The sequence below is a fragment of the Amphiprion ocellaris genome, chromosome 10 (genome assembly GCF_022539595.1).
Source record: "Amphiprion ocellaris isolate individual 3 ecotype Okinawa chromosome 10, ASM2253959v1, whole genome shotgun sequence".
Classification (NCBI taxonomy): domain Eukaryota; kingdom Metazoa; phylum Chordata; class Actinopteri; family Pomacentridae; genus Amphiprion; species Amphiprion ocellaris.
The window spans coordinates 34,751,607-34,997,062 of record NC_072775.1 but is presented as its reverse complement, the minus strand read 5'-3'; the positions used below and the strand labels follow the sequence as shown (position 1 = coordinate 34,997,062).

At 37.7% G+C, this 245,456-nt stretch overlaps 3 protein-coding genes and 1 long non-coding RNA gene across 5 annotated transcripts in view; 2 read left to right on the top strand and 2 right to left on the bottom strand.

Annotated features, from left to right (window-relative positions):
* Positions 1–2,592: 2,592 nt before the first annotated feature.
* On the top strand, positions 2,593–136,923 carry adcy8 (adenylate cyclase 8 (brain)). 2 transcript variants are annotated; one of them, XM_055014276.1, is made up of 18 exons: positions 2,593–4,426; positions 45,076–45,225; positions 62,929–63,059; positions 63,163–63,274; positions 65,062–65,189; positions 68,740–68,898; positions 71,124–71,394; positions 90,786–90,983; positions 94,194–94,294; positions 97,757–97,958; positions 100,911–101,000; positions 102,555–102,727; positions 106,053–106,131; positions 114,508–114,666; positions 123,561–123,707; positions 128,351–128,443; positions 129,404–129,518; positions 132,709–136,923. In XM_055014276.1, exons 1-18 carry the CDS (start codon positions 3,389–3,391, stop codon positions 133,206–133,208), a joined length of 3,846 nt encoding a protein of 1,281 aa, XP_054870251.1. In that variant the 5' UTR covers positions 2,593–3,388; the 3' UTR covers positions 133,209–136,923. The 2 variants fall into 2 exon arrangements, with proteins under 2 accessions (XP_054870251.1, XP_054870252.1); XM_055014277.1 differs by lacking the exon at positions 90,786–90,983 and having other exon boundaries at positions 2,595–4,426.
* Positions 59,114–61,978, bottom strand: LOC129349806 (uncharacterized). Its single transcript, XR_008602942.1, has 2 exons — positions 61,675–61,978; positions 59,114–59,623 (listed from the first exon to the last, which is right to left on the bottom strand). It is a non-coding gene; the product is annotated as an uncharacterized LOC129349806 (long non-coding RNA).
* A 34,064-nt stretch (positions 136,924–170,987) lies between the features above and the next one.
* On the bottom strand, positions 170,988–217,819 carry basp1 (brain abundant, membrane attached signal protein 1). Its single transcript, XM_023270724.3, has 2 exons — positions 217,659–217,819; positions 170,988–174,503 (listed from the first exon to the last, which is right to left on the bottom strand). The coding sequence occupies exon 2, from the start codon at positions 174,485–174,487 to the stop codon at positions 173,852–173,854; it is 636 nt and encodes a 211-aa protein (XP_023126492.1). The 5' UTR covers positions 174,488–174,503; positions 217,659–217,819; the 3' UTR covers positions 170,988–173,851.
* Positions 217,820–227,400: 9,581 nt separating this feature from the next.
* The window catches only part of myo10 (myosin X), a 129,889-nt gene continuing 111,833 nt past the window's right edge, over positions 227,401–245,456 (top strand). Inside the window, exon 1 of the mRNA XM_055014180.1 lies at positions 227,401–227,542. Coding sequence (XP_054870155.1) covers positions 227,522–227,542 — 21 coding nt within the window. The 5' untranslated portion in view covers positions 227,401–227,521. The remainder of the gene's footprint in view (positions 227,543–245,456) is intronic.

Sequence of the window (245,456 nt, the reverse complement as noted above, 5' to 3'; positions counted from 1 at the left end):
TATCTATCTATCTATAGTCTATCTATCTATCTATCTATCTATCTATCTGAAACAGTGTTATAATATTGCCTATAATCACGGAAAACATTATTTTGGACACAATTACAAAGGTAAAGAAACACTAAAGTGTTTACAAAGACAAACTTTTGCTTCCACCACTGACATTAAGTCCTATATATTTGTACGTTGCCATGCCATTCAGCGTAGGGGATCATTTCTCTCCATCTAATCCGATCTTTTGCTTTCTGAATTGTGGCTGTTGATTGTTCCATGTGTAGCCATGATATCATGATGTCAGTCTATCGTCTTTATTCTGTCTGCCTCGTCCTCTCTTCACATTCATTTTCCCGGTTGTGACGATATATTCCAGGATCTCTTTCCTTATGATTCATCCAAAAAATGTTGATTATTCCGTCTGTATAAGACATACGTCTGTAAAACCACATCTCTGCTGCAGTTGTATTATTTCTGATTCACGTCAGAACTGGTGGGATGTAAGAGCTGAGAGTCCTCGTACGGATGCTAATTGCTATTTTCTTATTTCTCAGTATATTTTTCATTTTCATAAATGCTGTTCTACATCTGATATCTAGTTCACATCTCCCATCTGATGTCATCCATGAACTGAGACAGATTGAGTTTTTGGTTCTCTGTATTAATTATGGCTACTATAGGTTGTAAGTTTTCTTCACTGTTCGCTATCAGCACTGTGTCATCTGCATAACATGTGATATTTATATTATAACCTCCAATGGATGCTCCCAGTAAGCCTTGTATTTTACTCATGATGTTTTCACTGTACAAGGAGAACAGGTCAGCTGACATATCCAACGGCAGCAGGTGGAATTTTGAAACAGGAAGTGCTGCATATCTTGCCTCAAGGTGCTCCAATCTGCCTCAAACTTTACATGTGTGATCAGAGTCCCACCCTGATGACAAAGCTAGGCCGATTTACATTCATAGTGTAGCGCCACCTGGTGGACAGGCTTGGATTCACTGACCAGAAAGGATGCGAGGACCCGACCAACGCTGCTTGCAGCTTTAATTAGTCCCTATTTTGAAGATAAATGTCATGTGCTAAACCATATTGCAGGATGCTGGTTTCTTCTACGTGTTTCTCATTGTAAGTTGAGTTGAAGTCCATCCGTTTATCTCTGTGTTTAGGTTCAATACTGGAAAGAACTAACTTCATCTTTATTTCTGTTTGATGGCAACATGTGAAGCAGAACTGCTAACAACACACTTTATGTTCCAGTCTATTAACTCTCATGTCCTCATATAAGGCACCAAAAACTATTGTTTTCTTGTCTGAAAAAAATAAAAAAATTACTGCAAAAAATTCCCCAAATTTCTGAAAATTTCCGAAACCTTCAGGAACAAAATTCCAATAATTCCTTAAAAGTTTCCCTTTTTTATTTAAAAAAAATCCCCCAAATTTGGCAAGAAAATTCTTGTAAATATTTTCAAAAAATGAGTAAAAATCTTCCAAAAAAATCCTAAAAATATCTAAAGTGATTCCATATATATCAGTAAAACTTGTAATATTTTCTTTAAGAACATTCACATAAAAAATCTGCCAAAATCCAGCGAAATTTGCTGGATTTTGGTCGATTTTTTTGTGAATGTTCTTCAGAAACATTCTTAACATTTCTTTTTTCCACCAAAAAATGTTCAAAAATTTCCCAAAAATGTTGAAAATGTGGACATCAGAAGTTTCACTGTGAAAATATATATTTTTTCTTCCAACTTCAGCTGTCAGTATTTTGCTGTAAATTAACCAGTATTTTTTATTTTTTAAATCTTTTTTAATAGTAGTTGTACAGAGCGAGTATCAGAGTACCTCATGCATTTAAAAAAACTGAATATTACATTTTTCTGCTCATAGAAAAATCTGTGCAATTTCTGAGTTTTTCTCCTTTTTATCTCCTTTTAATCTAATTCTTGACTATATATATATGTATATATATATATATATATATATATATATATATATATATATATATATATATATATATATATATATATATATATTTCTATGAGCAGAAAAATGTAATATTCAGTTTTTTATATATATATATATATGTACAGGTGCAGCTGTGTACGTGTGTACACACTTGCAGAATTTGTCCAATCTGTACATTTTCTGCATGAAGAATTTGCAGAACATTAACAGATTGCATATTTCTTGTTTATTCCTAGATTTTTTTTATTGATGTTCCTACATTTTTGCACCATCCTGTTTGCTGCTGCAAATATTATCTTCATCTTTATCTCATGTTCTGATCAGTTCTCCTCAGAGGAAAGAAGAAAAACAGAAAAAAGAAAGTTTGATGCAGAAGTCAATGGATTAAAAAGAAAAAGAACAAAAATGAAGAAGAGCTGGATGAGACACACACATTAAACACACACACACACACACACACACACACACACACACACACACACATTAAACACACACACTAAACACACACACATTAAACACACACACACACACACACACACAGACACACACACACACACACACACACACTCGGAGGTGACGTGACGTCAAACCGGAGCGCAGCTGACTCGTCCTCGCGCTGCTTCTTGCTGACCAGACTCGCGCTCCCTGCAAACCGACTCCACGCGGCCGCCGCTGCTCGTTCAGACACCGGAGAGGAAGAGGAGGAGACGAAGAGGAAGAACCGGGAGGTCTCCCGCGGAGCGACGGCTCACCGGAGGAGGAGGAGGAGGAGGGGGAGGAGGTGGAAGGAGGCTCCGTTATTTACCGGACACTCTCCGCGGAGACAGAGCACCGGGCACCGGGGAGCTCCCGCCCTCATCCAGGTGTTGCATCCAGAGCTCCGGTGCTGATGGAGCGCGAGGAGGGCTGAGCAGCTTCACGCGCAACAACAAGTTGAACATTTTCAATTCCTCCGCCTCGAGACCGATTTTTATTTTTATTTATTTATTTCCGGCTGAAGAACGGATTTTACCAAACGGATTATTTTTGGTTTTTTGGAGCATCTTGTTGACAGAAGGATTGACGGGAATTTTCTTCTCTGTTTTTGGAAACCGTGTCCGACTAACGGATCCGTGCCAGCGACGCACGAACCGTGTTCCGTGGTTCCGGTGAAGATCCCGTCCTGACACCGTCTCCTCCGTGTTTTTCACGGCGGCACCCCGATGCCGCGGTCGGCCGGTCGGCGCACGGTGGCTCGAGCTGCTGCCGGTGGTGGCGACGACGACGGCAGACTGCGCCGTTAATCCCGGAGATGCGTTTCCTCTCCGCCAGGATTTACGCGCTGCTTCTTCCGTGGAATCGTTCGCGTTACAATGACCTCCAGCCGCGCTCTCCCCCGTGCCGTGCCCGCCGCAACCCGACACAGAGGCACGCGCCCCCGGTTCGATGCGCACGAGAGGACGTCGTCTCCCCAAAACCGCTGAGCTAACGGACGGAGCGGAAACACACAGCGGAGCAGACCGACCGGAGCAGCACACTACCGAACCCGGACAGCGGCGACCGGCGGCGGCGATGGAGCTGTCGGAGGTCCGGTGCTCCAGCGCCAGCGAGGAGCTCTACACCATCAACCGGACACCGAGCAGCAACAACAGCAACAGCAGCGGCAGCGGCAGCGCGCGACCCAAACGGCTGCTGTGGCAGAACGCGGTGCGGCACATCACCGAGCAGCGCTTCATCCACGAGCAGGGCGGGGGCGGCGGAGGGGGGGTGAAGGGCGTCGGGCAGGACGAGCCCTACGACCCGAGCCAGGCCGGGAGGAAGCAGTCTGCGGGCCGGACGTCGGTGGGGGACCGGCACAACAACGGCGGGACCAAAGTGTTCCCGGAGCGCGCCAGCAGCGACCTGGGCTTCCTGCAGATCGACTGCGCTCCGAGCAACTCGGACTTCTTCCTGAACTGGGGCTACACGTACCGGGGCGTCATCTTCCCCACGCTGCGCAACGCCTTCAAGTCCCGGGACCTGGAGCGCCTCTACCAGCGCTACTTCCTGGGCCAGAGGCGCAAGTCCGTGGTGGTGATGAACATCCTGGACGTGGTGACCAAGCTGACCCTGCTGGTGCTGCACCTCACGCTGGCCTCCACCCCCATGGACCCCATCAAAGGCACGCTGCTGGGCTTCTTCACGGGCATCGAGGTCGTCATTTGTGCCTTAGTGGTGGTGCGGAAGGACACCACGTCGCACAGCTACCTGCAGTACAGCGGCGTGGTCACCTGGGTGGCTATGGCCACGCAGATCCTGGCGGCCGGGCTGGGCTACGGGCTGCTGGGGGACGGGGTGGGATACGTGCTCTTCACGCTGTTCGCCACCTACAGCATGCTGCCGCTGCCGCTCACCTGGGCCATCCTGGCGGGACTGTTCACCTCCGGGCTGCACATCCTGGTCCAGATGCTCATCTCCCAGCACGCGCAGCTCTCCAGCAACCAGGTGAGAGTCCACGTGCTGCTCCCCGCTCATCCCAGACTGTTTACTGTCTGCTGCAGTGCTGCTGCTGCTGCTGCTGCTGTTGTTGTGTTTGTGTGCAGCTGGAACCAGTCCTCCCAGTCCTCCCAGTCCTCCCAGTGCTCCCAGTCGGAGAGGAACAGCTGTGAATCTGTTGATCTACCTGAGCTCCGCTTGTTTCTTTCTGCAGTTTTAATCATGAAATGCGTCAGTTTGTTTGTGATCTGACTGCTGAGTGCTGAGCTTTCAGCACCAGGAGCTGTCACACACACACCTACACACACACACACACACACGCACACACACACACACACACACACACATACACACTAACACATACACAGGAGGTCCTGGAGGTTCAGCGCCCCCCTCTGGTCGACTGTATAATCCTAAATCAGCCTCTTTTTTTCTATCTGTGGATTAGTTACAGATTTGAAGACATCATGTTATAAATCTAAATGTTTTAAACTCAAATGAGGCCGTTTTCAAACAGATCTCACTTTAAACCAGGGGTGTCCAACATGCGGCCCGTGGGCCAACAGCGGTCCTCCAGAGGGTCCAAGCCGGTCCTCAAAGTGTAAAAATTCCAGAGAAGACATTAACTGCAGATTGTAAATTAGTAAAACTATAAATTTACCATAATTTCTAGACCATAACAAGTTTTTTTGATCATAAAGTAAAATACTAGATTGTTCATTGTTCTTTTGTCGTTTTGTGTCTCATTTTTTGTAATATGTTGTCTTGTTTTTGTTGTATATTTGTCTGACTTTTGTCATTTTGTTTCTGGTTTTTGTCATTTTTGTGTTTCTTTTTTGACTCACTTGTGTTGTTTGTCTACTTTTTTATTGTTTTGTTTCTTGTTTTTGTCATTTTTGGTCTCGTTTGTGTCATTTGTGTAATTTTTTTGTCTCATTTTTGTCGTTTATCCATTTTTTGTCGCTTTGTAACTTTTTTGTCTAATTTTTTAGTCTCGTTTCATGTCGTTTGTCTTGTTTTTGTCATTTTGCGTCTAATTTTTGTAATATTTTGTCTTGTTTTTGTTGTTTTTTGCCCTTTTTTTGTCTGACTTTTGTCATTTTGATCATAAAGTAAAATCCTTTCTGGTTCAGTTCCAGATGATTAAATGTTGTGTTCCTTTGTCGACACTCTGTGATCTGGAAGTTGTAACGTGGAAATGATAAACTGAGGCTGAATGTTGATGAAATTGAATGTATTTTTCTAAAGAAATGTCAGGTTGTTTATGATGTTTAGTAAAAAAAATAATTCCTTAAGTGTGAATTTTTTTTGTTTGCACTAAAACAAAGGAGGCATCAGGAGTTGTGGTTATTTCTAGGTTATTAGATGCTGTGATTTTACTGGAGATCAAACTGGACTGAATGTGGAACCTGGACTAAGATGAGTTTGACACCCTTGATTTAAACTGTCCTACAGACTGGAATCATCAATAAGTTATTTAGGATCTAAAACGTGCATTTTTCTCAAACCCTGAGGTGAAAAATGTCTCATTTTATCCCCAACCCAAACATTTTCCCGTTAACTGCCACACAGGAGCAAATATTCACATTTAAGAAGCTGCATTTTAAGGGAGTTTTCAGATTACTCCATTAGTAGATCAGCAGAAGGTGAGGATTAATCTGGTGGTTGAAGTTAAAGCGATGAACTGACAGCAGAATCCTTAAAAAACCTCAGAACACCAGCAGAGAAAGCTCTTAAATGGATAAATGTGAGTTTGAGTTGTCTGATGTGGATCTAGACGACTTGTTGGAGGGAGAATCTGAAAGTTGCTCAGTGTTTCTGAAGATTCAGTGGTGAGAGTTTGCAGCTGGAATTTATTGGTGATTTGTTGTTGTGAAATTCTACAACTGAACTGCTCCTTCTTGTCTTTTGTGGATCTTTTTGGTTTAGAAAAAGGGTCATTTTGTGGCTGGAAATTACAGCTGGATGAGTAGTTTTTGTAGAAATGCATGAAAAAGAAAGTTATTGCTTGATTCCTGGAGGCAGAGTTGGAACTTTCTAGGGTCAGTTTAAGCGACGAAAACAATGTGCTGAAATGACCTTACCTCAAATCCATGAAGACGTATTTTTGATTGAACCGTGTGTAAAAAGTCGTCCTGTTTGCTGTTTGTTCATTTCAAGCCAATGACCCAATCATCGTCTGTTTCCTGGTTCATTTCTACACATCAGTTTCAGTCTCTCAGTACTTTGATGGATTTGTTGGTTTTAACACGTCAGCAGCAACGTTTTCTCGCTTCGTTCAGCTGAGGAGCAGATCAAGGACGAAAACCAGCAGATGTTTTGTGTGAAACTCTTCACCTGAAGTGGATTATTCACTTTTAAGTCGGCCAGTTTGTCTTTCTGGAGGTGAGAGTTGAATGATCTCGAGTCTCATTTCTGAGTAAAACTCTTGGCGTCGGCAGTCAGACCAAATGAAAGATTTATTTCCCCTGTCGGCTGTTTGCAGATTTCCCAGAGTGGTTTGCTTGGATTTGCATCGAAGAGTTTATAGATCAAAACAAACATGTAATGAGCAACAAGTAAATGCATGTACAGTGCTGTGAAAAAGTATTTGCCCCCTCAAATTCTCAAATTCTTCTTTTTTTGCATATTTTCCCGACTTTAATGTTTAACATCATCAAACAAATGTAAATATCAGACAAAGATAACCCAAGTCAGCACAAAATGCAGTATTTAAATCAGGATTTTATTTATTCAAAGCTACCTGGCCCTGTGTGAAAAAGTAATCGCCCCCTAAACCTAATAACTTATTGGGCCTCAGCAGCAACTGCTGAAAGCAAGTGTTTTCTAGAACTTGGTCCACTCTTGATGCAGAATTGTTTTAATTCAGCAGCACTGGAAGGTTTTCCACCTTGAACGTCCTTTTTAAGGTCATGCCAGCATTTCAATCATATTCAAGTCCAGATTTTGACGAGGCCACTCCAAAACCTTGATCTAGTTTTTATTAAGCCGTTCAGAAATCGGCTTGCTTTTGTGTTTTGGATCATTGTCCTGCTGCAGAACTCAAGTGAGCTTCAGCTTGAGGTCAGGAACTGATGGTTGAATGTTTTCCTTCAGGATTTTCTAATAGAGAGCAGAATTCATGGTTCCATCAATCACAGCAAGTAGTCCAGGTCCTGAAGCAGCAAAGCAGCCCCAGATCATCACACTACCACTACCATGTTTGACTGTTGCTATGCTCTTTTTCTGAAAAGTTGCTAAGGATAGTGACTGCTCTAATGGGGCTTCTGGTGTAGCACCTGGGGCTGGTAGCCTGACTTCTTGAATGGATAGTGTACCATCTGATATCGCTGGAGCCAGTATTTGGGCATCTGGTGTTGCTGGAGGACCTTGGGTTGCTGGAGGACCTTGGGTTGTTGAGGGACCGTGGGTAGTTGGGGGACCGTGGGTTTTTTGGGGATCTTGGGTTGCTGGAGGACCTTGGGTTGTTGGGCAATTTTGGGTTGTTGGGGACCTTGGGTTGCTGGAGGACCTTGGGTTGTTGGGGGACCTTGGGTTGTTGGGGGACCTTGGGTTGTTGGGGGACCTTGGATTGCTGGAGGACCTTGGGTTGCTGGGGGACCTTGGGTTTTTGGAGGACCTTGGGTTGCTGGAGGACCTTGGGTTGTTGGGGGACCTTGGGTTTTTGGGGGACCTTGGGTTGCTGGAGGACCTTGGGTTCTTGGAGGATCTTGGGTTGTTAGGGGACCTTGGGTTTTTGGGGGACCTTGGGTTGTTGGGGGACCGTGGGTTGTTGGGGGACCTTGGGTTGTTGGGGGACCTTGGGTTGCTGGAGGACCTTGGGTTGCTGGAGGACATGGGGGACCTTGGGTTATTGGGGCCAGATGTAACGAGGCACACACCTTCCAAGAAGTCCAACTTTTGTCTTGTCAGTCTGTGGAATTTTCTCCCAAAAGTCTTGGGGATCTTTCAGATGTTTGTTTGCAAAAGTAAGACAAGCGTTTACGTTCTTTCTGGTCAGTGGTTTTGGCCTTGGAACTCTGTCATGGATCCATTTCTGCCCAGTCTCTTCCTTATTGTTGAGTCATGAACACTGACCTTAACTGAGGCCAGGGAGACCTGCAGGTCTTTAGATGCCATCCTGGGTTTGTTGGTGACCTCCTGGATGAGTCGTCGCTGTCCTCTTGAAGTAATGTTGGTAGGGAAGGTTCTCCACTGTTCCATGTTTTCTCCATCTGTGGATAATGGTTCTCACCGTGGTTCTCTGGAGTCCTAAAGCTTTAGAAAGGGCTTTGTAACCCTTTTTGGACTGATAGATGACATCTGTTCCTGAATTTCTTTGGTTGCAGGTTTTTGAGATCGTCTGGTTGACTTCATTTTGTCAGATGGTTCTATTGAAGTGATTTCTTCATTGAACAGGTCTGGAGGTCATCAGGCTTGGTTGTGGTCAGTGACACTGAACTCGCTTTCCCAAAAATGTGATTATCCACAGTTAATTCATGACTTAACAAGAGGGGCAATTACTTTTTCACACAGGGCCAGGTAGGTTTGGACGGCTTTTTCCCTTAAAACATTGAATCGTCATTTAAAACTGCTTTTTTTGTCTACATTGGTTAGCTTTGTCTAATATTTAAGTTTCTTTGATGCTTTTCAACATTTAAATGGGAAATATTTTTTTAAAAAAGAATTCATGAAGGGGCAAATATTTTTTCACGACACTAGATGTAAAACTGATTTCAAAGGATGATTCTCTTTTGTTTTTTCAAAGGATGATTCTGATTTATTTCTGTTATTGTTAAGTTTGTTTTAGCACTCGAATGAGATTTTTGAAACATGAAGCTGCACAGAATGGCGTTTATTTGGGTTAAAGGTGTAAATACCCTGCAGAGTCATAAAAAATACACTCTAAATGAGTCACTTTAAACGTTTGTTTTCCGTTTGACTAAAGGGAAACACATAAATTAGCACCATTAGCTATTCAGAGATACATTCTGTATAACCCAGTTTTCTTTGTTCTGTATTAACATGATTTTTCTACATGTTTTATTTGTGTAGATTCTCATAAATCCAAAGACTTTCAGTACTAAGCAGCTTCTTCATTTGGAGGAGCCTCTTGAAGAACCAAAAACACAAGTCCAGCTGCCTTTTTACTGGATTTTTGAGCACATTTTTTGTCAAAATCAGCCAAAAATCTGTCAGTTCTGATGTTACAGATGCAACAACTCTGTTTGGTCTTCGAGTATTTATAGATTCGGTGAGTTGAGTTGTGGCTCAGTTTGGTGCATTAGTCCAGTTACTGGACCTGAAAAATGGAGCATTTTTCCCGTTATCAGACCCATCGTTTATTTAATTTGATTCCTGGTTAAAAAGTGAATTAAACAGATGCACCAGAATGTTAAAAAGTTGACTTTTGTGACTTTTGTTGAAAGTTTTTATGACGAATCTCCAAGAAATGTCAAAAAACAAGTCTGTCAGGTAGAGCACAACTTTCTCTGATTTAAGGGTTATTGGAGTCTTTTTGATATTTTATTTAAAAGACAGAGTTCACAAACACATGCAGAGAGAAACACTAAAAATGAGGATTTGGTTCCAACAAGAACTCAGCTGCATGGAAAACTGGTCAGTTTGACTCTTTATATCGGCAGCAAAACCAGATCTGAATGCAAACCAAAGCAAAAAACAGTTTTCAGTTTTATACGTCTTCACCGAGGTTCCAAACTGCCTTTTGTCAGTTATTCTTTATTTCCTATGCAGATGCCCTCCTCCACAAAACCTTCAAATCCTTCTGAAATGACAAATTCTTTTTCCAGTTATTCAAGTCATCTGCTGACAAAATTAAAACGGTTTCTTCTTTTCTAGCTTTAAACAAAACATCCGTAAGACTAACAAGCATTTCAGCAAAGACTTTAAGTTGTGTTTTTATGAATTTTGACACTAAGGTTTTAATTTCTACTGCAGATGTTTATCAGTTCCTCATCTCGGTTATCATTTATTACTAATAATCAGTATCAGTGGACCTTTAATTTTAATTTTTGTTAATGTTAATTTGCAATTTTTACATCTAGTTTGTCGATTTCTGGCATATTGGTTAAATTAAATCTGCAGATTTGCTGTTTTTCTCTGGTTTATATCATCATGAACTGAGTATCTTTGAACTCTTAAGTCAGACTAAACAAGACATTTAAATACTGTTGTGCCTTATATTAGCATTTTTCACAGTTTATTGACATTTTGTAGACAGAATGAGTCTGATTTGAGGAAAAAACATGCATTCACTGGATGATTCGAAGACATAACCCTCAGGTTTTTCAGACTGAGTCGTGAGAAGCTATCCTTCTTCTTGTCTTGTGTTGTTGGTGCGTTCGGTATATTTAGAGATTTTATTCCAGATTATTCCTGTCGTCTCGTGCAAATCAGTCACACAGAGTTTTTGAGTCACAACTTATTTTCGGCGCATTAGTCGATGCAGCTCCGAGTCACCGCAGATAATCAGGAAACTGCAGAAGGAACCCAGTGAGCGTGCCCAGTGCCGCCGGTGTCGGACCCAATCCCATCATGCTTCACTCTGAGCTGATGCCGCTGACCCAGTGTGGCCGGACAGATGTGTGCAGATGTGTGGTCTCTGTTGTTGTAGCTCAGGGGGATTTTAGCAGACTGTGGTTCAACCGTGCTGCTTTTTCCTCGGAAAAGTCCCAAGTTTAGAACTTTAGGAACGTTAGCTGGATCTAAAACCTGACTAATCAAAACAATCTCTGATGGCTGGTAGATTAAACCGTAATCAAGCCGTAAGACTGGGGTGTCAAACATACGGCCTTTGCAAAGTGTAAAAACTGAATTATCTGCAAAAATGAGTATTACAATCCCCAAAACGGCTGAATTTTAATTACAGTTGCACTTATTTGTTAATTAATCAATTAACTGCTGTCAGAAACTAATTCAGCAAGAAAGCTGATGTTTGATGAACTGTTTTGAGTCTTTTCTTTGGCAAAAATGTCCAAAATGGGAATATTTTTCAGTTTTTCTGTGTTGTTTTTAGCTTTTAGTTTGGTTTTCATTGGTGTTTTCATGTGGTGCAGCACAGATTTATTTAGTTTTTTTTTAACCAAATAACAAAGTTAACAAATGAAATCTGTCCTAATAAATCATTTTTCTAACATTTAGAGATGCATTCCTTGTTGTAAAGCTCAGGTGTGGTGTAAAAAGCAGCGTTTTGATTTAAATTGTGTGCAAACAGGTGAATTATGGCGCTTTTGGCTTTCCATACAGGCTCCAGATGATGTTGAAAACCTATATTTCTTCCTCTTTATGTCTCCTTTTGTCGGTTTCTTTCAGCTCAGTTATTTCCACCTCTCTAACTGTTCACATATCAAGGATTACCGGTGGCTTTCTGACTGCTTTTAATGTCAAATATCTCCACATTTTCTGATGTTTCAGCAACTAATTTTGCTCTCTTTTCACGACTCTTGTGTTTTTGCTTGATAAAGCTGACATATCAGTTAAAAAGTGCTTTAATTGGGACTTTTCTGCTCAGAATTCTCCACCTTTGGCGCCCTGTTGTCCTCGTTTAACCCCAAAACCGCCGTCTTCCATCATTTCCTCGCCTCCCTTCAGCCTCATTCTCCCCATCAAACCCAGAATAGCCTCCATCGATCCTCCTCCGTCGTTTAAAGCCCCGTTGGTTTGCTCCTCATCCTTTGTGTCCGTCTGCAGTCATCGACTGCTTTCACCCCAGTCCTCTTTCTTCTGTTGTTTTCTCCTGGTTCTCTCCTTGAGTCGTTTCCCGGCTGCTAAACAAACGTTAAATGAACAGATCAGGTCGTTCTGGAGGAGTGTGAATGATAATGTGTGTTTTTTGTATTTATTTACTCTGGTTCACCCACATGTTCGGCTGATTAGCGGCTTCCTGCTTCCTCCTTTCAAGGTCAAACTGGGCTTACCTGCAGCGCCGGCTGCAGCAGAGAGATAAAACAGCCGAGTGTGGATTTCACCACCTTCCTTTCCAATCTCCTTCAGCGACGGAGGGTTTAGCATCCCAATGGCTTCCTGCTCGTCCTTTTCAACTCACTCTGCTCTCATTTACATTTTAGATTTGGGACGTTTTATGTAGGAAACAGGGTTGGTTTTTTTTGAAGCTCCACTGAGTCATCTTGACCTCAATTTGTCGAATTTGAACAAAAACAAGAAAAAATTGTGATTTATCTGTTACAAAATGTACATTAGAGTCTCATGTTGGTTCTCAGAGGAGTATGTGGTGAAATATTAAAGAGAAATAAATGAAATAATCGCATTTATCGTGTAAATTCCTTGTTACCGGGCAGATATCCATCCATCCATCCAGACACATTTGAAGACATTCTGGACAAATTTGAGGAATTTTTTAAAATCATTTTCATCCATTTTGCATTACTTTGGACAATCTGTAAGTCATTTGGGACAATTTTCATGTCATTTTTAGCATTTTTTTCAAGAAAAAAACACTTTCTGTTGCTAATTTATGCTAAATGCTTTTAGTTGCTGTGCACAGAGAAGCTTCTAGTCTCCACCAAAAATTGACCTGAAAATGTTTAATTAAGGAGCTCTAATGTTACATTTAGCTCAGCTGAAACCAGGTTGTGTTATCTAGATGTGCATCGGTGTAACAGATGAAAACGTTGGTGTAAATGTTGTTTATGAGACTGAAATGGGTGCAATCTGCAGTCATGTTTGAGGATTTCTCGTCTCTGTTGACCTGAAAGTCTTTGTCTCTAGATGTTCTTCTAGTTTGATGAGATAAACGTTATTTTAGGAGGAAAAACACAAGACAAAACTGTGATTTATCTGCTGCAGTCGTATTTGGACGTTGGTTCTCTGAGGACAGTGACAATAGTCTTTGCTGGAGCTCGTTGTTGCCGGGCAGGATTGGCGTGTGATCGGCAGCCATGTTGATCCTGACACACTTTGTGTTTTCTTTCGTGTCCGTGACCTTTCCAGCGTCATCCAGCCGGCGTTCAGCTTCGCTTCGCTGCGTCTCTCTGCAGCCGAGCGTCTCCGGACTGACTCAGCTGGATGAAGATGGTTTCTGGGGGAGGAATCGGTGACTCCCCCTCCTCCTTACCCGACACTGCACTCAGCCGCTCTTAATATTTAATGAAGGATCGGCAGCTGCAGCTTTTCCAGCTTTTAGCGTATTGGAGTTTTCCAGTGACATTTCTGTGGGGTGACCTCCAGAAAATTACCACAGACCAGAAAAGCTTCGTTCTCGCTCTGGTGTCGTTAATGAAATGCAGAATTATTCACAACAGGAATCAGAAAAACTTATTTAAAGAAGAAAGGTGTCATATTTGATAATTATCCACTAAACATTTCCTTCAGACGTTGAATATTGACTGAAAATTAAAGCTCCAGGCTCCTGATCAGTGAGCCTTTAAATAAGAACCAAATCAAACTCATGACAAACTCTCAAATAGCGCACAGGAGATTTCACTTTTCACTTGCATCACAGAGAAAATTTAGTTTTCTGAAGTTATTTCCTCATCTAAAAACCCGTTAAACAATGGTGGAACACTTTAACGTCCAAATAATGTAAAAACTGTTAAAATAACAGCAAATATCTGTGAAATAATTAGATTTTTAGCTGATAGAATACAGCACACTGCAAAAACTCCAAATCTTACCAAGTCTGTTTGTCTTATTTTTAGTCAGAATGTCTCATTCCTCTTGATTTAAGATAAATTCACTGAACAAGTGACATTTCAGCAGATGGAGGGACTTGTTTTAAGACAATGCATCTTAAATATCTTGTTCAGTCAAACAATCTGGAAATTATCTTTTATTGAGTTGAATTTTACAAGAAAACTCAAAATAAGTTTAACCCTCATGTCGTCCTGCGGGTCAAAATTGACCCGTTTTAAAGTTTGAAAATGTGGGGAAAATATATTTTCACAGTGAAACTTCTGATGTCTACATTTCTGAACATTTTTTGGTGGAAAAAAAGAAATGTTAAAAATGTTTCTTAAGAACATTCACATAAAAATCTACCAAAATCCAGTGAAATTCACTGGATTTTGGTAGATTTTTATGTGAATGTTCTTAAAGAAAATATTAGAAGTTTTACTGATATATATGGAATCACTTTAGATATTTTTAGGATTTTTTTGGAAGATCTTTATTCATTTTTTGAAAATATTTACAAAAATTTTCTTGCCAAATTTGGGCGATTTTTTTTAAAATAAAACTTTTAAGGAATTATTGGAATTTTCTTCCTGAAGGTTTTTGCAAATTTTCAGAAATTTGGGGAATTTTGTTGCAGATTTTAGTTTTTTTTTTTCAGAAAAGGAAACAATATTTTTCCCTTATTCTATTGGCAGATTTTTTCACTTATTTCAAGGTAAAAGTTCCTTGAAATCAGTGTTTTTTTCTTGTTTTGAGAGGAGCATTTTTTCCAGTGCATGGCTAGAGTAAAGATAAGGTTCTTCGACCTTTCAGCCAACTGTAAAGGCCGGCAGAGATTCCAGAGCAGATAAATCAGGTTTTGTTTGATCCTGGAGCTGAACTTTAGCATTTTGTTGCTTCTTTTGTAGCTCGACTCTCCTGAATCGTTCGGTCGACCTCCAGACTTCCCTCCTTCCTTTCTTCTTGCCAAACGCTGACTCAGCAGCCTCCATTCTGGGCTCGTTCATCTCCGTGAAGCTTCTCCTCCTGACAGAACCTAATTACTGCTTCGTGTCGCTCCGCTGGTACATTTAGAAGACGGCTGATGGATTTCCTGAACTTTTTTCGGAAGCAGTTTGTCAGCAGAACGCGCTTCTTTTTTCTGCAGCCTCTAGTCGAGGTTTCAGTTTCAGTTAGCCTTAGGTTTTACTGTCGTTTAAAATTAAAAACACCAGAGGACCAGAAGAGCGTCACAATGACGTTAGATCTCACAAACTCTCTGGTTTTATCAAACAAACCTGGATGTAAGAAACGCTGCGGTGATAGCAGATGATGTGAGCAGAAACACATCTTAATTAGTCCATTAATCCTGAAAGCACACCTTAATTAGTCCATTAATCCAGAAAACACATCTTAATTAGTCCATTAATCCTGAAAGCACACCTTAATTAGTCCATTAATCCTGAAAGCACACCTTAATTAGTCCATTAATCCTGAAAGCACACCTTAATTAGTCCATTAATCCAGAAAACACACCTGAATTAGTCCATTAATCTTGAAAACACACCTTAATTAGTCCATTAATCCAGAAAATACACCTTAATTAGTCCATTAATACAGAAAACACACCTGAATTAGTCCATTAATCTTGAAAACACACCTTAATTAGTCCATTAATCCATAAAACACACCTTAATTAGTCCATTAATCCTGAAAGCACACCTTAATTAGTCCATTAATCCTGAAAGCACACCTTAATTAGTCCATTAATCCAGAAAACACACCTGAATTAGTCCATTAATCTTGAAAACACACCTTAATTAGTCCATTAATCCATAAAACACACCTTAATTAGTCCATTAATACAGAAAACACACCTGAATTAGTCCATTAATCCAGAAAACACATCTTAATTAGTCCATTAATCCTGAAAGCACACCTTAATTAGTCCATTAATCCTGAAAGCACACCTTAATTAGTCCATTAATCCTGAAAGCACACCTTAATTAGTCCATTAATCCAGAAAACACACCTGAATTAGTCCATTAATCTTGAAAACACACCTTAATTAGTCCATTAATCCAGAAAATACACCTGAATTAGTCCATTATTCTAGAAAACACCTTAATTAGTACATTAATCCAGAAAACACACCTTAATTAGTCCATTAATCCATAAAACACACCTTAATTAGTCCATTAATCCAGAAAACACACCTGAATTAGTCCATTAATCAATTAATTTCCTGCAAAAATACAGAAATAATCAACAATTTTCTCATTTCAGTCTCTCAAAAGTGAGGATTTCTCTGTTTTCTATCTTTATAAACTAAAATGTTTTTGACTGATAGCTGGACAAAACAAGCAATTTAAAGTTAACTCCCTGCTGATGACAGGAAGATACACCTTAATCGATTAATTGGTCAATTAATCAATTAGTTTAATGCAAAAATAGAGAGATAATATCAATATGTGTCTTGTTTTAGAATCTCAAAAGCGAGGATTTCTTTGTTTTCTGTCTTTATTAAACTGAATATTTTCTGATTTTGTTTAAAGACGACACTTTGCTGATGACAAGAAACTCCACCTTAATTGATTAATTGGTTAATTAATTTAAGGTTTTAGGATCTCCATGTTCTTCATCACAGTCGCTTTGTGTTTCTCTGAATCTTAAAATCTTGAAATAAGTAAATAAAACACCAACGACTCTGTTCATGCACTAATTTTTCAACTGGCACGGAATAATTTCACTTAAAATTTGTTAAAAGAACCATTTAAACTGGACTTTTACTTCATTCCTCTCAACTTAAAAACACTAAAACAACAAAGAAATATCTGTAAATCAGAAGAATGAGGCTGCAAGAAGAGATTTTAATCCCCAGTTTCTGATTAAAGACAATTTTCTGGGCAGAAATGGAGATTTAGAAACGTGAGATTTACAGAAAATAGTGGAGAAAAATGTTTGGAGAAAAGTTGATAAAATGTTGAATAAAGTTGCACAAAAATTGCCCCAAAAAATCTAATTAGACATTTTACAAGAAAAAAAAAGAATCCCATGAATAAATATCTAATTTATGAGAAATTGGGCAAAGTTTACACAAAATAATATTTGCAGAATAAGGTCATAAAAAACACAAATTTTCTGGAGAAAAATGTCCGATTTGGGATTAAATTTTTAATGTCAAAATATTCACAGATAAATGTTTAATTTTATGAGAACTTTAAAGAACTTTTTGCAGATCATTATGGGTCTAAAATCGGTTCTTCTTTACATTTTTAGTTCCATTTATCTTCTGACTGGAGGCTTTAATCGGTATCCTGTGAACTCGCTTCAGATGTTCCTTTATCATGTAAAATAGCTTTAAATACTAATTAAAGCTGCAAGCATCATTGGTTGAGTCCGCGCATCCTTGCTGGTCAGTGAATCCACGCTTGTCCACCAGGTGGCGCTGCGACTGAGACTGTATTTCAGCCTATGGATGTGATCAGGGTTAAACTCTGATCAAACATGTAAAGTTTGAGGCAGATTGGAGCATGTACAGGCCAGTTAGACAGCACTTCCTGTTTCATGGCAAAACGTCAAAATTCTGCCGGCCGCCATTTCCATTTCCATTTTTTGCCAAGCATTTTATAACTTTTGCTCACCCATGCCTGGAGTACATCCTGGCCAAATTTGAGCTCTGTCAGGGCTGCCTTGTTTGAGTTTACAGCTTTTGAAAATGTCCAAAATATGTCACATAATTCAAAATGGCTGACTTCCTGTTGTGTTTTGGGCATGGGTGTCAATTATACGTTTGTGCGTTTGGACTTGACAAGTCCCATACATGTACCAAATTTCATAGCTGGAGCTCACACGTCGTGGTCGTAATAAATGTTTGAATTTTTCCAGGGGGCGCTATTGAGTCATTCCCCTAAATGTAAACTTTTGTGACATGTGTACAAATTTTCACACGTTTTTGAGTATTTTTAGGGCCTCAAAAACACATTTCTTTCATCGGACGAAGAATGTATAATAACAGACCAAAGGGTTTGAGTCGAGTCGTCACACCGTCGGTGCTCGGAACCTAAAATATCGCAGCTTTAACGGGTTTTTAAAAGTTCTCAGCCAAACTGTTCATCAAAGGTCCTCCTTTGTTCTGAGAGGAAATTTAAAAAGCTTCTGCTCAGCAAATTGGAGGAGTTTTGGTGCAGAGAATCGATTTAAAGGATCAGAAAAGCAGAAGCTGGAGGCTCCTGATGACTAATTAACAGAATCTCACGCTGAATTAGGAAACCAGGACGTGTGATCCTGAAAACGAGCAGATTTAACTCTGCTGCTGCTTCTTCCTCCCTGCTTTAATTAAACGTCTCCTGCTGGTCGGGAGGTTAAAGGACGAAGAGAATCGATCCGATCTGAACAGTTTGACCCGGTGGAGGTCGAAGGAGCAACAAGCTGACGGATGGAACAGGTGGAACTCATCCGTCTTCATCGAGTCGGTCTGAAAACCAAACACAACGCTGCATATGGAGGTCTGGTTTAGTTCTGAGTGCAAATGAATCTTAAAATCCAGACATCAGATTAAACTTAATCAACGGTGCAAGAAAACTATTATTTAGCAATTAGCTCGCAAGTCCATCAAATATTTTTTTTTTGAGGTAATTTCTTTAGGGATGTTAGTGGGCATAATTGCTGAAAATGAATCTACACCAATAATTTCAATTGATGCACTGTAAAAAATGTTTCTACATTTTACGGTGAAAAACTGTCAAACCACGACGGTAAAAATTTATAAACTTTAAATCAGTTTGCTGCAGTTTATTCAACACTGAATCACTAATAAGCACTAATAAGCTAATCAGGAGAAAAGTGTGTTTTTTAGAATTTTTTTTCTCTTGAAAAAATACGTTTCTCGACTCCTGTACAGTTTTAACCTTTGCATTGTCCTGCGGGTCAAAATTGACCCGTTTTAAAGTTTGAAAATGTGGGAAAAAATAAATGTTTTCACAGTGAAACTTCTGATGTCCACATTTTCAACATTTTTGGGAAATCTTTGAACATTTTTTGGTGGAATAAAAAAAATGTTAAAAATGTTTCTTAAGAACACACATTATTATACATATTACGACATATTTTCCATTTGACCCTCCTGTTGTCCTCATTTATGGGCAGTAAAAAATATTGTTTCCTTGTCTGAAAAAAATCCAAAAATTCAGCAAAAAAATTCAACAAATTTCTGAAAATTTTCAAAACCTTCATGAAGAAAATTCCAATAATTTCTTAAAAATTTCCCTTAAAAGTTTTAGTTAAAAATAAATCCCCCAAATTTGGCAAGAACATTCTTGTAATTATTTTCGAAAATTGAGTAAAAATCTTCCAAAAAAAATCCTAAAAACATCTAAAGTGATTCCATATATATCAGTAAAACTTCTAATATTTTCTTTAAGAACATTCACATAAAAATCCTTCAAAATCCAGCAAAATTCGCTGAATTTTGGTTGATTTTTTTGTGAATCTTCTTAAAGAAACATTTTTAACATTTCTATTTTTCCACCAAAAAATGTTCAAAGATTTCCCAAACATGTTGAAAATGTGGACATCAGAAGTTTCACTGTAAAAATATTTTTTTTTCCACATTTTCAAACTTTAAAACAGGTCAATTTTAATCTGCAGGACGACAGCAGAGTCAAGTTAAATCACGTTTTTAACCCTAAAATCAACAAAATCAATGCATTTCTTTACCATAAATGTAGAAAATGTTTTGCTGTAATTTTATGGCAGCATTCAGGCGACCACAGTTGTAGGAATTTTTTTTACAGTGTGCATGTTTTTGTTTTTTGGTTTTTTGCACTTTATGTCCTTACAGCAAATGTTTTTCTTTCTGTAATTCTTGTGTCGTGGTGTCTGTTGCTTTTGGCTCCTAGAAAATGACATTTAAATGTAAAAGTTTCCAAAGCTTAAAACAGAGCTCCAGCTTTACTGCAGAGGTCTGATTTTACTTATGGGCACATTCTCATTATTTAAATGGGTTTATCCCATTTCTATGTAGATTAAATCTGGTTTCCTTCCTGTTTTCGATTTAATGTCAGTTTTATGGAGTCAGATTGTGTCCTAGTGTGTGTTTTCTGTTTTTCCCTACATTTCTGAAGTTAAAAGAGGTGCCTTAAATGACCAAACTGTCTTTGATCAGGCAAAAAGAAAATTTTTTTTTTAACCATTTTAACGTGGCTGAACCTAAATCTCACTGCTAGTTCTAACTTATTTCATGTTTGCTCAATGTTTTCTCTGCTCCAGACTAACTGATGTCAAAGAAATATTTGGTATTTCTGCACATTTTTCCAAACTATTGAACAAAAACGTCCAGTTCAAACTTTAAAAACAGCGGTTTTTGTGTCTGAACTCAACAACCAACATGTCAGATCATTTAAAGCTTCAAAAGACTGAAATTTCTTGAAAATAACCAGAGAACGTAAAGGCGGATTGTAAACTAAGTTTGGTTGTTGAAAGCAGCTCAAACATCTGAAGAGAAAACAGGATTAATGACATTTTATCTGCTCGCTTCTCTCCTGCTCCCTGGGCTCATTTATATCATATTTTAATACAGCTGAACTCACAACGAAGCTGTTTATTTAATTTCATTTATACAGATTTATGTTTTTGTCAATGATGATAAATTGCTTTATTTGTAAGTTGTCCACTGTTGTTCATTATTCAGACTTTGCTAAAGGGTTTGACAGAAACTTTAATGTTATATTGTGTGTTGTTGGTATGTTTGCTCACTTCTACAATAAAATAAGATCTTCTGGGTTTAAATGGAGCTTTTCTTTCACAAAAAACTCCAGCATCTGCCTCCATTTTCTGCATAATTAGCACTAAATTACACGTTTTAGTTTGCAGAAAAAACTCAAAAATAATAAAAGCAAACTGCATGAAGTTTGAAGAGAAAAACTGCAAAGTTGTAGCTGAAATAAGAGACGTTTTCTACGTCCTGGAGGTCGATGACAACACTTTAAACAAGCAGCTGTCGATCATTAAACAGCTGCTGTTTTTTATTTAGGACGCTCAGAGGCTTCTTCTGTAGTTTGGTCATGAACACAAACCCTCTGAGGGCCAGAATTTGTTTCAAGGTCTTATTTAAAGTACCTCCAATCCTCTGGAGGTCGGTTTATGAGCATCTTCTGCACATAATCTGCATGTTTTCATGGACAAATAGTGACTCTTTTTCTTCACTCCAGATGTTTAACAGATTTTTAAAAAGTCCCTGTTGGTCACAGCTGAGTCACTAATAACTTCACAGTTTCACTGAGGATCGCAGAAGTTTTTTACAGAATCTGTTCAGTGCAAACTGTTGATTTTTGTTTTTTTTTTTTATTAAAATGAGACATCAGGATTTACCCAAATAAACATCACAGATAAGTAGTAAAGGACCTGTTAGAAAGTTAGAAATCTGTAAAATATCACTTAATAATGGTTTAATTTTGGCTCATTTTTAATGATTAAATGTCTTTCCGACTCACTGGGGAACCCTGGATTTCAAGAAGTTAAAACAGACTAATTTATTTTCATGTTTTTACTGCATTTTTTGAGATATTTCTACCAAAAAAAGCATAAAACTGACAATAAACCAAACCTGATGATGTTTTCCAGTGGAGTATTTTTGGGTTTATTTGATGCACTAGAAGCTCTTTTTGATTCTAAAAGTGGAACACAACCAGCTTGTGTTGACTGTTGTTGATTCCATATGGAGAATGAAGTCTAGAAATAATGTTTTAGACCACGGGTGTCCAACATGTGGCTTGTGGGCCAAAAGCGGTCCTCCAGAGGGTCCACTCCAGTCCTCAAAGTGTAAAAATTCCAGAGAAGACATTAACTGCAGATTGTAAATTAGTAAAACTATAAATATAAAATCATTTCTAGACAAGTTGTTTTGATCATAAAGTAAAATACTAGATTGTTCATTGTTCTTTTGTCATTTTGTGTCTCATTTTTGAAATATTTTGCCTCGTTTTTGTTGGTTTTTTTGTCTTTTTTTGTCTGAATTTTTACATTCGTCTCATGTTTTTGTCGTTTTGTGTTTTCTTTTTGTCTTGCTTGTTATTTTTGTCTTATTTTTGTCATTTTGTGTTTCGCTTTATTTGTTGTGTTTGTGTGTCATTTTGTGTCTTTTTGTGTTGGTTGTGTTTTGTCGTTTTGTTCCTCGCTTTTGTCACTTATTGTCCTTTGTCCATTGTTTTGTCGCTTTGTTGCTTCTTTCTCTAATTTTGTGTCTGTTTTTGTATTCTTTTGTGTAATTTGTCACATTTTTTGTCATTTTATGTCTCATTTTTGTAATATTTTGTCTTGTTTTTGTTGTTTTTGTCTGACATTTGTCACTTGTCTCATATTTTTGTCGTTTTGTGTTTCCTTTTTGTTGCGCTTGTGTTGTTTGTCATTTTCCTTCTCGCTTCTGTCATTTTTTTCTCGTTTTTGTCTTGTTTGTCCATTGTGTTGTCACCTTGTTACCTTTTTTCTAATTTTTTCTCATTTATTGTCGTTTTGTGTCTTGTTCTTGTTTCTGGAGATCAACCTGGACTGAATGTGGAACCTGAACTAAGATGAGTTTGACACCTCTGGTTTTAAAACATCATTTTCTAGAAAAACACGAAACTTTGAGTGTGTTTTTCTAAAGTGGGTCTGGCGTGCTCGGGGAGCATATTGAGTGCGTTTTAAAGGTCGATTTTCGGCTTATTCTTCACATTGAGGGTGATTTTCAGTCGGGATTACCTCCCAGCGGTAATCTATTCATAGCACCGGGGTCAGCGTTTAACGAGATTACTGCTGGATTACTGTTATCTGGTGGAAATGTGGAAAAAACAGCAGGTATTCAGAAAAATGAATCTGGCGGCTGTATTTTTGTAAAACAGAAACATTTCAGTATCTGAGAAATAGGATCATTCTCTGTTTGTTTTAAAAGTCCGTGTCGTTTTTGCCTTACAGCTGCTGATAAACACATTAAAGTGGTTGTTTTTTGGTGAAAAGCCTCTCAGTCAGCCGTCAGGAGTTTGCTTTAATTGGCTCGGTGTCATACGGCAGCCACCAGGGACAAACTTTACGGCAGACACAAGCTTTTAAATGTTCCCCGAAACGGCTTGTTGCCAGAGTGTCTGCGTCTTGTATCGATTTATCCATCAGAGAGGCTTTTATTTTGGAGTCTGACTCTGAATCTGCCTCCTCCAGTGAAACCTTAAAGGCTAAAAAAAGATCAGAGAACAGAAGCAGCAAACTTTGAGATCCTGCTTCGATCTTATTCTTAATTCCTGAAGATTCTTAGACAAAATAAATCCACATAATGGGCTCAACAGAGCTCCAGCTTTACTGCAGAGGTCTAATTTTACTTTACAGATCAAAATATGGGCACATTCTCATTATTTAAATGTGTTTATCCTATTTTTATGTATATCACTGGATCTGGTCCTGGATGAGGACTGGTTTCAAACGGTCTTGGACTTATTTTTAGGAGTAGTTCCGGTTGTTTTTGGTCCCGATATTATACTGGTTTTAGACTTTTTTTTTAACAACTGATTTCAGTTTTAGTTTAGGACTGGTTTCAGACTGTATTCTGACTGGTTCTGAAAATTTTTTGGACTGGTTTTAGACTTTTTTAGGACTGGTTTCAGACGATCTTGGATGGGCTTTGGACTCATGTTTAGGAGTAGTTTCAGTTTGGTTTTGGTCCAGACCTTTCTCTGGTTTTGGACTTTTTTTTTTTTTTATGACTGGTTTCAGTTTTGTTTTTGAACAGGTTTCAGACTGCATTCTGACTGGTTGTGAATATTTTTTTGGACTGGTTTAGGTTTGACTTTGGTTCTGGTTTTAGACCTTTGTAGAACTGGTTTAGGACTGTTTCAGACTGTCTTGGACTTTTTTTGAGGGGTAGTTTGTTTGATTTTGTCCCAATTTTGTATTGATTTTTGACCTTTTTAAGAACTGGTTTCAGACTGTATTCTGAGTGGTTCTGGACATTTTTTTTGGACATTTTTAGGTGTGATATTGGTCCTGGTTTTAGACCCTTTTAGGACTGGTTTCAGACCGTCTTTGACTTCTTTTTAGGAGTGGTTTTGGTCCCGATTTCATACTGATTTTACACTTGATTTAGTACTGGTTTCAGTCTTGGTTTAGGACTGGTTTCAGACTGCATTCTGACGGGTTCTGAACATCTTTTTGGACTGGTTTAGGTTTGACTTTGGTCCTGATTTAGACCCTTTTAGGACTGGTTTCAGACTGCTTCTAAAACTGGTTTAAATTTAGGTTTTGAATAGGTTTCATGTATCCTGACTGGTTATGAATTTTTTTTTTTTTGAACTGGTTTTAGACCTTTGAAGGACTGGTTTCAGACTGTATTCTGACTGGTTCTGAACATTTTTTGGACTGGTTTAGGACTGGTTTCAGACTGTCTTGAGCGGATCTTTTTTTAACACCAAGAACACGTGTAAAACATGAAATCCTAAAAATTCTGCCAGTATGTTTTCCAGATCTCTGATAATTAAACTCTTGGAACAACACCACAGACTGGCCCACATTAGAGGTAACATAAATCCAAAATGTATTCTCCTTTTTCCACCAAATGCTAAAGTCTCCGTTCTTTTCAACGGTTTCCTGACGTTGTTTCTGCTGTTTGTCGTTGAGCTAAAAGAGGCGTGAAGGTGAAGTAGAGCTGCAGGAGTCCGTCCATGTTGATGTTTGCGTCCGTCTGTTCCTGTCTCTTTTCATTCCTCTGTTGTGTCGGGACAAACCGGACCGAGCAGCTCGTGTTGTCGAGGCTTGTAGCGGCTTGTCTTCTGGTGAGCGTCTCCAGGGAGGACCGATCCTCGGCAGATACAGTATCACAGACTCTCCCTCCGGCTGTTATGCTCCAGCTGCCTTCAGGGATCCGTCGCCCTGACAGTTCAGGGAATAACCCTCCGAACAGCAAACACTGCTGCCCACGCTGCAGAAACCCTCTCGCATCACAAGGTCTTCCTCTGAAGGCGGCTTAATGTGCTCGTTTACAGATGTATATTCTCATTCTGGGACTCCACTGGAGCAGCTTTGCATGATTCACAGTCCAAGAAATGCCGCCTGTTCAGCAGAAACTCGGCTTCCCTGAAACACGTGATGTAGCTCCAGAATCTTTAAGGCCTCGTCTTTGGTTGCCAAAATAAACTGGCCTCAAAAAGTTGGGAAAAATGTCGGACAAAGACTGTACTTTAGTAGAAATATGGATCCATCCATTTATATACACTTACCGGAACTTTATGGAGACACTATACCCCAACTACTGGAAGTGCTTACACTTTTTTTTCCACTTTCAAAGACCAACAATTCAAAATGTGTCCTCTGCTGGAGCCATTTAATCTTTTAGATCAGCTGGATTCTATCTGCATCCAAAATAATGTGAAAACTTTCAAAAATGGCTTAGAATTTGTCCACAGTTAGTCAGAAGTTCTCCAAAATAACTTAAAAATAGTCCAGATTACACAACAGTTGTCCAAAATGACAAAAAATAAATAAATAAAAAATCCAAAAGGACTCAAATTTTGTGGAAAATGATTGAAATTTTGTCCAAAACTACACAGAAGCAGCTTTAATAGCTTTGAAACCTGTGCAAAATTACTTATATTTGTCCAAATGGATTAATATCTCTTTTGGTACATCTAAATATCTAAAAACTGGAACCTCATCTGGTCAAACTTTAACACATCAAATTCTACTGGATTAAATATTTTACACATTTTCAAGGACCAATAATTTAAAAAGTTTCCTCTGCTGGATCCATTAAATCTTTTAGATCCAGTGGAAACAATCCTGTCTCCATCCAAAATAACTGAAAATGTGTCAAAACAACTACAGATTTGTCCAAAACAACATCACAATACTGTCAAAAATGACTTGCAATTGGTCCACAGTCAAATAATAAAAGTAACTTAAAATCAGCCTAAATTACACAAACAACTGTCTAAAACTATGCACAACAGACTAAAAATAACCTAAACCTGTGCAAACTGACTCAGAGATCATCTTTTTTGGTTTTTCAAAAGTTCTCTTTGGACTATTTTGACCCATTTTGGAGAAGTTTAAAATCAAAATATCGAAAGATTGGAACCTTGTCTTGTCAAACTTTAACATATCAGGTTCTACTGATGTTAGAATCTCTAAAGTTGGTGAAATGTCGACCAAAGACTGTATTTTAGTAAAAATATGGATCCATCTATATATTTATATACACTTACAGGAACTTTATGTAGACGCTATACCATCTTCGATTGAAAATGTGACATTTTTTCCCAATTGCAAAGGCCAATCATTATTGAATAGTGTTATTTTAGAAAATGTCAGTGTTTCTGGCCAAGTTTCAAGCAGTTTTGAGTCATTTTAACTGAGTATCTTTGGTTAATTTAGAACATGTTTCAAATCATTTTGAACACATTCAGACTATTTTTTAGACAGACTTTGGTTAGGGTAGGGTACAATTTTGAATGTTTTTAGACGTATTTCAACCAAAATAGTCAGAAACTGGAACCTTGTCTGGCCAAACTTTCCACACATCAGACTCTACTGATGTTAGAGCCTCAAAGTGGATGGAAACTTTTGTTACGACCATGTGTTGTCGAAAATCTCCCTCTGTCACATAAAAAGAAATTATTTGTTGCACTTGAGAGAATAATTCATGTGTGCAGACTGGAAGGATTTCATGAGTGAGATAATAGTGTTGGAACAATCTGAATGAATCCTGATGGACGTAGTACACTTCGTCAAGTATACATAACTTCGTAGAGTATACATAACTTTGTAGAGTATACATATCTTCATAGAGTATACATAATTTCGTAGAGTATACTTAATTTCGTAGAGTATACGTAACTTCGTAGAGTATACATAACTTCGTAGAGTATATGTAACTTCGTAGAGTATACATAACTTCGTAGAGTATATGTAACTTCATAGAGTATACATAACAGCTGAGTATACGTAATTTCGTAGAGTATACATAACTTCATTGAGTATACATAACTTCGTAGAGTATACATAACTTCATAGAGTATACGTAACTTCGTAGAGTATACATAACTTCGTTGAGTATACGTAACTTCGTAGAGTATACATAGCTTCGTTGAGTATACATAACTTTGTAGACTATACATAACTTAGCTGAGTATACATAATTTCATAGAGCATATAGAACTTCGTTGAGTATACGTAACTTCGTAGAGTATACATAACTTCGTGGAGTATACGTAACTTCGTAGAGTATACATGACTTGTTTCCAGTGAAATTCGTTTCCACAGCTACTCTACTGTTTGTGCCTCATAGGCAGAAACTAGACGTTGCATTCATGAAGTGACATTAAGGAGACGAGCTGCAGGCTAAGCTGAGGGTAAATGTCAGGATGTGATGCTGAGGAGGAGCCTTGCCGAAGGCCACGACTGGTGGCAGGAACCCAGCTACTGGCTCTTGTGTTGGACGTAGAGGAGGTTCGTCAGCAGTCAGAGGTGGCTGTTATGAAACCACTGCAGCTCTCAGAGGGTTTCCTGATCATTTAGGGCTGCAGGTTTTATTTAGAGATGCATAATTTCATCCTAAATTAACGCACATTCGATGTTTCTCTGAATATATTAGAAAAAGAGTTTTCAGGTCAGAGCTTCGATTTGTATGAAGCTGAAGACTGTTTCCTGGATGCTTTGAGATTAAGCTGCCACCATTATTTACATTTCTGAGTTGTATTTTGTGGCTTTTTGATTTTAGATGGATGCAGCTAAAAGCTAAGAAAAAGCTAATGAGATCAGATGTGTTTCTCCTCCTAAATGTCATGGTTCTATCTGCTGGACTGATGAAGTTCTGAGGATCAGAAATAATGGAAAAAGTCCATTAAAAAGTGATAAATCTGGACCCACCTCTATGGACTTCAAGGACCTGGAACTCTGGAAATATTCACAGTATGAAGGTAGAATTCTGATCATTAATAAAGTTACTGAGATGAAGGTCTGGGGGAAGTTTTTCATGTGAAATGAACCCAAACATCTCTACAGTTCCAGGACTGAAACATGCAGTAAAAGCTGCAGTTCCTCAAACGTCCACTGGAGGCTCCAACCGTGAGTCGATCCTCCATCAACCCCCATGTTAAAACGTCCAACTTTACAGCAGAAATAGGCCTTTTGTGGTCACTTTTACAATTTTATTTCATTGTTTTTAACTTTTTGTGGTGAATTTGGGTCACTTTTTGATCATTTTACATGTGTTTTTGTGGTTGCTTTGAAATATTTCAAATCTGGACCCACCTCTATGGACTTCAAGGACCTGGAACTGAAAGGTAGAACTCTTATCATTAATAAAATTACTGAGGAGGCTCCAAAACAGAGATGAAGCTAATATTATGCAGAAAACTGAGCACCGTGTCGTTTAATCTGTAAAAATTCGCCATATTTTTACAATGTGATCAAATGTCTTTTGTTGAAATCTGCAGTTAAATGTTGTGGAGCTGCAGGTACAAATATTTTCCTCTGAGGTTAAAAACCCAGATACTCTACCAGAAAACCTTGAAATCCTGACATTTCTTTCCAGCAGCTGGCTGATGTTCTCTGGCTCGTCTCTTATTAAAATATGCAGAGTTAACCCGGCGCCTCATCGTCTCATTTATATTTAACACATTCAGAGCATATTGGCGAACATGTCAGCTTTTATCTCTGAAATGAGCCGCTATAACACACAGCGTCCTCCTGCACACTTTCTGCTGCCATCCGAGTCCAATTTACACATGAAGCAACAGCTGAGCAGCGATTCCAGACGAGCTGAAGTGTTAATCTGACTCCAGATCAGGCTGTTGTGTCCGACACGTCTTCATACCGAGCAGCCTCTAAACAAGGTAGTCGTTCTGGTTCATGTGATTAGATTGGGTTGGAAACCTGGAGGGAAAATCAGCTAAAAAAAAAAAACCAGTGAATTTACTGCTGCACAGATATTCATGCAGATGGAGGCTGGAGATGGTCTGTACAACTTATTCTGAGTATTTTTAAAGATGCATAGAGTCAAAGAAACAAGCATTAGTTTGGAGTTTCATGCTTCTGTAGCAAGGGTTTGCCTTATTACAATGTAATTATGTAATTACTTACAACCAGGAGTGTGTAGCGTTAAATAATGATAATACTAAAAGTGGTTGAATTAGGTGAGAATATATACTGGGCTATTGTCAGAAGGTTAGATTCGGCTACTGGAGGGCAGTGCAGTAAATGAGACCAGGAGATAGTAATTTGATTTTAAATGTGGAAATATATTGTAAGAATGTGAACAAAATAAAGCAAAACGTATTTACAAACTGCAGTAATTTCTGTGCACAGATTAATCAATCAATCAAAAGAACAATAACCAGTCAACAATACAATTGCTTCCGTTTCTCATGAAGTTCAATAAATCAAACTAGAAAAAGAAAACAAAATGGATCCCAAGGTCCGACCAAGCATTTGGGTGGCTCCAAACGCATACTGAACGCAATTGTTCATTTGGGGCTTTTATTGTTTGAGGGGGGTAGTTTCCAACGCGCAAATTGTCCAGAGGGGGAGTAGGTGGATGTGAAAGGGCTCAGTAGTGAGAAGGTGGGAGAGTGAGCAGGCTGCTAAGCCTCCTACCAGACCATGGGATGTTGACAAAGGGTTGGGATTTCTTCAGGCTCCTGGCTTGGGATCGAAGCTCGCCATCGAATAGATACAGGAAATCCGTAGTGGATCAGGGGCACCTGGCCTAGATGAATCAAAATACCAATCTTTAGGCCTTTGTTAGCTGGTGGCTAATTGCTAAGCTAGCATTAGCATTAGTCACACATAGCCAAAATCGCTGCCAGACATGATACATTTCCTTATAAGATCATTTCGGGTCAAGTTAGCATGCTAGCGTTAGCATGCTAATAGTTAGCATGCTAATAGTTAGCATGCTAACATTAAATTTACATCAATAAAACAAAACAATATACATCAAAGTAACACTGGAGCCTCATGTTAGCATTAGCAGTTAGCATTAGCATGCTAATGCTAACAAGCAAAAATTGTTAAGATTCAAATTCACCAGTTCCTTATGATCACAAAGCACAAAACAAGGTAGAGTCCCAACACAAAAGTACAGGTCTGGATTCTACAAAAAGTTACAAAACAGTAGTTTTAGAATTGTGCAAATGGATAAGCTTGAAAATTCAATACGTTAGAACTGACCTGAGCAGCTGCTGTCTCTGGCTCCTTTCCCACACAACTGAGGAGAGTGGAGTCAGAGCAGCTTATATAGGGCTAGAGAAGTCACCGATTGGATGATTGCTGTCATGTGACCTGGTCACATGTCATGAGGCATTCAGGGGCAGGAAAAATGTGGGAAAAACTAAAATCGAGTGGAAAAATGTATTTCAACCTCAGTTTTCACCCCGGTTACACTTCCAAAATCAGCTTTTATATCTGATTGTTGACCCTCTGACAGGAGCCACTATAGTGAGATAATCAGGGATTTTCACTTCACCTGTCTGTCATTTCCTGAGAAATTAATTATTTCCTGCCCCTGACCTTCTCAGAATCAGCTCGTTTGTTGTTCACAGCAACTTTAGGGTATTTAATGAGTCCATGCAGAGTTCTACTTCATACTGTGAATATTTCAGAGTTCCAGGTCCTTGAAGTCCATAGAGGTGGGTCCAGATTTATCACTTTTTAATGGACTTTTTCCATCATTTCTGATCCTCAGAACTTCATCAGTCCAGCAGATAGAACCATGACATTTAGGAGGAGAAACACATCTGAGTTCTGGTAAAAACTGACACCAGATCAGTTTAAATCCATCCCGGTGTCACAAACTAGATACTGAAACTGTTTTTTCTTCCAAATGACACAAAAGAGACTCAAAACAACAAAAAAGAGACAAAACTGTCTGAAAAAGACATAAAACCACATGAACAAGACAAAAAAAAATGAAACAAACAACACGAAAAAAGACAAAAGGAGACACAAAATGACAGCAAAAATGAAAAGACACAACAATAAAAACTGGACAAAGCTGACATAAACTCAAGCAGAAATCAGTTTTACATTGACTCTAGTGTCACAAACTAAACACTAAATCTGCCTGTTGCTCATTTGCTCTAAAACCACCTTTTGGCATTAGTATTATGGGATGTATCCTAGTGATCATCAGTATTATGGGATGTATCCTAGTGTGAACAGTTTAGAGTCCTAGAAACAATCATTGGTTCCTGGATGTGTTTCTGGTTTCTGATAATCCACCAGAGAAAACTTTAAAAGGTGATTGTGGGTGAACTTTAATGTTGGTAGGTGGTTGATCACAACTAGTTATAGACAATGAAAATATGAAAATATATTCACTATAATATGTTTTTATGGTGCTGAGAGGAGAATTTAAAAGCTTTTAAGTTAACATGTTGCAGTGTGTAATGCTAATGCTAGGCTAATTCTATTCTTAAACTATTCACTTGTAGGGTTTTTATGCTTCATTTAGAATTTTTTCTTGTAGAACTTTATCATTTCTCAAATGTCTGACCCCAGTATTTACTGTATACAGCAGTTGGGAGTCACATCCAGCTGGTTTCACAGTCGTTCCATTTATCTCCTCAAACACCAGTGAGGCTGTCATTTGTTCACTTTGCTGTTTCTAAACTGTGACAGTCATCTCCGCCGAATGACATCAGGCATCGTCATGGTAACAAGTCACATTTAGGTCACGTATCGTGGGATTCGCACCCGTATGATCTGCAGTGGAATAGACTAAAAAAAGTGAACGAATGCGGCGTTTTTGATGTTCTGTGTCGCTGAAAGACTCCTGAGCTGGGAAATGTTCAGCTGCACTGAGGCTCTGAGAGTCTGAGTCTTTATTTTACCTGGAAGCTGTTAATTTAAGGTTTTATCATCTCTCTTTCATATATAAATGATCGTAGAGTTAAATCAGTGCCTCCGTGGCTCGGCCTTAACACCAGTTACCACCCTGTTGCATCATTATGTGGCACAAAGCAGAATAGTCTGACTCGACTTTTCTTACATCAATAAAACCAAACCAGCGTGGACACAGTAAGACACATTATCTTTTAAAGAATCACCACTATTGCACCATTTATCAGTCAGAAGCTTCTAAAAACAGAAAGAAGAGTTAAATTTTTAACTCAAGCTAGTCGTCAAACCCAATCAAATCTAAATTTAGAGTCCAGATAATTTATCAAAATCACTTTAATCTGAATGTTGCATTTAAAAAAAACGACAAAAATCAACCACTTGTTCACACCAGAATCTGTAAAAACCAAAATATTCTGCATATTTTACCACAAAAATAAAACCCTCTAACACTACATTTACTTTCTAATACTATCTTTACCCTCTAGTCCTACCTTTACCCTCTAGTCCTACATTTACCCTCTAGTACTACATTTACCCTCTAGTACTACATTTAGACAGAGTTCTACTGGACCTTTACAACAACCTTCCACTTATAGTACATTCAGGAACCGACTGTAGGCAGAAATGCAGTTTTTTTCTCCACATTGGGTTGATTTTAATAACTTTCATATACCTGAAGTGTGTATTATGTTGGAAAATGATACCAGATCAGGACTAATTAATAAACAATAAATGACTCGGATCAGATTGGGTCGTGATGAAGCTCAATCATGATGTAAAGTTTTCAAAAACGCATAGAAGAGGACTACAGAACTCGTGAGTTTAGCTTGCAATTTGCACCAAACAATCATATGTGACACTATTGAGTTTGGTGCTGGAGTTTGTGATGTTTTGACAACAAGATTTTCATTCTTGCTGCAACAGTATATGTCCGGAACCGGGGACGTCTCGGGGCGTCCTATGGGGTCCGGACCAGAGGACCTCTAGAGGCGTCCTATGGGGTCCGGACCAGAGGACCTCTAGAGGCGTCCTATGGGGTCCGGACCAGAGGACCTCTAGAGGCGTCCTATGGGGTCCGGACCAGAGGACCTCTAGAGGCGTCCTATGGGGTCCGGACCAGAGGACCTCTAGAGGCGTCCTATGGGGTCCGGACCAGAGGACCTCTAGAGGCGTCCTATGGGGTCCGGACCAGAGGACCTCTAGAGGCGTCCTATGGGGTCCGGACCAGAGGACCTCTAGAGGCGTCCTATGGGGTCCGGACCAGAGGACCTCTAGAGGCGTCCTATGGGGTCCGGACCAGAGGACCTCTAGAGGCGTCCTATGGGGTCCGGACCAGAGGACCTCTAGAGGCGTCCTATGGGATCCGGACCAGAGGACCTCTAGAGGCGTCCTATGGGGTCCGGACCAGAGGACCTCTCGGAGCATCCTATGGGGTCCGGACCAGGATGTTGGATCCTTTGGGTGCTCTGCGTTCTACAGCGGGGCGTCTGGGAATCAGATTTATTCCACTGCATCCTGTTGATGCCTGATCAGAATGTGGTCGAGGAAGTTTGGAGGTCAAATCAACATCTTGGGCGATTGTCATGTTCCTCAAGATGTTCCTGATTGTTAGGTGTTTTTTTGTGATGTGGTGGGGTTCATTTTCCTGCAGGGGTAGACCAGTGACATTTAGGATTTCCATTTCTATGAAGGAGTTACTGGTCTCCTTGATAAAAAGTTGAAATAAGCAAAGTTTTGGAATTGGAGCAGAGTTTAATAGTTAAATATTGATCTTGTTGTGCTGTTTGGCTGGAAGCATCATTGTTTAAATACTAATTACTGAAACCCAGAGCTGAGGAGAGCTTTTAAAGGCAGCAGATGTTAGATTTGTGATCTAACTCAGTCTTCATGTCGCTGATCCTGCGTCTGTATGAAGCTCAGATCAGATTTTCATGAGGTTTAATCAGATGAAAACCAACCAGAGCTGCTCCACTGCATCAACACCCAGAGGTTTAGTTTGTTTTCTGTCTGCAAACATCAGCCGGCGATGAATTATTAACCGGGGCCGTCCGCACTGTGCCAGAATTCAAAATCTCGTGGCGGCGCTGACTGTGGAATATCTTCATCTAGTCGTTGGCGGAGTGTGCGAGTTAATCGTCCTGCATCTCCAGAATAAATCCCTTTGTTTGAGTGGTTTCCTCTGCTCTGCTGCTTCATGTTTTCACACAGCTGTCATTGACGCTACGAGCAGGTTACATGTGTACGAACGCAACACAAGACGTCCAGCCTTTGTGCAGCAGGGAAACTGATAGCGCTGAAATATTGATATGAGTCGGTGTTTGGCCTCGTGGCAGCGCAGCACATCTGCCTGATATTTCTTTGTGCCGGACTAAAGGCTGAAACTCACTAATTAGTTCCACGCTCGTCCTCATCTCACCCGTTTCCCTCTGCAGTACGAAATTATGAAAACCCCGCAGTTTGTCCTCAATTAGTCAACAACAGAGAGGGTTTATGGAGAGTTTAAGACTGAGAGAGGAGAATTATGGTAATCAGGGTCATCTTTAATGTTCAATGCCACGCTAAGAGGTGAAACCCCTAAATATTTTGTTGGACATATTTAGGGTTTTGCATAGTCATGCAGGATTGTGGCTCTTTTCTCTGAACTGTGTGGTGCAGCAGAATGCAAAAAAAATTGAAAAATAAAAAAAAACATCTGTTAAAAAAAAAAAGACCAGCGACAAAGCCTTTTTGCAGCCTTTGTTACATTCGGAAGTCTCATGTGATGCCGACTCGTCCACCACCCCGACCTCCTCAGGAAGGAGAGACGGGTTTTCTGTCATTGTTGGTTTGTGTTTTAACAGTTCCACAACCATACCACAACTGTCAGCATCTTTTTGTTTTTCTAACCACATTAATGAACGTCTCTAACCTTAACTGAGCTGTTTCCTGTTCTTAAATCTAACCTTAATCACATTCACTGTAGTTTTGGTGATTTTTTTCAGTTTTGATAGTGATAACTATATGAAAAAAAGAATCAGAACCAGAAATGTTTTATTGATGCGATATCGGTTACATTGGAGCAGAAAAAAAAACAAGATAAACATGAGTAGAAAAATGTGTCCTGAAAATATAAACATGTAGAAAAGTATAAGCATAAAATATAAAAATGTACACTGTATTAGAAAAATAGAAATATAAGAATACAGTGTAATAATAATAATAATAATAATAATAATAATAATAATAATAATAATAATAATAATAATAATAATAATAATAATAATAATAATAAAACTTGAAGTTATTCATTATTGTTATTACTATTATTTTTTATAAAAATGTATTCTTATAGTTTTATTGATATAATATAATAATAATAAAATAATAATAATAAAAATAATAATAATTCATATTATTATTATTATTAGTAGTAGTAGTAGCATTTATTTCACTGTAGTTCTATATTTTTATTATGACATAATAATAATAATAATAATAATAATAAGAAGAAGAAGAAGAAGAAGAAGAAGAAGAAAAGAAGAAGAAGAAGAAGAAAAAGAAGAAGAAAACTTCATTATTCATTACTGTTATTATTTATTAAAATGTATTCTTACTAAGATGTAATAATAATAATAATAATAATAATAATAATAATAATAATAATAATAATAATAAAAATAATAAATTATTATTATTATATTTAGTACACCGTATTCTTATCAGGATATGATGATAATAATAAAGCATGCAATAATGCATCATTTGCATGCATTTTGCTGAATTGTAATTTAGGAATTAATGCATTTTCTTTATGGTCACATGTTGGAAAAGAACAAATTCCAATTATTAAAAACACGGATTTTTAATGTCGAAATTTTTAGTTAATAGTTTTTTAAAAAACTGTTAAAAAAACAAGATTTTTTCCAGTGTGGATTCTGAGTCCTGGTCCTTGTGCTGTTGAGGACAGATTTGTAGCCTGGCTGCAGATAATTGTGTACATTTCCGTGTCACGCTCTCTGCCGCTGCTCAGGCTTGAATGAAATTGAAAACATTATGATAATTATTGCTATTATTAACCCGACGGTTCTCCGTGTAGCTCTTCCTGCTGCTAATGAGGCCTCGTTAAAAACATCCACATCGCTGGCATTTCCCTTCAGACGAGCACCGGCTGATGCCCTTTACGGCCAACCGGCGCTGCTCTGCTCCAAAACAACATGGATGCCGCCACAGCAGCAGCGTATGGGCTTTTCATTTTCATCTCTGTGGGAGGAGCAGAGGCCTTCAGGGGGCGACTAAGAAATTGAATCAGTGCTGATGGCGTCCTGGGAGAGATTCACAATAACACACAATAACACAGCGTAATGCACCGGGAGGCTGAGGGGAGCCTCGGGGGAGAAGACCGGCACAAAGATGCATCCACATGTGGAGCTCCGAGGAAAAGAATCCTCTGATACTCCCACACACATTCAGTCTGAATGTGAAATTCACTGCAGGAGGTTTTTTTTCTTCCCTTCAACATGCAGGGATTCCTGCAGCAGCAGAGGAGGGCCGCCTCCACTGAATTAATAACATCATCAGAAGAAGAAAATTAAACAGTTTGACTAAATACAACCTTAAAGGCCTTAAATATGAGCTCTGGTTGGAGTTACTGCTCCTGATGTTTGAGCCTCGCTGTGCAGAATGATATAAAGAGCGTGCTCAGACTGCACAATTAAAGAATATTAATCACGGTTTTAGCTTCCCGCACTTAGATGGACATGATTCAAAATGCTGACCTAAAGCAGCCCATGTAGATAAAATCACATTAAAACACTTTATTTTGTTCTTCTGTTTGGTCTGAGCTGCTGCAGTAACTGAGTGGAGACTAGAGGCTTCTCTGTGCACAGACTGATGCATGTGAGGCTTTGAACCCTCATGTTGTCCTGCAGGTAAAAACTGACCCATTTTAAAGTTTGAAAATGTGGGGAAAAAAATATTTTCACAGTGAAAATTCGGATGTCCACATTTTGAACATTTTTGGGAAGTCTTTGAACATTTTTGGTGGAAAAAAGAAACGTTGAATGTTTCTTAAGAACATTCACATAAAAATCAACCAAAATCCAGTGAAATTCGCTGGATTTTGGTTAATTTTTTTGTGAATGTTCTTAAAGAAAATATTAGAAGTTTTACTGATATATATGGAATCACTTCAGATATTTTTAGGATTTTTTTTGGAAGATTTTTACTCATTTTTTGAAAATATTTCCAAGAATTTTCTTGCCAAATTTGGGGCTTTTTTTTTTTTTTTTTTTAAAATAAAACTTTTAAGGGAAACTTTTAAGGAATTATTGGAATTTTCTTCCTGAAGGTTTTGCAAATTTGGGGATTTTTTTTGCAGAATTTTTGGATTTTTTTTCAGACAAGGAAACAATATTTTTTGGTGCTGTAAATGAAGACAACAGGAGGATTAAGGAACATCAGTAAATTGTAGCATCTCCTGATAGTCTACATGCGTTGGATTTAGGCAGCGTCTGTAAATCACACTGAAAAGACTACAGGCTTCTCTGTGCACAACCACCTGACTAGCACTGTAGTGTACATGTGAGGCATTCTGACATATAAATGTCTGTATGTGTCTCTATATGTACACCACTGTTCAAAAGTTTGGGGTCACCCAGATAATTCCATGTTTTCCATGAAACTCCCACTTTTGTCCATGTACTAACATAACTGCACAAAGGTTTTCTAATCATCAATTAGCCTTTCAGCACTATTAGCTAACACAATGTAGCATTAGAACACAGGAGTGATGGTTGCTGGAAATGTTCCTCTGTACCTCTATGGAGATATTCCATTAAAAATCAGCTGTTTCCAGCTACAATAGTCATTTACCACATTAACAATGTCTACACTGGATTTATCATTCATTTAATGTTGTCTTCAGTAAAAAAAAAAAAAAAAAACTTTCTTTAAAAAATAAGGACATTTCTAAGTGACCCCAAACCTTTGAACGGTAGTGTACACAAACACACACACACACACACACACACACACACACACACACACACACATATATGTATATAGAGTTTGAGCTACACATCATCTTCTCTGGTCTGGATCGAACTCTCTGATCCTTTTCTGATCTGGTTTTATGTTGGTTTTCTGGACTTCGATTTGGATCAGATCTAGAGTTTTGGACCTTAATGTTGTGGGATTTGACATCTGGTTTTGTTAAATGAGAACACTGCAGTCATTTACCATAACGTAGCATCTCTAGGTGCACATATTTTACTAATTTGCTGTTGCATAAACCACTGCTCACAACCTGCAGCACGCATCTTAAATTTCCAGCTTCAGTCACATTTTTTTCTGTTTAGTTTGATTTTACATAATCATTTTTTAACACAGGGCTGCACAGTGGTGTAGTGGTTAGCACTTTCGCCTTGCAGCTAGAAGATCCCTGGTTCACGTCCCGACTTTCCCGGGATCTTTCTGCATGGAGTTTGCATGTTCTCCCTGTGCATGCGTGGGTTCTCTCCAGGTACTCCGGCTTCCTCCCACAGTCCAAAAATATGCTGAGGTTAATTGATTATTCTAAATTGCCCGTAGGTGTGAATGTGAGAGTGATTGTTTGTCTCTGTATGTAGCCCTGCGACAGACTGGTGACCTGTCTAGGGTGTCCCCTGCCTTCACCTGAGTCAGCTGGGATAGACTCCAGCCCCCCCATGACCCTAGTGAGGATTAAGCAGTGTATAGATGATGGAGGGATTTTTAACACAGTATAAATGTTCTACTGCCATTTGCTTTTAAACACTTTGTAACTGTGTTAAAAAAGTGGCACAAAGACAATATTAAGTAGAGTGTACTGTGACTTTTGCACATATTTGCAGAATATACGTTCATTACAGTCCCGTCTTCTTCTTTATTCGCAACCTTTTCGAAAGAAAAATCATATTTGTCTACTTTATACCTTAAATTTTGTCTACATTAGTTCTTAGTGTGTAGTTTTCTTGCTTCTCTTCCCCCTTATTTTTGTTTTTTGAAGGTTTTTTTTTTTTAGTTTCATGTGAAGTTCTGCTGTGCATCTTTTCAACAAATGAGCAGTTTCTGGGAGTAAAAACGCAAAAGTTTCCTTTTGGTATTTGGTACCAAAAAGACAGACATGACCCGAACCAAAGTGTTTTTCAACTAGAATTGTACAGAACAGCAATAAGACAAACCTAAATTAAATAATAAATTGGTCAAAATGACCTAGTGACAGTGATTTATCAGGTTATATATGTTTTAGACAGAGTAAACTCTTACAAACCGTCACTCTGCTGTTTCCTCCAATCGTCAGGCTGTCCAGCAGTGATCCAGACGGGCAGTGCAGGAAAACCCTCTTAGAAAATGTCAGCTCGCTCTCCGTGGAGAAAATCCCCTCTTCATGCTCTATTTTTTCCCTCTTGAAATGTGCTCTTAGTGCAGCAATTTCACTGCAGAGCAAAACAGAGGCCGAGCACTCCAGTGATGGAGGACATGGAGCTGCCTGTTGGAGGTTTTTATCTGCAGCGACACAATTCTGCCTCCGGAACCAAAGCACTTTCTCTGCTACAAAAAAAACCCAAAACAAAACAAAAAAATACAACGGGAACCTGAGACGGCCGACAGGGAGCCACAGAGCTGGGTTTGAGTTATCTGATCCCTTTGATATGCAGTGGACTGAACTGTGAAAAGGAGACTTTAAATAAACATTCCTGTGTTTGGATTTTACAGATTCACCGTTTAAGACGAACAGGAGGCACAGTTTCAGAATAAGGAGGAAGTTTAGGGCAGAAACTCAACAGTAAAAAGGAAAATCTTCTGTCCGATTAGATTTTTGCTCAGGTTGAAGCAAAACAATGCTGAGGGAACAATTTTCTTCACCAATAATCAATACCGCTACTAAATGAATAACTGTTTAATTGACTGAAATAAAGTGAACTCTCATCCACATGCTAATAAGACTATTTTAACCACAGTTATGTGACTTTTAATGCAAGGTCCACTTGGTAATATTCACTATTTCACTGCAGGAATGTTATCCTCTATGCTAGCTCTGATTGGAGGTCATTAATTACCACTGGAGTCTTTGTCATGGTGCCCCTTGCTAGCTTAACAATGCTAGTGGTAGAAAATATAACAGAGTAAATAGCAATAGCTAAAAGTCAGACCAGATATTTCCTTCACTGCACAGCAGCTGCCGGCGCTGACAACAAGTTCAGAAACGACAACAACTCATCTTCATTAATCCGTGTTTAGTTTAAGGTGTGGCAGAAATCTGGAAAAAGCAAAAGAAAAAAAAACCCTGAAAGGGTTTCTCTGATAGCGCTGTTGTTCCATCGTCTACAATTTGGTTCAGAGTTTAATTATAATAATTATTTGGGACCCAAAACTAAGTTCTGTTGAATATTTTTACAGGATTTTGGCTAATTTCATGTTTTCAAACCTGGATTTTTTTTAGTTTCGCCCTTAAAACAACCAGTGAAGCCATTTTAAATATTCAGTATCTCCAGAAATAAAATCACTACAGTCATGAAATGTAGCGAGGACACAGACAGAATGGTGTGTAGTTGATCCAAATTATTGAATGGATCCAGCAGAAGACAATATTTGGATTACTGGCCCTTGAAAATGGAAAAAAAAACTGCAAAAATTCCCAACAAGAGTGGTATCGTGTCTCCATAAAGTTCCTGTATGTGTATATCTATGGATGGATCCATGTTTCTACTAAATTACAGTCTTTGGTCCACATTTCTCCAACTTTTGAGGCTCTAACATCAGTAGAATCTGATGTGTTAAAGTTTGACCAGACAACGTTCCAGTTTTTAGATGTTTAGACTAAATGTTGATGTGGACTCATTGGTAGGAACCAGAACCTGGAGTTCATAGAGGTCTAGATGTTGGTGTTCATAGAGGTCTAGATGTTGGTGTTCATAGAGGTCTAGATGTTCATAGAGGTCTAGATGTTCATAGAGGTCTAGATGTTGGTGTTCATAGAGGTCTAGATGTTCATAGAGGTCTAGATGTTCATAGAGGTCTAGATGTTGGTGTTCATAGAGGTCTAGATGTTCATAGAGGTCTAGATGTTGGTGTTCATAGAGGTCTAGATGTTCATAGAGGTCTAGATGTTCATAGAGGTCTAGATGTTCATAGAGGTCTAGATGTTGGTGTTAGATGAGCAAGATGCATGTGTGTTGAAATTTAACAGTATATGAGGCTTATTTTACGTTCTGAGGAACATTTACGTCGATCCAGCTTTGGTCTGACAGAAGATGAGTGTTAAAAACCAGAAATCTGATCATCAGGGCAAATAACAAAAACCTTATCAGCTGCCTGCAGGTAGCAACCAGTGGGATCATTCTGGGCTTTTTGTGGGGAAATAAAACTAAATAAAGGACCTTTTAATAGAAGCAGAGAAGCTGCAGAGGGGAGCAGATGCCGAGGACAAGTCCAGGCTTGTCTTTGACTGTAAATACTCCCTGAAGGCAGTACTTTCAGGAGAGTACAGTGGATAAACACCATGTCATTACCCTCCCAAAAAAGACAAAGTTTCACATCCATAATTTACCAGACACACACTGTAAAACAACTAATGGCTGTTTTGTTTTTTTTTTTTTAAAAACTTTTTTTTAAACTTCTTGGGCTGTTGTTTATTATTTTTTTAAAATCATTAATATGGAATCATCATTTTCTGTGATTTTGTTATTTTCTGTAATTCAACTAAATGAAAGCGAAACTGAGAAGTTTAAAAAAAATTTACCTTTTTTCAGTCCTTAATGTGAGCTCTGATGTTTCCTCTTAAATAAAAATAAATAGTAATGTTGCATTTAAATACAGTAAAAGAAAAAAAGGAAAATTTAATGGTCAGAAATTGTAAATGCACAGAGAAAATCTGTTAAATTAAAAAAATTCACCATTTTTCAGTCGTTAAAATACAGATTTTTTTTCTTTCCAATGACAGCAAATATCTGTAAATTTTAATATTTTTGAAAAATACTGGATTAAAAAAAAAACACTATTTACCATTTTTGCATTGCTTAACGTTGGCTAGATGATTTTTCCTTTAAACATCTGTAATATAATATATTTTAATTTAAATGCAGTGATTGATGTGGACATTATTTACAGTTTTGACCCTTTTTTTTTTTTTTACTATTTACATGCAAATTTCTGCACATTTACTAGTTATTGTCAGCAGTTGTCAGTAGGGTCTTTTACGGTCTTTTAAGGTCTTTTTTTAATGTTTTATGTCTTTTAAGGTGTTTTAACATCATTCAGGGACTTTTAAGGTCTTTTAGGGTGTTTTAGGTTCTTATAAGATCTCTTTAGGTCTAATAAGCCCTTCTAATGTCTTTTTGGATCTTTCAAAATATTTTTGTACATCTTTTAGGGTCTTTTAAGGTCTTTTAAGTTTTTTTTATGTGTTTTAGGGTCTTTTTGGTCTTTTAAGATCTTTTAAGGTCTTTTAGGGTCTTTTAAGGTCTTTTTTATGTCTATTAAGGTCTTTTAACTTCTTTTAGGGTCTTACGTACCATTTTTTCAATGCTTAACGTTGGCTGGATGATTTTTCCTTCAAACATCTGTAATTCAATATATTTTAAGTTAAATACAGTGATTGATGTGGACATTATTTACAATTGTGGCTTTTTTTTTAACTATCTACATGCAAATATCTGCAATTTTACCAGTTATTGTCTGTAATTTAACGGAACAGTTAACGTCTGAAAAACAACAGTACATTATTTTTTAAAAATCCATGTGAAATCAGTTAAAATGTGTATTTTTCATGATTTTTCCATGTGATTAATGCTGGGTTTCCCTCTGCGAGACGTCGAACTCTCCGCCAACCCGTTCTAAAACTTGCATCATGTGAAATCCCTCCGCTGACGACGACGCTGCTGTTGCTCGGCATTACATCAGCCGCTGATGAAAGTCTTCGGTCTCCAAACTGTCGTCTTTCAAAGAATTAGGGAGGTGGCCGTGGTCCTCTGAGTCACCACTGCCTGGATTCTGTTTTTTTTTTTTAAAGCTCGAAATCACAAATGTGCTGCAGAAAGACCTTTGTATTACAAACTAGGCCTTTGTGCACTCGGTGTACTGAGTAATTTGTACCTCATGATATCAAATTCTGCTGCCTGGTTGCTTTATTTTCCCTTTTCTGTGTCTCCCTTTCAGAGATAATACGAGCTTTAATAGCTGAGAGTTAAACACATCTGGCCTTCGTTTTAACAATGAAGCAGAGATACTAGTGGAGCCAATCTGACGGTAGTGAATATTAAATAAAAGTGTTTTGTGTGATGTTTTTACATCAGAATATCACTCGATTCAGCTCCACTTCACTCTACGGAGCCTTTTAACCTTTATCTCAGCTCAGAGGTTTATAAAAGGAGGTGAACACAAACACAACTCCAGATGGATGTTTATGCAACACTCTGTCACTGCTGGCTGTCTAAAAGGTGGAACATTTTCAACGTAAACGTAGCATTAAGCTAGCAGCAAACAGTTATAACGGAGTAATGAGGTCACTAGCAGGAGGCTAAAGTCGCTCTACCTCTTAAATATGTTGTAATCTGAGGTTTACTGTTCTGTGTTTTGGCAGTTGGTCCGGTTGCATGTTCATGTTAGTGCATGTTAGTGCATGTTAGTGCACGTGAATCCCTTCCGTTCAAACCGTTCGTCATCTCCGCAGTTACAAACAGAACAGCAGCGACCTCCGACACCTCATTGTCAAAGTAAAAGGGCAGTCTGGAGCGTCCAGACGGTGCAATAAAGCTATCAAACACTTTAATTTTATGTTATATACCTCATTCATGTGCACTAGTTTCATTTCATTTTCATTTTTTGGCTCCAATCCGACCACAGACTGTATATAGATAATTTAAATGAAAGATGAAGCTGGTGCTGAAATGCCTTAAACCTGCCAGCAGGGGGCGACTCCTCTGCTTTCAAAAAGAAGTTTGATTGTCTAGAAGTTTGAGAAAAGTCTTTCTCCATTGGTTATCTCAGTGACCATTTTCCTCACGAACTTTATGGTCTCAACAAATTTTGGTTGTTTTCTGTCACATTTGATTTGTTTTGCATCTTTTTGTGTTCATTTTACATCACGTAAACTGCTTTTGAAACTATGATACATCCCATAATTTAAAAAAAAAGTTGCTTATCACATGGATTAGAAAGGTTTTGAGCAATTTTGAACCATTTTGTTGTAACTTTAGTGAATGTTTAGTTAATCTAAGACAGGTTTTGAATCATGTGGACATATTTTTTTAATGATTTTTGAGACAAAATCGAGTGTTTTCGGACCATTTTTGAAACATTTTGAGCAAGTTGTTGTCATTCTGACCAAGGTTCAAGGCATTTTGGACAGATGTTAGGTACTTTGGACAAATTATGAGTCCTTTTGGGAAGGACTTGGGGTCTTTTAAGGTCTTATGAGGGCTTTTAAGATCTTTTGGTGTCCTTTACTGTATTTTAAAATCTTGTAGGGTCCTTTAAGGTCTTTTAAGGTTTTTTGGGGTCTTATAAAGTCTTTTACTTTTTTAAAAGTCTTTTATCGCCTTTTAAGGTCTTCTATAGTCTTTTAGGGTCTTCTAAGGTCTCTTAAGGTCTTCTAAAGTCTTTTCAAGTCTTTTTGGGTCTTTTAAGGTCTTTTAATATCTTAAAAGGTCTCTTAAGGTCTTATCAGGTCTCTTAAGGTCTTTTAAGGTTTTGCCTTAACAGACCATAGATTTCAGGATGTCAGATTGTATTTAATTGAATCTCTACATGTTAAAGCAGCGAGGAGGTCATGAGATCAGCAGATAGTCGTTCACAACATCTTCACTGATGATGGTTTCCACATCTGTAAAACTCCCCAACTATCAGTTACTCTGTTTTTTTTTTTTGTTTGTTTTTGCTTAACTGGTTCATTTAGTAATGCAATATTTTCACCACTTTTCAGTAGTTTTACAGCATTTGAGTCAATTAACCTGTTCCCTAAACCTGGATTTTAGCACATTTTTGGTTAAAATTTGGACTACATGTGGATGAAAACAAGCTAAACCACTGAACTAAGCTGCTTGTGAACCATTTGTTTGTTTCTTCACGGTCGTAGCTTCATTTCTGATCAGTCTGAGTGATCTGAGGAGAAGATAAAGCAGAGAAAAGTCTGTTTTTTATCATCAGAATGAGCTTCATGCTGTATCTAAGCTCCTGTCGTTGTGTTCCAGGTGGCAGCTCAGGCTGTGCTGTTCATGTGCATGAACACCGCTGGGATCTTCATCAGCTACCTGTCGGACCGGGCCCAGCGCCAGGCCTTCCTCGAGACGCGACGCTGCATCGAAGCTCGACTGCGACTCGAGACGGAGAACCAGAGACAGGTGAGTCCGGAAACACCTTCAGAGCTGGTTCTGGAGTCTGTAGGTGGTCGGTTCTGGTGTTTTTAGGAAGAACAGCATCTTTTATTGTTGGGTTTTCTACAGTTCTTGCAGTGACAGATACTTGTTTGGTTTTACCTGAAATATCTCAACTGTTACACCAACAAATGATGTTTTTTCCAAACGTTCATGGTCCCAGAGGATGAATCCTACTGGTTTTCCTGATTCCCATGACTTAACCTCTACCTCATGTTATTCTTGTGTTTGTGATGCTGCTGGTGAACCCTGAAAGTTTACAAAGAATGACCTTTTTAGAGTTTTCTCTGGTGAATTATCGGAAGACAGAATACTGATGATCACAGCTGATTCTAACATGGACTGGAAAGGTTCAGAGACATTTTGAACCATTTTATTGGAACTTTAGTAAATGTTTAACTGATCTAAGGCAGGTTTGGAATCATCTGAACAGATTTTTGAACAATTTTTGAGAGACTTTGGACAAAATTGAGTCTTTTTTTAACAAGTTGTTGTCATTCTGGCCAAGGTTCAAGTCACTCTGGAAAAGCTTTGAGGCATTTTGGACAGATGTTAGGAACTCTGGACACATTAGGAGTCATTCTGGGAAGGATTTGATGCAGTTTGAAGAAGATTCAACCATTTTAGTAACTTTGGACAAACTGAAACAGATTCCTACATCATGGACATTAAACTGTTTACAATAAGATACATCCCACAATACTGATTCTCAAAGTTTGTGACAAAATTGATCACGATTATTCAGTAGTTATGGATATTTTTGAATAGTTTAAGACAATTTTCTACTTTTCAGTCACTTTTGTTGAGTTTTTACCTCATTTCAGATCAGTTTTTGGCATGTTAGTCAAGTCTAGAGTCTTTTGGGTTCATTTTTGAATCACTTTGAAAAAGTATAACACATCATTTCATCTTCTTGAGGTTTTCTCCCAAAGGCAGCAATGTGAAACTGAGTCATAGGATTTAAAATTAGCTTTCTGTTTTGAAATAAGCACTGTTATTAACATCAGAAATCGATCTTCCATCAGTAAGATTTTTTAAAAATTAGAGCTTTATTCTGCCAGATGATGCAACGCAAGTTGAGACTGGTTCGTTATTTTGGCTATTTCGACTATTAGATGGAAAAAGTAATTAAATCAGTTTATTAAACATGGTATTTATGATGAGGAGAAGCTTATGATGAGGAGATCTGTCGTCATTTTAAGGGTTTGTGCTCCAATCAGACTGCAGGAATCAGAACATCTGATCTAAAACTAATCTGTCATCTCAGCTCTGTCCCTCCAAACTGCTTGGCTTTATTAAAAATACCAAAGCTATTGTAGATAAGATGATTCTGAGGAGAGACTGTCTGGTTTTTCATGGAATCTCCTGATTGCAGATGTTTTCCTGTTGAATCTGAACATAATAGACAGCGACCTCCAGATGACCTTCATCTACCACGGCGGTTTAAAACACAGTCCTGCTCTATAAGTCAACAGCATCATGTGCCAGAGATGCATTTTCACCTCCAGTGTTTGGAAACTCGGCGTGAGGAGACTCTGATAAAAGAAGCACAAACAGCTGATGGATTTCAGTTAGCGGCGGCGACCGTTAGCAGCTAACGAGTCCTCCGGGAGGAGAACAGGGGCCCGGCATCGATCCAGCGCTGTCCCACACATGAACTCACATCTAAGGAGAAAACACAGCCTGAGTCACGAGGACAGGCAGCAGAAACAAACCATACGGCGGCCGTTAGACGCTGACAGATCGTGTTTACTGGGATGGACGGTGGAGAAAGCTTTTATGCCACTCGGGTTTCCTGGAAGGCTTTCGATAAGACGGTCGTAATGGAGTAAAACGAGGCCCCGCCCCCTCCCCAGCAGAACGCCTCAATGTCAGCCAATCAGAGGCCAGTGTTTCTGTAAATAGGAACACGTTTCTGTTCTCACAACAACAAGATAAACTCCTTCTGTGGTTGAGTCTGACTGCGGTGTGGAGGCGGAATGATGTGGGTCGGACCTGCAGGCAGAAAGCAAGGAAAGGATTCAGAATTTACAGCTTTGTGTATTAAAATAAACCAAATGAGGACATGTGATGTGGAACAAGGCGTCTCATTAGGCAGATGTCTACTGCAGGAAGGTGGTGCAAACATTTACAAAAACAAACCCTCATTGTCTGTTTTAGGATTCCTAAAGACTTCCAGTCAAATCAAATGTATTTATTTAGCACAGTTCAGAAATCTTTATTGTCATTGTGCTAATTTAGTACAAGATGTGCAAGTAAAAACAACCTGAGTTAACCAAAGTGCTGTACATGAAATCAGCAGAGGCGGGTAGAGTATCCAAAAATTGGGACTGGGAAGGTTTTGAACCATTTTATTGTAACTTCAGTAAATGTTTAACTAATCTAAGACAGGTTTTGAATCATCTGGACACATTTTTGAACAATTTTTGAGCGATTTTGGACAAAATTGAGTTTTTTCTGACAATTTTTGAGACATTTTTAACAAGTTGTTGTCATTCTGGCCAAGGTTGAAGTCACTCTGGAAAAGCTTTGAGGCATTTTGGACAGATGTTAGGAACTCTGGACACATTAGGAGCCATTCTGGGAAGGATTTGATGCAATTTCAATAAAATTTGTCAATTTTGGGCTATTTTTCGATAACTTTGGACAAACTGAAACAGATAACTATGTCATAGATATTAAACTGTTCTATGATGCATCCCATAATACAGATGCTCACAGCTGGTTCCAACATGGATTTGACTTTATTTAGTGAAATGGTGAACATTCAGACTTGTAGCTGTTCGTCTATAACTCCAGCTGATAACGTTTCTATGACCTGGTGTCTTTGGTGGAAAAGTTGCATCCACAGAAGTTTTTCTGGTTTTTATTGGGTTAAAGGTGGAACCGTTGATGGTAGCCTGACGTTTATTTGGCCTCCATAGCTCACTGGTTTAGAATGAAACAAACTCAAACAGTCATCTCTGCGAAACAGAAGCTGTTTTTCTTAACACAAACAAAACGTCTCTTTCCGTTTCTGAAAACACTTTGAGCCGGAGGTTTTCTCCCAAATTATGAAGTTAAAAATTAGCTTCCTGTTGTGGAATACTTTCGACTTTAAATCTGAAAATCCACCATGAGCAACAACAAAAGGAGTTTTCAGAGTGAACCTTAAACGTAGATGGAAGTGGTCAGTGAGCCATTGCAGGGCTTCAGCTCTCGGCTAAATTCGAGCTGCGCTAATGACTTCTGAAGCTAATCTGACACTGAGTCCGCTGGCTCTCATCTCCAGTGAAGCAAAAACTGCTCGGCCTCCGTTAGCCGCCACGCTGAACGGAGAGTCCAGCTGCATGACGGAGGAGCTCACAGGTAGAAAACTGTCCTGAACTTCATTCAGACGAGTTTTATTGATGCTACAGATGAAATGAACGCAGTTTGTTTGTTGAGAAAATCTGTTTAAAAGCCAACAAAGTGTGATGAGCCCCGTTAGACATTACTGATAGAGCAAAAAACACAACCTGCACACACTTTAGTCGATGGATAACTGGTGCACTATCAACCCATTCAAAGCTGTGAATTATGAATATTTTGAATGGTTTGTTGCTAGTCAAACCCCCACAATGCTCTCTTTATCAGTAAAGCACTAAAAACAAACTGCAGTCTTCTGTCTTTTTAAACAATAACATGCTGCTGACAGTGTGAGTGTTCTGGCTAGTCGGAGGTCATTAACCACCACATTAGTCTTTGTCATGGTGCCTGTTGCTAGCTTAAACGCCCACAATGCTCTCTGCTTTAACATGAACTGTAGTCTGAGTGACGCCTCCTCTGGTCTCTACAGTGATAAACAGGAAGAGGCTCCACCTGCTGGAACAAGCAGGTACTGCAGCTGATCTACAACACAGTTTCTGCTTTATTAATATATTTAAGAATCGGTTAAACTATTAACGCTGATTATTTGATTAATGAATAATTATCATCATTTGTAGCTTAAATTCTTGATCTGACTCACTGCGTAACACGTATTTCTCAATTGCAGCCCCATTTAATTCACTTAATTTACTGATTGCACAATTTTGATGTGAAATCAGTTAAATATTCAGCTGCAGTAAAACCCTTAGATTTCATGTGTTTCTGCTGCTTTTCTTGTGTATATCTGAGTTAATATTTACCAAATTCAGGAAGGCAGGTTTGCAAACTTGACTTGAAAATAAGATATTTTTTTTGATGATGTTTAGTTAAGTAACCCACATTTGCGGCATTTAATTTGAAGCCCCTTTTCTTCTTATGTAAAAAATGCAAAGAAAACTGATAAAAGACTTTAAACAGAAGGAAGCCGAGCTGCTGGTTGAACCGAAAGCCAAAACCTCCATGTAGCTGATATTAAAAATAGGATTTAAAGTGCAAATTTCTGTCTGTGAAAGCCAGAAATGCATTTTCTTCAGCTCTTCTTCTGTCTATGTTGGTGTGATGATGAGAGGAATTGTACATTTCTGTGTAAACACGGCATCACTGTGACTGGCAGGCGCCTCTGCAGCTCCTCAGAGCTTCAGACTTTCAGCCTGAATTGGAAGCGACTCTGTAACATCCACATTTTTTCTTGCAGTGAATCTGCAGCAGCAAAGCCCAGAGCGTTTAGTTGTGACGCAGCATTAGCAACGCTCCGCTGCAGTGTTTCTGTCTAGACCTTAATTTGAGGACAACACAAACACAACAGGAAACCACACAGAGCAGAGTGGAGCTGAGAAAACACCTGCTGTCCTCAGTCATCAACTGATTTCCAGGAGGAGGCCGACCAATCAGAGTTTACTGGAATTAATCATCACAAAATAAATTAAAAATAGATTCTTGTGATTATTCAACTCATATTTATGGCTCTGATTAATGCGCTTTTTTTGGAAAGATTATTATTGTGAATATTATGGTAAAATAATAACTTATCAAACATTTTATGAAAAATTTTCACATGAATTCTATTAATAATCAATAGTATGAACAGAGAGGGTTTGAATGTGTTTGTTTTATCTCTGCAATCATGAAGAATAGTTTACATATGCTTGTAAAAACCAAAAATCAAGAAACCCCAAGAACACTAAACTACCGTCAAGCATGGAGGTGGCAGTATCATCCTCTGGAGCTTTCTAGAAGTGCTTTAGGGTGATGTTTTCCTTGGAGTTTCACATCTAAAAATGTTCTAAGAAGGTCCTACAGTCCTGTGGATGTTTATAGTGTGCAGAAAATTCTTCTTCAAGGCAAGATCAGGTTCTCTAAAGACGTTCTAAACATGTTTTTTAAAGTTATTTTCCGAATGTTGCATTGCATCTCGTTTTTATTATAGATCATTATCTGAAAGTTTTTATGGAAAAATCCCCAAGACATCCTCCGAATATCACAGCAAAATGTTTCACCTTTGTTGATGTATCACATTATAGGAACATTTCAGCTTCGATAACATCTTGAAAGCATCTTTTGAACGTTCTGTTAACAATCTGAAAACATCGTCTAAATGTTCCAGGTTAAATGTTCTGTTTGTATTTAACGTTCAACATCATAGTGAGAGCATTATTTCAAATGATCATTAAAACGTTCTTTGAAAAGGAGATTAAAATGCTTTCTTTAAAACATTATCAGAACTTGTAGGTGATGTTCACCTTCAGAGATGCATTTATTCACACAGGAAGTCACCAAAACGAGAGATATCAGACAAGAACTTTAAATGAGAACATGTGAGGTTTTTAACTGAATAAATGCAGATTGGTTGTTTTAATCTGTTATTAAACCCTGACATACGTTCAGCTGCTGTGGTTTTGAATGAGCAGCAGCTTAAACTGTGTCATGGAGCCTAAAGAGAATCAAACCGTTGCTGGGCTGTTTTCCATTCACTCTGCTGTTATCCAGCCTCGGCTTTTTCTTTCCACTCGACGTTTGAAGAGGCTCTCCAGGGCTCTGAGACGGCGTCATGCAGCTTCGAGTGCACATGAGGTTGCGTTTTATTATTTATTTTACAGCAGAAAACTTCTCTGTGATCCAAGCGGGGGGGCGGCTCGGTGGAGCGGCGGTTAGTGACGACGGTTCAGAGCTGAAACCGGAGAGAGGGTCTGAATGTGTTAGTTTTATTTCTGCAGTCATGAATAAAAGTTTACAAACGCTTGTTAAAAAAAATAAATAAATAAAAATCAAGAAAACCTAAGAACACCAAACCTACCACTAAGCATGGAGGTGGCAGTATCATGCTCTGAGGCTTTCCAGAAGAGCTTCTGGACTGGTTTCAGACTGGATGTTGGACTGGTTCTGGAATTTCTTGGGATTGGTTTATGTTTGGTTTCAGTCATGGTTCTCCTGGTTTTGGACGTGATTTAAAGTTGGTTTAGGATTTATTTTCCTCTGGATCTGGTCCTGGATAAGGTCTGGTTTAGGACTGTCTTGGGTGGATCTCGGACTTTTTAAAGGAATAGTTTAGGTTGGTTTTGGCCTGGTTTGATTTTAGTCCTGGCTTTAGACTTTTTTAGGACTGGTTTCAGACTGTCTTGGGCTGGTCTTAGACTTTTTTTTAAACCTCAAGAACACCAAACCTAGCATCAAGCATGGAGGTGGCAGTATCATGCTCTGTGAAACTGGAGCTTTACACAAAGTAAATGGAATAATGAAGAAGGAGGATCACCTCCACGTTCTTCAGGAAAACCTAAAACCATCAGCAGGAGGTTGATCTTGGACACAGTTAGATGTTTCAACAAGACAATGAGTCCAAACACACATCAGACGTGGTAAAGAAATGGTTCCATCAGCCTGGAATGAAGGGTCTGGACTGGTCTCCCCAAAGTCCTGACTTAAACCCATCAAGAACCTGTGGACTGATGGAAAAACAAGTCTGAGTCTGAAAGACAAGTTTAGTTGAACTGAACCAATTCTGTCCAGAGGAGTCAAAGATAAACCAGAAGATTGAAACCAAAAGAACCAAAATTAGGTAAATATGGACAAATTTAACCAAATATTAGCAAATATTCATGTGTTTCAATGGTTCAATCACAGTAAATTCAGAGTCATTGGAAACTCAAGAGTGACACGATAAACAGTCTTTGTGTTCACGACAATAAGACTCATTTTAACCTGTGGTTCCTCGTCTCGTGTTTTTAAAGTCTAAACTGCTGCAGAATGAAGAAACGCTCATCAAACTCTACACGAAACGTCAAACTGTTGAGTTGGTAAACAGTTTCTGTCATCTCGTCACTGTAATAAAGCAGCTGCTCGACTGACAGGCGACATTTTAAAGCGACGCCCACGTAGACTGAAGGATTACAGGAATTTAAGCCAACGCTGAAGCTACCGAGAGTCTTCAGCTCTAACGCTGTGTGTCGATCGAAGGCTAATTAGTGGCCATTTTACATCTTGTCATGATGGTTTTTCCACTTTTCATGGTCATTTCAATTTTTTTGTGGTGATTTCATGTCTCTATGTGGTGGTTATGCATCTTATTAGTTGTGATTTTGTGCCTTTTTGCGTTGATTTTACGTCTTTTTGTAGCGGTTTTACATCTTTTGAGGGTTTTTTTTGCACTTTTTGCTGATGGCATTGTATCTTATTGTGATGATCTTGTGTCTTTTTGTGTTGATTTTGCATCTTTTTCTGGTGACTTTGCATGTTTTTAACATGGTTTTTGATCTTTTTGTGTTGATTTTGCATCTTTTTCTGGTGACTTTGCATGTTTTTAACATGGTTTTTGATCTTTTTGTGTTGATTTTTCATCTTTTGGTGATGGCTTTACATCTTGTGGTGACTGAGTGTCTTTTTAAGGTCATTTTGCATCTTACAATGATTGTTTTTCCACTTTTCATGGTCCTTTCAATTGTTTTCTGGAGATTTTCAATGTTTTCATAATATTTTCTGCATCTTTTCATGATGATTTTATGTCTTTTTATAGTGGCTTTACATCTTTTGTGTTGATTTTGCATGCTTTTGTGGTGGTTTTGGATCTTTTTGTGTTGATTTTGCGTTTTGAGAATTTAAAAGGTCTTTTTCATGAACAGCATCTGCATTTATACAAACTACCAATGCAACAGGACCAGATGGACCAACAGCTCAAACTTATCCTAAGTTTCTGGATGTGTCACACCTTTTTACCCTTAAGAAATGAAACAAACAGCGGCAGCAGCTAAATGTGCCTCTCAGAACACCAACTCAGCAACTTTCTGAAGCCATCAGATCAAGGGTGTCAAACTCATTTTAGTTCAGATTCCACATCAGCCCAGTTTGATCTCCAGTTTAATCACAGCATAATAACCTCTAAATAACCACAACTCTTAATGGTTCCTTTGTTTTAGTGCAAAAATGTTTACATTTAAGGAATTATGTTTTTACAAAACATCATGAACAACCTGAAATTTATGAAGAAAAACAAATTCAATTTCATCAACATTCAGCCTCAGTTTATCATTTCCACATTACAACTTCCAGATGACAGAGTGTCAACAAAGGAACACAACATTTAGTCATCTGGAACTGAACCATAGAGGATTTACTGGAGGATCAAAACAACAAAAAAAGACAAAAAAAAAAGACAAAAACGTGACAAACAATGACAAAAGCGAGAAACAAAACGACAAATAAACAGACAAACGATGCAAGCGAGACAAAAAGGAAATGGAAAATGACAACAATGAGAAAAAACAACAAAAACATGAGACAAGTAACAAAAGTCAGACAAAAAACAAAAATTACAAAAATGAGACACAAAAAAATACACAAATGACATGAAAAAAAGAGACAAAAAATTTGACCAAAAAGTTACAGACACAAAACAATGGACAAACAACAAAAATGAGACAAACGATTACACAAATGAAACAAAACATGACAAAAGTAAGAAAGAAAATGACAAAAACATAAGACGAATGACAAAAGTCAGAAAAAAAGAGAAAAAACAACAAAAAAAAGACAAAATGACAAAAAAGAGAAAAACAAGACAAAATATGACAAAAATGAGACATAAAATGACATGTTTTAGTACTTCCTTCCTTGCTTTCTTGAGTATTTGGATCTAATTTTGTGCATTTAAACAGATTTACTGATCATTTTTGTGTTAATTTCTTGTTTATTTTTCATGAACATTGTCAGGATGAATTGTTGAGACCTTTGAGGGAGCTTCACTTTAGGACTTTCTGTTTTGGGACTACTTTTAGAGGCGGATGAATCTCCACTCGCCGCCCTGCAGCGTGTCAGCGACAGCAGGACGCTGAGTCAACACAAACCACCGAGTGTGTCCATGCTAATGAAGGAACACGTCGCCCCGGGCAACAGCCATGACACGCTCACGCAAACATCACGCCGTCTACATCTATGTGTCATCAGACGTTTGTTTCTCACAACAACGGCACAGAACTCGGCTGCACAACGAGCAAACCTCGTCTGCTTAAAGTTCAGAGGATCAGAAACCTGCAGCAGGTTGAAATCATCAAGATCATTTAATTAACTTGAATTTAAAATCCAGAAATCTGAGTTTAAATTAGTCACAATATTAAGTTGATGCAGCATTTTTATGTCACGCTAACTCATGGAAATAATGTTTGTGACTTAGAGTTAATTTAAATCAATTACATTTTTATCTGCAGAAATGCTTTTAATTCTGAGGTAAGAGCTGCTGTTTGGATCAGTTTGAGTTATTTTAAAGAAACTTTTATGCATTTAATTACAAAATTACATAAAAGTGAACACAAGTTTTATAGTTGGAAAATTTAAGTCGGAAAATTTATTGAGGGAAAAAAGTTTCTGCGGCAGAAATGTACTGTCAGGTATGTTATTATTACTATTATTATCATTTTACTTGTATTATTATTTTATTGTCAGAAATTTGTCAGGTTTACTATTCTTATTTTATTAAAAACGATGATGATCATTAATATTATTTTATTATTATCGTTATTATTATATTGTCATAAATCTATGAAGCAGCGGTGAGTCGACCGACTGGTTTCCAGGTCTTAGACTGGTCCCTTTAAGCTGCAGAGGATCAGGATTGTGGTTCCTGGTGGGTTTAACGTCTTCAGACGGAGGAGGAGGCGGTTTGTTGGTTTCCAGGTCTTAGACTGGTCCCTTTAAGCTGCAGAGGATCAGGATTCTGGTTCCTGGTGGGTTTAATGTCTTCAGATGGAGGAGGAGGTGGTTTGTTGGTTTCCAGGTCTTACACTGGTCCCTATAAGCTGCAGGATTGTGGTTCCTGGTGGGTTTAACATCTTCAGACGGAGGAGGAGGCGGTTTGTTGGCGCCGCTGAAGATCCCTGAAGCCAAAAAGCAGAAAGTAAAGTGAAGGCTGCTGCATGTCTCCCACTCCAAATCTGTCTCTGCTGCTGCCAACGAAGCAGAGTTTTTATCTGACGGAGCAGCTTATCGTCGTCTCCTTTATGTAATCTGTTTTCATTGCACTTTATTTCTACTTCTGACTCCGTTTAATTCCTGCTTGAGTTTAATTTGAACCTCATTTAACTCCACATTACACTAAAAATTAATGTTTTCACCTCCTAATTAAATAAAAATCTCCTTTAGGATTTATGAAAACGTTGCGTCAACAGACTCACATTTCAGGATTTCAAATTCAACGTCGCTAAATTTGCGGTTTTGGCTTTATCGGCGTCTGCCATTTCTATCTGATAGTATACTGACTTGAGGTCAAGGACACTAAACCAACGGGATCCGGTGAGTACAGCGAATGATTCCTCCAAGTTCGGGAGTGCGTACGCATCTTTGACTGAAGGTTTAGTTTACAATAATCAATGCAAAGTCTCACATCTCCGTTCTTTTTGCGGACAACTACGATCGGCGATGAAAAGGGTGACTCCGATTCCCTTATAACCCCGGCCTCCAACAGGTCCCGTAGATGCTCAAGGACCGCTTCAATGTCACGAGGATGGATAGGTCGTGCTCTGTGTTTAAATGGAGTCTCGTCGTGGAGGCGGATGTGATGTTTTACATGATCGGTTCGTCCAAAATCAAGGTCATTATGCGAAAACACTTCTGGAATCTTTTTAAGGCTTGTGACCACGCGCTCCTTCCACTCCAGAGGAATTGGGGAGGTCCCAAAATCGAAGTTCAAATTTGTTTCTGTAAAGCTCTGCTGTGTGGCGTTTATGGAAACACTCTGGGACAGAACCCGTGGTGACATGGAGAGTTCAGCGATGATACTCAACGGTGAAAGAGTGACATCGTGCTGAGATTCATTAGTCACCATTACCGGAATCTTATGTGATGCATGGCTGGACAGTGTAATCAGGCAGTTCTTTATACACAACCCTCCAGGAAGTGATGTGGTTGGGGCTTCGATGAGGGCACATCTGCTGGCAGGCATTGAAGTTTGCCGAACAGAGCCCTGAAGAACCACTGTGAAACCAGCTGGAACGCTGATTGGAGATCTGCTAGCCAATCGCACCACACTGTCGCTGACACCTTGGGACTGCTGGTGTCGTAACTGGAGGACTACTCTGTAGCCATGCCGAGATGGATTATAGCGTGCACTGTCACTCTCTATATAGTGCTCATAGAGAGGCTCCAGCGTGTTCATGCCAATCAGAATTTGAGATTGGAAACCTGGTCTGCCATCAGGAACCACCAATGCCAGAGTGCTGACATCAGAATCTTCACCCATGAATTCAGCTGGAAAGGTAAGTGTCAGTTCAATATAACCCAGATATGGGACTTCTTGTCCAGCCGCTCCCTCCACTTGCAGCAGTTCACACAAGGACTTAACGGGTTGATGTGAAAAATGCCAGTTATAGATGGACACTGGCACTGTGGTCACTTGTGATCCGAAAAGTCTTGACCAGCTATTTTGACTTGTCCAGCACATCTTGATCCAATAAGACCTTTTGGCAGTCGAGTGACTTCATTGGGAGTGGACTGGTTGGAACACACCACTGGTTTCTGCTTGGTGGGACGTTGTCGGTCCGCAGCAGTTCCCGTTTGCCCTTCAACAGGAACTCTGTCTAGTTTAAAGATGGAATGCTCTTGTGGGTCGAATTCTGCCATTTTCTCTGTTTCTCTGTGAACTGTCTTTTCTTCATGTCTACAAGAGAGGGATTTGGATCATTGTCGCAGTTAGTCTTAATATGTCCATCTTCTCCACAGTTGTAACAGTAGCCGGGCTTTGGAACAGTAGTTGGAGCTTTTCGAGAGGAGCGAGAAGGTTTACTTGTCTTTTGGCTTTCACTGAACTTGTTGCCATGAGTTGGTCGAGATGGAGCAGACTGCTTATGACCAGACTGAGCAGTTAGAGACACCAGCTGCTTTTGAATGTCGGCAAGCTGCTGTGTGAGCTGTTGAGTGATGGTTGTCAGTGCGTCCACTTTGCTTTCTTCTGGCGAAGAGCAAGCGTACTGGGCATGTACCCCGGCTCTGGTTTTTGAGCCGAGGTGCTGCTTCATACATTGCACCTTCGCAGCCTCTCGCTCCTCTTCTGTTCGGAGTAGCAGCAAAAACTCTGCAAAGGAGGGTGGGCGGAACTTGCGCTGCTTCAGCTGTAGTTCTGATATAAGCGAGTTGTCCCAGCAGCCACGACAGAATTGCTTTAATAGATGCCGGTCCAAATCAGCAGCAGAGACTCCTCCCCTCTTCACAGCCAAGCTAAGAGCAACTTGCAAACGTTGCAAGTATGCAGATGGCTTTTCACCAGCATCTTGAAACAGCTCCATGAATTTAGCATACAGTTCGTCACCATCTTGTACTGTCCCATATGCCGAGTCGAGGATCTGGAGATAAGTTATTGGTGAAGTTTCTGGGTGGAGATGTTTCACCATATCCGCAGCTGGAGGAAAAAGACTTTCAAATATCTTCCTTGAGCGTTGAAGATCTGAAACAGCAGGGTCTTTGAATAGGAGATCAACACCAGAGCGCCATGTGTCATAATCCGATTCATTTTGTGGTCTTGGAACTCTGCCGGAAAATAATCTGAGTCTTTGAGCGGACATATGTGCTACATTGTCATCAGTCTTCACAATGTGCTCAACCACGTACCGTTGGACCCCCGGTGGATTGAGATCGGGGCACGACATGGCCGACAGTGACGGCCTTGAGGTGTTCTGGATGTTGGGATTTGAAGCACCGTGTGGTTGTTCACCCTCTACCTGTTGGGCTGTGGCTGTAGCTCCTTGCGTTTGACTCAGGGTGGCAGCATTGATGAGCTGGGCAGGGCTTGTACTGGAGCCAGGTAGTATCCCCTTCTTTTCTGTAGGTAAGGATGTCTGGTCTTCACTTAAACTCTGCTCGGTGATGGACTGGCCCAGTAGAAACATTACACCCTTTAGGACTTCAGCATAGTCCCGTCCTGTGAGTTTAGCCAAATTTTTCAAATCACTCAAATACTCTTGGGTTTTTAGTTTACCTTCCAATTCAGAACAAGCAATAGAAAGTTCAGTAATTTCATATGTTACTTTCACATCACTGCAAATGTAAATGTATGGCAAGATCTTTTGAATTTCAGCTAAAGCTTCCCCAGACTCAAACTCAACAACAATCGAATCATAAAAGGCACTACTGGATTCAGTTATTAACTCAACCTTTGATGTTTTTCCATACTGGCTCACAAAAGCGACTACCTCATCATCAGTCTCACCATTATTTGCATATTTAATTAAAACAGCGTTCGGAATTTTTTATGCCGTGTTTCTCCAAAATATCCATTTTTTTTCTTATTTGCATCAATGTCAAAATTTTTAAAATGTATTTATATTCAGCTCTCTCAATACTCTCTCCTGGCTAGCTTGCCACTTTTATGTAACACCTGTGTAGTAGGTAAGTAGTAAAGAACTGGTTTACTAACACCAGAAGTGTTTAGGTTCGTTAGGCTAGTAATCAGAAGACTAAATTCGGCTCAAGGAGAGGGTAGACAGGAAGCTGATTTTGTATTTGCAGGTACCATATATTGAATATTTCTTTAAACATACAAGACAGCCAACAGTGCAAATATTTACAGTGAATAACAAACAGTAACTCACAAATGGCCATTCAATAATGAATATTCAAAATAATTCATTAACTATGCAACTTCAGGACATGACTCAGAAACATTGATATACAATTCGAATGTCAATGCAAAGCACAAATGAGTCCACAAAATTCCCAACACTTGGGAATTGACCCCGATGTACCAACCCAACCCACAGTTCATGTAACCCACGTCTGGGTTGAATGTGATTGTCCAGGAGGAAAAGTGCGCATGGGAGGGGTTTGTGGAAAAAAAGATTGTATGTGGGCAAGGCGGACAATTCAAGGTTTTGAGTGGGGAGAGTTTGTGGGCCACAAAGAGCCCCCTACCAGCCTGGCAGGAGAGGTGCGACTCAGTTCTTCAGCAGTTGCTTTGCTTTAGGTTCAGGGCTCCATTAAGCTCGCCATCAATCAAGGACCTGGCCTAGAGAACAGACCCAAACTTCCCAATAAATCTCTAAATCAAATAAACCAATAGCTTGTAGCTAAAAGTTGATTAGTTTCAGTGTGCACACAATCAATAAATAGGACTAAATGTACTAGAGTCCATAGTCTAAAATGTAAATATTCTAATCAATATCAAATATAAATTAGGGCTGCAACTAACGATTATTTTAATAATCGATTAGTCGGCCGATTATTTTTTCGATTAATCGATGAATCGGATAAAAAAACAACACATTTTTTATTTCCGCCTCTTTATTGAGAAAGAGAAGATTTGGACTGACAGAGCAAATAAGATAATTGAAGCGAAGCCTTCGTCTTCAACCATCGACACAGGCCTCATGCCAGTGAGCATCATGTTGAGGATGCTCTCAGTCAGGACAGCTGCTTGCTGTGGTGGACATGATGTCTTCTCATCATGAAGCCTGTCATTGTTTGCTGTTCATGAAAGGAGAAAGATAGTATAGTTTGAGTATGTATTATAGCACAATTTACAACAACTCAGTAATTATCTTGTTTTATTTGCAGTATTAGGTTAAGGCAAGTAAGTAGTCCAAAGAGCAAAACACAAAGTAAGCACGCACACACACGCACACACATATAGATAGATAGATAGATAGATAGATAGATAGATAGATAGATAGATAGATAGATAGATAGATAGATAGATAGATAGATAGATAGAGAGAGAGATAGAGAGAGAGAGAGATAGAGAGAGAGAGAGAGAGAGAGAGAGAGAGAGAGAGAGAGAGAGAGAGAGAGAGAGAGAGATAGATAGGACAAGCACCATAAAAAATACTACATACTAAATAAGTTACTTTAACCCCGGTCTAAATGCAGTTCATCCTGCTTCACTCCAACACAGACCAGTGTCTTCACTCAGACTTTGTGAGAAAATTAAAACTTGAGGCTTAATCTTTAAATTATTATCACCATTGTGGGCAAGTTACGTTTATTTATAAAGCATATTCAAACCCTGCTTAAGCTGATTAAAGTGAAATAAAAAGTTTCACACGCGCACACACACGCGCGCACACACACACACACACGTGCCCTATCACTGTCATTAATCAGCTAACAAACGCTAGCATCAGGAGAGCTACCAGAGAGACTAACGTTACGTTTCCTCACTGTAAAACAGAACAAACATAGGATAATGTAGTGACTTACCTGCTGTTGAGCTCCTTCATCCTCATCGGCGACTCCAACGTGTTTCTGTTTCAGGTGCTGCATCATCATTGTGGTGCTCCCGTACATCATATCACTTTTGTAAAGCTTGCATGCTACGCATGTTTGTTGTTTTGTGAAGCGTGAAATGCTGCCACACTTTTGAGGATTTCGGTCTGACTGTTTTCTCCGTGTCGGTCACGTTCGGTTGAAATTACTCTGAATTTACTTTCGCTTTGCCGCCACCTCGTTCTGTTCAACTCGCTCTAGAGGTGGAATTATTTTTAAAAAACAAAAAACAAAAAAAAACTTTATTTCCGTCAGCCAGCATTGACAAAGCTCTGCAGGTGAAGTAGACGCTCCGCGACATGGCGAGTGACGCACAAATCGCGCGACACAACGAATCGATAATGAAATTCGTTGCCAACGCTTTTAATAATCGATTATTATCGATTTTATCGATTCGTTGTTGCAGCCCTAATATAAATATACATGTATTAATATATTTAATCACATTGGTCAAAATTCATAGTCAGTAGTCACTAAAATAGTTCAATTAAATTCAAATGGAACATTGTTGAACAATATTAAATAAAGTGCATAGTTTATAGTGCATGATTTGCATAAAGTGCTTCAGTCTAATACTGCTGTGCAAATATGCAAACAGTGAATAAACACAAAAGATGGAAAACAACCACTTAATATTTCTTGGTACAACAGGGCTTCCATATACATACAATACATTTGGTAGAAACAGGGCATAACTGCATTGAAAAGTGGCAAACAATGGCGGAGGCTAGGCTAACAGGCTAAGGCTAGGACAAGCTAACGCTAAGCTATCAACAAAGCCATAGTAAAACTCACCAGTTCCACGATTTGCATCTACTCTCTCACTCCGTCGTCCGTCTCTGATTTGGCTACGATAAGGGGCTCCTAAGAGTTTAAAACAAGTATTACAATTAAAATAGCGAAAATAGCTGAAAACAGAGCTGCAACTCTCTCGTGTGTGGCTTCCCCACCGCTCCTGCACGCCTGAATGCTGCAGCCGCTAATTACAACACAGCGCGCTGAGGGGAACAACGTAATGACGTCACCGCGACGACTGGGATTGGCCGAACCCCAATAAGGCCAAAATAATGCAGGAGAACGACAGCTATACTATTGTTTTCATCTGGGTTACATTCTGCATCAGACTGAAGCCTGTGGAATGCGGTGGTTGTAGTTTTAAGTTTGGATTCCAGTGAAACGGTTCATGGCAGATTATTTCTTTTAGGAGCAACATCTGGACTGATAAAATTCTGTCTCTTCTTAACCTCTCTTTTCTTCTCCTTTTATTCCAGACGCCTTCTGAAAGTTCAAAAGCAGCTGATTCTGTGTTTTTGTCTGATACATGGTTTATTTTGAGGGATTTTAAAAACAGAGAAGACACCTTAGATAGCTGGTGATTAGAACTTGAATGAAAAATTATCTTTTGTCTTCTACTTTTTCTGCTTCTTCGTGTTCTTATTCTTTGTCTCCTTCATATTTTCTTCTTCTCTTTGTTCTTCTTCTTCTCCTTCTTTGTCTTCTCCTTCTCCTCCTCAACTCCTTCTCCTTCTTCATCTTTCTCTTCTTCTTCTTTTTGTTCTTCTTCTTCTTGTTCTTCTTCCCCTTTGTCTTTGTCTTCTTCTTCTCCTCCTCCTCCTCATCTCTTTCTTCTTCTCCTCTTCCTCCCCATCTTCTTGATATTCTTCTTCTCCTTCTTCATCTTCCTCTTCTTCTTCATGTTCTTCTCCTTCTTCTTTTTGTTCTTCTTGCTGTTCTTCTCCTCCTCTTCTTCCTCCTCTTCCTCCATCTTTTTCATCTTCTTCTCCTCCTCCTCCTCTTCTTGTTCTTCTCCTCCTCCTTCTCATCCTCCTCTTCTTGTTCTTCTTCTCCTCCTCCTTCTTCTTTTTATTCTTCATCTTCTCCCCCTCCTCTTCTTGTTCTTCTTCTCCTCCTCCTCCTTTTTATTCTTCATCTTCTCCTCCTCTTCCTCCTTCTCCTTCTGCTAGTGAGTTGAAGACAATCTGATTTTTCAGACTTCATCAATCACTAAACCTGACTTTGTGACTCCAACATTTTGTTTCCGTCCTCCAGGAGCGCCTGGTGTTGTCGGTCCTTCCACGTTTTGTAGTTCTGGAGATGATCAACGACATGACAAATGTAGAAGACGAGCACCTCCAGCATCAGTTCCACCGAATCTACATCCACCGCTATGAGAATGTCAGGTGAGGAGACAGCTGAAATAACCGTAAAGCTTCCTGTAAATGTGTTCAGTCACACAGATATGAACGTGTTTTCAAAGAAGTGACATCTCCGTATTTTATCCAGCATTCTTTTCGCAGATGTCAAAGGCTTCACCAACCTCTCCACCACGCTGTCGGCTCAGGAGCTGGTCCGGATGTTGAACGAGCTGTTTGCACGCTTCGACCGCCTCGCGCACGTGAGTTCCCTCAGCGCCTCGTGCACGAACCCGTGCGTGAAGACAGAAGTTTTACCTGAAATGAGATCATTCTGGTGGTTTACGGCTAACCTGTCGCTATGCTAACGTGTGGCTATGCTAACATGTCGCTATGTTACCGTGTTGCTATGCAGCTAACCTGTCGCTATGCTAACGTGTCGCTATGCTAACGTGTCGCTATGCTAACATGTCGCTATGCAGCTAACCTGTCGCTATGCTAACGTGTCGCTATGCAGCTAACGTGTCGCTATGCTAACGTGTCGCTATGCAGCTAACGTGTCGCTATGCTAACATGTCGCTATGCCAACGTGTCGCTATGCTAACGTGTCGCTATGCAGCTAACGTGTCGCTATGCTAACGTTAACAAACTGTTTCTCTGCAGCATCACAAACAAAAAAACAAAAATAGTTCAGCATGAATCATTTTATATTTTTATATTCAGTCTGGAAGTTAATACAGTAACTGCTAACTCGCTAATGTGGTTAGCACCATGGCCTACCCAGTAGCCACTGGCTTCTCCTCCTCCTCCGTCTTCTCTTTCTCTTTCTTCTTCTTCTCCTCCTCCTCCTCCTCCTTCTTCTTCTCATCCATCGTTTTCTTCTTCTCCTCCTTCTTCCTTCTCCTTCTTCTCCTCCTCCTCCTCCTCCTTCTTCTTCTCCTTCTTCTCATCCTTTGTTTTCTTCTTCTCCTTCTTCCTTCTCCTTCTTCTTTTCCTCCTTCTTTTCCTCCTTCTTCTTCTCTTCCTCCTCCTCCTTATCCTGCTCCTCCTTCTTCTTCTCCTCTTCCTGATTCTACTTCTATAAATAATAAATAACATTCTAGGTCTTGACCTTTGAATATAAAATATTCAGATAAAGTTGTCGAATAAATTTAGTCTCGTTCTAACGTCAGTATTTAAATTATTCAGGTGAGTTTGTCTCTTAAATATTATTGTAGAATCTTAACCTCAGCATGTCAATTATTTAAATAGATTTTAATAATAAAAACACTTTAGGTTTTGAACCTTTGTATGTAAATTATTCAGGTATATTTGTAGAATAAATGATATTATAGGGCCTCAGCAGTTAAACCTGTCAGGTAAGACTCAGTTTAAGTTTTTTTAAGGATATTTCAGATGTCACACTGAGAATTAATCCAGTGGTGTGTTTATTTTTAAATTTCCACTTTGTTTCTTTGCTCGTGTCTTCAGCTGCGAGGTGACTTAACCCTCCTGTTGTCTTCAAAAAAAATATTGTTTCCTTGTCAGAAAAAAATCCAAAAATTCAGCAAAAAAATCCCCAAATTTCTGTAAATTTGTAAAACCTTTAGAAAGAAAATTCCAATAATTCCTTAAAAGTTTCCCTTAAAAGTTTTATTTAAAAAAAAAAAAATACCCCAAATTTGCCAAGAAAATTCTTGTAAATATTTTCCCAAAAAAATTAGTAAAAATCTTTCAAATAAATCCTAAAAATATCTAAAGTGATTCCATATATATCAGTAAAACTTCTATTTTCTTTAAGAATTTTCACAAAAAAAAATCTACCAAAATCCAGCGAAATTTGCTGGATTTTGGTTGATTTTTTTTGGTGAAAGTTCTTAAAGAAACATTTTTAACATTTCTTTTTTTTCCACCAAAAAATGTTCATAAATTTCCCAAAAATGTTGAAAACATCAGAATTTTCACTGTGAAATTTTTTATTTTTATTTTTTCCACATTTTCGAACATTAAAACAGGTCAGTTTTGCCCCGCAGGACGACACCAGGGTTAAATGAGCGTTTGTGTGTTCCAGGAGCATCACTGTCTGCGGATAAAGATCCTGGGCGACTGCTACTACTGTGTTTCTGGTCTGCCAGAGCCACGGCAGGATCACGCCCACTGCTGCGTGGAGATGGGCCTCAGCATGATCAAAACCATCAGGTACCGCTTACAGTTTCTTTTTATTCCACAGACAAGGCAGCAGATGCACGACATCTCACAAACTGTTTTCCAGTTCTGTAAACAAACAGACATTTATTTATTTATTTAACCTTTTTTTTTACCAGGTAAGTTAGTTGAGAACTAGTTTTCATTTTCGATATCGACCTGGTCAAGAGGTCTTACAACGAGATGAACAACAGGTTACATATACAGCAAATCAGAGAGTAGTACAAAAACAAAATACACAAGACTTTTAAAAATAGGCTAAAAAAAGACTAAAAACAGGTACAGTGGTCCTCAAGTGTTTCTCTTACTGATTTTTTTAAATGACGAGTGATATGCTATGAGGAGAGTTTCAGGGATTGTTGTAGAGAGTTCCAGTCATTGGCGACAGAAAACTGGAATGAGAATCAACCGAGAGTGGTAGGAACTTTGGGAATGAGGAGGTGAATGAAACTCTTGGAATGAAGAGTACAGGTGGAGCTATGAATTTTAAGTACTGAGTGCAGATGAGGTGGTGTTTTACCAATGAGGGTTTGGTAGATGAAGAGAAACTAGTGTAATTGTCTACGGGAGTGAAGAGATTACAGTTCACCAGTTTGTGCAAGCTGCAGTGGTGGGTGTTGTCAGAACCAGAGTGCTAGATGGTGTCTAGTTTATGGAGGAGGGTTTTTGAAGCGGATCTATATAATACACCACCATAATCTAATATTGGAAGACTAACATTTTAACGAGAAGGGATTTGGCGTAAATGAAGATATGTTTTTAGAATGAGAGTGAACAATCGAGCCAAATATCTAATCTTTTGCTGGTTCTGATGTGTGTGGAAAGTTCACACATTTGCAAGTATTTTTAGACCTTCAAAAGTCCAAATGAAAGATCCGCCAAATAAAGAACAATAGTGAAGAAAAAAGAATTCCTTGCACTAAAATAGGGTCTTTGAACCGTTCGGTGCTCGGACTCTAATTAAAGCTGCAAGCAGCGTTGGTCGGGTCCTCGCGTCCTTGCTGGTCACCAAATCCAAGCATGTCCACCAGGTGGCGCTGTGACTGAGAGTGTATTTCAGCATATGGATGTGATGAGGGCTGGACTCTGATCACACATGTAAAGTTTGAGGCAGATTGGAGCGTGTAGAGGCTAGTTAAACACCACTTCCTCTTTCATGGCGAAACGCTGAAATTCCACCAGCCACCATGGCCACGCCCTCAGACCTTTTCAGAGTATTTTGATAACTTTGGATCACCCATGACTGCTTTACATCCTGGCCCAATTTCAGCTCTGTCGGGGTTACCTTGTATGAGTTTATAGCTTTTGAAAATGTCCAAAAACGACCCAAAATCATCCAAAATATGACACATAATTCAAAATGGCCGACTTCCTGTGGTGTTTTGGGCGTAGGTATAAGTATACAAAGTACAAGTATAATAAACCCATGTGATTTAATCATGTCTTTGGACCCTAATCCAGCTCCTTCTGAGAACTAAATACAGTTTTACTGGTCGAAAACGAAGCCGTCAGAACTTCTAAACATTTCTGCGAAGTCTCCGACCTCCATCATCATCCTCGTTGCCGTCGTCATGACAACCCCATCTGCTCTCCGTTGCACCTGCCACGAACCCCCAGGATGCATTTCACCTTCTGTCCGTCGCTGCGGTGACGAAGCATGAAATGATCTCCGTCTGCTGCTTGTTTTTAAAGTAGGAAAGGAGAAACAAACGAGTGTGAAACGTGATCGGATTTCTGAGCCAACCGGAGGTCGACTTCATGAATATTAACTGGATGAATTAATGCAGAGTTTCAAAGTTAAGCATGAATATTTCAGCCTTGAGGACGTGCATCGCTGAATATTTACTGTTACTTTTCATCTGTTATAACCTTTACTAATTTAAAGATAAGTTTTAATTGCAAAACAATAAATCTTTAATAGTGAAAGGTCAAAGTGGGCTTTTATTTTGAAGTAGGTTGTCATTTAGCTCGCAGCATGTTGGTCTGACTCAACCACATAAATTCTTGATATTTTTTTTAATCTTAAAGGCATCCGTTCTTTAGATCGGTGTGTCAGACCAGTCTTACGAAAACAACAACAAGAAAAGCACTCAGAGAGTACAGTTCTCCGCCAAGGCTGCTCATTCCCTGACCTTACTCTGAGCACAGGCATGTGTTATACATGTGTACGTTATGTACGGATACTGAATCATGGGACCTAAATATGTAGCGGGTGGCAGGAATTGATGGGACTCAGAAACACCTCCACAATTTAATCAGTTGTTCCTTGGATCATTTCTGACAGATAAGTCCTGATAAGTCCTCAGCAGTGGATTTGTAGTAGGATCACAATCATGTGATCATCAGCAGTAAGTGACGTAGTGTTCACTTGTTGTCATGGTTACAGTGACGCCGTGCCACTATCTGGCAGTGATACAAAAATCTTTACCAAATCCGTGGATCCAGACTATAAGCTGCATCACTGCCAGAATCTAATCACTTGGTCCTTGAATCATTTCTGAGCTTCCCTGCAGTGACACCGACAGAGCAGCAGTACATGCAGCAGTACCAGCACCTGGTTGTTTGTTATACAGGCATGAACTAAAGTTGACTTTACTGGTAGAGACCATGTTTATGATGACAGTCTTCAGTTTATAACGACTCCTAGAACTCTGGAATCATTGAAACACACAAATCTTTGTCACAATAAAAACAATCCTGTATTTTAGTCCTTTCATAGATTTATTAAAGATCTTCTGGTTTATCTTTGACTCCTCTGGACAGAATTGGTTCAGTTCAACTAAATCTGTTGTCTTTCAGACTCAGACTTGTTTCTTCATCAGTCCACAGGTTCTTGATGGGTTTAAGTCAGGACTTTGGGGAGACCAGTCTAGAACCTTCATTCTAGCTTGATTGAACCATTTCTTTACTGAGTCATTTCCCACCAATTTTGAGTCATTTTAAACCATTTTTAAAGTAATTTTGGACAGGTTTCAAGTTATTTCTGAGTCAGTATGAACAGGTTTTGTCATTTTGGACAAATTTGGAGTAAATTTGAACCAGTTCTTAATCATTTGGACCAGGTTTTTCATCAATTTGGACTATTTTTGTAATTTTGGACAACTTTTGAGTCATTTTGGACCAATTCTTAGTAATTTTGGGCATTTTTTTTTGTCATTTTGGACATATTTGAATAACTTTGAGCAAATTTTAAACCATTTTGGACCAATTTTAAGTAATTTTGAACCATGTTTTAGTTAAATCCCTGGATCCAAACTATAAGCCACATCACTGCCAAACTCTAATCAGGTGGTCCTTGTGTCATTTCTGACCTTCCCTGAAAATTCCATCCAAATCCATTAGTCTGTTTTTGAGTAAAGTTGCTAACAGACAGTCAGATGGACAAACGTACGCAGATCGTCACATAACTCCACCATTCCTTGGCAGAGTAAATATGTCATGATTTAATGTTTTGGTGTGAGAGTGTTGAGTTTGCAGAGAGCTTAAATAAACTCATCTTTGCATCATTGGGCTTATGGTGGTTTTGTTGTTTTTTTTCTTTCAGATACGTGAGATCGCGTACGAAACACGACATCGACATGCGCATCGGGATCCACTCCGGCTCGGTTCTCTGCGGCGTTCTGGGCCTCAGGAAGTGGCAGTTTGACGTCTGGTCGTGGGACGTGGATATCGCCAACAAGCTGGAGTCTGGAGGAATCCCTGGGTGAGGAGAGATTTAAATTCAATAAATAAATAAACAAAAAGATGGCTGGAAAACCGCCACAGTATTTTGATTTTTTTCAACAAAATAATGCTGCTACATGTTTAATTTTCCATTATTTTTACAGAAAATCCTAAAATACAATATCTGCCAGATAATATATGTTTATAATAACATTAGAAAACGTGTTAGAAACAGAGAAAAAAGCTTGTAGATGTTAAAAATGCTGGAAAAAAATAAAAGAATTTCTCTTATTTAGAAAAAATAACCCATGAAGCATACAGTGTATGTTATGTCTTTATAAAAATACACAATAAATTAAAATGAAGCTGTTTCAAATGTAAAAAAATGTGAACTTTTATGGGTTTTGAGTCATTTAGGACATAGTTCAAGTTATTTGGGACAGTTTTTCAGTCATTTGGGGCAAATTTTGAGTCATTTACTTTCTTTTTTTGGGACACGCTTCAAGTTATTTTGGATATTTTTTCGTAACTTTAGACATGTTTCTGAGTGATTTTGTAATGTGCACATAAAAGAAGTAATTTGTTTATACTGTATTTAAATCAGCATAAAGTGGAATTATTTTATGGATACTTTCCATTATTTGAAAGAAAAAATCTGCATATTAGGGATTTAAAAATGGGAAATATTTGGGTTTTTTTCAGAGATGGTATTTTGTAATTTCACAGAAAAAAAAGAAAAACTGCACATAATGTCCACATCAATAATCTGTATTTGTACAAATAAAACTGCACCATTTTACTGCAGTTAAATTTGATAAAATACAATTTTTTGCCGTTATTTACAGTTTTTAATCTATATTTTTCTGTCAGATTTTCATTGTTTTTTACTGGATTTTTTGACACTTAGAGCTGTCAGACGGCAGATTTTCTCTCTAACTTTGGGGCTGGACATGTTTTTGCTGCAGCGACGGGACATTTGGCTGTGATCAGTTTAAAGCGTTTCTCTGCCAGATTCTGTGTTCGACCTTGAGGCTGGATTATTCCTCCGGTTTTAAATGTCCTGCATCTGTTCTGGAGCTGACTGGAGCTCGGCTCGGTTGCATAACGTGAACCGACGACTGCAGCTTCTAGAAACCAAACATCTCCTGATGAGACGTCCTCTAATCAGAGCTGGAACTCAGAGAACCTTCAGGATTTCATTCTGCAGATTTCACTCTTTAACCGGCTGAAGGTGTTTCTGAATTGAGCTGATGGAAACCTGCAAACTCTGCAGCTGGAATTAGATTTCTCCTATTTATATGTTTGTATTAGGTTGTTTTTTTGGGTTCGGTTTCAGTGTTTCTAGCAAACAAGTTCTAATAAATCTGCAAAAAACCACAGCAGACACAGTGAGTAAATTGCAGGAAAAAATGGAATTCGTAGTGAGGAAACTTTAATTTTTGCTAACTAAACATCCAAATATTTTCTCTGGAAACCATTTTTGAACAGTTTTCACTCATTTTGTACAGATTTTTAGTTATTATGAACGATTTTGACCTGTTTTGGACAAAATTTTTGAGTCGTTTTGGACCATTATGAGTTATTTTGGACATTTTTTGAGTTATTTTGGACAATTTTTGAGTTACTTTGGACAATTTTTGAATTATTTATGACAATTTTGAGTTATTGTGGATAATTTTGTGTAATTTGGGGAAATGTTTGGACAATTTTTGAATTATTTTGGACAATTTTGAAGTTGTTTTGGACAGTTTATTTTTATCATTTTGCACGTTTTAAACTATTTTAGAGAATTTTTGAGTAATTTTGGTCAATTTTTGAGTAATCTTGAACAATTTTTGATTTATTTTGGAGATTTTTTTAGTTATTTTGGACAATTTTGAGTCATTTTTGACAATTTCAATTTTTAAGAGGACTTTAGAAAACAAGTTCAGTAAACTTTAAAGTTTAAAGATAAATATTTCAAGCTGAACCATTTAATTGCAAAGTTTCTGCTTCATCAAACATCAAGAACTTGGGTTTGTAGCAGTTCAAGACATTTGTTTACCGACATCAATACAAAAATCTAGTTCGGTCTCAGTGTTTCCAGCAAACAAACTCGGAATAAATCTTCAAAAAAACAGCGGACAGAGTGAGTAAGTTGCAGGAAAAAAATGGAATTTGTCATGAAGAAACTGGAACTTTTACCAACTAAACATCCAGATATTTTCTCTGGAGTTTCTGTTGAACAAAGCAGAAGTTAAAACGGTTATTCTGGTTTAATTTCAGGAGGATCCACATCTCCAAAGCGGCTCTGGACTGCCTGAACGGCGACTACGAGGTGGAGGAAGGCCACGGGAAGGACCGCAACGACTTCCTGCGGCGCCACAACATCGAGACGTACCTGATCAAGCAGCCGGAGGAGAGTCTGCTGACGCTGCCCGAGGACATCATGAAGGAGGCGGCGAGCTCGGCCGACCGGCGCGCCAGCAGCGCCACCTTCAACGAGGCGTCCTGGAGCCCAGAGCTGCCCTTCGACAACATCGTGGGGAAGCAGAATGTAAGTCTTCCGTCGAAACCCGGGTGGCGCTGTGCACTTTGACACACTGTGGAAGAAGGTCCATCCGACTGCAGCTGGTCCTGCAGGGTTAAAGGAGCAAAAACTGCAGTTAGTAAAAAGAAATGTCCTGTAAACGAGGCGCCTAAACACTGAAAAGACAAAGATTTGTTGTTTGTTGGAGTTTGAGCCTCCAGCAGGACGGAGGTGTTTGTCATGATGGGCGTTCTTCACGGTGCATGGGAGATGTTCTCGCCTGTTTGTTGGTCGTTTTTGTCTCTCTTTTCTTTTTGTGTTTTTTTTTGTAATCTCTGGGAACGAGTGGACGGCACTCTGCGGAGAGAATGTGTTGCCGTGGCAACGCGTCAGTGTGTGCTTGCGAGGATGACGAGCTTCTGATTGTGTGGCCTCATTTCAACGTCCTCCTCGATCCTCCTCCATCCGACAACCATCAGGCTTCACGCCGACGGCCGCTCAGGGCTTTATTGTTCGACACAGTTGAATCTGGAGACAAGAATTTAGGTTTTTTATTCTGTGAAGAACAACGTTTAGAGGCAGGGAGAGGCTTCTTTGGCTTTAACTTTTTAAATCTGTTATACTGTTTGGATTCGTGGCTGTTTTTGGTGGTAGTTTATAAATCTGTCATCTGGTTCAGTTCACTGTGCATTTCAGACCATTTTTTTCTATAACCAACTTGGAGCATCAGTATTATGGGATATATCATAGTTTCAACAGCAGTTAAAGTGATGTAAAACAACTGAAATGTGACACAAAACAAACAAAATTTGATGCAAAAGGACCAAAAGTGGTTCAAAATCACCACAAACAGGTGCAAAACAAATAATTTTATCCACTCCAGGTGTCACAGTCTGAACACTAAATTTGTTTTTGTTCATTTTCTATAACCACCTTTGAGCATCAGTATTATAGGATGTATAGTTTCAGCAGTTTAACATTTATGACACAGGCATCTGTTTCAGTTTGTCCAAAGTTACTTAAAAATAGTCCAAAATGGTTGAATCTTCTTGAAACTGCATCAGATCCTTCCCAGAATGACTCCTAATGTGTCCAGAGTTTCTAACATCTGTCCAAAATGCCTCAAAGCTTTTCCAGAGTGACTTGAACCTTGGCCAGAATGACAACAACTTGTTAAAAATATCTCAGAAATGGTCTGAAAAGACTCAATTTTGTCTAAAATCTCTCAACAATTGTTCAAAAATCAGTCCAGATGATTCAAACCTGTCTTAGATCAGTTAAACATTTAGTTACAATAAAATGTCTTCAAACCTTTCCAGTCCATGTTAGAACCAACTGTGATCATCAGTATTATGGGATGTATCCTAGTGTGAACAGTTTAGAGTCCCAGAAACAATAATTGGTTCCCTGGATGTGTTTCTGTTTTCTGATAATTCACCAGAGAAAACTATAAAAAGGTGATTGTGGGTGAACTTTCGGGGTTCTAGATCTTCTAGATATGAGAAACTCTAACTAATACATCTCACTATATCGATGCAGGATGTAAGTTACAGGAAAAATGAACCAAAAACCACATTTAGTGTTTAGATTGTGACGCCTGGATGACTATACAGACTATAGATGTTTTAGAGGTTTTTAATTTTTGCCAAAAAAGCTCATTTCAAGCAATTAATATCCTTTATATTTGACGGTAAATAAGAAAAGTCCTTTCATCATGAGTATCGCTGCAGCAAAATGTCATAAATGAGGCTTTTCCAGCCGTCATGAACTCTGTGAAGTTTATCTCGACTCGGTTTTCTGGTGTTTCTTGCAGAAACGCTGAACTCTGAACGTATCTGGGCTGCTCCTCCTCCTGTCAGGAGCTTATATTCGCTTCGGATTCTCAGGAATGTTTTTTTTTCTGAGAAGTGTCACCTCTTAGTTTCTGACACAATGAAAGCCTGTCAGGACGGCTCTTTGCATATCAAAGGAGTTCTGAAGTCTTTCTCGTCTCTCCGGTGATTTTCTGTGCTGCTGCCGGTCGGATTCGGTTTTCAGCTTCACCGCCTTCGACTGGAATATTACAGTCTAAGAGTGAATGTACTGGAAGAAAGGAAAGTGCATGTTTTATTGAGTTTGATTCTGCAGCAGAGAGTGAAAAGTGGTGTGATTTTAAACTGTAAGTGACATTCATGCATACAATCAGAAATACAGGCAGACTGATGCCTTATTAACGTCAGCATTCCAAGAAAATACAGACAAAGACGTCAAATATCACTGAATTAGACACGTTTAAATAGCAGAGACGGACTATATGGCTCCTCTACTACCTTCAAAATAGGACTTCAGTTTAACAAATACTTATAAAAAACAAATAAAACATTAAATAACTGCAGTTGTAAATGAGACATTTTTGTTTTGATAATTTTTGACAGATTTAGACCATTTGTTGGCAGTTTTCACTTATTTTGTACGATCTTTAGTTATGGGCAATTATGAGTCATTTCGGACATTTTTGAGTTATTTTTGACAATTTTGAGTCCTTTTTGACAATTTTTAAGTTACTTTGGACAATCTTTGAGTTATTTTGGAGAATTTTAATTGTACACTACAGTTTACTAATATTATCATTATTAAACAATTAAAGATCATGAAAACAAGTTCAATAAACATTCTAGTTGCAAAGTTTGTACTTCATTACATATCAAGAACTTGGATTTGTAGCTGTTGAAGACATTTGTTTCCCAACGTTAATACAAAAATCAAATTATTCTTACATCTTTTTATTGTATTTTATGATTAAAATCTGTCAGATGTATATATAAAAGAAATGTTAAACTAGCAATTAATGTTTAATATTGTTAGAAATTGGACTTTTTCCATTTTCCAATAATTCTTCACTGTTGACGTTTTGGACAGTTTTATGTTACTTTGGACTATCTTTATCTACTTTTCAACATTTTTTTTTTCATTTTACAGAAGTTTGAAGTCATCTTGGACACATTTTTAGTCATTCTGAACAGGTTTCAAATCAAAATATCTAAAAATTGGAACCTTGTCTGGTCAAAGTTTAACACATTAGACTCTACTGATGTTAGAGCCTCAACAGTTGGAGAAAAGTTGACCAAAGACTGTATTTTAGTAGAAGTGTGGATCCATCCATATCATTTTTCAAGGACCAATAATGATTAAATAGGGTCCTTTTAGACAACGTAAGTGATTTTGACCAGGTTTCAAATAATTTTAAGTCATTTTGAACAGGCGTTTAACTAATTTTGGGCATGTTTGAAGTAGTTTTGGACAAAATGTGGCTGTTTTTGTACAGTTTTCACAAGTTTCAAGTCATTTTTAACAGGGTGTAAACTAATTTTGGATGTGTTGGGCTAATTTTGGAAATGTTTCAAGTCATTTGGAACAGATTTTGACTATTCTTGGACAGGTTACACTAATTTTGTACATGTTTAAAGCCAAAAAAATAAAAAAAACTAGAACCTTGTCTGGTCAAACTTTCCACACATCAGGTTCTACTGATGTTAGAGCCTCAAAAGTTAGTAGAATGTTGACCAAAGACTGTATTTTAGTAGAAATATGGATCCATCCATAGATATACACTTACAGGAACTTTATGGAGACACTAGACCAGCCTGGATTGAAAATGTTCCACTTTTTTCCTATTTTAAAGAGCCAGTATTTTAAACTTTAGCCTCTGCTGAGCTGATAACTGACCTAAAGCTGTATATAGTGTCTGTTTCCGTCTGTTTCTGTCCAAACATTGCTGCACACTGAGACCTAATGAATAAATGACGTTATGTTGGGTCCGTCGCTGGGATTATCTGCAGCCTCCCGGCTCGGTGGTCCTGTCTTTACCTCTTTAACGCTTCATTGTGTAACTGCTGGCTCCCATGATGCATTGCAGAGTCACAGTGCTTCACCTAAAGGAGCTTGAGTGTTTCCTCAAACTCGCTTACTTCCTGTGAAATCCAGGCCGAACACAAACGGGCTGATTTCCACGTTTCACTCCAGTTCTGCTGATGAAACTCACTTTAAAATGAACGGTGGCAGCTCCGTCTCCTTCAACCTCATTCACTCCACCTTGTTTTCACTGTAAAGACTCACCATAAAACCAGTCTGACCGTGGAGCTGGAATGATTAAAGCTCTGTTTTTATTGGTTTTGAACAACTTCAAAACTCAGAGATGTTAAAAAAAAAAAAAAAAAAAAAGCAGTGAGAATATGAAGATGTTTACTGCTTTCATTCCTTCAGCTCCTTTGAACTACAGAAGTAGAGTAAGATTTTTTTAGTCCAGTTATTTCTGAGGAACCAACAGGCGTACAGCTTGAACCAATCCGACTGAGCAGTCCACTGTTTTTATTTACTTGCTGCAGCTGTGTTTTCTAAATTCTAAAATATCTGAATCACAAACTAAACACTACAAATGTTCTGCAAGAGTGAACATGACAGTCGTTGTGCACTCAGATCTGTCAAAAATAACCTAAAATGTTCTCCAAAATGACTCAAAACACGTCCAAAATCAAACAAAATGTCTTCACAGTTACTCAAACTTTGTCCAGAATCACCCAAAATTAGTCCAAAATTGACTTGAAAACTTTGAAATAATTGAACCACGAACAAAACTCACCAAATGTTCTGCTGTAAGAGTGAACACAAGTGTATTCATGCACTCTAACCTGTCGAAAATGACCTAAAGAATTCTCCAAAATGACTCAAAACTCATTCAAAATTATTAAAAACATGATCAAAATGACTCAAAATTAGTACAAAATGGCTCGACATGCATCTACAATTTTTCTAAATTCTTCAAAAGACGTAGAAAACTGTTTAAAACTCGTCTAAATTTTTTTTAAAAAGTGTTCACATTGAATTAAACTTTGTCCAAAAGTGAAACTTTGACTCAAATTTTGTCCAAAATCAACTTGAAAACTTTAAAATGTCTGAACTACAAACAAAACTCACCAAATATTCTGCTCAGAGTGAACACGAGTCCTCATGCACTCCAACCTGTAGAAAATGACCTAAAAAAATCTCCAAAATGACTCAAAACTTGATCAAAATGATTGAAAATGTGATCAGAGTGACTCAAATTTGATTCAAAATGACTCGACATGCATCCAAAGGTTATTCAAAAGATGTAGAATTTGTCCAAAACTACTCAAAACTCGTCAATCCAAAAGTGTTCACAGAGACTCAGATTTTGTCTAAAATCACTCAAAATTTGTCCAAACTGACTTGAAAACTCTAAAGCCACAAGTTAAGTTCACCAAATGTTCTGCTGTTGGCTGTCAGAGTGAACACAACAGTCTTCATGCTCTCCAAAAAAAATCCAAAATGACTCAAAATTCATCCAAAATTATTGAAACTATGAATAAAAATGACTCAAAATTAGTACAAAATGGCTTGACACACATCCAAAATATTTCCAAACTTTTTCAAAAGATGCAGAAAGCTGCTCAGAACTCGTCTAAAATCAAACAAAACGTCTTCACAGTTACTCAAACTTTGTCCAAAATCACCCAAAATTATTCCAAAATTGACTTGAAAATTCTGAAATATCTGAACCACGAACAAAACTCACTAAATTTTCTGTTGTAAGAGTGAACACAAGAGTCCTCGTGCACTCTAACCTGTCGAAAATGACCTAAAAAATCTCCAAAATGACTCAAAACTTGTTAAAAATATGCGAAAATATGATCAAAAATGACTCAAATTTAGTTCAAAATGGCTTGACATGTGTCCGCATTGTTTCTAAATTCTTCAAAAGATGTAGAAAACTGTTTAATAGCCGTTCAAATTTTTTTGAAAAGTGTTCACATTGAATCAAACTTTGACCAAAAGTCAAACTTTGACTCAAAATTAGTCCAAAATTGACTTGAAAACTCTGAAATGTCTGAACCACACACCAAACTCAACAAATACTTAGTATAGTGAAGTAAGAGTGAACACAAGGGTCTTCATGCACTCTCACCTGTCCAAAATTATGTAAAGAAATTCTCCAAAATGACCCAAAATTTGTCCAAAATTATTGAAAACATGATCAAAAGTGACTCAAAATTAGTACAAAATGACTTGACAAGCATCCACATTTTTTCTAATTTCTTCAAAAGAAGTAGAAAACTGTTCAAAATTTGTCCAAAATCACCCAAAATTAGTCCAAAATTGACCTGAAAACTCAAAAATGTCTGAAAAACGAACAAAATTCACCAAATGTTCTGCTGTAAGAGTGAACACAAGAGTTTTCATGCAATCTAACCTGTTGAAAATGACCTTAAAAAATTATCTGAAATGACTCAAAATTTGTCCAAAATTATTGAAAATATAATCAAAAGTGACACAAAATCCACATTTTTAATGGATTTTTAAAAAAGATGTCATGAGGCATTTCCAGTAGAACAGAAAACTGTTCAAAACTGGTCTAAAATTTTACGACTGAGCAACCTTGGCAGAATACTGAGCTCTGAGGGCTTTTGTTGTGTTGAAAATGTGGAACATTTGAAGCATTTGCCAATTTAAGAACAAAGCAGGTTTTTTTGTTGACATCATAAAAACAATGTCAGCAGAGGACGATGGGAACTTGGCTGTTTGTTTTTAACGTATCAGGTCTATGTTAACTTGTTGTTGCATCATAGAAATATTCTGATTATCGTTGAGTTTCCCTTTAGCTACAAACCAAACCTCTTCTGTCCGGTGTTTGTCCAGATACTCCTGTTTGTGCTGCAGCGTCGCTCCAGATCCGTGTTTTGCCCTGAAGCCTGTTGGTGGTTTTACATAACCGCCTGCACCGCGTCCAAACAAGACAGTGAATTACACTTTGAGTTAATCTGTCACACTGCAGGACATGTGAGGCGTCCAGCGCATGGAAATCCTCTGACATTACGCTTTGTGTTGGCGCTGTCGAAGCTCACCCCACCTCCACTTGGCCTTTCCCGGGCATCATACGTTGGCATTTCCAGCGGGCCAATGAGTCCTGTTATTAATATGTATCATACATGTAACCGCTTACAGCCAACCGCTAGAAAGACAGGAAATGCCAGAGATGGAAGCATGTGGCCTTTAGAGACGCCACAACAATCACGGCATTGCGTCTCATCACACTGACCACGAGGCAAAGGCTGAGGCCGAGAATCTCAGCCAGGTTTCATGTGTTTTGGGACTTTTTATCTTTTCAGCCTCAAAAGAAACATGAGAAACCATTAAAGAGGTTCAATATCTGGTTTCACATCACAGCCATGAAATTTGGTGAAAACAGACAGAATAGATTCAGGAGGCAAATTTTTAATTATTGGGTCTTGAAAATAGTGCAAAATTTCTAACAAAAGTAGCATTGCTGTCCCAGAAAGTTCATTTAAGTAAACCTCATATGTTTCACTTCATTTTGTTTAATTGTTGGCTTCAAAAATGGAAAGAAGTGCCACGTTTTACAACAAAGTGGTTTTAGTGCCCCAGGAAGTTCCTGCCTGTATATTTAATAATGCAAAATCTGCCTCATATGTTGTTGAATTTTAACATGAAGCAGCTTCTAACTCTACACATTTAACTCCAACATCTAGACCTCTATGAACACCAACATCTAGACCTCTATGAACATCTAGACCGCTATGAACTCCAGGTTCTGGTTCCTACCAATGAGTCCACATCAACATTTAGTTTAAACATCTAAAAACTGGAACCTTGTCTGGTCAAACTTTAACACATCAGATTCTACTGATTTTAGAGCCTCAAAAGTTGGTGAAATGTTGACCAAAGACTGTATTTTAGTAGAAATATGGATCCATCCATAGATAAACACTTACAGGAACTTTATGGAGATACCATACCAACTCTAATTGAAAATGTTCCACTTTCTTCCATTTTCAATGGCCGATAGTTCAAAATTTGTCCTCTGCTGGATCCATTTGATCATTTGAGTCGACTATAAACTATTCTGTCTGTGTTCTCACCACATTTCATGTCTGTAGTTTTATATCTGGAGATATTGAAGACAAGACAAAGTTGTGAGGGCAAAAATATTAAAATTCTTAAGTCTAAAATAACATGAAATCCTCAAAATTCAGTAAAAAATATTAGACTGAAATTAGTTTTGGGTCCCAAACAACAAATTAGTAAACTCCAAAACTCTAAATCTGAAGCAGTGCAGAAACATCACCATCTCTAAAGGTGCTTGACAGAAAAGGCTGAGCTTCTCACTGAGGCTGCAAGGTTCTCTAAGAAGTATTAGATCCTTGTTTCTGAAGTGGATTTTTATTTTCTTTGATCCCGCTATTTCCTGAAGAGGCTCCTTGTAAAAACACGCTTTTATTTAAAGCAGAGATGTCAGATTTCCTCGGACAGCAGACGTCTCGGACTGAATTTAAAGAACAGAACAGCGAGCAGAGTTCCTGTAAAAAACGTCACTGTGGGTTTGAATCTTCTGCTTGATGAAAGTTTCATCTCATTCCATCAGACCTCTGAGAAGACAGGGATGTATAATAGATACTCAGCTTTCACTTCAGTCAGGAAAACGCAGTTTTTCTGTGACTTTGAAGCTGCTCACGGTGGAAATCTTTCAGGGATGTAAAGTGGTCAAAAGATTCAAGATGTTTAAAGTTTTTCTTCACAGGGAGAAGCTTTCATGTTTGATTCTAGTCGCTTCTCTGAAGAGGCGGAAAAAGAATCCATCCTCAGATACCGATGATGAATTATCAGTAGGGGAAGTTTATCAGCAGTTTTTCTTTGATTCTGCTTCAAGTTGGTGATTTTCTATCTAATGTTTCCAAAAATTTATATGATGAACCCGACTTTAGGAGCGTCTCTGTGCTGCTTATGCGAAGATAAAGAGTTACAGTGAAGCTTTCTCAAGGAAATCTTAAAAGATTTTTTAGTGTTTTATTACTGGAGCTTATCTTTGTCCACTTTCTTGCTTGATGCTTTGACAGAAGGTATAACATATCCACAGATATGACTGTTGTATTCATCTCATTTATCAGCCAAAAGGTGAAAAATGTGTTTCCCAAAATGCCAAATTATTCCTGAAAGCCCGACTTGACCTCATTTATTACGTGTCAGCTGGACCGTTTCCCTTTATCGACCCGAAATCTGCAGTACGAAGCCAATATTTCAACATCAGCATCACTGATGAACCTGCAAGAGGCTGATTAATGAGTCAGAACTGTCTCAGCACTTTGTCTTCATGGTTGGAGGAAGTCATAAAGTTGTGAAAGTCACAAAAGATGGACAAATCTGGCATCCATCCAACTTTACACCAATCAGACACATCATTAAAACCACCAGCTTGGTATCATGCATGTTCTGACCTGTTGTTCCACACTGGATCCTTTGGGTTCTGTTGGTTCTGGGGTTGGAACTCCATAGATTCTTCACAGATCTTTGACGTTTAGAGATCAGGTCAACACTTCAGGCTCATGTTCTTCGAGTTGTTCTTGAGGTGTTTCTTTGGTGTTGCAGTGCTTTTTGTCTTGGTTTTAGTCTGGAATGACATTTAGTTCGATGGTACTCCTCAAAGTACCATCCTCATGAAGGTAGAACCTGATGTTTCCCAGCAGAACAGAGCTGCAACTAATTATTTAGGCCCAAAAGATGGAAATTTAAGTTAAAAAACACCAGAATTATCCTGAAAGACTGTCTCTATGTTTGTGATAAACAAAGCCATCCCTGCAAATGCCTTGAAACAGTCAAGGAAATGACAGATTTTTTAAAAATAGATTATTAAGTAAATGTTTGGATTTTTGAAGAATTTATCAAAAAGGGTTGTAAAAACTTGAGACTTGATGCTGATTTTATAACGTCGTCTGACAAACCAAAAGGAGTTAAAAATGTGATATTTCCATGTAAAATAACCGATCAGAGAGGAAAGCTAGAAGTAATTTGCATCTGTGTTAGTTGCCGTAATTGATTGTTTTCCTGTTAATCGGAGATGCAGAGAGTCTTCTTCCTGAAGGGGGTGGGGCCAGCAGCATTTAAAGCTACAAAATTTAACCAAAATACCTCAAAATTCGTCCAAAATAACTCCCATTTTGACCAGAATGTCTTGAATTTACCAAAATTACCCAAATTTTGTCCGAAAGCATTCAGAATTTATGCACAATGACTCCAGTTTTCCACAAAATGGCTTAAAGTTTGATAAAAAAAATCTCAAAAGTTGTACAATGTGTTACTACACTTGTCCAAATGTTTAAAATGTCTCAGAATTTCTCCAAAAAGTCTCCGATGTTGATCAATATACTTTGAAAATTAAATCAAAATCAATGAAATTTTGTGCAAAATAATTCACATTTTGACCAGAATGTCTTGAATTTACCAAAATTATTCAAATTTTGACCAAAATTACTTGAAATTTAATCAATATGACTCAAATTGCGTCCAAAATAAGTCAAATCTTGATCTAAATTACTCTAAAGTTGTACAGCATATCTCTTTCCATTTAGAGCAGAACCAAAACCAGGAGTTGTACAGTCGTGGTGGATTAAACTATCTTTGTAGTGTTTAGGACTGTCATTTAATTTGCAATAAACAGGGCTACAACAAAGTAATCCCTTTAAATTCCTTCTAACCGTAGAGAAAACTACAGATTTGTTTTACATCGTCAATTTTCATAGTCCAATAATCTAATCTTTGGTTAATTCTGCATATTTTTAGCTATTAGCTTCTAATTGTAGCTTGAGGCTGTTTCATTTGCTTGCTAACTAGTAAAAAGATTAAAGATGCAGGTTATGTACTTTTGTGACACTTTTACATGTAAGTTTATGTGGATTTCTGCACCAACACTGCAGTTTTTGACATCTAGTATGATCATATTATGTTGAAAAGCTTTTCAATTTGACTGCAATGCATAGAAATGCACATAAATTTGAATTTCTACCCTAAAGTCAGCAGCATTGACCTGATAAATGTCACTTTATTCTCCACACAATGAGCCGAGATTCTCCTGAACGGCACTGATAATGAAGTTCAACATGTCGACGCCACAACGCGACCCTGAAACGCTTCCATTTCAAGTGTTTGATGCCCGACTGATTGCACCAAACGTCTCCTAATTGTCTTTATTCTAATGAAGCCGGTGTGCCTTGTGTGGCGGCTGCTGATATGTTAATTATGTGACACGCAGGCCGAAGCGTTTTATTTAAATGCAGGAGAGTTCAAGTTCAGTTCAGCGCCATTATTTATCTTCACCGACTGAATCCACGTTTAGTATTTAACAGGCAGACAAGACGTTTCCATTCTCTGGTTTACGTCTCAGAGACTCTAATCTGCTTTTACATGTTCATTTCTTAGTGTTAAGAATTTATCTAAAATTCGTTCTCATCACTAAGTGTCTTTACTTGTCTTTCCTACATTCCATTACCTATTAACAAAGTGAAAAAATTCAGTCAGTATGTTAAACAAAGTGACAGACAGAATAGTTTCATCAGATCTAAATGATTGAATGGATCCAGTAGAGGACAATTGTTCAACTGTTGGTCCTTAAAATTGTCTTTATGGAGACACTTTACCATCCTTGGTTGGAAGATTTTGCACTTTGTTCTTCATTTTTAAGGGCCAATAATTATTCACTATTGTCATTTTGGACAGTTTTAAGTTACTTTGGACAGAATTAATCCATTTTTCGACAAGTTCGTTTTCATGTTGCACAGATTTAAAGTCATCTTAGACAAATTTTAAGTCATTTTCTATACATTTTGAGTTATTTTGGACAGATTTCAAGTCAAAATAGCAACATCTAGACCTCTATGAACACCAACATCTAGACCTCTATGAACACCAACATCTAGACCTCTATGAACTCCAGGTTCTGGTTCCTACCAATGAGTCCACATCAACATTTAGTCTAAACATCTAAAAACTGGAACCTTGTCTGGTCAAACTTTAACACATCAGATTCTACTGATGTTAGAGCCTCAAAAGTTGGTGAAATGTTGACCAAAGACTGTATTTTAGTAGAAATATGGATCCATCCATATATATACACTTACAGGAACTTTATGGAGACACAATACCAACATTGTTTATAAAATTTTGGACTTTGTTCTATTTTCAAGGACCAATAATTAAAAGTTTGTCTTCTGCTGGATCCATTAAATCATTCTGTCTGTTTCTCTTCCATGATTTCATGGCTGTTGGAGTTTTGTTTGTGGAAATATTAATGATTTAAAGTGGTTTTACAGCTAAGACGTAGCTTTGTGAATGTAAATACAAAAAACATCACAGGTTTGACAACATGTTAAATTCTCAAAATTCTGCCAGAATTCTTTGCAGAACTTAGTTTTGTGTCCCAAAATCTGAGACAGTGGAGCAACAACAGTACCTGAATTGACACAAACATTATAATAAACTCCTAAAAAAGATTATTAATGTTCATGAAACATCATAATCCTGGTTAAAAATAAAACTACAGGATCAAACCATGACTGTTCCTAGAAAACAGGAAGTGAACCTCTGAGTGAAGAAATGCGAAAGTGAGACTTTGAGAGGCTTTGCAGCTCGACAACAACTTCACGCAAGTGTTTTTCTTCCTCGACGAGTGGACTCTCCAGTGGAGACGTCAGTCTAACTGAAGAGAAGGAATCAAAGTAAAAGTAATAAAGGTCATACTTAAGGATCATTTTCTGCAGCCGTTAGCGCTCCACCATTAGCGACGAATCCGAGTGGCCACCTGGAAACTTCGGATAAATTACCCTTTAAAGTGTCGGAGACCATTAAAACAGATTGGTAGAGTGATGTGATGATGGAAACGTTGAAGAATTCAATTTATCTCCCACCAAGTCCACCGTCTCACCTCATCAGATGGAATAAATCACACTCAGATGGATCATTAGAAGTTCATTTTCAGCGCTCGAAGGAACCAATGTTCTCACATGAATCCTGCTCCCTAGATTCTTTTCTGTTACTTGTCGGGTTCATTCTCATTGTAACCGGCATCATTAGACACTAATACGGATCTGATTGGCGCTTTCTGGCGATAATTAATGACTGTAGTTGTGAGGTTTATTGGAAATAAAATGGCCATGAAATGTGGAGAGGACAAAGACAGAATAGTTCACAGTAGACCCAAATGATCATATGGATCCAGCACAGAACAGATTTTTAAATATTGGTTCTTCAAAATGTAGAAATAAAGAAACATTTTCAAACTTTGGTTTGAAAATCAAAATAGTAAGAAACTGGAAGCTTGTCTGGTCAGACTTTCCCCACATCAGATTCTACTGATGTTAGAGCCTCAAAAGTTGGTGAAATGTCAACCAAAGACTGTATTTTAGTGGAAATATGGATCCATCCATAGATATACACTTAGAGGAACTTTATGGAGACACGCTACCAGCCTGAATTGAAGATTTTGTACTTAGCAATAATGTCAGATAATTATTCTCCATTATGTACTAGATTGTGTTTGCGACTGTGTTCTTCAAAACACTCTAATCTACTGAATAAAAGCTCAGAATAATAATTAACTCAAAGTGATCAACCATGTCTTCAAGGCATGATATCAGAACTCTATGAACGGCATCCATTCATCAGGCCGTCAGTCTTCCCCAGTCTTTAGTCTTCCCCTTTCCCCATTTCTGTGGGCCAATAATTATTTACTATTATCATTTTGGACAGTTTTAAATTACTTTGGACAGATTTAATTCTCGTTTTTTTTGACAAATTCTTGTTCTTTTGCACAGATTTAAAGTCGTCTTGGACAAATTCTGAGTGATTTTGTCTAAATGTTGAGTTATCTTGGACAGATTTCAAGTCAAAACACCAACATCTAGACCTCTATGAACATCAACATCTACACCTCTATGAACACCAACATCTAAACCTCTATGAACATCTAGACCTCTATGAACATCTAGACCTCCATGAACATCTAGACCTCCATGAACATCTAGACCTCTATGAACATCTAGACCTCCATGAACATCTAGACCTCCATGAACATCTAGACCTCAATGAACATCTAGACCTCCATGAACATCTAGACCTCTATGAACATCTAGACCTCTATGAACATCTAGACCTCTATGAACATCTAGACCTCTATGAACATCTAGACCTCTATGAACATCTAGACCTCCATGAACATCTAGACCTCCATGAACATCTAGACCTCAATGAACATCTAGACCTCTATGAACATCTAGACCTCTATGAACATCTAGACCTATATGAAAACCAACATCTAGACCGCTATGAACATCAACATCTAGACCTCGATGAACATCAACATCTAGACCTCTATGAACACCAACATCTAGACCTCTATGAACACCAGGTTCTGTTTCCTACCAATGAGTCTAAATGACATGAAAACATGTAAAATTCTCCAAATACCTCCAAACTGTTTTTCAGAACTTAGCTTTGGGTCCCAAATAGCAAATAAAAACTAAAAGTAGGATTCTAATTTATTTCTACATTTTAAAACTGAAGCAAAAAAGTAGAGAATTAAAACGTTAAAAATCTGAAAATGGAAACTAGTCTTGGTCCAAACAAACGATACATTCCCACTCACAACGTTGCCATCTGAAACTACATCTGTAGACCATTTTGGGATGCAATAATGACCTACTTTATCTTGTTCATCTCAGACAGTATTTCTGTTTTAACACAGTTTATTGGCTTCTCTGTACTCAGAAGATATTTGCTGGTGATTTCTTGTTTGCTTTTCAGTGGCTGTTTTCCAGATCCACGGTGACGGAGCGTCTTTTATTGTAAATAAATTTAATAAAAGGAAGGAAGCCAAGTGACAAATTATACGATTTATCTGCAGACAGGTTGTAAATTGTCTTTGTAATGGGAGGTTCAGGCCAGTTTTTGTATGAAGAGACTATAAATGAGTGCATGAGTGATTTGTTTTTAACTATATTTTATGCTGGGAAGTTAGATAGCAAAAAACAACCCATAACTGAACAGTTAACTGAATGACTGAATGTGCAAAATTCAAGAAAACACTGAAGATATTGAAGCTTTTATTTTGAAAGTCTTGGATTTGTCTATTTGCAGCCAGATTTACAGTGGGTACAGAAAGTATTCAGACCCCTTTAAATTTTTCACTCTTTGTTACATTGCAGCCATTTGCTAAAATCAAAAAAGTTCATTTTATTTCTCATTAATATACACTCAGCACCCTATCTTGACAGAAAAAAACAGAAATGTAGAAATTTTTGCAAATTTATTAAAAAAGAAAAACTGAAATATCACACAGTCATAAGTATTCAGACCCTTTGCTCAGTATTGAGTAGAAGCACCCTTTTGAGCTAGTACAGCCATGAGTCTTCTTGGGAATGATGCAACAAGCTTTTCACACCTGGATTTGGGGATCCTCTGCCATTCTTCCTTGCAGATCCTCTCCAGTTCTGTCAGGTTAGATGGTGAATGTTGGTGGACAGCCATTTTCAGATCTCTCCAGAGATGCTCAATTGGGTTTAGGTCAGGGCTCTGGCTGGGCCAGTCAAGAATGGTCACAGAGTTGTTCCGAAGCCACTCCTTTGTTATTTTAGCTGTGTGCTTAGGGTCATTGTCTTGTTGGAAGGTGAACCTTCGGCCCAGTCTGAGGTCCAGAGCACTCTGGAAGAGGTTTTCTTCCAGGATATCTCTGTACTTGACCGCATTCATCTTTCCTTCAATTGCAACCAGTCGTCCTGTCCCTGCAGCTGAAAAACACCCCCATAGCATGATGCTGCCACCACCATGTTTCACTGTTGGGATGGTATTGGGCAGGTGATGAGCAGTGCCTGGTTTTCTCCACACATACCGCTTAGAATTAACGCCAAAAAGTTCAATCTTGGTCTCATCAGACCAGAGAATCTTATTTCTCATAGTCTGGGAGTCCTTCATGTGTTTTTTGGCAAACTCTATGTGGGCTTTCATATGTCTTGCACTGAGGAGAGGCTTCCGTCGGGCCACTCTGCCATAAAGGCCCGACTGGTGGAGGGCTGCAGTGATAGTTGACTTTGTGGAACTTTCTCCCATCTCCCTGCTGCATCTCTGGAGCTCAGCCACGGTGATCTTTGGGTTCTTCTTTACCTCTCTCACCAAGGCTCTTCTCCCACGATTGCTCAGTTTGGCTGGACGGCCAGGTCTAGGAAGAGTTCTGGTCGTCCCAAACTTCTTCCATTTAAGGATTATGGAGGCCACTGTGCTCTTAGGAACCTTGAGTGCTGCAGAAATTCTTTTGTAACCTTGGCCAGATCTGTGCCTTGCCACAATTCTGTCTCTGAGCTCCTTGGGCAGTTCCTTCGACCTCATGATTCTCATTTGCTCTGACATGCACTGTGAGCTGTAAGGTCTTATATAGACAGGTGTGTGCCTTTCCTAATCAAGTCCAATCAGTTTAATTAAACACAGCTGGACTCCAATGAAGAAGTAGAACCATCTCAAGGAGGATCAGAAGAAATGGACCGCAGGTGAGTTAAATATGAGTGTCACAGTAAAGGGTCTGAATACTTATGACCGTGTGATATTTCAGTTTTTCTTTTTTAATAAATTTGCAAAAATTTCTACATTTCTGTTTTTTTCTGTCAAGATAGGGTGCTGAGTGTACATTAATGAGAAATAAAATGAACTTTTTTGATTTTAGCAAATGGCTGCAATGAAACAAAGAGTGAAAAATTTAAAGGGGTCTGAATACTTTCTGTACCCACTGTAGGTCTTTAGACTGAAATAATCTCAACTAAATTCCTCTGAAAACATCTTTTAGTCACTTTAATATGTAGTTTGTTGGACTGTCTTTGTGAAAACGTCGTATAAAGGCTTGAAGAAAAGGCAGAGGAAGGTTGTGACCTTCGGTTTAAACTTGTTCTGCAGAGTGAAGTGAGATGGGAGGTGGTGAAGTAGAAAATTAAATCCTGAGGAGACCCTCGAAAAGAAAGAACCTGGCATCGCTCAATTACCTTTTACAACGGCGCATATTTAAGTCTCGTAGGCTTTGCTGCATTTTAAGTTCGACTGGGAGCATTTTCAAGGTTATAATAACAATAATAACTAGAAAAGCCCTCAGAGAGCTCAGTACTCCTCCAAGGCTGCTCATTCCTCCATATGGAATTGTCAGAAATGCAGCATTTTTTGAGTTATTGATGATCTGAAATTATGACACCATAGGAGAGTTTTTAGTTGTAAAAATCAGGATTTTATTGGTGCGCAGCATTAATAATGCTTCATCCTCTGACAACAGAAACAGAAAACTCTATAAATGAAATAAATAAAGAGCTTCGTTGTGAGTTCAGTTGTATTAAAATGCAGTTTAAGGGAGCAAGAGAGAAGCAAACAGATAAAATGTAATTTATCCAGTTTTCTCTTCAGGTGTGTGTGCTGCTTTCAACAACCAAACTCAGTTTGCAATCCACCTTTATGTTCTCTGGTTATTTTAAAGAAATTTGAGTCTTTTGAAGCTTTAAATCTTTGGAAACTTGCACATCTTAACGAGTCGGACGTTGCTGCCACCGTCGTTTTCTAGGAGCCAAAAGCAACTGACGCCACGATGCAAGAATTACAGAAAGAAAAACATTTGCTGTAATGACTTAAAGTACAAAAAAATGCATTTAATAAAGTTATTGGTGTAGATTAATTTTCAGCAATTATGCCCACTAATATCCTGAAATGCACAAAGACATTACCTCAAAAAAAACAAGAAAAGCACTCAGAGAGCGCAGTACTCCGCCAAGGCTGCTCAGTCCTTATATGATTTCCAACGGATGAAATCTTCAATAAAAAATGACCTGCGCTGAGCACAGGCATGTGTTATACATGTGTACGTTATGTACGGATACTGAATCATGGGACCTAAATATGTAGCGGGTGGCAGGAATTGATGGGACTCAGAAACACCTCCACAATTTAATCAGTTGTTCCTTGGATCATTTCTGACAGATAAGTCCTGATAAGTCTTCAGCAGTGGATTTGTAGTAGGATCACAATCATGTGATTGTCATCAGGAAGTGACGTAGTGTTCACTGGTTGTCATGGTTACAGTGATGCCGTGCTGCTATCTCACAATGATACAGAAATCCTTAACAAATCCGTGGATCCAGACTGTAAGCTGCATCACTGACAAAATCTAATCACTTGGTCCTTGTGTCATTTCTGACCTTTTCTGAAGTGACACCAACAGAGCAGCAGTACATGCAGCAGTACCAGCACCAGTTCTGAGGATATTCTCTGATCTTCGGGTTTATATTGTAGTTGGGAGAAGGTCAGATTTAGATTACAGACCAATATGGAGACAATTAGTCTGATTAGTCACGTCAGAATAGACAATATCTAACCTTGACCAGAGCAGAGAGTTCTAGCATAGCTTCCTGTTATCATTTTTGAGTAATGTTGCTAAAAGACAGACAGACAAACAGACGGTCAGACGGACAGAAATTAAGACGAAAATGATTTTTCATATGTAGAAAAAGATTCTGGTATCTTTTTTTTTTGTTAAAATGCTTCTTCCATCGTCTCTAATAGTTCTGACCAACCACCTACCAACATTAAGTTTACCCAGAATGACCTTTTTATAGTTTTCTCTGGTGAATTATCAGAAAACAGAAACACATCCAGGGAACCAGTGATTGTTTCTAGGACTCTAAACTGTTCACACTAGGATACATCCCATAATACTGATCAGCACAGCTGGTTCTAACATGGACTGGAAAGGTTTGAAGATATTCTGAACCATTTTATTGTAGCTTTAGTAAATGTTTAAATAATCTAAGACAGGTTTGGAATCATCTGGACACATTTTTGAACAATTTCTGAGAGACTTTGGACAAAAGTGAGTCTTTTCAGACCATTTCTGAGACATTTTTAACAAGTTGTTGTCATTCTGGCCAAGGTTCAAGTCACTCTGGAAAAGCTTTGATGCATTTTGGACAGATGTTAGGAACTCTGGACACATTAGGAGTCATTCTGGGAAGGATTTGATGTGATTTGATTAAGATTCTTCCATTTTGGACTATTTTTGATTCACTTTGGACAAACTGAAGTAAATGTCAAAGCATTGTTTATCTCCATGCATTAACTTGTGTTACTTATAGCTAAATGCACAATAATACGGTTGTGTAAGATTAAGTTGCGTTTGTAGTCTCGGTCAAATGTGTGAAAACGCTTTGTGTAGGTTAAAATAGATTTTATGCAGCTAAACTCTTCTTCCTGTCATCCATTTCACGCCCTCTAAGTTTTAACCTCCACCCGTTTCCCATGTTTTCATTAAATCGCAGCTTGGTTTGTTGCCACTAACATCCGCAGAGAGACTGACTGGGAGATGCATGACGGCGAATGTTGCATTTTGATCTTCCCTTTTCCTTGATTATATTTCTTTATTTTTGTTGTTGTTGTGTATGTATGTAACGAACGTAATTGTGTGTCTTTTCTTTTTCATTTGTAACTTGAATGAAACAACACAAACACAAACAAACGGGGGACAAGCAGGTTCATTCTATGTGCATGTGCTTTCCCTCTAGACTCTGGCTGCCCTAACAAGAAATTCGATAAATCTGCTTCCAAACCATCTCGCACAAGCTTTGCATGTCCACTCTGGTCCTGAGGAAATTAACAAGCGAATAGAGAGCGCCATCGACTTACGGAGTGGCGATAAGTTGAGAAGAGAGCATATCAAGCCTTTCTCACTGATGTTTAAAGACTCCAGCCTGGAAGAGAAGGTAGCTGGAGTTTTAGACAGAACAACTGTTTGGTTTCTCTCTCTCTCCCTCCTCATATGTACTCCTTAGATCAAGACTCTCAGATGCAAAACAACAACCAGTATTCTTCTCATTTTGTTTTATTTTTTTGTCCTGTCATGAGTAAGCTAAAGGCACCTTTTGAATAAAAAATCTTTGTTCTTTACATGAGTCACTTTAAGCTTGTTGCATTCTCAGCAAAATAGGGGTTTTCTTTTCGCTCAGTACTTGTGTCTGAAATGTGCCTTTGCAGTAATTATGGACACTTTTTAAAACCATCTGTTAATAAACTAATACATTTTCAGCATTAAAAGCTTTGGGATTCGTGGTTAAAGACAACAAAATGAATCCTTAATTTTGCAAATTTAGCACCAAATTTATTAATACAACATCAAAAACAATTGCTTTGTAGTGGCAGTAATTATGGACACTTTTTTAAAATCTTCGGTTAATAAATTAATACATTTTTAGCATTAAAAGCTTTGCAGTTTTGGTGTTTCACTCAATTCAGGAAAACAAATTGAATTTCTTTGATTATTTAATAAAAAGAAATCTGGGATCAACATTTTTCTATCAGATGTTACCAAAATTGGAAATTAACTACATACTGTAGATATTTTACTGTTGATTTTTAAATTTATTCCCACCTTTGTGTAAACACTGCATGCAGTTCAACAGAAAAGCAATTTTTAGTTTAGATTTGCTTATTTTTCAGGACAAATTATTCGAAGACGGTAAGAAACCTGAAAAAATCGCTCTAAGTTTGCAGTTTCTGGCTCAGAAAATGGTGCAATGTTTAAGTTTTTTAAAAGATAACCTGCTGTTCAGGATTAATTTTGGTTAAAGAAAAAAAATTAATCCTTGTTTTGCAACAAATTTATTCATACAGCATCCAAAACAATCGGTTTGTAGTGTTAATAACTATGGATGCTTTTTAAAATCCTCAGTTAATAAACTAGTACCTGTTTAGCATTAAAAGCTTTGCAGTGTTTGTATTTCGGTCAATTTTGCAATTATTTTAACTTAAAGAGAGTTGAATTCTATTCTTTGGAAAGCAGATTATGTGATTTCACTGAACTCCAAACGGTTTCTGGGTGTTTATTAAAAATTAATCCTTATTTTTGCAAATTTGGACCAAATTTATTCATACAACATCAAAAACAATCAGATTGAGAAAGTAATAAATCAATATTCTGAGAAGAACGAGATGACTTCAGACTTAGAATCCAGATTAATAATTAAAGCTATTATTGCATTATTAATTAGTTGAAATTCGATGTCTCTAATTATTCTGGTGGCACATTTCGGACTCTACGCTAACCTGCATGAATAAAAGTAGATTTTACCTCTTTTTTTACCTCTGAAATTAAGTTTTTTCCACTGATTCACGACAAATATTCTGCTCTGGTATTCAGCCAACCAGACTATGACTCATGTTTTATGGGAAAAATCTAAATAATCAGCTTTAATGAGAACAGAACAGGGAGATTTGTTGAATGCATAACCTCCTTCAGTTTACTCATGACCAAACAGTCTTGTGGATAAAACTTTTCGTTTCCCTTTTTTCTTTTTTTTTTTAGTCGTTCACTGCATCCATTGGGAGAAAAAAAGCCTTTAGAAGAAGTTTTTTCAACATTATGACTTACACATCCTGTAATTATCACTTAACATGTCATAATTATGTGACTGTTACCCTGAAATATTTTCTATTTCTCTTAGATAAATGACAGTAATTACAGCTAATTTCTGCTGAGTTGAATACTGTTATTATTAAAAACTGGAGCTCATTATTGGTGGATTGTTAAAAGCTAAACTGCAAATTGTTATCACAGTTCTAAAAATACCGTGTCGTCGAGAAAATATCAGGTGAAACTACCTTTGAAGACCAAAAATGGAGGTCTGAGGCCTTTTTTTGCCTTTTTTTTTCTTCGGTTATTTCAGGTTTGGCTTTAATAAAAAGTACAAATGGCTTTAATTTACATCTGCAGTTTTTGTTTTGACACCACATGCCGTTTCTATAGCAACAAATTCCAGTGAAACAGCCCATCGCGGCGGTTTGACTGATTACTCAACGTCTGCGGTTCATCCCGGGCTAATTATGAGATGTTAAGTCATAATTACGAGACATGGAAGTCGTAATTAGAAAATTAGAATAAAGTGTCTGACTGTTTCTTCTCTCCGGTGGATGCGGCGCTCCTCTGTAGCTTTAAATCCCTTTTTTCTTTTGACCTCTGAGTTGATCCTCACATTGGCGTTTGTGTTCGATTCCCATCTTCAAGACTTTTCCCCAGAACCTTTTTGCTTTGGTTCTTTTTTGTCGTTTTTTTCCCCTCTTAACCCCTTCGGTAAATGTGCAGTGATTTGCTGTTGGCCTCCCTCATCTTTATTTATTCATCCATTTATTTCTTTTTTGTTTTTGTTTTGTTTTTTTGTTGCCAAAGTTGTGATGAAACGTTAAGCATCCTCTTGCTAATTTCCCAGCACCCTTTGGGAAAGAGACAGAGCCAGGACGGGGCGGCGACCGGGTCGACGAATGGGCGGAAAGTCGACGCTAAATCTAAACCTCAAACAGCTCCCTCCTTAGATGCCAATAAAACCCCCTGAGACCATGAAAATACACAACTAAAATCCCTTTTTATGCAACGGAGGAGGAAATATCCAGCGCAGTTCTTTCATTTTGGCAATTTCTGAGCATCTTACATTGGTTTAAGCCCTTCTCTGAGATGCTAACATTGACAAGATGAATGAATTTACCCTTAAAGTGGCTGTATGGAGCCAAATTTAAGCAATAATACCATAAAACTAGTATCATTTTAAGGTCAGATTGAGCATTTTTGCACCTTTTCCCGCCAGTAAAAGTTGTCAGTGTTGATATTTTCCAAACTAAATTGTAGTTAGCTTTGACACTGCGCTCTCCAGCTTGGATCCAAAGCTAACGGCTAACAGCTAGTGGCTAACAGCTAGTAGTGGCTAACGGCTTTGCTCCTTCCCCAGGACCCCTCTGCTGAAACCCGCCGGCTCCTGTCTCTCTCTAACGCTCGTGGTTTGAATCGTTTGCATGTCGCTCTGCTCTGGCCTCGTGTTTGCTTTTCCACGTGTTCAGACTTCAGTCCGTCTGTCTGAAAACCTGTTTCTCCGTCTTCCCCCTCACCTCCTCTTCCTCTCCTTCTTCTTCTTCCTGTCCCGGCGCAGTACTCCCAGATGAGGGACGAGGTGTTCAAGTCCAACCTGGTTTGCGCCTTCATCGTGCTCATCTTCATCACAACCATCCAGAGCCTGCTGCCCTCCGCCAGGTAAGGGAGTCGACCAAGTGGACAGGAAGTTGATGAATGGAAGGTGTTTCTAGGTTTCGCTAATCAGCCACAACATTAAAACCAGCTGCCTGATGTATGTGGGACTCCAAAACAGACAACTATTTCTGTCTTACACCTTCTGGCTTGGATAAATGGAGTACTTTTTAGTATTTTAAAAGATTTGTTTGTTCATGAAGTTAACCTTAATCCTGCTTAATGTATTCATGCTAATGTCGTCATCAGTTTATTGTGGTTTGACAACGTTCTGAGAAGGACAATCAGATGCATCTTGGACATACCCTCCAGATCAACAATAGCAGTTATTAACCCCTTCAGAGCACTTTAGACGCCACGCTAACTTGCACGAATAAACACAGGAAGTAAATCGCAGATCGTAGATTCTGACATTAAAATTTTTGTCATTGATTCACCGCAAATACTCATTAACTCATTAAAAATAAAACCAGCTAATATGTGCTGGACTCAACAGATCTCTGAAGGTTACCAAAAAATTAGCAGTAGATCCTTAAAATCCTGGAAATTGCAAGGTTTAGCCTCCATGAATCGAACTTGCTCTTCCAGCAAACACCCTGTCAGACTGATATCTGGGAAATTTGGATGTTTGCATGTAGCAGGAGGTGCTATCCTCTAGAAATCATGGACCACAAGAATGGAGGAACCAATGTTTCCCAGCAGAACATCATCCAGAGTATCAAGCTGAATCCATCAGCTCAACTTCTTTCCATCCTGTAGCCTGAAACTATATTGGACTCCACAGACCTTTTAAGGTGTTCTGTGGTTTCACACACCAAAATGTTAGCAGCAGATCATTTAAATATTGCAATCCTGGATCGAACTTGCTTTTTTCAAGTCCCACAAACACTCTATCAGACTTATATCTGAGGAATTTGGATGTTTGCATGTAGCAGGAAGCACTATCCTGCAGAAATTATGGACCACAAGAATGGAGGAACCAATGTTTCCCAGCAGAACATCACCCAAAGCAACAAACTGCCTCCACCGGTTTGACTTCCTCTAAACTAGTTGCCTAAAACTGTGTTGGATTCTGCAGACCTTTCAAGGTGTTCTGTGGTTTCAGGCAGCAAAACGTTGCCAGTAGAACCTTTAAATCCTGGAATCCTGCATCTAATAGCTTTTGTCCACATCCCAAAAACAATAAACTGGACTGATATCTGGGGTATTTGGATGTTTGCATGTAGCAAGTAGCACTATTCTGAAGAAGTCATGGTCCACATGAATGCAGGAACCAGTGTTTCCCAGCAGAACATTGTTCAGAGCATCAAACTGAATCCATCAACTCAACTTCCTTCCATCCTGTTGTCGAAAACTATATTGGACTCCACACATCTCTGAAGGTTTATGCAGGAACCAAGATTTCTGAGCAGAACCTCATCCAAAGCACCAAACTGCCTCCAAAGACTTGACTTCCTTTCATCCAGTTCCCTAAAACTGTGTTGGACTCCTCAGATCTCTTCAGGTGTTCTGTGGTTTCAGGCACTAAAATGTTTAAATCCAGGAATCCTGGATCTAATAGCTTTTCCACGTCTCACAAACTGTCTACCAGACTGATATTTGGGGAATTTTGATGTTTGCTGTGTAGCAGGAAGCATTATTCTGCAGAGAGAGGTCACTGCCTTTATAGAACCAACGCAGCAACCAAAGTTTCCCAGTAAAACATCATCCAGAGCATCAAACTGCCTTCTCTGACTCAACTTCCTCCCATCCTGCTGCCATCTCTTAGCAGGTAAAAGATGAATCATTCCCTTTTTCCATCGCTCCATGGACCAGTTCCGATGTCCAGTGTTGGTCTTTCCAGTGGTGATCGAGCCATTATTAAAGTTTGTAGTTTTTCTGTTGGATCAAACCAAACGGACGAACCAACTCTTAACACTTAGGGTACCACCCTCCCTCAAATCTGGTTGAAGCACTATGAGTTGGAAAACCAGGATTTTTCTTTTAACCCAGTAACAACAGTATAGAACTCTTCCAGATGGGAAACACCTGCTCTATGATTGTTCAAATATGGGCCAGAAATGAAAAAATAAAGTACCTCTGATGGGCACTATACTCTAGATTTTTAAAGCTTCTATTGCTGCCAATCACGGGGGGGGGGGGGGGGGGGGAATCTGCCTTTTAGGGTGAAAATGAAGGTTTTATGGTTGGTGGATTATCAGAAACAGAAACTCTTTTATTTATTTTTTCTTTAACAAATTTGCATCTTATAGCTGGTTTGTATTATTCTATCATGGCAGGATTGTACCATTGAACACCAGGTGTACACATCAATGAACCTATAAAATTCCAGGACTCCAGCTACATTATTTCTCAAGTTATGGCTTCGAACATTGATCACAGATTGGTAGAAGAAAATGACGCAAATATGGACAAGACTCCACAATCTTTAAGAACTTTAACTCAAAAACTAACGTGACCTTTGACCCCAGACTTTACACGATCAATATTTGCCACGTTAATGAAAAGCTGGACCATGTTTGGTAGCTACTGCCCACTGAGAACACCACACAACGTCTCCTGTTTTAGAGCTTCTCTTGTCAAAGCTTCTTGGGTTTTCCCATTTGTCCTGCTTCCAAACCATGAACTTTAAGAGCTTTCCACTTGACATCTACCAACTACTGCCAGAAGACAATCAATGCTACTTAACCTGTCACTAGTTTCATTGTTGTGGCTGATCAGTGTGTTTTCTTGCTGTATTTTAGCATTTCTTTCACTCTATGTTTACAACACCATTTATCTTGAAGTCCTGAGATCTTCCCTGGACAGTTTTAGTGCCATGAACAGTTTAAGGAATGTTATTTTGGAATCAGAATAAACACCCGAGACTCCCCATGAGTCAGAATTGAAGAAGCCTCTTGGATGAAGGTGAAACATCTTCAAAAAACAAAAAATAGGTCAAATTTTCATCTGAAGACTAAACTTTTAAAACGTTTTAAAACTTGACCGTCACACATTCAAAGATAAATGAGTCTTTTCCACTTTACTGGACAAAAAATAAATTGTTCTTTGTTATTTTTATCCCAACAATAGAGGTTTAATTTGAATTTCTCAATGAGTCTTGACTGAGTAAACTCCATATATTCTGGATAATTAGCTCAGATTAAACCAGCGGAGTGTTTTGCAGCTTGTGTTTGTTTTCCCCAATGTGCAGACATTAACTGTAGCCGAGTTATTACGAGAGTCTCACATCAGTTTCATGTTTTTTTCTTAAGAAATTCATAATATTGATTCTTGTAATTTTGAGATAACATCTCCTCCTTTTTCAATTTTCAACTCAATTTGCTTCACTGGCATGAAAGTGAGGACAATATCGCTGAAAATTTGACAATTATACAGAACATAGGAAGCTCCTGCATCGTTCACCAAGAAGCAAAAACACAGAAATGATCTGACGTATCAATGAGGAAGTTCTTACCTTTCTTGCAGGATGGTCACCATGGTGATCCAGTTCTCAGTCCTCATCATCCTCCACTGCTGCCTGGTCCTGGTTACGACGGCGGAGGACTACAAGTGTCTGCCGCTGGTGCTGAGGAAGGCCTGCTGCTGGATCAACGAGACGTACGCCGCCAGAAACGTTATCATCTTCGTCTCCATCCTCATCAACTTCCTGGCGGCCATGATCAATATCGTGAGTTCCGTTTATGGATCGGTGGAGAGAGATTCGGTTTGACCGCAGGGCTTTTGATAGGTTTTGTTAGAAAAACGAGCTTCATTACACAGAGGAGAAGTTTTATTAAGACTCTGAGCACTTTATTGGGATACAGTCATTGGGTTTCATTTTTAATGGGGTTGTTGTCAAAAGATAAAATCAACAAAATCTGATAAAAGTTCCCCCCAGACCTCCTCAGAACCATCTGATTCTTCATCTCCAGTAACTTTATCAATGATCAGAGTTCTACCTTTAAACTGTGAATATTGCCAGAATTCTAGGTTCTTGAAGTCCATAGAGGTGGGTCCAGATTTAGCACTTTTTAATGGACTTTTTCCATAATTTCTGAGCCTCAGAACATTTTGAGTCGTTTTGGACAAACTGAATAATTTGGGATATTGATTATGTAATTTTGGACTTTCTACTCATGTTTGTGTGTCCGTAAAGGAATAATCTGCAGCATTTTCACATAAGTAAACAACTTTTGGCATTGACTTAAATGTTGTACTTGTGTTAAACTCATGAATGAAGATGAAGTCAGGATTAGCATCAACACAGAATTTAGTTTTTACCTCAAAATTAAACTTATGCACAGCACTTGAGTGAGTGTACTTGTTTTTTTTTTTTGAAGATTTGTTCACAAAAAAAGGTGAAATAAGCTGAAAAAAGGACCTCCCCTGTAAGTAGGTGTAGTTTTGTGAAGGTTACCGTCTTTCAGGTCACAGTTTCTGATTGATTATCATCCCTCTGTGGCCTCTGGTTGGATCATTTGTTCTTTGAGATGCAATCAGGGACCTGGCAGTACCAGAAGCTAATTAGCAGCTTGTTTTCTGTGCTTTAGTTGAGTAATGATTTGTGTGTTTGAGCCGGCGCCCCGCTGCACAACAGAGCCGAGTATCGGACAGATTAGGGGTCGATGAGGTCGAGCTTTCAGACTTTCACAACAAAACGGGCTTTGAATTAATCTTAAGAGAAACCGATCACGTAATCCTCATTGTTGTGAAAATTATATTTTAATGGAAAAAGGCTGCAGAGGAGTTAAAAGACTCATTGGTTCAATTTTCAAAGTCGGGTTTGGTTCAACTTGATGTATTTGATACTAGTTATGGTGTTGGTTCTTATGTCTGACAGATATGCATTAAACCTTCAGAATTATTTTTTTTATATATATATATATATATATATATATATATATATATATATATATATATATATATATATATATATATATATATATATATATATATACACACGGCCAGTCAAACATTTCGGACACACCTTCTCATTTAATGGCTTTTCTTTATTTTCATGACTGTTTACATTGTAAACATTGGCATTCTCTGTATGAGCTTCATGAGGTAGTCTCCTGAAATGGTTTTTACTTCACAGGTGTTCCTTGTCATGGTTCATTTGTGGAATTTCTTGCCTTCTTAATGGGGTTGGGACCATCAGTTGTGTTGTCAGAAGTCAGGTTGGTCCACAGTTGACAGCCCTATTTGACAACTGTTAGAATCCATATTATGGCAAGAACCAATCAGCTAAGTAAAGAGAAACAACAGTCCATCATTACTTTAAGAACTGAAGGTCAGTCAGTCCGGAAAAATTGCAAAAACTTTGAATATATTCCCAAGTGCAGTCACAAAAAACCATCAAGTGCTACGATGAAACTGGCTCACATGCACCAGTCAGGCCTTTATGGTCAAATAGCTGCTGAGAAACCACTACTAAGGAAAAGCAACAAGCAGAAGAGATTAGTTTGGGCCAAGAAACACAATGAATGGACATTAGACCAGTGGAAATCTGTGCTTTGGTCTGATGAGTCCAAATCTGAGATCTTTGGTTCCACCCACCGTGTCTTTGTGAGACCAGAAAAGGTGATGGATGGTTTCTACATGATGATCTCTACCTGACCTTGAAAACTGAACCATTGAGTCTTTTAACTCATCTGCAGCCTTTTCCCATTAAAATATGAATTTCACAACGATGAGGATTATGTCATCGGTCCAAAAAGTCCAATAAAAAGTGAGAAATCTGGACCCACCTCTACAGACTTCATGGACCTGGAACTTTGAAATATTCACAGTATGAAGGTAGAACTTCCTTTTACATCACAGTTTGGTTAATTTACATCATTTAGCTTCTTTTTGTGGTGGTTTTGTGTCGTACTTTGGTCATTTTATGTCTTTATGAGTTCATTTGGCGTCTCATTTTAGCTGTTTTATATCCTTTTGTGGTAGTTTCCATCCCATTTTGATTGTTTTTCATCATTTTGTGGTTGTTTTGTGCCGTACTTTGGTCATTTTATGTCTTTATGAGTTCATTTTGTGTCTTATTTTGGTTGTTTTACATCTTAATGTGGCCTTTGTGTGACATTTTGGTCATTTTACGTCTTTTTACATCGCAGTTTGATCGTTTTTCATCATTTTATGGTTGTTTTCTGTCGTGCTTTGGTCATTTTATGTCTTTATGAGTTCATTTGGTGTCTCATTTTGGTTGTTTTATATCCTTTTGTGATAATTTGGTGTCCCATTTTGGTCATTTTACATCATTTTGTGGTTGTTTTGTGTCATATTTTGGTCATTTTATGTTTATGAGTTCATTTGACGTCTCATTTTGGTCTTTGCGTGACATCTTGGTAATTTTACGTCTTTTTACATCCCCATTTAGTCATTTTACATCATTCTAGGGTTGTTTTGTGTCACATTACTGCAGATATGTTTCCCTCACAGACCAGATTAATGAAGAAAGTGCTGCAGATTATTCCTTTAAGGGGTCACAAACATGAGCAGAAGCTGTAAATTTCTCACACAAACATCTCGAGAGATTAAAGGCTTGATGGGATGTTTGCATGTGAAGGGATTTGGGTTGTATTTTTACGCCCCGTTGTCGCTGTACAACGGCACTAATCCTCCCCGTGTTGATCTCCTGCAGCTGTGGTGCGACTTCGACAAGTCCAGCACCTTCAGGAACCAGACGTTCAACGAGTCGGCCTCCATCCCGGACATCTGCTTCTACCCCGAGGTACCGACTCGACCGGCCGTCCATCTGTTGTCGTTTTTTTTCCTACTCAATGCGATGAATTAAACATCCTTGGCATCTGCTCGAGCCCACGGGGAGGTTTCGCCTCCGACGACGGAGAAAATATCCATAATACTGTTTCACAATATGCAGCAGATCGATGGGCTCAATAAGGGGGAACATTTTTAGAGCGTTTATACATCACAAACTTCATTCCCTCCAGCTCATGTGTGCAAATGAGGGCTGTTTTTAGATGCACAAAGAAGAGTTATGGACTTTTTTTTAGCTCAAATGTAAGCGATTTCTGTCTAATCTGATTCCTTTCGTGCAGGGATTTGTCCAATATTTCATTTAATGTTTTATTGAGGGACACTAAACCGACTCCACACATAAAGGTCAGGTTACTATCTTGGTTTATTACCGTTCCATAATGTCTCCGGTGGCTGCAGGGTTTGGAGGCTTCGATATAATAACAGAAAGATTGTGTCACAAACTGCAGCACTGAGATTAAAGAATGTTTAGTGTTTACCAGGCAGGCGGAGAAATTATTGGTTTCCCCACCAAAGAGGTTTTAGGCAGCACTAAAACCACAAAAACAGAAAAAAGATAAAAATATAAGTGTCTCAAACCAGTTTTCATAATTTAAGTTTCATTTACTCGAGCAAATTTGGCGTTTTTGTTTGTAAAATGGTCATAAAGGCCCAGATTTCTGTCCAAAAAGGCAACACAGATTCATTGTCTTGGAAAAACCCTGCTCCAAAAACACCAGATTAAAATGGAAAGTTTAGTTGCTGTACCTGCAGCGCTGACCTATTGTATGGTGCATGCCACTAGCTATGGTACTGAGTGCAAAAAATAAATTTTAATACCATTAACTATGGTACAAAGTGTAAAGAGTGTATATCATTTACCACTAACTATGGTGCGAAGTATGAAGGATGTATATTAATACCACTAACTATGGTACGAAGTGTAAAGAATGTTTATTAATTACTACTATGGTACAAAGTGTAAAGGATGTATAGTATTTACTACTAACTATGGTACGAAGTGTAAAGAATGTCGATAAATTACCACTAACTATGGTGCGACGTATAAAGAATATGTATTCATTACCATTAGCTATGGTACAAAGTGTAAAAAATGTATATTATTTACCACTTACTGTGGTATAAAGCATAAAGAATGTATATTAATACCAATAATTATGGTACGAAGTGTAAAAGATGTATGTTAATTATCACTAATTATGGCAAAAAGCATAGTGTATTAATTAATGGTATTAATGTGTATCAGTACCACTAACTATGATGTGAAGTGTAAAGGATATTTAATATTTAATGCTAATTATGGTATGAAGTTTGTGGAAGTTTAGTAGTAATTTTCTGGAATACCACTTTAAAAATTCTCAGTTAATATTCGTCATGCTAAATGCTAACACTAGCATACTTAAAGCTATAATGTTAAATGTTAGTGTGTTTGAATGTTAACATCTGCTAGTGGCTAATACCACGTTTTCAGGTATTTACTGTCGTATCTTTCCTGTTTTTTTTCCAGTATTTCGTGTTCACAGGTGTGCTGGCGATGGTCACCTGTGCCGTGTTCTTGAGGCTGAACTCGGTGCTGAAACTGGCCGTCCTGCTGGTGATGATCGCCGTCTACTCGCTGCTGACCGAAGCCTTTTACACCTCGCTGTTCGTTCGCTACGACACCGTCCACCACAACACGGAGTGAGTTCACACGCTAATGTACCGTCAACATACTGCCAACGAACTTCGCAGAAAATTTGATTTAAAAAGCGAAAAGTTTGTTGATTAACTAAAAACCTTCAGAAGAAACACCTGTAAAACATGAAATATTTGCTGCTATTTTACAGATTTTTTCTGTAAGTTACAAAAAAATAAATAAATACATGCTTGCAGTAAAAAAAAGATATTAAAAATGAAAATGATATTTTAAATTATTTATTTTACATTTTTTAAAAGAAAAATCCTGCATTTCAAGAATTGTAAATGTGTAAATAAGTTATTTTACACATTTTCTGTGTTTTGGTAGAATAACTTATAATTAATAACTACTAAAGTACAGAAAAATAATGTTAATTCACATGTTAACTGTAAAATTTAAGTAATAATAATATAAACGTGATATAATAGTAGATATTAAATAATAGCATAAAAATAAAATAATAAATAATCTTCACATCAAAAATCTGTAGTTTTACAAACAGTAATTTGATCTTTTACATTGTGTGACCCTAAATTACAGTTTTACTGTATTTAAATCAGCAAAAAACATATAATTTTACAATTTTCCATTATTTGAGAGAATTTTTTTTGTACATTTAGGATTGTAAAATGGTAAAATAATTTAAACTGATATTTTACAGATTTTTCCTGTAATATCTACTGTAAATAATATCCACATCAAAAGTCTGTATTTTTGTGAATAATAAGTTATTCTCTTACAATGTATGAACATTAAATTCCACCAGTTTTACAGTGTTTAAATCAGCAAAGAAAATATTATTTAATAGATATTTGCAATTATATAAAAGAAGAATTATGCTTATTATGAATACTAAAATGGTTAAAAAAAAATTCAAGTGTTATTTTACAGATTTTTCCTCTTTTTTTAAATTATAGGTCATTAACATAACTGTAAAAAAAATAGACAAAACTGAAAATCATGTCCACATCAAAAATCTATATTTTTCAAAATGGTAATTTCTTCTTTTACAATGTTTGAACGTTAAATTCCACCGTTATTACTGTATTTTAATGAACAAACGAAATAAAAACATTATTTTACAGATATTTTTCTGTTTTTTGAAAGAAAAAAAAGTGAATTTTTAACTATTTTGCGGATTTTTCCTGTTAATTTTAATTTATCTGTTGACTGTAAAAGAAACAGACAAAAACTATAAATAATGTTGTTTCTTTTATGTGACTCCAAAGTTACATGATTTTACTGTATTTAAATCATCAAAACGTACCATTATTTTACAGTTTCTGAGTGTGCTGGTGTTTTTTAACATATTTTTTTCTTGCAATCTGGCCAATATGTACACGTCACTATCTCTGTTTGCTTTAGTTATAGTTATATATTATTCTAGTAAAGTACATTCAGGTACGTTCTCTTCATTCCTATTTCCTCATCTGGTCGCCTCCATCGACACATGAAGCCTCGTTGACCTTTTTTATCCACACGGATGTTAAAAATGTAAGAAACTTTATCTATGTGACGCTGGAATGACCTTTACTGCGACAACGTGGAGGAAATAACCACAGAGGAAAAAGAAAAGATCTGCAGCCAGCTGAGGGATTCGTTTCTTTAAGGCCTTCTGGGAAACAGGAACAAAAGAAAAGAAGAGAAAAGGCTTTTAAAAAAACGGGTTGTAGCTTCACCTTCATGGTTCTCAGAGGCTTTGATGAGCTCAGATGAGGAGTTTTAAATTAGAAAAATATCTCTAAATACCAACATAAACTTGTAAACTGCATAAATAAGGTTTCATAAGAGCTTCATTAGCTTCTCTTCTTGATTTTTCAGGATGTTTCCTCCAAGAGGCTTCTTAATTTGTAACCGAATAACGGGGAATCTCATATTATTTATTCGTTATTGGTGGTAAAACTTTCTGGTAAGAATCTTTTGGATAAGACTTGAAACATCTTCAGGACCCAAAAACAGAACAGAACAGAAGTTTCTCTCTACTGCAGCTTTTAGGATCATTTCTCTCAGGTTTATAGTCTTTAATTTTGGTTGCCCGACCAGCAGTGATGACCTACTGTAAGGTGCATACCACTAACTATAGAAAAAAGTGCAAAGAATGTATATTAATACCACTAACTATGGTGCAAAGCGTAAAGAATGTATATTAATACCACTAACTATAGAAAAAAGTGCAAAGAATGAATATTAATACCACTAACTATGGTGCAAAGCGTAAAGAATGTATATTAATACCACGAACTATGGTGAAAAATGTAAAGAATGTATATTAATACCACTAACTATGGAAAAAGTGTAAAGAATGTATATTAATACCACTAACTATGGTGAAAAGTATAAAGAATGTATATTAATACCACTAACTATGGTGAAAAGTATAAAGAATGTATATTAATACCACTAACTATGGTGCAAAGTGTAAAGAATGTATATTAATACCACTAACTATGGAAAAAGTGTAAAGAATGTATATTAATACCACTAACTATGGTGAAAAATGTAAAGAATGTATATTAATACCACTAACTATGGCGAAAAGTGTAAAGAATGTATATTAATACCACTAACTATGGAAAAAGTGTAAAGAATGTATATTAATACCACTAACTATGGTGAAAAGTATAAAGAATGTATATTAATACCACTAACTATGGAAAAAAGTGCAAAGAATGTATATTAATACCACTAACTATGGTGCAAAGCGTAAAGAAGGTTTATAGTCTTAAATAAATCGAAACTCGTGTAATAATGTTCCTCCAGTTCAGCTTTCCTGTCAGTTTTCTGAGCTGCTGAAGCTGCTTTTTCTAAAATTCCGATGAGAACTGGTTTAAATGAGCCTCCTGCTTGGTAAAAATCCAGAAGCTTGATGGAAAATCAGACGCTTCGTCGCAGTAAAACCCCCTCTGAGCTGCAGATCTGCACCGAACTTTTAAAATGGCCTTGAATTTTGAGCATGAAAACCTCTGCTTCGGTGTTTATTTCTGCATGTTGGAGGTATTTGTTCTCCTCTGGCGTCAAACTGAGCTGATCCTCTGCACCTAAAAAACAAATCATCTCCTATTCTTCTCTTGTTCTGGGAGAATCATCAGCAGGCCTCAGATCAGCTGCACACTCTGATCCTGTTGAGGTGAAAACAAAGAGCCGACCAGGTTTTTTCTTTGTTCCGTCAGACTCCCGCTGTGGTGGAACAAACCCAGCATCTTTTGATGTGTTTCTGTTGTGTTTTTGGACTTTCTGATTTATTTTTAAGACGACACTAGTTTGTAGAATTAGATCCCAAGTAAAGAGTCGCTTTAAGAAGCTTCTTCTATGTTTTTGTTCTGACAGAAACTTCCTAGGAACTAAAGAGACATCGCTGCTCCTCATGGCCATGTTCCTCCTCGCTGTGTTTTACCACGGACAGCAGGTAAGAAAGCACTTTCACCGCTTCACGCTCAATAAAAAATGTTTATTTGTCCATGCACTCCAGATGAAAGGTCATGAAAACTTCACGTTCTGCTTCGGAAGCTGCTGCCGATTGTTGACATTTGAGGACAAAGATGCGCAGAATTGTGCAGGAAGTGGAAAGTCTAAAACTTCCTGTGCCGGTTAAAGCTTTTCCACATCTTTATTTCTTGCCAGATCTCTGCTTTCTAAAAAGACAACAGCTGTTTCTTAATATTTGTAATCTTTGCACTTTTAAACTTTATTTTTATTTTTTCTGTTAAGCCACTTTATCCTCATCTCTCACCCTTGTATATACTGTAAATATTATTACTATTGTTCTATTATTATTTTATTCTTATCACTACGTCCACTGTTACATAAGCTGCTGTAACAATGTAAATTTCCCCTGGAGTGGGGAGAAATAAAGAACTTTATCTTATCTTTATCTTTATCTTATAATGCTGAATTATACCAATGCCAGTTGTGGAGAGGACTCAGTCACACATAAATAAAGCCAGAAACTACAACAAAACCACCAAAAAAAGTTTAACTCTTGGTCTAAGGGACTCATATTTATCCCCTGAAAGGAAACACTGCTGCCTTGTGTTCTCTTCATCGAAACATCTGACTTTAAATCTTCTGCAGCGACACTTGAAGGCAAAATACCGAGACTCGACTTGATGACCTTGAACAGGAAACACCTAAAACTGCATCAGATCTCCACATCACGGTTGTTTTTGAACTGTTTCTGGATGTATATTTTCAGTTCTTTATCCTGTCATGTTCACTGGAGGCGAAAACCCCCTAAAACAGATAAAGTTGCATCTTATGACTTGAGTTTAATATCTATGAATCTGTTTGTTTGTCCAAAGTTACGTAAAAATAGTCCAGAATGGCCATATATCAGTCAAACTGCATCAAATCCTTCCCAGAATGACTCCTAATGTGTCCAGAGTTCCTAACATCTGTCCAAAATGCCTCAAAACTTTTCCAGAGTGACTTGAACCTTGGCCAGAATGACAAGAATTTGTTAAAAATGTCTCAGAAATGGTCTGAAAAGACTCAATTTTGTCCAAAGTCTCTCAGAAATTGTTAAAAATTGTGTCCAGATGATTCCAAACCTGTCTTAGATCAGTTAAACATTTACTAAAGTTACAATAAAATGGTTCAGAATGTCTCCAAACCTTTCCAGTCCATGTTAGAACCAGCTGTGATCATCAGTATTATGGGATGTTTCATCGTTTTTTGTCACAAAGAGACAAAACTGTCCCCGAAGCTAAGTGATACAAAATGAGAAAATCAAGACACAAAATGACAAAAACTAGAAGAAAAAACTGACCCAACAGTTTCTTGATGTCTATCTTCAGTTCTTCATCCCGTCATGTTCACTGTTTTGAAACTGGAGGGAAAAACCCCCTAAAAGAGACAAAGATGTGTCTTAAAACCTGAGGAAATGAAACAGGAAGTGTCTGTAGGGATAGGTAATGTATCAGTAGAGGTGAATTTTGGGGGTTAATCTGACATTTGTGAGATAAATACAAGAATAAGAAAGAAGATCAATCCTTCTCTTGTGAGTTCTTGGGGATCTTTTTCATCTCTACATACTGAGAACCCTTAAGGTTGTTGGTATGCATGGAAACTACGACCTTACGGAGCCACTAAACACTCTGTCAGGTTCTACAGTCGTCTAATACGTGACCTGAGTGTTTCCTCTGTAGAACCATACAGAAACCACGTCTAAAACATCACACGAGTCGTTTTCTAAAGATGCATTGGGAGTCGGCGGCCGCCTGAAGGGAACCGTGCTGCTTTCATGCTCTCTCTATGGCAACCTTTGATCAGGTGTTGGGCAGCTCGGCGTCGGTCCGAGACGGAGGGCAGACACCGTAATTGAAGGTCTTTTGTGGCCTCATGAAAGTAGAAAGAAACAGCAGCCACATTTGAAGCCGTCCAGCAGCATATTGATTTTCTCCGGGTCACTTCGACCACTTGTTTGCCGAAGCAGAGACAATGACTGCAGCCGGCGGGAGGCTTGGAGCAGCAAGAGGCTGTTTGTCAGGAAAATGGACGCCGTGAACTTGAGCCGGTGTGAAAAACACGAGCTGGTTTGTTTATTTTAGAGCACAAAGTCAGTGGTTTGATAAACTCTGCAGCTGGTTTGGTGTATTTGGCAAATTATTTAAGATTATCTCAGAAAAACTGGTAATGAGTGACAGAAAAGGATTAAAATGATGAAGTTTTGTTGCGTTCACTAGTGAGTTACACCAGCAGGATTAGAGTTTTAATTAATAACCACAATGACTAAATGTTGTATTTGATATTAAACTTCTAAACCCCAAGAATACCCTCAGAAAGGCAGGTTAGGTTTTAAAATATCTGCAAAATAACTGTAAAAACAGAATCATTGATATGTCATGCCACTTGATTGGAAAATCAAATGTATAATTAAAATTATGATATGAATATGACAGAAAATCTAAATTAAAATATTTGTCAGAACCAGAAATTTGTAAAAACAGAGAATTATTGGATTTTCATATCTGGGACATGACGTTTGATTGGAAATCTTAACCAGACATAACCAGATATTGTAGCTCATTTAAAAAATAGTCAAAAATCAACAGTTTACATGAACCAGATTCTGTGAAAAACTACAATTCTGCGTTTTGTTGCACAACCGTGAAGCCATTAGTGAGTCGGCTGTGATCTACAGTCATGTGGTAAAAATTCAGTGATTCTGCTCGCTTGAACTGCAGGCAGTGTAGAGGAGATAGGAGACAAGTGTGGACACAAATAACAAAATGCAAGTTGTGAAATATTCAAAAGTGGTTCATAATTACCACAAAATGATGCAAAGCAAAACAATTTTACATCCATCCAGGTGTCACAGTCTGGACACTAAATCTGTTTTTTGTTCATTTTCTATAACCACCTTTGATCATCAGTATTATGGGATGCATCATAGTTTGAACAGTAAAACTGCAGCAGTTTAATGTTTATGATGTAAGTATCCGTTTCCGTTAAAAATATCCAAAATACCAAAATACCAAAATGGCTGAATATCATTCAAACTGCATCAAATCCTTCTCAGAATGACTCCTAATGTGTCCAGAGTTCCTAACATCTGTCCAAAATGCCTCAAAGCTTTTCCAGAGTGACTTGAACCTTGACCAGAATGACAACTTGTTAAAAATGTCTCAGAAATGGTCTGAAAAGACTCAATTTTGTCTAAAATCTCTGAACAATTGTTCAAAAATCAGTCCAGATGATTTAAACCTGTCTTAGATCAGTTAAACATTTAGTTACAATAAAATGTCTCCAAACCTTTCCAGTCCATGTTAGAACCAACTGTGATCATCAGTATTATGGGATGTATCCTAGTGTGAACAGTTTAGAGTCCCAGAAATCATTGGTTCCCTGGATGTGTTTCTGGTTTCTGACAATCCACCAGAGAAAACTTTAAAAGGTGATTCTGGGTAAACTTTAATGTTGGTGGGTGGTTGGTCACAACTATTAGAGACGATGGAAGGAGCATTTTAACACGAAAGATACCAGAATCTTCTTTTAGAGATGACAAACTATAACTAATACATCTCACTATATCGATGCACGAAGTAGGCTACAGGGAAAATTAACCAAAGACCAGATTTAGTGTTTAGATTGTGATACCTGAATGGATGTAAAACTGATTTCTGTTTCTTTGCGTCTCATTTTTGTCTTTTTTTTTTTTGTCTTGCGTTTGTTGTTTTGTGTCTCACTTCAGTTGCGTTTCTATGACTCTGTGTCGTAGACATTAAACTGCAGCAGTTTTGGACGACTTTTAAGTAATTTTGGACAAGTTTGAGACATTCTGGACAATGAAAGGATCCATTTTTAAGACACCAGGATCATCCAGCAGTAATCAGTGAAGTGCATTTCCAACAGAATGGTGACGTGGTGAAGTAAAACAGAGACATATAACTTATCAAGACACAAAGAAACAGCATTAGGAAGCTTCAGAAGAGGCCTTTTTAGTGATTTAGTCTCTGAGAGTCGCTGCAGTTTTATTGATAGAAACACAGAAGCAAGTAAAACATCACAAAGTGCTTCTTTCACCACAGACGCTGAATTGATTTCATTTAAGAGCCCATTGAAGGATGGAGTGGACTGTTTCTGTCTTATATTCTTGTTCCCGACCTCTTTGATAACAAGAATCTCGTGTTGAATGTCTTAATAAGGAAACACGTTTTCATTCGACTACAAACACGACTCAGTCTTACATAACTGTTTTATTGTGCGTTTAGCTATAAGTAACGCAAGTTAATGCATGGAGATAAGCAGCTCTTTGACATTTACTGTGTGTTTTCTGCTGCGTGGAGTTGATTCTTGCAGCCGGAGGTCTTTCGTGTAATAAACTAATGGAGCGCTGAAGCCAGAGGAGCTTTGATCACATTATCAGACAAAGTGAATCATTTTAGGATTCATCAAAGTCGTTATCCAATGGCAGCCGTTACATAAAAAAAGAAACCTAATAATTGAATTTGGTAAATGAGGTTTTAACTGGCTCCAAGTACATTCTATTTTTCATACGTTACAAAAACAGCTTTTTTCAGTGTTTTCTGAGGTTCAGTTTAGTTTAGACAACTAGTTAAGGTTAGAGAAGGATGTGGGTCGCAGTTACCATGGAAGAAATTACGACTTTTGTTCAATTGTTGTTTCCAAAGTCGAGATCAAGCAGAGGTTTGCAAACCCAACCATCCACCTCGACCTCCTCACTTTAACTTCTGATTTTACTTACATTTTCAAGCTCAATTTTATGTAGTTTTAGAAGGTAAATGTAGTATCAGAGGGTAAATGTAGTATTAGAGGGTAAATGTAGTGTTAGAGGGTAAATGTAGTGTTAGAGGGTAAATGTAGTATTAGAGGGTAAATGTAGTTTTAGAGGGTAAATCTAGAGGTCAAGGTTAAATGTCGTGTTAGAATGTTTATTAGTTGTGTTTTTATTTTAAGGTTAATATCTGTGAGCGGTGGTTTATATCTGAGCAGAACTCTTAATCAGAAATAAGCAGAAAACGAGATGGAAGTTTTTTTGGGTTTTTTTTGCTCTCATGTGAATAAACGACTAATTGATACGACGATTAATCACAAAACTGTTTCCTCTGACGGAGATTGTCTTAAATCCTCCCAGGCTTATCTGCTGCCCCCGAAATTAATTTTCAATATCGGGAATGATTTTTTATTTCCTGCTCATCTGCTGAACACAGCCGGCTGCTGTTGCTCTCTAATGTATTCAAACGACTCAGCATTAATTGCGCGAAAGCAATTTGTTCGCAGACAGGAATCCCTCAGATTGATCATGTTGTTGCATAATTGATCTGGCGTCTAACAGATTCTTTCATTTCGACTTTCCCATCATCCAACTGATTCAAATAACTTTTCTTCCCGTAAACTTAGATTTTTATGTGATTAACAGCAAGTGTTTGTGTCTGAATAAGGGCTAAAAAGATGAAAACTAGTGGAATTTTTCTAGTTATGGAAGTTTTACCAGATGTTTGGGGAAAATAGGAGATAAAAATGGTTTAGTTTGTTTCTGTGAAGAGAAACCTGCAGCCACTGTCTCAGGCAGAAGACGAGCGGATTCGTTGAGAGATTTATAGATTTGTTTCTCTACAAAATGAAATATGTATGGACAAACTTCAGAGGCGAACTTGGCTGTTTATTTTTTTCGACTTTCGCTCAGAATTTGTTTCGTTTTCATCAGCTAAATCCACAACGCTCTGCTTCAATCCAGCCATGAGATCACAGAAGAACTGACAACTTTCAAGCTAAAAAAAACTTTTCTAACTATTTTAGATGACAGATAACTTCTAGTAACAAGTGATTCAGAAAGTCGGTTATTAGTGATTGCTTAACTTCCATTCTCAGCTAGTTCTCTTTTGTAAATCTGATTCCTGTCGCAGCGTCGGCTTTTCCTTCCAGATTCAAACACTCTGAGGTTCGGTCACACAGTGTTACCAGCACAAAGCACCGCAGAGAAAAGAAACACTTTTTACCAGCAGAAGATTATGACTTCAGATAGTTTCTGTCTGCTAGGAATAATAAAATGTTTTCCTGAGGCACAGCATTTTAATCCCATGTCTGAGCTGCAACAAACAGGCAGCATCTTCTAAAATCACAAATATTTACAGTCGTGAACAAAACCTTCCATCCACTGATGAAGACTGTTTATATCATGTCAGTCTTGAGTTTCCAATGACTCCTACAGCTCTTTCATAGATTTATTAAAGGTTTTCTGGATTTACAGCCAAATCTGTTGGATCATAAATATACAAACAGCAACTACAATTATCAGTTTTGATCATATAGAAAGCTGCATTCATAAAAATCTTCTTAGTTTCATGTCCTTTTTATTTCTCCTGAGTAATTATGACTTACTACAGCTACTGACTCCTCTGAACCAATTTAAATGGAACCCATTAAATCCACTCATTAGACTCAAACACTACAGTGGGAAACTCTGAGGTCAGGCATGGAGGTGGCAGTATTATGCTCTGTGGAATTGGTAGTCGGGTCCTTGCATCCTTGCTGGTCAGTGAATCCAAGCATGTCCACCAGGTGGCGCTGTGACTGAGAGTGTATTTCGGCCTTTGTATCTGATGAAGCCCGGACTCTGATCCCACATGTAAAGTTTGAGGCAGATTGGAGCATGTACATTAGACAGCACTTCCTGTTTCATGGCAAAACATCGAAATTCCACCAGCTGCCATTTCCATGCCCTCAGACTTCTGCGGAACGTTTTGATGACTTTTGGTCACCCATGCCTGCTGTACATCCTGGCCAAATTTGAGCTCTCTGTCAGGGTTACCTTGTTCGAGTTTATAGCTTTTTGAAAATTTCTAAAAATTATCCAAAATTGTCCAAAATCTGACACACAATTCAAAATGGCCAACTTCCTGTTGGGTTTTGGGCATAGGTGTCAATCACAGTTTTGTGCGTCTTGAGAAGTTACATATATGAGGCAAATTTCATAAGTCTAGGTCAAATGTACTAGTCATAATAAATGTTTGAAATTTTCCAGAGCGTGCTATTGAGCCATTGTGGCTCACACATGTGCCATTCCCCTAAGATATATACTTTTTCGTCGGTCCTGATGTGTGTGCAAATTTTCACACATTTTCGAATATTTTTAGGGCCTCAAAAATGCGTTTCTTTCATCCGCCAAAGACTGTATAATAATATACCAAAAGGTTTCAATCAGGCTCGGACCCTAATAAAAGGTACCACATCATCAAACAGAACGTTGGGTCTTGGACACAGTTGGGTTTTCTAACAAGACAGTGACCTCAAACACACATCAAAAGTGGTTAAAAGATCTTTAAATCAGGCTGGAATTAAAGTCTTTTTAACTTTCCAAAGTTAGGACTTCAACCCCTCAAGAACCTGTGGACTGATGAAGAAACAAGTTTCTGAAGATAAACCAGAAGCTTGTGGACAGAAACAAAAGCACCGAGCTGAGGCAAAACAAATGTTAACATTTCTGTGTGTATGTTTGTAATCCAGCAGATTTAGTCATATTTCCAGGAGACTTTTAATAAATCTATGAAAGAACCAAAACACGATTGTTTTTGATGACAAAGATTCATGTTTCAAAGATTCCATCACTAAAAGTTCAGAGTTCAAGTAGTCACTGGAAACTAAAGAGTGAATGGTCTTTACAAGTGGATGGAAACTTTTGTTCACAATTCTCATTAAATATATATGTATGTGTATATATATATATATATATATATATATATATATATATATATATATATATATATATATATATATATATATATATATATATACACTGTGGTTTGGTGAAGTTTAGGGGAACTAAACCAACTTAGTTAATGTTAGGGAGAGATGAAGAAGAAGAGCAACCCTCTAATGAAAATAAAGTTATTTACCTTCTTAATAATTCCATATGGTGTTATTTTATGAGCAGGAAAATACTTTTTGAGTGAAATAAGCTGTCAGCAGCTAAGGCTTTCCACTGTTAAAACATTTAAAAACACAAATTTAGACTTTGAAAGTTTCAGTACATAAATCAAATACTATAGATCTACATCTACACCATTTTGAGGCAGGGAGGGATTATTTTCATGGAAAAAAACTCCCATGTAAGTAACTTTGGTACTCAGAGATGAGTTTTTAGGGGTTAAATCAACGACCATGAAGGGATCTTAGTAGGACTAGATTCAAGCTGTGTCAAACAGAGTTTTCATGACCAACCATCCATCCTGAGCTCCTCCTTAAAAGCTCTTCAGGTGCACTTAGAGCATCAGATGGAAAACAGATTAGAGCCCTTTACTAGGGTTTATTTTTGTGTTTCCAGCTGGAGTACACGGCCCGGCTGGACTTCCTGTGGCGCGTCCAGGCCAAAGAGGAGATAAACGAGATGAAGGAGCTGCGAGAACACAACGAGAACATGCTGAGGAACATCCTGCCGAGCCACGTGGCCCGACACTTCCTGGAGAAGGACCGCGACAACGAGGTCTGTAGAAAAACCCAGATGCACTTTTACATTTGTCCTCACAGTGACGGTGTGATGGTGTCCACAGAGAAACGTGGAATCTACCCGTAGTGTTGGAGGGTAAATGTAGTATTAGATGGTAGATGTAGGATTAGAAGGTACATTTGGTGGTTCTTTTGGTGTATTAACCATTTTAATGACATCTCTCACCTCCCTGTCTGCAAATGTTCCACCAAAACATGTCCTTCCCGACTGTTTTGCAGAAACATGGTTTCTGCATCCTTAGTGCTGCCCAACACAACTATCATTAACTTTTTTCCACTTTTAGCATCGTAAAAACGAGGCGTCAGACCACTGCAGTGATGGAGAATCCCCAAAACAAGATATGCATTTGAAAACAAAGACTGTGTTTTTCTAGATTGTCTATGAAGCATTTTTGGAGGTCAAACTGGTGTCGAAAACACTTAAATTCAATGGAAGCTCCTTACTAAACAACTTAATTCATCTTCCTCACCCAACCGGTTGAGGCAGATATCTGCCTTCCCTGAGCCTCGTTCTGCTGGAGTTTTTTTCGTTCCTTCCCTCCATCGCTCATAAGGAATCCAGTGGCGTCTTTGGATTGTTGGGTTTTCTGTTCTCTGTTTATAATTCGTGAGGTCTGTACCTTACTACTTTCCTGAAAAGACGCACAATATTGACCTTTAGTGCTGACTGAAGCTAAAGTTTCCTGGAGTTAGCCAGAATGTGTTTGTTCTAAAAGGCTCTGAGAAAGTTCTGCCAAGTTCTAGTAATGATTTCAGCTGGAATTTTTTTGTTCTGTAAGCTCCCAGAAGGTTCTTCTAAAAGGCAGAATAAAGTTTTCTTCTTAAACTGTTTTCGAAATGTTGCAGTAAGAACATACTTTCTTTGTTATCTCCCCCTACTGGTTGAGGCAGATATCTGCCTTCCCTGAGCCTGGTTCTGCTGGACTATTTTTCATTCCTTCCCTCCATCGCTCATAGGGAATCCAGAAGCGTCTTTGGATTGTTGGGTTTTCTGTTCTCTGTTTAGAATTCGGAGGGTCTGTACCTTGCTATCCTAAGCCCTTTGAGATTACATAAATTGTCAGTCTGTGCTATGTAAATAAATAAAATTGAGTTGAAAATTAATCAGTAGGTCAAAAATGAAGCAGAAATTCAGTTTCAATAAAACCATGATAGATGTTTATACACATTTTGGGTCAACATTTGCTGTTAATTTTAATTCTTTGCTTTCAAAATTATGTTAGTGGAGCCAAACATTCTCGTAAACGCTTCATATCTGGAGCACCTGGAGGAAGATTTCTGTAAATCTGATGCAAACATTCACTTGAACTCTAATTTGATTCTAGACGTCAGAGATTAAACACCAATGAAATTTCATCACATCCGGTGCAAATATCCACTTAGATTCAACGATGAAGTCACCAATTTATTTGATAATTATGGCAAAATATCACGTCTGATAGGATAAAAAGATGAAGTGACAACATCTTATATTCACAAAAATCCAATTCAAATCTGTAAAAATGAGGATTTCAACTGCAACTTGACTGGTTTGCTTGGGCAATAATTCTAGTCAACATTGCAGTAGCGTTCTCAGATCTCAGCTACAAACCTTATGATTTAATTCTTCTTATTCCAGGTGGGAATGTTTTGGAGTAGGGATAAGAGTAGGAAGCAGAAACTTGGAAGCAGCCGCTAAAAAAGACGAATATGAAGATGAGTTTTTATGAAGCGGTTCCTCCTGTCAGACGTCTTCACCTCATTTTTTTTTTTTTTAAATTAGTCCCCAGCGTTCGTTACGAAGCCTCGGTTTTTTCCCGCCTGCACAGAAAAGAAAGGCAGCGTAATTGCTTTTCAGTCCGTGCAGAGAGAAACCGGCCGGGTGGTTCGTTCAGCCGGAAATTTTTGTTGAACCGGAGAGATTTTTTCTTTTTTTTCCTATTTTTTTTTTTTGGTTGCATGCATTTGATTTGAATTTAATAACATGCTGTCAGTCAGCTGCAGAGTAGATGTTGATTCGTGTCTCGGCTGTAAGTCACAAATTCCTCTTTTTATTCACCTCCGATGCCCTGAATTCCTTTTAATACGCTCGTTTGAAGTCTAAAAATGGGAAATTCTGCAGCGTTTGCTGATATTTTCTCTACAAACTACTTGAACTTCACACTCAAACCAACTCTGTGCATCAAACCTTTGATTGCAATTATAATATCTTAGCTGGAGCTGCTGTTTTTATTTATTTACTAGACATAAAAACCCTGCATTATGGCTCTAAATGTGCTGATGTTCAGTTTGTTTACCACTGCTCGGTCATTGAAACTCGTGTTATTGAGCTCATGTTGCTTCCTGAAACAGTTTAGAGCCATAAACTGGATGCAAAAGATGAATTTAGCTGCCGTAACGCTACCTGTACCCACTTTGAAGCCTGGAGTTTGGCATTTTCCCGTTGCCATCTTGATATTTTGAAACTTGACGTACCGAGCAACCGAGAAGCGGTAAAACATGCCCTGTTCTATCATCGATTTGTGACTTCTGAGGAGTAGCAGCCAATTTATTCCACACTCTGAGTCTGAAATTGGAGATAAAAAAGAATCTGTTCTAATGCAGCAGCTCATAACTCAGACTACACGACAGAAACGAGACACAAAATGACAAAAACGAGAAAATAAATGACAACGAGACATAAAACAACAAAAACGACACAAAATGACAAAAACAAGACATAAAATGACAACAAGACACAAAATAACAAAAACAAGACATAAAATGACAAAAACAAGACACAAAATGACAAAAACAAGACATAAAACAACAAAAACGACACAAAATGACAAAAACAAGACATAAAATGACAACAAGACACAAAATAACAAAAACAAGACATAAAATGACAAAAACAAGACACAAAATGACAAAAACAAGACATAAAATGACAACAATAAAGACATAAAATGACAACAAGACATAAAATGACAACAAGACATAAAATGACAAAAACAAGACACAAAATGACAAAAACAAGACATAAAGTGACAACAAGACACAAAATGACAAAAACAAGACATAAAATGACAAAAACAAGACAAAATGACAAGACACAAAATGACAAAAACAAGACATAAAATGACATCAATAAAGACATAAAATGACAAAAGCAAGACACAAAATGACAAAAACAAGACATAAAATGACAAAAACAAGACATAAAATGACAAGACACAAAATGACAAAAACAAGACATAAAATGACATCAATAAAGACATAAAATGACAAAAGCAAGACACAAAATGGCAAAAGCAAGACACAAAATGACAAAAACGATGTAAAACATGTCCAAGTAGAACTTATGGAGATCTACAATCAAATTTCTAAATTATCCAAGAAGAAGGAGCTGCATTTTGTTCCAGGAGTCAGATGAATGAAAATTAAACTTTCCAAGTTCAGATCTAACTTACTAGTCAGTAGACTAGCTGAGGATTGAAGCATTTCTGAAGAATAAAATGGTTTCCAGTGATGTTTTATGGATAAAAAGATACCAGACATTTCAACTGCATCATGTAAACCATAAACCTCCAGAAGTTTAGGACTGAAGAGGATGCATGTCTTTAAATCACATCACCGTGATCTGAAAACAAGGTAAAAACTGCTCTGATAAACCTTTCCTGACTAAAGGAAGCACAAATACTAGATGCAGCATACGGCTGAGTTGTCCGTTTTTAAATCTCTGGATGAAATAAGCATCAGTCCTGAACGTCTTCTGTCCAATCCATCTCCAGTAGGTGTTGGAATTATTCAGCGGCAGAGACTAGAGGAGTTTACAACATCATTATTTTACAGATTTATAAGAGCAATGACCTTAGAAGTGTGAACAAGTCATATATAAAGGCCTCCCGATACTTTGGTGTTTCTCTGTAATGAGCTGCCAGCAGTTAAGATGAAGGATGAGAGGAATCTATTTAAATATACATCAGCAGCTCTTCACATTAGCTCCTGTTAGCCGCTCTTTTTTTGTTCTTTTATTCTCCACTTCTTCCTCTCCTTCTTCCTCCTGCTGCTGGAGTCAAACCGCTGCTTTGTCCTTCGCTATCGACTCGTCCGATCTTCCTCCCGAACAAAGGTGGAGCGCCGGATGAATTATGAATGCTGAGCAGCCGATAGCATTCTGCTCCCACGCCTGTTCCTAATTTAAAAGGACGCGATTAAAAATGCACCGTTAGGACGGTTTGGGTCCTAATCACTCGTTACATTATTAATCAGCCTGTTTATTGTTCTGAGGTTTAGATACCAGAGCTGCTGCTGCTGCTGCCGATCACAAAGAGCTGCTGGAATTAATCAGAAAGCTGAGCGGCATTTAGACCAACAGGTGTTTCATGACTGGAGTTTCATCCCAACGTTCAGAGAATGTTCTCACTTCAGACATCGTTCCAGTGAGGTTAAAAGTTAAAAAAACATTCAGAGGATGTTGTCAGAGTTCTGCACTAGGAAGCCAGTTCAACATAGCTGGACTTTCTTTGCTGCACAGTGGCTCAGTGGTTAGAACTGTCGCCTCACAGCTAGAAAATCCCCGGTTCACTTCCCGGCCTTCCCAGGATCTTCCTGCATGGAGTTTCCAGGTTCTCCCTGTACATATGTGGATTTTCTCCGGGTTCTCCAGGTTCCTCCCACAGTCCAAAAACATGCTGAGGTTAATTGGTAACTCTAAATTGTCCGTAGGTGTGAATGAGTGTGATTGTTTGTCTCTATATGTAGCCCTGTGATAGACTGTTACCTGTCCAGGTGTCCCTGGACAGGTAAAAAATTGGCAAGGAAGACGGCTTTGTTTACATTCACCAGCTGTACGCCACCTTGGATTGATATGCGAGTTCCAACTTACGGCAAAAATCGCGTTACGTCATGGCATAGGAACGGAATTCTAACGTAAGCCGAGACACCCTTGGATGGATGGATGGATGGATGGATGGATGGATGGATGGATGGATGGTGGATGGTGGATGGTTGATGATGATGGATTTATGGATGGATGATGGATGGATGGATGGATGAATGGATGGTGGATGGTTGATGGATAGGTGGATGGATGATGGATGGATGATGGATGAATGATGGCTCGATGAATGGATGGTGGATGATTGATCCATGGATGATGGATGGATGGATGGATGGATGGATGAATGGATGGATGGATAGGTGGATGGAAATGGATGGGTGATGGATGTATGGATGGATGATGGATGGATGGGTCGATGGATGGATGGATGGATGGATGGATGGATGGATAGGTGGATGATGGATGGTTGATGGATGGTTGATGGATGGATGGATGGATGGTTGATGGATGGTGGATGGTTGATGGATGGATGGATGATGGATGGATGGTTGATGGATAGGTGGATGGATGGATGGATGGATGGATGGATGGATGGACTTTCTTTGTGTGAGTTGACTAGACATAAACTAAACCTCAGACTTAACAGGTATGAAGGCATTTGTCAACTTTCTCTGTGAACTCAGACTTTCTGCTTTAAACTCTGCTCACATTAAAGAAGGATTTTATCGATCGTTTGACTCGTTTTTTGACTAAACCGACTGACTGAACCGCTGGTGTTCAGCTGCTTCAGTCAACAGGTTGTTCTAATGGAGAACAATGAGGAGCATTAAAATGTATGACTTTAAAAAGCTCTGACTGGAAGTGATGTAAAACAGGAAGACTGGTAGAAAACTATTAAACGTGTGTTAATGTATTTATTTTACTGGTCAGTGCAGCTAGTTATTGATCACTAACAGCTGCACGTTGGACCTGTTAAACTTTAAACTTCATATATTTAAAGCTGATATTGCATTGAAGTGTATTCAGGTCTGACACTGTGTCATAATGAAGGAATCACTTTCATTTTAACCAAATCAAAGTGAAACTAAAGTTACAGTTCCCATGGAGATCTAGCTCCACAGCATTAGTTACCATGGAGATCTAGCCGGGTAAAACAGAACTTTGGAGGAACATTCTTAAAACAATGCTTAAAAAATATTTTCAAGATGTTGTTAAAGCCTCTGATGATGGAGTGTTGCTCATAAAATGTTCCTTAATTGTGAACATTTTCTTTTCTGATGTTTATTGATGTAGTTGAACACTTTATAGAACGTTCTTCTACATGATAAATTCATGTCGATTACATTTTATTTGCATAGCTCAGATTCTCAATGTGTGTCATCTCACAGCGTTTAGCATAGTCAGGTACAAAAAACCCAACAATCCAAAGGTCCCTATGAGTGACGCCGGGAAGGAACGATTTCATCTAAATCCGTTGGTCCGTTTTCGAGTAATGTGACGGACGGACAGACAGACAGACAAACGTACACTGATCGTTACATAACTCCGCCGCGTTCCTTAGCGAAGTAAAAATGATTTTAAATCTGGAAAAATCAGACATTCGGCCAGTAGTTTCTGCAGCCTCCTCCATTGTTACTCCACCAAGGAACGCGGTGGAGTTATGTGACGATCAGCGTATGTTTGTCCATCTGTCTGTCTCTTACCAACTTTACTCAAAAACGGACCAACGGATTTGGATTAAATTTTCAGGGAAGGTCAGAAATGACACAAGGACCAAATGATTAGATTTTGGCAGTGATGCGGCGTATAGTCTGGATCCACAGATCTGTTAAAGATTTCTGTATCATTGCCAGATAGCGGAACAGCGTCACTGTAACCATGACAACAAGTGAACACTACATCTGCTGCCTGCTGACGATCACATGATTGTGATCCTGCTACAAATCTACCTCTGAGGACTTATCAGGACTTATCCGTCAGAAATGATCCAAGGAACAACTGATCAAATTGTGGGGGTGTTTCTGAGGCCCATCAAGTCCCGCCGCCCGCTACATATTTAGATCATGTGATTTGGTATCCATACATAACGTACACATGCAGAACACATCTGTGCTCAGTGCAGGTCATTGTGTTTGTGGGTACATCTACATTAAATGGACACATTCTATGTTGCTGTGATTTCTGATCATCAGTAACTAATAAATAAATGCTGCATTTCTGCCTTATGGGGGAATGAGCAGCCTTGGAGGAGGACGGCGCTCTCTGCGGGCTGTTCTATTTTTTAATGTCGACTCGACACTGAGGTCGGCTTCAGCTCTGGAAGGAGGAAGAGGAGGAACGTGGCTCTTCATCTGATTTCACGATGGCTGAACTTTTTAACTCGTGTCTTGCTGCTGTGTGACCATGGCAACCAGCGGCACTAAGGGATGCAGACGATGCCGGAGGTGATTTCGAGATGCTTCAGAGTCAGAGATGATAAACAGCTTTTAGATTAATATACAGATGTTTTAAATATTCATGTTCAACCAAAAGGACAAACAGTTCGCTCACAAGAAGAATTTAAAGATGAGTGAAACTGGATGCAGACCTGGAGGTGATGAGGAAAGTTTAAGGCTTTTGGTTGAATCTGGATGTTTAATTTATCTTCCTCCATGATGTAGAAAACGTCGCCTGAAGCGTGTTAAAGATTCTTCACCCAAATAAAGATCAGAATTAAAAGACCAAACTGAGTTATTTTGACTTTGACCAAGTTTAATGTGTTTAAATGTCAAGTCCTAATTTCTTAAATCAAACTGAAAATATAAATATAGAAACCAAACCTGCCTGTTATTAAAATCTCCCCACAGTGAGTGATGTGGAGGCTGCTGGGTCACGTGTCCACAGTGCCCCCCGGTGTTGGAGGTGGAGTAGTGCAACATGCAGGAAAACATCAACTGATGCTGCCTTAATTTATTTATTTACACAAAAACATTAATACCAGAGAAGAAGAGATGCTCAGTAACAGCTCCAGAACTGGAAATATAAAATAAATATAAAATAAATGCATCGAGCATCTGATGATATCATTTTAAATCTTAATGTCAGGAGAATGTAATCGAGACCTCTTTAATTCTCACCAGTGGGTTTGAAATTCATGTAATCTTTGTAAAAACGTCACAATTACGCCATTTATTAGAGATAAAAACTCAGATTTTCTATTTTGAAATGTTTTTCTAACTGTCCAACTGACACAAGATATTCCCTTTTTACCCTCTAGTACTACATTTACCCTTCAACACTACATTTACCCTCTAGTACTACATTTACCCTCTAATACTACATTTACCCTCCAACACTACATTTACCCTCCAACACTACATTTACCCTCTAATACTACATTTACCTTTTAATACTACATTTACCCTCTAACACTACATTTACCCTCTAGTACTACATTTACCATCTAATACTACATTTACCCTCTAGTACTACATTTACCTTCTAATACTACATTTACCCTCTAGTACTACATTTACCTTCTAATACTACATTTACCCTCTAGTACTACATTTACCCTCTGATACTACATTTACCCTCCAACACTACATTTACCCTCCAAAACTACATTTACCCTCTAATACTACATTTACCATCTAATACTACATTTACCCTCTAACACTACATTTACCCTCTAGTACTACATTTACCCTTCAACACTACATTTACCCTCTAGTACTACATTTACCCTCTAATACTACATTTACCCTCCAACACTACATTTACCCTCCAACACTACATTTACCCTCCAACACTACATTTACCCTCTAATACTACATTTACCATCTAATACTACATTTACCCTCTAGTACTACATTTACCATCTAATACTACATTTACCCTCTAGTACTACATTTACCTTCTAATACTACATTGATCTTCTCAGGTTGACAATAATTAAATCTTCTTCATACTGGAGACTTATTTTGTAACATCTTGAGCTTCATATCAATGGTAAATGAAGATAAAGCCGTGAAGTATTTTGTGTTTTTGCTCTTATTGTCATGTTTCTCTGTGATGTTTCCCCTCAGGAGCTGTACTCTCAGTCCTACGATGCCGTGGGCGTCATGTTCGCCTCCATCCCGGGCTTCGCAGACTTCTACTCCCAGACCGAAATGAACAACCAGGGAGTCGAGTGCCTCCGGCTCCTCAACGAGATCATCGCCGACTTCGACGAGGTGAGCAGCCGACTTTGAAGAGCGCCCACGCCGCCAACTTTCTGATTAGATTCTGCCGAACACTTCAGAGCTCATTAATGCGACGGCACGAACGACGGGCGGGCGACTTTTATTTCAGAAGGATCCACGGGGACCCAGCGCTGCAAATACACGATATTATGAGTATTTCTACATGAAAAAAACACTCCAGATATTAGATTTATGCTAATTTCTCCTTTATGATGCAGGAGGATGATAAAGCTTCCTGTTGGTGTCACCATAAAGGAAAATAAATCAAAACTAATTAAATTAGAACATTTATCAGAGCTAAAAACTGTAAGCATGCAACAAATCATCAGATTTCCAATTATTAAATGGCCCCTGAACTAATCACGCTTGATTCAGTTGGAAAAAAATGAACCAAATCTAAGGTCAACAGTGTGATATTCCATCAAAATCACTTTATTTTCATTAAAAACTAATCAAAATACACCACATTATAAGTATTTATTCATTAAACACTCCAGATTTTAGATGTATGCTTCAATACAAACTAAATTAGACCATTCAGTGTTTCCTCTAGGATTTTCCAACAGCGGCGTCAGATTCTCTGGGAGCCGTGGCAACGTAAACAAATGACACTTTACTGTGGATTTTACTTGTACAACCTATTTATTGAATGGACAGTTGGAAATGGCTTTTTAAAAGCTGGATGTTAAAAAAAAATAAAATAAAAATAAATATTTGAACAAGCTCATCTGAAAATGCAGTCAGCTGTTACATCAGGGAGTGTAGCTATTAGCTTAATGCTATCAATAGTTTACTCACGTTAGCGACACTGAGTTGGCACCGGGTCCAATTAACTGAAGCTACCGATATGCTACGTAACGTTAGCTGGACATCAGTATCTTGTGAATGTCTATTTAACTTGTAGAATCTATTATGAGTTATCTTAAGCTAATAACTTTTCTCTGGTAAGTCACTGCTCTATTTTCCAAGACGTCACTCCGCTGACTCTCTGACCTGCTGCCTGGATGCTTGATGTGACGTCACTTTCAAGGCTGCGCTCTCATGACATCAGCGTCGTATTAACCTGATATATCCAAGAGTAGATACTGAGCAGGATAGTTATCTGTAGTTTACCTTAGTACTCGTGAGAACCTGACACAGTGCAGGACTCTGCTGTGAAGGTGGAGACATGTGGCGGTGGTGTGTTTGTGACAATCAAGGAAAAAAAGAAAAGAAATTTGAAGGAGCGGCGGCTAGGACTTAGGAATGGCAGCCCGCCGATCCTAAATGAATGTAGAGGAAACCCTGCCATTTGTCAGCACTAGAAACTGTAAAAACACAACAAATCTTCAGATTTCAAATTATTAACTGGCTCTTGAACTAATCATGTGTGATTCAGTTGGAAAAATTTAGAAAAGTTTAGAATTGTGATGTTTTATCAAAATCGTTTTCGTCTCGTTAAAAAATAATCAAAAATAAACCATCTGAACTATTCCGATTCTGTAAAAAAAACCTAAAAATTCAACATTCCTCGACAAAGGCAGGAAGTTATCAGTGATGTCATGTGACAAAAATTCAGGATTTTTTGGGGGCTGAACTGCAGGCAGTGTTTACACAGAGAGAAGTTCAAATGGAAATAAATATCTTTGAAGTGCTAAATCATCCTGATTATCATCTTTGGCAAACTGAAATAGTAGATAGAAAACCTGCATTTTTTTAAATCAAATTTTCATGTCAAATCTTTAGTTCTTATATTGAAAAGTACATCAGAAAACAACAAAATAGATAAATACTGCTTTAATTATTAATGATCCTAATAATGAGTTAATGAAGAGAACCAAGAGTTCCAGGCTTGAAAATGACGGCATAATTTCAGCAAAATAACAAAAAACCCTCTCAAAAAAAGAGGAAAAATACAAATACAAAATCAAAATCATACCAAAGGAACTTGTAAAAGTTGTTCTTTATGAATTAGATTGAAATAATTACAAAAAAGCATAAACATGAGAGAAATTTAGACTCTAGAAAGTAACGGAAAGGACTTAATTAAACGTAGAATTGCAGGATAAACATTATAATTTACTGATTTTAATCTTATAAGCCGCAAAATATTATTTTAATGGTTTATAAAATAAAGTTTCATTAACTTTTTATTGTGTTAAATTTAAATTTAAACTTCTAGAACTACATTCAGGTTGAGGAAACTTCATGAAATTGACCTGATTGATGAATTTAGAATTTTAAATCTGCTTTAAGCTCATAAAATGAATTTTAAATAACCTGGAAAGGAAGCAGGCAGTAAATTAAATAATAAATTTGGTCTTTTGTAAAGAATTTGTTAAAGGAAAGTAAAGCTGGAGGTTAAAAACACAACTTTAATGAATAAAAATTACAAAAAACATGTTTGAAACCAGCTGGACTTTCCATTTTTGCAGAATTTAATTTGATTTATGATTCTTTTCTGCGATGACACTCCTGTCCTGTTTTTATTAAACTGCTCAGATTCAGATTCTGCACATAAATAATGACTCAGGTGAAGACTAGCACAGACTTAAACCTCAGAAATAAAGAATCAAGGTTCTTCTGTAGTTCTGCTGCAGGTTTCTGTTCCTTGTGGACGTCTGGAAGTTTCTGACAGAAAACGTCAAAGTTCTGCAGATAAGAGCCGAAAGAGAATGACTGCAGCTGAACTTTCTGCTGCCTGGAGACAAATCCTTCAGTTTTTCTTCAAAACACACTTTTATTTTCTCCTTCTGGAGACACAACGAGTCATACAAACAGATTAAAAACACCAGAGCAGCTCTTCTTAGGAGACAATAAGCAAAAACAGTTCATTATTTTTCAACATAATAAAAGCTTACAATCATAAATATGTGTCATGTTTAAAAGATTACCACATTTTTGTCCAAATAATAACTGATTCTTTGTTTGGTGTTTTGTCAAGAAAACTGACTTTTACATTCATTTACTGCTAAAAACAAGAGCAGACACTTAATCTGACAGAAAAATAGTGTTTATTGACTCCTTATTCCCGTGTTTTAATGGTAAAAATTAACAAGAGTGTGTTTGTTTGTTGAGAAAAGGTGCAACCGCTGATTGATTAACTGTTAAATTAAACGTCAACTATTGTCAGAATTATGTTTTAAAAAAAAAAAAAAAAGACAAAATCCTTAAACTCCAGCTTCTTAAATGTGAATATTTTCTGATTTCTTTCCTCCATTATGGCAGAAAACTTAAGATTTTTAGACAAAACGAGACATTTGACCTTCATGAAAATATTTTTGTCTTTAAGGTCCTGATTAGGAGTTTTTGGTTTTAGAATCACAGACTGCCTAAAAATAATAATGCATCAGACACAGTGCTATAACTAATACTAATAATTTACACATTATAGACTGTGATAGTCAGTCAAAAAATGTACTATTTAACACTTATTGAATCTAAAATAATTCATTTTCTGTACTTTTTTTTATATTAAAAACTCAACAGCGGCATCATGTAAACAAACTGGTGTTTAAATGGTTAAAATCCTCAGAGTAAATGAGTATTTGGTGGCTATGATCAGGACTTATGTTAGTTAAAACAAATTAGTCATTAAAAGTGAAAATTTAATATTAATATATGTTTTTTGGCGTTATTGTTGACGTTTTTGTCTTTAAGGTCCTGAGTGTGAGTCTTCTAAACTGAGTATCATATAAACATATTGGTTCTTTGGGAAACCAATATGTGAGGTTTTTTTCACCATTTTCTGACATTTTTTAGGCATGAAAATTCATCAATGAATCAATAATATGAATGTCAGATTAGTTGACAGTGATAATTGTTACCTGAGGCTTCAGTTGTCAACACGTTTTTAATGTCTTCTCAGATTTCTGAGATTAGAACAGTTCCAATAATAATTAAAGCTGCAAGCAGCGTTAGTCAGGTCCTCACATCCTTGCTGGTCAGCAAATCCAAACATGTCCACCAGGTGGTACTGCAACAAAGACTGTATACGGTCCTATGGATGTCATCAGGGTTGGACTCTCATCTCACATGTAAAGTTTGAACCAGATTGGAGCATGTAGAGGCCAGTTATACAGCACTTCCTGTTTCATGGTGAATTGCCGAAATTGGCGAATTGTCCAGACGCCATTTCCACACCGTCAGACTGTTGTGGAACATTTTGATAAATTGTGATCACCCATGCCTGGTGCACATCCTGGCCAAATTTAAGCTCTCTCTGGATTACCTTGTTCGAGTAAAAGCTTTGGAAAATGTCCAAAAATGACCCAAAATCATCCAAAATACGACACAATTCAAAATGGCTGAATTCCTGTTGTGTGTTGGGCATGGGTGTCAATTACAGTTTTGTACGTCTTAACAAGTTACTTATGTGTACCAAATTTCATAAGTCTAGGTCACACGTACTGGTCGTAATAAATGTTTGAGATTTTCTGGAGGGTGCTATTGATCCATTGTGCAGTTCCTCTATAATATCCAATTTTTCACCGGTCATGATGCAAATTTTCATGCGTTTTCGAGTATTTTTAAGGCCTCAAAAACACAGTTCTTTCATCCGACGAAAAAGTATCCTGTTAAACCCATGGGTTTCAATAGGTTGACTAATAATAACTGTTACTGATGTCCAGAATTTCTCCTGTTTTTTGTCCTAGCTGCTCGGCGAGGACAGATTCCAGGACATCGAGAAGATCAAGACGATCGGCAGCACCTACATGGCAGTTTCCGGTCTGTCGCCCGAAAAACAGGTGAGAACCTCCAGATTTTATTAGAACCCATCAGTCCAGGCAGTGGACTGTTTAAGTCCTGCAGGTAAGGAGGAATTTCACAGTGTTTTCCAGAACTTATGCTTCTAGTTACTTTAGTTACTGTTAATGCTGCTGTAATGACATCTAGGGTTGAAGCCAAATGTTGGATTTTTGCTCCACTATCATTTTTTACGTCATCGTTTCTGACATCAAACATTAACTTACGGATCTTTTCCATATTGCCAGATCATATTGCTGATTTATCGTCCACCCAAGCTAATCATGTCAACATTCTGAGAGCAGCTAAAGGAACATCTGATAACTAGAGCTCTAAAGTGGCAGTAGTTACCTTGTTGTTGTTGTTGTTGTGTTTTGTCTTTTGACGTCTAATTTTAATGAGTATAAAGTTCTCAGATCTATTCGTGGCTGTAAAGTCGTCGTCTTGAACCTTGTAGTTTCCAGAATGTTCTTTTTAACCACAGACTGAAGTCTAAAGAAAAAGTTTTCTTCCAAATGTTGCATTGGAAGTTGGTTGTTCTCTAATGCGTTTCCTCAAGATCGTCCCCAAAGCATCCTCAGAACATTGTAGCCAGAATGTTCCACCTTTGTTAACACAACACATTACAAGAACACTTTAAGAAAAACAGAAGATGACTCACTAACCCTCACACTGTCACTTCTGGAGACTAACTGGACTTCAAAATCCTTTTTGGCCTCACAGTCTTCTGAAAATGACTCAATAAATCAGCGTAATTAGTAGAAATGCACCTTGAGGAACACGCTTGTACGTGAGTAATATGTGATTGAAAGCTCCAGAGTGGAAAACACTGAAAGGTTCTACGGTTCGAGTCTCTTCAGTGGTTTTTTTCCGGTCGGATCTTTGACCTGCCGCCCTCCGTCTGGTCCTGACGTCAGCTGAACCGTGACGTCCGACTGACTCACTTTCTTCTGCTCCCACAGCAATGTGAAGATAAATGGGGTCACCTGTGTGCGTTGGCCGACTTCGCCATCGCCCTCAACGAGAGCATCCAGGAGATCAACAAGCACTCATTCAACAACTTCGAGCTGAGGATCGGTAAGACCTGCATGTTTGTCCTTTAGCTGAGTTTCTTTTTGTTCCTCATTTTCAAACAACAAAATTATGCAGTTTAAGTGTTTACTGAGCTGTTAATACCTCAGTCTAATCACCCAGATTGGATTTAAGGTGGGTTTTTTACAAACAGGAAGCAGCAAACATGGATGAGACTTTAGCTATAACATGTTTTCATGCATTATCAATAACATAGCTGCGTTGAGGACGTGTGGTTAGTAGTTTCTGTACTGCAGCTGAAAGAAACCCATAAGGAGAAAATATTTATATCTATGCACTGTGTGCACTGTGTGCTGCTCTCTTTTTTATTCAAACTGTTCTTGTATTTGCTGCTGCACTGTAAATTTCCCTGTTGCAGGATCAATAAAGGTTTTATCTATCTATCTATCTATCTATCTATCTATCTATCTATCTATCTATCTATCTATCTATCTATCTATCTATCTATCTATCTATCTATCTATCTATCTATCTATCTATCTATCTATCTATCTATCTATCTATCTATCTATCTATCTATCTATCTATCTATCTATCTATCTATCTATAAAAGCTTGTTTTCTTCCTGTAACCAAAGCTTTAGTATTAAACATGAGCTCTACATGTCAATATGGGAACGGAAAGGATAATTTTAACTACAGGAAAGAACAATATAAAGGTACATCTCCACAGGATCCCTCAGTTTCTCGTATCCTATTCGCTGTCTGTGAAACGCATCGTGTTGCTGCTGGTTGCGTTGTGGCGCATCGCCCGATATACAGGGGGTCCTCGACTTACATCGGAGTTATATTCCTACGGATCGACCTAAGTCGATTCTCGCCGTAAGTCAGAAATGTAAACAAAGTCATTACGTGCATCACGATATCAATCAGTTCTTCATAAAGGTCATGAATACCAACAACTTTCATGCATGTATGAATCATTTTACAAGAAGATAACAGAATATGTTGCGCTGTTTTTACAACTTGAGCGTTTTATTCTATCTAATTTCACTTTCATGGAGACGGCTTTCCTTTTCTTCGAAGCACTGCCATCAGAAGACTCTGACTGATGCTTAGGAGCCATAATGAAGGGCAAAAAGTCAGCGAATGTAGCACAATCCAAGGTGGCGTACAACCGATGAATGGAAACAAAGCCGTATTGTAACGACTTATTCATCCGCTCCACTCGCCAACTAGTTCCATGTAATCAGTTCCGACGTAACGATGATACACCATGGATCAAGGACGTCATAAACCAAGGACCCCCTGTACTAGACTTGACTACTCTATTTTATGCAAATGAGTGGAGGTTGGACTTCTCGTGAAACTTTCGTTAAACATCTAAACCAGCCATCGCTGAGCAAAAACCAGGACAGATTCAGCGGCTTATTTCTCACCTCAAATGCTTTCAGGAATGCTTTTTGTTGAACAGTTTTCGTAATAAAAGAGAAAGTTTGCAACCAAGCTGCCATGTTGGTCTGACGCTTCTACCAGACTGAAGGTCTGAAGGCTGTCATGTGACCGTCTAGCGACCTTGTAGTGACACACCCACTGAGCAGGCGATATTCAGATGTGCTGCTTTTCCATGAAGAAACACCGCTGTGGACACGTAGCGCAAGACATAAGAAGTTGAAAGAATCATGTGGTCAAACTGATGTCATGTTTAAATTCTGAAACTTAAGGTACGATAGAGTTTAGAGTTTGTTTTCACAGCTGGCATCTTACTGTAACCCATACTACTGCACTATTTATAACGGCAATAAAAATATTTAGCATGTCCCAACGTCAAAACAACAGAACATTTTGCAATTTTGCAAGCCAGCGTGCTTTTTTGACCTTTCTGACCCACAAGTTTTTGCAGCAGAAGATGCATCACATACGTCTGGGCATCCAGAACAACTGAAGGGTTTGAAGCAGAGCGGTCTGACTCACTTTCTGTAGTTTTTCAGAAAAATGGGTTCAAAGTTCAGTGTTTTCCAGAATGGTCTAACATTCCACTGTAACGCTGTATTTGGGTTGTGGGTTAGACCACTCTGACACTAATATCTAGACCATAAAATATTACAGAAACTATATGAAACTCAGTTTGGATTTCTTGTGTGTTAGACCACTCTGCTTCTAGCCCCCTCATGTCATTCTGCAAGTTTTCATTTTTAATAATTTTCAGTTCATCCTGAACAGATGTAATTCCATTTGGTCAATTTTTGAATGAATGAGGGAAGATTTTATCAGTTCTGAGAACATTAGTGTAATTCTAGATGAATTTTCTGCAATTTTGGATTATTTTCAAATCATTTTAGACAGATTTTGAGTGATTTTGGATGATTTTCCAGTCTTGTTAGAATATTTTCATGTCATTCTGAGCACATTTTTGTCAATTTAGATAATTTCTGGAAATTTTTCTGTAATTCTGAATCATTTTTGAATTGCTTTGGACACATTTTGAATTGTTTTGGATCATTTTTGAAGCATCTTGAACAATAAGGGATTGGAAGCAAAGTGCTCTGACCCACTTTCTGTATTTTTTTGTGAAAAATGGGTTCAAAGTTTAGTGTTTTCCAGAATGCTCTAACATTCCATTGTAACGCTGTATTTGGGTTGTGGGTTAGACCACTCTGATACTCAAATCTAGAACATAAAATATTACAGAAACTAGATAAAACTCAGTTTGTATCTTTTGTAGGTTAGACCACTCTGCTTCTAACCCCCTAAACTATAAACAAGTTTGAGTCATAGAGACGAACCAACAGATAATAGTTCATTTCTTACAGTAGACTGCAATGGCGCAAAAATGTGGTCAGAATTTTTTTTTTTACTTTGGGCAGCTGACGTAGAAACCGAAAGTATGTTTATACAATCTATGCATAGTAGCAGTAAACTGACCAAATCCAAAGCTCCAAAACTGAAGCACCTAAATGGAATGCAGCCATCATTCATTTCTATATTTAGAAACAAAAACTTCCATAAAGCAACTGAAAGAATCACGTTAGCTGTAACCTTTTCACTCCCTTTTAAAGCTAAAATTTATGGTGCTTTGGAAATTTTAAACAGTGTTTACACATTGTTCAAATTAGTCATTTCTGATCTGTATAAACATGAAACCCAGATGGGAACCAGCATAAATAAATTGAAACCAAACTTCTCAGAGGACCCACCACCTCGCTAACTGCTGATCTCCTTTGTGTCTCTGGCAGGTATGGCTCATGGCTCGGTCGTCGCAGGTGTGATCGGCGCCAAGAAGCCTCAGTATGACATCTGGGGGAAGACGGTGAACCTGGCGAGCCGGATGGACAGCACCGGCGTCAGCGGCAAGATCCAGGTGCCCGAGGAGACCTACCTGATCCTGAAGGAGCGCGGCTTTGCCTTCGAGTACCGTGGTGAGATCTACGTGAAGGGCATCAGTGAGCAGGAGGGCAAGATCCGAACGCACTTCCTGCTGGGCCGGGTGCAGCCCAACCCGCTCATCCTGCAGCCGAGGAAGATCACTGGCCAGTACTCGCTGGCCGCCGTGGTGCTCGGATTGGTGCAGTCGCTCAACCGGCAGAAGCAAAAGCAGATCCTCAACGAGAACAACAACTCGGGCATCATGAAAGGCCACCACCACTACAACCGGAGGACGTTGTTAGCGCCCGGTGGCTCCGAGGTGGGAGGTGGCCATCACGCCGAAGCAGCTGATAAGACTGAGCTGTCCTGAAGGGCAGACTGGAGTTTCGGTTCGGCTCAGATTTGTCGGAAGCAGAGCTGCTCGTCGGGCAGAAATAGTCCCAGCGGTTGAGTTAAACCTCAGTGGGCGAAGCTCAGGAACGACCGTTTTCTAGCATGTTCAGGGGCTGTTTCAGTTTTAGCTTCAACTTTCCAGAAGCGTCGGCTTGTTTCAGTCGATTCAACAACTCAAGCAGGTTTCATGTTGTGCTTAATAATGGCCGGTTTCAAGAAATTAGAAAGAACTTGAAAGCAAACTAGAGCCAGGATTGGTTCCCAACAAAAATGGCACCAGTTGTGGATAAGACGGATGAAACTTCATGTTGACCTCCAACACAACGAATACGATGACCACTCCTTGTTAGGGCACAATGAGAGCTACTTCTGGGTTTGGTTTTATCGAGGGCTTTAAGGGTCTTTTTGGTTGTAGAACTTTGCAAACAAGATGATGTTCACAACTCCCAAAACTCAGTTTGCAACCACTGCTAATGACGATATGGTGGCGTCCTCTGATATTCTTAAGTATGGAGTTTGTTTGGGAATTGACAAAATCACAAAGTTAACAGGACATGAAATCGCTTGTTTCTGCAAATTCCAGTTTATATGTTGCAAATAGCTGAATCTGGCATGTCAGGGATAAGAAGAAAACTTTATCTAAACAACAGCCACACATACACAGATGAACCAAAACATTATGACCATTCTTGTGCTGCTGGTTTTTCATTACCAGCAAAACAGCACCAACAACACAGAGATCTGGACTCTACCAGACCTGTGAAGGTTCCCCGTTGTATCTGGAACAGCAGCAGACCTCTTCAGTCCCATTAAATGAACATTGTAGTGGCTACAGATCTGGCTTGTTCGAGTACAACCTCAACACCCTGCTGCTGGTTCATGGTTCATATCTCCTTAGATTGTTGCCGGTAGGTACTTGATGCACCACACAAGGTTTCAGATGCTCCAACCCAGCTGTCTGGCAAAGTTGCTGAAATCTTTATACCTGTTTCCAACACTTTCTATACAATGAATAACTGTTCACTTACTTTACTCAACACAAATAAGACTTCTGGACAAAGGGTTTGGGCAAGAAGGATCATCTGGCCAATAGTTCTGTATCCAGGATGTCTTCTGGGCCACGTCAGGAACTTCCACTGAACTCCAGGCTAATGAGGTTACTTACTTGCTTGTCTAGTTACTCTTAAAAACACGCACCGCTGATGCAAGATAATTGGCATTATCTGCATTCTTTGTAGGTGGTTGTAAAGTTTTGGTTCATCTACGGCGTCTCTGTACTTTATGCAACTCAAAGAAACATATTCCAGCTTTTCAGGTACCTGGTACAGTCTTTCAGCACAACCAGCACCATGGGGCGATGCTGTACTGGTGTGGGTTCCCTTTCTTTTGTTCTCAGACACGTGTATGCAGGTGATGGAAAACTTGACATCAAGAAAGACATTGTCCTCAAAGGGAAAAAGAAGAAGACTTCTCGTAAATATGCACTCATGTAACAACCACGCAAGTTCCAAACGTCAACTTTACAAATGTTCCGCAGGATTGTAAGACCTCAAGGATGCACAAAATTAGGGATGTCCCGATCAGGTTCCTTGTCCAATCAGATTCAAATCATGGATACCGAGCCTCAATCTGATGCCATTTTCACAGATAACACACACTTCAGGTACCTTTAAGATATTAAAATAAATATGAAGAAAAAAAATTGCATTTTGTTACATTCGTGGTCATGAACCTTTTTCTAAAATTCCTGTAGGTCACTGTCTGGAATGTAATATTACCGGGTAAATGTACCATTAGAGGGTAAATGTAGTGGTAGAAGGTGAATGTAGTGCTAGAAGGTGAATGTAGTGCTAGAAGGTAAATGTAGTGGTAGATAGTAAATGTAGTGATAGAAGGTAGGATGTACTATAGCTCCACAAGCTCCGAAAGATGGTAAAAACTTGTACTTCGTGTCACATCGACAGGTTGCTCATCCAAGGTCGTGATATCAGTTACCCTCCCTGTAATCTTTCTGTTTTTGTTGCTGTTTAGAGGAGCTTTCTCCGTTTTTTAAAAGTGTCCAGCATGTGTTGCTTTGGGGTAGGGTTACCAGAGAGAATTCACACTGGTCGTATTGAATGCTGCTGTTACTACCACCTAGCAAAAGCCTCGCATTGCAAATATTACAAGTGGACTGCATTCATTTTTCAATTAAAGACATTTCCACACTGCAGACATTTTAACTATATCCTGTAGGGATGTTTGTGATCAGCTGTTACTCAGTGAATTCACCGATAGTAAAATATTAACCTATGAGGCATAGAGGAGAAGGTTGTGCATGTTAGAGCATGTATTGTAGATCAGCTGTAGTACCTGTTTACAGGGGGTCCTCGGTTTACGACGTCTTCGACCTACATTGTTTCGTCATTATGTCAGAACTGGTTACGTGGAACTAGTTGGCAAGCGAAGTGGTTGAATACGTCGTCACACGGCGCTATAAGACGGCTTTGTTTACATTCGCCAGTTGTACGCCACCTTGGATTGTGCTACATTCGCTAACTTTTTGCCTTTCATTATTGATCCCAAGCGTTATCAAGTAGATGAAGTTGTAAAAACAGGTCAACATATTCTGTTATCTTCTTGTAAAATGATTCATAGATGCATGAAATTTGCTGGTATTCATGACTTTTATGAAGAACTGATCGATATCGTGATGCACGCTTTGTTTACATTTTCGCCAGAGTTCCAACTTATGGCGAAATCGACTTACGTTGGGCCGTAGGAACGGAGTTCTGACGTAAGTCGAGGACCCCCTGTACTGATTAATACTGTAGAGACTAGCAGCGATCAGTCATACTACAGTTCATATGAACAAGCAGAGAGCATTGTGGGGATTTAGCTAGCAACGGGGCACGATGACAAAGACTTATGTGGTGGTTATCGACCTCCGACGGACTGATTCAGACAGTGTTAGAACGGCAGTGAAACTTGTCGCATTTTTAGGTGTGTGTTGACAAAGACAGTTATATTTCTGAAAATAACTTAAAATCTACTACCCAGCATCGTGTCCTGCCTTTAGCCTTGATCTTTGAGGTTCTGTCGGGACATCCCTACTCATGAGGCATTCTGGTGAGAAATGCTGAATGTAAACAGAAACTTTGTTTACAAGAAAACTCCACAGAGCATCTTCAAGCCGACAACCAAGAACATCTGGTCGCTGTGTACGTGTTTTTGGATGATTCTGAGATTGTTTGTTCTGGGGCTAACCGGGTGAGGCTAACTTCAAACTGTAATAAACCAACCTGCGGATCTTTGAACATCATGAATGTCATGTTTAAAACTGTCCTTTCCCTCTCTGGCTCCTCCCACTGTGGTTTTACTCAACCCATGAGGTGATTTCCGTGGCTCCGGATGAATGTTTGTAGAACTGAAGGTCCTCGTTGGAGGATATGGGGGAGGAACCGGACGGAACCACGGCGTTCTGTTTTGATCCGCCCTCGTCTGTTCGATGTCTGTCCGACTGATCCAGACTGTCCGATATTCCTCCTGTTGCTTCCCCTTTTTTTCATGTCACCCAGCCGCCGGCCCGTCCCCCCCATCCAGAACCTGGAGACCCTGACCCGCCCTGACCCTCGCCCGGTGTCAATGTTTCTTTTTTTGTATTTCTTTTATATATGAGAACACAATAAAAAGGGGTCTAATTTTTTATACAAGCCACGTGTCTGGTTGTTTTTTTTAGGTCATTTGAGATGTTATTCAGAAAATGGAACTCAAATGTTTAGAGATATCGATAATCTTTAAATGACTTGAAGAACTTGTGTTGCTTTTTTAAGGCACAATGAACCACAAGTCTTCTTGATTCCAACTAAAAAGACAATCTAAATCAGTGTCAGCGTCTCTGAAGAGTGAATCAGCCTTCCTGAACGGTGAGTCAGCATTCCTGTACAGTGAATCGGTGTTCCTGAACCATGACAGAAACAAAAATATGTCTTTATTTGTTAAAAATAAGTTTTTCAACAAGGCATCAGTGTTCAGTAGAGTTGATTATTTTACCATTTTCATGTATTTTATTAGAAAAAAAAGGTGTTTTTATCAAAAAGTCTGCTTAGATTTTTAGTTAACTAACAGCCAGTTTCAACCCCAGGAAGAATTGAATTTGAAAAAGTGTTCTGATGAATCGGTGAGAAGATGAATCCAGACCCCTGGAGGATCTTGAACCATCTGGAGGTTCATTATCTGCTTCATCTGTTCGCTGCCGCCACATTTTAACACCAATTATTGCCAGTCAGGCAAGAAAACTTAATGTTGTTTATAGCCATTTTTTAAACTTTTTTTTTTTAACCAGTCAACATATAGATTAATATTTTTTCTGTGATTTTATTATATATCTGTAAAAAAAAAAAAAAAAAAAAAAAACAGATCAGAAATCCTTAATAACAGGAATATCTGTAAAATAATGTAATTCTTAGTGGTTATTTAGACAGTTTTTATTTACAGTCAATATGTGGATTAATATTTATTTTCTGTGATTTTACGAGATAATATCTAATATAACAGATCAGAAATCCTTTATCTTTTCAAATAACAGCAAAAAAAGTAAAATAATGGCGTTTTTAGATGATTGAAATACAGTAAAACACATATTTTTAATTTTTACAATATTTATTATTTTGGGCTGGTATTTTCTACTATAAACATGCCCATTAATAATTTCTTTTTTCTGGATTTGTTTTACAAATTTTACAAAATCAGTAAAATAATATGGAATTTAAAAAATAAATTACAGCTGAAAACAGTTTTTCATCATTCTGTCATTGTTTTTACATAATTCCTGATTTGTTTTGTTATTTAACAATAATCAGATTGGTTCAGTAGAATTTTTTTAAAATTTATTTCTAGTTATAATATTTAATTGTTGGTCTAATTTTTATCCATTAAAACCTCCAGCAGCCGACGTTTCTCCTGTTTTAGCAACTGAACGAATTTAAACGAATGAACAATATGTTTTAAACTGTGAACATTTTCCCCTCTGTTCATTTTAAATCTATTTTTCTGTGCCTATAAATTTAATTTATCGCCTTTAATCTGCAGTACAGATCCCCTGAAACAACTTCAGAGGGAAGACAATGAAGAAACTTGCAGAAAATCCACTAAAATCTTGCAAATAAACATTGATAATTCAGATTTAATGCAGATTTAGACTCCATCTGCTCGTTAGGAAGCAGCTTCAGTGACGTTTTCTCCTAAACGTAACAAAATATTCTGATATAATATTATGCTAATACTAATATTATATTTATAATACAATAGCTATGTATTTACAATATATTTATATAGCAGAAATTACTAACATTTATATGATGTTCATATATAATGTTTATATATTTATAAAATATATTTATATAATGTATTTATTTATTTTTAATACTTCTACTAATTTCTAATAATCTAATATATATGTATATATATAATTAAATTTAATATAATATAATAATATTACATTTATTATGTTATTTATTACATTATTTAATACATATATTATTAATGAAATAGAAATATATTTAACATACTTATTTATAAGTATTATTATAAGAAAACAGAACAAAAATCATCGACTTTATGGACTAAATTCAGGTTTCCAGTGTTAAAATCATGCATCTAATAACCACAAATGTCCCAAGTTTTTAGAAAAATGAAGATAAAAATGTGAAGAACGGCTCAAAGAAATCTGATTTTTGGACACATTTCTGTCGTTTCTTGCTTAATTTTGAGAAATAAAAGACGTCTTGTTTTCTAATCAGATTATTTGGCTCCATAATCTGCAAATACGTGATTAAACCCTCAAATATTGAGAAGCAGAACAGAAACATGCTGGTGTTGCTGTTCAGAGATTTCTTCCTGACGTCCTGCAGTGATTATAAACCTCCACTAGGTGTCAGTAGAACCCAGCTGGAGTCCTGCAGTGATTACAAACCTCCACTAGGTGTCAGTAGAACCCAGCTGGAGTCCTGCAGTGATTACAAACCTCCACTAGGTGTCAGTAGAACCCAGCTGGAGTCCTGCAGTGTCTCACAACATTTTTTTTATCCGTTAACGCCTCATTTCTGCTTAAATCTGACGGATTTCCTGCAAAACGTCAAACAGGAACTTAATTAAAGCTTAAAGGAAACAGAATCAAAACAGTAAATTCATCTTAAGTCCAATAAAAACCTTCCTTTAAGTGATTATTTATTGGAAAGCTTCAACCTGCACTGAATTATTTCGCTTTTTTTACACACTGAGAGAAGAATAAACTGAATTCTGTCTGTTTTATTGCAGATTAAAGGAGAATATTTCAGCTCAGTGCGTTATTAATAACTTTAAAACAGATTTTTTGACATTCAGGTGACAAAATTATTCCTTTTTTTTAGGGTGAAATTTCAAAAACAACGTCAGATATCCATGAGTTTTATCTACATCACAGAGTTAAAACCACTTTAAAGTAACTGTTAAATCTGCTTATTTGTTTTTGTTTTTATCTATTTTTACTGCACATTTGCAACTAAATCATGAATAAATATGAATTTATCATTTTTAAGTGTGTAAATATGGACAGTTTTGGGCTGTTTTTAGGAGCTTAACATGTAAATCAATATGGTTTTTTTTTAGTGATTCTACCAGTTATTATCTTTATTTTTAACAAAAAATATGAGAAATCAGTGAGATAGCAGTAAATAATTACAAATACAATTACAAATTAAAACCTGTTAAGCTTTCATTTTTTACAGAATAGCGTCACATTTCTTCCTCGTTTTTGATAAAATACATTCATAAAACAGAATAATGTTGAGGATTTACACTAATTCAAACCATTTATAATAGAATTTATCTATTTTTGTTGCAAATTTGCAAATAAATCAGTATATATGTATGTATATATGTATGTATATATATATATATACATATATATATACTATATATATATATATGATTTAATTTAATTTAAAATTTAAAAAGCCTATGCTATGTTAATTTTTATACATATACAAGAATCTGTGCAATATTAAAACTTTTCCATCAGCATTTCTGCTTATTAAATAATCTGTGCATCACCACTGATGTTGTTGTTTCCTGAATCTTGGACAATCTCAACGAGTATAAAGCAAATTTTCCTGAATAAAGTCATAAAGAAATATTTTTTAGAATGTACGAATTTACACGTTAAGCTCATAAAAATTGTAAATAATGTCACCAAACACACCTAAAAATGTCTAAAATCACTGATTTGTTTGCAAATTTGCAACAAAAATACATAAATTCTACAATAAATGGTTTGAATTAGTGTAAATCCTCATCGTGTTTTCTGAAAATATTTTATCAACAACAAGCAAGAAATGTGACTTTATTCTGTAAAAAAGAAAAAAAAGAAAGTTTAACAGGTTTTAATTGTAATTATTTACTGTTGTCTCAGGTTTTTCTTATTTTTCTTAACCTTTGTGTTGTCTGCAGATCTTTGTGTCCTCAGGGTCAAAAATGAGCCGCCTCCCCTGAGCCTCTAAAATAGAGCAGCTTAATTGAATTTTCAACCAAAAATCTATCTTACAGGAAGAAACAACCTGTCATGCATCACACACTTTGTGAATGTCTGAGTTTTTTGCTCTTCAGAAGGCAGAAAGACTGTATTTAATAAATGGACACCACTAGTTTTTATTGCATCACAAATGTTATAACAGTTTTCTTTGCTAAAGTAGAGTTTTATTATCACTATTATTAAAGACTTCAAGAGACTTTAGTGTCATTGTTCAGAAGTACAACAAAATTTGTCTGAAGAACACGACAATTAGCAGCAGTGCAAATAATAAAAAAAGTTTAAAAATACTCTTAAATAATAAACAGAAGAATCAAAGTACTATATACAAACAAAGTAAAGTGGTCAGTGCTGATAAAGTGGTCCAGTGTTGAAGTAGAGTTTTACTGCACAGATGAACTGAGAGGAGGGAATGACTGGGTGGTGGGGCAATAGGTGGGGGGTGTGATGGTGGGGCAGTAGGTGGGGGGTGTGGTGGTGGGGCCAATAGGTGGGGGGTGTTGATGGTGGGGGCAAGTAGGTGGGGCAGTAGGTGGGGCAATAGGTGGGGGGATGGTGGTTATGGGGCAATGGGTGGGGGTGTGATGGTGGGGTAATGGGTGGGGGGTGTGATGGTGGGGCAGTAGTGGGGCAGTAGGTGGGGCAGTAGTGTGGGGGGTGTGATGGTGGGGCAGTAGGTGGGCAGTAGGTGGGGCAGTAGGTGGGGGGTGTGATTGTGATGCAGTAGGTGGGGGTATGATGGTGGGGCAGTAGGTGGGGGGTGTGATGTGGGAACAAGGAAGATATGTGACACTATTCAGTAAAAATCAGGTTTTAATTTCAATTATTTACTGTTATTGCACAGATTTCTCATATTTTTAGTAAAAATATAGATAAAATAATTTTGAATAATTAAAAAGACATATAAATTACATGTTCAGCTCATAAAAACTGTAAAAACACATAAAAATGACTAAAATTGACAATTTATTTACAGATTTAGACTGAAAAAGCAGTAATTCTACTTGTTGGGTTTAAATCAGATGATTTTACATCTTTCCAGCCTCAACATTCTTCAGCAGCAGAAACCATAAATCAGATTTTCATCATTTTAACCTTAAAAATTGTCGCATCCTAAATTTAAATTTCCTCCAATCAGAGGCGATGAATCAATCTGGTCGCCACGACGACGACAAACACCAGCAGGAATCAATGGTTTCTGTTGTCTGGATTCTCTGGTAGATATGAGGAGGAGGAGGAGGAGGAGGAAGAAGAGGAGGAAGAAGAGGATGAGGAGGAGGAAGAGCAGGAGGAGGAGGAAGAAGAGGATGAGGAGGAGGAAGGGCAGGAGGAGGAGGAGGAAGAGGAGGAGGAGGAAGAGCAGGAGGAGGAGGAGGAAGAGGAGGAGGAGGAAGAGCAGGAGGAGGAGGAGGAGGAAGAGGAGGAGGAGGAAGAGCAGGAGGAGGAGGAGGAAGAGGAGGAGGAGGAAGAGCAGGAGGAGGAGGAGGAGGAGGAGGATGCGGTTGCTATGGCGACAGTGAGGCTGGAAGTGATGCAGTTTGTTTGTTCACTGAGGAGCAGAAGTTTTATTCTGAAGATCTGCAGCAGCTTCACTGACTGGAGAAAAACACCAAAATAAAATCCTTGGGTGTCCAACATGCGGTCTATGGGCCAAAAGCGGTCCTCCAGCTTCATAGGTGGCTTTCATTTCCTGCTATAGTTAATGATTTCGTAACTTTCCAACCTGTACAAGGAGATGTTTCCTCTTTTTTGAATACTACATGCTGTTATCAGGAGCACTTGAAGCAATTTGCCACCTAAAACATTCAACATTTAAAAGGATCTGCAATCCTGTTAAGTAATGACACTAAGAAACTGGAAGTTGTTAGCCATGTTTGCTAACGTTAGCGCTGATTCTCACTAGAAATTCTGTTCTTTTTCAAAATAAAGTCAAAGTTATGCTTCTTTAACTCTCGTGTCAAAATTGACCCGTTTTAAAATTTGAAAATGTGGACAAAAAATATATTTTCACAGTGAAACTTCTGATGTCCACATTTTCAACATTTGTGGGAAATTTTTGAACATTTTTCGGTGGAAAAAAGAAATACTTCTTTAAGAACATTCACAAAAAAATCTGCAAATTTCACTGGATTTTGGTTGATTTTTATGTTATGCTTCATGTTATGTTGGTGCCTGTAAATGAAGACAGGAGGGTTAATATCAGCTCCTCTAGTAGAAAATGAATGCAGCAGAAGTTTATTAGCATTAAATGTGTCTGCATGGTTCATATATTTGACTTCCAGTAACACATCAGCATGATTTAACATGTTTGGTATAAAAACCAATAGAATAGAAAACAATATCTACATCAAATATCTTTATTTTACAAATAATAATTGGTTAAACATATATTACAGGTAGAGACTATGTCTCCCAGCTGGCCTGGGAACACTTTGGGGTCCCCCGGGAGGAGCTAGATGATGTGGCCGGGGAGAGGGAGGTCTGAGCTTCCCTCCTAAAGCTGCTGCCCCCGCGACCCGACCCGGACCAGCGGTAGAAGATGGATGGATGGATGGATGGATGGATGGATATATTACAGGTCAAATGACACAGTTCTAATGCATCTTTATTTAAAATAAAAATATCTGTACATTAAAGATTAGAACATCATTTAACTGTTATTTTACAGAAAATAAAAAATGCAATATCCCACCAAAAAAAGAATAAATTTAACCTGGGAAAACACCAAAACTGTAAACAAAAATCAGTATTTATTTATTTTTCTTTTTTTTTTTTTTTTTTTTTACAAAAGTGGTAACGTGTTTATTTCTAAGATCTGATGGTAAAATTAGATTTTTCAACTGTATTCATATCAGCAACAGAAATAATTATCTGACTGCAGCTTACAGTTATTTGTGATTATTTAAAAGAAAAAAAATGGTATTTTAACAGTTAAAATGAATTTTTAAAAAGATTTTTTTTAAATTGAAAAATTAATTCTATTTTTCATATATTCCTCCATTGTTAAATTACCAACAATATAAAATAAAATCACATTTAAAAAGCATTAATTTACATTTTGGCTGTAATAATTTAATAAAACTGTACATTCTATCCACGTAAAATCAAATTTTAATTTGCTCTTTTACATTTGATGCTAAATAATACAGTTTTATGTGAATTTAAATCAGCAAAAAATGAAATTATTTGTCATCTATTTGTAGTTCTGAGACCAAAACCCAAGTATTTTTATTGTTTTCACCGTTTCTACAGTTTTTAAATGTTATTATTTTATTTCATTGTTTAAATCCATTTTTCTGGCTCCTTGCTGACAGATTTTTTTTCACAGATTTTTCTTTTCTTCTCTCCAGTGGATTGTGAGAGACTTTACTGTCGAGCTCAGTGTCATTACTCTGTTATTGCCTGCTGTTTTATCAAGCAGAATTCTCAATTCCCAGATTTTATTTTCTGTTTTTATTCTTCTTCTGTGGTGGCAAAATGAACTTCCTTGGTTGTGAATGAAACAAGAAACTAATTTCTCAACATTTTTCTTGCATCTTATTGAGCAAATAACAAATCATTTAACCCTCCTGCTGTCTTCATTTATAGGCACCAAAAATATTGTTTCCTGTCTGAAAAAAAACAAAAATTCAGCAAAAAATTCCCCAAATTTCAGAAAATTTGAAAAACCTTCAGGAAAAAAAATCCTTTAATTCCTTAAAAATTTCCCTTAAAAGTTTAATTTAAAAAAAAAAAAATCCCCCAAAATTTGGCAAGGAAATTCTTGTAAATATTTACAAAAAATGAGTAAAAATCGTCCAGAAAATCCTAAAAATATCTAAAGTGATTCCATATTTATCAGTAAAACTTGTAATATTTTCTTTAAGAACATTCACATAAAAATCAATCGATTTTATGTGAATGTTCTTAAGAAACAATTTTAACATTTTTTTCCACCAAAAAATGTTCAAAGATTTCCCAAAAAATTTGAAAATGTGGACATCAGAAGTTTCAGTGTGAAAATATATTTTCTTTCTCCACATTTTCAAACACTTTAAAACGGGTCAATTTGACCCGCAGGACGACACGAGGGTTAATTGAGAAAAATCAACAGAAAGTAATCTTTTATTATCAGTGAAAAGTGGCTCCAAGTCCTCCAGACTAGAATCGATCAGGAAATCTTTCTTATACTGTATGTGAGGAAGGTTTTGGAGCCATTTTTCTTCACCAAAAGATGGAATATTTTAAATATAATTTTTTTGTCTGTTTTTTCAGCTCCATCTGCAGTTCAGCTGAAAAATCTCAGAATTTTTGAAACAGGACTGATGGTCACAGCTGAGTCACTAAAAGCTTCATGGCTGCTTTGAGGAGAGCAGAATTTTTTGTTTTTTACAGAATTTTGTCAGATTGAAGAATTTATTTTTGGTGAACTTTTAACCGAGACATGTTGAATAAAATAATTTGGATTAAATATCAGAATTTCAAGCTTTGTCATGTGACACCGCCTGCAGTTCAGCGGAAAAATCTCTGAATTTATGTAACGACTGATGGTCACAGGTGAGTCACTAAAAGCTTCACAGCTGCATCAAGGACAACAGAATTTATTTATTTATTTATTTTTTTTACAGAATCTTTTTAGACTGAAGAATTTATTTTTGGCAGGCTTTTAAATGAGATCTGTAGAATAATTCGGTCAAAAATCACAGTTTTTTTTCTGTTTTTACAATTTATGGCTGATAAAATGTGACATTTTCCCCATTTTTTTCATTATTTTTTAAATTTTGTGCGCATGTTTCCTCAGTGTGGGCTCATTTTTCGCTGCACATTGATGGAAACAATGATCACTAGAAGCAGAGAAACTCCGACAGATCTTCTTCTTTTTTCTGTTTCCTGTCAGTCCCACTCATCAGCTGATCTCCTGCTTTTATCCTCGTCTCCTTTCTTCCCGTTCTTTTCCCTCCTTTGTCCTCGCTGACCCGTCGGAGCTCTTTTCAGGTGGAGCCGAGGACCGGCGATGGGGAGCTCGGGGGCTTGTTGCCTAGCAACAGGCAGCTAGCCAGCCTATGTGGTGCTGATGCTGATGGAGGTTTTTATGTAACGGAGGGTCTGATGGCTCAATGTAGGGCGCTGGGTCTCCGGGGGGGAAGCGAAGGGACGAGAGGGTTTGAGTCGACGACCCACCGATGGAAGACAGTTGACTACTTCAGTTTACTACAGGTTTAAAGATGGAAATAAAGACAAAAAAAATGTGTAAAATCATGTGAGTGAAGTTCAAGGTAGCAGCAGGTTAAAAACACCTAAAATATCCAGAATATTACAGATATTGTGAAACTCAATTAACCTCCTGTTGTCTTCATTTACAGGCACCAAAAAAAATTATTTCCTTGTCTGAAAAGAATCCAGAAATTCTGCAAAAAAAATAAAAAATCCACAAATTTCAAAAAATTTGCAAAACCTTCAGGAAGAAAATTCCAATAATTCCTGAAAAGTTTCCCTTAAAATTTTTATTTTTAAAAAAAATCCCCCAAATTTGGGGGATTTTTTTTTTATTTTTGGGGGGGAATGTTCTTAAAGAAACATTTTTTTAAGATTTCTTTTTTTTACACCAAAAAAATGTTCAAAATTTTTCCAAAAATGTTAAAAATGTGGAAGTTTTCACTGTGAAAATATGTCATCAAAAAAAGTTTCCCCGAAAAGTCTTATTTTTAAAAAATCCCCTGAATTTGGCAAGAAAATATTGTCAAAAAATGAGTAAAAATCTTCCCAAAAAAAATCCTGAAGGATTTGCAAATTTTCACAAATTTGGAGATTTTTTTTGTAGAATTTTTTTTTTTTTTTTTTTCAGACAAGGAAACAATATTTTTTGGTACTCATAAATGAAGACAACATGAGGGTTAAAAAGGTTAAAAATTATGTTCAAACACTTAAATTTGTCTCCAAACTTCTTCTGGATCTACAAATTTGATGTTTTTTGATTCCACAAGTCATTGGAATACGAATAGTTTCTTTTCCACCACAGCATCTAAACTTATTTACAGTGAAATATTGTCTCAGCGACTGTTTCCCAGAGTTCTCAGGTTATTTCCTCGGAGCTCCAGAGCCTCCAGATCAAATGAAATCTGGAGACGAGTGTTTGTTGGCTGATAATAAAACTCTGCATGGACCCAAACCTGCTGCTTCACTTTGACCGGAGTTTATCTCAGTTCTCACATAAAACGACTCGATCACAGCTGAGCTCAGGTCAGAGCAGGAAAAGAAAAAACAAACGCTCAAGTCAAACAAGCTGCATGTGAAGTAGACGTTGCTATCGCCATGGCAACCGCCTCCTTCCTGCCGGTGATGCTCCTCAGATGACCACGAAGAATCAGACGGCATCTGGAGAAAAGAGAAAAACACATCTTCAGCTTGATGTAGGAATTTTAAAAAATGACAAAAATGAGACAGGAAGCAACAGAAATGAGACAAACGGCATAAAACAAAACAAAAAAAGAGAAAATTTTACAGAAAAGTTACAAAGCGACAAGAAGCAATGACAAATGACAAAAACAAGACAAAAATTACACAAACAGGAGAAATCAGACAAAAATGACAAAAGTGAGAAACAAAATGACCAAAACATGAGACAAACGTCACAAGTCAGACAGAAAAAATGACAAAAAAACAACAAAAACAAGAAAAAAAATGACAAAAATTAGACACAAAGTGAAAACAATGAGACACAAAGCAACAAAAATGAGAAAAACGGCATGAAACAAAACAAAAAAGAAAAAAAATTTTACTAAAAAGTTACAGAATGACAAAAATATGGCCCGACAAAAACAAGACAGAAAATGACACAAACGACAAAAATGCCTATTGAAGCCTATTGAACTATATATAACTATAACCAGCCTATATAACTATATAGAACTATAACCAGCCTATATAACTATATAGAACTATAACCAGCCTATATAACTATATACAACTATAACCAGCCTATATAACTATATAGAACTATAACCAGCCTATATAACTATATAGAACTATAGCCAGCCTATATAACTATATAGAACTATAACCAGCCTATATAACTATATACAACTATAACCAGCCTATATAACTATATAGAACTATAACCAGCCTATATAACTATATAGAACTATAGCCAGCCTATATAACTATATAGAACTATAACCAGCCTATATAACTATATACAACTATAACCAGCCTATATAACTATATAGAACTATAGCCAGCCTATATAACTATATACAACTATAACAAGCCTATATAACTATATACAACTATAACAAGCCTATATAACTATATAGAACTATAACCAGCCTATATGACTATATACAACTATAACCAGCCTATATAACTATATAGAACTATAACCAGCCTATATAACTATAACCAGCCTATATAACAATAACCAGCCTATATAACTATATAGAACTATAACCAGCCTATATAACGATATAGAACTATAACCAGCCTATATAACTATATAGAACTATAACCAGCCTATATAACTATATAGAACTATAACCAGCCTATATAACTATATAGAACTATAACCAGCCTATATAACTATATAGAACTATAACCAGCCTATATAACTATAACCAGCCTATATAACTATATAGAACTATAACCAGCCTATATAACTATATAGAACTATAACCAGCCTATATAACTATATACAACTATAACCAGCCTATATAACTATATAGAACTATAACCAGCCTATATGACTATATACAACTATAACCAGCCTATATAGCTATATACAACTATAATCAGCCTATATAACTATATAGAACTATAACCAGCCTATATAACTATATAGAACTATAACCAGCCTATATAACTATAACCAGCCTATATAACTATATAGAACTATAACCAGCCTATATAACTATATAGAACTATAACCAGCCTATATAACTATATAGAACTATAACCAGCCTATATAACTATATAGAACTATAACCAGCCTATATAACTATATAGAACTATAACCAGCCTATATAACTATATAGAACTATAACCAGCCTATATAACTATATAGAACTATAACCAGCCTATATAACTATATAGAACTATAACCAGCCTATATAACTATATAGAACTATAACCAGCCCTCACGTTTGGATCTCCAGTCGCTCTTTTAACTCCTGAACACCAACAGATCTCTGCTCGGCCTCTGAATTATTCACGACTCCCTCATCAATGTTTGATTCTGCGTTTTATGACTCAGTGTCCTCCTCATGATACGCTCCTTTGAAACCAACTCTAGTCCTCAGCTGTGATTACCAGCTGATGTGATGCTGATTTCTGCTGGATTTCGCTGCATTTTTTCCTCCTATCAGTGAAGACTGATGGGCTGCACAGTGGCGTAGTGGTTAGCACTTTCGCCTTGCAGCTAGAAGATCCCTGGTTCACGTCCCGGCTTTCCCGGGATCTTTCTGCATGGAGTTTGCATGTTCTCCCTGTGCATGCGTGGGTTTTCTCCGGGTACTCCGGCTTCCTCCCACAGTCCAAAAATATGCTGAGGTTAATTGATCATTCTAAATTGCCCGTAGGTGTGAATGTGAGAGTGATTGTTTGTCTCTGTATGTAGCCCTGTGACAGACTGGTGACCTGTCTAGGGTGTCCCCTGCCTTCACCTGAGTCAGCTGGGATAGACTCCAGCCCCCCATGACCCTAGTGAGGATTAAGTGGTGTATAGATAATGGATGGATGGATGGATGGATGGATGGAGTGAAGACTGATGTGTTTTTACTTGCAGAACTGTGATAGAAATACAACCGATACGACTTCAAGGTTAACTCAAAACAGACGTACTACAAACTGGAGCAAATATCAGAACATTTATATACTTTTACATTCATTTTCTTATATTTCATATTTCTGGCAAACATGTAGGACTGATAATGAACTCATTTTTAAATGAAAATACAGTATTAAACAGATGTGTCAGGTTCAAATCCACCTCTTAAGTTGACAACTTGAGTATTTCCTCCTTTGAACAACCAGAAATATCTAAGTTTTAAAAAATATGCATAACATAGAAAGCCCAAAGTGATCACTGAAACCAATCTGAGTTCGCTTAGGATTTCCAATCAGCCTGACTGCATGATTGTGGTTTTAACTTGAGCTGTTAACAGCAGAACTTTATCTACATGCCTACAGCATGGCTCCATGTGAAAGAGTTGTTAGAAATTTGCAAAATCAGATTGCGAGACAAAGATGAAAATTAATCCAGGAAGATCAACATAAAAACACAGCTGTAGCAGTAATCAGGAGGAAAAGAAGGAGTCATAGTACCACTAATCAGGAGGTCTAGAAGGAGTCATAGTACCACTAATTGGGTCTAGAAGGAGTCATAGTACCACTAATCAGGTATAGAAGGAGTCATAGTACCACTAATCAGAGGTCTAGAAGGAGTCATAGTACCACTAATCAGAGGTCTAGAAGGAGTCATAGTACCACTAATCAGGAGGTCTAGAAGGAGTCATAGTACCACTAATCAGGTATAGAAGGAGTCATAGTACCACTAATCAGGAGGTACAGAAGGAGTCATAGTACCACTAATCAGAGGTCTAGAAGGAGTCATAGTACCACTAATCAGGAGGTACAGAAGGAGTCATAGTACCACTAATCAGGAGGTATTGAAGGAGTTATAGTACCACTAATCAGAGGTATAGGAGGAGTCATAGTACCACTAATCATGGCTGCACTGGTCGTAAACCTTTCAGAAGTGTAGGACTTTTAATAACCTCATGCTTAAACAGAACTGTGGTCTACAACCGATGTGAATGTAGGAAGTTTTAAGAACGTTGGAGCATCAGAACATTATCACAAAACATTTTGAAAACATCATCCTGCCTTTAAGAAGAACATTGAGGAAACTGAAAGTAAACTTGCTGCTGAAAACACCAGAAGAACTTTAAGAAAACCAAAGTTCTTGCTGAGGGTCTTATAAGTCTGAAATGAAAATGATGGATGGATATATGAAATTTTAAAGAAATAAAAACAATGAATCTCAGTAACGATTTTTGCATTACGTTTTTATTAGGGTTCAACCACCAAAGGTGAGCCAAAATGGCTCAATAGCGCCACCTGGAACATTTCAAACAGGATCTACGACCAGGACATGTCACCTACAGCTATGAAATTTGGTACACAAATGTGACTCGTCACGATGCAAAAAACAGTAATTGACACTCATACCTGAAACACAACAGGAATTTGGCCATTTTGAACTATGTGTCATATTTTGGACGATTTTGGACCAATTTTTGCACTTTTTCAAGAGCTATAAACTCAAACAGGGTAACCCCAATAGAGCTGAAATTTGGCCAGGATATACAGCAGTCATGGATGGCCAAAAATTATCAAAATGGTCCACAAAAGTTTGAGGGTGTGAAAATGGCGGCTGGTGGAATCTTGACGTTTCGCCATGAAACAGGAAGTGATGTAGAACTAACCTGTACGTGCTCCAATGTGCCTCAAACTTTACACGTGTGATCAGAGTCCAGCCCTGATGAGTTCCAAACACTGATATATAGTCACAGTGATAGCACCACCTGGTGGACATGCTTGGATTCGCTGACTAGCAAGAATGTGAGGCGATGCTTGCAACTTTAATTAGTTTTTTAATTTTACATCCCAGTAAATACTGTTGCAGCTATGGAAAAGTGACCTTTAAGTGACTCTGCAGAGGTGTTTAGTCATTTCTGCTGTTTTCTGTTTGTATTTGAAGGTAATAGTGAGAGATTATGACTTGATAATCAACTCTAATCAGTTTTATTTAGTAGTTTTTAGTCTAATTTGATGAATCTTGTTCTGTCTGCAGAGCTGTGGTTTGAATCAGGAATGCTGAGTTTAACATTAAGAGTTTTAATCAGATGTTTCTGTTCCCAAACCATCCTGCAGTTTAACCCTTGTGTCGTCCTGCGGGTCAAAATTGACCCGTTTTAAAGTTTGAAAATGTGTAAAAAATAAATAAATAAATAAAAAATACATATTTTCACAGTGAAACTTCTGATGTCCACATTTGCAACATTTTTGGGAAATTTTTGAACATTTTTTGGTGGAAAAAAGAAATGTTAAAAAATGTTTCTTAAGAACAAGTTTTACTGATATATATGGAATCACTTTGGATATTTTTAGGATTTTTTTGGAAGATTTTTGCTAATTTTTTGAAAATATTTACAAGAATTTTCTTGCTGAAGGTTTTGCAAATTTTCAAAAATTTGGGAAATTTTTTTGCTGAATTTTTGGATTTTTTTCAGACATGGAAACAATATTTTTTGGTGCTCATAAATGAAGACCACGGGAGGGTTAAAGCTTCAGGCAGAACTTTCACTGTAAGAGCTTCACCTGAGCTGACTTCCTGTCTCTTCTGCTACTTCCTCTTAAAAAAACTTGTTAATTTCACTCCAGAAATAACTCCTCGTTGACAACGGCCCTCTGTCGCGGCTCCACTTGAAAGGAAATGGAAATAGTCAGAATTTTCTGTCGGTCGTCTTAAACAGAAGAAGCTCCGTCCCAGGAGAGACACTCGAGGGAGAGTTTGTGAATCTAGGACAGACGATCATACGACAATCTGCTGTAATCACTGAGCTCCAGCATCTATAATTCAGAAGATTCACGGGACAGAGTCTCCGGAAAGCAGGAAAGAATCCAGAAGACGCCTCAGAGGATCTAAAAAACGACTGTAGGGCAAAAATAAAATGATAAATGACAGCCTGAGGGAGTTTTACAGCATTCTGGGTGTAAAAAACATGAATCAGCATCCAGGAATTAGACTGAATGTTTACATAGTTATGTGTAATTTTTACTGTGATCAACATTTTACTGCAATTTAACACAACAAGGAAGATCTGGAAAACATTTATTTTAAATGTACATTTTTAATTTAATTATATTTATCATTTTATTTTTACTAATGCCAAATACCTGTATTTCTTTTATCCCAATTTAAATATTTTTAAAAGTCCAAATATGATGTAAGAAGATTAATAAGATTTTTTTCTCTTTTTTTTTGCAGTCAGCTGGTAAATTAATATATTTTTTTCTGTGATTTTACCAGATACTTACCAGATATTTGGCATCATTTCTGAAAAACAGTTAGAATTTGTACAAAGACAGTTACAGTTTTTCATTCTTTCATTTTTCTACAATATCTATGAAATTACTTTAAAAAGCACAATTTTTTAATTTTTTAAAAATATTATTAATAAGGACAAACATTATATAATATATATATTCTGCTGTTTCAATACAGTAAAATACTGTCACTTTATAGTCAAACCTTGTAATCATTAATGTGGAATAAATTAATATTTATAAAAATACAGATTTTTAATGTGGACATTATTTCCTTTTTTAAAAATGTTTTAATTTTTTGCAGTCAACGTGGAAGTTAAGGCTTTTTCTGTTTGTTTTTTTGTGTGTTTTTTTGGTTCTTTTTGTTTAAAACTAGATACTTAACATAATTGTACAAAAATAGTTTTAAAAATCTTACTTATTTTTCATTCTTTCATTTTTCTACAATATCTGTGAAATTACTTGTTTGTTTTTGCTGATTTGAACATGATTTTAAAAATGGCCTAATTTAATTAACAAAAGTCAGAATATACACGACTTTTATTTTATTTTTAAAAACGTTATTAATGAGGACAAACATTTTATAATGTATGTATTTTTTTAATTAAGATATTTTTATTTGAAATAAGGGAGTATATCTGGAAAACAACTTTTTCATTTCATTTCATTTTGTCTTATTTAAATCCAGTCAAACTGTCTCAAAAAGAGTTATTATTTGTACAAATACAGATTTTTAATGCTGACATCATCTACAGTTTTTTTCTTTCTGTTTACAATCAACATGTAAATTCAAATTTCTTATTGATACTTATGATACCATCATAATTTTACTTAAATTCAGTCTAATTTCACCATAATACATTCTGAGAAAAAAAAGACTATTTATAAAAATATAGATTTTTTTTATGTGAACATGCTTTACAGTTTCATCTGCTTTTTTTAGTCAACGTGTAAATAATTTGTTTTTAAAAAATATTTTACATTATTTTATGTTTTTTAACAAAAGGAGAAAATTCTGTAAATGAACAGTTTTTAAAAGGAATTTATACACACATTTTATTTGAAAAAATAGATATTTTTTCTGATTTAAACACAGAAAACATTCTAATTTTATCATCACAGATTCTGAAAAAACAAATATTTGTAAGAATACAGATTTTTGATGTCTATGTTTTTACATTCAACACATGAATTATTACTTTTTCTGGGTTTTATATGCAATATTTTCTGTATTTTATTAAAAACAGATATATCTGTCAAATAGCATTTATTTTATTATTATTATTTGCCATTTTTAAACTCTTAATATGTGGATTATTCATTGAAATGAATGCAGATATTTGTGAAATTACATTTTTTTCTCTGATTTAAATAACAGCTGGAGTCTAAATCTGAAATAAAGAAGCTGACTGAGGCTGACAGGATTTTAAATGCACAGATTCTAAATGTAGAATCTGAAGCTGAAACGTTAAAGTTCACGTCGGTCCGTCCTTCAGTTGGAGCAGAAAGTTTCTCGGATAATAAAACATTTTTCACTGAGACTCTTCTTGTGTTTCCGACGAGCTGGGAGAGAAAAAGATCAAAGATTGATTCTTTTTTTAATCAAAACCCACTCAGCCCGTCTGAAGCTTCGCTCCGTGGTCCTCGGAAACACTGCCGCTGTTGCCTAGCAACCATTACACCCATGAAAATGTAATGAACAGAAGTGAGAAAGACGCTGTGATGTTTGTGCTTCCTGTGACGGACTGAAAATAACTCTGACTTTACCGACTGAGGCAGCAGAAAAGCTTTTTATCAGACATTAAACATTCAGATTTGACTGGAATGAGAATAACAAAAAAACTGCTGTCAGCACTTTTTCTGATCAGTCTCTGCTGAAGTTTAGGTTAATAAAGTCTAAAAGTTGTCCCACCTGAGCGGTTTTGCTAATATTTTTACAGACATTTTGCAAAATGAACATCATCCTCCATGTTTTCTTCACTCATCCACATGCAAACAGCATCTTAGATCAATGAAACAGACTTTTCAGTTATATGGGTTCTATAAAGTGTCTTGAGACTACGTGAATTTTAATAGGAGCTATATGAATACAATTTAATTTAATTTAACTGTGAGGTCTTATAAGGTCTTCTGAGTGCTGTTGAGGTCTTTTAGGGTCTCACAAGGTCTCTTAAAGTCTTATTAGGTCTTATAAGGTCTTTTAGGCTTTTTTAAGGTCTTCTAAGGTCTTTTAGGGTCTTACATAGTCTCGTAAAATCTTATAAGGTCTTTTATATTCTTATAAGGTCTTCTACGGTCTTTTAGGGTCTCATAAGGTCTTTTAAAGTCTTTTAGGGTCTTATAGGGTATTTTGGCTTTTTTAAAGATCTTATAAGGTCTTTTAGGTTCTTCTAAGGTATTTCAGGATCTTTTAAGGTCTGTTGCGGTCTTATAAGGTCTTTTAGGTTCTTATAAGGTCTTTTAAGTTCTTTTAGGGTCTTGTATTAAACAGCAAGCTCCACTGTCCGCTTTATTATTTAACTGCTCATTAATGCAAATGTCTAATCATGGCAGCAGCATTTAGGTCGAGATGACTTCAAACTGAGTGTCAGAATGAGGAAGAAAAGGTGATTGAAAGGACTTTTAATTTGGTCTGACTGTTCCAGAAACTGTTGATCTACTGAAATTTGAACACAAAACAAACATCTCCAGATTTACAGAGAAACAGGAACTTGATTTATTAAAAAAACAGAGCAGAAAAGAGCATGTACAGATCAGAGAAATGTTTTAGAAACTGTCCGAAAACAGTCCTAAAAAAACATCTAAAGCCAGTAAAAAATCCAAAATCAAACCTAAACTAACCCTAAAAAGTCCAAGACCCGCCCAAGACAGTCTGGAACCAGTCCTCAACCAGTACCAGAGCCAGAGGAAAATAAATCCTAAACCAACTTTAAATCACATCCAAAACCAGGAGAACCAAGACTGAAATCAAACATAAACCAGCCCCAAGAAAATTACAGAACCAGTCCAACACACAGTCTGAAACCAGTCCAGAAGCATAATACTGCCACCACCATGCTTGATGGTAGGTTTTGTGTTCTTGAGGTTTAAAAAAATAAGACTTGCCCTCGACAGTGTGAAACCAGTCCTAAAAAGGTCTAAATCCAGGACTAAAATCAAACATAAACCAGTTCAAAAAATGTTAAGAACCAGTCAGAATACAGTCTGAAACCAGTCCTTAAAAAGTCTAAAACCAAGACTGAAACCAGTCCTGTTAAAGTCAAGAACCAGTACAATATCGGGGCCAAAACCAAATCTAAATTTACATTTCTCCTCCTTTTTGTTGTCTGGATTCAGCTCCCACTTGGTTTGAAATCAGTCGTGTTGCATCAGAGGGTTTTATAGAGCTGGATGGTGTTTTAGAGTTAATACGATGATTCCAGTCAAAGGTCGGCTCTGTTGGGGCAGTTTGGGATTCGCCTACGGTGCAAACTTATGTGTCACCACACTGAAACGTAAAGCAGTAAACTGATTAATTACTGTGCACACTCTTAGAGCCCTCCCAAGGAGGTGCAGCCATCTGTCCCACCTGCAGTCAGGTGACCCCCAACCACCCTCCTAGAGGGCTGGGAGGGGTAACGACCGCCCATCAAAGGCTAACGACTCACACTAACACCTAACGAGTCTATTGGTTTCGGGTCTTTGTCCACTTGTTTTTGCCACCACCCTCCTGGTGGATAAATATCTGGTACTCCCCACCAGGCTTTCAGAACTGAAGAAGCCTCTTGGATGAGAGGTGAAACGTTTTCGACTCACACGAGGTTAGTCCAGTTGCCATAACTTATGCTTGCTTGAGACTTATCATGACCTGGATGACTGAGAACATCCACAGATTTACTGTGCACACAATCAACGGCCAATCCAGCAAAGTTTCAGAGTAAAATTAGCTTCCATTGTCGCTTTCAGGATCTTTAAGGGACTTTCCTGATCTCATTACTGTTCAGGTACGTTTACGAGGTTTCTTCTTGTCGTCAACTGAGTTGTGGAGCTGCAGTGGGCCTCACACGGCACTGAGCTCCATTTTCTAATCCAAACTGCCTGCGGGTCTCCGGGGTGAAGGGCTCAGCGAGTTGATTGGTCTCTAAGTGGAAGACAAATTGAAGCTTGTCGAGGCGAATGAGCCAAAAGTGAATGTTTTCCTCCGGTTCTAAAAATGTCGGATCCTCAGCGGGGCGATGCTGCAGTTAAAGCAACCGAAGCAGAAAAACAGCATTTAAATCTGGAAACTCACAGTAAATAAACTGATAAACCCAATGGAGCCATTTTTAATCCAGCCGTTTCCATTTTAAACAACAGTTGGACGTGATCTGAACCTTCATCAACACTAAAGTCTGAATTTAACCACAAGACATTTACACAAAACGAAACATTTATAGTCATTCCTTATTTCAGATCTGCTTTACACTTTATTTTCCATAAACTGGGAATGTCTGAAATGGTATCCCTGAAAGTTTGCATGGATTTATCAAAGACTTTCTGGGATATTTTACAAAATGGACTCACTTTTAGCAGCTTTTTTTTTCTCACATTTAAATTTGAAGCTGTTTGATCAACAATATCTGAGGAACTATTAAAGATTTTTTTTAAAAATGGAATTTTCTCTGTTATTTCTCATCGTGTCATTGATTCAGAATCTGTAATATTGGACAAATAGGTCACATAATCTCTGATGATGGCTCACTGTCGTGTTGAAACATCCAACTGTGTCCAACTTCAACCTTCTGCTGATGGTTTTAGGTTTTCCTGAAGAATGTGGAGGTGATCCTCTTTCTTCATTATTCCATTCACTTTGTGGAAAGCTCCAGTTCCACAGAGCATGATACTGCCACCACCATGCTTAATGGCAGGTTTGGTGTTCTTGGGATTAAAGAAGTCCAAGATCCACCAAAAACAGTCTGAAACCAGTCCTCATCCAGGACCAGATCCAGAGGAAAATAAATCCTAAACCAACTTTAAATCACATCCAAAACCAGGAGAACCAAGACTGAAACCAAACATAAACCAGTGCCAAGAAAGTCCAGAAACCAGTCCAACATCCAGTCTGAAACCAGTCCAGAAACACTTCTAGAAAGAACCAGAGCATGATGCTGCCACCTTCATGCTTGATGGTAGGTTTGGTGTTCTTGGGGTTAAAGGTGTCACCTTCTTCAAGTTTTCGCTCTTCTGACCACAGAACTTTCCTCCAGAAGGCCTGTTAGTGCATTTTTTGTGAACAGATTCATGTGTTTCTATAACCCAGAGTTCTAGACGTCATTGGAAACTCAACACGTTCTCGACTTGACGTGGTCTTTCCAGGTGGACGTACACTTCTGTTGATGATTTTAAATTAGAATGCCGATCTGTGCATTTTCTGTTAGGACTTGAATCAAACAAACAAACAAAAAGAATCTCAGTTTTGGTCTTTTAGGGACTAAACCACCACACCCTGTCTGACTGAGTCTCGAGGAACTGAAGGCAGCTGGGAGATGATGAGGATTCATCTGTCTACTGTTAAACCCTGCAGTCACACTGCTGGGAGGCTGCAGACAAACACAAACGCTGAGAAACTCTCTGCTTTTGGGGGGGAGGCTCAGTTCCGAGGCAGACTTGTCACTTCCTGTTAGCTGAGTACAAGACATCAGGAGGCTGAAACTGCTCCTCGGATGTATCTGAGTGCCGACAAGCCAAACGGCATCATCCCCCATCATCCCCCATCATCCCCCATCATCCCCCATCATCCCCTGGAGCTCCGTCTAGCAGCCGTCCTTCCCCAGAGCTCCATCCACAACACTTTACACCAGCAATCACTGCCAGAACCTCAGCAGACTTTTCTGCTTTCAGACTGTCCAGGAAGCCTCTGAAGGTTGTAAACATCTTTCTGCAGGAATAAAACTCTGCACGGACGAGCAGAAAACATGTTTTTCTTGTTCGGCGTTTCGGCTGAATTGATGCTGCCCTCAGAATGACAAGCTCATAAAAGATTTGTTGCGGCTCTGAACCGCTGTTGGTGGTCGCTATTTATAACCTGCTGGGAGATGCCGAGGTGCAGGCCAACGCTTGTTTTAGAACATTTTACCGTCTGCTGTGTGGAAAATATGAAGCGAAATGAAAAATTCACCTTATCAGGACAACTTGGTGTCACATTTTAACAGTGATGGAAATCTTTCAGTGTCATTTTTCAACCTGGAGATCTGTAAAAATCTGTCAATGCCAGAAATGGACGTCATTAGTCTTTAGAGAAATGTTCTAAGTACACCTCAGAATACATAAAATTGGAAGATTTTAGTAAACTTAATGAAACAGATGAGATTTACGTAACAAAATCTCATGAATCTAAGTGAAAAAATAATGATTCAAACACTGTATAAGAAAAAAAACTCTAAAAACTTACATCTACATGCATCTGATGTCACCAATGCCAAAGGTTACCTCATTTTTTATCTCAGAATTTAGCAGCTTTTGCTGATCATCAGTATTTGAAGCCCTGACAGTAAAAACAAGTTGTGTATCTTGTGCATTAGCTTTGTTGCTACACAAACAGAAATGTAAAAAAAATGTGTTTTTATGGGTTTTCTTGATAAACAGTTCATCTGTTTGCCTGTCATTACCATAAAACATCTGTGAAAATGAAGAATTCTGGCAAATGTTTGCCTAAAATGAAACATTTTTTTCATATTTTTTCACTTTATACGTTTTTTTCCTTCTTGTTTCTGCTCTAGTTTAGCTAAACTTGTCACAGCTCTGCCCTTGTAGAAGAATAAATCTTTATGACAACATTGGTTTTGTATAAATCGGTCAGCTGGTTCCATTCACGATGACGACTTTGTGCTAAAAAGAGGTAAAGCCTAAACTAGGCTTCTAAAACATTGGTATTATTGCAATTTCAACCTAAACCGTGATTTTTTCTGATCTCTGATGAAGGAGTTTTGGTGGTTAACCCTCATCAAACAGTTAAAACTAAACCAACTGTAAATCTAATAATATCAGTTCCATAAGTCCTGCTGCAGATTTATTCCTGTACTTCAACTCCAACCTCCTGACTTGGACTTTGTGGGGTTTTTTCAAAGTGGAAGGGTTTCCTAAGACACTGTAGTTTTACCGTTTGGATATAAAATATGTTTTTTATTTCAACACATACAATCATGAGGAAAAGTTTATATTTAGTTGGAAGGACCATGTACATCAGGTTAGTCTTGAGTTTCCAGTGATTCCATGATTGTTTAGTCCCTAAAACAGCAAAACTGGGGTTCTTTTTCTTCGTTTGTTTGTTTCAATCCCTTACAGAAAAAGCACAGATCAGCATTCTAATTTAAAGTCATGAACAACAGTATACGTCCACCTGGAAAGACAATGTATAGTCGAGAATATATTGAATTTCCAATGATTTCTAGCACTCTGGAATTATTGAAACACATGAATCTGTCCACAAAAAATGCACTAAAAGGCCTTCTGGAGCTGCCATCAAACATGGCGGTGGCAGTATCATGCTCTGGGTCTTTCTAGAAGTGCTTTAGGACTGGTTTCAGACTGCATTCTGACTGGTTCTGAACATTTTTGGACTGGTTTAGACTTGATTTTGGTCCTGGTTTTAGGCCTTTTTAGGACTGGTTTCAGACTGTCTTGGGCGTGTCTTTTTCGACCCCAAGAACACCAACCTACCACCAAGCATGGTGGTGGCAGCATCATGCTCTGTGGGACTGGAGCTTTACACAAAGTGAATGGAATAATGAAGGAGGAGGATCACCTCCACATTCTTCAGGAAAACCTAAAACCATCAGCAGAAGGTTGATCTTGGACACGGCTGGATGTTTCAACAAGACAATGAACCGAAACACACATCAGATGTGGTAAAGAAATGTATAGACATAATACTATACAAGAAAACCCAACAAAGTAGAAGAGGATTCTCTGGATCTCCAATGAGCACAACTTTTAAAGGATGTAATGTCTAATTTTATGTGGATTGTTTCATGCTTTTTGTTGAGTTTTATCATGAAAGGACTTGAGTGTGCAGAGGAGGTTTAAACGGTAAGCGGTGGAGCTGCAGCGGTGTTGGCGAGGTGTTGGCTCATCTGATGCTCCATTGCATCAGACTGAAGGCTGTTTTTCTAACCAGACAATGACTGAGTGATGAAAACATGTTTCAGACTGACGGCAGTTAAAATAACTGCAGATTTTTGATGCAATTCATAGAAACGCACACTTTCTATATTTTTCTGGTACAAAAATAATCTAAATTACTAATCTTTATATTACATTAATTCTGCTCACGGTTCTTTGAAGCATCAAGAAAACAGATAAATAGCACAAATATGTAATTACTTGTACATAAAAATGGACTCTTCTGTGTATTCCATGTATGTTTGCTCAATTTGCCTGTTCTGCACTCGAAAAAAATGTCATTTTTAAAAAAATTAACGCAAAGGTTTGCATGAATCTAATAATATTAGACATTAGAATTAATTACTTACTGATTAGAAGCAAAAAGATACGTTTGTAAGTTATTTATCTATAAAAAAATAAGATGTTTTTAAACAGGAATTTTAAATGTCATATACCCAATTATCACAACTGTGAACACAAGTTATTAAGTAGCTTTTTATTCTAAAAAATAAATATTTCCAGCTTTTTATGTTGATGCTACTTGAAAATATTTTTGAGATGTTTCTGTGTTTCTGTATATATTTACTTATCATAATTCTAAGTACAAGTTCTTGATTATTTATAAAAAAAATTATTCCACATTATTTAAAAGTAGTTTCTACCTAATTATCCTACTATTTAAATAACACAAGTTGTTAAAGAAAAAAAGAAGAGTTTTTCCAGCTATTATTTTTGATGTTATTTGCAAGGAACTGTTAGGTGCTACTGTGTGTATATAAATATATAATGTCATATATATAAACACAATTGGTTGATTATTTTTTTTAATTAGTTGTTCCGAATAGTTGTTCTGTTTTATTTAAAAGGAAATTTAAATGTCATGTACCTAATTATGAAACTATGAACACAATTTGTTGTGTTGTTGATTTTTGTTCTAAAAATCAAGTTGTTCCAACCATTATGTTGACGTTATTTCAAAGTAATTTTTTGGTGTTACTGTATATATTTAATTATCATCATTTTAAACACGATATATTGGTCATTTATAAAAAATTAAGTTCTTCCTAATAGTTTTTCAGTGTTATTTAAAAGGAATTTTCAAGTGTCATGTACCTAATTATCGAACTATGAACACTATTTGATTTTTGAATAAAAATCTAAATCAAGCTGATTTTTCATTAAAATTAAGTTTTTCTAACTATTATTTTGATTTTGAAAGCATATATATATATATATATATATATATATATATATATATATATATATACATATCAGAATTATATATCAGAACTATAAACACAATTGGTTGATAATTTATAAAGAATTAGGTTTTTCCAATTATTATTTTTGATGTCAAGTAGTATTTATGTGTTCCTGTATCTAGTTAATTATCATAATTATAGACACAAGTGGTTGATTATTAAATTGTTGTATTTTAATGTTACTTAGGAAAAATTTGTAGGCGTTATTGTCTATACACTTAATTATCATAATTATGAACACATTGTAAGTTGGTGTTGATATTTCTCCAGCCTTTGGTTGGCAGAAGAGAGACTTCTGACTTCAACTTGACTTCAGCTTTAAATAAATTCATGCAGGAATTTGAGTTCATGTTGCTCAAAATGCTGAGTTGATGCAACATTAATGTGTCCCACAGCCATCAGAAAAAGAGAGATTCATTCAAAGCAGGAAATTAGGTTTGATTTTGTCTTTCTGTGGCCTGAAGCTGCAAACGCCGATGAACATCCAACAGACATTCCTCAGACACGTTTCTTGGAGAGCGGCAAATTGCCGAGTGCGAGGTTGCCATGACGATCGAGGAAATGAAGCCAGCTGACTCCCCAGCGAGGCGAGTGGCATCAGCGACTAAAATAAAAAATAAAAAAAGGCAGGTGGCCTCGAAACAGAGACGCGAAGGGAAGGAGGGGGTGAGAGGAAAATTATAACGATCACAAACCTCCAGTTTCCCGCTCAGAGGACGGAGGATAAAAAAAGACGACGTGTCGACGGCTTCCTGCTGCTGCTGCTGCTGCTGCTGCTGCTGCTTGGATTCCTCCTGCAGTTTCATGCACTTGTTGAACTGTTTCCTCTTTCCGAATGGATGTTTGATATCTTCTAACCAGCATACATACTCCACAGTTCATGACAACAGATATGCGTGAATGAGACGTTGGATCGAGGAATTTCTTCTATACAAACAGTAGTAGCGTTTTCTTAATCAATAACCAACATTCACCAATCAATAATAGAAGCTGAGCACAAAACTAAATGAACTAAATCAACCTGATTTGTCTTAAACACAGGAGCTCTTGCCAGAGGTCATTAAGCATCACAGAAGTCTTTGTCATGGTGGCCCTTTGCTAGTTAAAACCTTATAAATTTGCATATTTTAACATATTCATATAAACTTATATATTCCAGAGACAAAAGATCGCTCTCCCAATAAATTCCAATTAATCTTAACACAAAAGCTCCTGTTGAAGGTCATTAAGCCTCACAAGTCTTTGTCATGGTGGTCCTTTGCTCGTTACATAATTTAATATAGTTATCCAAACATATATTCCACTGAGACATAAAATCAGCACCTCAGTAGATTCTGATTGATCTTAACACAAAAGCTCAGGTTGGAGGTCATTACATGTCACAGAAGTCTTTGTCATGGTGGCCCTTTGGTAGCTAGACCCCTTTAATTTTTGGATTCGGTCAATCAAGATGCAATTTCAGGATATTTTTTTTAATCAGTAGCCTGCAGTGTTCTCAGTCACTGATCAATAATTTAAGTTAAGCATAAAACTAAATAAACCTGATTTGTCGTAATCACAGGAGATCATTAGGAGGTCATTAAGCTCCAACAAAATGACTAGAAACTTGAACAAAATGCCTTGAAACTCCAACAAAAATACAAAAAGCAACAAAAACAAGACAAAATATGATAAAAATGAAACACAAAATGATAAAAGAACAATGAATAATCTAGTATTTTACTTTATGATCCAAACAACTTGTCATGGTCTAGAAATTATGTTAAATTTCTAGTTTTACTGATTTACAATCTGCAGCTAATGTCTTCTCTGGAATTTTTACACTTTGAGGGCCAATCCGGCTGGAGTGCAGCTTTTGGACCACAGGCCACATGTTGGACATCCCTGCAGTAGAGGGTTGTGGTGGAATCTTTCCATGCTGACAATAGACCAGAAATCATCAGTTAAGCCACCAGGCATCTCTTTGGACTCGGGGAAGAACCTGGTGAAAACATGTAAACTTCCCTGACGACTAGCAGATTGAAACCAAATGTTTCGCCTTAACAACCCTGTAGGAAGTTTTTCCTGACGTCACTGCTGAAAAATAACAATTTTATGATGTAGTAGGTTGATTTAGCGACCAAAAACACTGGTTTAGGTCCAATGTAAGGCCCTAGTCATGTTAAAATAAACGTTAAATAGTGAAAACATTGCTTGTTGACCCCTTCATCCACCCTGACCTCCTCCCTACATGGAGTTTGTGGCTGTTTAACGATGTCGTCTGATTTCATCGTTTTCTCCCGTCATAACGACCACTGGAGGGCGCTGTGACTGGAACATAAATGTGTGTTTTTGGAGCATTTATGTTTGAGTTCACCCAACAATTAAACTACACAGCCAATCGGTCGGTGTTTCTGACAAAGCCGTCTTTAAAAACAGCTTTTTTTTCCCATTTATAAACACATTCTTGATATTTACTATGACTGTAACGTCTTCATTCGTGTCCACTGCTGAGACTGAACTGTTGAGGAGATGAAGACCAACTCCTCTCCAGCATGATGGATGAGACTTAGTAGTGGCCTCAGAAGTAATTTCATCAGCATCGTTGAGCGTCGGCCCACTGAGAGCAGCATCATTTGGATCACATGTTTCTGTTGGTGAAGCAGAGAAATGCAGCTGAATGACATTATGTGCATAAACTGACGTGTATAAATGAGCGTATTGGATTTCCTCCAGTCGTACTGCAGGTATCAGCGCTGCGTTGGTCTCTTTGTTTTATCGACTCGTCTGCAGCACCGACACAAATCCCTGCTACATGAAGCACCACCCTCTTGTTGTCTTCATTTACGGGCACCAAAAATATTCTTTCCTTGTCTGAAAAAAAATTTAAAATTCAGCAAAAAAATCCCCAAATTTCTGAAAAGTTGTAAAACCTTCAGGAAGAAAATTCCAATAATTCTTGAAAAGTTTCCCTTAAAAGTTTTATTTTTGAAAAAATCCCCCAAATTTGGCAAGAAAATTCTTGTAAATATTTTCAAAAAAATTTGTAAAAATCTTCCAAAAAAAATCCTAAAAATATCTAAAGTGATTCCATATATATCAGTAAAAAATCCTAATATTTTCTTTAAGAACATTCACAAAAAAATCAACTAAAATCCAGTGAATTTCTCTGGATTTTTTTGTGAATGTTGTTAAGAAACATTGTTAACATTTCTTTTTTTCCACCAAAAAATGTTCAACGATTTCCCAAAAATGTTGAAAATGTGGACATCAGAAGTTTCACTGTGAAAATAGATTTTTTCCCCACATTTTCAAACTTTAAAATGGGTCAATTTTGACCCGCAGGACGACACTAAGGATAAATGTAAAAATGGCTCAAAGCTGCTGCTAAACTGTTTTCCTGGACATGTCAAGAATAAACGCATCATTCCAGAACTGGAGGACATTCAGGCTTCAAATGTTTGAAAAATAAACCTTCTCTTTTCCAGGTTTCTGCTCCATATTGATCAATAATAGGTATTGATGGGCTCAGCTTCTTCTTCCATGTTCTCTGTGTTGTTTGCTAACTCTACTCTAATCCATGCTAATGTGATCTTTTTCTCAGCAGTAGAAGCTAGATATTTAGCTGCTGTTACTGCTGACCAAGAGGACAAACTGACTGATGGAAAACAGTCCAAAGAATTAGTCTGATCCTGATAATATGAGCTGGAGGGAGACGTTCAATCAAGGCTGACAATGGGATGAAAATATGAAAAATAGAAGAGAGGACATAGCTTTGCTGTACACATTCTATAGGAACACTGTTGGATGATGTTTATGACAGCAACAAGACGTAAAACAACAAAAACAAGACATAAAATGACAAAACCGTCAGAAACAGGTTATGCTAACATATTGTGCGACACGTTCCATGAATGATAATTATTTAAAATATTATGTTGATTAAAAAAATTTCTGACAACAAATAAATAAAACCAAAAAAAGGAGATTTGAATTTGACTTGAACAGTTTTATTAGAGATCCAGTTTGGTCATCAGGGGGACAAGAGAAAAATAGTATTTTAGGGGGAACTCCAGACTTATTTGTTATTTTTAAAAATAATTTCAAACATTCTTTTCTCCTAGTTTTTATAGATTTGGTCTCAGGACAAGAACATTTACACAACTACTGCAGGTTTTAGGATTTTGTATTATTTGATATTTGATGGGTGGGACTAAAATGTCCTCCAGTTCTGGAATGATCCACATAAATACTGTATATAATTCCAAAATATTATATTTAATTTCGATATGAATGGGACTGAATTGAATTAAAGAATATTGCTGAAGTTGGAGCTCAGTTTCCTGTAAAACATCCTGAAATCGCTGCTGTCGACTCAGAATGAACTGCAGTAACAGAGGAATCCTGGCGGCTTCATTAAATCTGTTTCTGCTGAATATGAGCTCGTATGTGAGGCAGCAGGTGGAGAAACAGCAGAAGGTTTTACTTTGAAGTGGGACTGAGAAGAAGCTCAGGAGGTCTGGAGTAAACCTGCAGATCTTCAGCCTGTCAGACTCTGTCATCGTCTGCTGATGTCTAAATGTGGAAAACAGCCGAGCGGCTTAAAGGCATCAAAAGGATTCACTCACATGTTCTTCATCTTCATCTGCTTAAAAATCTCTCTGGAATCAAAGGAAACCATCTGGAATAACTCATTAAACTGGTCCTTTGTGTGTTTTTTTGATCCAGATATTAGATATTTAATCAGAATTACTGGTTGATTTTTTCACAGTCAGTTTGTGTTTCGATCAGAATTTAATATTTGTAATAAAATCAACAGGACAGGCAGGATTTTGTGGCTTATAAATGTGAGTTTTTCTATTATTTCTATTTTAAAGAACTAATAAAGCATCAGAATTATTCCCAGGCAGTAATAATCAAAGAATTCTCCATTTAACACTGAATATATTAAATATAGGTCATTATTTTGTGTTTTTTCATTATTCACACAAACCAACATTTAAAGGGTTAAAATCTTGACACTGATTGGACTTTTTTAAAGATTAAACTAAACATAGAAATAGAGTTCAAATGGAAAGTTTTTAGAATAATAATTTATAAAATGTATTTTTAATACAGTTTCATGCTTTTAACCTTATTTTACATCTGCATTTGCACTTTTTGTGGTCTGTTCTATTTCTTTTATTATGTTCATGTGTTCATGCATGTTCATGTGTTCATATCTGTTCATGTGTTCATGTATGTTCATGTGTTCATATATGTTCATGTGTTCAGTGTTCATGTATGTTCATGTGTTCATGTATGTTCGTGCGTTCATTTATGTTCATGTGTTCATATATGTCCATGTTTTCACGTATGTTCATGTATGTTCATGTGTTCATACATGTTCATGTATGTTCATGTGTTCATGTATGTTCATGTGTTCATGCATTTTCATGTGTTCATATATGTTCATGTGTTCATGCATGTTCATGTGTTCATGTACGCTGATATGTTGATGCATTTTTCATGTATGTTAATCTGTTAACATGTCCATGTTTTCATGTATGTTCATGTGTTCATGTATGTTTATGTATATTCATGTATGTTCATGTATTCATTTTTTCTGTCCTCCATTTATCAGCTGATGATGATAGTGATGATGATGATGATGATGATGAAGGTGATGATGATGTTGATGGTGATGATGATGATGATGATGATGATGATGATGATGATGATGATGATGATGGTGATGATGATGGTGATGATGATGATGATGATGATGATGATGATTATGATGATGGTGATATGTGATGATGGTGATGATGATGATGATGATGATGATGATGATGGTGGTGGTGGTGATAATGAAGGTGATGATGATGATGATGATGTGATGATGATGATGATGATGATGGTGGTGATGGTGGTGGTGATGATGGTGGTGATGATGAAGGTGATGATGATGATGGTGATGATGATGATGATGATGATGATGAAGGTGATGATGATGATGATGGTGATGATGTGATGATGATGGTGGTGATGATGAAGGTGATGATGATGATGATGATGATGATGAAGATGATGATGGTGATGATGATGGTAATGATGATGATGATGAGGATGGTGGTGGTGATGGTGGTGATGATGATGACGATGATGATGATGAAGGTGATGATGATGATGATGATGATGATGATGATGATGATGATGAAGGTGATGATGATGATGATGATGATGATGATGATGATGGTGATGATGTGATGATGATGGTGGTGATGATGAAGGTGATGATGATGATGATGATGATGAAGATGATGATGGTGATGATGATGGTAATGGTGATGATGATGATGATGGTGGTGGTGATGATGGTGGTGATGATGATGATGACGATGATGATGATGAAGGTGATGATGATGATGGTGATGATGATGGTGGTGATGATGAAGGTGATGATGATGATGATGATGATGATGGTGGTTGTGGTGATGATGATGACGGTGTTGATGGTGGTGATGAAGCTTTGGGGGTTTTGCTCTGCAGTGATGCTCTCCTGCCTGTTGCTAGGCGAGAGCCGGCACCGTTGCCGCCTCCACATCCAATCAGGCTGAAGCAGGAAGCGGCTGCACCAATGAGATGTCTCCTCTGGAGTCTCGTCTGGGATTTCTCCACGGATTCTTCAGTCGGACATCAAAGCAGGTTTGTGGAGTTCTCTTCAGCTCTTCGTCTCATCTGGTGGTGGGCGAAGAATCCTCAGCTGGAGCTCCTGGGAGTCGTTAAAGTCCTCGTTAGTCCAGAATCAAACGTCTCCGTCAGTCTGTCGTCTCAACAACCAAACTAAACACAAAAACTCTGCTGGGGAGTAGAAATAAAAATAAAGTAGCTGTGAAATAACAATAAAGTTGGATTTTAACTGTGTTTTTATTTTATTTTTTAAATGCCTAAAATCTAAAATGTGAAATTACGAGGAATTCTGCTTTTTCTGCAAAATATTCAACAATATTTGTAAAATTATAATAAATTGGATTTTAACTGTGTTTTTTAGTTTAGTTTATATACATGCCAAAAATCAAAAATATAAAATTATGAAGAATTCTATTATTTTTCTGTCAAAAATTACTCAATTAAACAATATTTGCAAAATTATAATAAAATAGGATTTTAACTGTTTTTTTATTTTATAAATGTCAAAAAAAGTGAATTATGAGGAATTATGTTCTTTTTCTGAAAAAATAATAATATTTAATATTTAACCAATATTTGTAAAAAATATATATATAATAAACTTAGACTTCAACTGTGTTTTTATTTAATGTTTTAAATGGCAGTCATCAAAATGTGAAATTATGAAGAATTCTATTTTTCTTCTGTAAAAATAATAATTAAAAAATGTAAGCAATTAATTACAATAAAGTTTTATTATAATTGAGTACTTTTTAAAAACCAAAATAAAATAGAAAAAAGGGAAAGTATTTTTTATGTAAAAGCATTACATTTTAAACCAGTATTTCTGTGATTCCTTAACCAGGACTAAACACTTTTAGAACTTAACTTCATTAAATTTTCATTTTTTAAAGAATCTTTGTTACAAAAAATGTAAGAATTTATCATAACTTCACATATATTTATTTTATATTTGTTTTTATTTTGTATATTTATTTTACAAGGGCTGCACAGTGGTGTAGTGGTTAGCACTTTCGCCTTGCAGCTAGAAGATCCCTGGTTCGCGTCCCGGCTTTCCCGGGATCTTTCTGCATGGAGTTTGCATGTTCTCCCTGTGCATGCGTGGGTTTTCTCCGGGTACTCCGGCTTCCTCCCACAGTCCAAAAACATGCTGAGGTTAATTGATCATTCTACTCAGAAAAGTTGGTCTTTATTATCTCATTACTGCCCCCTACTGGATTGGAGTGTGAAGATGTAAAACAACTCAAATTTTATCTGAAGAAATTTCATTCAAAATGTTTTATTTTCTTAAATTCATAAATTCCCAAGGAAGCTGCAGGGTAACAAGATGTTTACCTGAAAACGCAATCAAAAATGCACTTTAAAGGAACATAGACATGTCGTTTTTAGCTGACAGAGCAGAACAGGTAACATTTAATGGATTTATGGAGGTTTTATTGATAAAAACAGTCACTTGTTGCAGCTAAATTAGCGTCTCGAGAGTGCTGAGAGGGACAACTACAACATTCCCCTGGCTGTTAGCATGAATTCATTCATCAGCACTGAGATCTAATGCATCATTTCTGTCTGTTTTTACTCCCAACTAACTGCTAAACTAAATGCTGTTTTTAAGGATTTTCCATGATGCTATGGTGTCATTCTGGTAAATAAAGGATAAATCTGTGCATTTTAGCTAGTTTTGTGCTAGGACTCTAAAATGTCCCAAAAAAGCATTAAAACAGTCCCAGTGTTTAATCAGTGTTGTGGTTTTAAACAAAATTTTTCAGATTTTTATGTAACGAAATTGATTTGATGACCAATTTTATTTTATTTTTACACCTTGGAACAATTTTTCTTGAAAAACACTTAGAAGCACCTTGCACAAGAGGGTCTAAATGCTGTTTTTAAGTATTTTCCATGATGCTATGGTAGAATCCTGGTAAATAAAGGACAGATCTGTGTATTTTAGCTGGTTTTGTGCTCTTTAAACATTTTCTGGCCTTAAAAAAGTCAAGTATTGACTCTAAAATGTCCTAAAAAAAGCTTTAAAACAGTCCCAGTGTGTAATCAGTGTTGTGAAGTGCATTGAAACAATAAGTCGACTTTCACAAGATCCTCAAGTTTAAGTCAATTTCTTACATTTTTATTATTGTTGCACCATTTATACAAGTACATATAATTTTGAATGCATCAAATTTTCCATATCATCTTTTCATTTTGTCTGAAATGAAACATGGAAGTAGCGGTGGCGGGATGAAAATATCGACTGTAGTTGCCATGGATGCAGACCGGAGAAATCAAAATTATTTTTTATTTTTATTTCTTTTTTTTTGTTTCCACTTGACCAAAAAGACAGGACTACAGGTTCACCCAAACCACGGACATGCAAGTTACTGAGTCAAGAGAGGAAGAAATGAAAAACAAGAATGGAAACCGGGCGATGCGCCACGTTCCTCCGTTTTCAGTTTGTTTCTGCTACGGCTGAAGTGCTGGGAGGAAAAACGCTGCGAGCCGCTTGGACCAAACCAAAAAATCTGCCAGATGGATGGACGGAATGACCAAATATATACATGCAGATATCTGCAGATGTGCACAGGTGGAAGGAGGAAGGTTCATCTGGGGAAAAGGGCAGTTGTAGGTTGCTGGTATCGTTAAAGTCTTGTAGATTTGAGTTAAATGACAAATTAATCTGATTTTGTAGTCACCGTGGGGTGAGATTTACCTTCTGTGTTCTTACATTTACCTTCCGTCCTTCTTTGTCTGTTTTTCTTTCTTTCAAGGTCTTTCCCAGCTTGCAACAAACTTTTTCGAACTTTCTTTCTTGAAAAAAAAAAAGCTAAATATTGCTACTTAATCAAACGTACGTAAACTTGTCCCTCCATCACTGTACATATGCACGTATAATCATCATGTATATATCTGAAAAACATAAAGGAAGGGTGAAATTGACCAAATATATACATGCAGATATCTGCAGATGTGCACAGGTGGAAGGAGGAATGTTCATCTGGAGGAAAGTGCAGTTTTAGGTTTCTGGTATCGTAAAAGTCTTATAGATTTGAGTTTAAATGATGAATCAATCTGCAAATTCAGATTTTCTAGTCACCATGGGGTGAGATTTATCTTCTGTGTTCTTGCATTTACCTTCCTTGATTCTTTCTTTGTCTGATTTTCTTTCTTTCAAGGTCTTTTCCAGCTTCCAACAAACTTTTTACAACTTTCTTTCTTTAAAAAAATGCTAAATATTGCTACTTTTCCCTCCACCGCTGCACACATGCACATATAATAATCATGTATATATCTGAAAAAACAAAAAGGAAGGGTTAAATTGACCAAATATATACATGCAGATATCTGCAAATGTGCAAAGATGGAAGGAGGAAGGTTCATCGGAGGAAAAGTGCAGTTTTAGGTTGCTGATATAGGTTTAAATGTCTAATCAATCTGCAAATTCTGATTTATTAGTCACCATGAGTAGAGATTTACCTTCTGTGTTCTTGCACTTACCCTCCCCTTCTTTCTTTCATTGTCTGTTTTTCTTTCCTTCAAGGTCTTTTCCAGCTTCCAGTGAACTTTTGTAAACTTTCTTTCTTTCAAAAATGCGATATAATAATAATATTGCTACTTTTCCCTTCACCGATGCACACGTGCATGTATAAGCGTCATGTATACATTTAAAAAAAGGTAAAAGGAAAATGCATGGAGGGTGAAAATGGCCAAATCAGAGGCTCCCTTCCATGTGCGAGGTTTTTCCATCCCATAAAGATGATGGCGTAGACTACGGTTGCCATAGAAACCATAGTGCATTGAGCCGATTGGCTGAAATCCCCCCGGATGTTGTTCAATTTAAAATCTGACGTGGAGAAAACAGGAATGATCTCGTCTGAGGTGTTTACCTTCTAGTGATGTTGTCCAAACTGATTTTAAACGGATTCATTGGCTGGAAAGTGTTCAATTAAAGTTGTTTAGTCACATTATTCTCATGATTTCTCCATATGAGCCCCAAAATCCATCAAATACATGCACTTTTTCTTTCTTTTTCCAGATTTTGCTGCCAACAATTAACCAGGAAGTGGTACTTTTACTCAAAGTCTCTGCTTTGTTGTTCCCTTTCGCTTGCATCTATTCCAGAAACCCCAAAACAAAGACAACTGCAGGATGTTTGAGGGTCAGTTTCGTCTACTTTCCTCACAAAGACACAACTAAATGTTCGTTATCTAAAGTCGCCGTCTCGGTATCAAAACTGACCTCAAACCTCCAAGACAAGGCTGTTTTTCCTGTTTCACCACGTTAGCAGTAGATACTAAAGTAAAACCTCGTCATCTGTGCTGGAGTTTGTCGAGGATCTGAGATTGACTTTCTGAAAACATTTGCGAGGATCTTCTCAGTGAGGCTTTGCAGATTTTTATCAGTGTTACAAATGTTAAAAAACCGCTTAGTTTACTTACAATATACCTAAGGGTTTCAGTACAAAATGTAGAAGTTTATCTGAAAAATTCCTACAACTGATTAATGCATCTAAGAACGGGTTTCGTTCTGCAAAGCCGACTTCTGTTGACGCTTCAAATGTCTCAGAAAGTCGGAAAATCTAGAAGGGAGGATGAACTGAAATAAAACTGATGGCATCGATAAACTGGAGGCCGAAGCCGAGAAGGCGACGCTCTGACGGATTCAGCAGATTCTTCGTCCACGGAGCTTCTGAAGCTTCAGGTCGAACCTCTGAATGAAGGACGATGATGTGGAATGAAGACACAGACTCGTATCAAAGTTCAAATACTACAGCAGAAAAAAATAAAACGTAACAATAATAATAGCAATAGTCATCTCCTCATCCAACGAATCATCAGCATCACCACAATTATTATTATTATTATTGTTATCATCAGGATATGGGCGGGCTAGTAAATTTCATTTTTTTTAATCTTCATCCTTGTCGAGTTAGGTAATTTTATTTCTTCGTTTCCGAAAAGAAGCTGTCCATTAATCTTGAACTGCTACGGTTTGATCCTTGCTTGGTGCCTCTGTGGCGTTCGCCTCCTTGGCCGGAGGTTCGGCTGGTGTTGAACTAGCGGCGGTGGTGGCGGCGTCCTTCGGTGGCGCTGCTGCTGCCTCTGTGGTCTTGGGCTCGGGGGAGGCAGCTGGAGCCGCCTCGGCTTTGGCTGCTGGTGCCGCGGGGGCCTCAGTCTTTTTGGCGTCGGCCTCACCTTTGCTCTCGGCTGCCGGGGCCGCCGCCTTCGCCTCAGGCTCCTTGGCGGCGGGGGCCGACTCTTTGGCCGGGGCGGCGGCCGGTTTCTCCTCGGCCTTGGCGGGCTCCGAGCTCTTGGGTGCCTCAGTTTTGGACTCGGAGTTGGCGGCGGGCTTCTCGGCCTCCTTCGTGGCCGGAGCGGCGTTCTTCTCCTCGTCTTTGGGCGCCACTGCGTCGGCCGCCGGCGCCTCCTTCGCTGCCGTGTCGTTCGCTACCTCCTTGGTGTCAGTAGCAGCCGGAGCTTCGTCCTTGTTGTCTTTCGGCGCTTCGCTCTCCTCGGCGGAGGCTCCCTCGGCCTTGGCGTCCTTGTCTTTGGCCTTGTCATCATTTACATTGTAGCCCTTCTTCTTTTTGCTTAGCTTGCCTCCCATTTTGGATCTCTGGCCTCTGAAACACAGAAAACAGCAAATATTAGCATCGTAGCATTAGCATTGACTAATCGTCAAGCACAGTCTTGAAACTCCTGACAGAAAGCAAAACACAAATGAAGGGTTTTGAAGCAGAGTGGTCTGACCCACTTTCTGTAGTTCTTCATAAAAATGGGTTTAAAGTTTAGTGTTTTCCAGAATGGTCTAACATCCACTGTAACGCTGCATTTGGGTTGTGGGTGTCCAAAATTACACAAGAATTTCGATTAACTTCAGAGTGTGACACCTGGATGGATGTAAAACTGATCTGGTTTCAGTTTTTAAACTAAAATGACCTAAGAAATTAATCAAAATGTCATGAAAGTTGTCCAAATTTACACAAAAATTGTCCCAACTACCTCAATATTTGTCCAAAGTAGCTCAAAAAACTTAAGTTAGTCCAAAATGATCCAACGTTTTTTCAAATTAACCTAAAAGTTAAAAATTGCACAAAAAATATCCAAACTTATGACAAAAACCTGTCAAAAATCACTAATTCTTCAAAAATGATGTGAATGATTGTTCAAAATGACACAAAAATCTTCCCAATGTTCTCTAAATTTGCCCAAAATGAGTTGAAAGAACTAAAATTAGCCAAAATGACACAAAAGTTGTCACAAAATTAGATTTTTTAATCACAGAAAAAGTTTTTAATCGACTTTAAGCTGTCTAATGACAGCTAATTATGGGATGCATGTGTAAAATCTCTTCTATATTAAACAGAACCATCAGACGACCATAAAACAAACATTAAAACATCCCAAATTTAAATGAATTCACACTGAAATGACCTGAAAAGAGACTATTTTTTTCGTTTATACCATCTTTCTTTACCGCAGAGGTTCAACCTTGTGTTTTTCAATCAGGAACTTCTAACTATAAATGTGAGGAAGTTTTTCAGCCCCAATAGGAGGAAATTAAACGGTCAGTTACTGAGACAACCTTCGTATCAAACAGGCTTTAACTTCCTCAAAAAGCTGCAGAACTGAACTCAAACCTCCCAGAGATGGTATCAGTGCACTGAATGTTTCATGCTGGTTTCTGGACCTGGAAACTGAAACCTGTTTTTATTCTCAGGAAGTCAAATATTTCTATTTGGTCGAAGCCGCTGGCTCCAGTTTTACCAGGTTTAGGCACCAACACCAGGTCGCTTTCATCTTTTTTTAACATAGTTCTGACCAACCACCTACCAACATCCTGATATGAGCCTTAAAGTTTACCCAGAATGATCTTTTAAAGTTTTCTCTGGTGAATTATCAGAAAACACAAACACATCCAGGGAAACTATGATATATCCAACATTATGTAAACCATAATGACTTTAAGAACAGCGTAGAACGACTGAAGAAGTCCAGAATGATTTGTCCGAAACTTGTCCAAAATTATAGAACTACAGACAGGAATTACAGACAACTGGAGTGGAATGAACTTGACTGCAGTTTTTAAACTCAAATGTGTTTTTCATTCATCAGAAATGTGCTCAAAATGCAATGAAAGTTAACCAAAACTACAGAACAATCACCCCAAATTTCTCAGAATCTGTCCAAAATTACTCCAAAATCTAAAATGAATGGTCCAAAAAAGTAGAAAATGACACAAAACTTGTACAGAGGGACAAAAACTGTCCCAAATTTCTCAAAAAATTACTCAAAAACCTAAAATTGGTCCAAAATGGTCCAAAAATGCTTAAAAATGACACAATAATGACTCAAAACTGCTCACATTTTGATTAGCTTCAGATTGCGGCGCCGTTAGTGGATGTAAAACTGATCTGATGGCAGTTTTTAAACTCTACTGTGTTTTTCATTCATCAGAAATTGCTCAAAACGCCATAAAAGATGTTAAAAATTACACAAAAATTTTTCAAAATTACTCAAATTAGTCAAACATTTTCCAAAAAAAATGTTCAAAATGGCACAAAAATTACCCAAATTACTCAAATCTTGAGAAATTGCTCGAAACATCATGAAAAATGTCCAAAATTACACAAGAATCGTCCTGACTTTCTCAGTATTTGTCCAAAATGATTCAAAATTAGCTCAGATTTTTCCCAAATTGTTTTTTCCCCTCAAAATGACATAAAAATCATCCAAATTTTCTCAAAATTTGTCCAAAATAACTAAAAAACCTGAAACTGTGACAAAATGGTCAAAGAAAATACAAAAAAAATACACTAAAGTTGTCCAGAAGGACAAAAAATTGTCCCAAATTTCTGAAAAATGACTCAAACCAAAAATCATTCAAAAAGTTTTTTAAATTATCTATTAGTCTAAAATGATCAATTTTCCCCCAAATTTACACAAAAATCATTCCAAATTTATCATTTTTTTCTCCAAATGACTAAAAATGGTTCAAATTATGTCAAATTAGTCCAAAATTATCCAAAATTACACAAAAATCATCCAAAATGTCTTGACATTTGCCCAAAATTACAAAAATCTGTCAAAATGACTCAAAAAGTATTCAGAGTTCCTTAAAATTAGTCAAAATCATCGTTTTACAAAATTTCACAGTGATCCAAATAATTGTTCGAAAGTACTAAACAACCTCAAATTAGTCTAAAATGATAAAAAAAAGTACAAAATGATAATAATCACACAAAAGTTGTTGAAAATTACTTGAAATTTACCAAAATGACAAAAAATCTGTCAAAATGACTCAAAAAATGTTCAAAACTACTTAAAATTAGTCAATATGATCCCAAAAATGTCTTGAAATTACACAAACTTACTCAAAAATGACTCCAATTACTCCAGGTTCCAATAATCTTTAGACGTTGGCGCCTTTAGTGGACATAAAACTGATCTGGTGTCAGTTTCTACCAGAATTCAAGTGTTTTTCATTCATCAGGTGTTATTAAAGCCGTCCAAAATTAAAGATAAATCATCCAAAATTGCTCAAAAATTGCTCAAAACGACCTCAGACTAGTCCAGAATGATCCCAAAAATGTTCCAAATGACATGAAAGTTGTGTTTAATTACTCAATAATGATCCAAAATGAGTTATATTTAGATTTTCCAGGTCTTTAAAACAACCTGCGAGTTGAAAAGTTGAATCTAAATCCTGAACCAGTCGTCTATCTGAACTCTAGAGGAGCTCAGAGATGCTGGTTCTGGGTTTATTTGTCCTCCTAAACGAGGCTCATGGTAATAAAACGCTGCCTCCTGGCTCTAATTAAACTTCCTGCCAAATTGGCAGTAAAAAGTGCTACTTTTGTTATTATTCTGAGATGAGTTTGACTGGAGGCGATAAAAAGATTCAACAGCAGCATCTGTTTTCACAACCGGAGCCTCAGAACAAATATAGACGATTGTATCTGCAGAAAAAGCTCCACACACCTGCAGCTTCCTGGCAAACCTGAACGCCTCACCATCTGCTGCTCCACGGGGAGAAGTTCACCATCAAACACAACAAGCAAAGCCTGGAACTCCGAATTATTTACCTCAACAATCGCAGTTTATTCAGCAAATACGTCACAACAACGATCCAAAACCTGCAAAGAAGGGCTTTAAAAGTCCAGAATGACAGAAACCAGATTCAGTCTTCAGATTGTGGCACCGTAGATGTAAAGCTTACTGGTTTTTAAACTCAAATGTGTTTTTCATTCATCAGAAATGTGCTCAAAACGCCATGAAAGTTGACCAAAATTACACAAAAATCTAAAATTAGTCCAAAATGGTCCCACAAAAAGTATAAAATGACACTGAAGTCGTCCATAAGGACAAAAATTGTAACAAATTGTTCTCCGAAATGGCTTAAAAACCTAAAATTTGCCCAAAACGGTAAAAAAAGTGGTTTAAAAATGACACAATAATGACTCAAAACTGCTCACATTTCTGTTAGCTTCAGATTGTGGCACCGTTAGTAGATTTTTAAACTCAAATGTGCTCAAAATGTCATTGAAGATGTTAAAAATGACAGAAAAAATGTTGCAAATTACCCAAATGAGCCCAAAATTAGCAAAAAAATGTTTAAAATGGCACAAAAATGATCCAAATTACTCAAAAATTGCTCCAAACGTCATGAAAAATGTCCAAAATTACACAAGAATCGTCCAAAAGTTCTCAAAATGTCTCCAAAATGACTCAATATTTATATAAAACTAATCAATTATTGTTCAAACTGACATAAAATGAGTCCAGAATGATCCAGAAGTGTTTAAAACGACACGATAATGATCCATAATTAATCAGGTTTCTACTGACTTTACATTGTGGCTCCTTTAGTGGATCTAAAATGACCTCGACTGCAGTTTTTAAATGAAAACGTGTTTTTTTTCATCAGAGGTCTTCCTGGAACCTTCCACCACCGCTGGTGTCTGTCTCAGAGTTCTACGACCAACAAAGGATCCTCTGAGCAGCAGAACAACGATCTGGTTCTGTTTAGAACCGGGACGAGGAAACAAAGGACTCCATTTAACCTGAGAGAGATGAACTCTGGTTCAGAGGAAACGCAGAGTTTGGTGAAGAAAGATAAGATTAAAATAAATGATCTGTTAAAAAAAAAAAAAAAAAAAAAAACAACTGTAAAAATAACAAAATAATAAATAAAACCAAAAATAATTATTACAATAATTATTGATACAATAAATTATTATTAAATAAAAATGAAAATAAATGTTAAAAATCCAGTAAATAATGACGTTTGGTTGATTATTTGTTTTGTTTTGTTACATTTGGCTTGAAAATTAACATTTCTCTGTAATTTTGCTGAATTTAAAATTTAATTAAAAACAGGTGAAATTGAAAAATCAACAATTAAACAATATTTATTATTTTCCATATTTTTTCTTCTAATAAATAATTGAAAATGTAAACTTTAAAAACTGTGAAAATCACAGCAAATTTCTATAAAATAATAATATTTTGTTTGTTTTTGCTTTGTTTTCTTCTCTATCATTTCTGTAATTTTACTAGATGCTATTAACAGCTTTTGAAAAAAAATGTTTTTCAAACTTGAAACTTTCTTCTTCGTGTCTAGTTTGCCAATTTGGGTCATTTTTGTCTATTTTTTGTCAGTTTATCCTATTTTTGTTGTTTTGAATCTTGTTTTTATCTTGTTTTTGTCATTTTGTGTCTAGTTTTTGTTGCTTTGTATTGTGTAACTCTAACCCTAATGTTTGTAAAATACCAGTAAAGTATTCAAAAAATTCTTTCTGTGATTTTACTGCATGTTTTCTTCATACAACATGAGCAGGTTTCCCAAATGTCAGTCAGAGAACTGAGCTAAATGTCAGATGTATGGTTGGTCAGGAGGTGCTCTGGTCGGCAGATGGAGACCTCCAGGAGGTCCAGGTCCAGTAAATCCTGACCTGGGATCAGATGAGTCCTGCCAGAGACGACGCTGGTTAAAGGTCAAAGACGTCCACTTCCAGGAGCTTCAGTGTCCTCACATTTATTCATTGCATTTATTCATCGCATTTATTCATCGCATTTATTCAACGCATTTATTCATCGCATTTATTCAACGCATTTATTCATCGCATTTATTCAACGCATTTATTCATCGCATTTATTCATCACATTTATTCATCGCATTTATTCATCGCATTTATTCATCGCATTTATTCATCGCATTTATTCATCGCATTTATTCAACGCATTTATTCATCGCATTTATTCATCGCATTTATTCATCGCATTTATTCATCGCATTTATTCATCGCATTTATTCATCGCATTTATTCATCGCATTTATTCATCGCATTTATTCATCGCATTTATTCATCACATTTATTCATCGCATTTATTCATCCCATTTATTCATCACATTTACTAAAACGCTTGTTTCTAAAAGCATCCTGGATGTTTCCTCCATCAGATGTTTGGGTTTAATTTATTGATCCTCTGTTTGGTTTCACTCTCAGTCTCTCTGGTCGTCACAGTTCTGAGTCTAGATTTTGGTAATTTTATTGTGTTTTTGTTGTTTTGCATCTTGTTTTTTGTCATTTTTTGTGTTGATTTTTTTAATCATTTTTTATGTTGTTTTGGTCATTTTTAATCTTGTTTTTGTTGTTTTGGGACGAGTTTTTGTTGTTTTGCGTCTTGTTTTTGTCATTTGGTCTTTTTTTTACTGTTTTGCATCTCGCTTTTGTTATTTTGTGTCTAGCTTTTGTTGTTTTGCATCATGTTTTTGTTGCTTTGTGTCTTGCTTTTGTAGTTTTTCTGTTGCTAGTGTTGCTTTGTGTTGTTTTTGTCATTTTGTTCTCTGTTACGGTCGTTTTATCTCCACACACTGTAGATATTTAACTATTTACATGTTTCCAGCCTCTAAATAAATCCTCTTATGAATTCTAATTGTGTTTAATAAGTTAATACATCAACTAATATCTCTTTATAATACCCTTTTCTGACGCTACACTGACATTTTTATGCTCTGTGCTTTCAAATGAACCTCTTGGTGTGAAACCAAGCGTAGAGAGAATTGGATTTGATAAAAAATGAACTAAAAGTGCTGGATCTCCTGTTTGTTGCAGTAAAAGTGATGGTGGTCTGGTTTGGGGCGGGTCTCTGGCACAGATAGATCCAGTTGTGAGTCCAGCCTGAGGCTAAAAACAACACAGAGTCACACTGACCTCCATTTTAAAGCCCTGCTGGTGGACAGATCTACTCTCTGACCGCTCAGACCTCCACACACAGGCAGCTTCTCTATTTCTATGTTAACATAAAACACCTGAGAAGATCTTAAATGCTGCTCAGTCCAGTTTATCTGTCCAGCATCTCCATGGAAACAGAACAACCAATAAAGAGACAGAAGTCACAGATCATATTCCAGTCATCCACAGGTGTTACCAACACTGGAAAAATGGAAAATGTATAAGTTTGAAGCTTCTAAAGACTCAGGTTATCTCTAGATCATCTGTAGAAGATGTTCCACCATCATCAGTAGATGTTCCACCATCATCAGTAGAGAGATGTTCCACCATCATCAGTAGATGTTTCTCCATCATCAGTAGATGTTTGACCATCATCAGTAGATGTTCCTCCATCATCAGTAGATGTTTCTCCATCATCAGTAGATGTTCCACCATCATCAGTAGATGTTTCTCCATCATCAGTAGATGTTTCACCATCATCAGTAGATGTTTCTCCATCATCAGTAGATGTTCCACCATCATCAGTAGATGTTCCACCATCATCAGTAGATGTTTCTCCATCATCAGTAGATGTTTCTCCATCATCAGTAGATGTTTCACCATCATCAGTAGATGTTTCTCCATCATCAGTAGATGTTCCACCATCATCAGTAGATGTTCCACCATCATCAGTAGATGTTCCACCATCATCAGTAGATGTTCCACTATCATCAGTAGATGTTTCTCCATCATCAGTAGATGTTTTTCCATCATCAGTAGATGTTTCTCCATCATCAGTAGATGTTTCTCCATCATCAGTAGATGTTCCACCATCATCAGTAGATGTTTCTCCATCATCAGTAGATGTTTCTCCATCATCAGTAGATGTTTCACCATCATCAGTAGATGTTTCTCCATCATCAGTAGATGTTTCTCCATCATCAGTAGATGTTCCACCATCATCAGTAGATGTTTCTCCATCATCAGTAGATGTTTCTCCATCATCAGTAGATGTTTCACCATCATCAGTAGATGTTTCTCCATCATCAGTAGATGTTCCACCATCATCAGTAGATGTTTCTCCATCATCAGTAGATGTTTCTCCATCATCAGTAGATGTTTCTCCATCATCAGTAGATGTTTCACCATCATCAGTAGATGTTTCTCCATCATCAGTAGATGTTCCACCATCATCAGTAGATGTTTCTCCATCATCAGTAGATGTTTCTCCATCATCAGTAGATGTTTCTCCATGCTGAATGGATCTCCAAAAACTTGCTTCTCTGTTCACTCTTTCTGTAGCATTTAGTTTATTCATCTAATAGCTTTGGTTTTACTCTCAGTCTCTCTTGTTTTCCCTGTTTTGTGTCTCATTTTTGTCATTTTGTGTCTAGTTTTGCATCTTGTTTTTGTTGTTTTGTGTCTCATTTTTGTCATTTTATTCCTCTTTTTTCATTTTGTGTCTTGTTTCTGTTATTTTGCGTGTTGTTTTTGCCGTTTTGCCTCTTGTTTTTGTTGTTTTGCATGTAATTTTTGTCATTTTTTGTCTAGTTTTTGTTGTTTGAGGTTCAAGGTTTTGTAAAATTAGGTCATAAAATCACTATTGTTTCTGGTTAGCTTAGCCTAGCATAAAGGTTAAAATAAACCAAAGGCCTCTTCATTAACTACCAGTTAATGTGTCGTATTTTAGCCGTTTCACCTGAACACTACTCTGGTGTAAAGAACAGTATTAAGTGTTTTTTAGGGGAGTTCTGAGGCTGATGAAGTGTTTGTTTCCAGGTTTTTGTGACGGATGAAGCAGCTCAGAGCTTCTCGTCTCCCCAGTCCGTCCTCCAGCTGGCTGATTCCAGGCCAGTCTGTTTCTCCGGCTGCAGCAGGGGGCTGGGCGGGAAAACTGGAGCAGAAAATCTGGCCCAATCACACACAGAAACACAAAGAAAAAAGAAAAACACACTGAGCTCAGGCTTTCTGCAGCAAGATGAGCTGAGGAGCTGCGAGCGCTCCGTAGTCCGAGACGTTCAGGCAGCAGATTGGAGTCCATGACGACGCTCTAAGATGGTTCCACTGACGTTCTCCCACAGCCATGGGCTATTTAATGAAATGAAAACCAAACGGTGTTCTCTTCTTCTGCTTGAATAGACGCAGCAGCCATGGATGCACCATCTGTGGAAGTGGCCCTGGTCCCCTGAGCAACGCTAACAGTAGCACCGACGGCTAAATCCATCCAACAGGAAACAGTCTTCAGTCTGCAGGAGCTTCAGATGCATGAAGCTGAATCCATCCAACAGGAAACAGTCTTCAGTCTGCAGGAGCTTCAGATGCATGAAACTGAATCCATCCAACAGGAAACAGTCTTCAGTCTGCAGGAGCTTCAGATACATGAAACTGAATCCATCCAACAGGAAACAGTCTTCAGTCTGCAGGAGCTTCAGATGCATGAAGCTGAATCCATCCAACAATAAACAGTCTTCAGTCTGCAGGAGCTTCAGATGCATGAAGCTGAATCCATCCAACAGGAAACAGTCTTCAGTCTGCAGGAGCTTCAGATGCATGAAGCTGAATCCATCCAACAGGAAACAGTCTTCAGTCTGCAGGAACTTCAGATACATGAAGCTGAATCCATCCAACAGGAAACAGTCTTCAGTCTGCAGGAGCTTCAGATGCATGAAGCTGAATCCATCCAACAGGAAACAGTCTTCAGTCTGCAGGAGCTTCAGATGCATGAAGCTGAATCCATCCAACAGGAAACAGTCTTCAGTCTGCAGGAACTTCAGATACATGAAGCTGAATCCATCCAACAGGAAACAGTCTTCAGTCTGCAGGAGCTTCAGATGCATGAAGCTGAATCCATCCAACAGGAAACAGTCTTCAGTCTGCAGGAGCTTCAGATACATGAAGCTGAATCCATCCAACAGGAAACAGTCTTCAGTCTGCAGGAGCTTCAGATACATGAAACTGAATCCATCCAATAGGAAACAGTCTTCAGTCTGCAGGAGCTTCAGATACATGAAACTGAATCCATCCAACAATAAACAGTCTTCAGTCTGCAGGAGCTTCAGATACATGAAACTGAATCCATCCAACAGGAAACAGTCTTCAGTCTGCAGGAGCTTCAGATGCATGAAACTGAATCCATCCAACAGGAAACAGTCTTCAGTCTGCAGGAGCTTCAGATACATGAAACGGAATCCATCCAACAGGAAACAGTCTTCAGTCTGCAGGAGCTTCAGATACATGAAACTGAATCCATCCAACAATAAACAGTCTTCAGTCTGCAGGAGCTTCAGATACATGAAACTGAATCCATCCAACGAGTCGGAATCACAGGCGTCAAATTTAAACTGTGTCCGAGTTAATATGCATTTCATTTTTGTAGTTTTTTAATCTTGTTTGTCATTTTTATCTTGTTTTTATCACTTTTTGTATCTCGCTTTTGGTCATGTCTTTGTCTCTTTTTTGTCATTTTTTATCTCATTTTTTTCTCGTTTTTAAAATCATTTTTATTTCATTTTCATCATTTTTATCTTGTTTTGTCATTTTTTATCTCATGTTTGTCATTTTTATCTAATTTTTGTCATTTTAATCTCATTTTGGCATATTTATCTTGTTTTGTAAATTTTTATCTTGTTTTTGTCATTTCGTTATCTCGTTTTATCATCTTCTATCGTGTTTTCATAATTTTTTATCTCATTTTTGTCATTTTTATCTTTTAAAAATTTTTTTATTATTTTTGTCATTTTTATCTTGTTTTTGTCATTTTTATCTCATTTTTGTCATTTTTATCTCGTTTTTATCATTTTTTATCTCATTTTTGTTGTTTTGCATCCTATTTTTGTTGTTTTACCTCTTATTTTTTGTCATTCTTGTGTTGTTTTTGTTGTTTTGGATCTTGTTTTTGCAGCTTTCCTGCAAAATATGACAAAGCTACGAACTCCTTTGTGACAAAAACATGTTTTAGCATCACTTACACAAAGTTTACATTGACTTTAAGTTGCTTCTATCAACTCTGACAAAAAATTACGAAAATTACATGCAAAACAACAAAAGCAAGACACAAAATGACAAAAACAAGATAAAAACTGACCAAAACAAGACAAAACTTGGCATCAGTATGAATATTTTTGGCCTTAGCTCACATGCTTGTGGGTTTTTTAACTGCTAAAACTTTTCATTCAAGGTGTGAAACGTTCCATAAACGACAACATACCAGTTAAATCAGCTGTATGTCGATCATCCAGGGAGTTTTAAGGGTATAAATAATTTTGTAGTTGCCATTTTAATTTAAAAAATGTCAGAAACAAAGACAGAAACAGTACAATTTTATCTTTCCAATGTCTAACACAACGTCTTCCTGCCTTGTTTACGTCACTTCCTGCCAGAAGAAACCTGTTGGTCAATTAAAAAGTCACTAAATTCACTCAGAATTTACCGTGAGTATGGATATTTTTGACTGTGTTGATGCAGATATGTCCAGGAAAGACTCAACCAGAGAATTCGTGTTGACTTTCTTTCCATCCAGACGAACTTCTGGAGGATTTATTAAAATGCCACCGACTCCCTGCAGACAGACATGATCGGTTTCTGTGTTGTTTAGTCTGCAGTCCAGCAGAGCGTTTGGAGGATTCGTTTCTTTTCTTTTTATTCTAAACGTCTGAAAGCTCCTCGCCAGCTTTCATCTCAGCCGACTTCGTCCTCTGACTCCTAAGCAGCAGCCGAACACAGCGTCTCTCTGTGGTCCCATCAATGAGCCTCTCCGGCCCGGAGTTTCCTCCAGAGCCGTCAATCTGAGGACGGATGGTCTACAGGCCCACCAGTGGCTTATTAGTCATTAGTTTCTATGTGGAGGACAGAATCAGCAGCAATTTGTGGAGTTAGACGACTTTGTTCATGTCATGCTTCCAGTTAAAGACGATCCACCGTCTGCCGGAAAAATAACTCCACAGCGGAAAAAATGCTCCTCTCAAAACAAGAAAAAAAAATTATTTCAAGGAACTTTTTCCTTAAAATAAATGAAACAATCTGCCAGTAGAACAAGTGAAAAATGGCTTGGTAAGATTTCTTGAAAAAAGATATGATATTTAGAACATGAATATCTTAAAATTAGCTGGGAAAACTTATTTAAGCTCTATTTTACCAGGATTGTCAAGCTTAGGTGTCTTAAAATAAGCCAGACGTGCTAAAAAAACAGCAGTTTTTCACTCAAAAATAGATTTTTGTTTTCATGTAACCTCCTAATTTGAGATGTATTAACCCTCCTGTTGTCTTCATTTATGGGCACCAAAAAATATTGTGTCCTTGACTGAAAAAAAATCCAAAAAATCAGCAAAAAAATTCCATAAATTTCCTTAAAAGTTTCCCTTCAAAGTTTTATTTAAAAAAAAAAAAAAAATCCCCCAAATTTGGCAAGAAAATTCTTGTAATTTTCAAAAAATTAGTAAAATCTTCCAAAAAAATCGTAAAAATATCTAAAGTGATTCCATATATATTAGTAAATCTTCTAATATTTTCTTAAGAACATTCACATAAAAATCAACCAATATCCAGTGAAATTCGCTGGATTTTGGTTGATTTTTTTGTGAATGTTCTTAAGAAACATTTTAAACATTTTTTCCACCAAAAAATGTTCAAAAATTTCCCTGGAATGTTGAAAATGTGGACATCAGAAGTTTCACCATGAAAATACATTTTTCCGCATTTTCAAACTTTAAAACGGGTCAATTTGACCTGCAGGACGACACGAGGGTTAAACTTATTTGAGTTTTCTTGTAAAATTCAACTCAAAACAAGATAATTTCAAGATTGTTTGACTTAACAAGATATTTAAGATGCACTGTCTTAAAACAAGTCCCTCCATCTGCTGAAATGTCTCTTGTTCAGTGAATTTATCTGAAATCAAGTGGGACGAGACATTTAGACTAAAAATAAGACAAGCAGACTTGGTAAGATTTGGAGTTTTTGCAGTGCAAGACTTTGAGATGAAAGTTTGATATTAAAACCCAAACTTAGAATTCACCTTTATTTTAGCAGGAGTTTTGTTCCGTCACACCCCAGTTAGAGCTCGACCAACATTTATGAATCTTTTATGTCATCGCTGAAGAACCAGATTTCTTCTCCGGTAAAACCCATGACACCATCATTTGTCTGTTTAGTTGTTGCATTTTACTACATTTTATGTTTTCCTGTTGTAATTTGGCAGCATTTCACTATAAATCAGACTCTGGCTGATCTTTCTGTGCGTCTAAATGAGCGTTAAAAGATGAAACTGTGTTAGAGATGTGGAGAAACGTCAGAATCCAGGCTGAAAATAAACCCTGTCCGATGAATCGACGGCGTTCGTTTGGAGTCTCTGATGTCTTCTGAAGGCTCGTCTCATTTCTCTCTGAAGTCTTCTCCTCAGACGTCTTCTCCTCTCCGACCTGGAATACTTTGTCGTTCTGTCCTGATCTCCAGCCTCGTTTCTCCCAAGAAACGTTGAGGAGACTTTGTTCTCGTCTGACACATCCAGGTCACCGTTCAGGTTCTGTTAAGTGACGATCAGGTAATAATAAAGCTTCAGTAGCTCACCGGATTTAACTGGTCCTTTATCGTTTATGGGATGTTTTACACCTCAAATTAAGAGTTTTAGCAGGTAAAAAACACACAAACATGTCAGTTAAGGCCAAAAATGTTCATACTGATGCCGAGTTTTGACTGAATTTAGTGACTTTTTATTCGACCAACAGGTTTCTTCTGGCTGAAAGCAACAAAACACAGCAAGATAATAGGTCGGAAATGTTGTAGATAAATTTGACCCATTCCTCACTTTTTTTGACATTTTTGATGAAAAACTGCATTAATTTGTATAATAAAATCTCTTTTAAACTTAAACTTACATGATTTTACCAATTAAATTAAACAGTTTCATAGTGATTTCATGACATAAGAACCCTAATTCTAACTGTAACCCAAGACCATTCTGGAAAACACTAAACTTTGAATCCATTTTTCTCAAAAAACTAAAGAATGTAGGTCAGACCACTCTGCTTCCAAACCCTTATTTGTCCAAGATGCTTTAAAAATCATCCAAAATGACTCCAAATTTGTCTAAAATGAGTTGAAAATGACCCAAAATTGCAGAAAATTTGTCCAGAACTACACAAAAATTTGTCAGAAATGAGAAAAATCTTCCCACAATGACTCAAAAATTGTCCAAAATGTCTTAAATCTGTTCTGAATGAATTGAAAATTATTTTAAAATGACTGAAAACTTGCAGAATGACATGAGGGGGTTAGAAGCAGAGTGGTCTAACCCACAAAACATTCAAAGTGAGTTTTATCTAGTTTCTGTAATATTTTCTGGTCTAAATTTTAGTGTCAGAGTGGTCTAACCCACAACCCAAATACAGCGTTACAGTGGAATGTTAGACCATTCTGAAAAACACTAAACTTTGAACACATTTTTCTCTAAAACTACAGAACGTGGGTCAGACCATCTGCTTCCAAATCCTTACTGCCAAGACGCTTCAAAAATGATCCAAAATTATTCAAAATTACAGAAAAATTTACAGAAATGATCTAAAACGATCAAAATTTGTTCAGAATGATGTGAAAATCATCTAAAATGACTGGAAAATGATCCAAAATCAGTCAGAATTTCTCCCAAATGATTAAAAATGATCCAGAATGACTGAAAATTTGCAGAATGACACAAACTTTGTCCAAGATGCTTTAAAAATGATCCAGAATTACTCAAAATGTGTCTAAAATTGCTTGCAAATAATCCAAAATGATTTAAATGTGTCCAAAATGATCCAGAATAACAGACAATTTGTCCAGAAATGATCAAAAAGGATGAATATTTGTTCAGAATGACATGAAAATCGTCTGAAAAGAATGGAAAATTAAAATCAGTCAGAATTTCTCTCAAATGATTAAGAATTATCCAGAATGACTGAAAATTTGCAGAATGACACTAAATGTGTCCAAGATGCTTTAAAAATCATCCAAAATGACCCAAAATTACTTGAAAATGATCCAAAATTGCAGAAAATTTCTCCAGAAATGATCTAAAATGACAAATATTTGTTCAGAATGAAATGAAAATAGTCTAAAATGACTGGAAAATTATTCAAAATCAGTCAGAATTTCTCTCAAATGATTAAAAATCATCCATAATGACACATAAGGAGTCTTAGAGGACTTTAAAATTATCCAAAACTGCAGATAATTTGTCCAGCATTACACAAAAGTTGTCAGAAATGACACAGATCTTCCCAAATTAATCAAAAATGGACCAAAATGACTTAAATCTGCAGGTACCTGAACGCGCCGTCACATACCCTTAAAACCGTTGCACAATGTTGACAAAATGCAGCTTCTATCCAGACGCTAATTTTACACAGCTAGGACCAAAATCATTCATACTGATGCATTTTTATTCAACCTTAGAGCTTCAGTTTGTAGATTTTTGATGGACGAACTCAGAAGCCGAACCGTGCATCTGTCCTGACAGAGCTGCAGGTACCTGAACGCAGCGCCACCCCTGGCCTCCGAGGCCTCGTCCAGACAGCGGATCCGTTGAAGCTTCGGCTAATGTGACTGATGGGAGCCGACAGATGCGTTCGCTGGCTGTTTTCTCAGACTGATAAGAGACCGGAGGAGGCCAAGGACGGCGGCGGCGAAGCCTCAAGGCCTGTCTGCTGTTTGTACGCTCTCCAACCCGCCGCCCCAGCTCAACGCTGTTGGTTTATTCCCTCGTCTGGGTGACTTTCTCAGGGCTGTAATGACTCCTGGATGCGACACTAACAGAATCCATGAATTCATCAGAAGAGCCTCCGGTGGGTCGGAGGTCCGTGAGGCCGACCTTCAGTCCAGGCCCAGTCTGGAGCCTCGTGAAGCGACTCGTCCGGCGGCTCCTCTGGGACCAAATGAGTCTAACAGCAGCTGGATGGTGAAGCTAACGAGAAGCTACGCTAACGCAGAAAACACAACCAATCACATCCATCAATACACAACTCCTCTACAGTCAAGAACACTTTTAATTAACCATCTTTAGGGTCTAAAACTGATCATGTTTGGATTCAGTTTGAAGAGAAATTAGACATAGACATGTCTTCATGTCACTTTTGATGAAAAATGGGATTAATTTATGTCATCGAACCTCTTTCCAAATGAAACTGACATGATTTACCAATAAATGAAGCTGTTTTTTTTTCTCATACAGATGCCAACTTTTCACTGAATTTTACAAAAATGACAGAAAGTGGGTCTGACTACTTTGTTTCCAAACCCTTATTGTCCAAGATGCTTCAAAACTGATCCAAAATGATTCAAAATGACTTGAAAATGAGCAAGAATTCAGATCAGAATCAGGGTAAATAACCTCAATCAGGACATCTTAATACAAAATTCATGCAAAAAGTGCAAACCACCTGCCACCCCAGCAATCAAAATACTACAATAAAATAGTACCAGCTAAGTTTCTCAACCAGTTTACATCACATCACACTAAAATCTTTAATTTTCATTAAAAATCCTGCCCTATAATTGTCATTTTGAGCATCATTTCTGTGTTTTATGCTAAGATTTAAAGCTAAAAGTTCATTTCTAGCTAGTACAGTGGCCTGGTGGTTAATCATGGTTAATCTAGTTGGGCGGCTTTATTGAGCAACCTGTCAATAAAGGCTTTAAAAAATTGGGTTTTTTTTTAAGATCTTGGGGAACTATAATGAGGTTTAGAAAGAGCAAAAACAACCCACCCCAACCTATGAATCACTGAACATGTAAGCCGGAGGTCATTAACCACCACAGAAGTCTTGTCATGGTGAACCACTGCTAGCTAAACTCCCACAATGCTCTCTGCTTGACTACAGGAACTGTTGTTTTATTATATTATATCTTTTTCTTTTACTAAAAGTTCATTTCTAGCTAGTACAGCGGCCCGGTGGTTAATCTAGTTGGGCGTCTTTCTTGAGCAAAATGTCAAAAAAGGCTTAAAAAAGTGGGGTTTTTTTTAGATCTTGGGAAACAATAACAAGGTTTAGAAAGAGTAAAGACAACCATGTTCACATTTTCAGTCGTGTACCAACCATTTTTCTACAAACAAACAGTGTTTAGGTGGGAAGATGTTCCAAATTTCAGATCAGTTCTGTGGAAAACATGGTATCTTTACTTTATGATATCTTTACAATCACTTTGTCTAAAAAGGTTTGTCAACGCGACACTGCTTCTTGGTTTAGACTTAAAACTTTCCAACAAGCTCAAAATGATAGCTGGACTTACATCATGGCTAAACATGGAACAGGAAACAGTCACAATTCAGACAGCAAAAGATGGGAGGAGCTGGAGAGAAATGATCGCCTACGCTGAATGGCATGGCACTGGATTGATTGATTGATTGATTGATTGATTGAACAAGCTCACAAATGGACTCGATATATCTGATAAAAACTTCAGAAATGACCTCCAGTTTGTAACATCTCTGCAGGATACTCCACATTTAAAGTCCTCTTCTCTGCTCTACAGCGTCTTGTTGGTGTTCTGCTGACGTCTGCTTGGCCTGTTTCCATAAAAGCACCTTGACATTTTAAAAACCCAGATGGTGGACAAAAAAAACTGCCAACTAAACCTTCCTCACAGTAAAAACTGAGCCTTATTGTACTCTAGCTGTAGCTCTCAGGCCTCTCTAAGTGTTTGAATAAGACTCAATAAGCCCACAGTGGACGGCCGGCTGAGGCGCCGCTACAGATTGATTCGACTCTTTCAAACATCATAACAAGTTAAATGAGTCTCTGCAGGAGCTGACGGGCGTCTCTGATATGTCCTCACAAACACATCGACTTCTTAGTTCCTCCTGAAAACCACATTTCAACCCGCTATCGAACTCCAAACGCGTTCCTGATGGATGCGACGCCGAGACTCCAAGATCAATCTGCAGACAAAAATATGTCTCTGGTCTCTGGAGCTTTGTGGGGATTTGAAGTTGAGAGTTCAGGTGAGAGTTTTAGTTCCACCACGTAGATCCTCCTGAGCTGGTTTGGAGAATAGTCTCGTCTTGACATGAACTTTCCAAAGTTGTCCGATCTACGTTTTAAATTCTTCTTTTCATCCAAGTCTCTATGGGTCATTCCAGAGTTGGAGGACATTTTAGCCCCACCCATCAAATTTCAAATAATCCAAAATCCTAAAACATGCAGTAGTTGTGTAGATGTTCTTGTCCTGAGACTAAATCTAAAAAAAAAAAGCAGAACAAAATGTTTGAAAACATTTTTAAAATACCAAATAAGTCTGGAGTTCCCCCTAAAATACCATTTTTCTCATTTGTCCCACCCCCCTCTGATGACAGTTCAAATGAAATTTAAATCTTCTTGTGTCTCGTTTTTGTCATTTTGTCTTGTTTTGTCATTTTGTGTCTCGTTTTTGTCATTTTATGTCTCGGTTTGGCCATTTTATGACTTGTTTTTTTGCGTTTTGTATCTTATTTTTGTCATTTTGATATTGTTTTTGTCATTTTATGCCTTGTTTTTGTCATTTTATGTCTCGGTTCTGTCATTTTATGTCTTGTTTTTCTCATCTTATGGCTTGTTTTTGTCATTTTGTGTCTTGTTTTTGTCATTTTCTGCCTTGTTTTTGTCATTTTATGTCTCAGTTCTGTCATTTTGTGTCTTGTTTTTGTCATTTTCTGCCTTGTTTTTGACATTTTATGTCTCGGTTCTGTCATTCTATGCTTTGTTTTTGTCATTTTATGCATTTTTTTTTGTTGTTTTATGTCTGGTTTTTGTCATTTCCATCATCCAACAGTTTTGTTAAAGAATGTGCAGAGCAAAGCTATGTCCTCTCTTCTATTTTTCATCTTTTCCTCACATTGTCAGCTTTGATTGAATGTCTCACTCTACCTCATATTATCAGGATCAGACTAATTCTTTGGACTGTTTTCCATCAGTCAGTTTGTCCTCTTGGTCAGCAGTAACAGCAGCTAAATATCTAGCTTCTACTGCTGAGAAAAAGATCACATTAGCATGGATTAGAGTAGAGTTAGCAAACAGCACAGAAAACATGGAAGAAGAAGCTGAGCCCATCAATACCTATTATTGATGAATATGGAGCAGAAAACTGGAAAAGAGAAGGTTGATTTTTCAAACATTTGAAGCCCAAATGTCCTCCAGTTCTGGAATGACCTTTGTATCTTCAGTTTTACTTGTGGGAAAACAAAGAAAATTAGCAAACATTCCAATTTAAGAAGGTGCCATAAGTTGATTTCTGACCTTACAGTGACTTAAAACAACAAAAAGTCTGTATTTTTATGTACAGAAGCAGTTTTAATTAAAAAGCCCAGACGAGTATCAAACTCTTCAGTTAACAGACCAAGAGGACTTTCGGCTAAACGCTGCATCGCCCTCGATTATTACAACCCTTCACTGTAAAGTCAACAACCGCTTCAATTATTCAACACCTTCCTGAATTAAAGTGCAGAGTAAAACCATCCACAGCTTGTAAAACGCAACGACCAGACGGGGAAATGGAGGAGTTTATCCAGAACAAAACAACGACTATCAGACTTACGGAGCATTCAGAGAGACGTTTGAGAAATAGAAGCAAGAATAAAACCATCCGCTGCCTTTACGATCTCAGGACACAAGAAGGCAGATAGAGCTATTCTTTAAGGTCACATCAACTTTATATTTACACAAGAAAATAAACATTTAAGAAGGAAACGACACTGGCTTCACAAGTCCATCGAATCTAGAAAAGATACTTCAAAGAAAAAACACAAAAAGACAATATAAGAAACATGAACTTTTGAGGTAAATATTTTACTAAAACCCGTACGATATAACAGAGAACAACAGGCATCTTCTTTATCTTTCACAAACATGCCTCCAGAAATCTGTTTCTTTTATTGTTTATTCAACAAATAACAAGAATCCTGTTCAAAGCATCACATTTAAGGTCTTTTTCTATCGTCTCGTCCAACAGAAACCAGACGGATGACGCACGTATCTGACATTTACAGACAGACGCTCGCTTTCTGTTTGTTTATTCTGCAGCTTGACCTTCCAGAAATCACTGGTTTCATGATTTTCTAGTCAAAAAACCTCAAAGTCAAAGCTGAGGAACGTCTGTTTGAAGCCTGGTTGAGGTTTTAGACATCTGAGTTATGCCTTAAAGTAAAATTAGTGCATTTCACTGCAAACTAGCTCCATGTTGAGCCATTAATCAAAATTAATTGTGAAATTATGTTGAATTTAAGCTAAAATATTGTGACAGTTGAAGTTTAGTCCAGTTTCCTGAACCCAAACATCTTCTAAGAGGTGATCTAATGAGTTAACGCTTTAATTAATTAATTAATTAATTAATTAATTAATTAATTAATTAAATTAGAATTAATTAATTAATTCTAATTTGTTGAAAGTTTTTTTTACCTAAAACCAACAGAAATATGAGCAAAAGGCTAAATAATGAAATGAACTGTTGAGGAACGTTGGATTCTTGCAAAAAAAGAGGGAACCAGAAGGTCAACAACCCAACACTAACCACGTTATTGTGTTGCCTGAACTTAAACCAAGCTTCTAATGACACGTTAATGTTGTCAAAGTGTCAACCGAAGACAGATATTTTCCTAAACTGAAGCAAAGAGCAAGAGAAAAAGCAAAAAGTGACAAACAAGTAATATCCTGATATAGGGTTGGGAAATTTGCTTAGAACTTGCACAAGTAGATCCAAAATAATCAACTTTTATGATTTATTCACCAGCTAACTGATCACATGTTAGATGAGATGGACTCCAAAAAGCAAATAATGTACTATTTTTCTGCTTTGTGTCGCAATAATGAACCAATCGCAGCCCAGCGTGGAGTAAAACTACAAGTTTGTGCAGATTTATGTGAGACTCGGCTCCAGTTGAATGATTCGTTTGCAGATTCATGGAGCTTTTCTTCGGCAGCATTTGAATGTAAACACAGATTAATGAGCAGATATTCAGCCTCACAGCTGAGCTACAACTAGCTGGCCCTGTGTCGTCTGATTTAATTTAACTCTATAATGTTTGGCCGACGTCCATTTCCTGGGTGGCCGAACCATAAACATTAATAAATACAGTCGAAGGTTTCCAAGAAGTTGACTTGAGTTTTTAGAAAGCGGCTGATGTTTGGTGCATTTGTGATGAATTTTCTTCAATCCTACTCTGGTCTTCTGCACGTTCAAAGCGTCATAGCGACAGTAGAAGTCCTATCAGATGAAGGATCTCTGCCGGCTTCCTGAGTAAACACCATAAATTCAGCCTGAAATCTTGTAGGAAACTCAGATCTGCTGCAACCAGAGTCCAGCTTTAAGTATAGAGGACAATGATGAAGTTCCACACTAAAAAGTCTGTGTCTAATTTCACTTTAACTCATGCCTTCTTGTGTTTTGGAGGTTATTAACACTTTAAAACTGTGATCCATCTCATTTGTTGAGGTTTATTCCTCCTTTTCTTCTCTAATTTGGGCTTTTCTGGATTTATTTTCACATTCACACGGAGAAAAGGTGGAAATGTCTGAAGAAAAGGAAGAGGAGAAACCAAGAAAATACCAAGAAAATACCAGGAAAATACGGGAAACCAGGAAAATACCAGGACAATATAAGATACCAAGAAAACACTAGGAAACCATGAAGATACCAGGAAAATACCAGGAAACTACAACAAACCAGGAAACCATGAAGATACAGGAAACTGGAGTGCTGTATTATTGTGTTTTGGAGGTTATTAACGCCTTAAAACTGTGATCTGTCTCATTCGTTGAGGTTTATTCCACCTTTTCTTCTCTAATTTGTGCTTTTCTTGCTTTAGCCGCCTCATAAAACACCAGATTATTAGATATTCTGTCTTCTTTTAGCTCTGTTTTGGTCTCTGCCAACCTCAAATAAACAGATCTGATGCTTTAAATTAGAGGTCGACCGATATGGGATTTTCAAAGGCCGATGCCGATACCGATTTTTAAAAAAATTTTCAGCCGATGGCCGATATCTAAAGCCAATTGTAGAAGCCGATTTTTAAGGCCGATATCCTTTTTTTTTTAAAGCACATCGATTACAAAAGGCAATTTAAACACTAAAAGTATATACATGTATATATTACAAATTAAATACACTAGTAGAACTCTAACATTTATTGAACACAAAAAGTGAAAAAGTACAATAACATAAAAAAATACTTAAAGTTTACAAAAAATACAATTAAAAAGTAACCTGAAAGTGGTTAGTGTTAGGCTTGTTGTTGCCTGGCTCACTCGCTCCGCTCATGCTCCGCTCATGCTCCGCTCATGCTCCGCTCATGCTCCGCTCATGCTCCCCTCATGCTCCCCTCATGCTCCCCTCATGCTCCCCTCATGCTCCGCTCTCTGAGTGCCGGGGGTCCTTCTAAGGGAAAAGCGGTTGTGGCAGCTGCCCGTACGGGTGCCTGATCACAAATCGGCTTTTTATTTGTAAATATCGGCCGATGGCCGATATTGAAAAAAGTCCATATATCGGCCCAAAATATCGGCCGGCCGATATATCGGTCTACCTCTACTTTAAACTGCTGCTTTTCGCCCAGTTAGTCTGTAAAACCTTATTTTATTGGTCTGACGGCATCTAAATGTGTCGGTTTTACATCTGAATGAACATCCTGGTCACTTTTCTGTAAAAGCTGTGATGCTACGAGGTCAAATTTAGTCACTTTTATGAAAACTAGACATCGACGGATTATTCAGCATGTTCCAACTTTCTGCATCATTATTTCTGTCTTTATTCATAATGTCCCGCCCACATCCCCATCTGATTGGTTAGACTTCATGAGTAACAGCCAATCAACACTGAGGATGTTACAGCCTTAGTGCCAGTATAAGTTGTGATCATCTGAACCCACGGCGGCAGCTTTAAAATATTTCACCTTTGAGAAAACAGCCAAATGACACCATTTATCAGCCAGATATTCTAAAAACAGCCCTTAAGCTGATCACATGTGTTGTGAAGTTTGGGAAAATGAATGAAATTTAAATTTAAAATGGTGATGTACCATCAAAGTCACTTTATTCTACACGTCTTATTTAAAAATGCATCAAAAATGAAAACAAACATTCTCAGCTCCTCAGTGCAGCTAAGAATAAATCTCAGAGCTTCCAGGTTGAAGTGCAGGCAGTGTTTCCACAGAGCAGAATCAGTACTGGATCAACACACTGACTGTTTATTAACGGACGGAGTGTGTCTGAGAAATCTGTGACCTCCGACTGACTCACTGAAACGTCATCCGTCAGGCTGAAGGCCACCGCAAAGAAAACAAGACGAGGCCTCAGAATGTAAACTCAACCAAACAGTCAGGATTACATGGAGAAAAGAGGGAAACGACTGCAGAGAAGCAGGAGGAGAAACCAGGAAGATGCAAGAAAGTACCAGGAAAATACCAGGAAACCAGGAAAATACCAGGAAAATACAATAAACCAGGAAAATACAGGAAAATACCAGGAAAATACCAGGAAAATACCAGGAAAATACAAAAAACCAGGAAAATACAGGAAAATACCAGGAAAATGCAATAAACCAGGAAAATACAAGAAAATACCAGGAAAATACCAGGAAACCAAGAAAATACCAGGAAAATACAATAAAGCAGGAAAATACAGGGAAATACCAGGGAAATACCAGGAAACCAGGAAAATACCAGGAAAATACAATAAACCAGGAAAATACAGGAAAATACCAGGAAATACCAGGAAAATACCAGGAAAATACAATAAACCAGGAAAATACAGGAAAATACCAGGAAAATACCAGGAAAATACCAGGAAACCAGCAAAATACCAGGAAAATACAATAAACCAGGAAAATACAGGAAAATACCAGGAAAATACAATAAACCAGGAAAATACAGGAAAATACCAGGAAACCAGGAAAATACCAGGAAAATACCAGGAAAAGACCAGGCTTCGTTCCTCTGATAAACAAACTAAAACTTTATACAACTGAGGTTTAATTTGAAGAAGAAGTTGCTGTTTGTTTGTTTTTTAGTGATTTTCATTGTTTATCCTGGAAACAAACCAGCAGACTTCCGGAACTCTTTTCCTGCCACAAACCTTGTGAATCTTTTAAAAACAGACAAATGTAAAAAAAAAAGCCTTCACGTCCTCTGAAAAAGAAGAGCTCGAATAAACACCAAGTCTTCCGATAAGACATCTATAAATAACTGGAAAAGTGGAAGGGAAGCATTCTAATCAGCGGAGAGCGTTTATTTACCTCTTTAAGTAAATTAAACTCCTGATTCTCCAGAAATAGCAGCGGAGTCCTCGGAGGATTCGCCTCCTCTGGGGAACCCGACTCTCCAGGGGATGGAAAGTGGAGCGTGTCCACACAGAAATAACATTTCCTCCCGAAAACACAACCGTTAGCTGGAATTATTCAACAGAGACAAAGGAAAACAAATCCCTGGATCGCAGCAAAACCAGCGAGGAATCATATCAGGGTCGAGGATTAGTCCTTTACAGGCAGTCACATGTTTGTAGATGATGTTTTCTTGTATCTTTTACAACTGTTCGTGGTAAATCTTACTATTTTAGCCATCTAAGTGAGATCAGATCGTCATAATACCCCTAGCAACCGCGTAGCAACCACAAAGAGACAGCTTTTCTAGGGGTTTCAAACAAATTCCAACTAGGAATCAAGTTATGTTTGAGGATTAGTCTTTTAAAGAAAATCAAATGTTTGTAGATGATGTTTTGTTGTATTTTTTACTATTATTTTTTGTAAATATTACCATTTTAGCCATCTTGGTAAGCTCAGAGTGTCAAAATAACCCCTAGTAACCCCCTAGCAACCACTATGAGAGAACTTTTCTAGAAGTTTTTCACCAAATCCAACTAGGAATCATGTTCTGTTTGAGGATTAGCCTTTTAAAGACAATCAAATGTTTGTAGACGATGTTTCGTTGTATCTTTCACAACTGTTTGTGCTAAATCTTACTATTTTAGCAATCCGAGATCCGAGCTTCATAATACCCGCTAGCAACCACTGAGGAAAAGCTTTTTGGCGGGTTTTACACCAAAACCAACGAAGAATCACATCAGGGTGGAGGATTAATCCTTTACAGACAGTCAGATCTTTACAGACAAAGTTTTGTTGTATCTTTTATAATTATTCGTGGTAAATCTAATATTTTAGCCATTTAAGTGAGATCAGAGTGTCATGATAACCCCTAGCAACCCCTAGCAACCACAAAGAGACAGCTTTTCTAGGGGTTTTAAACCAAATCCAACTAGGAATCAAGTTATGTTTAAGGATTAGTCTTTTAAAGACAATCAAATGTTTGTAGATGATGTTTTGTTGTATCTTTCACAATTATTTGCAGTAAATCTTGCTATTTTAGGCATCTTGGTATGATCAGAGCATCATAATACCCCCTAGCAACCACCTAGCAACCACTAAGAGACAGTTGTTCGTGGAGTTTTACACTCAAGCCAACTAGGAATCATGCTACGTTTGAGGATTTATCCTTTACAGACAGTCAGAAGTTTGTAGACGATGTTTTGTTGTATTTTTTACATCATACCATCATAATCACATTCGTCACACACCTATTGTCCAATCAGGTTTGACTCCTCCTCTTCCACTTCCTCATCCATTATCCAATAAAAAGAGCAGAATTTTAGCCCTGCCTCCTCTTGAAGATGCAGTTCTTCAACTCTGACAGATGGCACATAATGTTTTTAACCAATAAATGAACTTAACTTTTAAGTAAAGCTGAATTCTGCTTTTAACCAATGGAATTATTCAACTAAATAAGCCATAAAGACCAAATACTGTGTGAGTTATGTCCATTTTTGTACACAAAACGACTGCACGTCGTCAGAATCAGCAAACAAAACAACAAATTTGACCACAAAAATATGGAAATAATTGGTGCAAAGCTTTGGCATCTAGTTATTTATATCAGCTGCTTTATTAAAGGCCAAAAATAAAAGGAGATTTCTAGATAAACCGGCTGCTTCTCAGTGGCAAACATCCAGTTCTGCTTCGTCAGATCAGGAAGTGATGACTTGATGAGGCGTGATGTCAGTAAAAATACCATCAACACCACCAGCATGTTGAGTTAATTTAATCAGTCTGGTCAGATATAAAACCAATCAGCCCTGAAGTTCTAATAAACCTGCTAATGATGTCAGAGATGTGACATGTTTTTATGAACCAGAAGCAGCTGCTGGTGTTTTTTTTTTAGTATTTTGAGGTTTTTCTGTTTATCTCTCTGCACTGCGGTGTGATAAAGTTTAAGCCTACTCAGATAAACCGGTGTTCTGCTGTTGCTTATCACAAAAATAAAGAAATTACTCAACCGATCGACATTTTGCTGTTTCATTTTCCTGCAGGATTGGACGCACCGTAATAAAAAACACACAACCATAACCAAAGCAACTCCACAGAGTTACGTTTCAGTGATTTTACCATCAGAAGGTCGAGGATTGGCCTGAAATCTGCAGGTTTTTGCTTCAGGAAACTCATCAAATAAGTGGTGAAAGAGGTTTTAATCAAACTTCTAATTGATAGATGTGATCACATTCGACAAATTGAAGCAAAAATAAGTCACTAATTAACTTGATTAAATGAAACAAATCCAACTGTAATTATAAATTAAACAACTCACACCAGTTTGAAAGAAAATGTGATGTAAAGTACTTTCATTTATCCTCCGTTTATCTGTTTTTACTGCTGTTTGACTTCTCTCAACTGATATTTATTTATAATAAAAAGCATACTTCTTATAGAAAATTAAGATTTAATCCAGATTCCTTTGAAGGAAGAGAAATGGTGCAAATAAAACCGCCTCAGCTTCACGGTAGTTGTTTAACCCTCGTGTCGTCCTGTGCGTCAAACTGACCCATTTTAAAGTTTGAAAATGTGGGGAAAAATATATATATTTTCACAGTGAAATTTCTGATGTCCACATTTTCAACATTTTTGGGAAATTTTTGACGAATAGATGGCCCACCGTCGAGTTAGTTCGGCTGCTCGACTCACCATACTGACAGGAAGTCAGCTCTTCAGTTTCTGACACCACAATAAAATCACCAAAATGTTACATAAAACCACAATAAAAAGTTGTCAAACTAGAGCATGCAAAGTGACCAAATGTGACCACAAAAAGTTGCAAATTGTCTGTCAGAATCTTGCAAAATTACAAAAAAAGGTGCAAAACAAACACCAAAGATGTCAAACAACTAAAACAAGTTGCTAAAACAACCTAAATCTGACCACAAAAAGCAGCAAACTGTTGACTAAAAGATGCAAAATGACGCCAAAGGACAATAAAATCACCAAAATGTGACGTCCTCTGACATGAGAGGAAGTGCTTCTGTTTGCAGATGACAGCTTCCTGTTCGCTCTGACTCACATTAACCAGAAGATCTGAGGAATTCAGCAGCAGATCAACAGATAAAAGCATCAGCTGTAGCTTCACATCAAGACTGTTGCACGTTTGCAGCAAACAGGACACAAATCAACACAAACAGGACACAAAAACAACACAAACTTTACAAAAAATGACAGAAATGGTCACAAAACAATGAAAACAAGACACGAAACAACACAAAATGACAGAACAACAAAGAACAGACACAAAACGACTCAAGCAAGACACAAAATGACAAAAACCAGACACAAAACAGCACAAAACAACAAATGAGACACAAAGTGAAACACAAGACAACATAATGTAGACTGAAAATGAGACACAAAACAACACCAACCGACGAACGAGACACAAAACAAACAAACTAGACAAGAAAACAACAAAAAAGAGACAAGACAACACAAACCCAGACACAAAAGAATATAAAACAACACAAAATGACAAATCAGACAAAAAATGAGACACAAAACAACACAAACTAGACTAAAAATGAGACACAAAACCATGCAAACTGACAAATGAGACAGAAAATGATAGAAACCTGCAGCTACAGTTGATACTGATTACAGCAACAACACAATCTAAATATTTATTTCTATGAATCCAGTAAATCTCTGGTGATCCAGTTATTACTCTGCTGTTCAGTCATACAGGAAACACGATCGTAGGACTGTAAAAATGACCACAGCGGCCAGGAATTTAGGATTAGTTGTTTTTTAGTATAAACGGTTGTTGAATAAAAGTGTTCTCCTTTGAGAGAAACCAGAAATAACGGAGGAGCTGAGTGTCTGACCTCGACGCCCACATCTCTAGAACACATATCAGCGACAATTGAAGCTGCAGCTCCTCTGAATGTTCTCCGTCTGGAAACCCGTCGACCGAATCCAGCGACGCTCTACTCAGTCTGTCAGAACCTCTCAGTTAGCAGAGCAGCAAGCGGTTCATTAATGTTCTCCTGGGTTCACAGAAGAACCGGAGCTTCAAAGAAACACAGAAATCTTCTTATTTTTACATCTTTGTCATACATAATGTATGACAAACCCAACAAAACTAAAACTTCTGTTTTTAGATGATTTTTGAAGGATACATCTCGCCCTAAGTGAAAAAGTGAGCTACCAATCTTACTTGTTGAACCTGAACATCACTAAATAGAACCTGTCTGGCATTTTGAACCTTCCTGAGTACACCTACTACCAATCAGTTAAGGTCCATCTACATGGTTCCACAATAAGGAAGACAAAAAGAACATAAAGGTTCTTCTGGATGAACTCCAAGACTTCTGGATAACATCTTGTGTGTGGACTGATGAGCCAAAGGTGGAAGACATGGGTCATCACCTACCTACCAAATGACCAAATTCATTCATCATTTTGGTTCAGTTTCACTGTCCACACTCACATATGACTCCTGCCAGGCTTGTGGAACCTAAACATCACTAAATAGAACCTGTCTTCATTGTGAAGCAGCTAAAGGGTCTCAAAAAGCAGAACACGATGTCACGTTCTAAAGAGATTCAAGAACAGATGAGATCATCGACATTCATCAGTCTGGAGTGTTCCAAAGTCTTTTCTGAGGCTCTGGGACTCCAGAGAACCACAGAGAGAGACATTATCTACAGATGGAGAAACATGGAACAGTGGTGAACCTTCACGAGTATACCAGCTACCAAAAGTTCTCCAAGAGCATCAACATCTAATCCAGGAAGTCACAGATGAACACTACAAGATCTACAGACCTCATTTGACTGATTATTAGGTTTAGGGGGGCAATTACTTTTTCACTGATTGTTTATCTATAAACTGAGGCATTGTGGGTGGAAGAACTTTAAGAAAATCCCATGTTTTTAGCTGTTTACTTTGACTTCATTGCAACGGTCGCCTCATTTAAACAGTAAATGCGATGCATGTGTTTTACGGGGAAACTCCTCGTAGAGTATTTTTAGCAACATTGTCTAAACGGAGAGTGAAAACAGAAGAACAACTGGTACATCTGGAGGCAAATTAGCTTCAGAAAATCATAAAATATTAACTTGAACAGATGTTTTTAGCTGCATGAAGGACTATATTTGCTTTTTTAAAAGCTATTTCACAGCTTTCTTTTTTGTTTGGCTCTTTCTATGTTGTGAATCTCACCACAAATTCTTATATTTTGCAAACCCAGCTGCAGAAATCTACAATATTTTCTACTAACTCTTGATTATTTTCAGGTTTATGAAGTCATCAGCATCTCAAACGGACTATTTTTAAATGTTTTGCACATTTTTACCAGCTGACTCTGGGCTGACGGAGCATCTTACTCACACTTCTAGGACAAACACTTCGTCTGCTGCCTCACTGATTTACAGAAAACATGGAACAGCGGTGAACCTTCATGAGTATACCAGCTACCAAAAGTTCTCCAAGAGATCATTGATATCTATTCAGTTAAGGTCCATCTACATGGTTCCACAATAAGGAACACTCTAGGAGGAAATGGATCAGTATATTTTTAATATTTTCTACTAACTCTTGGTTCCTTCCAGGTTTATTAACTCTGAAATTGACTATTTTTGATCATTTTGCACATTTTTACCAGCTGACTCCAGGCTGACGGAGCGTCTTATTCAAACTTCCAGGACAAACACTTTGTCTGACGCCTCCCTGATTGACAGAAAACCATCTATGGCCAAACAACGACGGCGTTGTGTTGCAGAAACAGCAGATTAGCTGCTGTGTGTCGTCTTTGTTGAAAGATTGAAAGCTTCCAGTTAACGTGATGCAGCTTCCGGCAGGAGAGCAGCCGATTGTTTGACTCCCAGGTCTCTGAGTTAATCTTGTTCTCTGCTGCACAAACACTGATTGATTCGTGTTTCTGATGTTTGCAGGTTAGTAGAACATGTTCCATCTCAACAGCTGTTGCACTGTCAGGAAATTTACATTAAAAAATGCTAAAGATTTAACATGCAGTTGGGTATCATCACATTTTAATGTAATTTCTATGCATTTTATGCTTACTGTGGATCATTTTACAGCATTTCATTGATACAAAAATGGACAAAATGTGCTAACAAGACACAAAACAACATGAACTGGACAAGAAAATGACAAAACAAGACACAAAGCAACACAAACTAGACATGAAACTGCTAAAACGGTCGGCCGTCCTCGTATCGTGTGGATGCAGCAGCCTCTCAGCGCTGCCTCTAAATAACTGTCACTAACTGAGCTGTCTGCAGACGAGTCCAGACCAACTGTAAACTCCAGATGACCCTGAACAGACACTCAGAGAGACGCTGACGACCAAATGTCTAGACACAAGATGACGAAGCTGGAATCAGCTGGAGACAACCATTATATTATATTATATTATATTATTAGAATAGAATATAATATAATACAAGATATTAAATTATATTATAATTAGAATATAATACAAGATATTATATTATATTATATTGTATTATATTATATTAAATTATATTATAATTAGAATATAATAGAATACAAGATATTATATTATATTATATTATATTATATTATATTATATTATATTATAATTAGAATAGAATAGAATAGAATAGAATAGAATAGAATAGAAGATATTATATTATATTATATTATATTATATTATATTATATTATATTATATTACATTATAATTAGAATAGAATAGAATAGAATATAAGATATATTATATTATTATTATAATTATAATATAATATAATATAATATCTTATATTATATTATATTATATTTTTACAATATTACAATATTACAATATATTATAATATATTATAATTACAATATAATGTTATTTTTATTAAATTAGATGATATCAGATGTATTAGATTATATTATCTCAAAATATTTTGCAAATTATACAACAAAAGGATAATTATTATGATTGATCATGATCAAATTTACAAATTAAGATAAATTCTTTAAAAACCATTTTAATCCGGTTTTATATATATATACATACATACATATATATATATGTATATATATATGTATATATATATATATATATATGTATATATATATATATATATATATATGTATATATATATATATATATATATATATATATATATATATATATATATATATATATATACATATATATATATATATGAGCCTCAAACATTAAACCAGTCAGAAAAATTCCTTCAGAAAACATTTCAACACTTCCAGGTTTCCAGACAAACCCTCGATCTCGTCTCGCACTTCAGGAAAGAAAAAAAAAACATCCAGCGAAGGACATTGGTGTAATTTGTCGGTTTGGGTGATTGAAACCGACAGAACTGGGACTGCAGCTCCGAGGCTGAACTCTGGAACTTCTCGCTGCTTTGAGTCTGAACTCTGGAGCATCTCGCTGCTTTGAGTCTGAACTCTGGAGCATCTCGCTGCTTTGAGTCTGAACTCTGGAACATTTTGCTGCTTTGAGGCTGAACTCTGGAACTTCTCACTGCTTTGAGTCTTAACTCTGGAACATTTTGCTGCTTTGAGTCTGAACTCTGGAACTTCTCGCTGCTTTGAGTCTGAACTCTGGAACTTCTCGCTGCTTTGAGTCTGAACTCTGGAGCATCTCGCTGCTTTGAGTCTGAACTCTGGAACATTTTGCTGCTTTGAGGCTGAACTCTGGAACTTCTCACTGCTTTGAGTCTTAACTCTGGAACATTTTGCTGCTTTGAGTCTGAACTCTGGAACTTCTCGCTGCTTTGAGTCTCAACTCTGGAGCGTCTCGCTGCTTTGAGTCTCAACTCTGGAGCGTCTTGTTGCTCTCAGACCGATCCTCTGGTGTCGATTATTCAGAGGAAGACGACGCTGATGGAGGATGAAGGCTGCCGTGGCTTCACCGAAAAAATCAGCTAAACACTGTTTTCATCTGTCTGACGGCTTTAAAGGCTTATCGCTGTCAAATGAAAGAAAATCCACTTAAAACAAGACGCTAATATGCTAATGCTAGCTATATTCAGCACTATAACCCTTGTGTCGTCCTGTGGGTCAAAATTGACCCGGTTTAAAGTTTGAAAATGAGTTGAAAGTTTTATGTTGATTGTGTGTATTTTAGTAGTTTTTTATTATTCCACAGATATTTCTTTTGATTTGAATTGCATTGAAAAGTTTTGTTTCATTTTCTTGCATATTTTTCTGAAACAATGATGACGTAAAACTCTGAACAAGTTTGTAAAAGTTCTTGATTCGGTTTGAATTATTTTACAAAAAAGGAAATGGACTCAGTGTCCACAGGTGGTTCTACATATTACAGATGTTTAACCATTCACACTTTTATTTTCTTTTTATACTCATCTCTTATCTGCACTGCCTGCAGTTCAATAATTCTCTGAATTAATTAGAAGATAATGATATTTATAAGACGGAATAATCAAATTTACAAAAAAGTTTACCTTAAATATGACAGGAACTGTTACAGAAATAAATGTGTGAACTCCTGTCGAGGTTCAGGCTGATCTACAATCATTGAATCAGGAAATTCCTGCAGTTAATAATTAACAACATCAGAATAGCCTCGTTTAGATCCGGAGGAAACAGGAATGTCACAGATTTTGCTATTTACGTTCAAAGACAATCTCAGAGTTATTGTTTAACAAAACCTCAATAAAATTGTTCCTGTTTGTCCTGCATACATGCTGATATCACTGAAATATGGTTCACGATGCTCCGCTGGAAAGGTTTATTATATTATATTATATTATATTATATTATACTATATTATATTGTATTGTATTGTATTATATTGTATTATATTATATTATATTGTATTGTATTGCATTGCATTGCATTGCATTGCATTGCATTGCATTGCATTATATTATATTATATTAGATTGTATTGTATTGTATTGTATTGTATTGTATTGTATTGTATTATATTATATTATATTATATTATATTATATTATATTATATTATATTATATTATATTATATTATATTATATTAGTATTATTATATTATTAAAAAATATAAAATTCTAATAATCTAAATAAACTATAAACAATTTATTTAAAAAAACATAATCCTAAAAAAGCTCTTCTATTCTTTTTACATTGCAGTAACATGCTACTTTAAGCTGGAAGGTTTCTATTAATTCTGCATTTTTTAGTTGTATTTCTCACTATTCTGCTGATATTAATTAAATGTGTGCATTATAACTTTTGCATCGTAAAGTTCTGTTACCTTTTCCTGCATATTTTTTTGAAGAAAAACTAACATAAAACCGTTAATGAATCTGTAACATCATGTCAGCTTATTTACGAAAAATACTTTTCTTGATTCAGTGTATTTAAGAATACAGGAAGACAGATTACAGGCCTCCAGGTTCAATAAATTCACTCCAGAAACATCAGCTGTGAGGGTTCCTCCAGTTGTAGGGCTGAATCCTGCTTATTCATTCATTCATCGTAGAATGGTCTGACAGCACCTCAGTATTATTCTGCTGCAGGGCGATGAAAAAAGGTGCAGCTTTTCCAGACAGAATGAAAACGACACACTATTAAAGTCTCATAAGTGTCAGAATATTATCTCCTCAGTCTGGAGTCGGTCTGAGCTCAGATAAGAGGCCAGCAGAGACACAGCGATCGTCCTTTTATCAAACATTTCACATCCACAAGGACGAACCCACCGACTGACTGAGTGTTCTGGAGTTCATCGCCGCCCCGCCGGGCTACAGATCAGATAACAATGTCGCTCCGGGTTTGAGCTGTAATTTCCTGGAAGACAAGGCGCGATGTGACAGATGGAGGAGCTCTGAGGACGAGGACATGTTGCCGTCAAATCAGAGAGGACGAGGAGGAGGAGGAGGAGGAGGAGGAAGATGCTTCCACTTCAGTCCCCCAAACAAACCAATGCTGACTGAAGAAACCACAGGTCAAAGACTGGAGTTTAACCCTCCTGTCATCCTGCAGGTCAAATTGACCCGTTTTAAAGTTTGAAAATGAGAAGAAAAAATATTTTCACAGTGAAACTTCTGATGTCCACATTTTCAACATTTTTTGGTGGAAAAAAAGAAAAGTTAAAAATGTTTCTAAAGAACTTTCACAAAAAAAATGTGAATGTCCTTAAAGAAAATATTAGAAGTTTTATTGATATATATGGAATCACTAGATATTTTTAGGATTTTTTTTTTGGAAGATTTTTACTCATTTTCTGAAAATATTTACAAGAATTTGCTTGCCAAATTTGGGGGATTTTTTTAAAAATAAAATGTTTAAGGGAAATTTTTAAGGAATTATTGGAGTTTTCTTGGGCTGCACAGTGGCGTAGTGGTTAGCACTTTCGCCTTGCAGCAAGAAGGTCCCTGGTTCACGTCCCGGCTTTCCCGGGATCTTTCTGCATGGAGTTTGCATGTTCTCCCTGTGCATGCGTGGGTTTTCTCCGGGTACTCCGGCTTCCTCCCACAGTCCAAAAATATGCTGAGGTTAATTGATCATTCTAAATTGCCCGTAGGTGTGAATGTGAGAGTGATTGTTTGTCTCTGTATGTAGCCCTGTGACAGACTGGTGACCTGTCTAGGGTGTCCCCTGCCTTCACCTGAGTCAGCTGGGATAGACTCCAGCCCCCCCATGACCCTAGTGAGGATTAAGCGGTGTATAGATAATGGATGGATGGATGGAGTTTTCTTCATAAAGGTTTTGCAAATTTTCAGAAATTTGGGGAATTTTTTAATGAATTTTTGGATTTTTTTCAGACAAAGAAACAATATTTTTTGGTGCCTGTAAATGAGGACAAAGCAATCAAGACAAAAATTATTATTCATTGTGCTAACAGCAATATAATACTGTACAATACTGCATGTCTGTCCAGTTATATTCTTTTTTTTACTGGAAAGTGTTTTCAGCTAAAGGAGTTTATGTAGAATTTAAAGATACTAGGACTAAAAATCTGCCTTTGAAAAATCCATACAAGTGTAACTTTCAACCCCCAGAACGAGCATTTAAAGCACAGAGGACATGACCACGGAGTCATGGGACGGTTCTACTGGAACTGTGACTCATTAAAACATCCTCAAACAGAAACAAGCTACAGAACAAAAGTCACACTTCGCCTCCATTTTCTCTGCCGTGACTCCACTTCAGCATCAAAATAAACTCTGAAACTGAAACTCGTGGTCATTTAACACGCCGTCACGCTTCCTTTAGCAGGAAACCGAAGCGTCCGAGTTCCTCATTCCTGACAGAGGAGCAGCTTATCAAGCCGAGGCCACATGCGGAGTCTTATCTGCCTCAAAAAGCTACAAGTGTGAAGCAGCAGAAGCCGGCTGTGGCGTCGCTGCAGCCGCTCTTTGTAGAGAATCAAACGCTCCACTTTTATACCTTCACCATCCGTCCAGCAGCGTGAAACAACTGGCAGCTAACGGTGGACACTTTCCAAGAAATTAACTTCCCCGTTTCACACTCCACACTGCAGCAGCTGTTCTGTTCCACTGTTTTATTTTCACAACACTGAGCTTTAAAGCTGTGTTTTATTGTTCAAAACTTCACAAATTCATTCCAGCACAACAGTCCTGTAACAGATGCTAACTCCGTAGCATCGAGTCTTGTTTAGGAACACAGAATCAGGCAGGAAGTGTAGCGGCTAGAAGTGTTAATAATTAATCAATTAGCATTAAAAAGATAATCTTGCGTGTCAGAAAATGTATTGTTGATCAGCCGTAGTACCTGAGTGTTCCACCAGGTGGAGCCTCTGACCGTTTAATGCGATAAATAACTACAAATTTCATTCAATATTTATCTCAATAATTGGACTAAAGCAGGAATTAATGCCTATGCAGTCATGAAACCTGCAGAAAAAAAAACAGATTTTTACATTTCCAAACAGCAAAACTGCATTTTTAATTACGCTCAGAGAAAAACTGATTATTTTTGTCATTTAGCTGAAAATAGTTTCCAGCAAGAATGAACATAACTGGACAGACATGCTGTATCGTACAGTGTTTTATTGCTGTTAGCAACACAAATAATAGTTTTTATCTTGACTGCAGTGGGTTGGAAACAAAAATCCTCAATGACTGCATTCATAGCTTCATACAAATTTACTGTAAAATGTAATTTTATGATTTTTTTCGTGGGTAACCAGGTGACCAGATGAAGCTTAAAACCCTTAAAAAACTATTTTCTGTGAGCCCGGTCACTACACTGCTTTGATTGTTAGCGTAGCGACCGGCCACCATGACAGAGACTCATGTGTTACTTAATGACCTCTGAAACAATAAAGACAATCCAGTGTTATTCAGGATGTTATTGTAGCTACAGATGTGTGGCGGATGAAAAATGTCCACCAATAAAACAGGAATATTATCCACAATGCATCATTCACACTTACAATATTATTATTATGAGAAAATTTCTTTAACTGGTTGAGGAAATTACGTTTCCTTTACCCGGTAGTTTGCATCTCGGTTGCAAATTTCCAACTATTTCCTAAAGAGACAGTCATCCGATTAATAATTAGCTAAATGCTAAAGCTACAGGCTAGTTCTGCGTTTGGGAACCATGGGAATGTTTAAGTATAAATTGTTAAATGAGTAGTTTTGTGGTTGTTATTGCAGTTGCGTTGTGTTTGAATTTTCTTTTTTTTTTTGAGGATGGGAGCATTGTGGAGGTTTAGCTTGCAAAGGGGCACCATGACAGAGACTTCTGTAGCCATTAATGGATGAAATTTAGTTCTAACAAAAGTCCACATATGGAGGTTAGAGGTGATTTTGGAGGCCAAAACTCAGCTACTTTCACCTTGCAGTAATAGTAGCAGGTTTTTTACTCTGTGTTTACTCATATTTACACTCCATGTTTGTTTACGCACCACAATTATCCAGAAACGTTTAAAAAGCTGCAAAGTTCATTCGATTTTCTAAATGTTCCGGCTAACGTGTCAGCAAACAGGTACAAAAAACAGCTAAAACAGGGAGAATCATAGAGAAAAGTGTCAAAACTGAGGAGCTAAACAGGCTGCAATCAGCAACAAAAGGCTAGTTTCACATTAATTTCACAGAGACGGGGAAAGCGAGGTATTATTACATGAAACTATGCAAATGGTCAAAAGTATGTGGACAAGTTGTCTTAAGCCACTATGATCAACCGTCCACATACTTTTAGCTATTTTATCTATATTAGACAGCTACATTCCGACTATGTAAATGGTCAAATATATGTGGAGAACTAGCCTTGCCCTATAATCAACAATCCACATACTTTTAGCTATTTTATCTGTATTAGACAGTTAGATTCCTACTGTGTAAATAGCCAAAAATATGTGGACAACTTGACTAGTTGTGCTATATTAACCCGTCCACTTACTTGAGACAAATTATTAACCGGTATTAGATGATATCGGTGCACAAATACACAAATATATGATCTAAGTTTCCTGTCTGATACACAAGTGGTCAAAAGATAGTTCAATTTTATAGATGGCTAACGTGTTAGCAAACTGATGTGAAAAAACAGTTAAAACAGAGAGAATCATACAGAAAAGTGTCAAAACTGAGGAGATAAACAGGCTGCAATTAGCAACAAAAAGCTAATTTCACATTATGTTGTGAAATTTAATTCAATATTTTTCTCAGTAATTTGATTAAAGCAGGGTTTGGTGCTTGTATATATATCGTTAAACTACATTTTTAATTACATTTACTTGAAAAAAGTGATTGTTTTAGTCCTGCCTTGTAAAAAGTCTCCTACATTAATTCTGTGTGCCAGTTTGCTGTTAAAACAGTGGGTTTGTTGGGCTGACGGTGGATAAAAGCGTCCAGCCCTCTGGCCTCGGACTCGCATGTGGATCCTCATTAAGTATTCAGAACAACACAGCAAACACATGCACACTCTACCGTTATAATTACACAATAAAAAAAGCTGCACACGCCCACTTATGTCAACCGAGATAAGCCTCAAATGTCACCAAGTTCCTGCAATTAAATGCAAACAGCAGAACTGCTTTTATAATCAGGCCACCTGTAATAATTACCCGTCAGAAACTTCAAAACATCAACAGAAGTCGGCAGAATGACACCATTTGTGTCGTTTCAGAACTAGAAATTCAAATAATCCACATACAAAATACTAAAACATGCAGTTGTTGTGGAAATGAGACCAAATCTTAAAAAACTAGAATAAAAGAATGTTTGAAAATACCTTTTAAAAAACCAAAAAAATACAATTTTTTGGCATTGTGTGTCTTGTTTTTGTCACTTTGTCTTGTTTGTCGTTTTGTGTCTTGTTTTTGTCATTTTATGTCTCAGTTTTGTCGTTTTTTTTCTTGTTTTTGTCGTTTTGTGTCTTGTTTTTGTTGTTTTATGCCTTGTTTTTGTCATTTTATGTCTCAGTTTTGTCGTTTTGTTGTCTTGTTTTTGTTGTTTTATGTCTTGTTTTTGTTGTTTTATGTTGTTTTATCATTTTGTGTTTGGTTTTTGTCATCATTGTCATCAAACAGTTTTCTTAAAGAATGTGTAGAGCAAAGCTATGTTCTCTCTTCTATTTTTCATCTTTTCCTCACATTGTCAGCCTTGACTGAATGTCTCACTCTATCTCATATTATCAGGATCAGACTAATTCTTTGGACTGTTTTCCATCAGTCAGTTTGTCCTCTTGGTCAGCAGTAACAGCAGCTAAATATCTAGCTTCTACTGCTGAGAAAAAGATCACATTAGCATGGATTAGAGTAGAGTTAGCAAACAACACAGAAAACATGGAATAAAAATGCTACCATTGATGTGGAAGCTGAGCCAATCAATACCTATTATTGATGAATATGGAGCAGAAAACTGGGAAAGAGAAGGTTGATTTTTCAAACATTAGAAGCCCAAATGTCCTCCAGTTCTGGAATGGTCTGGTTATCAGAGCTAGAAAGTGTAAAAACAGAAAAGTTCTTGAACCACTTGTCTGTGATATTTCATCCAAATCACTTTATTCTATAAGTTTCATTTAAAATTGGCCAAAAATAAACAGTTTGCTGCGACCAGATTCTGTAAAAAAACAAACAACTCTGCTATTCTTGTTGCAACCAGGAAACCATTTACGACTCGCCTGCAGCCAACAGTTTACATGACAAAAAATCTAGGAATTATTGGTGGAACTGGAGGCGAATTTGGAAAAAACAATGTAAGGAGTGAAAGTTTCATAGTATTTTTTCCAGACTTAGTAAAACCTTGGAAACAATCTGTTACAGTCCATTAAATCCTATAAATCTAATTTTATCTGCATTTAAACGCTACTTTTCTGTGTTTCTACAAACCACAGACTGCAGTTTTCTGTTTACAGAAGCAGAAATCGTCCTGATTCTGTCCCATGTCGACATGTTCGCTAGAAAACTCCTAAAACCTGAGAGTGAAAATAGCCTCCCTACGTTTTCCTTTTTTCATGCCGGTTTGCAGCAGCAGTGACTCAACCTGCAGCTCTTCCTCCCCACCTTCCTCTACGCTCCTTTATTTCACCTCGTCTGCTTTAACGAACCTCCATCACACGCAGCTCGGAGCTTTCATTAAGACCGACTCGTATGAAAGTGATCCCGTTTTTAATGACATCTCTGCAGGAAGGGAACCACAAAGGCTCTTTACTGCCAACAAACGCACACATTGTGTAGCTCTGTTTGTTGTCTGGTAAAAACAAAAAAAGGATATGGACAGGTCGCCTCATTGATGTTTATTCACCTGTTCACTTAACTTTAGATTAATTATTTTTCATTATTTACCTGTATGAGGCCATATTGGTGCACAAATCCACAAACATATGATCTAAGTTTCCTGTCTATTATACAAAAGGGCAAAAGTATATGGACAGATTGCGTTGTTGTGCTAGAGTAAAGCGTCCACATACTTTTAGCCAATGTATTTATCTATATCGGACAGTTAGATACTACTTTGTAAATGGTCAAAAGTATGCGGACAAGCTACCTTATTGTCCTGTAATCAACTGTCCACATTTTTTATAGCTATTTTATCTGTATTAGACAGCTACATTCCTACTATGTAAATGGTCAGAAGTATGTGGACAACTTGCCTTGTTGTGCTATATTAACCCGTCCATTTACTTTAGACAATTTATCTATATTAGACAATTAGATTCCTACTATGTAAATGGTCAAAAGTATGTGGACAACTTGCCTTGAAACCCTATAATCAACCGTCCACATATTTTTAGCTATTTTATCTATATTAGACAGCTACATTCCTACTGTGTAAATGATCAAAAGTAAGTGGACAACTTCCCTTGTTGTGCTATATTAAGGCATCCAGTTACTTTTGACAATTTATCTATATGAAATAGATTCCTACTATGTGTGTGGTCAAAAGTATGTGGACAGTTTGTCCTATTGCCCTACACTAAAGCGTCCACATACTTTTAGCCACTTTATTTATCTATAACAGACAGATTCCTACTATGTAAATGGCCAAAAGCATGTGGACAAGTTGCCTTGTTGTGCTATTTTAACCAATCTACTTACTTCAGATGAGTTATTTATCTGTATGAGACAATATCGGCGCACAAATACACACGCGTATGATCTAAGTTTCCTGTCTGATACATAAATGGTCAAAAGTATATGGACAGATTGCCTTGTTACCATATACTAAAGCGTCCACATACTTTAAGCTATTTTATTTATCAGTATTAGACTTTATGTAGCAGAGACGGGACGAGCAAAGCATCATTAATACGTCTGCCCTCCTCTGTCTCTTTCATTAATACATGGGTTGACACGATTTCCATATGCAAATAGTCACAAGTGTGCAGACAAGTTGCCTTGTTGCCCTATAATCAACCGTCCACATACTTTCAGCCATTTTATCTATATTAGATGTTACATCCCTACTATGTAAATGGTCAAAAATATGTGGACAGATTGCCTTGTTGTGCTAAATTAACCCGTCTGCTAACTTTAGACGAATCATTTACCCGTATGAGACGATATCGGTGCACAAAAACACAAAAACATGATCTAAGTGTCCTGTCTGATACACAAATAGTCAAAAGTATGTGGACAGATTGCCTTGCTGCCCTATACCAAAAAGTCCAGTTACTTTTGGCTACTTTATTTATCTGTATTAGACTGTATGTAGCAGACACAGACAGGGCGAGCGAGGTATCATTCCTATATGTCGGCCCTCTCTCTCTCCTCTGAGCAGCGACTGGATGAGTCACCGTCATAACTTCTCATCACGTTCCTCTCCGTCCAGCCAGATGAATGAACGAGTGGCGGCCAATCAGCAGCCAGACAGAGCGGACGCCATCGCTACTACCACACCCCCTGCGTTACCGTGGCGACCTGCAGAAATTCAACATCTACTCTGTGAATCCTCTACATGGGGTTGGCCTCCAGCGAACAGGTGTCAGCAGGTACCTTAGGGCAAGAACAACGTCTTCAGGTGGAATCAGTCACATGATGGCTCACGAGCCAATCAGGACGCTCCGTATGTTCACATTAATGGTGAGTTTAATGTGTTTAAATGTTCTCTGAAATACAAAATGGTGAAAAAGGTGGATGATTACGTCAAATAAAGCAGAATAGTGGAAACTATACACCCTAACAGAGGTAACAGTGCAAATAAACCACCGACTGCACAAAATAAAGCTCATGATTGGGCTTTGAAGATGAAAACTTGACCTCCAGGGAGCAAAAATACACATTTAACCACAGCATGGTGTTTGAAAACAGCAAACTGAACAAATAAATTTGATGTTTTTAAGATCTTTTTAAAGTAAAATAAACAGAATGTGCAGCTAAAGTGAATGTTGAGTTCTCTGTGATGCATTATTACGTATTTAAGGTGAAGCAAAGCGGCTAATCTGTCAAAAATGTATGTTTTTGATGTGTTTATTGCAGATTTTATAGGTTAATCTGCAAAGCGATGTAGCATAGTAGGTGATAATGACATAAAATGTGCAAAAGTTGTGCATAAAATCAGGCAAACGGTAGCAGACATCATTCAGGATTTCTGTAAAATGACGATTAGCTGCATGGATAATGTCAAAAAAGGTAAATATATATAAAAATAGATTATTTTGCATGAAAACGACTTGAGTTATCACGATTCAAGCCGTGAAATTCATCAATACTGCTCGATTGTTGCATTTTGCAGCAGAATATTTCAGCTCCAAGAGCATCAACCAACACTGGAGCTCCATTCACACACAAAACATACACAAAACACACGTTTTCTACCGAGAAAAACACACAAACACACACCACCAGCAGCACGTTTTTAATTCTACAGGCATCTTTTCCTGTCTGGAACAGATAAATAAACCCAGATTTAAACGCCTCTTCCTCCTGCTGCTGCTGCTGCTGTTCTCCATCCTATTGATAGGCAAGGTGGCATCTCTCCCATCCACACCCTACACCCAGTGCGCATGCGTGCCGCGGCAAACAAAGGACCAGGGCAATTAAGCGGCGGAGGATGCTGCTGAAGTTTGCACGAAGGAAAAACATTTCAGAAATCACACAGAATGAAAAAATACAAACGTTATTAAACGTGCAGCAGCGACGAGGAGAAGATTCAGCTTCCCTCACCCCAAAACCTCCTCCTGCCCTCCTCCTGCTCCCCCTCAGCGCAATAAAAATGGAAATCTGATTCAATAATTCATGTGAATCATGACATAATGTGGCTCGAGCCGCTCCGGTGTCACACCTCCAGCTCAGACAAAGAAGGTGGAGCCGCGGCTGGAAATTAGAAGAAGAAAACCCTCAGCAGCAGCAGCAGCATCACCCCTCCCCGTGCAAATTATATAATCATAAACCATGTCAGAGCAATCAATAAATAATAAAGAGTGCGTGAGGGGTGCGCGCACCGGCCGTGGAGACGCTCCTGTCCTGCGCGCCCCCAAAAGCGCATTTTTTTAAAATTCTCCTCCTTCAATAAAAGTGTGAAAAAGCAGAATCCGTGCGTCGGAGCGCGTGTTCCTCCAGACTGTACACACCCCTTTTTTTTTAAAGCTCGTGCACAAAAAGAGGAATTTTCTCCATTTCTCTGCTTTTTTAATTCATCTTTAATGCTTCCATCAAACCTCTGCGTCTTTTGTCTGCTTCCCTCCGAGCGGCGGCGGCTCCACAACAGAGGAGGTGGAAAAGACAAAAGCTTTTGTTTTTCTTTCTTGTAATAAATGAAATTAAAAACAGCCACAAGGACCGTGAAAAGCGTCGGTTTCCCGGTGTTTCCCGGTGCACCGGCGGCGGATCTTACCGTCTCAAGTTGCGGCGCTCCTCTGCTGCTCCTCGCAGGTTCGACTGGCGGCTGCTGGATTCTTTTTTTGCGGCTTCTCCTGCGCGCCCAGCGGCTTGTGCCTGCTGCACGGAACGGCTCGGCTCGGCGATCCTCCGCCTGCGCGCACACGCACCCGTGCGCACGTGCACGCGCGAGATTTTTTTTTATTTTGTGTGTGTGTGTGTGTGTGTGTGTGTGTGTGTGTGTGTGTGTGTGTGTGTGTGTGTGTGTGTGTGTGTGTGTGTGTGTGTGTGTGTGTGTGTGTGTGTGTGTGTGTGTGTGTGTGTGTGTGTGTGTGCACGCAGAGAGAGCAGAAAAAGAATTTGTCTCAGATCTTTACGCACGATGTTAAAAGGTTCCGGTGCGTTTTTGCGCAGATATTTCCGCTAATATTCAGAGTTTCTTTATGATAATTTATCCATAATACTAAATCCGCTATATTTAGCGCAAATCAGCCAAACTAGAGTCTCCAAGGAGGCAGTTATTTGCGCCAAAAACCACATTTTAGCGATTTAATTTGCTTTTGTCGTCTCTGGGGATTTTTACGTTTCCTCAGATCTCGAGTTGCGCACCAGAGGAGAACCTAAATGTTCTCTGCGCTGCTTTTACAGGAAATACTCCCAGGTTCTCTGTTCTGTGACCTCCGTGCGCCCCCTGCCCTTCGCCAGGTTCTATGTGGAACCTGTTGGTGCTCCAAACACTTGTTGATGCGGATTTATCTCATCACAAGAGAAGAGAACGGTTCAACAGCGGAGTTCTAATGATGTTCTAAAGAAAAAAAAGCTCACTTCCGGTCACATTTTCACATTCAGAAGACGTTCTATGACAACAAAGAAGAGAACGGTTCCCACAACGTAGTTCTAATGATGTTCTAAATCTAAAGTTCTAAAAATGTTCACTTCCGGTTTAACATTCAGAGGATGTTCTGCGATGACAAAGCAGGAACATTCTCAACATTTAAAACGCGTTCTCCAGCTGACAGAACATTCTTCATGTTATGTTCCTTTACAAATTATGGAACGTTCTGACTGCGATGAATGTTCTCCCATATAACGTTCTAGATGATTAAAGGTAGAATGTTTACTGCTTTTGTCGAGGGAACAGGTCATAGAACGTTCGTCTGTAAGAACTTTCCACAATGATATCAAAGGAATGATGTTCTCAATGGAACATCTAGAAAACGTTGTTACTGAATCCTCAGTTGACACGGCGTTCTTTATATTATGTTCCTTCACAAACATGGAACGTTCTGGTTGTAATGAACGTTTTCCCATAAAATGTTCTCACAATGTTCCATGATACCAAAGGAAGAACAACAAAAAAAAGGTTTTCCAGATGCTATCGAGGCCTCGGATGATTTCTATAAAACGTTCCTGTAATGTGATATATTAACAAAGGTGGAACATTCTGGCTGCAATGTTCTAAGGATGTTGTTGAGGGAACATACTGTGGAATCTATAAAATGTTCCACAATGTTCTATGGCAAGAAAAGAGTGTGTTTGAATCAAAAGTTCTAAAAATGTTCACTTCCAGTCACATTCAGAAGATGTTCTGCAATGACAATTGAAGAACATTCTAAACATTTAAAACATGTTCTCCAGCTGACAGAACGTTCTTTATGTCACACTCCTTCACAAACATGGAACATTCTGGCTACAATAAATGTTCTCCCATAAAACATTCTAGATGATTAAAGGTAGAACGATTCGTGCCCTTGTCGAGGGAACACATTATAGTAAGAACTTTCCACAATAATATCAAAGGAAGAAAGTTCTCAATGCAAAATCTGGAAATTGTCAAGATGTTACTGAATCCTCAGATGACAGAACATTCTTTTTAGTACGTTCCTTCACAAACATGGAACATTCTGGCTGCAAGGAACGTTCTCCCATAAAACGTTCTCACAATGTTGCATGATAACAGAGGAAGAACAACAAAAAAACAAAGGTTTTCCAGGTGTCATCGAGGCCTCTATAAAATGTTCCTGTAATGTGATATATTAACAAAGGTGGAACATTCTGGCTGCAATGTTCTGAGGATGTTGTTGAGGGAACATATTGTAGAATCTATACAATGCTCCATAATGTTCTATGGTAAGTAGAGCGTGTTTGAATTAAAAGTTCTAAAAATGTTCACTTCCAGTCACGTTTTAACATTCAGAAGATGTTCTACAATGACAAAGCAGAAACGTCCTCAACGTTTAAAACATGTTCTCACAAAAAATGTCTTCCAGATGTACTTGAAGCCTCAAATGACAGAACATTTTGCTATACAGAACGTTTTGTAACGTTCCTGTGATAGGATGTATTACAGGTAGAACATTTAGTCTTTTTGTTGAAGGAACACCTTATAGAACGTTCTTCTATAAGAAGTTTTCACAATGATATTAAAGTGGAGATGTTCTCAATACAACGTCTAGGAAACATTTCAAGGCCTCAGATGACAGAACGCTCTTCATAAGATGTTCTTGTACTGTGATATATTAACAAAGCTGGAACATTCTGGCTGTAATGTTCTAAGGGGGTTTGGGGTATGTTCCAGAGGAACATATCATTGAACACTCTTCCATAAAACATTCTCACAATGTTCCATGATATCATCGGAAGAACATTTTCAATCCATCATTCAAAAATGTTTTGGAGATGTTATTCAGGCCTCATTCGTTCTCTAATGTAGATGATTAAAGGTAGAATGTTTCGTGTTTTTGTTGAGGGAACACATTATAGAATGTTATAGAATTTTCCACAATGTTAACAAAGAAAGGATGTTCTCAATTCAACATTTGGAAAACATTTTCCAGATGTTTTCGAGGCCTCAGATGATGTTTATATAACGTTCCTATAATGTGATATATTAACAAAGGTGGAACATTCTGGTTGCAATATTCTGAGGATGTTTTGGAAATTTTCCAGAGGAATACATTATTCTATTAAACATTCTCATAATGTTCCATGGGAATAAACAAAGAACGTTCTCAAACAAACAAACAAAAACTTTTCCAGATGTTATCAAGGGCTCAAATGACAGAACATTTTATTATACAGAACATTTCACAAGGTTCCTGTTATGTAACAGATTAAAGGTAGAACATTTTGCCTTTTTGTTGAGGGAACACATGATAGAACGTTCTTCTAGAAGACGTTTCCACGATGAAAACAAAGGCAGAACATTTTCAAACCAACATTCAAAAACTGTTTTCCAGATGTTCTCAAGGCCTTGGATGACAGAATGCTTTATTATATAGAACATTTTATAACATTCCTCTAGTGTAGATAATTAAAGATAGAATGTTTCGTACTTTTGGTAACACCTTATAGAACGTACTTCTATAAGACGTTTCCACAATAATAACAAAGGAAGGATGTTCTCAATGCAACATCTGGAAAATGTTGTCAAGATGTTACTGAATCCTCAGATGACAGAATGTTCTTCATAAAACGTTCCTGTAATGTGATATATTAACAAAGGTGAAACATTCTGGCTGTAATGTTCTGAGGATGTTTTGGGAATATTGTTGAAGGAACACATCATAGAATCTATAAAACGTTCCCACAGTGTTCCACAATATTACACGCCAAGAAGGTAAGAACGTTCTCAGGAGAACATTCAGTTTTTTAAAACATTAGACCCTAACAGTCGAACAATGTTCTCACCAAACATCTTTAGAACATTTGTAGTTTTTCTGCTTTGAAGAAGAACGTTCTGGGAACTAAAAGAGAACTTACTGCTGAAAATATTAGCAGAACTTTGCAGAACTAAAAAGTTGTAGCTTGGAAAAAAAACTGGTGTTCATTCATCTTGACATAAATAGATCTAGGTTCTTTTGTTTGTTCTGCTTTTATTTTTTCCTCAAAATAATGTGTCAGTTTTGTTCTTCTTGGATAAAAATAAAATGTATGTCGTAATTTCAAGTTTTAGTGGTGTTATGTTGGTGCTGCATTACTGACAGTTGGACACTAGAGGGCAGTATTGGCAAAAGAATTGAGGTTCTATTGGTGACGCGTTTCTTGGTTCCTTTCATTACATCCATCATAATAACGTCCATATTCTGGGTTCTGGATTGTCAGTCAGACAGAACAACATGTTCCAAGACTCTAATTTCTCATTGTTTTCACTGTTTTTCATCAACAAAACGATTCACCAATAATGAAAATAACTGTTAGCTACAGTGCTAATTTCATGCTATCACCTGCCACCAAACCCATCCATCCATCCATCCATCCATCCATCCATCCATCCATCCATCCATCCATCCATCATCTATACACCACTTAATCCTCACTAGGGTCTATCCCAGCTGACTCAGGTGAAGGCAGGGGACACCCTAGACAGGTCACCAGTCTGTCACAGGGCTACATACAGAGACAAACAATCACTCTCACATTCACACCTACGGGCAATTTAGAATGATCAATTAACCTCAGCATATTTTTGGACTGTGGGAGGAAGCCGGAGTACCCGGAGAAAACCCACGCATGCACAGGGAGAACATGCAAACTCCATGCAGAAAGATCCCGGGAAAGCCGGGACGCGAACCAGGGATCTTCTAGCTGCAAGGTGAACATGCTAACCACTACACCACTGTGCAGCCCGCCACCAAACCCAATACCTAAAATATAAATGAAAAACTTTTAGGACCATTTGGTTTAGTTTAGTTTAGTTTAGTTTAGTTTAGTTTAGTTTAGTTTAGTTTAGTTTAGTTTAGTTTAGTTTAGTTTAGTTTAGTTTAGTTTAGTTTAGTTTAGTTTAGTTTAGTTTAGAGGATATTTAGTTTAGTAAAGTTAGTTCTAGGTTGGTTAAGGTACAGATGTGAATGGTTTAGTTTTTGTTCCTTGTCTTCCTTCAGTCTGTCCAGCTGTTCTCTTCTATCTTGTGAGTCTCTAGAAGCTGTTGTCTTCACATGATTCTCTCGGAATCAGGAGAACCTCGAGGAACTCTGGCAATAATCAAGAAACGCTAGAACTTCACAGGTAGTCAACATATTATACTGATGAATAAATGAACATATTGAAATGAATCAGACCCCTATCTGCCACCAACATGTTGGACTGGGTTTGTTGTCGACGTTCCAGCGGCTCTGGAGGGTTCCCATGGTGAGAAAACGTCCAGCAGGAAGTATGTGGGGATTAAGTGGAGGTCAGTTTGTTCTGGAAGACGCAGCAACCCGACCTCTGCTGATAAATCCCGTTCGCTCGGAGATGATCCCGCTGCCTCTGAACTACCAGTGACCCTTTTAAACCGTCAGCTCTCTCTGTTTCCCAACATGTAGCGCTAAACCCGACAGCGCTAAGCAGATACCAGCAACAAGACCGCACAAGCCTGTTTATCTCAGAGGGTTAGTTCCTGTGGAGTAGACCGTCAAAACTCACTGCTGACGACGGCGTCGAGGCATGAGGCAGATATGTGCCAAGATTCACACTTTAGAAAGTCAATCAATCCAGAGTTTGACTAGTTTCAGTATTCATGCCCTTTAAAATGACCATTTCAACAATATTACACCCAGTTGGTACTAAAAGTCAACAGTGCAGTGAATGTGTCTCAGTGATTGTAGGATAAAGACTCCTGTAAATGGAAAGTCCAGTCTCTGGTGGATCAGTCCTCCTGGATAGAACGACGCCATGAAGACTAAAGAACACTCCAAGAAACTCTGAGAAAAGGTTGTTGAGAAGCATCAGTCAAGACGATAGAAGAACATTTCCAAGTTCCTGAACATCTCTTGGAGTCCAGTTAAATCCATCATGGAGAAATGGTCAGAAGATGGAACATGAATAAATCTGACTAGAGCAGGACGTCCTCAAGAACTGACACCGAGAAGAAAGAGACTAGTGAGGGAGGCCACCAAGACACCTATGACTCCTCTGAAGGAGTTCCAGTCTCAGACTGTTCATCCAACAACTGTTGTCTGTTCTTCACCAGTCAAAGCTTTATGGAGACAAATAGAAAGAGTCTGATGGAAAAAAACTCAAATTAAATCTGGACTAGAGTTCACCAGAAGACATGTGGAGACTCTGAAGACACCTGGAAGAAGGTTCTTTGGTCTGAGGAGACCAGGATGGAATTTTTTGACCATCAGACTAAATGATATGTTTGATGGACACCAAACACTGAACTTTATCACAAACACAACATCCCCAGGGTGAATCATGGAGGTGGCAGCATAATGATGTGCGCATGGTGGTGGCAGCATCATGATATAAAGCACAGTGGTGGCAGCATCATGATGTTCCTCAGCAGCAGGTCCTGGAAGGCTTGTAAAGGTAGATGGTAAATGGAATCCTGGAGGAGAACCTGATGCATCTGAAGAAAACTGAGACTTGGAAAAGATCAGTTTCCATCCAGATGATGAGTCGAAGCAAACAGACAAAGATCCTCAGAGATGGTTTGAAGACAACACGGTGGAAGTTCTGGAGTCCAGACCTCAATCCAACTGAGAATTAGTGGAAAAGACTCTTTACTCGTGATCTCTGAGAAACCTGAAGAAGGAGGTCAAAGTGTCCAGATGTTCTGTTTGTCTAATATCTACAAAAAATGTTTATCTGTGGTGTCCTGTTCATAGTAAACAAGCTGTAAACAGATCCTCAGTTTATACGTCATGTTCTGACCTCCAGTAAACACTCTGATGCTGTTTTACTTCCTGTTTGCGTTCTTCCATTTGCAGCTGAAGAACTTCTGCACCTTTGATTACCTCGTCGGTCTGAGAGGTCTGTCATTGGCCATTAATTAGAGTGAAGAAGCAGCCTGAGGTCAAAAGAAGAAGAAGAAGATGTTTCAAACATCAGAGTTAAGTTCAAAAGGAGCTTTGAAGGTTCAGGATCCAAAAACCACATTAACACTGTTATTTAAGCGCCAGTTACTGAAGATGTTTTCAAAAAGACGAGTCGGCTGCTTCTTCAGTAGATGTTAAAGAACCTTCCAGTAAAAATCCTGTCACGTTTTACCTCGTTAACACATTCATATGGAGATTTTTAGATTCTTAAAGTCACATTATGAGTGAAGTAAATTTAGACCTTCAAAAAACGTGCTGTACCGACGACAATCTCAAAGTTACGGATTTAGACATCAAGGTTTTTGTGTGTAATAAACCAAATAAACCAATCATGTAGGCTTAAAGGGTGGAACTTCCAGTTTTACTGTTTTTAAGAATCTGCTTCTTCAAACTCAATTACTCCTTTATTACAGGAACAAACCTCTAAAACTGTAACAGTGACACGATGAGATGAGTTTTTAAGGGTTAATCAACAGACGGATGGAAAGAGTACGACACATTTCCTTAAGAACACAGGAACTCTGGAACTTTGTGAAGGACTCCTGAACGTGGAGCTGAGGGGGAGGAGGAGGTCTAGATGGAGGGCGGTTTGGTAATTACTGCCAGTCAAGCTTGTCTCCGAGTCCCTGTGATTAGCGAAGGCTAAAGGCTAATCTTACCCACAAATGATGACGCAGCAGAAACGCTTTCCATCTCCACAAGGCCCGTTATTACTATTAACCCCTAGAACCGGAGGAATGCTGGAAATAAGGAAGACATCAGAACTAAAGAGGGTTCTGTTTCTATTAAACTGTGTGTCAAAACAAACTGAGTTGTATTTTCTTCTACTATCAGATAAATATCAGTCTGTAAATGGTTCTTGAGAAAGCTCTCCGGTTCTTCACCAGTTGATAAAACCTCTTTACTTAGGTAATAGTTTCAAATGGTCCTAAAGGTTCCTCATTTTAATTTTAGGTATTCGGTTTGGTGGCAGGTGATAGCATGAAATTAGCATTGCAGCTAACAGTTATTATAGAGGTTCTAACCAGTAAACACAGTAAAACACCAGTAAACCCTCACCTCAATCTAATCTAAAAGCCAGTAGCAGGGGGTGCTACATTAGAGACTGCAGCTTAGATGAGTTTTAAGTAGTTTTGGACAAATTCTACTGAATAAACTCTGAGTCACTTTGAGCACATTTTCATTGACTTTGGAGACATTTGGAGTCATTTTAGACAATTTTTCAACAAGTTAAAGTGCATGAAGACTGCTATGTTCACTCTTACAGCCAACAGCAGAATGTTTGATCAATTTGGACAAATTTTGAATCATTTTGAGCATATTTTCATTGATTTTAGATGAGGTTTGAGTCATTTTGAAAACTGTTTGATTGACTTTGGACACATTTTGAGTCATTTTACAACTTTCTAGGTCCTTTTTGACAAGTTTGAGTGTATGAAGACTGTTGTGTTCACTCTTACAGCCAACAGCCAAACATCTGGTGAACTTAACTTGTGGCTTTAGACTTTAAAAGTCAATTTATACTAATTTTGACTGATTTTAGACAAAGTTTGAGTCTCTGTGAACACTTTTGGATTGATTTTAGATGGGTTTTGAGTCATTTTGGAGAATTTTTTGACCCGTTTTAGTGCATGAAGACTGTTGTGTTCACTCTTACAGCCAACAGTAGAACCTTTTTCATCAATTTTGCATACATTTTAAAAGATTCTGGACAAGATTTGAATCACTGTGAACACATTTTGACAGATTTTAGATGAGTTTTGACTAGTTTTGGATAAATTTTACATCTTTACAACACATTTTCAGTCACTTTGAGCATATTTTCATTGATTTTGGACACATTTTGAATCATTTTGGACAATATTTCAACAAGTTTTAGCACTTGAAGATTGTTGTGTTCACTCTTACAGCCAACAGCAAAACAATTGGTAACTTTGTTGATCAATCTGGATAAATTTTGACTCACTTTAAGCATATTTTCATTGATTTTATCCATTGAATTTTGAGTTTGCAACTTTAAAGGTTAATTTAAATCAGTAATTTATATTTTTTGGTTATAATCCTGCAGCAGTGCATCAGAATAAAGGTTTCTTCTAATATTAAAGGTTAATTTAAACCAATTATTCAGATTTTATTGGTGTAAATCTTGCAGCAGTGCTTCATATAAAGGTTTCTTCTATAAGTTTTCATTAGATGTTTCATTAAAGGTTCACATTTTTGTCTTTGAAATCAAAATGTTTACCAAAGTTGTGGGAAAAAGAAATTGCCAGCCAGTTTCATTAAGTTTCTTGAATTAAAATTTAGATTTAAATCAACTGAGGCAGTAATTAGAGCTTAAATTAAGAACATTATTAAGTTGATGCATCATTACTATGTCAATACAACCCCTTAAAACGATGTTTACAACTTTAAAGCTACATTTTAATCAGTAATTTAGAGTTTTTGGTGTAAATCCTGCAGCAGTGCTTTAGAAAAAAAATGTTTCTTCTCTTATTAAAGGTGAATTTAAAGTAATTATTGAGAGTTTTTGTTTAAAATCCTGCAGCAGTGCTTCAGAATAAAGTTTCTTCTGTTATATTTCCTGACAGCAGGAGGAGTCAGAGCAGCAGGATGATGATGATGATGATGATGATGATGGTGATGATGGTGATGAGGAGGAGGAGGAGCTTCAACATTATTCTCTGCTGGGTCTCAGACTCACTCCGCGTCTCCAAAGTTTCACCGGAGGCTCGTTTCTGCTCCTGGACCGATCCTCTGTTTACCGAATCTAGCGGGGAGGAGATCCAGGACCAGGACGGAGGAGATCCAGGACCAGGACCAGGACGGAGGAGATCCAGGACTTTGGAGCGGCTCCTGGAGAACTTCTGGTTGACTCCTGCTGAAGACAAAGCGTGGATCTCCTGCAGCTGCATGATCCGGAGTCCTGCAGACCCTGAGGAGGATGATGAAGATCCACTGAGGCTCTGGGATTTATCTGAGTTTTTCTCTTTGTTTTCCGGGATTTCACTGGAACAACCCATGAGTCGGACGCGCCGTTTAGACTCAGTAAACCCTGGAGGATTACAGTAAGAGGACCATGGATAACTTCTTCACCGAGGTAAGAACCCAGAAAGCTTCATCTAAGCTCCTGCAGCGACATTTAGGAGGTCCTTCCAGCAGAAATATGAGGATTTAAGCTCCTTAAAGTGCTAAAAAAAAAAAAAAAAAAAAAAAAAAACCTCCAGTCTGAGCTCCAGAAGTGATTAAAATGTGTAAATGAGACACCAGGAGCAGCAGAACCTCAGTTCTCTAAGTCCACCTCCAAGACCAGAACATGGAGGTGGACCTCCAGTCCCTGAGGAACTCTGGTATTTCCGCACCTCTTTTCTGGTTTCCTCCAAGAAAAAAAACTAAGTCTTGTAAAGTTATTAATAGAAGTCTGAGTCCCAGAGGACAGAAAAGACTTTATTTATGTCCCTGCTGGATTTAGGAGTCTTCACCAGGTTCTAGTCTCCTAAGTGCTCATTTTGAAGTTCAAATTTACACTAATTTTATTGATTTTTACTAAAAAAAGCTTCATGCACAAGACAAATGTCCACATGTTTAACAGAAGTGCAGAATATGGATTTAAAGCTGAAAAATCTGCTGTTTTTGCAGGTTTTTTGGGACAAAAATGCTTCGTTTTGTCTTAATAGTGCATTAAATGCAACAAAAGACAGACATAAATGGTGATATTTGTAGGACATTTGGATTTTTATGGGTTTTTTTTTTTGGTCTTTTGTGACCCGAAAATAAAAGTCTTTACAGAAATGTCCACATATATGTCGAAAATGTGGATTTAAAGCTGAAAAATCAGCTGTTTTTGGAGTTTTCAGGCCAAAATCATGAACTTTGTCTTGTTTCATCTCAGATTATAAGGTTAGATTCAACTTTATTGTCATTGCACTGAATAAAAGTACAAAAAAGTGCAAAGTTTGGTTATGGTGCAGTTCTTGTACTGCATAAACAGTAAGTTCATATCGATAATAGCTGCAGTAGCTTCTTGTTCATTTGGATTTTTCTGCTTTTTTTTGGTCTTTGTTGGCTGTAAATGAAATATCTTTGTGTTCTGGGCTGTTGGTTAGACATTTGAAGGTTTGTTTTTACAGAAACATCCACATTTGTTTAAAACAAGTCCAGAATGTGGATTTAAAGCTGAAAAATCTGGTGTTTTTGGAGTGTTTTGGGGCAAAAATACTCTATTTTGTCTTGTTTTGTCTGATTGTTTTTGATCAGGTTCAACTTTGCCCTAATTTCATGGAGTAAAAGTACAAAAACAGTGATATGCAGTGCAAAAGAAGCAGTAAAAGTACCTTAAATACAGTGTTTTACTGCATAAACAGTAAGTTTATATTGATAATAGCTGCAGATAATAAAAGACAGAAATAACTGGTGATATATGCAGGATATTTGGATTTTTCTGCCTTTTTGGTCTTTCTGTGGCTGTAAATTAAATATTGTATGTGTGTATAATATGTGTTTTGGGCTGTTGGTCGGACGTTTGGAGGAAGTTTTCAACAACTAGAAGAGTGGTTCAGATGAAGGTCTGTGGTTTTCTCTCTCTGACTGATCTAACTGGTGGAGATCTGCTGATATCTGCAGCTCCTACAGGCGTGTCGCTCGTAGTTTTCTGTAAATCTTTCACTCGCTGTGACTCATCACTGCGATGACGTCGGCCAGGTAACAACACCTGAGTCATCCTCAGAGCTTCCAGGGAAACTTCCCACCGTTGAGAACAGCTTCCTGGTTGGAGGCATTCCTGCCTCCTGATTGGTCGGTTTTCAAACTGTTTGAGAGGTTGAAGGTCGTGAATCTGCAAAACAAACACCGTCGACCTCGAGAGGTTTCCCTCCTCGTCTGGTCAACAACTGGAGGCAAGAACGCTCTCAGAGGTCCTCCTGGTTCTGTCCCCCTGGATCTGTCCTCCTGGTTCTGTCCTCCTGGTTCTGTCCTCATGGTTCTGTCCTCCTGGTTCTGTCCTCATGGTTCTGTCCTCCTGGTTCTGTCCTCCTGGTTCTGTCCCCCTGGATCTGTCCTCATGGTTCTGTCCTCATGGTTCTGTCCTCCTGGATCTGTCCCCCTCGATCTGTCCCCCTGGTTCTGTCCTCATGGTTCTGTCCCCCTGGATCTGTCCCCCCTGGTTCTGTCCTCCTGGTTCTGTCCTCCTGGTTCTGTCCTCATGGTTCTGTCCTCCTGGTTCTGTCCTGCTGGTTCTGTCCCCGTGGATCTGTCCTCCTGGTTCTGTCCTCATGGTTCTGTCCTCCTGGATCTGTCCCCCTTGTTCTGTCCTCCTGGTTCTGTCCTCATGGTTCTGTCCTCATGGTTCTGTCCTCCTGGTTCTGTCCTCCTGGTTCTGTCCTCATGGTTCTGTCCTCCTGGATCTGTCCCCCTCGATCTGTCCCCCTGGTTCTGTCCTCATGGTTCTGTCCCCCTGGATCTGTCCCCCCTGGTTCTGTCCTCCTGGTTCTGTCCTCCTGGTTCTGTCCTCATGGTTCTGTCCTCCTGGTTCTGTCCTGCTGGTTCTGTCCCCCTGGATCTGTCCTCATGGTTCTGTCCTCATGGTTCTGTCCCCCTGGATCTGTCCCCCTTGTTCTGTCCTCCTGGTTCTGTCCTCATGGTTCTGTCCTCATGGTTCTGTCCTCCTGGTTCTGTCCTCCTGGTTCTGTCCTCATGGTTCTGTCCTCCTGGTTCTGTCCTCCTGGTTCTGTCCCCGTGGATCTGTCCTCCTGGTTCTGTCCTCATGGTTCTGTCCTCCTGGATCTGTCCCCCTCGATCTGTCCCCCTGGTTCTGTCCTCATGGTTCTGTCCCCCTGGTTCTGTCCTCCTGGATCTGTCCCCCTCGATCCGTCCCCCTGGTTCTGTCCTCCTGGTTCTGTCCCCCTGGTTCTGTCCTCCTGGTTCTGTCCTCCTGGTTCTGTCCTCATGGTTCTGTCCTCCTGGTTCTGTCCTCCTGGTTCTGTCCTCATGGTTCTGTCCTCCTGGTTCTGTCCTCATGGATCTGTCCCCCTGGTTCTGTCCTCCTGGTTCTGTCCTCATGGTTCTGTCCTCCTGGTTCTGTCCTCCTGGTTCTGTCCTCATGGTTCTGTCCTCCTGGTTCTGTCCTCATGGATCTGTCCTCATGGTTCTGTCCTCCTGGTTCTGTCCTCCTGGTTCTGTCCTCATGGTTCTGTCCTCATGGTTCTGTCCTCCTGGTTCTGTCCTCATGGATCTGTCCTCATGGTTCTGTCCTCCTGGTTCTGTCCTCCTGGTTCTGTCCTCATGGTTCTGTCCTCATGGATCTGTCCTCCTGGTTCTGTCCTCATGGATCTGTCCTCCTGGTTCTGTCCTCCTGGTTCTGTCCTCATGGTTCTGTCCCCCTGGTTCTGTCCTCCTGGTTCTAGCTAAAATGATCTAAAACCGATGAAATAATGAGTTTATTGAATGATTTTTAATAGGTAATTGTTTAAAAATTATCCAAGAACTCTCTTATAATTTGTACATTTTAGGGTTTATTGTCACTTTAATTATGTTTTAATGCAGAAATTGCAGTTCTTTTAAAACATTTTTTGTTTAATCTTGAGTTTTTTCCTGAATTTAGTGCTTTGTTTAGTTTTGTGTATGATCTCAAGCCTTTGTTTTATGTAATGATTTTTCATAATTTATTCTTTAAAAAATCATATAAGATCTTCCTCATAATTCATAAATTTTCCGATTTATTGTTTCTTGTGTTTTGTTTTAATTATTATTTAATTATAATTTTTTTTTTGCTTACTCTCAAGTTTAACCCTGAATTTACCACTTTGTTTAGTTTAGCATAGCACCTCAAATATTTTCTATTATTTTATGATTTTTAAGAGTTTATTCTTTAAAAATCATACCAGAACTCCCTTCTGATTAGTAAATTTTAGGGTTTATTGTTACTTGTTTTTTGATTTAATCCTGGAATTGTAGTTTTTTTGTTTTGTTTTTTTTTTTTTTTTAACATTTTTATTGTTAATCTGGAGTTTAATCCTGAGTTTTGGGCTTTAATCTTTGGGTTTATAAAATGTGTCTTCTTACAGTAAACTTCAGCTAAACTTTCTTGTTGAATCCTGAACTTCAGTTTGAGTTTCTGTTGGTGTTTTAGCTTCGTGTTAACGCTGATAGATAGATTACGCTGCTGTCTGGATGGTTCTCAGGATTAACTTCAGGCTGTTTAGTTTGTGGTAGTTTGAGGTTCAGAGGAAGACTTTACTGAAGTTTAAAGCCAACGACGCGTTCAGTCCAGATAACTTGAGCTCTTTAACGGCTGCAGGAACTCATGCTGACTCAATGAAAGCGTCTCGTTTTTAAACAGCAGCAGCAGAGAAGCAGAATGAAGTGAGGAACGTCGTCCAGCTGCAGCTTCTCGTCTCTAATTACGGAGCTGCAGCCAAAACAGAAACTAAAAATAGAAACACAAACCCAGACGTCTCGAGTCCAACAATCATTTTACATCCTGCACTGGAAAAGATTTTACCGGTTTTTTATAAAATTATTAGTATTTTACAGATTTTTTTGTGTGTAGTGGAAACAGTTTTTAAACGTCACATTGTTTTTTTTCTTGGTTTTCTTTCCACTGTTTTGTTGAGGAGCAGCAGTCAGTTTTAGATTTGATGTTTTTTTTTTTTTTTTTTTTTTTAAAGCTCGCTGTTTCCTGAGTCACACCTGGCCGGTAAAAACCATCTGAAACGGTAAAAGTGTTGGGGAATCACGAGGCAGGTTGTGTTCAGGTGATTGGTCGACGCCTCCAGGCTCCACAGCAGCCTCTGATTGGCTGATATCCGGCTTCGTCTCCTCCAATGAGCAGCGAGCGGCTCGTTGTCGGAGCAGCCGGAGCTGCAGGCGGAGCGTGTTGACACAGTTCAGACGGTTACGGGTTTGTTTTTATTTGAACAGGTAGGCCTCACCTGTCCACCAATCAGACGGCGGCTGGGCCTCAGGTGTGCACGGATCAGTCAGAGTGGATCTATTCAGCAGAACTGAAGGGAGGAAGGACAGCAGCAGTAGAAATGTTGGTTTAGCTGCTCAACATGACTCCAGAAATCATGTTTTCATGACCGCCGTAAATAAACAGCATCAATAAACAAACACAGACTCCGGTTTGATCCATAAATGAGTGGTTTTCATCCATAAATTTCAGTTTTCATCCATAAATGATTGGTTTTAATTGATATATGATTGGTTTTAATTGATATGATTGGTTTTCATCCATAATTGATTGGCTTTAATCCATAAATAATTGGTTTTAATCCAGATGTGATTGGTTTTAATTGATATATGATTGGTTTTCATCCGTAAATTATTGGTTTTCATCCATAATTTTTTCCCCCATAAATAATTGCCTTTCATCCATAACTGATTGGCTTTAATCCATAAATAATTGGTTTTAATCCAGATATGATTGATTTTAATTGATATGAGTGTTTTTTATCCATAAATTATTGGTTTTAGTCCATAAATGATTGGTTTTAATCAAAAAATGATTGGTTTTAATCCATAAATAATTGGTTTTCATCCCAAATTTCAAATTTTAAGAGTGACTTTAGCTGACAATTTGTTGTTTTACAAAATGTTTTGTTGATGAACTTCATACCAATACCCGTGAAGCATTCAGGGAACTTTGGTAAATTGCACCGTCAATCAGTAGACATGAGACATTCAGGGAACTTTGGTAAATTGTAGCGTCTACCAACAGACAAGAGATATTTGTATTACATGTGATATTTCCTCATTTAAACCCTGTAAACTGATCCGTTGGGTCAGAACTTCCTGGTTCCACATGTTGTTGGGATCTCCTGGTGTATAGACGTCTGGTTTCTCTTCACTGTGCTGCTTTAAGACGAAGCCTGGAAGACAAACGAGCAGAAAACACGACGTCTGGACTCTTTCATGCTTCCAGAACAAGCTGCACCCGTTAACCTGGCTTTCCTGAATTCCAAACTTGCAGATCTTTTTATTCCCTCTTTCTTCCTTCTGCTGCCTGCGTTTCTCATCAGGACCGTAAAGAGGAACACTAATACTCTCACCACAACAGACCGTTTGAAACTGTCGCAGAGTTCCTCCTCCTCCTCTTTCCTCCTGCTGAAACTCGACACCTGAGAGGAATCCGACCGACTCTCTAATCCTAAACACAACTTAGTCTGTAGTCAACATGGGAGCTCAGAGTTTAGTTTATTAGAAAGCAGGTTTGTGGAGAATAAAGGAAAAAACCAACCTGCATGTAGAAAAGCTTTAAACTTGTCGTTTGTGTTGAAAAACCAAAACTGTAGAATGGTCTGACTGCGCCTCGTCTTTATTTGGTCGTCTGAACTCAGGATGCAGCGAAATCCTGCAAACTTTGGTGAAGTGTAGCATCTGCCAATAGATGTGAGACATTTAGGGAACATTGGTAAATTGTAGCGTCTGCCAATAGATGTGAGACATTTAGGGAACATTGGTAAATTGTAGCGTCTGCCAATAGATATGAGACATTCAGGGAACTTTGGTAAATTGTAGAGTCTGCCAATTGATGTGAGACATTCAGGGAACTTTGGTAAATTGTAACTTCTACCAACACACATGAGACATTCAGGGAACTTTGGTGAATTGTAGCGTCTGCCTATAGGTGTAAGACATTTAGGGAACATTGGTAAATTGTAGCATCTGCCAATAGATGTGAGACATTCAGGGAACTTTGGTAAATTGTAGCGTCTATGAATACTACCAATAGATGTGAGATATTCATGGAACTTTGGTGAATTGTAGCATCTATGAATACTACCAATAGACATGAGACATTTAGAGAACCTTGGTGAATTGTAGCGTCTAGCAATACAAGTGAGACATTCAGGGAACTTTGGTGAATTGTGCGTCTACCAATACAGGTGAGGCATTTAGGGAACTTTGATAAATTGCGGCATCTACGAATACTACCAATAGGTGTGACACATTCAGGGAACTTTGGTGAATTGGAACGTCTACCAATAGACATGAGACATTCAGGGAACTTTGGTGAATTATAGCATCTGCCAATAGACATGAAGCATTCAGGAAACTTTGGTAAATTGTAATGTTTCCCTAAGCTTCCTGTGTCTAAACCGATTGTTACGTCTGGAACCAGAAACTCTCTCTTCCAGCCGGTTTCTCGTTTCTTACGTCATCTTTAACGTCTCGTGAAAACTGAACTCTTTTTCAAACGTCTCCTCGTCTAGCAGGCAGTGGTCTGGACCCCATCCAGAACCTGGAACTGGTTTTTCTGCTTTCAGAGGAGAAAGTGTGAGAATGAAGCAGGTCCAGACAGGAAACGGTTCAATAAGCTGCAGAAACAGGTTTTTAAACTTCTAAAGACGAGCCAGGTGATTAATGAGACACTTTCTGGACAAACTGCAGGAAACTAAGAGCTCTGTGTGTTTTCATGTTTTTATTTCTGTCACATTTTCAGCAACATTTAAAAATGAGCTTCAGAAAATAACGCAGTAAGTTTCTAAAGAAGTTCCTGTGGTTCCAAAATATTAGTGAAATCAAATTCATTTTAGTTCAGGTTCCACATTCAGTCCAGTTTGATCTCCAGCGACCAGTAAAATCACAGCATAATAACCTATAAATAACCACAACTCCTAATGGTTCATTTAATGAATTATCTTTTTACTAAACATCATGAAACTGAAATTTACGAAGAAAAATAAATTCAGTTTCATCAGCATTCAGCCTCAGTTCATCATTTCCACATTACAACTTCCAGATCACAGAGTGTCGACAAAGGAACACAACATTTAGTCATCTGGAACTGAACCATAGAGGATTTACTGGAGGATCAAAACGACAAAAGTTAGACAAAAAAAAAGACAACAAAACAACAAAAACAAGACAAAATATTACAAAAATGAGACACAAAACTACAAAAAATGAGACAAAAGACATGAAAACAAAAAAGAGACAAAGTTACATATGACAAAGAAATGGACAAACGACAAAAATGAGACAAAAAATGAGAAAATCTGTAATTCCAGCATAAAGCTGTTTAAAATGACACTAAATAAACTCATTATTTTACAGATGTTTGCTCTTATCTTCATCCTTTTTTCACTATTCTACGGTTTTTAATGAGTTTTTTGACACTTTTGCCGCCACATTTTCTATCTTTTTGCTTTGTACTTTTCATTTACATCACATTGTTCAGACTTTTTAAAAAGTTTTCAGCCCCTGTTCATAGAACAGAGAACCAAACACCAGTTTTTATCACATTTATGACTTATTTATTTAACACAGACACTTTTTTAATGCAATGAGTCTGGTTCTTCATATTTCATGTCTTATGATGTGTTCTGTCTTTTTATTTCTCTCCTGCTGTGCAGAGTTCAGATGACAGTGAAGCTGGTTTGACTGAAACACTTTGTCTATATGCAAAACTTGTAATCGTCCTGATTTATCTCATGAGGCGCCGACGTGGCCGAGTTTCAACCTTCTGAAGGATTAATTCTTCCAGATAAGACGTTTGTGACCTTCTAAAAATGCTCCACATCGCCGTCCTTCAGGTTTTTCTGCTCCTTGACTCAGTTTTTGTGGGTTAATCCGTGATTTAGATGCCTTTTGTTTGCAGGTTTGTGTTTTGAGGATTATTTTTCCAGGATCAGCGTTAAACTTGTCTATATTTGTTGTCATTTTAATTTCATAAAGTGTTCAAGCTCCTTAAGCAGACACAGATTTCATTTCCAGGGTTGTTTTTGTCCCCATTTTTTAATGAAATGTGCAGAAAATTAAATTTTGATCTGAGCGACATGGAAATGGACAGTTTGGCTGTAAAAAAAAATCTGGTAAAAAAATGATATATATAACTGACTAATTTAACAAGACAGGAAAGATCTGTAAAATAACAGTTAAAAAAATTTTTAAAAAAAGCATAATATCCACAATTTTTATTAAATTTTAATTTATGGTCAATCATTACAAAAGGACAAAATACTACAAATACAGGTATTTAATATCGATATTTAAATTTTTTAAATTTTTTTCATTATAGTTTTTAAGATTTTGTGTTTTTTTACACTTTACATATAAATTGTTTTTATATATATATATATATATATATATATATATATATATATGGTATGTAAAATAATCTAGAATTAAATAATAAGTCTTTTGTTGATTTAAATACAGTAAAAATGTTATTATTTTATTGCGTATATGTAGATAGAAATATATGAAAAATAAACATAAAACCAAATAAATTTTTGTAAAAATAGTTTTGCCCTTTTTTCAACATATAAATGATTGCTTTTTCCCTGTAATTTTTACAAATCATTATCTGTAATCTTAAAAACAAAAAACAGACTTGCAGTGTTCATGCAGTTAAAGTCAAAAAATGAGTCAATTCGACTTTAATGTGCAGATTTCATTAAACTGCCAAACTTGACAGTAAATCAGGACTAAAATATTGTAGATTTTAATTAAATTTTAACTCTGGTGACTGTAACTGAAGCTTTAGTCGACAAAACACACGTTCAATCAAGTTCAATAAATTTCATTTATTTAATCGGTTGAATTATCTCCTTACAAAGATTTCCATTGACGAGGAACAGAACTTGTCTTTGTTTCGGCTTGAAAGCTGCAGATGTTCGCTTCATGTGACTTCTGGAAAATCTGCCTTAAAATCCTTTTTGTTCAGAGAACGGATGAAAGAGAAAACATCAGCAGCAGGCAGTAGATCTGTTTGTTGTCTCTGCTCCGTCAGTAAATCTTCCTCTTCCTCTTCGCTGTTTCTTCACCTTCGTCCTCCTCGGACTCTCCGTTAAGTCTGGACTTCCGGGTCTGAACATTCCTCTGGATCCCGGCGCTTCCTAAACGCTCGCTCGCTCCAACTTCTCCACGTGTGATTCCATCTGTGCATCGAAACACAGAAATAGAACTCCACAAATCAAACTCACACAGTGAATAAAACACCAACATGTAGCTTAAACAGCAGCTAATAAACCCCAGAATTTTTTTTAAAATCCAAAACACCCTCAGGTAATGTAGAAGAACTGGAATTTAATGCAACAATCCTAGTTTAGGAGAAATCCAGTCCTTTACAGATTCTACTTAAAGAGCCAAACTGTTGTTTCGGTGGCTGCATCATGATATGAAGCACGGTGGTGGCAGCATCATGACATGAAGCATGGTGGTGGCAGCATCATGATGTGAAGCATGGTGGTGGCAGCATAATGACATGAAGCATGGTGGTGGCAGCATCATGATGTGAAGCATGGTGGTGGCAGCATCATGATGTGAAGCATGGTGGTGGCAGCATAATGACATGAAGCATGGTGGTGGCAGCATCATGATGTGAAGCATGGTGGTGGCAGCATCATGGTGTGAAGCATGGTGGTGGCAGCATCATGATGTGAAGCATGGAGGTGGCAGCATCATGATGTGAAGCATGGTGGTGGCAGCATCATGGTGTGAAGCATGGTGGTGGCAGCATCATGATGTGAAGCATGGTGGTGGCAGCATCATGATGTGAAGCATGGTGGTGGCAGCATCATGGTGTGAAGCATGGTGGTGGCAGCATCATGATGTGAAGCATGGTGGTGGCAGCATCATGGTGTGAAGCATGGTGGTGGCAGCATCATGATGTGAAGCATGGAGGTGGCAGCATCATGATGTGAAGCATGGAGGTGGCAGCATCATGATGTGAAGCATGGAGGTGGCAGCATCATGATGTGAAGCATGGAGGTGGCAGCATCATGATGTGAAGCATGGAGGTGGCAGCATCATGATGTGAAGCATGGTGGTGGCAGCATCATGATGTGAAGCATGGTGGTGGCAGCATCATGATGTGTAGCATGGAGGTGGCAGCATCATGATGTGAAGCATGGTGGTGGCAGCATCATGATGTGAAGCATGGAGGTGGCAGCATCATGATGTGAAGCACGGTGGTGGCAGCATCATGATGTGAAGCACGGTGGTGGCAGCATCATGATGTGAAGCACGGTGGTGGCAGCATCATGATGTGAAGCACGGTGGTGGCAGCATCATGATGTGAAGCATGGAGGTGGCAGCATCATGATGTGAAGCATGGAGGTGGCAGCATCATGATGTGAAGCACGGTGGTGGCAGCATCATGATGTGAAGCATGGTGGTGGCAGCATCATGATGTGAAGCATGGTGGTGGCAGCATCATGATATGAAGCATGGTGGAGGCAGCATCATTAAGAGACCAAACAATCAAATTAATCCAGAAAATAATTGATAGATTAATCATTGATATAAATAGTTTCAGTTACAACCCAAAAAAAATGCGACATCTTGACGTTGTTTGTTTCTTCTTTTAGCTGTTTTCTGTCATGGAACACAGAAAATTGCTGTAATGTTGGTAAATATTTGCTATTTTTACTTAATAATTGACCTACATTTTCAGTTGTATCTATAAACAATAAAAGTAGAACAACAAATAAAGTCTGGCTTCAGGACAGACGACGGGTTTCAGCTGTTTATACACCTGTTAGCCAAACACTGACTAAACCAGCGTCTAATCGTCACGGTGAGGCCGTTTTGTCGTTTAATTTACGATTCGCTTGTACCTGCAGGCGGTTTACTCTCGTCATGAACACACCTGGCCTACAGACATCACCTGTCTGATAAACTGCTGCAGGAAGGAAACGATTCTCCCTTTTTACCACCTCGTTCTGCTGAAGGGCCAAACCAATCGGCCTGAAGGCAACCAAGTCCGAAGAGACAGGCGTCTGGTCATACGTGTTGTAAAGCTGGAACATGTGTGTTCAGGAGTAGCTGCATGTCTGCAGATGATTTTAAAACATTTTTCTAGCTCAGTACTGGGAAAAAAAAGGAGCAATTTGGAGGTTTAGCTCATCTTTTTTGTATTTTTTTTGATTCAGGGTTTGTAAACAGGCTGAGAACTTCCATGAAAACAGAGAATAGAGCTTTTTAAAGCTGGAATGTGCACAATTATTTGACTAAAAAAAATAATACTGGTTTACTAAGCCAAATATTAATATTTTGTTATCGTTCAACACCAGTTAACTGTTCTGTCTGAGATATTACGCAGTCATGTTTTAAAGTGGGTCAGATCACATCCACTAAAACCTGTATGTTGACCTAGAAAATTGAAATAAAGTTACATATAGGCTTTGTCTTAGTAACATGATAATTCTGGTTTCAAATCACTCATAAATACACAGAGTATATCTTTTCACACAGTGTTTATTCTTATCAGTTAAGCTGGGCTACATTTTAACGTTTTTTTTGCTTTCAGGCACATCAGCTGCTCTGAATTTAAGTTAGATTGGATTAAGTTGGAAGCTTTATTGTCATCAAACGGCAGCAGAACTACAATAATTTGAAGACAGTCATTGCTACTGAAGCATGGTGGTGGCAGTAGCACGTTGTGAAGCACTATGGTGGTGGCATCATGACCTAAGGCATGGTGGTAGCAGCATCATAGTGTAAAGCATGGTGGTAGCAGCATCATAGTGTAAAGCATGGTGGTGGCAGCATCATGATGAAGTACGGTGGCGATAGGATCAGGATGTGAGGCATGGTAGTGGCAGCATCATGACGTAAAGTGAAGCACGGTGGTGGCAGCATCATGGCAGTTGCTACCAAAGCTACACAGAAAAGGTTTTAAATCCAACTTAGAATTTGAGTCTGAACTTTCAAAGTTCTGTTGAAGAATAGTTATGCATCACTTATTTTACATTTTATGTTTTTAAGTACTTTTGAAGTACTTTGTTGGACTCTGCTTTCACTTTGACTCAAAACAGTCTTTTTCAGAGTAAATTCCTATCAAAAAAGCCAAGATAAATTGACAGTGATTCAGTGTTAAAAAGGGAAAGACAGTGAATCCTGAGTATCTGAATCTTAAGGATTGTTTTTTCTTTTTCGTTCTTCTGGACGTCTCTGATGCCTCCAGTTGTGTTTCTGATCAGATCTGAAGAGCAGCAGGTCGGTTATCTGATCCCAGTCTGAGTCCAGTGCAGCTTCCTGCAAACCCCAGAACACAAACACAACATAAACACAACATAAACACAACACCAGCACAGGCAAAGCTTGACCCACTAAAGCAAACATCCATTTCCACTAATTGGCTGCTTCCTGTTGCCTCCTAGCCGTCTCTTCCTTCCACCACTCAGCGCTGCTCCGACTGGTTTTAGTTCGGTCATTAAGGATCCAATGTAATGATTGATTTTTCTGTTCTCGTCAGTTTCACTGCTGGTTCCTGGAGTCCATTAAGAGTTGGTGCAGTTTGAGTAATAAAATATGATGTTCTTTTATGTTGTATTCAGTTGATGTAATGACCAACATTAGTATGGAAACTCAACCCTTCACAATAAAGTTTGCGACTTAAAAAAAAGGTTTAAATCAGGTTTGATCTTGCAAACAGGCTCCTTAAAGTCCTAAAAGTTCTCTGAATTGTAGAAACTTTGAACATCTCACTTTTAATGGCAACACAATAACAAAAGTAAACTAATTTTCTTGCCTTTTCAGTCATCAAACCAGAGTTTACTTGGATAAAGAACTTCTTGTTGTAGCTTCTTCGTCCAGGAACTGGAGCATGAAAGTTGTGGATCATGTTTTAGTCGTGGTTCGGCTTCAGTTCGGTTGATGTTTTCTGGTTCCAGGAGTGTTGGTTTGTTTTCAGTGATTGTTGGTTTGAAGTCTGCTCCTTAAAGTCCTTCAAGTTCTCTGAATTATAGAAAGTTTGAACATCTTACTTCTAATAACAACAAAACAACACAGGTAAACTAATTTTCTTGTCTTTTCAGTTCAGTTTACTTGGATAAAGAACTTCCTGTTGTGGCTTCTTCATCCAGGAACCTGAAAGTTGTGGATCATGTTTTAATTGTCATTTGGCTTCACTTCGTTCGACGTGTTCTGGTTCCAGGAACGTTGGTTTGTTTTCGTTGGTTGTTGGTTTAAACTCTGGACTCAGTTTCAAAGTCTCCTGAGGTGAAACTCTTCCGTCTTTGTGGTTTTTAACTCTGTCTTCTGATATCAATGTACATTTAGAGAGTCTTCCTTGTTTCCTCCTCCTTGTTGTCTTAGACTTTAAAGTCTCCCTCTGACCTGCTTCTTCTTTTTCTTCTATATTTTTGAGTGTTAACAAGTAGATTTAGTCGAATATAATCACATATTTTTTTAACAGAGATTCAAGAATTCAAGGTGCAAACACACCTTGGGTTCTTGTTTTGAACTTTAGTTTGAACATCTCACTTCTAATGACAACAAAACAAACAAAAGTGAACACATTTTCTTGTCTTTTCAGTTGTCAAACCAGAGTTTACTTGGATAAAGAGCTTCCTGTTGGAGCTTCTTCATCCAGGAACCTGAAAGTTGTGGATCATGTTTTAGTTGTGGTTTGGCTTCAGTTCAGTCATTGTGCTCTGGTTCCAGGAACGTTATTTTGTTTTCAGTGGTTGTTGGTTTAAACGCTGCTCCTTAAAGTCCTTAAAGTTCTCTGAATTGTAGAAAGTTTGAACATCTCACTTCTAATGACAACAAAACAAACAAAAATAAACTGATTCGTCTTTTCAGTTGACAAAGCAGAGTTTACTCCATTCATGAACCTGAAAGTTCTGGATCATGTTTTAGTCATGGTTTGGCTCTTCTGGTTCCAGGAACGTTGGTTTGTCTTCAATGGTTGTTGGTTTAAACTCTGGACTCAGTTTCAAAGTCTCCTGAGGTGAACCTCTTCCGTCTTTGTGGTTTTTAACTCTGTCTTCTGATATCGATGCACATTTAGAGAGTCTTCCTTGTTTCCTTAGACTTTAAAGTCTCCCTCTGACCTGCTTCTTTTTCTTCTATATTTTTGAGTAGATTTAATCGAATGTAATCACATATTTTGAGAAAGATTCAAGAATTCGCAGAAGCACAGTTTGTATTCTTGTTTTAACTGCACATTTGAGCCAGTAAATACCTGTGACGCCTTTTTTAAACAGACGGTCTCCTAATGTCTTGACTAAAGGTGTGTCTGCCGTCAAAGTGCCTCAAAAGTTGAGCAACTTTAGCAGCTGTAGAGAGTTTTGTTGACAGTTTCCTCATCAAACTGTGTGGAAAACAGGGATTTAAATGATGATAAAACGAAGCTGTAAAGCGTCCAAACTGCCAGAATCACAGATCGAACTCAAGCTTTTTCCACAATAGAAAGCCATAAAGTCATTAGAGGAAGTTAGAAGCTCTGAGGGTTGAAGTGACTCCCAGAATACATAAACAGGTTTATCTCAGTGGGTCAGACGGCTTCAAAGGGTTTGATTCCTGAAGATCAAGGCTGGTTTCCTGAACTCTGATCCGTCCGAGATTCAGCCGATCAAAGGGAGATAATGGAGGTCGACTAGAGTTAGTTTAGAAAGAGTGAAACAAATCAGATTTTTTTATTTACATGGACTTTTCTGTACATAGAAGGAAGTTAAAATCATAGATGTGGTGAATTTCAAGGCATCCAGGAGCTCAAACGTGTTGCATCTGAGAAAGAAAAGGAAACTAATTCACAAAAGAACACGAAAGTCTCACTGGTATTTACAGTAAATGTGCAAAATGTCTGGTATTTACACATCAAATCAAATATAAAATATAAAATCAAATAGAATTTAAGAAAATAAAATATAAAATGAAGTATAATGAAATATAAAATATAATAAAATTTGAACTGAAAGATAAATTAAAACAAAAACTACAAAATGAAATAAAAATTCTAATAAAATTGAAAAAGTCTATAAAATATAAAATGAAATTTAATAATGAAATTTAAAATCTGTATAATAAAATCTGATAAAATACAAAATCAAATATAAAATATAATAAAATCTAAAAAAAAATTAAAGTAAAATACAAAATAAAATTAAATGACATGGATTAAAAGAAAATATAAAATAAAACATAAAATTCAAAATGAAATCAAATATAAAATAAAATATAAAATAAAATAAAACACAAAATGAAATATAAAACATAATAAAAACCTAACACACACACACACACACACACACACACACACACACACACACACACATATATAATATAAAATCAAATCAAATATAATATAGAATTTAACTATAAAATATAGACTAAAAACTAGTTTATAAAGAGTGAAATGAGTCAGATTTTTTGTTTAATTGATTTTATTTACATGGATTGTTCTGTACGTTGAAGAGAAACAAAAGAAACAAATTCACAAAAGAATGTGAAAATCTTTCTGGTATTTACAGTAAATGTGTAAAATGTCTGGTATTTACAGTAAAAAGAGAGTTAAATGTCTTAAAACAGTGTAAAAATGGAGCTAATAAGGATATATCAGGGTATTTTTACTGGTTTTTCTGGTTTTATTGAGCTGAGTCACTGGACTGTGTGCAGCTCTGCCGCTGACTTTTCCTGTTTTTCTTTTGTTTTCTGTGTTTTTCGTTCATTTTTGCTGCAATCAAAGGAACTCTCTAATTGTGGTGAATGATTGTAGGTCAGTCGGTTTTTCTGCACGTGATAAAGATTAACGTTAATCCTGCTTTGTTTTTGCACCTTTAAACGTCTGCAGATGTTCTCAGGTGACGTTCGTTCGTTCGTTCGTTCGTCGGTCTCATGTTTTCTCAGAGTTTTTCTTTTTTTGGATTTTTCTCCAACAAGGCGTCTGTTGTTCGTCCCTTTAGAACCGTATTTATATTCTGACCGTTCCTCCACAGAGCGATGCCAGGCGACCACAGCTGGGCGACACATGGCAGCACATGGCAACCAAAACACACACACACACATGAAAACACACACATGCACACGAAAACACACATGAAAACACACACACACACACACACACACACACACACACACACACACACACACACACACACACACACACACACAAAAACACACGAAAGCATACAAAAACACACAAAAACACACGCATAGTCGCTTAAGTCCTCATTGGGGACGCACCTTTCAACACTCTACCTTTGAGGACGCCACTTTCTGAATGTTTCAGATCAGGGGTGTCCAACATGAGGCCCGTGGGCCAAAAGTGGTCCTCCAGAGGGTCCAATCCGGTCCTCAAAGTGTAAAAATTCCAGAGAAGACATTAACTGCAGATTGTAGATTAGTAACACTATAAATTTAAAATAATGACTGAACCATGACAAGTTTTTTGGATCATAAAGTAAAATACTAGATTGTTCTTTGTTCTTTGTCATTTTCTGTCTTGTTTTTGTTGTTTTTTGTCCGACTTTTGTTGTTTTGTTTCTCGCTTCTGTCATTTTTTGTCTCGTTTTTGTTGTTTGTACATTTTCTGTTGCTTTACAACTTTTTTGTCAAATTTTTTCCTTTTTTGTTTTGTTTCAAGTCGTTTAATTTGTTGTCATTTTATGTGTCATTTTTGTAATATTTTGTCTTGTTTTTGTTGTGTTGTCTTTTTTTGTCTGACTTTTGATGTTTGTCCGATGTTTTTGTTGTTTTGTTTCTTGTTTTTGTCTTGTGTTTTGCTTGTGTCATTTGTCAATTTTTTTTTGTCACTTTGTGTTTCGCTTTTGTCATTTGTTGTCTCGTTTTTGTTGTTTGTCCATTTTTTGTTGCTTTATAACTCTTGTCAAACTTTTTGTCTCTTTTTTCGTTTCATGTTGTTTGTTTAATTTTTGTCATTTTATGTGTCATTTTTGTAATATTTTGTCTTGTTTTTGTTGTTTTTGTCTTATTTGTCTCACTTTTAATGTTTGATGTTTTTGTCACTTTGTTTCTCGTTTTTGTCATTTTTTGTCATGTCTGTCCATTTTTTAGTCGCTTTGTGACTTTTTTGTCAATTTTTTTGTCCCTTTTTGTTTCGTTTCATGCCTTTTGTCTCATTTTTGTTGTTTTGTTTCTGGTTTTTGGCGTTTTGTGTCTCATTTTTGTCTCACTTGTGTTCTTTGTCCATTTTTTTGTCCTTTTGTTTCTTGCCTCTGTCGATTTTTGCCACGTTTTTGTTGTTTGTCCATTTTTTTGTCGCTTTATGACTTTTCTTGTCAAATTTTTTGTCTTGTTTTTGTTTTGTTTCATGTCATTTGTTT

What these genes read in the sequence shown, in the direction of transcription:
- adcy8 (XM_055014276.1), top strand. Translation starts at nt 3,389, where the DNA reads ATGCGCACGAGAGGACGTCGTCTCCCCAAAACCGCTGAGCTAACGGAC. An exon ending in ACATCGTGGGGAAGCAGAAT is followed by an intron (nt 71,395 to 90,785) that starts GTAAGTCTTCCG and finishes CTTTCCCTCTAG; the next exon opens with ACTCTGGCTGCCCTAACAAG. An exon ending in ACCGTCCACCACAACACGGA is followed by an intron (nt 102,728 to 106,052) that starts GTGAGTTCACAC and finishes TTGTTCTGACAG; the next exon opens with AAACTTCCTAGGAACTAAAG.
- basp1 (XM_023270724.3), bottom strand. Translation starts at nt 174,487, where the DNA reads ATGGGAGGCAAGCTAAGCAAAAAGAAGAAGGGCTACAATGTAAATGAT.